General features: G+C 44.1%; 55 protein-coding genes, 3 long non-coding RNA genes, 2 other non-coding genes and 1 pseudogene across 90 annotated transcripts; 28 read left to right on the top strand and 33 right to left on the bottom strand.

Moving 5' to 3' along the window:
• Positions 1 to 574: 574 nt before the first annotated feature.
• LOC6740556 (CLIP domain-containing serine protease 2) lies at positions 575 to 1,736 on the top strand. The gene is made up of 4 exons (XM_002077344.4): positions 575 to 814; positions 876 to 918; positions 971 to 1,140; positions 1,195 to 1,736. The coding sequence occupies exons 1-4, from the start codon at positions 595 to 597 to the stop codon at positions 1,650 to 1,652; spliced, it is 891 nt and encodes a 296-aa protein (XP_002077380.3). The 5' UTR covers positions 575 to 594; the 3' UTR covers positions 1,653 to 1,736.
• Positions 1,737 to 10,775: 9,039 nt separating this feature from the next.
• LOC27208825 lies at positions 10,776 to 17,926 on the top strand. 3 transcript variants are annotated; one of them, XM_044922630.1, is made up of 3 exons: positions 10,776 to 11,021; positions 11,077 to 11,373; positions 17,645 to 17,926. In XM_044922630.1, exons 2-3 carry the CDS (start codon positions 11,103 to 11,105, stop codon positions 17,785 to 17,787), a joined length of 414 nt encoding a protein of 137 aa, XP_044778565.1. In that variant the 5' UTR covers positions 10,776 to 11,021; positions 11,077 to 11,102; the 3' UTR covers positions 17,788 to 17,926. The 3 variants fall into 3 exon arrangements, 1 of the variants encoding a protein (XP_044778565.1); XR_006541609.1 differs by having other exon boundaries at positions 10,776 to 11,036; positions 11,102 to 11,373; positions 17,645 to 17,922; XR_006541608.1 differs by having other exon boundaries at positions 10,777 to 11,021; positions 11,102 to 11,373; positions 17,645 to 17,919.
• Positions 15,859 to 17,115, bottom strand: LOC6735586 (U-scoloptoxin(19)-Tl1a). Of its 2 annotated transcripts, none has more exons than XM_016181418.3 (3): positions 16,851 to 17,115; positions 16,638 to 16,787; positions 15,859 to 16,343 (listed from the first exon to the last, which is right to left on the bottom strand). In XM_016181418.3, the coding sequence occupies exons 1-3, from the start codon at positions 16,960 to 16,962 to the stop codon at positions 16,222 to 16,224; spliced, it is 384 nt and encodes a 127-aa protein (XP_016028948.1). In that variant the 5' UTR covers positions 16,963 to 17,115; the 3' UTR covers positions 15,859 to 16,221. The 2 variants fall into 2 exon arrangements, with proteins under 2 accessions (XP_016028948.1, XP_002082506.1); XM_002082470.4 differs by having other exon boundaries at positions 15,859 to 16,510.
• A 627-nt stretch (positions 17,927 to 18,553) lies between the features above and the next one.
• Positions 18,554 to 23,250, bottom strand: LOC6735587. Its single transcript, XM_016181417.3, has 3 exons — positions 22,885 to 23,250; positions 19,930 to 20,109; positions 18,554 to 19,188 (listed from the first exon to the last, which is right to left on the bottom strand). Exons 1-3 carry the CDS (start codon positions 23,171 to 23,173, stop codon positions 18,776 to 18,778), a joined length of 882 nt encoding a protein of 293 aa, XP_016028949.1. The 5' UTR covers positions 23,174 to 23,250; the 3' UTR covers positions 18,554 to 18,775.
• Positions 23,251 to 24,840: 1,590 nt separating this feature from the next.
• On the bottom strand, positions 24,841 to 26,982 carry LOC6735588. Its single transcript, XM_002082472.4, has 3 exons — positions 26,728 to 26,982; positions 25,888 to 26,669; positions 24,841 to 25,824 (listed from the first exon to the last, which is right to left on the bottom strand). The coding sequence occupies exons 1-3, from the start codon at positions 26,807 to 26,809 to the stop codon at positions 25,681 to 25,683; spliced, it is 1,008 nt and encodes a 335-aa protein (XP_002082508.1). The 5' UTR covers positions 26,810 to 26,982; the 3' UTR covers positions 24,841 to 25,680.
• Positions 26,983 to 27,130: 148 nt separating this feature from the next.
• Positions 27,131 to 29,151, bottom strand: LOC6735589 (juvenile hormone esterase). Its single transcript, XM_002082473.4, has 4 exons — positions 28,991 to 29,151; positions 28,812 to 28,937; positions 28,529 to 28,752; positions 27,131 to 28,465 (listed from the first exon to the last, which is right to left on the bottom strand). The coding sequence occupies exons 1-4, from the start codon at positions 29,045 to 29,047 to the stop codon at positions 27,184 to 27,186; spliced, it is 1,689 nt and encodes a 562-aa protein (XP_002082509.1). The 5' UTR covers positions 29,048 to 29,151; the 3' UTR covers positions 27,131 to 27,183.
• Positions 29,152 to 29,456: 305 nt separating this feature from the next.
• LOC6735590 lies at positions 29,457 to 34,619 on the bottom strand. The gene is made up of 2 exons (XM_002082474.4): positions 31,466 to 34,619; positions 29,457 to 31,410 (listed from the first exon to the last, which is right to left on the bottom strand). The coding sequence occupies exons 1-2, from the start codon at positions 34,367 to 34,369 to the stop codon at positions 30,184 to 30,186; spliced, it is 4,131 nt and encodes a 1,376-aa protein (XP_002082510.1). The 5' UTR covers positions 34,370 to 34,619; the 3' UTR covers positions 29,457 to 30,183.
• Positions 34,620 to 35,129: 510 nt separating this feature from the next.
• LOC6735591 (protein mahjong) lies at positions 35,130 to 41,521 on the top strand. 2 transcript variants are annotated; one of them, XM_002082475.4, is made up of 11 exons: positions 35,131 to 35,731; positions 35,791 to 35,941; positions 36,064 to 36,882; positions 36,941 to 37,213; positions 37,271 to 39,394; positions 39,460 to 39,580; positions 39,645 to 39,742; positions 39,806 to 40,168; positions 40,593 to 40,653; positions 40,715 to 40,918; positions 40,976 to 41,521. In XM_002082475.4, the coding sequence occupies exons 1-11, from the start codon at positions 35,322 to 35,324 to the stop codon at positions 40,978 to 40,980; spliced, it is 4,629 nt and encodes a 1,542-aa protein (XP_002082511.1). In that variant the 5' UTR covers positions 35,131 to 35,321; the 3' UTR covers positions 40,981 to 41,521. The 2 variants fall into 2 exon arrangements, 1 of the variants encoding a protein (XP_002082511.1); XR_001599725.3 differs by lacking the exon at positions 40,976 to 41,521 and having other exon boundaries at positions 35,130 to 35,731; positions 39,806 to 40,653; positions 40,715 to 40,786.
• LOC123327132 lies at positions 41,452 to 43,838 on the bottom strand. Of its 2 annotated transcripts, XR_006541611.1 has the most exons (3): positions 43,697 to 43,838; positions 42,976 to 43,598; positions 41,452 to 42,671 (listed from the first exon to the last, which is right to left on the bottom strand). It is a non-coding gene; the product is annotated as an uncharacterized LOC123327132 (long non-coding RNA). The 2 variants fall into 2 exon arrangements; XR_006541610.1 differs by having other exon boundaries at positions 41,452 to 43,598.
• On the top strand, positions 42,522 to 56,664 carry LOC6735592. Its single transcript, XM_044922628.1, has 5 exons — positions 42,522 to 42,716; positions 43,220 to 43,564; positions 43,622 to 44,757; positions 54,362 to 55,222; positions 55,275 to 56,664. The coding sequence occupies exons 1-3, from the start codon at positions 42,522 to 42,524 to the stop codon at positions 44,423 to 44,425; spliced, it is 1,344 nt and encodes a 447-aa protein (XP_044778563.1). The 3' UTR covers positions 44,426 to 44,757; positions 54,362 to 55,222; positions 55,275 to 56,664.
• Positions 44,619 to 67,726, top strand: LOC6735594. 3 transcript variants are annotated; one of them, XM_016168702.3, is made up of 8 exons: positions 44,619 to 44,757; positions 60,399 to 61,077; positions 62,774 to 62,900; positions 65,081 to 65,213; positions 65,276 to 65,352; positions 65,419 to 65,800; positions 65,890 to 66,605; positions 66,665 to 67,726. In XM_016168702.3, exons 2-8 carry the CDS (start codon positions 60,514 to 60,516, stop codon positions 67,369 to 67,371), a joined length of 2,706 nt encoding a protein of 901 aa, XP_016028954.1. In that variant the 5' UTR covers positions 44,619 to 44,757; positions 60,399 to 60,513; the 3' UTR covers positions 67,372 to 67,726. The 3 variants fall into 3 exon arrangements, with proteins under 3 accessions (XP_016028954.1, XP_016028951.1, XP_016028953.1); XM_016168699.3 differs by lacking the exon at positions 44,619 to 44,757 and adding an exon at positions 56,449 to 56,765; XM_016168701.3 differs by lacking the exons at positions 44,619 to 44,757; positions 60,399 to 61,077; positions 62,774 to 62,900 and adding an exon at positions 63,398 to 64,378.
• On the top strand, positions 44,841 to 48,645 carry LOC6735593 (zinc finger protein 853). The gene is made up of 2 exons (XM_016168698.3): positions 44,841 to 45,234; positions 45,632 to 48,645. Exon 2 carries the CDS (start codon positions 45,655 to 45,657, stop codon positions 48,157 to 48,159), a length of 2,505 nt encoding a protein of 834 aa, XP_016028950.2. The 5' UTR covers positions 44,841 to 45,234; positions 45,632 to 45,654; the 3' UTR covers positions 48,160 to 48,645.
• LOC123327133 lies at positions 51,077 to 51,591 on the bottom strand. The gene is made up of 2 exons (XR_006541612.1): positions 51,395 to 51,591; positions 51,077 to 51,336 (listed from the first exon to the last, which is right to left on the bottom strand). It is a non-coding gene; the product is annotated as an uncharacterized LOC123327133 (long non-coding RNA).
• Positions 61,105 to 62,316, bottom strand: LOC6735595 (protein Aster-B). The gene is made up of 2 exons (XM_002082479.4): positions 61,794 to 62,316; positions 61,105 to 61,709 (listed from the first exon to the last, which is right to left on the bottom strand). The coding sequence occupies exons 1-2, from the start codon at positions 62,209 to 62,211 to the stop codon at positions 61,147 to 61,149; spliced, it is 981 nt and encodes a 326-aa protein (XP_002082515.2). The 5' UTR covers positions 62,212 to 62,316; the 3' UTR covers positions 61,105 to 61,146.
• Positions 67,727 to 68,331: 605 nt separating the features above from the next.
• On the top strand, positions 68,332 to 69,076 carry LOC27208273 (NADH dehydrogenase [ubiquinone] 1 beta subcomplex subunit 3). 2 transcript variants are annotated; one of them, XM_016183863.3, is made up of 3 exons: positions 68,332 to 68,405; positions 68,641 to 68,775; positions 68,836 to 69,076. In XM_016183863.3, exons 2-3 carry the CDS (start codon positions 68,648 to 68,650, stop codon positions 69,038 to 69,040), a joined length of 333 nt encoding a protein of 110 aa, XP_016028956.1. In that variant the 5' UTR covers positions 68,332 to 68,405; positions 68,641 to 68,647; the 3' UTR covers positions 69,041 to 69,076. The 2 variants fall into 2 exon arrangements, with proteins under 2 accessions (XP_016028956.1, XP_016028957.1); XM_016183864.3 differs by having other exon boundaries at positions 68,403 to 68,570.
• On the bottom strand, positions 69,065 to 70,331 carry LOC6735596 (protein Rae1). Its single transcript, XM_002082480.3, has 2 exons — positions 69,821 to 70,331; positions 69,065 to 69,771 (listed from the first exon to the last, which is right to left on the bottom strand). The coding sequence occupies exons 1-2, from the start codon at positions 70,226 to 70,228 to the stop codon at positions 69,139 to 69,141; spliced, it is 1,041 nt and encodes a 346-aa protein (XP_002082516.2). The 5' UTR covers positions 70,229 to 70,331; the 3' UTR covers positions 69,065 to 69,138.
• Positions 70,332 to 71,250: 919 nt separating this feature from the next.
• Positions 71,251 to 72,807, bottom strand: LOC6735597. The gene has a single exon (XM_002082481.4). The coding sequence runs from the start codon at positions 72,203 to 72,205 to the stop codon at positions 71,606 to 71,608; it is 600 nt and encodes a 199-aa protein (XP_002082517.1). The 5' UTR covers positions 72,206 to 72,807; the 3' UTR covers positions 71,251 to 71,605.
• A 207-nt stretch (positions 72,808 to 73,014) lies between these two features.
• On the top strand, positions 73,015 to 75,161 carry LOC27209202. Its single transcript, XM_039292337.2, has 2 exons — positions 73,015 to 73,679; positions 73,744 to 75,161. Exon 2 carries the CDS (start codon positions 74,572 to 74,574, stop codon positions 75,028 to 75,030), a length of 459 nt encoding a protein of 152 aa, XP_039148271.1. The 5' UTR covers positions 73,015 to 73,679; positions 73,744 to 74,571; the 3' UTR covers positions 75,031 to 75,161.
• LOC27209037 lies at positions 75,042 to 75,726 on the top strand. The gene is made up of 2 exons (XM_016184559.3): positions 75,042 to 75,193; positions 75,247 to 75,726. The coding sequence occupies exon 2, from the start codon at positions 75,255 to 75,257 to the stop codon at positions 75,702 to 75,704; it is 450 nt and encodes a 149-aa protein (XP_016028958.1). The 5' UTR covers positions 75,042 to 75,193; positions 75,247 to 75,254; the 3' UTR covers positions 75,705 to 75,726.
• Positions 75,727 to 75,865: 139 nt separating this feature from the next.
• Positions 75,866 to 76,979, top strand: LOC27208046. Its single transcript, XM_016183669.3, has one exon. The coding sequence runs from the start codon at positions 76,005 to 76,007 to the stop codon at positions 76,608 to 76,610; it is 606 nt and encodes a 201-aa protein (XP_016028960.1). The 5' UTR covers positions 75,866 to 76,004; the 3' UTR covers positions 76,611 to 76,979.
• Positions 76,901 to 77,641, top strand: LOC6735598. Its single transcript, XM_002082482.4, has one exon. It carries the CDS (start codon positions 76,926 to 76,928, stop codon positions 77,550 to 77,552), a length of 627 nt encoding a protein of 208 aa, XP_002082518.2. The 5' UTR covers positions 76,901 to 76,925; the 3' UTR covers positions 77,553 to 77,641.
• LOC27206602 (GPI mannosyltransferase 1) lies at positions 77,586 to 79,060 on the bottom strand. Its single transcript, XM_039292336.2, has one exon. It carries the CDS (start codon positions 79,058 to 79,060, stop codon positions 77,660 to 77,662), a length of 1,401 nt encoding a protein of 466 aa, XP_039148270.1. The 3' UTR covers positions 77,586 to 77,659.
• On the bottom strand, positions 79,047 to 79,280 carry LOC6735601. The gene has a single exon (XM_039292341.2). The coding sequence runs from the start codon at positions 79,278 to 79,280 to the stop codon at positions 79,083 to 79,085; it is 198 nt and encodes a 65-aa protein (XP_039148275.1). The 3' UTR covers positions 79,047 to 79,082.
• LOC27208944 lies at positions 79,047 to 79,543 on the bottom strand. Its single transcript, XM_039292339.2, has one exon. The coding sequence runs from the start codon at positions 79,541 to 79,543 to the stop codon at positions 79,289 to 79,291; it is 255 nt and encodes an 84-aa protein (XP_039148273.1). The 3' UTR covers positions 79,047 to 79,288.
• On the bottom strand, positions 79,410 to 80,046 carry LOC27207212 (cx9C motif-containing protein 4). Its single transcript, XM_016182940.3, has 3 exons — positions 79,831 to 80,046; positions 79,613 to 79,769; positions 79,410 to 79,552 (listed from the first exon to the last, which is right to left on the bottom strand). Exons 1-3 carry the CDS (start codon positions 79,892 to 79,894, stop codon positions 79,543 to 79,545), a joined length of 231 nt encoding a protein of 76 aa, XP_016028962.1. The 5' UTR covers positions 79,895 to 80,046; the 3' UTR covers positions 79,410 to 79,542.
• Positions 80,047 to 80,185: 139 nt separating this feature from the next.
• LOC6735602 (dr1-associated corepressor) lies at positions 80,186 to 81,681 on the top strand. Its single transcript, XM_002082486.3, has 2 exons — positions 80,186 to 80,369; positions 80,577 to 81,681. The coding sequence occupies exons 1-2, from the start codon at positions 80,328 to 80,330 to the stop codon at positions 81,564 to 81,566; spliced, it is 1,032 nt and encodes a 343-aa protein (XP_002082522.1). The 5' UTR covers positions 80,186 to 80,327; the 3' UTR covers positions 81,567 to 81,681.
• A 71-nt stretch (positions 81,682 to 81,752) lies between these two features.
• Positions 81,753 to 82,478, top strand: LOC6735603. The gene has a single exon (XM_002082487.4). It carries the CDS (start codon positions 81,802 to 81,804, stop codon positions 82,348 to 82,350), a length of 549 nt encoding a protein of 182 aa, XP_002082523.1. The 5' UTR covers positions 81,753 to 81,801; the 3' UTR covers positions 82,351 to 82,478.
• Positions 82,479 to 85,042: 2,564 nt separating this feature from the next.
• On the top strand, positions 85,043 to 95,057 carry LOC6735604 (protein stum). 2 transcript variants are annotated; one of them, XM_016168703.3, is made up of 10 exons: positions 85,043 to 85,168; positions 86,449 to 87,445; positions 87,504 to 87,971; positions 88,040 to 90,624; positions 90,684 to 91,239; positions 93,439 to 94,083; positions 94,141 to 94,246; positions 94,309 to 94,435; positions 94,498 to 94,692; positions 94,755 to 95,057. In XM_016168703.3, exons 2-10 carry the CDS (start codon positions 86,634 to 86,636, stop codon positions 94,865 to 94,867), a joined length of 5,607 nt encoding a protein of 1,868 aa, XP_016028965.1. In that variant the 5' UTR covers positions 85,043 to 85,168; positions 86,449 to 86,633; the 3' UTR covers positions 94,868 to 95,057. The 2 variants fall into 2 exon arrangements, with proteins under 2 accessions (XP_016028965.1, XP_039148267.1); XM_039292333.2 differs by lacking the exons at positions 85,043 to 85,168; positions 86,449 to 87,445; positions 87,504 to 87,971; positions 88,040 to 90,624; positions 90,684 to 91,239 and adding an exon at positions 92,197 to 92,519.
• A 219-nt stretch (positions 95,058 to 95,276) lies between these two features.
• LOC6735605 (eukaryotic translation initiation factor 3 subunit K) lies at positions 95,277 to 96,218 on the top strand. The gene is made up of 2 exons (XM_016168705.3): positions 95,277 to 95,465; positions 95,532 to 96,218. Exons 1-2 carry the CDS (start codon positions 95,395 to 95,397, stop codon positions 96,127 to 96,129), a joined length of 669 nt encoding a protein of 222 aa, XP_016028967.1. The 5' UTR covers positions 95,277 to 95,394; the 3' UTR covers positions 96,130 to 96,218.
• Positions 96,209 to 97,672, bottom strand: LOC6735606 (TATA-box-binding protein). Its single transcript, XM_002082490.4, has 2 exons — positions 96,684 to 97,672; positions 96,209 to 96,619 (listed from the first exon to the last, which is right to left on the bottom strand). The coding sequence occupies exons 1-2, from the start codon at positions 97,461 to 97,463 to the stop codon at positions 96,341 to 96,343; spliced, it is 1,059 nt and encodes a 352-aa protein (XP_002082526.1). The 5' UTR covers positions 97,464 to 97,672; the 3' UTR covers positions 96,209 to 96,340.
• A 235-nt stretch (positions 97,673 to 97,907) lies between these two features.
• Positions 97,908 to 98,621, bottom strand: LOC6735607 (immune-induced peptides). Its single transcript, XM_002082491.4, has 2 exons — positions 98,463 to 98,621; positions 97,908 to 98,396 (listed from the first exon to the last, which is right to left on the bottom strand). Exons 1-2 carry the CDS (start codon positions 98,512 to 98,514, stop codon positions 98,110 to 98,112), a joined length of 339 nt encoding a protein of 112 aa, XP_002082527.1. The 5' UTR covers positions 98,515 to 98,621; the 3' UTR covers positions 97,908 to 98,109.
• Positions 98,622 to 98,796: 175 nt separating this feature from the next.
• LOC6735608 (plant intracellular Ras-group-related LRR protein 4) lies at positions 98,797 to 100,254 on the top strand. Of its 2 annotated transcripts, XM_016168706.1 has the most exons (4): positions 98,797 to 98,966; positions 99,039 to 99,224; positions 99,284 to 99,868; positions 99,927 to 100,254. In XM_016168706.1, the coding sequence occupies exons 2-4, from the start codon at positions 99,045 to 99,047 to the stop codon at positions 100,185 to 100,187; spliced, it is 1,026 nt and encodes a 341-aa protein (XP_016028968.1). In that variant the 5' UTR covers positions 98,797 to 98,966; positions 99,039 to 99,044; the 3' UTR covers positions 100,188 to 100,254. The 2 variants fall into 2 exon arrangements, with proteins under 2 accessions (XP_016028968.1, XP_002082528.1); XM_002082492.3 differs by lacking the exon at positions 98,797 to 98,966 and having other exon boundaries at positions 98,969 to 99,224.
• Positions 100,214 to 100,782, bottom strand: LOC120284192 (mitochondrial import inner membrane translocase subunit Tim10). The gene is made up of 2 exons (XM_002082493.4): positions 100,632 to 100,782; positions 100,214 to 100,474 (listed from the first exon to the last, which is right to left on the bottom strand). Exons 1-2 carry the CDS (start codon positions 100,780 to 100,782, stop codon positions 100,347 to 100,349), a joined length of 279 nt encoding a protein of 92 aa, XP_002082529.1. The 3' UTR covers positions 100,214 to 100,346.
• Positions 100,783 to 100,791: 9 nt separating this feature from the next.
• LOC27207932 lies at positions 100,792 to 101,223 on the bottom strand. The gene is made up of 2 exons (XM_016183562.3): positions 101,064 to 101,223; positions 100,792 to 100,992 (listed from the first exon to the last, which is right to left on the bottom strand). The coding sequence occupies exons 1-2, from the start codon at positions 101,099 to 101,101 to the stop codon at positions 100,833 to 100,835; spliced, it is 198 nt and encodes a 65-aa protein (XP_016028969.2). The 5' UTR covers positions 101,102 to 101,223; the 3' UTR covers positions 100,792 to 100,832.
• Positions 101,224 to 101,360: 137 nt separating this feature from the next.
• Positions 101,361 to 101,982, top strand: LOC6740670 (cytochrome c oxidase assembly protein COX19). Of its 2 annotated transcripts, XM_044922631.1 has the most exons (2): positions 101,361 to 101,384; positions 101,710 to 101,982. In XM_044922631.1, the coding sequence occupies exons 1-2, from the start codon at positions 101,376 to 101,378 to the stop codon at positions 101,980 to 101,982; spliced, it is 282 nt and encodes a 93-aa protein (XP_044778566.1). In that variant the 5' UTR covers positions 101,361 to 101,375. The 2 variants fall into 2 exon arrangements, with proteins under 2 accessions (XP_044778566.1, XP_002077476.1); XM_002077440.4 differs by lacking the exon at positions 101,361 to 101,384 and having other exon boundaries at positions 101,698 to 101,982.
• Positions 101,983 to 101,997: 15 nt separating this feature from the next.
• Positions 101,998 to 102,791, top strand: LOC6735611 (phosphopantothenoylcysteine decarboxylase). Its single transcript, XM_002082495.4, has 3 exons — positions 101,998 to 102,172; positions 102,237 to 102,376; positions 102,435 to 102,791. Exons 1-3 carry the CDS (start codon positions 101,998 to 102,000, stop codon positions 102,693 to 102,695), a joined length of 576 nt encoding a protein of 191 aa, XP_002082531.1. The 3' UTR covers positions 102,696 to 102,791.
• On the bottom strand, positions 102,709 to 107,359 carry LOC6735612 (cyclic nucleotide-gated cation channel beta-1). The gene is made up of 6 exons (XM_016181412.3): positions 107,219 to 107,359; positions 106,758 to 106,845; positions 104,435 to 106,054; positions 104,229 to 104,378; positions 103,737 to 104,166; positions 102,709 to 103,678 (listed from the first exon to the last, which is right to left on the bottom strand). The coding sequence occupies exons 2-6, from the start codon at positions 106,782 to 106,784 to the stop codon at positions 102,789 to 102,791; spliced, it is 3,117 nt and encodes a 1,038-aa protein (XP_016028971.1). The 5' UTR covers positions 106,785 to 106,845; positions 107,219 to 107,359; the 3' UTR covers positions 102,709 to 102,788.
• Positions 107,360 to 107,766: 407 nt separating this feature from the next.
• On the bottom strand, positions 107,767 to 114,592 carry LOC6735613 (high mobility group protein Z). 3 transcript variants are annotated; one of them, XM_016181409.3, is made up of 3 exons: positions 114,376 to 114,592; positions 108,502 to 108,712; positions 107,767 to 108,430 (listed from the first exon to the last, which is right to left on the bottom strand). In XM_016181409.3, the coding sequence occupies exons 2-3, from the start codon at positions 108,652 to 108,654 to the stop codon at positions 108,248 to 108,250; spliced, it is 336 nt and encodes a 111-aa protein (XP_016028972.1). In that variant the 5' UTR covers positions 108,655 to 108,712; positions 114,376 to 114,592; the 3' UTR covers positions 107,767 to 108,247. The 3 variants fall into 3 exon arrangements, with proteins under 3 accessions (XP_016028972.1, XP_016028974.1, XP_016028973.1); XM_016181411.3 differs by lacking the exon at positions 114,376 to 114,592 and adding an exon at positions 112,700 to 112,965; XM_016181410.3 differs by lacking the exon at positions 114,376 to 114,592 and adding an exon at positions 112,704 to 112,944.
• On the top strand, positions 110,570 to 120,803 carry LOC120284443. 2 transcript variants are annotated; one of them, XR_005543701.1, is made up of 2 exons: positions 110,570 to 112,067; positions 120,186 to 120,803. It is a non-coding gene; the product is annotated as an uncharacterized LOC120284443 (long non-coding RNA). The 2 variants fall into 2 exon arrangements; XR_005543700.2 differs by lacking the exon at positions 110,570 to 112,067 and adding an exon at positions 119,041 to 119,561.
• Positions 119,834 to 123,337, bottom strand: LOC6735615. 2 transcript variants are annotated; one of them, XM_016181408.3, is made up of 2 exons: positions 120,839 to 120,939; positions 119,834 to 120,743 (listed from the first exon to the last, which is right to left on the bottom strand). In XM_016181408.3, exons 1-2 carry the CDS (start codon positions 120,854 to 120,856, stop codon positions 120,189 to 120,191), a joined length of 573 nt encoding a protein of 190 aa, XP_016028975.1. In that variant the 5' UTR covers positions 120,857 to 120,939; the 3' UTR covers positions 119,834 to 120,188. The 2 variants fall into 2 exon arrangements, with proteins under 2 accessions (XP_016028975.1, XP_002082535.1); XM_002082499.4 differs by lacking the exon at positions 120,839 to 120,939 and adding an exon at positions 122,602 to 123,337 and having other exon boundaries at positions 119,838 to 120,743.
• A 1,714-nt stretch (positions 123,338 to 125,051) lies between these two features.
• On the top strand, positions 125,052 to 128,085 carry LOC6735616 (high mobility group protein D). Of its 3 annotated transcripts, none has more exons than XM_016168709.3 (3): positions 125,052 to 125,189; positions 127,124 to 127,335; positions 127,410 to 128,085. In XM_016168709.3, exons 2-3 carry the CDS (start codon positions 127,186 to 127,188, stop codon positions 127,596 to 127,598), a joined length of 339 nt encoding a protein of 112 aa, XP_016028978.1. In that variant the 5' UTR covers positions 125,052 to 125,189; positions 127,124 to 127,185; the 3' UTR covers positions 127,599 to 128,085. The 3 variants fall into 3 exon arrangements, with proteins under 3 accessions (XP_016028978.1, XP_016028977.1, XP_016028976.1); XM_016168708.3 differs by having other exon boundaries at positions 125,169 to 125,236; XM_016168707.3 differs by lacking the exon at positions 125,052 to 125,189 and adding an exon at positions 125,829 to 125,981.
• Positions 128,086 to 128,888: 803 nt separating this feature from the next.
• LOC6735617 (transport and Golgi organization protein 11) lies at positions 128,889 to 131,670 on the bottom strand. Of its 2 annotated transcripts, XM_016181407.3 has the most exons (3): positions 131,514 to 131,670; positions 130,724 to 131,342; positions 128,889 to 129,381 (listed from the first exon to the last, which is right to left on the bottom strand). In XM_016181407.3, the coding sequence occupies exons 2-3, from the start codon at positions 131,276 to 131,278 to the stop codon at positions 129,103 to 129,105; spliced, it is 834 nt and encodes a 277-aa protein (XP_016028980.1). In that variant the 5' UTR covers positions 131,279 to 131,342; positions 131,514 to 131,670; the 3' UTR covers positions 128,889 to 129,102. The 2 variants fall into 2 exon arrangements, with proteins under 2 accessions (XP_016028980.1, XP_016028979.1); XM_016181406.3 differs by lacking the exons at positions 130,724 to 131,342; positions 131,514 to 131,670 and adding an exon at positions 129,435 to 129,568.
• LOC6735618 (MIT domain-containing protein 1) lies at positions 129,561 to 130,697 on the top strand. The gene has a single exon (XM_002082502.4). The coding sequence runs from the start codon at positions 129,606 to 129,608 to the stop codon at positions 130,407 to 130,409; it is 804 nt and encodes a 267-aa protein (XP_002082538.1). The 5' UTR covers positions 129,561 to 129,605; the 3' UTR covers positions 130,410 to 130,697.
• A 428-nt stretch (positions 131,671 to 132,098) lies between the features above and the next one.
• LOC6735619 (lamin-B receptor) lies at positions 132,099 to 135,642 on the top strand. Of its 3 annotated transcripts, none has more exons than XM_016168711.3 (3): positions 132,099 to 132,276; positions 132,618 to 132,986; positions 133,494 to 135,642. In XM_016168711.3, the coding sequence occupies exons 2-3, from the start codon at positions 132,648 to 132,650 to the stop codon at positions 135,285 to 135,287; spliced, it is 2,133 nt and encodes a 710-aa protein (XP_016028982.1). In that variant the 5' UTR covers positions 132,099 to 132,276; positions 132,618 to 132,647; the 3' UTR covers positions 135,288 to 135,642. The 3 variants fall into 3 exon arrangements, with proteins under 3 accessions (XP_016028982.1, XP_016028981.1, XP_039148269.1); XM_016168710.3 differs by lacking the exon at positions 132,099 to 132,276 and adding an exon at positions 132,359 to 132,533; XM_039292335.2 differs by lacking the exon at positions 132,099 to 132,276 and adding an exon at positions 132,359 to 132,518.
• Positions 135,643 to 159,310: 23,668 nt separating this feature from the next.
• Positions 159,311 to 159,855, top strand: LOC6735620 (glutaredoxin-C4). Its single transcript, XM_002082504.4, has one exon. The coding sequence runs from the start codon at positions 159,426 to 159,428 to the stop codon at positions 159,774 to 159,776; it is 351 nt and encodes a 116-aa protein (XP_002082540.1). The 5' UTR covers positions 159,311 to 159,425; the 3' UTR covers positions 159,777 to 159,855.
• Positions 159,856 to 166,137: 6,282 nt separating this feature from the next.
• LOC27208867 lies at positions 166,138 to 166,953 on the top strand. Its single transcript, XM_039291668.2, has one exon. It carries the CDS (start codon positions 166,494 to 166,496, stop codon positions 166,704 to 166,706), a length of 213 nt encoding a protein of 70 aa, XP_039147602.1. The 5' UTR covers positions 166,138 to 166,493; the 3' UTR covers positions 166,707 to 166,953.
• A 665-nt stretch (positions 166,954 to 167,618) lies between these two features.
• LOC27207072 (titin) lies at positions 167,619 to 172,638 on the top strand. 9 transcript variants are annotated; one of them, XM_016182829.3, is made up of 29 exons: positions 167,620 to 167,805; positions 167,897 to 168,055; positions 168,108 to 168,197; positions 168,253 to 168,384; positions 168,441 to 168,545; positions 168,630 to 168,716; positions 168,776 to 168,907; positions 168,964 to 169,068; positions 169,156 to 169,245; positions 169,302 to 169,433; positions 169,490 to 169,615; positions 169,685 to 169,771; positions 169,828 to 169,950; positions 170,007 to 170,189; positions 170,263 to 170,292; positions 170,352 to 170,447; positions 170,585 to 170,671; positions 170,730 to 170,762; positions 170,825 to 170,920; positions 170,980 to 171,093; positions 171,155 to 171,181; positions 171,236 to 171,340; positions 171,396 to 171,485; positions 171,548 to 171,574; positions 171,630 to 171,692; positions 171,802 to 171,912; positions 171,973 to 172,113; positions 172,174 to 172,314; positions 172,373 to 172,638. In XM_016182829.3, exons 1-29 carry the CDS (start codon positions 167,659 to 167,661, stop codon positions 172,502 to 172,504), a joined length of 2,991 nt encoding a protein of 996 aa, XP_016028993.1. In that variant the 5' UTR covers positions 167,620 to 167,658; the 3' UTR covers positions 172,505 to 172,638. The 9 variants fall into 9 exon arrangements, with proteins under 9 accessions (XP_016028984.1, XP_016028993.1, XP_016028986.1 ...); XM_016182822.3 differs by having other exon boundaries at positions 168,147 to 168,197; XM_016182821.3 differs by lacking the exon at positions 171,973 to 172,113.
• Positions 172,639 to 175,763: 3,125 nt separating this feature from the next.
• On the top strand, positions 175,764 to 177,369 carry LOC6735621 (KH domain-containing, RNA-binding, signal transduction-associated protein 2). Of its 2 annotated transcripts, none has more exons than XM_016168712.3 (6): positions 175,764 to 176,004; positions 176,063 to 176,184; positions 176,246 to 176,604; positions 176,746 to 176,814; positions 176,942 to 177,030; positions 177,116 to 177,369. In XM_016168712.3, exons 1-6 carry the CDS (start codon positions 175,836 to 175,838, stop codon positions 177,244 to 177,246), a joined length of 939 nt encoding a protein of 312 aa, XP_016028994.1. In that variant the 5' UTR covers positions 175,764 to 175,835; the 3' UTR covers positions 177,247 to 177,369. The 2 variants fall into 2 exon arrangements, with proteins under 2 accessions (XP_016028994.1, XP_002082541.2); XM_002082505.4 differs by having other exon boundaries at positions 175,778 to 176,004; positions 177,098 to 177,365.
• A 4,787-nt stretch (positions 177,370 to 182,156) lies between these two features.
• LOC6735623 (keratin-associated protein 5-1) lies at positions 182,157 to 182,802 on the bottom strand. Its single transcript, XM_002082507.4, has one exon. The coding sequence runs from the start codon at positions 182,666 to 182,668 to the stop codon at positions 182,324 to 182,326; it is 345 nt and encodes a 114-aa protein (XP_002082543.3). The 5' UTR covers positions 182,669 to 182,802; the 3' UTR covers positions 182,157 to 182,323.
• Positions 182,803 to 193,015: 10,213 nt separating this feature from the next.
• Positions 193,016 to 194,923, bottom strand: LOC6735624 (lysyl oxidase homolog 3B). Its single transcript, XM_002082508.4, has 4 exons — positions 194,676 to 194,923; positions 193,664 to 194,609; positions 193,440 to 193,597; positions 193,016 to 193,387 (listed from the first exon to the last, which is right to left on the bottom strand). Exons 1-4 carry the CDS (start codon positions 194,887 to 194,889, stop codon positions 193,170 to 193,172), a joined length of 1,536 nt encoding a protein of 511 aa, XP_002082544.2. The 5' UTR covers positions 194,890 to 194,923; the 3' UTR covers positions 193,016 to 193,169.
• A 4,733-nt stretch (positions 194,924 to 199,656) lies between these two features.
• Positions 199,657 to 200,183, top strand: LOC6735625. The gene is made up of 2 exons (XM_002082509.4): positions 199,657 to 199,903; positions 199,964 to 200,183. The coding sequence occupies exons 1-2, from the start codon at positions 199,778 to 199,780 to the stop codon at positions 200,087 to 200,089; spliced, it is 252 nt and encodes an 83-aa protein (XP_002082545.1). The 5' UTR covers positions 199,657 to 199,777; the 3' UTR covers positions 200,090 to 200,183.
• A 1,076-nt stretch (positions 200,184 to 201,259) lies between these two features.
• Positions 201,260 to 202,458, bottom strand: LOC6735626 (trypsin-1). Its single transcript, XM_002082510.4, has one exon. It carries the CDS (start codon positions 202,409 to 202,411, stop codon positions 201,317 to 201,319), a length of 1,095 nt encoding a protein of 364 aa, XP_002082546.1. The 5' UTR covers positions 202,412 to 202,458; the 3' UTR covers positions 201,260 to 201,316.
• A 116-nt stretch (positions 202,459 to 202,574) lies between these two features.
• Positions 202,575 to 204,217, bottom strand: LOC6735627 (trypsin-1). The gene is made up of 2 exons (XM_002082511.4): positions 203,319 to 204,217; positions 202,575 to 203,253 (listed from the first exon to the last, which is right to left on the bottom strand). Exons 1-2 carry the CDS (start codon positions 204,117 to 204,119, stop codon positions 202,936 to 202,938), a joined length of 1,119 nt encoding a protein of 372 aa, XP_002082547.1. The 5' UTR covers positions 204,120 to 204,217; the 3' UTR covers positions 202,575 to 202,935.
• Positions 204,218 to 206,604: 2,387 nt separating this feature from the next.
• Positions 206,605 to 207,631, top strand: LOC27207058 (annotated as a pseudogene). The gene is made up of 2 exons (XR_006541552.1): positions 206,605 to 206,798; positions 206,854 to 207,631. The product of XR_006541552.1 is annotated as an uncharacterized LOC27207058 (transcript).
• An 8,260-nt stretch (positions 207,632 to 215,891) lies between these two features.
• Positions 215,892 to 226,665, bottom strand: LOC6735629. The gene is made up of 6 exons (XM_016181405.3): positions 226,513 to 226,665; positions 224,221 to 225,230; positions 223,012 to 224,149; positions 217,870 to 222,924; positions 217,692 to 217,807; positions 215,892 to 217,627 (listed from the first exon to the last, which is right to left on the bottom strand). The coding sequence occupies exons 1-6, from the start codon at positions 226,568 to 226,570 to the stop codon at positions 216,065 to 216,067; spliced, it is 8,940 nt and encodes a 2,979-aa protein (XP_016028996.1). The 5' UTR covers positions 226,571 to 226,665; the 3' UTR covers positions 215,892 to 216,064.
• Positions 226,666 to 227,689: 1,024 nt separating this feature from the next.
• LOC6735630 (probable cell wall protein PGA61) lies at positions 227,690 to 228,736 on the bottom strand. Its single transcript, XM_002082514.4, has 2 exons — positions 228,359 to 228,736; positions 227,690 to 228,300 (listed from the first exon to the last, which is right to left on the bottom strand). Exons 1-2 carry the CDS (start codon positions 228,719 to 228,721, stop codon positions 227,797 to 227,799), a joined length of 867 nt encoding a protein of 288 aa, XP_002082550.2. The 5' UTR covers positions 228,722 to 228,736; the 3' UTR covers positions 227,690 to 227,796.
• Positions 228,737 to 229,421: 685 nt separating this feature from the next.
• On the bottom strand, positions 229,422 to 230,259 carry LOC6735631. Its single transcript, XM_002082515.4, has 3 exons — positions 230,037 to 230,259; positions 229,817 to 229,968; positions 229,422 to 229,754 (listed from the first exon to the last, which is right to left on the bottom strand). The coding sequence occupies exons 1-3, from the start codon at positions 230,221 to 230,223 to the stop codon at positions 229,494 to 229,496; spliced, it is 600 nt and encodes a 199-aa protein (XP_002082551.1). The 5' UTR covers positions 230,224 to 230,259; the 3' UTR covers positions 229,422 to 229,493.
• Positions 230,260 to 230,892: 633 nt separating this feature from the next.
• On the bottom strand, positions 230,893 to 232,185 carry LOC6735633. Its single transcript, XM_002082517.3, has 3 exons — positions 231,552 to 232,185; positions 231,339 to 231,493; positions 230,893 to 231,273 (listed from the first exon to the last, which is right to left on the bottom strand). Exons 1-3 carry the CDS (start codon positions 231,760 to 231,762, stop codon positions 230,944 to 230,946), a joined length of 696 nt encoding a protein of 231 aa, XP_002082553.1. The 5' UTR covers positions 231,763 to 232,185; the 3' UTR covers positions 230,893 to 230,943.
• A 613-nt stretch (positions 232,186 to 232,798) lies between these two features.
• LOC6735634 (L-asparaginase-like protein GD25160) lies at positions 232,799 to 234,350 on the bottom strand. Its single transcript, XM_002082518.4, has one exon. It carries the CDS (start codon positions 234,196 to 234,198, stop codon positions 233,005 to 233,007), a length of 1,194 nt encoding a protein of 397 aa, XP_002082554.1. The 5' UTR covers positions 234,199 to 234,350; the 3' UTR covers positions 232,799 to 233,004.
• Positions 234,351 to 238,360: 4,010 nt separating this feature from the next.
• On the bottom strand, positions 238,361 to 238,432 carry Trnag-ucc. The gene has a single exon. It is a non-coding gene; the product is annotated as a tRNA-Gly (tRNA).
• Positions 238,433 to 243,855: 5,423 nt separating this feature from the next.
• Positions 243,856 to 243,927, bottom strand: Trnag-ucc. Its single transcript has one exon. It is a non-coding gene; the product is annotated as a tRNA-Gly (tRNA).
• Positions 243,928 to 247,430: the final 3,503 nt, after the last annotated feature.

A 247,430-nucleotide genomic window follows, 5' to 3' on the forward strand; every position in this document is an offset into this window, starting at 1 on the left:
CCCCCAAACATTCAAACATCCAAGTATCCCAGCATCCCAGCATCCCAGCATCCAAGCATCCCAGCTTCCAAGTATCCAGGCTCTTGGGCAGCAGACAGCAGACACCAAATGCCAAACACCAGGCGAGGCCAAAAGTATTTACGGCCAACTTAGCACACGAGCAGAAATGGCAACGTGACACGAACATAAGCCTGTTTAAATCGGACCGATTTACCTTCAAATTAATGCTTCTCTCGATAGTGCAATAACTTCCTAATCAAGAATTAATAGTTATCATTAAAGACTTGGAATGTGTTACTAGCGCTTTAACTCACAATATCCATAAGTTTCAGAGCGGCAATGACTGTACATCAGTACACTTATGAGACGCATTTCTCAATATGACAAATATTATAAAGATATAATATAAAAAAAAAAAATATAATGCTCGTCATCAAATCAAATGATATATGTGCCAAAAGTGCCATTAGGCTATTAATATATAGATGAATAATTTCGTCGAATTCCTTATCGCGCATGTATGTATGCAAACACTTATGTGAGTCCCATATAAAAGCATCGAGTATGGGCAATCAGCTCAGTGTTCATTATAACATGAAGATCTTCGTAGCTGAAATAGCGGTACTAGCGATGTTGGTCCTTGGCGCAAGGCTAGGTTCCAGCACCCTGCTGACGAATAATTGCGGGACAACGAGGCACCCATCGAGAATTCGGCGGGTTGTTGGAGGTAGAGATGCGGACAGGTTCGGCAACCCCTGGATGGCCATGGTGCTTTATGACGATAAATTCTGCGGCGGTTCGCTTATCACTCGTCGTATGTAGTCCTGCCACAAGTTTTTCCTTCATTTTCATCTATACTATCAGTGTTTTTGCAGTTTTTGTCCTGACCTCAGCGGATTGCGCCTCATGGCGTCCCAAGTATGAGCTCAATATTTTTTTGGAATTTTCTACTGAAGCTCTTGTTTTTTAGACAAGTGATCTTGGGCGAATACGACACGAACTGCACTTCTGTGGATTGCACGTCCATCCGCCAAGTTATGGATATCGATGAGCGGATTATCCATGACCAATTCGACTTGGAAAACTACAAACGTAATGATATTGCGCTGCTTCGGTTGGCAAAGAAGGTGTCGATCTCAGGTAACTATAGGACATGATATGATCTTCAGTGACCACCAAAACAATCTTTTGTAGACTATGTCAGGCCAATTTGCCTGTTCGTCGATCGCCAAGTGGGTCGTGGTGTTCAATATTTCACTGCCACCGGTTGGGGCGCTACCAACCAGAATGAACGCTCCACCATTTTACAGAAAGTCACTTTGAGTAGATTTAATAGAAAGTATTGTGAACGCATTTTCAAGGAGAACATGGTTGCATCCCTGTTATGTGTTGGTGGTCCAAGAAAGGACACTTGTGATGGGGATATTGGAGGCCCGCTGAGCGTAAAGTTGAGGATCGATGGTGAGGGCAAGTGGAATAGTAAATCTCGGACTTTCCTCATCGGCATGACCAGTTATGGTACTTATTCTTGTAGTGGTATCGGTGCTTACACAAATGTTGAGCACCACGTGGATTGGATTGTACAATCCATCAACAGAAGCAATGAGCTTGCGTCGCAAACGCCGAAAATTGCCAAAGACCTTATAAGTTAATTAAGACCTCACACAACGAATGTGTATTTCTTTCCATGATACATGTAAACTGTTTTTGTATATTAAATGTTATTAATGGGGTATACTTTTTTGTTTCGCAAGCCACTCACGATCGCATTCCTGGCGCCCACACGCTCCCACACGCCCAGAAGGCCAACTGCATTTGGGCAGCAGCTCGTGGTCCTCCCAATGAAGACGGGGCGTGGCGCGCGGGAGGCGGTGGAACAGTGGAGCGGCTCTCGTATCGAAAAGCCAAAAAGTAAAAATGGCCCCCAGCGAATGTTGCAAGCAGCAACAGAGATAAGCAGCCGACTGCGGCAACTTAACATTTCGGGTGGGGGCGAGGATGCTGGGGAGCTGAGTCGCACGGCGAGGGATGCGGCGGGATGCGGGGGGATCCGGGGAGATGGGCAAACAAATTTCATACTTGGCCCAATGCTTAAACTCTTCAATTGGCTGAAAGCGTTTTTCTCTGTGTGCGCTATCTAAATGTGGCACGATTATTGTTATTATTGCTGTTGTTTTACAGCGCTCGCAGGCGTCCACGGCCAGTTAGTTGGCCTAGCTATTTATTTGCATATGCATTTTGCCATCCAAATCTAGAATTTATTAGCAATCGCAATGCAACAGCAGGGCCAATCTCCAGCAGCCACACAACCACAGGTAAGTGAACTGCCAAGACCCTGCAGTCATCTATTCTCATTCTTATTACTCACAAATGGCACACGTTGCGAAGGCATCAGGACTTTTGTCAACGCGAATGCAATTGCAGTGCGGCGAAATGTTGCAAAATAAACGAAAATAAGGGAACAAGTGAAGTAAACTGTGCTGTGTGGTCATACGACTAATAGATACCCAGGGGTAAAGGTACTTAGTAAGTGTACTAACATGTACATATGGTAGTTTGATTCAAAGCCATTGAATACTGTGATATAAAGAAACTTTATAGGTAGACTCTACTCTGATCCAGCATACCCTTGACCCCGGGCCAAAGTGATGGGTATGCGGGGAAACAGAGAGACTTGGCGGTCATATAAGAACACCAAGAGGAGCAACAACAAAGGCGAGTACCGCTGGCGATGGAGAAATAAGAGCGGCGGCAACAACAACAAATTGGAATATAAGGCCAGCGGGCATAACGGTGTTCATAATAATGATGGCGTGGTCTCTGAAAAGAACCATGATGGAGGAGCAACCGCAGCGGAATCGGCAGCAGGAGGATGGGCCAGATGGGGCAGATGGAGGAGCCAGGAGCCAGGAGCAGGCCGGGAGACCAGGCCGAGGCCGAGGCAAGGACAACATGGCCGCAACATAATGAAAACGAAGGGAATTTTCAGTTCGCGAACTCGGCGTCAAGGATGCTGCGAAAGAGGGAAAGGAAAGGGAAGGGGAGAGAGGGGATGGCAGCCACGGGGGGAAGCGGGGATCGTAGAACGGGGGCAACGACGCACGAAACCGCACAAAATGCCCGCTGGCCATTGCAAGTTCTCAAGTGCTTCCGGCTGAGAGGTTGCCTACCCAGAACCGCAACGTGAACGAGGACAGCGCCGGGAAGGGGGCACCACTACTAACCCACGTGCCCACCCACCGGTTTCCGATTTATCCACTCGCCCACCTTGTGCACTGAGCCAAAAGATATCCACAGCAGTGACAGGGCACGAATATATATTTATTCGTTAGAATCAGTTTGTGTTACAGGAATTAAGATCTACATAGTGTCATCATTCACAATAGGACTTCTTACTTATGCCAATGTAAAAATAATTGTTGTTTTTCTCAGTGCAGCCTACCTACCAATATTGTCATGTGCTTTTCTTTCGCCAATGCAGGAGGAAAGGCTGGAGGTTGGGGAAAACTCCTGGTTGACTGCCACTAACCATTGAGCTTCATCAGCAGCCACCGACGATGGCGACGATGGCGATGATGATGATGATGACGACTACGACTACGACGTCGACATCATGGGACGGAAATGAGTGAAGCGTGACATTTGCTGCTCCTGCGATGTCACGCTACGCTGCTCAACGGCCCTGCTCCACCTGCTCCACCTGCTCCTTCCTTATCCTTATCCCTTTCTCATCCTCTGAGCCTGTCCTTTTCCGCTACCGCTTCGCTTTCCACTCCCGCCGCATTTCCACATGTGAGCCGCGGGCCAGGCAAAAGGAAACTCCTCGTATAACGCAAATTAAAAATCGCACTGCGACTGCAAGACATCCCGGTAATGGGAAACTAGCGTGTAAATATGTGAGCTGCTGAGGAGAAGTCCTTGCGCCAGCCGGCTCACCATGCGCCTAAGAGTATGCAGCACTCTTTTAATTAGTACTTACTATTGGACTTTAATGGCACGCCCACACCACTGTCAATTTCCTGTTTTTCTTCTTTTTTTATTTTCGACCTCTTTAAACATAGCAAATAATGCGGCAAATGCCCGGCAGCAACGGTTAGATTTCGACATCAAAACAAATGCATAACAAAAGGTGTAGCACACATATCATGCATATTTTGAGGAGAATTGCCTCCAACGCGCTGCTGTCCAACTTTCCCTGGTCAACTTGTGTGTGTGCCTGTTGTGCCTGTTGTGTGCGTGTGTGTGTGTGTGTGAGGGAGGAGGCAGGGGTTAGGTTACACCCGCCCCCTGTTCGTTGCCGCAATCAACCTTTGGCAGCGGCTCGCGTTTTTGACTTGCCAGCGGCCAAATATCGATGTAAAGAATTAAAAACATAGGTACATGCGTACTGAGGCCGGTGGATTGTCCCGCGGGCGAAGTGGGCGTTGGCGGGTGGGGCGTGGCCTAAACTGGGCGAACAGCAGATACAATAAAACATGCAAATATGCGCCCAAGGACATTGCAGCAACAACAACCAGAACGGCAGACACAGTCAAAACAGCGAGAGAGCGCCAAAGAACGCAGCCCAAACATCAAACACACACGGAGAATGGATAATGGAGAAGGTCCTTTGGTGGCGGCATGACCGCAGGTGTATACGTAATACATACACATGCGGATGGATGTGTGGCAGATACCAAAGGGTATAAAGTTTATTTAGCTTTAGACGAAATTAAAGGCCTTTGTATATTAAGTAACCCACGTGGAAGGCATTCGTCCACATACATAAATGCAGTGCGATAACGCACACACCCACCCCCACACACACTCCCACACACACTCCCACACACACACACGCATCCTTGGAGTGTTGAACTTGTACATAAAATATGCCGCTGGCCGTTCTAAACATACCAAAAATGAAATTTATACCAATGAAAAGGGCAAAAAAAACATAAAGCATAAAAAAGTGGAATGCGAACCGAATTCGTTTCAAATGTTCATGTTCATTGGAGGGCCCAAAAGGCCGCCGCAGGACATCGTTGCGTACCTCAAAAACGAGCTGTAAAGTTCCGCCCAGCCGCCTTGCCCCCGCATTTTGCCAGTGTATGCGATCTGGGCGATGGTTATGAAAATACTTCTACCATATTTTGATTTCATCAGCAAGCTTTTGGCGGTAATAAACTGGACACGAGTAATGCGCTGCTCGTAAAACAATAAATTTCGATTAGGTGATGGATCAACAACGTGTTCCAACTTCGCGATGGGCAGTGCAGATTGCAACAAATGGCTACCTTTGGGTATCTAAAATAAAGTTCAAATTCTTAGATTTAAACAGGAAATTTGCTATTATTTAATCTCAGTTCAAATGTTAGAATTCAATCATATCACTGGTAATACTCGTTGCAAACTGCCCACTTTATTTGATTCTCCATCATGGGGTAATATTGAGCTTATTTACTTTTGAATGTGCAGCCAAATGCAGCAGGTACGAAACATAAAAGGCCAGAATGTAAAATGTCTGCAAACGTGGTGCATTTAAGATGGCCCCCTTCGGCGTGATTATTAACTTTTTGGCTGCATTTACATTTTGACAATTGCAGTCGCAATCGGGCAGTCGGGCGGTCGGGCGGGCAGCAGATTGATGCATGCACCACAGGTTTGTGGGTCCTGTTGCCGACTGCGTTGCAACTGCAATTGCTGCGGCTGCAGCTGCAAGGGCATAAAAACTGATGGCTTGTGCCGCTGTCTGATGCGAAACGGTAACCGTAGCCATTACACACGCGTCCCAATGGTACAATTTCGATTTTTTATATTTCACTGCTCACTTTTGTCACACATAAAAATGCATGAAATGCGGCAACTGGCAAACGACGAGGACGTACATATCGGAATATCTACATATATATTGTATATTTAAATGCCGTTACACTGATTGACAAAAGCCATATCGTGGAGGGCTCAATAAAGGGCAAAAAGAGCAGTGCCAACGGGACGTATGAGTAATGCAACCGAAACAATGCAATTGCCAATAAAGATGAGGCCGCGCCAACAAAAAAAACTCGATTGCGAATTTGTTTTTCATGTCGCGCTTTTCACAGAAACGTGAGCAGCGCAAAAAATGACTTTAAGCCGAATCCTCAGTGTACATCAATCCAATCAAATATGCTCAATGCAAATAAAGCTTAGAAAGTGCAAAACTATTTGTAGCGCTCTGCGAAAAAACATCGCTGCGCAAACAGCTTCAATATTTAATGCAATTGTTATAGAAATTTATTTTGATTTTATTACAGGGCCCATGAATAATTGCCACACCTGGAGTCCGATGCAGCCAGATTTCCCAGCCTGAGCATGCATATGGAAAGACTTTTCCGCTTCACGCTCACCGCCGCTTGCATTTATAAAACCGCTTGTCCGCGATTTGCATATTTTTAGGCGGCATTCTATTTTCAAAAGCAATGCGATTACCATTAAAGCCGTCGCCTAAGCATGAGCACACATCTATGTATGTGTGTGTGTATAAATATTGGTTCGCGTGGGGTTTTTGGGGCAGGTGGTAAGGTCAGGGGATGAGCTGGGGAAATTCTATATAATTCTGTAGTCTCACATTTTGCGGAGCTAATCTGCATTTAAATGGAATTTTTAATTATTTTCCTGGCCGCATCCTTTGACAATCACAGCGGGACAACGGCGCTTCAGGCGGCAGCCAGGACAGTCGCTTGTCCCGCTGCCACGCCCCCCCGCGAACCCCTCGACCCCCACGACCCCTGACCCCACTGCCATTGCGCCCCAAATTGGCGGTCGGTAAAATGCAGTTCGAATTTAAATAAAACTTAACAAGCTTGCCGCACACACAAAGGCTGGCTAGTGCCCCCTGCCGCATTCTATAAATGTATACATATAACTCAATGCCGGTGCATTTTAGATTGCCAATCAAAATGTGGAGCAAAATATATCAGGTGTTGGTTTAGAGGGTGAAGCGGGGGAAACTGGCGGAAAATCGGGTTCGCAGTGCCCAGCAATTTTGCCATCATCGGCTGAGCAAATAAGAATATTAATGGTTTTTTCCAGCCATTGCACAATATTTTGCACCCACCCATGCATAATACACCTGAGCGGGTTTTTCGATTAGAAGACCGCCCACTTTTCGCCTTCACCGCCCACTTAAATGGCGCTCAGCTGTGTGTGTGTTGACTGTAGTTGTAGTTGTAGTAGTGGTGGTGATGGTTGAGTAGTGGTAGTGTTGTGCATAAAATTAAAATTGGCGACATTTTACAAATTGCATTTTTGCATTTATGCCAATGAAAAATTGTAATTAACATGTTAATTAATAGTTAGCCGCGGGCTGCGTATGTTTTATTAAACGTGAAAAATCCGCTGCATAATTTTAGGCTCGAAATGAATATAAATATGTATATGGCCGCTGTGTCGTCGTCGTTCAATGAAAACAAAATCACTTTATGAACGTGCTATTTTAATATTAATTAGTTTTGGCTGCCTGCGAAAAAGAAAACAAGTAAACATTGAAATTATAATGTACATTTTAATGGCAATTATTGGTGGTGTGCCATGCGTTTTTTACGCACCCAATAATAGGGCGGAAGTCCTTTTACTTTTGGAGCGAGGTAAAAGTATCGGGCAATCGGATTATTTGCCCAGGGATCGCCGAAATTATTGTCATTCCGGTCATGGCAAAAAGCGGAAACAACCTTTAATCCTGCGGGCCCAAGTCGCTTGTCTTTCAAATTGCTGCCGGAGCGGTGAGCTTGTTTGGTTTCATCAGGATGCGGCCGTGGCCATGGCATTCCCTGAATTCCGGTGAGATGACGGTGACGATGGCGATGACGGTGGTCGGAAGTGGCCATCGGCGCTTTGCTTCTAACCCGCCCTCCTTGACTTGCCCACACACACTCATATACGACCACCATCATACACTTTGGTTGGCCTCCTTGTTATTTCTGCAAAGGAAATGCGAACGTGAACTGCATGTCTGGCCTGGATTGGATTGGGCCGGCTAACAGCCACCATCTAGCAGCCAGTAGCTCCAACTGGGCCAGCATGGAGTCGGAGTTGGCAACACAACGGAGCGGAAATTAGAAGAAGCAAAAAAAACAGAAAACAGCAACGGAACTGGAAGAGGAACCTCTAAACCGTAGTCGCACCTGCCCATTACAATGAATCCTGCGGCAGAAATGCAAAACCAAGCCAACAGACTTGCAAGCATGGCCAAGGAAGCCCATATCATTGCATCATCTGCATGAGATTCTGCATGGGATTCTGCATTCCGTGTGTTGAATGCAGGATAATGACTTGTTGCATTGCCGAGCTGACCGGATTGGCAGCTGCCAAGGCTCTGATCCTGGCGAACGGCAAATAAGAAGTCTTAGTTACACCCATCCATGTTCCGTATTTAAGTCAAACAAGTAATCAAATTTAGACTATTCGGATGGCTCTTGAGTCACTGGTTGATGTGCTCCACCTTTGTCATTTGCTGGTCCAAGTTCGGCATGCCGTATGTACAGAGAGCCAGGGCACAGCGCAATCTACTTGCAGAACCCACTCAATTTCTGCAAAGTTGCAAAAGCAATTACTTTTCGTTACAATTTTTGTGCTTCGTAAACATTTAATTTCCAATTTTAATTTGCTCCAATGCATTGCCACACACACACACAGAGGCGAGGAGACGAGGACGAGGCGGCTGAAGAAGGAGCAGGAGGCAGAACCAATCGACATTGGGGACTGCTAGCTGAGGTCCTGCTGCAGCAAAGGATATGCCCTGCACTGCGCTCCGCCGCCCGGACTCATGTGGCTTGGGCTCCGTTTCTCATTTACATTAAATAAATATTGTACAATTGTATTGAGCATCTGGCAAAGGTGAGTCCCAGTCCGATGAAATGAGCTCTGACTCCGGTTCCGGTGGCAACTTCATCTTACGAACTGCCCCGCCCACGCCCACGCCCCGCCCCGACCCGCCGCTCGCCATGCCGCTCGTGTAAATATTCCCAGAAAATAAAAGAATTTCATCTGACAAAGAAAAAAGTGGGCTTTCAATGAATAAAATGGGAATTGAAACGTTTTGCTGGTTCGATTTATGGAAAATGCATGTTGCACATGCCTCGCTCTGCTTGCAACTGCTGCCAAGCAGCACTGCACTTTGGAAGCATCGAAAATAGCCGAAATATTCGAATCTATATCCCTTCGACACATACGAAACCAAATATCAATTTCAATTGGACACCTGGCAAAGCGGTAGTTTACTCACAGACATGTAAGACAGTGCGAGGTCCTGGCAGACTAACCCAATTACGTTGTCCTTCAACTCCTCTATAAGGAATTAAATGTGAGGCGAATATATCCTCCATTAGGTGCCGAAATCATGTATTGTTCAAATATTTTTCCTTGTGTGCCTGTAAGTTGCCGCTTAGTCCTGATTGGAGTTCACTTTTTCCGCACCACTTGATTTGGCTTTCGGAAACATACAGTTTGTCCTGGCATTTTCTTTAAATTCCATCATTTTTTGCCATGTTTTTGCAGTTGTCCTCGCACACATACATACGATATCCTTTTTAATGGCTCAGTGGAGTCCTGATCCAATGACTTGTGATGTGCAAATGTTATCCTGTCTCCCAGGCTGTCTCTATCCGTCCGTCCATCCGTCTGTCTCCGCTCTGCATGTGTGTTTATAATTTACTTTGCTTTCTGACAAAAGGATTTTAAAACAATTATTTTAATGTTTTTCCCACACACGCACACACACACACATACACACACACAGGCATGCAGGTACAGAGAAACATTACGTCGAATTGAGTTGGTTTCATTGGGAAAATGTTAAAATGTCGAAATGACTTTTGTCAATTTTTGGCTTTTAAATGCAATTTTTCTCTTCATTTAACATTGGCTCTGTCACGTATAATTCGGGACAAATCGAAAACTTTATTTAATCAAACACAAACACAAATGCAAATCCAACAAAAGTGCAATGTAAATAAATACAAAAAACAGACTGCATTCGTGTTTGCTGTTTTTGCATACACTTGCGATATTATATTTCGCAAAATTATCCACAGTTATGTAAATGCCATTTTTCTACAATTATTTATCGAAGCGTTAAACAAAATACACAAATTAGATTATGATCCAAGTCAAAGGGGTCAAATGGTGAAAATTCGCAACTCAATTGGATTTGGACTGAACTGAAATAAAATGAGTTTAAATTACAGCTTTAACAATGCGCTACAATGATAAATGACTCTGGTGATTATGGTGATTATGGAGAAGGACGGCTCCTTCGCTGTAATCGCAATCGCACAACAAATCCCTAAGTAATTCCGCAGGATGGGCAAACACTTGCAGCGGTTTCCAGTTTCGAACCTTATCAAGATGGCCGCGGATGGCACAAAAGTAAGCAAGTCATTAACATATCGCGCCAATGAAAATGCAAATGCAACACAAATTTCCCAGCCAGCCAGGATAACTGGCTCTTGCTCCTGCTCCTGCTCCTCCAGCTCCTGCTCCTTTGCAGGACTTGGCCCGCCAGGATGACCGCTTGTCCGGTGGCTCATTAAAATGCGCTGCCATCTTGCGAAAGTGAAAAATTGCCCGGCCAAAGAAAAAGTTGAAAGAATTGGAGGGAGAAGTCGTGGCAAGCGGAATAGGTGAGAGGAAAAAATGGAAAAGAAAAACTTAGTTGAGTTCAAAACGAATGTGGAATACCCTAAGACCCTGACCGCATTTCGGTAAGAAAGTTACAGCTCGAATACAATGAAATACAAATATTTCCAGGCAATAAATGCCACATTTGAGGTAAAATTTCTAATTGGTTTTAGCAGATAAATTTAATAGTTAGTGTTAAAACCTTCTTTCCAAGAACTACTTACCCCGAGAAAGGATATTTGGAGAAGCTCAAGGGAAACGGAAACAAGGGAGCCGAAAAAATCCTCAGCGGCTATTGCAGTCGTCGTCCTGCGCGAAATGGAGGAAAGCGAACCTGGCAGGGTGCTCCACTTAACTGCGAGCTGCTTGTTGTGGCAATTGTAGTGGTACATTTACGCATTGTTAGCACATTGTAAAACAAATCTCATGAATATTACACAGATTTGTCTGTTTAATGCATTTCCAGGATGAGGAGTGGTCATGTTCCTTCCTTGGCTGCGGGTTATTGCCAGAGCGGAATCCTCAATCCCGTAGTTCAGTTTAGCCGGAAAGGAGTGGTAGATGGAGTGGGAGAGGGCGAAAGCTGGGAAAGGATGCCCCACCCCCTGCCATCCTGTCCTGTCCGACGAGCGGTGCAGTCATGTGCAGGAATTAATTTTGCGATTACGCGTAATTACAGCCCGGAAAAAAGTCAACAAAGAAGGACGCGGCGCTGGCAGGAGCAAAACTTAATTGCGAGTAAGTGTTGCTTAATACTTATTATCTGCACTCGCGCCTCCGCCCCTTTTTTGGGGCGTGGTGTGCGGAAGGGGGGGCGTGTCAGCGGCATTGCCGAAACTTAATTGTTAGCTTGCCGAAACTTTTCGACGCGATATTTAACCCTTTACTTTTTGTTGCTAATTAAAAAACTTTTGACGGATAAGGAGGCGCACAAAAAATGAAAAAGGAGCTGGGCGAAAAGCGAAAATGCGACATAGATATACATCTATATATATGTATGTATATATGTACGTATGGCTACGCGTCGTTTGTTTACACAAAAGCAATCATACGCCACGTTGCCCCGCCCAGTTATCCCGCGCAGCACTGTCGTCACTGTCAACAATACGACATCAAGGCGGATTTCCAGGCATTCGGTACTCTGACTACTGACGTTGCGTTGAAGTTTCATTAATTAGATAAAACTTTCTGCCATTTCCCCCACCCCCCTCCCCCCCTCGTACATTGTTAATGACGCCAGCGAACGAGCTGCAAATTATTTGCACACAACAAAAGTCAAAAAGTTGAGCCAGTCGGAGCTGGCGATGTTTGAAAAGAAGTCAGTTCAGCCATGATGATATGATATGCCATAAAGCCAAGAAGGGGATCATTTTTGGGAAAAGCAAAGGAAAACTTGGCCCACCTGCGGCATTTTCCTTTTTATTTCGCCAATAATGAGAAAAGTCCAGAAAATTAGGTTTCAATTAGAAAGGAGGCAAAAAGGGGTGCTCAAGCCAAATCAGACCGAATAGAGCAAATAACCGAAAATAAAAAAGAAGGAAACCCACCCATTGCCACCCACATTCAGTGAGCTAATCAAGGAGCGAGGTGGTGAGCAAAGAAAAACCGGAAACGCCGTGCCAATCAAATTAAAAAAAAAAAAAGGACCACATTAAGTAACCCCCGGGATGGGATGCGAATGGGAAAAGATGTAAGACATGGATGAGTTCCTGGGAATCCTGCGGAAGATGAATTTTTAATTTGTTGCTGTTGCTTCCCGTTTTAATTGTTGTTGACAGACTGAGTGACTGACTGACTGGCTGACAGCGTAATTTACAATCCTTTCTCCCCATGCCAGCTTAGAAACTCCGCCCGGGCCATGCGAGTGATGGAAATTTTAATTAAAGAAATTGCGGCTAATCCCGTTACAAAAAATGAAGATTCCGCCCCGGGGGCCCAGCACTTCGCGGTGGCTGCAACACAACCAAAAAAAAAAAAAAAAATAAAAAATTGTAGCTAATTGTGTGGGAATTTCAACGGGGTTTATATGCATTATATAACCCCTTCAATCCATCAACAATCTACCCATGTACGCATGAATATGGCATTTGTATATCTTGCACACATCAAAAGGTGAAGCAACATCTCCGGAAAAATCCTTGCCTCTCTGGCTTATGGGAAACATTTCCAATTTCACTTTCATTTACTCGCTTTTAATGGTATTATCCACAAAGGGGGCTTGTTGTTCAGGTGGCAGGGGCTGTGGGGTGGTTACCCAGCCCCCAACTGCCTTGTATTTGTCAAAGGATTTTGAGTAATTTCATTTCATGCCATTTGCACATCAATTTGCATCAAAATTTCAAATTCGTAAGATGGTCGAGGGACCACAATGGAGCACTGTCATAAAGTGCCACTTAAAAGTTAAGTCCCACGACTAAGCACACTTAAAACTATTTAACTATGAGCTAGTATCAATCATAAATATAAGAGGATAGGGTGGCAGTTTACTCTCATGAGTCACATTTACATAACCATTTCTTATATTACTTACCAGATTAAGTATTATCATTACTTTTGAAATTATTTTAATGCACTTCCTTGCAATTAATGTTCTACTTTTGACACATACTTTTCGAAATCACTGTTTGTGTGTGGTTAAGGAAAATGTGATGTCGTGTTGACATTGTGCGGACCATAAAACCGGGTTTACCTAACCCAAATATTTGGCAGCAAACAACGCAGAGCTTAACCTGTTGATCCTGGCCAAAAACGAGTTTAAATACGTGCCGAAAAAATAATGAACTAACAAAATAATTGCAATTTATGGCCAACAGCTGCTCTCAAAGCAGCTTCCATCACAATGGAATGGCCATTATTTCAGTTATATTAAATGATGGATTATTTGGACGCCAGAGCTTCAGCTGAATGTTCAACCCCTCATACATTTTATTGCGATGAAGGAAAGATTCTCAGCGCATAAGAAATTAACTTAAAAAGTCATTTTGCCGGCAAAGGATGAGCTGCGAGCCAGGGGAAAAAAGGATTAATTGCATGAGGAGCTCCTCCGAACCCCTCCACCACGACAACACGAAGTGCACGCGGCCGTGAAGTGCATATCCTGGATTTTCCATAAGCCATTGACTTGCCACATCCTTTTGGCCAGGCCCAGGATCCAGGATACATCCAGCCAACCAACCAGCCAGCCAACCAGCCAGCCAGCCAACCAGTCAGCTCGGCATGTGTGTGCTCTGGCGGATCCGTATTTTTTAATAGTGTTCCGTGTGCCTCTTGGCGTTAATTTATGCCACAAAATCATTTTCTTTTATACTCTCCACACTACCAGCCACATGTGAAAATAAGAATTAAAAAAGTGCAAAATATAAAAAGGCAAAGGACGAAGGAGCGGAGCGCGGCGGAGTGGCATGGAGATGCAAATTGCGTTGCACTGGCCGCAGGATATGAGACGCAAACGCCAACGCAGTTTTATGTCAAGTGAAAAATGAGTGCGAACTATGACATGAAATATGAGCGTATCTGAATCTGAGCCTTATCCCTCCAAACCCCCAAACCCCGCAGTCCGTAATCCCCCCGACGCCCCAACGCCCCCTAAAATGCCGCACACCAAGTATTATTAGTTTCTCTGTGGCGCAAATGCGACACAAATAAAAGAAAATAAATCGGGATTAGCTCGCAAAAATGAAATCGAAAACGTAAACAAATGCAAAGAGTGAAAAAAACTAAAGAAAAAAACACATAAATAATTTATTATATGCCGTGCCGCCCGGTTATGATGAGCCGCCCTGATAAGCCGCACATGAAAAAAACAAAACCAAAGTACCTACAAAATATTACGCCAAACTCGACTCGGCAGCGATCGGATCGCATCGGCTTGGGTTTTTTTGGATTCGGATTTGGATTGGGTTTGGGTTTTTGGATTGGAATTGGGTTCGAGTTCGGGTTCGGGTTCAATCGGCAGCGATTTCTCGGACCTACTGCACAACTTATGCAATCTAAGACGCAGTACGTCGCTTTGATATGCGCTGATTTACTCAATTGTGCCGCCCATGAATGTGTGCGAGAATATATGGCATGGCACATAGTACACATAGTCCGGCCGGAATGCACACGCCTTGATTCCGCTCCATATGCTGATATAGATCGCGAATAGTGTCCGGACAAGGCCGATGGTTTCACTGTCACTGGCATTGGCGGGTTAAGTGCCATGACAATGAATTCGATGCAGCGAGAGTGATGCAATGCACTCAGTGCAAGGTCAGGATAGGTTTCCAGACTGGAAAAAGTCCGAGTCATGTGCCATCTTCATTCAATCAAAGATACAATGTGGAAAGGTAGCTTGCGCTACTTCCTTTCTTATATTTCACATATGAGCGATGTTTCTGGAACTTCAGTTAATAGTTTTGAAGAGCAGGGAATATGCAATTATACCATCAGTACTCCATTTCAATGGTTCATTAATCATGCGTCGTTTTAAAAAACAACTAATAAAATGAACCTATACTAATTTAGTCTTATTTCATTCACGTTTTCTGCCACTTACATTCCACTACGCCCCATCGACCCATCGATATAGACACATGTTGGCGCCTCAATGCCGCCCTGCATACGAATTCATTCAACTCAAGAGCGCTGGCCAAATCAAATCGAACTAAACTTAAGTGACCCCGTCGAGCGGCCGACCGCCCAACTATAAATAACCGAGTGGAATAAGCGTCCAAACATTAGCAATGAAATCATGCAAACCGAAAGATACAGATACAAACAGATATCGGGGAGCACAGGCATGCGCGGCACATGGACGTGGATGCTATATCTTTGCGATGCGTGGCAAGGTCGTTTATTTCGGTTGAGAACTGTTTGGAAAATATTCCAAACTGTATTTATAGCAGGCGGTCCAAGGATCGAACTGATCTTCGTGTTTTGAACTTGACATTGAATGTTGGCGGAGCGATAAGCTGTTGTTTTCAATTGCCGTATTCAACTTTTGTGATTCACACTGACCCATCATCTCTGGAATTAGTTTGTCGATGATGCGGCTATTGTTTTCGTTCCCAATCCCGATCCCGATTCGGGGCACTTCGATCACCCAACTGTACTTGGGGCACGTGACGGCCGAGCTCCCAGATGATAAGCGGATCAGAACTGGGGGCGGTCAGCTGATCATACCAGTACGTACATACTTACATAATCCTCAGATACGTGACCGCTCGAGTGAGTAGAGATTTGTTTTGGAAAATATTTACAATGCATTTATTGGAAGCAGTCAAATATTTCACATTGTGGGTAGTTTTGGGGTTCTTAAGATGTCATACAAAATTATTCGTACAATATAATTAATATACATATAGTTAAATAAATACATGTTTATGTACGGTGTGTGTGTGTGTGTGTACAGAGGAAAGACACAACCAAATTAGTTTCAATCCGCTCAGCGCTCAAATCAATTTAATGTTAATATTTTTCGAAAATTCTAGAAGTCTCAAATATAGACTTTAGGTATTCGAATTGTCACACTGACTTGCCAAACTTGTTAAGATTTGGCGATGCTGTTCCTCTGCACGGGTATGTGTGTGGTGTGGTTAAGTATAACTAAATCAGGACGCAGCAGACTTGGCCATTCTTGCAATCCAAACCGGGTCGCAGGAGCCTCTGGTGGCAACGGTCCATGCACTGTCCCAGGTGTTCCGCACAGGGCGCTGGTCTGACCGGCACTGCAACGGCAATGGGATGACGTTTGACGTTTTCGAGGGCGATGGGACACACAGAATGGATCGGGTTGTCGGGGGTTAGTGGCGATATTCGGGTAATTCGGTAACGATGCCAATTTGATTGTGGTTAGATTTTTAGCGGTGCGAAGCAGGTGTTGGGTTTGATCGGACTAATGGGGGTTTTCGGGTATTTTTAGGGGTTTTTAGGATATTTTGGGATATTTTGGGGATTGTTTGGGGTTTTTGCAGGTTTTAAGCAGGATGGTACACACAGCAGAGAGCCAGCAATCTACTCACGTTCGTAGCAGCACTCCACGCCCTCTCCGGCACTCGTGGGACACAATCCCTTGTTCGAGGTGGGTTCGATGCAGTCGGACTCCGCGACGCACAGTCCTCCGACCATGACGCACTGTCGGTCATTGGGATACACACGCACACCCTGCAGCACTGCGATTTGAATGGGTTAAGTGGTAGTTCGCTATGGCCGCCTGATCCACATCGCACACTTACTGTAGTAATTGGGGTCATTCACATCGTTTGTCTCGATGTTGGCCTGAGCCTGGTGCAGCACCAGGATGCTGCTCACCAGCAGGCAGCACAGCAAGCTCCTTCTCGGCGACATATTCGGATATTTGGGTATTCGGCTGTACTACCGGGCGTATGCGTGATACGTCTAGAATTTCGTTCTGATTCGCTATGCTTTCAATGCACTTCACTCTGGCAGCTGGGCAGCAGTAATCCACTTCCTCTCGATGGCGCGGTTAGCGTTCAACTGATCCCAGCTAATTACGCCACAGAGGCTTTTCAACGAAAAATTACTTGCCGACGGAGAGTGGGAGAGCAACAGCGCGAGAGGGAGAAAGAGCGAGAGTTTTTGCACAACTAGAAGCGGAGAAAGAGAAAGAGACGGAGCGAGCGGAAGATTGGGGCGTCGAGTGTGAGAGGGCGGGGGCGACGGGAGGAAGTCGAGGAAGTGCCGTTCAATTGAAGACCGTGAGAGAGTTTAGAAAATTGGCCAACTCCGATCGGCTTCGGCTTCATCCGCTTCAATCAGCAACGCTCTTGAGTGCACGCAGAGAAAATGAGAGCGCGTTGTTATGATTATTGTTGTTGTTAGCTTGTACTTATCAGTGGTTAATATTTACACATCTATAAACGCGTTTCTACACTGAAAGAAAACAGAAATAATGCAGCAGCAGTGATATACATAGGAAACAGAATGCATAATGATGATTTAGTATAAAGAGCTCTTCTGTTATGACTAGCACCGTTTAGCAATAGCTAAATGCTTTATAACATTACAGTTACAGCTTTGAAATTTCTCGCGGTGCACTGGAGATCGCCCAATGAATGGACCCACAATCAAGCGCTCAACTCGGGCGACCAATCAACGGGGCAATCAACGACCATCGGCGCGGAGCGGGCGCAAGTACAAGAACCGCATTGAGCGGGGCGTAACGTGATTTTACTGCAATCCGATCTGGTTTGGCACAAACATCTTGCTATCATCTTGCTCCGCCAGCGGAGCTCAGTTCTTGTCGGCGGTGTTTGTGTAATTTTCGAAAACAATTTGTGTGAATTATGTGTGTGGAAAGTAAACAAACGCCGAAGAATCGAAATATTACGCATACGCGGTGTGCTGGCTGTGCCCCAGAAACAACAACAGGTCTGTTTTGGGCCAGATGTTACCTTCACCCGATCTAAACAACGGCGGCTGGAAAGAAATTGAAATTCACTGGAATCGATCAATGAATGGAACCGAACGCCTGACCCTGAGCACCCAAATGGCAATGGGAGAGGGAAGTGCCTTATTTATGTTTGCTTAACTTGCTCCATTATTTGGCCAGCGCAGTGTTCAAACAAACAGTGTTTTCACGGCGGGCACTTCAACTCCAGATCACCTGGTACTGAATGAAGGGTTCAGTTTCAGGCCTTGTCAATCCCAAGCCGTTCGCATCAAGTGTAAGTCACCATCAGAACGGGAAAGTTCCCCCGAACGCTTATCAGTAATCAGTTTTGAATTCGTTTCGCCCGAAAGCTTTTAGCCGAGCGAAACTAAACGGTTTTGGTCTTCGGAATCCGTTTGCTCGAAAGCTTTTGCCAAGCAAGTTGCCAGATAACCACCAACTTTGAATATTCCCCATTAAGCCCCTGATTAACTGGAAAGCCGAGTTCTTGGAAAACATGGAGCACACATCCCGTTGGATGAATCATTTACGATATGGCTATGATTTATTTGACTTAATTACTTAATCATCTACTTTCAGTTGAACTGGCATTTGAATGCATATGCGCACACAGATATCTTTCATTGTCAGTCTTTTTGTGGGGATCTTACGACATCTAATACTTGGCCCTTTGCCATAAACAGCAAATATCACAGAGTCGGAATAGGAAGGCCGGATCCAGGGATCCACCGTCGGCTTATCGGTTGGTTAGTCAGCGGACTTCTGCAGTTCATTGACGATGATCACATCGCAGGTGACTGCGGCTGGCAATGGGTTGGAAGTTGGGGGCGGCGTACCCGACGGTGGAGCACCCAGTTCACCGGCCTTGTTGCTGAACGGTATCACAAACACGCTCGTCTTGGCCGCGTGCTGCATCTTGATCACCGTATCGTAGCTGGGAGGCGCAAACTCGCTGTAGGAGGGCGAGGGCGTGGGTGGTGCCCGCAGACCCTCGGTGGACTGACCTCCGGCGGGACGACGCCTCATGTCGCGGCATCTGCGATCCGAACAGGCCATCAGCATGAAGAAGGCGGCCAGGGCCAGGAACGTGGCCACATACCACACAATAGTGATCACATCCATCGCCGTCTGGGACAGATCGTTGGGCGATTCGACGACAGCTGAAAGTATTAGGTATTAATTAGTTGGGATCGTGACTAGTATAGGGTTCATATTGCAGCCAAAACATAGACAAATCTCCCCACTCTAATTGGAGGCCCAGACTCTGACTCTACATGGAAATAACTAGAATGGCTAGAATTTCATCCCAGCAGCAAAGTTTACCGGCGGACATCAAGTTATCAGTTGGTGGTGTTGTGCTTCTAGTCACGAATTGTGGGTCTGTGCTATAAACTTTATGACGAAACTGCTCGATTCGCAATACTGTCGCGTCATCGAACTACGCTAATGGCTTAAATGGCCCATTGATAGGGGCTAACCCCAGTGGCGGGTATATAGTAATTAGACGGGAATTGTTGTTGATTGTCGGTTTCAAGGGTCCACTGAAATTAAGATATTACCGGTGGGCGAGTGTTACAAGGGTTACAAATGTTTATGGCAGTTGAAATGGCCTGCTCAATCTATCTCGTTTACTTTTACTTTGTACTTTTCTCAAGTCAATTCTACTACCAAAGTAATCAGTGACGTTTTGTAGCAAACCTTATCGATATAAATCACTTTAATTTATTCTTTAACACTGATAAGACTCTAAAAATAAGTGGATGATTCTTTTTTGACAGTCTAAGTGAAATAGAAATGATTATAAATACATTACTTCAAGGATCACTATATAAGATTCTAAATAGAACCATTTACTCAAAGTATCTTTTTCTAGCTGCATTTTGCATCCTTCAGATACTCACTGTTCTTGTAGACAATAATCCGCGTGTTGTTCGAGATGGTGTCGGGAAACAATTCCACCTCGGCGGTTCCGTTGGCGTTCGTCAGGTTGTAGGGCAGTGGGCGGGCGGACTCGTTGAGAACGTTCTCCAGGCTGAAGAGATAGGACTGGCCGTCTACGCAGCACGAGCTGGCGATGATAACTGAAAGGAGACAAAACGGCCACGCCGAACCAAACCAAACCGCACCGAAACGAATCGAATCGAATTGAATCGGAAAGAGGGCGGCAGGGAGGGGAACGGAGCGAAGCGGACGAGCTGTATTAGCGATATTATGGTATCAGGAAATCAAGACAGAGCGGTGAGCTCACTGATAGCTTATCATCGCCACTCTGCGGCGTGCGAACGAACGGATCTTCCTCCAGGTGGGAGTGATCAAGTCAAACATCTTCATCGGCGACTGATAAGGAATCTAAATATAACCAGTGCCAGCAGGGTGTTTCCCCCCGTAAATGGATCGCTAAATAATCTCAGCCAATCGGGCGACTAGGTTTACGGCCAAAAGCCACTTGACGATAAGGCCCTCAATGACGACCCGGTGTCTGTGACGGCTTTTGGGTATATCTCCAGCCCTGATACGGCTGGAGAAGATCTCTAGTTACTGCGGCTAGTGGGGTAGGTGTTAGTCCGCCCACAATGCGCGGGCATTATCTTCCTGGTTGCGGTTTGCAAAATATTTTGACGCACCCATCACAAACACAAACACCATAAAAGCCCGTTAAGCTGCCGCCAATAAAACATGGCTATCTCATTTAAAGCCCATTCGATGAGTTGGCAACCAAGTTTGCACACTTCTTTGGCGGCGGCCATATTTCACCATCGAAGGTGCGTTCGCTCTTGGAACGGGATGGATGGCTGGAGTCGCACACGGCACACCATCTTTATTTTGAGACCAAGTATCTTTACAACGCCTGTCAATTGCGTGTAATTACCTGATTGCGCGCCCATCACTTCGCTATCAATTTCACCACCCAGCTGATGAAATTTCGGTCGTACGAAATCGTTGACCTAGGTTGGAAATGTGACGAGTCTCGGTGAGAGCGACAGCTGGTCAATTCCATGAGCAATTTTTGTAGTGTCTGTCCAGGGGAAAGTTGCGCAACTGACTATGAGATTATTCATACGCCCCGTTGTCTAGCCAAAAAATGTAATTGCTTAATAGATACGAAAGGTGGGTGAATGAATTGCAGTACCACCTCATCTCTCAAAGCACTTGATCTTCTTTTATTAGGGTCGAGAAAGTCGTTGGAAACTCCGGTCTGGAAAAAAATTAGCTGAATGGAATCGTCGTGCTAATTTCTGACAACATTTGGATTCATCTAGAGTCTTGATTCTAGACCAAATGGTCATGTGTGAAAACACAGATGTGGAATCTTTCTGCTAGTCGAAAACAAATATTTTCCACGCTGATAAGACCGAAAGGCATCTCCGGAGCTAACTGAATATGTAACCAGGTAATTAGGAGCAGACCTGGACAACCCTGCTCCACTTCTGCAAGCACCGCAAACTAGATTAAAGCACTTGATATGTGGCCGCTAAAAATAACTGCCAAAGCTAATGTTTGACTGCGGGTTATTCTTGGGGGAGAGTTTCCAGTCAACAGCGGATAATTGGCGCTGGTGGATCGGGTGGGTTCGCTTATTTATAGAGTGTCGAGTTCGTGGTGATAAGGTGGCGGCAAAGGAACGCATGCAAACACCATTGGAACGCCAAACAAAACGAACCCAGTGGAAGTGGAAAAACAAGCGGGCACAACAAAATATTAGCAATTAAATTCTAATTAGCCACTAATGGCAAAACGTGCTGGAGTCAACGTCAGCAATACCACTTCACTGCTGCGGTGGCACCTGTGCAAACGGACCATTGGACATGGGATATGGTATATGGTATCCACATTGGTATTGTTTGGCCCGCATGCCATGTGCTCGCTCGGCTAATGTATACAAGCGCCTTGAACCCGCTTTTCGCTCAAGAAATCGAATTTCGGGAATTTCCGTGAGTGGTTGCCATTATGCCCGAGTTGGGTGGCTTAGTTGGGAGTAGAGTACATCGCCCCACCATAATAACGCCGTTTATCATTAGCATTTGGGGCTTGCCAGTGACTTTGGTTTAACCGGTTTTCATAACTTGCGGGAAAATTGCAGGTCGAGTAACCGCAGGCTCCTCCCCTTTAAAAGTCCCACTTTAGTGAAATGTCAACGGAACGAGGGGCTTTTGCTTTGATTCGCTTGGGTGATATTTATGGGGCGATCACATGTCGGTTAATGCCGGCTATCACATCTTATCTAACGGGCTTAGCAGATGAGGGGATCGTAAAGACATCGTTAACTGGTTTACGACGTCTGGATGGAGGCCCAAGATGATATGGTCTTGACGCCAGAAGTTCCTCAAACAGACGCCACAGGCTATAATGGTAATTGCGTGTGATAATACTAGCTTAATAGCTATAAAGAAAATTGTTTTATGGCTTGTAGAAGCTCAGTTGCTGTTCGGAAACTATATCTTTGTACTGAAACTAATAAACAGCTGCTCAATCAAGTCTCGATTGTGTTTGTTTGGAGGGGCAATCCATTAATCATAATCGACCGTTTAATAATATTTATGAGGCTTTAATGCCAGGCAAACCGTCACCAGTTACGCCAAGAATGAATTAAGCAATCAGTAGTGATATTTCCTGTTTTTTTTTTTATTTTAAGCATAGCTTAGAACGACTAGTTCTATGGGATAATTGGTCGTACTATGAGGAATACCTTTCCCACACAAACATTCCCTGCTATTGAGCATTATCGGTATGTGTAGGTACTTGCAATCAGCTAGAGTTTGTGGAAGTTCACGTTCGCATAATTAGCATATGCTAATGCATAGATATATACATAGGTATATAGGTATATATCCAGAGAAGGCCTGTCCCAGACTCACCTATCATAATGGGCCACATTGTATGGATCCGGCTGTTGCTACTGCTGCTCAGGTAACTCGGAATGTTGTTTGTTTTTGGTTCACACACTTGTCGGCTTGAATTGCAATCAATGAATTTCCATAAATCGTTCACTTCACTGAGAACTGCACCGGGCAATTGGGAACGGAGGCGGGCTTGGGCTTGACTTGGACTTGGACTTGACTTGGATGCGGATGCGGACTGACCGCCGTATCGAATCGATCTTTCAGCTTCAACTGTGTGTCGCAGACTGAGCGCGTCGCTCGCCATGCCGACAGCTTTTAGCCGGAGCTGCTCTTGCTGCTGTTGGTTCCATCGCTGCCAGCGTCTTTGTGTGGCCCCCCGTGCGTATGAGTCACGCGCTCTCCGCCGGGCGAGAAAGTGTAGTAGTGATTCCAGCGATTGGCGGAACTGGTTAGAGCAACGTATATAATTGCTGGCCAAAACATCAAACAATGCGTTCTGGAGGCAGAGGTGCTAGCTCCGTTGCCACCGCCAAGCCCATGAATGATTAGAACGTGGTTCCGTTCGGGTTCTCCGACTAGGATGGTTTCATACAAACTTTATGCAAAGAAGCAAAGTTTCATTTTATAATGATTTTATTACTATTTCGGCTAGTAACCGCGCATGAGTAATAAATGAGAAATCCATTGAATTTTAAAATTAATATAAAATTTGCATATCCAGAGTTACTAAATATTGATCCTGCTATACGAAAATAATCTTCTTGCTGCGCAGTTTATGCAAAATATCATTGTGGGCTGTAAAATTATCAATGTTAAAGAAGTGACAATGTGTCGCTGATAAGGAAAATGTGATAAGAAAAGCTAATAAATTATAATCAATGTTGGTTGTTTATGCCCTTTGTGTGTAGGTCTTACATGCGCGCTTAAATTAACAAATGTTGCCTTTTCACCTTTAAGAACATCACGAATATCGGTTAAGGTATGAGCCGCACCTCAGTTCGCAGATCCTTAGTTACCTTAGTTATTTTTAAAGCTTAAGCAGGCTTTTAAGAACTGCGAAAGTGGCCCAAAGAACGCTCTGCTCTGCTCTGCTTAGGGTTATTTTTGGGCGTGAACTCACACCTACACGCCCCTCTGCGAGGTGCTAACACGCTGTGTGAATTTCGCGATCCGACCAAGTGGAGGCGTCAGAAGAAGATGGAGTGAAATTTCTAGGATCCCCCAGGGGTCCGCGATTCGGGTGATGGATGGATGGTGGAGCGGTCAAACTCCTTATCAGGGTGCTTGACACGAATTAAGGCCAATCTATGAGCGACGGAGTGATTTGAGTTCGACCCTGAACTTGATGAATAGAGCGAGCGATCGATCGATCGAGCTGCTCGGCTCTTTTGTGTGCGTGTTATAATTGGCACCTGGGCGTTATATATAGAGATGTATCCGTGGAGCAGCTACCGGTTGCCAAGAGGGCTGCACATTCGCTAATTGAATGGCATACTGCGACTCCAAGGCAATTGGACAATTGTGGGCCGACATTGAACGGGGGCACAGATTGGTCAGCAAATTGTCTCGCAGCTACGATGGCAATAACCAGTTTGGTCAATTGTGACGAGTCAACGACCAGGCGACCCCAGCACGTGCCGCATCCAACGCGATCCATCCACGATGATGTACATACATACATGGTTGGTAACAAAGGCAAATCTAATTCGGAGCAGTAAGCGGACCAGCATTGATTAGCCCACGATATGACGCAGTGGCAGTAACGCAGTTCCTCTAGTCGTGACCAAACGCCGATTGCTGGGCAGATGAGTTGGTGGTGCGGGGGATCGGTTTGCCGGTTCGACAGGTTATTGGATAAGGCACGTGCTGATTCACGATGTGTGTCACCATGTGATGAAACCGCCACCCTGCAACTGGGGATGCTCAGCGAAGAGTGGGGTAATTCCCAGCCGCACTTTCGCCACGCTCTGCTGAGATTTAGTTGGTTTATTTATCAGTTAATATACGTATTTGAGTGAGTTGCGTGTGTATACATATGAGTTAATTGGCTTAAGACCTACTGACCACCAGCCCGAACTTTCAGTTACATTGCAGTTACATGTGTGGAGTAAATACTGTAGTTCGTACATTATCTTGTGAGCGTGTGCGCCTACATCTTATACTCGAAATTGAACAATTGACACTTTCGGCCAGCACACAACAAAGACATCTACAAGCGCGTGGTATTCTATGCGTACAAATACATAACATATACATATCTATGCAGTACAGAAACAGGTACAACTATGTGGAATGCTCGGCCCAGTCCTGGCTGGCCCTTGGAATATTTACGCTAGCTAATACAGAGACTAGTACTGTGTGGCTTTCGCTTTTGCTTTTGCTTATAAATAATTGATGCTTAGGTAAATAATTGATATAATTTCATTGAGTACGGTAATACCAGTGAGATTTCATCAGTGAGTAAACAATTTGCATTCGCCAAAAGGGCGCTTTTAACAATACAGTTACAATACAGTTACTCAAATAATACGGAGAGTGGAACAATATAAAACTTATACATATGTACAACAGTAAAACTGTGGAAATTCTCGGGGAGTGTTTTCTGGAATTTGGTTCAAAGTGAACACATCGAGAAAGATGTTTGATCGCTAATGCTAATCTCAAAACATAAAATCAGTCCTAACATATTTACATGGATTGCTGAACGGTTCAGATAGAGATTCAATTACCTAATAGGACTAATACAACAAGTGTGCGATACCAAGTACTTGCTGATCTGGCACAAAGCGGAGCGACACCCGTCACTGATCTTTATCTTTCCGGGAACAGGGACTCATAGCTGGGCGGTAGATCCTTTGGCGTGGCGGGTTGCTGTTGCTGCTGGGTATCGTGCTCGTGCAAGACGCTATCATCGTAGTGCACCGATGGTGGCAGCTCAATGGTGGGCACATCCGACTGGAAATGTGGTTGGGCATTAGTTGTGCATGGAGACTTATCCTTGAAGTACGCTATACTCACTCTGACTCGACGCTGATGGAAGCGGGCAGCGGAGGCTTCGTGCGCTCGCTGCTGCACCGTAATGCAGTTCCAATACTTCCAGCAGATCCACACACAGAAGCCCACGCCCACCATGGTAAAGATGAGCGAGGTCAGCGCCGATATAGCCACATTGGCCGTATCGATCTCCGGCACAATGGCGTCATGAAAGCAGGTGCCCTCGTCGCGGCACGGATACAGGCAGTTGGTGATATTGTCCCGCACAAAGTGACGCGAAATGCACGAGTACTGGTCGTTGGGCTCGCAAAGGAAGTCACCATTAAACTGGCACTCCGAGTGTGCCGTAAGCACCATGCGCAGCTCCAGGGGATCACCCAGTATATGACGCGATCGATCGATAAAGATGTGCACGTTGACGTCGCGGTCACGCTGATCGAAGATCAGACGTCCGGCCGGGCCATCAATGGAGATGTCGGTGCAAATGCGTTCGCTGGGCGAGCGATTGCCGCTGGTGAACTGAATGTAGTCGATGCACTCCTTGGAAACAGGGTCGCGCCGAAACTTAAGCCGCGTAATGATGGTGTAAATGCCGCGTCGCGGTCGCTCGCTGGTCACGACCCTAAACTGGCAATCGTACTTAATCTTGTTGGCCGTATGGCCGTGGGGCAGTGTCAAATTCCACATCTGCGTCACGATCGCACCGGAGGTGTCCTCGAACTCCAGCCGCACAGTCGGGTCGCCACGGAACGGCTTGGCCAGCGTGTAGAACAGTTTGTCCGAGCACATGTTGTCCTGAAGACGAACTGGGCAATGGAACAACGGTTATTAGCATGCGCTGAACAGAAGGATGCACGCACTCACCGTTTTTGTAGGCAGTGGAAAATGCCACCATCATGGCCAGTGGCCAGAGTGACCCGAATCCGATGCCGCACTTGACCAACATGTTGGCACCTGACTTGTCCCGCGTCCACACGTCCTGCGCGTATCCTTGCAGTTCCCACGCGACCGTATCCAGCTAGATTCTCAGTTTTTGCATTTGTTGCAAAATAAGTTAGAAATTTGTTTATTGCATTTAGTGTGGTGTGACCGCCGCTGGTCTGCGGAAATATACCAACATTATGAATATTGATAAAATATACCGTACTGGTCTGAAAACTATTTAAATACAAAATATACCAAATTATTTTGAAAAAGTATGTTTTCAAATTAAAGTTCTATGTAAAAAATACAACTTAATTTAACCAAATTCCAAACCTGGGGAAAATGTTGGAAACCGAGGGAGTATTGCTTTATTTAGTTTATCTTAGTAATAATGAGTTAAAGTTTAGCTCTCACAGCTTCGAAGCTTTCGCTCCTGTATCTCCGGTACATGCTCCTCCAAAAGTCCCTTCTTTCGCCATCCGGATTGCTGCACATCTTCAGCTCCCGATCGATTAACAGGCAGTCCAGCTTGATGGGCTCGCCATCCTTTGGCTTCTTGACTGGCTTCCAAATGCGCGAAGGTTTTCCATCGCGCGCGAAGTTCGCCCACATTTCACATAGCCGTTCCGTGACCATCAAGTCATCCTTGTTCATCTCGGTCTCGTCACCCGCCATCTGGAACAAGTAGCAAATATCATCGGCATGAGCCACTCCACGCAGGTCCTCGTTCTGGAAGATCTTCTTGTACAGATTACGACCGCCCACATAGTCCAAGCGATAGAAGTACAGAGGAGACTGCGTTTGGCAGCTAGCGTGAATCTCCACGGCGCGCTGCAGATCCATGCTGAAGTGATAGTCGGAGAACAGGTCCACAAGGTTATCCATGTTTTCCTTGGACAGCGCCTGCCCGTTGAAGAAGAAGGCTCGTATGTCGGAAGCAGCTTCCTGCGCCTCTGGAGCCTGTGGATCTAGCACCAGATTGCGGGGAACTAACCTGGCCAAGTCATCATCGTAGGCCTCCAGTTTTTGCTTCGCCTTCACCACAATGGCCAAGCCCTCGGCGGAGTTGTAACCCATGATCACTGGCATGCTGCCAAGGCAGTCCTTTTTGTGCATCAGCTCCATGATGTCCTGCTCAAGAAAGCTGTCCGGACTGCTGCTGTCCTCCACTACTGGCTTGAAGGCAAATGGCAGGTGACGTCGTCGTTCATCGGGGCTTAAGACCTTCAATGTGTTAGCCAAAATGGCAGTGGGTGTTGCCTTCTCTGACTGCAGGAAGGTCAAAAGTGCTTTGGTGTCGCCGCCAAAATCACCACCACCCAGAATTTCGGCCAGACGTCGGGTCTTGGCAGGTGCCTCGTTCTGGAAAACCCACTCCATGTTTGCTGTTCCACTCTGCATGATAGCCTTGTGGAATAGTCGGTTGGCATGCCGGGCAAAAGTGTGCAGATGTACTGAAGAACCACCCGCACTCTCACCGAAGAGGGTTACGTTATTTGGATCGCCATTGAAGTTGGATATGTTCTCCTGCACCCATTCGAGGGCCAGACGTTGATCCTTAAGTCCCATGTTGCCGTGTATTCCCTCCTCGGGCAGGCTAAGGAAACCAAACGCTCCAAGTCGGTAATTCAGGGTGACCACAATGACATCCTGCTCCATGAGCTTGGCGGGAAAGTGGCTGCAAGGGGGTGAGTGCCATTAGTTATGGAAATGTGAAAATATGCAGCTCTGGGAAATTCACAAGTCACTGTTGCCGTTGCCGAAGAAGAAGCCTCCACCATGAATCCAGACCATGACGGGTAAAGGAGGCCCCGTACTTTTGACTTTAGGTGCATATACATTAAGGAAGAGGCAGTTCTCGGAGCCGGCCACCTCCAAAGTAAACGGATCTCGCTGGTAAGACACGTTGCCCTCCTTGCTGCAGTCCAGCTCCTGCTCTTTAAAGCGCTCCAAAGGCCGCGGGCTCTGGCATTCCAGGTACGAAATTAGTCACATGTGCATCTCGAAGATTATCATAAACTTACGCGGAAGCGAAGCTCTCCCACTGGTGGTTCCGCGTAGGGAACACCCAGAAAACTGTTGTACTCCAATCCATTGACCAGCTTCTTCTGCCGGCCCACCAAAACGCCTTGTTTTACTGGCACTTTCACCTAAAAACAAGCAATTAAAGAATTTTGTTACGATTTGGAAGTGCACACAATACCTTCATGCTGCTGCAAAACCTGGTAAAGATTAGTCTTCCACACGGACGAAGAAGCATTGTGAAATCAGCCCGTTACGGGTTACCTTAACAGCAATTAATCGGCAATCAGAAAACCTGAATCTGAAAACACTGAACTTTGCTCGTCGAAATCAGCTGTTTGAGGCGTTTAACCCTTAGATGGTGCTGCATAAGTGCTTTTCGTCGTAAAATAGTTGAGGTTGAATTTGAATGCATTGACAAGGGCTAAAATGCCAATTTTAATCAATAAAAAAGAGGATTACCATAAACCATAATAATTATAAAACAAGAGCTGAAATTTTAAATATAAAATAAATACATTTATTTTAATTACACTCAAATTGAAAAATTTAATTTTGAGTACTCGAGAATTTTATATTAAATCCAAAAAAGAAACTCACCACAATTTCCCTTTACTTAAAAACGTAAAGAACATTACACATCAAGGTTACATTTAAAATGTTTCTAATTTTTATTTGACTAGTTCCATTGCATAAACGTAAATACATGTTCATTTATGGGTTTCCATGTTACTTATCGAATTTTTATCTTGTGTTTTAAATGAACTCGTTTCCGTATTTTGGTCCACGTCCGGCGGTCGAGCTGCCCGCTTGGGATTGGAGAAATTGGTGTTTAGTCAGAAGGACCCAGGGTAGGATCCGACTTGAGAAAGGTTTGAGCTTTCTCCGCCTCCAAGCAGGATGCACAACTCACCGAGGGACGTCGACGAACGTCGCGAGTCATGTATAGATGCGCATCTTTATGGTAAGGTATGGTTTTGGTAAGGTAAGGTAGGGTATAATAATTGTTAATTAACTTTAGTTTAAGCATAGTTCACACCAAAAGTCGGAAACATTTACACTTATGTACACATTTAACACACATACATCCAACACTTAATAAACATTTATATATATGTAGAATATGTGGTAATAGTAATATTTAGCAAACATTGAAAGCATTCCGTCAATCCTCCTCTGAGAATGCCATCATATTCCATTTTCGAGACTCTTTTAGCCATGGTTTCTTGTTTTACATGTTGCTTGTCCGTCGCGGTCGCTTTCATTAAAATAAGGGCCATAAAAATTGTGATTACAAATAGTAAATTGGTGTTTTGTTCTTCATCTTCATCGTTTTGTCGTCAAAAGGTTGTTGATCTTGGTTTTCGCTCTCTTTTAAAATCGCCTCAACGCCAGTGTGCGTTTCAGATAGAGGCAAATGGCCCGATGGATGAGCTCATACTGCTCCGAGTTTTGGACCATCCCGCCCCGCTGCAGGCGAAGATTACAAACGATGCCCAGGACGTCCACGAAAATGTCCGGCATCTTGGGCAGACGGTCAAAGGATGGCGGCGTCTTAACCGCCCCTGCCTCCCGATGATCCAGAATGTGGCTGATGTGCCGGATGGTGTTGCAAGTAAAACTGCTGTCGCTGTCCGTTGGGTTATGGTACTCCTCTGTCGAGCTGCTAGTCAGCGATTTGGTGAGCATTCCTGTCAGCGAGTAGGCCAACGACTGCCGCAACTGGCGCACTGCATTCAGGATGGCCGTGAAGCAACCGGTGCGCCCGATCCCAGCCGAGCAGTGGATGACGGGAAGCGGCTGGACTGCATTGAAGATGTCCTGCTGGTAGATCTCCAGCCGCTGAGCCGCCAGGTGGGCATTCCTCTCGCTCCTGCTGTCATCGTAGATGTCAAACTCCGACTCACACTTTCCCAGGTTGAGTACATGCAAGCAGGTGTCCAGCAGCGTGTTGATGTCCCGAGGCGAGTGATGATCCGGCCAGTCCGGATACCAATAGTGGTAGCAGTAGATCTTCTGCAGGTGGTAGCTAGCACTCTGTGGCACACGAATGCAATAGAGCAGCACCAGCTTCCTCACCGAGTAACCATTTCTTCGCACAATGCCAACGTTTTTAATGAGGAAGAAGCTTCCCTGGGCGGGCAAAGCCTCCAGCAGATCCCCTTCCAGCGTCACCTTCACTGACTCCACGCCTATGTGCCGGCCACTTAACTCATATTCGATCGCATCCGAGGAAGCCACCACAGTGTCCGGCACAAAGGTGGGCGTTAAATACCGATCGAAGTAATCCCGGGCAGCCGCACTCAGCTGAAACACTTCACACTTGGCGGCCACCGCGAAGATCTCATTCAATTCGATGGGGAAGTAGACGGCGCACTTCTGCCGGTTCGCTTCCGTGAAGTTTGTGAGCATGACAATCTTCTGGAAGTACTGCTGCAGGATTTGCTCCCTGTCAACGTGAGGACTGCTGCTGCTGCCCCCATCCACGCACCGTCTTATGTAGCGCTGCGTGTTCTGGTAGATCATGAGCCAGAACTCGAAGATTGTATTGGGCAACGGACCCTGCGTGGCCACATAGCACTTCGACACGTAGTCGGGTCCCTGAAATGAAGGAAATATACATTACTTTCATTCGATTTGGGCAGAGTTCCATTACCTTGATGTAATTGGCATTTATGTAGGGCAAGTCCTCACTGGCGGTCACGGAGCTGGTCCGTTTTACTTCCCCCAGCAAGCTAATCAGCTCGCTGGACTCGGATTCGAGTAGAACGCGAGAGTTCTCATTTGGCAAGATAGTCTTGTAGCGATTTTTTGTCTGCGAGCCGAAGACCATGGGCTTCTCTTGGTGATTGAGCGGCAGGTCCCAGAACTCCTTGTGCAGATCCCGAAAGATTCTCTTCTGCTCGTTTTCCTTCAGTTCCGGTATTGGTTGCGCGATCCTACTGACCACTGTCTGGTAGGACGCGAGAAGTTCACTGTCCTCCGAGCTCGGGGGCACCAGATCCGTGGGCGTCTCCACATCTCGCGCGTTGGAGCCCAGCACCGGCGGCTGCTCTATGATGTTCCTATTCGTCTGGTAGCTGTGATCGAACACGTAGTTCAGCCGGATAAGATCGAACTGATTAAGCGGATTGGAGGCGCTCTGCAGCATCTGTATGCTGGCCAGGTAGATCTTGAACTCCTCGCTAGTCGTTTGTGGCGACAGAGGTCGCGTCATAATGTTGCGCACGGTGCCAGCGCAAGTGCACGTCGCGCCAATGGCCTGATCTTCCCTCACTGAATCCTGCTGAGGATTGGGTTGCAAATCCGATGCGGATCCGAAACATACCTGCCCGAAGAACTTTTGGCTATTTGCTTTGCTGCTGTTTAAGTTCTCAGTGCTAAAGAATTTGCGCTGATGCGGGGCTTGGTTGGCGGCAGCACAACTGCAAACCGTGACTTTCGGTTGCACGATGTCCGTCATCTGGATCTCGGTACCTGCTGCTCCTCCCAGTATGCTGCCCATGTTGAGAGTGAGGCTTTGATTGGAGCCACGGCGTTCCAAAAGTCCTCGTTTTGGAGTAGGTACATTGGATCCAGAGCCCGATCCCGAGCCGGTGGAATTGGTTCGCATATTGAGTCGGTTGTACTTTTCCGCGCTTAGCATTGCCTGCTGCTGTTGGAGCTGCTGCATGGAGTTTAGATCTCCACACGATGTTGTAGTGTGTCCCGTCTTCAGGGTGATGCTGTGATTTGATCCCCGCCTCCTGAACAACCCCTGCCGACTACCCTGGCTGCTGCCCAGTAGATGTGACTGTGGCAATTGATCCGAACGAATTTGGCTGGCGGTCCCCGCATCCAAATTACAGCTGGACTTGGAGTTGAGTATTGAGCCCAGGCTGTAGTTGGAATGACTTAGTCCACTGTTCATTAGGTTGCCACAAGAGCTGTGCAGGTTGAGCGTTAAACTGTGGTTGGATCCCCGACGCTGAAGGAGATTCATCGATGATGTAGACACTGTGGTCTTTGCCTGGAGTGTCGGCATCGGCAGATCCATTGACTTCTGCTTGAAAGGCGATTCCTTAGGACCACCGCCAGAGGAGGAGAACTCCACCAGGGTAAGGCACTCCGGAAGCGTTTTTAAATTTGTGCTGGACGAGTGCAGTAACTGATTGTGCTTGTGGGCGCTTCTCGGCGCTAGGCTTGCACCTATTCCAAACTTTGAGCCGCCGTCCACGCTGCAGGCGGACTTCAGTTCAAAGTCCCCCAAACTGGGGGTTAAACTGGCGTCCGAGTCCAAGGAGCTTTGTGTCGTGGTGCTGCAGTGTGTCGGTTGCACCTGATATGGGTTCTGCTTGCGGTGGTACATAAGCCAGTCAGTGGTGTTGATTCCTGGTGACTTTCTGCGCGGCGTTCGTCTCTGGTTGGCCAAGCTTAGATGACTATCCAGTCGCGAGAGCGATGTTGAGTGGATAGCAGATGCGGGCTGTTGAAGATGGTGATGGTGAATAACACTTGTCGATGGATTGCTCTGTCCCGTCTCCATGTCATCGCAACTTCCATGAGATTCGGTTATGTTGTGCACCACGATTGACAGTTCCGATTCGTTGGCAGCCGAGTCCAGCGAGCGGGCCTTCTCCTTGGTGCTCTTGATGGTCGGTGTCTTGGGCTTGGGCAATGGTGATGGCTGGCTCGAGTTTTTTATGGGCACGTCCGTGATTCGAATGGTGAGATTATTTTTATTCTTGCGGTTCTTTCGCCCCTCCGATTTTTGTTGCTGCTGCTCCGGCGGCTCCGCCAACGCAGGACTACGATCCCGGCGTGTAGCCTCCTCTAAACAGCCTGTATCCATGGGCGCATCCTGCACGACATGATCGATCTCCGGGAAGCGAAAGAAGTTGCCATTCTTGTAGCCGGCCGAGTTAATAATGTTCAAGGGTGAACCGGAAACGTTTAGGTTGTTGATGGAGGATAGTAGTTTCGGGGAGTAGCTTAGGCGACTGGCCTCCAGTCCCGGCGTCGTGGAGGACTCATCCTTAAACAGGATGGTGGGTGAGTTGTGCTCGCTCTTCGACAAGTACAAGCTGTTCTCCATGTCTTGATCGACTGACCCGCCCTTGGGCATGGTGTTCTCCTTGTCGATGCCACGGCCACTGAGCCGCTCCTCGCCGCTGGAGGTGGTAATATGCGGCGAGCAGGATCGGCGGTCATACTGCGATAACCTCTTGAACTTGCGGCCTAAAGTGGGAGACTGTGAGCTGGATGGATGGTGGAAGTGGGCTGCTGGATGGGGGCTGGTAATGGTGAACTGTCGGGGGGTGAAGACCTCCTCCTCCTGATCCTCGTGCTCGGGAATGCCCGGAACACCGCCCCCAACCTCCACCGTGGGCGAGGGGAACTCGAAGGACGTCTGCAGGTACTCGAGGGGCGTAAAGTAGGGTGTGCTCTTGTTGCTCTCCGCATCCTCGCCAGCTTCCAGTGGGGTCGTGTCGGAGGGGGCGGCGTGGGTGGGACGGGGGGTCTGTGGGTAGGGGTACTCAATGGGTGCATTCTCCTTGTTGTTGTTTCGTAGCTTGTCCATGATACACACACACAATTGCTGAAGCGGGGCGATCGCAGCGCAGTCGCTCCGCCCGTTTAGTGTCTTGTCCTCACTCGATCGGCATTATCACTATCTCGCCCGCACAGTTAGCACTTCCGAATTGGACGCAAATCATGGGGAAAAGAGCGTTTTCTTTTCACAACATTTTCAGAGCTAAAGCATGGAGGGCTGCCAGACTGCGTATGTAATCGATCCGGCAATGCCTTCATTGCCAAGCGTGATGCCAGGCCGCAGACCTACTGCAGCAAGACCTGGCAACATTGGCCCTAATTTAACCGCATTTTTTCAAGTGTCTATTAAAATAAATAGAAAGAATAGATTAAGAAAGCTACTATTTCTATCCAGGAGTTGTAGAATTTGTAATGTAGATGCTGTACACGGGCGATAGTTAATTCAATCGACGTTGAAATGGTTTCAGACAAATATATTTCCTATGCATCCAGAAAAAATTTTGTAAAAGATCATATACTCAATTCTTAATATTTTTCAACCTATCTGTATTTTCGTTTATGAAATCACAACAAAGTTGTAAACAATTAAGAAGCAATAACGTAGTGTTCCAATTACCACCGTTCCTTACAGTCGCACGTCGTTTTTCGGCACGCCGCTTTTATTTGTGCATTTGCTTGGAAATAATTAAATGAGCTAGACAATTACATCGTTTTGTGTACTTTAGACTTATTTAAATAACTTTTAGATTGGTTTAATTTGCCGAAAGACCAAAACAAACAAATTTGTGCGACAGCTGACTTCGTTATTTCAACGTCAACAGCAAAAGGCCACACTAATTTCGCGAAAAGCGCGTGGTATTTAATACCTTATTTATTTGCTTTATTTCGCCATTAGAAGTAAGTTTCGCTGTGTCGAAAATCTAGCAAAGAAAGCCACTGGATCCAGAGCTAGTGCATCCAAAACCCGGTAATTCATTTCGATGTCTGAGGGCAGCGGTAGCGAGAATGCGGCCGCAGCAGATGCTGCGGCCGAGGCAGAAGCCGCGAGTGAGGCGGCACTGATGGCTGAAGCGGTGGCTGTGGCCTACCAGAGCGACGAGGAGGAGCAGCCAGAGGCCGAGGACACACCTGAGCAGGCTGGCGATAACCAGGAAGAGGACGCCGCTGAACAACAGGATGGGGTGGAACTAGAGGGCGACGAAGACGCTGATGCTGACGACGCCATGAGCGTGGAAAATGCGGAAAATGAAAGCGATAGCGGTGGAAACGCCGAGGAGACCGCCGCCGCCGACCGGCGCCAGGCCACCAAGAAGGAGCTCACCCAGATTATCGACAAGTGGGAGCAACAGCAAACCCAAAATGGATACGATCCAGTGCCCACTCTCAGGAGGTAAGCGTGCTACAAGATCATTCACGCGTGGGCCCAACTTAATGCCATTACTTTCGCAGCCTTGCGGAGATCTTTGAGCGTGAGAAGGACGTGTATCGGCGCAAGGATCCGGATCCCCTGGATTCACGTCATCCATATAGAGCCGATCCCAGCTGCCAGTACGGATTGCTACTCAAGCTGCTCTTTCGGAAGGATACCTTCATGGGCAAAGTAAGAATAGAGTCACGTGGTATTTATTTTTCTAAAAAGCAATGTAAATATTTTCTTAAAATCATGTGCTTTAGGGTTTCCAAATCTTAAGCTAACTAAAGTGAAATATTTTATTTAACTAGCTCCTCAACGATTACCTGCGAGAGAACTATTTCAGTCGCCAGAACGTCAGTCGCAGCTCTCTAGAACTAAACATCCTGGCCTGCCGCCTCATCCTGGAAATAATGCCAGGAATGGAGACCTCTGCAGTATTTCAGACCGCCGAAGGCGATGGAACCATCAATCGAATCTACTCTTGGGCAGAGGACAGCATTGAACCGCTTCAAAGCTATGCCACCGGTCTTTTAGCCGAAGCCATGGAAGTGAGCGACATAGCCATAAACTTTCGCGATCTGAATATTCGATTGGTGCCAAAGATGATCAAGCGTCTGCACATGCTCCTGGCGATCAGCAAGAGCGCCACTTCAGATGTCAATACGCCGATGCACAATCTTTCGGCTGACAGCAGCACGTCGGGCATGCTCAGCTGGGTGGCCTGCGCCAGTAATGCATCAGCTCCTCAATCGCCGCAGCACAATGGCAGTGGGCTGGGAGCAAGTTCCTCGCAGCATGGCGACGCCTCTAATATGTCCATTCTGTTCGAGAACAGCAGAGATGCCTTTTCCGTATCTCGCTATTACAAAAGGATGTATATTCCTTTGCACCCGGCCACAGCGGATACTAGCCAAATGTTAATCATGCGCTTCCTGACCAGCCTGGGCGAATATCAAGAGTTCCTAGCCATGGCTTTCGAAAACAATGTGATGCAGCTAATTTTTGGCTACCTGGAAAACTTGGATCGCCGGGACACCTGCTTGGCCTACGAAGTTTTGAAGTATCTGGCTTCCCTTCTTTGCCACAAGAAGTTTGCTTTAGAGTTTATTTCACACGGTGGATTGGAGGTCAGTAAATGGTCTGGTAGGGACCGTAATTTTTGTTTAACTTCACTATTTTTTGCAGCTTTTGTTAAAAGTACCCCGCCCCAGTTTGGCGACAACTGGTGTGTCCATCGCCATCTACTACTTAGCATACTGTGAAGACGCCATGGAACGCATATGCAGTATGCAAAGACCACTTATTTCAGAACTCGTGCGCTACGCTCTCTGGATTCTGGGTCGTTGCCACGACTCCTCAAAGTGTCATGCCACCATGTTCTTTAGTCTGAGCTTCCAATTTAAGGTCATATTGGATGAGTTTGATGCTCAGGATGGTTTAAGAAAGCTGTACAATGTCGTAAGTAAATGGTTAAAAGTTCGATTAATGTCAGTTACCTTAACTCCTTCCTAATAGATTTCTGTACTAAAAATTCTTGATCCGAGCAACAACGACAGCGACAATGACTCTGATTTCAACGAAGACGTAGAATGTGCTTCCCGACAAATGGTGCGCCACGTCTGCGTAGCCCTCAAGCGTTACATGGAGGCGCACTTCTTCTACAAGTACAACAGCTTCCTTTGTCAAACAAATGCGGCATCCCCGGCACCGTCATCAGCCCACTATTTCAATCAGAATCCCACGGTTGCTGCCAAACTGACCTTTGACCAGTTGAACGACCAGATTCGCACGCTCCAGGAGCACACTTCTATTCGGGCTCATTGGCAACCGGTGGATCAGCTGATGAAGCTTGGTGGAATAACCATGCTACTTAGGATCATCGCCTTCAGTTACGATTGGGTCAACAGTGGACGCTCTGAGACGGTGCGCTCGGCTCTGGACGTGCTCAGCGTATGCTGTATCATCCCAAGAGTTTATGTTGTGCTCTGCGAGCGCCTGCTGATGCTAGACAAGACAACTACCTCCGGATTTTGCTCGGTTCTGGGCGCTGCTGCAGGAGAAATTAGCTCGGATGCAGAGGTTATCAAATCGGCGTTAGCGGTGCTGTGCCATTGTGTTTGCTCTCCGATCATCCGCAAGGACAGCGGCACCAGCCTAATTAAGTTTGGAACGTCCTCCAGGAAGAACAAGGCCAACCATAAGTATGCCGAGGAGCTGATTGAACGTGTTTGGGAGTCCGTATGCTCCAACAATGGCATTGTGGTCTTGCTATCGCTGATGCAGACTAAAGGACCCATTACGGATGCGGACTGCATACGAGGAATGGCCTGTAGGGCCTTGGCGGGACTTGCGCGCTCCGATCGGGTCAGGCAGATCGTCAGCAAGCTTCCACTCTTTGCCAGCGGGCAACTCCAGACGCTGATGCGGGATCCCATACTCCAGGAGAAGCGCGCGGAACATGTAATCTTCCAAAAGTACGCATTGGAGTTGCTAGAACGAGTGTCGGGTAAGACGAAACCGCTAAATAATCCTTTGGATCCATCGCTGTCCAACATGCACAAGGCCAATGTAATCGCCCAGACACGCATCCAGTACAACAAGCAGCAGCTGTATCAGCTTATCTTCGAGCACCTGGAGAGCAACGGTCTCTCCCAGACAGCCCAAATGCTGCAACGTGAGGTGGGTCTTCCGCTACAGACTCCCACTACGCGCAGTTTTCATCAATCACCTTTCGACTACAAAAGTCTTCCCAGTGGTAGTAGCTCGCTGTCCAGGAATCGTCTGCGAAGCCGCATGCAAGATGTGAACGCAGCGATAATGGGCAGTGGAGACTTAAACAGAAGTTTTGGTGAGGACTCCTCGCCGGCAGGAGCTGGTGGTAGCAATGCGGGAGATGGAGTCAGCATACCAAATTTTAGCTCCCTTAACACAACGCAGACGCCCATAAAAATAAGGAGGACGGACAGAAGTTCAGTCAGCCGCTCAATCCAGAAGCAGACAATGGAGCCTGGTGGCATGTCAGTTGGTCTTCCCGAAGATGGTCAACTGCATCCCAAGAGGATTACCCTAAATACCATCGTAACGGAATACCTCACCAACCAGCATTCGCTGTGCAACAATCCGGTCACGACCTGTCCGCAGTTTGATTTGTACGAGCCGCACAAATGTCCAGATCCGAAGCCCAGCCGGCTCCTGAGCTCGAATTACAACCTGACCAGCCGGCATGCTCGAACCCAAGCCGGATTTAATACCAGTCGCTTTGACCGTCGCTATGTGCACACGCACTTTTCACCATGGCGTAGCATTCGATCGGCGGACTACGAGGACCTAGAGTTCACCTGTTGCGATTTGGCGGGTAAATACATAATTGTGGGCACGCAGCAGGGCGACGGACGAGTGTTCAACATGAACGACGGCGTGGAGCAGTTCTTCTCCAACTGCCACAACTTTAGCGTGGATGCTATCAAGGCCAACAGGGCCGGAGACTTGGTCATCACATCTAGCTTTTGGCGAACACCCAACAGCATTCTGTGGTCTATTGCGGACGATGAGTTCAAGCTAAAGTTGCGTCTTCCCGATGTCACCTACTGTGAGTTTAGTCAAACGGCGCAGGATCGTTTGTTGGGCACCCAGAATGAGGTATAACTTGAGTTATTTTATGATCTATAGAGATTTAAACTAATAACTTAATCTTTTTCACACAGTGCGCCACGCTCTTTGATATAAACACTGGTTCCAAGGTGGCCTCGTTTACGCCAACCATACCTAATCTCTACACCAAAAATAGAGCAACTCTTTGCCGAACCGATGAGCTGATTTTGTCGGGTAATTTGTGAAATGCATTTATAAGTATAGATTTAGCTTTAATGTAACTGAATCGAATTCCTAGATGGTGTTCTATGGGATGTGCGTTCCGGAAAGGAGATACACAAGTTCGACAAGTTTAATCAGTGTATATCAGGCGTCTTTCATCCCAACTGTCTGGAGGTAAAGTCCTGTGTCTGTGTTGATGTCTTTATACTATTTTAATATTCCCAAAATAATTTATAGATCATTGCCAATACCGAGGTGTGGGACTTGCGCACCTTTCATTTGCTGCAGACAGTGCCGGTGCTAGACCAGCGTAACTGCACCTTCTCCCCGATGCATGTAATCTACGGGGCTAGCTTGGGGGCGGATAGGGATCATGACATGGAGACGACCACATATGACACCAGCTTCAACGTTCTGGACGCCTACGACTACTCGAGCATTGCGACCATTGACGTTAAGCGCAACATAAACGATCTGAGCGTCAGCGCCAACGGAAGTCTGATCGCCGTGGTCGAAGACTACAGTGGCTACGAGTCCAAACAAGAGACCTACGTGAAGATCTACGCTGTGGGCGTTAAAAAGAGCGAGCGCTCGGAAGAGGTGCGTGCGGTTAAGGAGCTGGCCAGCGAGGTATCGGACGCAGTGGCGCCGGGGTCGGCAAACGCCAACGATGGTGGCGATGCTTCGCTGATTCGGGTTTTCGAGGAGGCACCAGAGCGCCCACAGCCGGCGGAGAACGCTGCACCCGCTGGCCCCAACAATTTTGAGGAGGAGCAGCTACGCCGGCTAAGTCCCGCCATGCAAGCAAGTCCAAATCTTTCTCGCCAACATGCACCCAACAGCTCAATTGTTGGGGTGCGACGGCGGGCACGTAGACTGGGTGGCAATGGCAGCGGCAGTGGCGGGAATGGGAATCTGAATCTTAATGGTGGTGGCGGAGTCGGAATCGGCGCTGCCATAGATCTGAGAACCCTCATGCGGCGCATGGATGATTTTGAACTAAATATTATGTCTATGCTTGCAGGAAGATGATGAGGAGGTGCCCGAATCTGACGAGGACGGCTCGGATACGGGCTCCGAGAACAGTAAGTTTGATTTTGATCTTCATCATTTAATCATCCGTTGCTAAATCTCCTCACTCCCTAGCTTTTGCTATAGGTCAAAATTTAATGGGTTTCAACCTGCTTCGTAACCTTCATGGCTCGGACAACGATGACGGAGATCTGGATGAAGACGACGATGATGGAGAGCCGCTGGACTCCGAGGACGATAGTGACGACGACGACGGCTCCGACAATGGCGACGACGACTTTGATGTGCTGGAATACTTCGATAGAAGCAGCTCAGACGGTAACTCAAGATCTTTAGACTCTGTTCGTGTACGACTTGTATTTTCTCCTCCCCTAGATTGAGCCCACTCCTCATCCAAACCAACAACACACACAACTGTTCCTCCACCGATCCACTGCTCCGCTCCACTGTTCACCCACTGTTTCGTCTCGTCTCGTTTGAACCTCTTAGTTGTCCGCAGTGCGCATGGAAGGATGAGCAAGCAACAGTCGTCGTAGCATAAGTAGATATTAAGCTGTTACCATAAAGTTTAAATTGTTATTTTTGAATTTTGTACAAATCAAATACGAATGCCGCAGGATTGCATTAAAGCCAGCTAAAGATTATTAAAGAAATCGCATGATGAGTACCGACTGTAAAAATCAAATCTATAAATTGTTCAACAATTTTCATTGTACAAGCCTGAATAAAATTTGTGTACTTTTGCTATAAAACAAAAATAAACAATTTTGTTAGAAAAAAGGCTTCTTTCTGTGCTATAGAAACCTAGAAAAAATTTCCACTTTTTGTATAATGCTAAGGAGCCTATTGTATTAGAAATCTATTAACTGGAAGACTTTATTCCTGAATGTAAAATATTAAATATTTCGTTTTAGAAATTAATGCTATCATATACTGAATTTATTTATATACAATACATAAGCCAGTCAGTGATGTTGATTCCTGGTGACTTTCTTCTGTCGCGAGAGCGAGGTTGCCGAGTCCAGCGAGCGGGCCTTCTCCTTGTTGCTCTTGATGGTCGGTGTCTTGGGCTCGGGCAATGGTGATGACTAGATGACAGCGACGCGGTCAGCGAAAATGGACTTTACTCAAAAGATTTCGATTTCCTAAAACTGTGGCCTGATCTATACGTTGCCGGGCTGCATCTTTTGTTTACTTAATTTGGATTGGTCGAAGCTTTTATATGACAAATGGGTTCACAGGCTGGACCCTTTGTTTAAAAGTTTGAAAATTGTTTATGTCTGCTGTCGACGGTAAGGCGTCGATCGTGTGATTTATGTCACCTAAGAAGTCTGAATGTTTATGTCGTATTGATTTGAATAACTCCCACAGTAGGCTCTAGACTTAAATATGTTGTTGATAAAAGGAACAATGGGTATGTCGGGATGTACAGGTAGTTGACTGGGTGGGGTATTATGCAATAGTATTTCCTTAAATAAAGTCAACGAAAACTGATTGATCCACCCTAATGCTTACAGAAATCATAACTAACCAGTGTTACACATACGGTCTATTCGGATTGAGTCAAATGGTGCCGATTATCTTATCGCCAAGTGTGGACTGCAAGTTGGAAAAACGAATACACTCATCACCCCGGTCGTTGCTCACTAACTGGGTTTTCGGTGACGCTATTACGGACACGGACTGGCTCTCACCGAAAATCGAAGCGAATCTCGGCCGAATCCTTCATCAGTAGATAAATATGGTGATATTAAGGTGTTCGCTGTGCGACAGCTTCGCGGTCAAGTTGAATGCGTTCGTATAGGCCGTTGCTCAGGTGTTAGAAAATTGCAAATTTAGTTACTACTTGACCACCGAAGTGTGCCTATCGACGGCTGTGGCGCAATTCAATCCAAGAACTCTGTGCACCGGATCTGCGGAAATGTCTATGAAAGCCACCATCATCGGATGCCTGGCCGTGCTGGTGACACTGGTTGCGGCCCTCGATGAACACCCTCATTTCTGCATTAAGACAGATCCCATCCTTCTGTCGGAGATCGATCGACATGTGGTCATCCCCAGCGAGGAGGACCTACAGTGCCACATTAAGGCCACCACGTTGACCCAAAACGAGAAGGTAAAATCATGGGCATATGAAAATACCCATTTATGAGCTAGAGTTTTCTGGATTTTCTTGGGTGGTAAACCATAATACAAAAAGTAGAATTTTAGAAACGATCAATTTAATGTAAAGAAGTAGCACATATGCAATTTTTTATGGATTCAACTGCTTTTGGGACAAAAGTATTGCGGTTAGTGCAATTATTTGGCGACTAAAAGCAGATTTCACGATTCCATATTTGTTAAAAATGGCCTCAATTTGAAAAACTCCCTACCTTTAATGGCAAATGCTGCGTCGCCAAACTAGTTTGCCCCATCGACATCCTTAAGTGACAAATCCAATGCCAGCCGTAAATTATTCGAGTGGCTGATATTCCAAATTGAATTAGCTTGACGATAAAGTGACAAAGTGTCCATCGCAGCTGAAGAAGATAATGCCGGCGGAGATAAGCCGAAGACGGTGGTGATTTACGAACAAGGTGTTTGTTTTAGTCTAACTTTTATCTCTCCGTTTCCCAGGCAAGCCTCGTGGACACCCTGTGCGCAGATCACGGCTCCACCACAATCAAGCGGGATAACCATCACTATTTTAAGCTGCGCAACGGAGAACTGACTGGAAGGGGAGTCCAGGCGGAGGTGTGCGCCAACGGAGGTGATTCGGTCCTGGCCTGGATTCCCTACCACACCGTGCTCAAGAACTATGCGGCCGAACTGAATCCTAAGGAGCGGCTGACATACATTGCCAAGGCCACGAACGTGGAGCGGGAGAAGACTGAGCTCTGTCACTTCCGACACACGGATCTTGTCAATGCGGTGTCCGACAATCTGTTCACCTGCGTGGTCATGATCTTTGGCGATAACTTTGTAAGTTCCTCGGGAAGATGGTTCGGTTGATGTCCTACAAACATGATATCCTTATAGTATGGTCTTGAGGATAACATTAACGTACTGGTGGAACTGGAACCTTTGGCCTACCAGCTGAGGAACATTACTTACCTGCCGTGGCGCAATGTGACTAACAGCTACAAGATGCACCTGGGCGACAGTGTGCTCCGAAATCCCAGCGGCGAACGTAAGCCCATTTACGGGAGCCTGAACTACGACTTTGTGGAGAAGATCCTGGTGAACATGTCCAGTGTGTACCAGCATAGGAAACTATCCAGGCTGCCTCTGCTCTTCGAGCACCGGTCTTCTGTTCTCGAGTTGGACTCGTATGGAATGGGTGGCCTGGATGTTGCGGAAAAAGCCTATTTCGGACGAAGCATGGACCCCAGAAGCGAGGTGAAGGTGCAGGTGATTGGCCAGTGGGTGGACCAGCATCGGGAGTTCGGCGCCGACATTTACGAGTACTATGGCCATGGGCTGAGACGCTATAAGGAAACTCTGACCGGGGCACGGCTCACTTTCATCCGAATAGACAACACGGAACCGGTTTTCATGGCTCCGGAGTCTAGCAACCTGGCCAAGGCCTCGCTTTTCCGGGAGCCGAAGGTTGGCCAGATAAGGGAGGATTCAGCGGGCAACTATACCGAGTGGGAGAACGCACAGGAAGAAGATTACGATGAAGAAGGTCCAGGATTCTACTGCTGGTTTGTGGTTACTTGCCTGCTCTTGGCCATCGCTATTATCCTGGGCATATACATTGTAGTCAGCGCTCACAACAGGAGAAACAAGAAGCGCCAGATGTACGAAGTGGCCAACACGAATGTGCCTCCACCCGCCTAAAAATTATGAACATTAAGTTAAGTTTTCTAAATCAGAAAATAACACCAGGATCAACAGGTGTTTTTAGTTCGAAATGTCAGTTTAAAAAACGAGTTGGCAGCTCTATTGCTATGTCCTCGAATTAAAATTTGTGTTCGTTTTTTGGGTTAGATTTATTAAAATTTTCGGCTTCAAAATGTTAAAGTGAGTTAAATAACTGTTGTGTGTCTCATTAAATATGTAAAGAAATCCCTTGTTATGAACGGCAAAGAATGGCTCTAAAATCGATAAATTAAAGAGACTTGTGAGCTGAAGACCCCACATCGAATACCTAAGTTGTAAATTGAGAAAAGGTAAGTTTGAAAGGAATTTCATGCCATAAACTTATAAGGTTTTAAGTATTCAAAAGGAATCTAGAAATCTGAGGAAATAAACAAAATGATTTCCGACCGGCATGCGTTAGGGATTTCTCTCTTTACACCACGTTGGCAGTGCCATTCGCAACACGCCTATCATCTCACTCACACTCGCACACAGAGAAAGACAGATAGAGGCAGAAGTTCAGTTCATCAATTCATTCATCTCATGGAAGAACCTTATTGATAACGTCGCCAGAGATAGCTAGTGATTTCATTCGATCAGGGTCCCGAAAGACCCACTGGTGTGCACTTGTTTTGGTTTTGAAGTTCGCATCTTTGGGAACGTGTGTGTTTCGCCCTGAACCACAAATATGTGAGTTCCGAATGGGATTTGTGTGACGCGGCCATATTTAAAGAGTTTTTTGTGTTGAATGTGGGGCGAGCTGCGAAAATTACATAAATACAGCGCAGGTGAGTTAATTTTTGTTGCGGGAACCCGGTCGAAAGGTGCACTAAGTGCGGTTGCAAGTGAATCGAAAACATTATTTACGCAATTTAAGTCGGGAATTGTGTATTTGTTTCGTTTTTTGGGCCTAAAAATCGCATTTTTCGCTCACACCAACACCAAGATGGTAAATTGTGTATAACAATATGGCTGTCTCTGTCTGGCACAAGAGCTACCAGACGTGTCGATAGTCCCTGTTATTAACAGCGAGTTAGCAGGTCATTTACAACAGATGAAATTATTCTGAATTTTAATTGACCATTTTTTGGCGGGCAAATCATAACAAACCTCGTACTCATGCACCTTTCGGGGATCCGCACATTCTAAGTGAAATTTTAAATTAAAAAAACTGGCCCATTGCAGCCTCCCCCTAGGAACACGAAGTGATGGATCGCAAGAAGGTCCTGGAGCTTGACAAGATCTGCCGCCTGTGCATCTCGGAACGCAAGGAGATGCGGCCGCTGTTCAGCGAAAAGGTGCCCGAAATGCTGATGGACTGTACCAGCGTGCGGGTGGAGCCCACGGAGGGCTGGCCGGACAAGATCTGCGTGCAGTGCGTCCACGCCGTAAGCCGGAATCACGCCTTCAAGACGCTCGTCGAGCGCAGCGACAAGGAGCTGCGCGAGTATATACGCGGTCTTACCGTGGCACTGGTAATGGAGGAGCAGCAGCAGCAGGAGGCGGCCAGCGCCAAGCAGCAGCTTCAGCTGGAGCGAAAGCAACAGCGCCAGCTGCAGAAGCATCAGAAAATGCTCGAGGAGCAACTCCAGCAGCAGCTAGTCCAGCAGCAACAGCATCAGCCTCCTGCCAAACCAAAACTGAAGCCGCTGCTCCGCAAGGGCTCCCGCCAGCAGAAGCAGAGGCATCTGGAGGCCGCACCAGCACCACAGTCAGTCCCGCAGCCCGCCCCCCAGCCACAGATGCAATTAATGCAGGAACATGCGCCGCAGCAGCCCACGATGCAGCAGCAGATCCAGCAGATTCATATGCCCACACTTCAGCCTGCCCCCGCCCAGCTACTGTCCGCTGGCGGTACCACCCCGGCTATGCCGCAGCAGATCCTATTGCCCAACGGCCAATTGATAACGACTCAGATTGTAGCGCCGCAGCTGGCGCAGATCATCAGCACAGCGCCGCAGACAACGACTAATGGTCAGGCCACCGCTGCGCAATCGCAATTCCTGCCACATCTTCTACAGACGCCGAACGGACAGACGCTGCAGATTGTTCAGCAACCCAATGGCACGCAGACCCTGCAGCTTGTTCAACTTGTGCCGCAACGCAGTTTGACGACCAGCGGAGTCACGACAGTGACCACAACCACGAACGCATCGGATATGGGTCAGCATGTAGGCGCTTCTCTGGGTGATGCCGACGTGCAGTTGCTGGAGGACGGCTGTGAGGTGGAGGACGAGGAACTGGAAGATGTGTACGAGCAACTGGACAGCAAGGGAGATCACAGCTTTGAGACTATTGTCCTGGACGACGATCAGCAGCAGGACTTCCTAAAGGACCACCACGAGCACCACCAAGTGATGATCAACGAGGATCTCACGCAGAGTGAAAGCCAAGAGCATGAGTACTTCGACGATTTGGACCAACAGCAAGCGATGGACGAGTTGGAAGACGAGGAGGAGCAGCTGAAGCCCGAAGACGACCAGGATACGTTCATAATCGAGGAGATTCAGCTGGAGGATGACGAGATGCTCGAGGATCCCGATGGGGAGGAAATCGACCCGGATTGTGAGTACATCGGTGATGAACAGGATCCGCATTTGTCCGGCGACGTAGACGACGATCTGGAGTATGCTATTATGGAGCCGCCGGATGGCGAGACAAGTGTGGACATTGACCAGGCCTTCATGGAGTCTGAGCAGTCGCATCATCAGCAGCACCAAGAGGAGATGCAGAGCATATCACTAGAGAACGCTGTGGTTGAGTTCAGTCAGGCTACAACTACAACGGAATCCCTGGTAGCTCCCACTATGACCGTCAGTTCGGCCAGTCCTACGCCAAAGCGAGCCAAGCGAAGTAACCACCAAATTCCAGCCGGTGTGACTCTGGAACCCTGCGACCACCAACCACCCGCCGCTGGATCAACGACCAGCAGCAAGCTGGCCGCAGCCAACTCTCGCCAGCTGGTGCAGACGGCGAGCGTGATTGCGGCCGCCGGTGCGGACGACAACTACGAAATAGATGCTAATCTGGTAACTGAGTTCATACGCCAGCACACCTCGCCTCTGGGATCTGGGAGATACATATGTCACCTGTGCAACACCGAGTTCCGGCAGTTCAAGGGCCTGCAGAACCACATGCACTCCCACACCAACTGGATACGGGCCAATTGCAAGAAACAGCCGCAGTGCCAGATCTGCCTAAAGAGCTTTAAGGGCCCAGGAATGCTGCGGATGCACATGAAGACGCACGACGCTGAATCCAGCACGCCGGTGTGCACCATCTGCAATCGAACCTTCAAGTCCAAGGCGATCTTGTACAGGCACAGACAGACACACCAGCAGAGAGCGTATTGCTGCGGCGTGGCCAACTGCCGAAAGAACTTCTCCTCCGCGGTGAACCTCAAGTGGCACGTAGAACGCAAGCATCCGGAGGTTGTAGAGCCGCTGTTCAAGTGCGGCGAGTGTGGATCTCTGTACGACAACGTGGACTCACTGCAGTTGCATGTGGAGAGCACGGACCACAGTGCGGAGGTGCAGATCAGTGGCCAGGACGATGCTTTCAGCGGGGCGGTAAGCATCGTCAGCAACGGCACCACCGACATGTCGAACATGATGGCCACCGGCCAGGGTGCGACTTTGGCCGGCGGCACGGGCGATACCCACGCCGTGGTCATGGGCTCTTCCGGCGAGGTGTACTTCGTGACGCAGGCGTAGCCAGCGGAGTTTGCCGCAGCAGGTGCTCCTGGGAGCGGCGAGTGCCTGCTCGGCATCTAGATGACCACTTAGATGTAATATATATACATATATATATTTTTGTACTACCCCCGTCTAGCTAACAATTTAGGAATAAGCACAACTACACAAATATTGCAATCCTAGATTACTGTCGTAGAACTTGTTTAGTAGGACCTAAGCGATTCACTCGAATTTTGTAAGCAGATACGAAACTTTAGGTAGGCAGATGGAGACGGATCCCCACATCCAAACGCTTGGTGCACGAAACCTGCGTGTGGACTGTGCCAGTTTTTGTTTTTAATTTTATTACCCTACTATTATTATTTTGTTTTCCCGGGGAATACAGACTGGCATTTTAGGCTAAACGTATTTTGGCGTTGGGTTTTCATTGTTGGGCTTTGAAATAAGTGAAATTGTTTTAACTGAACAACAAAATAAATTAACAAACCTTCTATGAAACCATAATTTGTCTTTCTTGTACGTCCCATCTGGCCGTTAATATTTATTTTAAGCGTGTAATCCAATTCGTCGGTTCTGTTGGCTTGTTGTTCAATCGCTTTGTCAGAAGACCGGGAAAAACAGAACCCAAACAAAATTGATCGAAAGAAAACAACAATCAAGCCAAGGTCTATTCTATTGATTCCCAATTGCCACGTGTCGGGTTCATCCGGTTATGAGGAGTATATGGATAAGTACGATTCCCGTATGGATGCTTATGTAAATCTGTAATTGCCTATTTGTGTGATTTAGTTACATATTATATATATTATATTATAATACCCATAAAAAGTGACCCCCTAATAATCGCTTATACTCTCACAGTCTGAAGTCTCCGGCTATCACAAGAAATTGTTAATTAATTAGCAAATAAGCCGCGAAAATAATCAATTGGAATAACATTGTGACAGCTAAAATCGCCAGCCGTTTATTTGTTTTGTTCAGATTATATATGGCGGTCAGCCGCGTTTCGCAAGATAAGATAAAGGTTTGGTTTTCCGCTTACAAATATGACGCATTCCTTCGACTTTCCGCCCTTCATTTTCCAGCCAGCTGTTGGAAAATCTGGCTCAAATTGTAGATACATTAATATTTCAGATACCTATATTTTCGATTCGTTTAATTCTTGCAGTATCTACTGCAACATTTATTAAATGGATTTTTGCTATACCTACATCTTCCTCACATTTAGCTTTACATATATTCATTGCACTTATATAATATTTTCTTCATCTTAAATGTCATATGCTTTCATGCTTGGCTGGAAAAGTCCTTGCACTTTAAACCGTCTAAATAAAACTTGGCCACGCGGCCAAATAAATGTCAAGATAAATGTCGTGGGCCAAAACGAATTAATTAGAAAAATAGAAGAATTCTTGTTAAGATAATATCAGGACTCCAACAAAGTATTTCCTACAAATTCGCTAGCCAGTCACATAGTGTATTTTTTACACAAAAAAATTTCAAACATTTGAAATCAATGGGAAAAATGTTAATGGGGCTTTACGTTTTAAAAATACATATTTCAAAAATATCTATTTTCAGATCGCGCACTATCGAACAAAAACCGGCGACTGTTGCCTCCCAACAGTTGGTCATCCATTTCAAATTTAATTGATTTGGCACAGGCGAGGGGTTCGTGCAGGGGGGCGGGGATCAAAATAATTGCTCATAATAAATTCCTTTGATTCGCCAACAGCCGAGTCACAAAACACACATTTACATTTACATTAAATCCACAATATTTTGTGTTAATATTCGGCGGTTTTGGCATTTATTCAGATTCTCGAATCGAAATCCACGACGTCACCAAACGCCAAGGCAAAGAAATCCATCCAATTTTTAGATGACCTTTCTGTTGGCTGTGCTGGGTATTTCCAATCCCAACCCCCAATTTTTTTGGGGGCAGTGATTTTAAAACGCAATTGGGAATAAACGAGCACATCGAAGGCGCAGTTAAGTTATTAATATTGCGCCGCTTGTGTGCTAACGAAAACTTTCAAAAATATACATTTTTGAAAAATAACAATATTGGAATCTGAGAACCTGAAGTTCAGCTGGAAAGTATCTTAAAGTGTAGGCTTTGTTTACACTTCCAGTGAATGCTGGAAAGGATTGTATTTCATGGATGGCGAGCTCTTGTTATTCATTGGAGACTACAACATATTTCCCATTGCTTTATAGCTGACTTAACAAGTTTCCTTCTTTGTTTGTGTCATTAAAACGACGACTGGGTAAACAAAAATCGAAAACAGCGACAGCCGCACAAATGGCGTAAGAATATGAAAGGGAAATTAAGTGTTGCTTAGAGAATCAAATATTGTTTACTGAACTGACCGCAGATAATGATCGATCGATAGATCGCTGATCGGGCTTTTCCTTTCAAAGTTTTCCAGACACCGCGAATCAGTGTGCTAATAACTTGGGCCAGATTTAAGAGGGCCAACACTTGTTGGCCCACTTGCTAGCCGCATTTCCACCTGCTCAGAATTCTAAGACCTCCCCCATTGACGCAATTGAAAAGAATAACAAAATTGTTTATTTTGCGCTCGGTGCTTCGCAAATAATACTCGTTCTTCGGGCCGATTATGAACAAATGTTGTCTACTACTGATATTTTAATTTTGTTTGTGCTATCTTACAATTCGGCGTAAAATGTTCAATAACAACAACAAGTTATCCACAACAAATGGGCGCTGTAAAATTCCCATTTGGAATTTTAACGTAAACAATTTGAAGCAACCCATTGTGCATTTCAGAAGACTTTGCTTCATAGCGAAGTTTTAAGGAAAATAGTTTACTATTTAACAATACTCAAGTATTACTAACTATTTCGGAGCTTTCTCCATTTGAAATATAGGGCTTTTCATAAAGTCATCCTTAAATGAATGCAACTAATATTCATTTGTAATGAATCATTTTATTCATTGGAAATTCCGAGGTTTGTTTAAAAAAATGTGCGCTTGCTCAATAATGGTTTAATAATATTTTATAGGGTATTACCGCTTCGGTTCGCTACGAACGAGTATTTTGGCGCTTTCATTCCGTCACGAACATCCAATTCACACGTTAAACCGCATTTTGTTTTCATTTTCGACGCAGCAATGCTCTATACACACTTGTGTTTTCTCACGGAATTTACTTACGAATTTCGACTGGCCTACGAAACGCAACATTATTAATCAAAAGGCATTGTAAATTATTTAGTATCTCCCCACGAATGAGCCACCTTGGGCTTGGCAAACTCCTTTCCTTATCCGTTGGTAATAAACTTAAACTTGATCCACATTCGGCTGGCGGAAAATACAAACAATTGGCCGAACAAATCTGTGGCCAAACACTGTGCAAATATTTATATAATTTGTACAATTATAGAATGTAAAATATTTTTAGCACTATCGCAGCGGCTTCTTGCGGCGCAATTTCGTTTTCATTTCCGATTTCGGCACTTCAAAAAAACGAATTTGCATATGCTCGGCAAAAAAAAAACCAAGTGTAAAAGCATTTTTTTAATGTGGGGCACACGAGCCGGCGGCGGCTTCTTTCTCTCTGAGATTGGGGCGTGTGCTATTGACATTGCACCCATTTGGTCATGAATTCTGGGGAGCTTTTTGGCTGGCTGCTCGAGCGCGAGCGAAGAATCTCAGAATCTCAAGGCTCGATTTGGTCGGAATATACCCCTTAAAGTGGGTGAAGGAAAAAGATGAAAGTGGTGCAGAGCCTTGTTTCTATTTTCACTTTTGCCATTTTCGATTTGTGTATATTTTGTATAATCTAACATAATTTTTGATCAAATAGTAATCAAATGAAGATACACAGGACCTTCTGTTTGTTGCCTTTTAGGGGCATTGACCAAAGGGATTCTCATTGAATTGAGAAATGAATCTTTCATCGCCGAGCACATGCGAAACTTATTTATCGCCGAGTGCCGGCATTTCAGATTTGGCAGCTGGCCACAAATATGATGCCCACCCACAACAGCTGCGACTGGGTCTTGATTTGGTGTGGTCAGTGCCAGAGTGAATCGACATCGTCCCAGGTTGGAACTGCGGTATCCACACGGCTGTTAGATTGGCCCTGAAAACACACATGTCGTTGTCAGGGGCGAGCATTCCCGGGCATTTTTGCCCACTGGTTCGTTTGGCTTTCCCGGGTGCCAGACAGACCCTCCCACTATCAAAGTGCCCCACCCATCAATGCGGAAGTGTACCCGCCGAGTTGCTCATCGAAGCGCCGGCGGAGATCACGGCAGCAGCTCGTGGCCATTGTTCCGGTAACCGGTGACGTATCCACAAGATACATATCCCCTATTCAGTTCTCACTCGATTCGATAGCTAGATACAGCGTTAAATACTTGGCATTGTACGAAGAGTGAAATGTGTAGAATTGGGGGAATTCTCCGCCCACAGAAGACAAGAGCCGCAGACAATGCAATGATTGAAATACCTTTTGGCGATCTTACTTTCTGCATACATATATGCGGCATTCAATGTCAGGGTCGGTTGAAAGGGTTTGGGGAGGGTTTGGGTGCTGTATCAAATGCTGAATTACCATGTCAACGTGTGGGTGCCAAAAATAAACATTTTTCAGTCAAAGTAAAATTAATAAAATTCACTTTTCGGCTGCCAAAAAATTCTGGCAATTTTGTTTAATCAAATATATGTAAGTTGTGCAATTTGTGAATTAGTCGATAAACTGAATGAAATATGGTTAAAATTTGACAAGATAAATTTATGATACAGTACTTGTTTGCTAGCTTGTGATTTATTTGTACTGCAGATTTTATTAGGAAAGAAATTATGACTATAAAAAAAAGGTTTTTACTCATACAATCCCTAAATATTTGAAATTGTTAACAGTTTATTTTCCATCCCATTTTCTCATGATTCATTTGTCAGAATTATTATTAAAAGCTACAGGTGGTTTAGAAATCGTTTTAATTAATGAAATCAAATGGATCGCTGACTAACCAGCTGATAAACTCATTTGATTCGCTGCTTGTGATTCATTATTGGTTAAACTAGTAGGTAAACGGCGAATGACGAACAATCTGCTGATTGTTGTCGGGCAATTTCAATTGTTTGCTTTTTGTCGACTGTTTTCAATTAGAAACACACGAGCGACTGGCGCGTGTTTTCAATAATGCTGAAATCGATAGGAGTTCACCAGACAGCCAGGCACGATGTGGAACGATCCTAGAACCACTCGAAAGAGCCCTTTCAAGCCTCTTTTTGCGAAAATTTGCATCGAACAGGAGCTCAAATCGCTGCCTGACATGCATATATGTACATACACCTACTATTTATGTAAATTCATAGATACAGATTCGTGGATACATCCATACTAATTGTCATTTCTTGCTAGCACCACGTTCAATCCATTAATGCAGGCTTAATGCCATCCTCATGTCCTTGCTCTTTGCTGCCCAAAAAATCGATTAGTTGGTGGGAGCAGGTATCCTTGTGCGAGGCTGAGGATGTTGCCAAGGTCGTTGCTCAGCCATCCATCACATGGACAAATTACTCTTGTATGGCTATTCATAACTCAATTTATACCGTGCACCGAGTGATTGACGCTGATTGGGCCGATCTGATCCAACCGCCATCCATCCCCTTGATTTTCATCATCTACACCCCCGATTTCCCAAAGTGAAAGCTTCCCCTTCGCTTGTCATCCCAATTGGCCCACTAGAGGAAACCGGATGAGTAATACGGACGAGCGGCACGTCTGCATCTTGTTTGACTCGGCTGTCAGCAGAACAAGCCTCAAAAAATATACAAACACAGAAAATTAAAATAGTCATATATTTGCCAACTGACAATTTCCCTACCCACAAAAAAAAAACACATTTTGCCAAAGCTGCCAGCCAAGACGATCAAATATGAATTTCAGGGAGATAAGCAAATACAGTTTTGAGAACGGCACATAAAAAGCTGTGAAGCGCTAAAAAACACGAAATAAATTAGTCAATAAATGTCGAAAGATGTTTTAGTATCACACGTGTTTGGCATTTAACTGACGTTTTTGTACTTTCCCTGAAAAGGAAACTAATTTAAAGTATATTCCAAGAATTAAAGTTAGTCATTCAGATACTTCTTTCTACAGTCTTCAAGCTTATATTTCAATTGAATTTCCCCATAATTGCTTAAAGTTCGAGTCAAAATGTCCTTTTTCTCCCATTTCAGTTTTTGTTTTTGACTATAGAATATAATAGAACCCGCATACATGCATGTCGAATGGGAAAGTGACGGCCTTGCCTTTTGGCTGCATTCAGAGTCAATGTCAAGGATGTGAGCTTCATGGAACAATGGAGGCGACAAACGATGTGGCGCCCAGTTGCCCACTTATCCACAGCCCTGACAATGGCCTTCCGAGGCACCAGTTCCAGCCCCAGCCCCTGCCACGCCCCGCTTCATCCGAACTGAGCTGAGAGCTGTGTGAATAAATTATCCGTGGGTGCAGCACGGACGCCCCAGGGTCAATGGGATTGCCTCTGGGGGATTGGGTTGGATTTCAGGCCAACTAGCAGGTATAACTCTTATCGGTTATGAATGGGCTTCCCTGCTGGGTGTTATGTGGGTGGAATAGAGTGGGCGGTGCCTATCTCGACAAGACTGCTGGGTCTATCACCCATCGCGGCTCAGACTGATGTAAAAATACCCGAAGGTTACGTCACTCCTGCCAGTTTCCATTGTGGATGTGCCACAAATGAAGAGCTAGTCAAAGCTCACGCGATTCTATTCGATGTGCTCTGGTTTATTACCATTCAAAGTATCTACATATTACAAAGCGACGTCGCCAGCGAACACTTCCGATAATGGCAAAGGTATGTACCTGAAGTGCAAATGTATCTACACAGTTAAAAGCACAAGGAAAAGTATTTCAATTGTTTCATATTAACAACAACAGGGAGAAGTGAATAACTTTTACCAGCACATTCCTTAGGTTGAATTGGAAAGTTAAACTAAGTTAACATTCATATGATATGATAACCAAATCTCAATTCAATTGTATCTTTACTGTTTGGAAACTTCTAGAGCCCGCCAGTAAGTAAGTGTATTGTTTAGTGAAAGCTAAAGCTATAAACTTTAACTTTAGGTGGAATGCCGTCACCCGCTGATAATATCATCGATGGCTGCGCCACTGGCAGCAGTAAAGCATCCTAATCTATTTCTGATTCCTTGTCGAGAACTTCCAGACAGTCCGTATCAACATGCCCCTTGCACCGATCACACCTATGGATTGGTCAACCATAATGGAGCGGAATATTCTGAGATAAGATGCGAACGATAATGGAACAATTGTCAACATCGGCAGCTGTTCGCACTCTTTTTTCAAATTTGTTTGGTGCCTTTCCTGCTAATTTAATTAGGCCGCTCTCCACTCATGAGCCCCAATTGTGCGGAAATCGGTGGGAGCCCGATTCTATTTACCATATAGAGGGTAGCTTCCGTCAACAAATATTTGCACCGGAATTTTTGTGGCCAAACAGTGGGCAGAAGTCGCTTTGCAGATTGGGAGGAAAAAACAGTTTACCAAAGAGACTTTTCATTGTTTATTGTTTTTGTCACAATGGGCAATTAAATTGGTTTCTTGGAATTGCAGATTGGATTTTCAGCTTAAAGCGGTGAGATCTATTAATAGAGTTCATCGCATCCACCAGGAACCTTTGTTGACCTACTAAATGATATAGATACAAACACAGGACACTCTTCCAATGGGAATATTGAGAGCGCGCGCGTGTCCTGTGACAATTTGTCATCTATATTCAAATCCGAGAAAAATCAGTTGGGAAATAAGAAAACTTATTTTTGAGCTGGGAAAAGAACCACTATTTCGAAGAAGAGCGCAGCACCACAGAGTCAGAAAGAGAAGGGTGCGCGGGAAAAGAGAACTTATGCGCGTAGAAAAACTCTTGGTCGGTTAGTCTAGAAAAATATTATCATAGTTTCTAAATTTTATTAGATTTGTGTGGGTGCCATCCAAGTATAAATATTTCAAGCCTTCGATATGTTCGAATTCGTTCTTAATATGTTAAGGTTAGTATTTTATTAGGGTTTTAAAATTAACTGAATTTACCAACAACCGCCCGTTTTCTTCAGTGCACGAGCTGTTCACAAAGTATCTGGAGAGCGCATCGGCTCTACTATCTGACTCGCTTATACTCACACAGACAGCCGCTGTGCGGGCGAACAAGTGTCGCGGTGCCTGCAGTCGTCCCACTCTAGCCATCGTACCGTGTACCTCTTTCTGGGAAACGTCGCTCGCTTCGTTCAATTGTTTTACAAACTTCGCTCGGAACGGACGTGTGCGCGATCTGAAAGGAAAAAGTGAAAAAGTGTGTGACAAAGTGCAAATAAGCCACAACGCGCATGTGAGAAATCAAATTTAATTGAGAAGCATCAAAAATTGTATACATATCGAGCGTATCCACATCGCTGTATGTGTGTGTGTGCCAGTGCTAGTGTGGTTTTCCCTTTTCGCCGTGGAAAATATGAAAACTGAATGAAAAACTGAATCGCAGTCAGCCAGAGCCGAATTGGAAAAGAGTAACTCGCATTGGGGACACGCAGAGGTGTCTCGAAAAAGGTAAAATCTTTTACACAGAAACGACGCCAGAAAGCGATTAGCGATTTTTGACTATGTGTGAGTGTGTAATTTCGGTCTGCGGCTGTGTGTCTGCATTTTATTTAACTTTTTGTTTCGTGTATGTGCACTGTAAAAATAGCTGAAGAGAGAGGGCAAGTACTCTTGGCGCGCTCTCCCTCTCTCTTTGTTGGTCGTGACTGCGACGTCACTGTTCACGTAGAGTCGTTTTCAACTGGCGTTTCTTTCTTTCTTTTTAATGTGCTGCTTCTTGCTTCTGCCTCTTCTTCTTGCCTTTGGCTATCTGCTTTGTTTTGAAATACGTTCATGTATTCAGTGTCTGTGCGAGTGTGTGCGAGATGATCTCTACTTTATCTCTCTCTTTTTGGTTCTCGCTGATTTTTGTATTATTTTTCGTACACGTAATTCCCGTAGATATCGAACTCAGCTGCTTTTTGTTTTGATACGCGGTATTATCAACCTGCTTTCGTTGGCGCAGTTAAAAAACAAAAACAGTAAAAATCCAGTTTGGTTTACTCGAAAATTATGCGAATATCTCGATGTAAAGAGCTTAAAGCCTGAAAAAAGTATCAAACTTTTCCATTGCCCATTGAATTCGCTTACGAACATGACTAATTGCTGTTTTAATTGCTCAACTTCTGTTTTTATCGCATTTGTTTGTCGCAAGATTTAGATTGTTTTCGCGCGTAGTCCGATGATAACTGACTGGCCTATGAAGAGGTGCTTGGATTTCACTCCAGCATTTATACATTTACGGTGGATTTCTCACAGTTTATTTGAGTTGCCTTATAATCCCCTTGTTTTTGTTGCCAGGCACATTCGCCCAACTAAGTTTCATGCGATAACTGGTGCGCTTATCAGTGGGCACAGTGCACTATGGATTGGCGAAAGGAAGGGTGTGGACGGGGATGGGGGGATCCAAACAAACAAAGGCAGGCCTCCTTTTTGTTTAGTATGGGTGCCTGTGTCTGCTGCCCTCTTTTGAATTTCAGCAAAATGCTAGGAAACAAATAACAAACTGCTCAAATTCCACCTCGTTTCACATAGCTTCCTACTTCATGTGCAAATTTCAAATTCAGTGAACTCACTTCGCTTGGCAGGCAGCCAAACAATTTGCGTTTACTTACCGAGTTGAATTTCCCAAATGATTTGCAACTCTGCTTTTTGCACGCAAGAAAAACACCAATCTCATTTTAAGTGGTTCAAAAGTTCAAAGCAATGTAGCTCAAAGAAAAGGTAATCCTCTTAAAAAGATTCCATTAAATTTAAAAACGATCCAAATAGGATAAATATACAAGTTCCATGTTTTCGTTTATAAGCTTTTTATGCATATAAACATTCAAAACGTATTCCCCGCAAATCTCATCGAAATGGAATTGGGAACAGGGCCCAATGAACTTTGCTGTCTCGGCAGCTGAGACTGAAATTTGAAAAGTCAAAACAAATTTGTTAGTATGTAAATTAAATTGGCCTAATCAGAGATTGTTTAGCCGTCAATTTACACTTAATACGCTATCGCCTCGCTTGTTTTGAGAGTTGCCAAATTCAACAGACCGGCGTCAGTTTTACTCGTAAAGTCCAAAAACGCTTCGAATGTATCTTTTGTAATGGTCTGAATGTATCTTTTGTGTCAGCTGTTTTACTATCGTAGATCTCGTTTGATTGCCTTTGTGTGACAGAACAGCTGGCAGGTGATTTTAATGCGTGTTTGAGTTTTGGCTCGACTTGCTAATCAAATTTGCTTTGGGCAACGCACTGAGAAGCTCCGGACAAAGTAGCACGGAATTCCTCCGGCGCAGTTGCAGATGTTTCAGTTACATTTCAGTTCGGTTCTCAGTCCCTTCCTCTGTCTGTCCGCGTTATTCGCTGTCGTTGACCCAGTTTCAGTTCACCTTATATACGCTCATATGTACATATGTACACACACACACATATGTGTATGCAAACAGAACCTCCTACTAATGTGGAGCATGCAGGGAGTGGGGAGGCTAGTTTTGCGTCGTACTTGCTTTTATTGCGGTTTCCCCAAAGTTTTCCTTGCCATATTTGCTAAGTTTTTTCCACTCGCTGATAAGGCCATTGTTTTTCGCTTACTCATCCCGCGATCTTTGCCTGATCATCGATCTCTATCTATCGTATTCAATTAATTGCCCGATTAGCCATATACCATATACATTAGGCCTCCGTCGACTGTGTTCCGTGTTCCAATCAATTTTCGCAACTTTGGCTTGACATTTTCCCGGGACATTAACTAACGGATGGCCGCGGGGTAAACACCCATTTATTTAAAGGCATTTGCTATAAATAACGCTGTCGAAATAGCAGCAGCCTTAGCCTCTTGGAAGCGGCGATAAACTTCTCCGTTTTGTTTTTGCGGCGTAGACAAGACAACGGAGTGAATCACCCCGAGTTAACGAACCTCATCATCCCAACACCTGTTTTCGTCAAATCGGTTAAGTGCCTTTTGTGGTTCCCCCAAAATATGATTGTATCTCGGTAGTTGCTGCGTATCTACATATCTTCATACCTACATATGCACTTAACTATCCGCCTGTCTGGCTTTGAGATTAGCAAACGACGCCGTCTGGTCTAGATCAGGTAATAATTACATATCCCAGCAGTTGGCAAATATGCATAATGCTATCTTTATGACGTCTGCACTTCCCTGTTTGCATTGCCGATTAGTGGATAGCTATTTTGCCAGAGGTTTGGTGATAAACAGAGGCTGGAGTAGGTGTGTCTACAACGCAATTCGAAAATCGTGCCACTTCTCTTGGCAGCGATTCGATTATTAATATAATTGCCAGCACACTAATTTGAGAAACTCTGATCCCAGCCGTCGTATCAGCAGCGGAGATTCCCGACCCCGTTTGTTCACGTGCCACACGCTTGACTAGTTCCAGTAGAAGCCCCAACTCATGATCATCATCCCACTCCCCCATTGGCAATTGTTTACAATTAAAAGCGCGATGCATTAAATGGTTCGCAGGCTGATTTGATTGCCTTTCAATAACATATATACCCTATCCCCTTGCCGATTAGTTTGTTTGTTGACGGATCAGTCGCCTATAAAGTGATTGATCTTTACATTGATACATTCGAAATTTGATAGGGCGCCAAATGTTATTGATCCTCGCACATCTACTGTCGTTTGTCAATTGATAAATGAGCTATGAGGCGAGCTGGACTTCAAAACAATGATAAGGAGTGTTAAGCATTTGCTGGAACAGAGATAAGATTCAATAAAAAAGTATTTTGCTTAAACTGATTACACTCAAGAACTATGGAATAGTCGTCCCCGCCCGCCACTTAATGTGTCGTCATCAGAATCGCAACCGAAACTCATTTGCATTCTCCGCAGTCGCGCGTCTGGTGTTCCGTGGCGGAAATGACATTGAACCCTGCGTGCTGAATGCACTTGCTCCGATCCGATCCGATCCGATCCGATGCGATGCGATGCGATGCGGTATGAGAACCTGTTTTGGGGCAGTTGAATTAACGACCCCGCGATGATTCAGGCCATAACGCGATCAAGTGTGGCAGGTTAAGGCGATTGCATATTTAACCCAATTTGTTTTTAACCATTTTTCCCTCTTCACATTTCTCTCATTGCAGACTGAACAAAGCGGCAGCAGGATAAACGGATTTCCCAAGCAGCGCGTTCAGCGGAAAAAGCTCCGGGGAAAAGAAAAGCGTACAGCAATCGTTAAACTGTTTCGCGCGGCGGGGAATGGTATATTTCTTGGGGGATTGGGGCATGGGAGATTCTGACTTGTCGTCATATCAGCAACATGTTCCAAATATACAGCAGCCGCGACGCATCCATGGACATGATCTACTCTTGCAACAACAGCAGCAGCAGCAGCTCCCACAGCAGCAGCAGCAGCAGCAACAACAGCAGCAGCAGCAAGAACTTGTGGCACAAATCTCCAGTAGCCTAAGCCAAGTGCCATCGCAGTTGCAGTTCGCCAGTGGCTCCAGCTTCCTGCAACAAGGCTCATCTCCCTCGCCGTCCCAGCAACAACATGGTCCTGTCAGCAGCAGCAGCCTCGTAACTGCTAATCTCCAGCAGCTGTCGGTGAGCAGCAGCAACTCCAGCAGCAGCAGTAGCAACAACAACAGCGCCAGTGGCTGCAACACTCCCACCAAACCACAAAAGCAGAAACCACTGCTGCTCCCAGAAGCAGCTGCTCCCGCTGCCACCGCTGTCGGCAAGTCGTTAAAGAACCCACAGCTGAGCAAGGATCTTCTGGACAATGAGGATGAGGTGGCATTGCACCCGCTCTCCAACCAGGTGAGTCCCAAATCAAACCCGATCAAAGACCGTCAAATATTTTGATGTGTATTTGAGCCATCTGGCCGCCTACCTCTTCCTAATCTCAATCAGTAGGGCGCTGTATAGAGATTGACAGAACTCCTCGAGACCCGCGTACGCGTTCCTCTCGATAAAGGTCTTGACCACTGCCCACACGGACTTTAGAAATTGGATCTGGGCAAAGACCAAAACGTCCGTGTGCTCTTCCACGGTGGCCTTCAGGCAGAAGTGCATCAGGACGACGAAGGTGTCCGCGTAGGGGATGTCTGCGTTGACGCTCTGCACGTCGATCGAGTACAGTTGGCCGGGTTGGCTGCACTCGCGCATGGTCTGTGTCTCGGTAATTTTGGCAGTTTTGGGACCAACGTTCGCCTGAAGTGTCACAGTCATCGAGACAGTGCGCTGATTTTGGCCTCCGGCATTCCGTGCCCAGACGCCCATATTCAGATCGGTGGACTTGCGTCGCTCATGGAAGCTCTGCAGAAACGGCGAGGCAGAGAAGAGCATGTTGAACAGTGCGTCCACCCGCACCGTCAGCCGCTCCTGCAGAAGCTTGCGCCCCTCGTGCGACGCACTGCACCGAGCGGTCAGGTCCTCCGGCCTTCTGTACCCTGCGGCCGTTTTTAATTGTAGTGTTTTCGATGGGCTACTTATTAGTGTGTTTCGGTTGCTCGCAGATTTTTTTCCGCGCTTACCGGATGTTTGTGGTATGTTTTCTTTGCTGACCAGCGCCGTAACTGCCACCGAATTGCAACGCGTGCTCCGCGTACTAAGCTTGCGGTGTGTCCGACTCCGTTCCGTCTGAGTAAAATTTGACTGCCTTGTCGACGTAGGTGGCTTCTTTTTTCCGGCGGCGGCGGTCGAATCAGGCTTGTTCTTATCATCCCTGCCCGCCGTAGAGCCGCGCTGGCCGCTCCAGAAAAGCCGTTGGTGTGTGGCAACTGCCGTTGCCGGCTCCTGAAATTCCTCAGAGCTTAGCGGACCACGTACTATGGCAGGGCTCCTGCAGTTCGAAGTGCTCCTGCTCATCCGATTGCTGTTGCTGCTAGACGGCTTGTCCATCGCCAAAGGTTTTCGGAATCGGTGGCTTAACCGGGCCTGAATCGACTTCATATTTTAGCCAACGTTCTTAGTCATCTTCAATTAAAACATTGTCAATGACACCATAAAATCGAATCACTCGAATTTTGTCAGTAAGGTTAAAGGGTACTAAGCCCATGCCCAGATTCTCATGGGTGCCTAGAGTTTCCCGGCAGTTTGCTTTTGTGCCTCCGATTAAAGCAAAGAAGTGACGTAGGAGCGTAGGACGATAAGATATCAGCAATCAGGGTTATGGCCACGCGCCAGTTAGAAGGTTTCTCAAAGAACTTGTTAGAGATTATGTTATGTTACTGGTTGTTTGGCATATATGTACATTGGATGGGAGTTATAGAAATGTACCATCTTAAGGCTGGTACTCCATTTTAATCTAGGTATTTGTTAAGAGCTTTAGAGGGCCATAAACATTCCACTTCAAGCTCATAGCATTCAGATTAGAACTTCCCGCAGAAGTAAAACAAAATGCTGCCTACGTGCTTTGGTAGCTGTTAGATTAGTAACAATGTTTTAGATTAGTAACATTGTTTTAGATTAGTTACAATGCTAATTCCCTGATTTTGTATCTTTTGTATTGCAGGTCGGAGGACACACTCGCCTGTTGCTGCTCAACCAGTCGACGGTGATCAAGCCGCTGAACCTGCGCGAATTGGACTTCTACCAGAACATTCCGCAGGACATACTGAAGTTTGTGCCCAAGTACAAAGGTAAGATACCGACTGTTTCATCACCCGCATCCCAAACTGATCACACTTTTAAATGCCAATTATCGATTCTGTCGAAGCGCTTCATTTGCTCTTTCGTTTCGAATTAACTAATTCATTCAATCGAACAAAAAATAATAAAACCAAAGAAAAAAGAAAAAGATAATAATTAAATTCAGCATTCTCAATCGCGCCAAGCATTTGTCATGTGTCTTGAGTTCCGAAATCGCCAATTTTTTATTGAATCGAACTTTTGTTTTTGAATTAACTCGCAACAAACAAAAATGATTAAGCCAAACAACCAACCAATTTGCGTTTGCTCCTCTTGTATCGTCCCTAGATCAAACCAAATCGCATTCGAATATCATTTTTATTTTTAGTACTTTTCTCTACAACTATATAACTGAAAAATATGTGATATCCGTAGTCTGTAAGTTGAATATTTTAAATGAAAATAAAACCGATCTCTTCCAAAAAAAAAAAAAATAAATAAATAAAAAAAACCAAAAAAAAAAAAAAGAAAAGAAGAAAAGAAAAGAAATAAAAACTGACGTAAAACGTAAAGACTGAACCATATACCATAATATGTAGCTAACCTATAGCTTTAACGATTTGTAATAAGAATGAGAAGATCGAAAATAAAAGAACCAAAAACGTTATAGCTGCCACATGCCACAGAACATTCTCTGACTCGACGACGCCTGGAACTAGTAACTAGTCCGGGTCGCCAACGCCCGAACCAGAGACCTTTTCCGATTAAGCCCCTTAGTTAGTAGAACAATGAGAGCAATGGGTAAGTCGCACAAACCAAACAACCAAAAACCAAACAAAACCAGCCAAAATACCAAGCAAACTCCAACCCAAAAGTAATGTAATGTAATGTAATCGTAAATCGAATCCCTCCATAAGGATTGTACACTTTTTGTCAGCAAAAACTGCACAATCACTTCAATGGAAATGGATTAATTTAAACCAATGCACTCCCTCGATTCGGCGCATGTATATACATATATAGATTATGGTTGCCCGGATCGGGGGGCGTGACCCGCCACTACATGTACGTCTATGCTCGTATTATCCAAAGGTTCGAGGTGCCTGCCTGACAGACCCGCTCGAGATCTGCCGCCGAACCAAGCAAACCTCACCGAACCGAACTGAAATGATCCGAACCGGAGTCCAGAGAGTCCTCCTCTATCGGGATCGGGATCGGAATCGGCATCGGGAAAATGGGAAAGCGTAATGCCGAAAGTGTAAAGAACTGTTTTTTTCCGCTATGAAACAAAGAAAATCGAGTTTTATTTTATGTGTTTGTTCAGAACGCACATCGTGCCGCCCTCCTTCCCTCGAACGTTGTGTTGTTGTGTAGTCGTCGTCGCCGTCTCCACTCCGCTCGTCTCATCTCGATCCCTAGAGATCCTCAGTGATCAGGTCCGCCCTGCTCCGTCCTGTCGGTTAGAATGCAGGCGAGCCAAATCGAATGGGTTTGTATGATTAAAACACATCAATCTATTTATTTTACATATGTATGTTAATTTACCAATGTTTAATATACCATACGAATACGATACGATTCTAGATTCTACCGTATGATAGTTAAGACGATACCATTTTAGAATGTTAAGTTGAGGAAAATCTTAGCCAGTTTTTGAAACCCATGTTTCTACTTTACTATGCACCTGTTACTGCGTCGGTTTGTTAAGTCTCTATCTATCTGTATTGCACCAACTTAGCTTAGGACTAGGCTTATTTACTACCTCCATTTAAACGCATAAACATTTGGAAGCCATCTGATTCCGTCTGCCGTTGGAAATGCATGATGCACTTCTCGAACTCATTGCACCAAAGAAATTTTTGAAAACTCTGCTCATATGATCAAAGAAGTTATCCCCAGTTGATTGAAACGTAATTTTGCCTTGGTCACCTGAGCAGTGTTCTATTTCCATTATCCTTGAGTGTAATCGTGTTTGTCTGTTCCGAAACATTTCGTGTGTCTGCTAATTAAAACCGAGGTGCCGCTGCCTCTGCCTCTGCCTCTACATTCAGCCACATCCTAATAATCCTCGTAACCCATCTTTCGTGTCGAATCGATGCTAAACTACAAACAACTACAGCCAGATGAGAAGAGTAAGCTTACTCGCAGTTTAATAATCCCTTTACCCGGCTCTTCTCTGTGTCCATTCCAGGCGTCATGCAGGCCACCACCATGGGCGGAGCCAAGCTGGACAAGCGCTACTCGCCCAGTTTCCGGGATGACGCGGCCGCTGTTCCCGTTCGCAAGATGAGCGCCTCCAAGAGGAAGCGGGATGAGGTGCTGAGGTGGGTACTCTTCATGTGCACTCCAACGCTGAAAGTCATACTAAATCACTATTCCCTTGCAGAATGAAGGTGCACAAGAATGGACAGGCGGCTGAGGTGATCAAAAGCATCTCACAACTGGACAACACCAATAAGCAATGTAAGCATTTTCCCCTCTAAAGACTTGTACCTCATTGTATATATAATTATATATATTATCTTGCAGACTTCCTTATGCTCGAGAACATCACCTCACAGTTCCGCAATCCCTGCATCCTGGACCTCAAGATGGGCACTCGTCAACATGGAGATGATGCGTCGGCGGAGAAGCGCTCCAAGCAGATGGCCAAGTGCGCGGCCAGCACATCCGGATCGCTCGGCGTTCGCTTGTGCGGAATGCAGACCTACCTGGCCGATCTGGAACAGTATGCCAAGCGTGACAAGTACTGGGGCCGCGAGCTTAACGAGAGCGGATTCAAGACTGCGTTGCACGATTTCTTTCACAATGGCTACCGCCTACGCATCCGTGTCATCCGCAAGATTCTGCAGCGCCTGCTCCAATTACGAAGGGTGATTGAGAAGCAGTCGAGCTACAGATTCTACTCTTGGTAAGTACGCAACTTTACAGTCTTCATGTATAGAAACACATAATGTGAGCAATTAGATGCGGTACTAATTATAAAATTCTAATTTCCAGCTCACTGCTCATTGTGTACGAGGGCTTTGAGGAGAATCCAATGGCCCCCCCTCCCTCGATGAGTCAGGATGAGTGGCCAGAGGCACCCAGGTCGGCCACCGTGCCTGGCACCGTCTTCGATTATCATCCGGAAAACAGCATAGACGAGGACGATCTGGAGGATGACGACGAGGCAGGCAACGAGGCTGGCGATGAGCTGGAGGCGCACGACACCGACGACGATCTGCACCTGGTGGCCGCCGACAGTGGCAACGCTTCGGCCACGAACAGCAGCACAGGAGGCGATGCCTGCAACTACGATGCAGATGCCTCCAACGATTCCAACTCATTGCTCAACCTGGCTACCAGACGTCACCTGCACAAGCGTGGATTTGCAGAGGCAGCGGCGCGAGGAGTTAAGCAGACGGCATCCCACAACACCACTACCGACGAGGAGGAGGAGGATGAGCATCCGGCTATGCCACCGCCTCGGACCTGTGGTGTTATGGCCGCCAAAGCGGCAGCCGCTGCCGCTGGCCTGGCCGGAAAGGGAAAGGGCGCATTCATTCCAATCTCCGAAGAGACAGTATTTCTGGACCCTGAGCCAGCGCTGCCCAGCGTGACGACTTCATCGCCACATTCCGGTGACTCATGGATGAACTATAGCAGCAACAGCAGCGACGACTTCTCCGGATTATCCGAGCAGATAAAGGCTGTGGCCAGTGGGCGGCAGACATGTAAGATTAATTATATATTTATATATCTTGCAGCTTAACCAAGTCCTTCTTGTTTTTAGGCAATAACAGCAGTGATGACGCAAGTTCGGATTACGAAAGCAGTATCATTGGGCCCACGGAGGCTATGTTTAAGCGATATAAGTCTCAGCAATCTTTTGACGCCGCCACAGCTGCCGACTCTGCGTCCTCCCCGCCACTCACTGCCGGAAACTCGAGCGTTTCCAATGGCGGCACCACCGTCCGCTCACTGGTTTCGCCCGCCTCATCCAGCGCCTCCTCTCTGAAATCGGTCAAGGGTGCGGTGAAGCGTCTACGATGCAATGATGACGATCAGCAGTCTGCGAGCCTGGGCGAATCGGATTTGCGAGAAGCGAAGAAGTCGACAATCACTTCGACGCCCGTTTCGGCCGTATCCTCGCCAGCTAAGGCAGCACCACAACTGCGCAGCTGCGAGAGTATCTCAAACCAGCAATCTCTGCTGTCGGGCCTGCTCCTGGATAATAACAATGAGCAGCGACGCAATGCACTCTTGCAGCAAAGCTCGAAGTCGCTGGACATGTCGGCACCGCCCACTGATGATAACCAGTGCTTTGTGGACGTCCGGCTCATTGACTTTGCCCACACGGCATTTGTGCCGCGCAATGGCACCATGCTACCCACTCCGGCGGCAGCTCCAGTGCATCATGGACCCGATGGGGGATTCCTCACCGGCCTGGACAGCCTCAACCGCCTGCTCAACGAGATTGTGGCCGAGGAGTGCGCCTAAGCTTGCTAAAGAAACCAGATCTGGAGGAAAAAATATGAATATATATGGGGGAACTGGGCGGGAACACAAGTTTAAAGTACAATTTGATTTCAGAATACCTAAATTGTTGTAGCAACATGAGTTAAATTATGAAACAAAATCAACTAATCTTTAGAAATTCAAAATGTGATTCAAGCAAACCTATTTAACAACCGGATATAGACCTTAACTTTTAACTTTTAACCGACGCGTAACGTTAAGTAAAAGGGCGGAGCGTGTTTCCCCCGATTAATGGCAGCATTTGTGGAGAACCAGGAGCGGAGAATTTAAAATTAATTTGTAAACAAGTCGCTTCCAAAAGTAGATGAAAGTAAAAGTTCGTTAGATTGATTGATTGTGCATTCTGCATTTCACATTCAGATCGAAGATACATTATTTCGGCGAAAGTGCATATGATTTAACCCTTTGTAAGAGTTCTCGTGAAGCACACCTATAAATGTAATGTACTTTAAAGCGAGGACACTTGGGCCGAGTGATTTTATACCTAGCCATTACAATTCAATGCAAAATGACAAAGCGATAGAGCGTAATCATCAGTATTTCGTTGTATGTATCTATGCTTAAAGTCTTAGCCCGTTTCCTTTCCATTTGTAGTGACAAAGTTTCGAAGAGCCAGAGTTTTCTATATATACTATACAAAATACACGCAAAAACACATATTTAAGTTAACGATCAAAGAGAGAAACGCTATTAATTATAGATCCTACAAATATTACTATTACTTATTGTGTAACTAGAGAATTAAATGGGAAATCCAATTATGTATATTTTCACTTAAGCACGTTTATAAATTACAAATGTTCTACAAATTGCAAAAATACCTTTAATGAATAAATGAATATGGAAATAATTTGCATTTCTCATTATTCCTTTTGAAAAAAAGTGATTGGCGCGAAAAGTGCCAGATGACTGTGGTGTTTTTTAGTCACTCCGTGTCATGCATCGATAGATCAGCTGCTTAAATATATCGTTTACTGCTCATCTCTAAGTCAACTGTGCGTATTTTAACAAAATTATTATTCTTCTAGTTTTTTGTTTTATTACGGAAATTAAACCGATTAATCAGTCAGCAAATATCATTTAAATTATCTGTGTTCTCAGTAGAAACAATTGGCTATTGTTAGCAGGCCTTGCAGCTTGTCAAACGTAAACATTCTTATGTAATTGTTCAGGGCTAGGTTAAATATATGATTTTTATCCTGGATAACACCGTTTTTTCCTGATTTCCAGTACGGCAATGGGCGGACATCACGGCGAACCCTACACGGTGCCCCACGCATCGACCTACAAGGTGGAGAGTGTGCCTCAACTCGTGGAGGTGAAGGAGGCTCTGGGCCGCCAGGGATTGAAAGATCCATGGCTGAGGTGAGCTTTCAAATCGGGATTAGACTGCACCGCCAATCTAACCGGTTGTCTTTCTTGCAGGAACGAAGTCTGGCGCTATGAGCCCAAGGCATTCGGCACCCACAGATCCCGCCTGAACGCCTTCCTCTTCCGCGGACTCGGCGTGGGATTCTGCGCTTTCCTGGCCACCGTCGCCGTGGAGTACGCGCTGGGCATTGGCAAGGGTCAGGGCGGCCATGGACATGGCCACGGCCACGAGGAACACGGAGATAAGGGACACCATTAGATATACTGAATAAACCCATTGTGCTATCGCTCCAAATCACTTTATTCGCAATACATGTACGCGTAGGGGTTTTCACTAAAGCTAAAGTAGTCCTCCGATCAGTTAATGCGCGGCTTGAGCTCGTCGTAGCACGAGCGCAGAAAGATTTGGGGCTTCTTGGCCGGGTTGAAGTACTCGTGGCCCTTCGACCAGTCGTAGCCGACGGCGTATGCAAATATCTGGCCATTGGCGTTAAATCCGCATTTGGTAATAGACTGATCCATGGTCTCGCTGGACTTGAGCTTGGTCCGGGCATCTTTGTCCCAGAAACTGAAGGTGCCATCTGAGCCAACGGTCACCAGGGTGCCGTGGACAGGGTGGAATGCGATGTCATTTACTGCATAAATATCCTGGTAGCCTGAGGTGCCCGTGGTACGGTGGCACTTGAAGGTAAAGTTATCTTTGGGATTCCCCGGATTCACATACTGAATGGCCACACGACCCTCAATGCTGCCCAGCGCACAGCCCGTGGGCTCCTTCTTCTTGTCCCTGAAAATGGAAATGGCACGGTGCTGGTACTTCAGCGGACTCTCCTGCCGCTTGTACTCGGTGGGGCTGTTCTGCAGCGAGTATATGATGAGTCCTCTGTTGGCCGTGCCCACCACGGCCATCGGGTACTCCACATCGGCGCAGTAGCACCGCTCGGGTAGATTGATGGTCATCATGGGATTGGGCGAACGGGTGTCCCAGAACTAAGCGGAAAACAGTTGTGAAAAATATCATGCGCTTTGTTGGGCTTACCTTTAGGGTCTTGTCCCAGGAGCCGGTCATCAGGCAGGTGTACGTGGGGCCCTTGACCATGTGGCACGTTTTCACGGGACCGTCGTGAGCCGCCACTTGCATCACTTGGTCGGAGGCGAGGTCCCAGAGCTTCACCTGCTTGTCGCAGGAGGCAACGAACACCTTGCTGCCATCGTCCGACCAGCAAACGTCCAGCACTGGTCCGCCCATGGTCTTCATCGACTTGGGCACGGTGGCCCCGTTTTGTTCCACCTCCCAGCAGCGGACGGTGCTGTCCCAGCTACCGGCCACCAGGAAGTTCTTCTGCACCGTGCTGGGGCTGAACTCCAGCGCCGAGACGGAGTCGTCCGGCGGAGAGGCGACCTCGAAGTCGTTCATCCGGTTCGTCGATTGTGTGGCGCCAAACATTATCTTTTGCTTTAGATGCCGCAAAATGTTTGTGTTTGTATTATTTCGCCAATGAAGAGCGCACAGCAGTGTCACCACACCCCGGCGGAAACCGCGTTGTGCCGTATGATTGCAGCGATAATGTTCTATCGATTTCTATCGGTCGCTCCGCTAATCGGTGGCAAGAATTTCAAAAATTTAAAAAAAAAACCACAGTCGAGTAAATATTTAGTTATTTAAGACATTAATATTAGCATTTGTAGTCCTACAAGTATGCAACACATGTGGCGGTTAGAAAAAACTTTCTTTGTGTTCTATTGAAGATTTTTATATTATATATAAATAAATTACATGAAATATTTCATGAAAAATACACCATAATATATAAATCTCTTATTTTCGTATATACATATGTACAATTTTACCATTCGGATAGTGTGCTTTAATTAGCGACCTTCAAATTGTTGTTGATAACAACTTTCTTAATTAATTAATCGCAATCAGAAGTAAGAAATTATCTCAATCTTAATTGCACCCTGTATCTTTTCGAGTTTCCCACAGATTAATGAGGTTGATTGCACCCTGAGTTCGCATCTCTCGAAATTCTTTCCGGCCACTCGAGTAAACAGTGAGTGTGAGTGCAAAGGTGGCACTCGTATTTCGGTAATGAATTGTTGCTTTATATGCCAATGCCAACCGTCAACTCGAAAAAAAAAATCCCCGGGAATTGATATTCGGCACCTATAGAAAAGCAAAATATATTTAATTAATCAGTACCTGTATCGGCTAGCGTCGGGTGCTTTTTCCGGTGACAATGAAAATGGGTCAGTGTCCATTGCATCAGCATCTCGTTGGTGGTGATTAAGTGGTGGTTCTTAGAAGTTGTGAATGGTACGACTTGACCGCAGATAGTCGAGTACGCATTATGCTGTGGAAAGCACTTGACTTTATCTGTGTAGTTCACCAAGCTCCGAAGCTACTTTGTCTTTGGGGGACTTTTTGTCCTTTTAGCAAGAAATGGAAAGAAAAACGCAGCAAACATATATATTTAGACATATAGTTTTATTTTTTAATCAGATTATTCATTCTCGGAATGAAGTTTAGGCTTTGTTCACACTGCGCTGCTGCGTTACGACTTAACATATACATACATACATATATTTCCCTAATCAGTGGGTGTTTTGTGAATAGTAATGGATTTTTAGACTAGCGACGTGGCGTTTAATACTTGACATTGCTGAATGTGCGGGTTGATGTTAATATTGGTAGCAGTCGAAAGACACATTAAGACTAAGTGACTATTTTGCAGTCAATAGGAACCTTTGCGTTCGGCGGCAAGAGTTTCGTTACATTAATCCTTAATCTTTGGCCTAAGGTGACTTAGAGAGCGCAAGACTCTCAGATGCTCACGTTGATGGCATTCTTGATCACAATGTTCCCGGCTCCGTGCCGGATCGTGAGATTGCTGTCGATCTCAATGCCGCCGGACTTGCTTTGGCCAGCATCCGTTGGCGTTGGCGTTGGCTTGGGGTTTTTCGGTCGAGAGCTGGGCCTCTTCCTGGCATCGCCGCTGAGATCCAGGGACTTGACCACCTTGAGCAGTCCATTGCAGCCCGTGTAGTCGACCACCTGCTGCGTGGAGCCGCTGCCCAGGTAGATCCTTCCGTCGTTACCCGTGTACTTGAGGTCTCCGCTATTGTTCTGGATCTTGAGTCTGGTGCTATTGCCGATTACTTGCAGGCGCCCGGAGTTGTTCACGATCCGTATGCGGTTGCCATTGCCGATGATCCTGAGATCGCGGGAGTTGTTCTCGATGCGGTACTCCTTGCAGTTGCCCACCAGATCCTTGCTGGCGTAGATGGTTGTTTCCGGCGTCGTGGGACTCCTCTTGCTTTTATTGGGGGATTTACCCTGCTCGTGCTCTTTCTGGCAAGTGGAGCACTCGTCATCGTCGTACGAATCGCTCGCCGAATCGGTTTCTATCACACGAACGCCCATTTTGGTGTGAATTACCGCCGGTTTCGTTTCTTTCCGCTGCTAATCACTCGTAAAAATCACCGTCCAGTCCGTCGGTTAGCTCATTCTCCAACTCTTTTTCGACCGATCCACTCACTATCTCTATCTCTATCTCTTTGTCTGTTTTCTCTGTCTCTGTCGCTGGGGGAAGACTCCGAACGATGAGCAATCCGGATGGCTAAGGTCAAAGATATCCAATTGTGTGTGTTGTTATTGTATCCAATGTGCGCTGGGGGATCGTCTGCTTCCGCCAGGGGAACTCCCTCTGTTTTCTGATCTTTTATTGTGCGTTGAGTTTGGCGATTTCGGGTATCGCTTTCGCCGCGCTTACTGCTCGCTCACTGGCACTTTGGCTATTGAACGCTAATGCCGCTCGGGAACCGCTTTTATATCCGCCGAAGAGTCTAGCGGCGGGGCTTTTTTATTTCGCCCGAGGGCCGGCACGAAAATCACCTCGTAGGCATGAGAGTCGCGAACTTAAAGGCACCTTGCCAGCTGGGGAGACCTTTGATTGGGTCGCCGAATTTATTCGGCATGAGTAATAACCACCTGTTGGTGCCCTCATAATGGGCTCGTCCATCTGCTTGAGCTAACAAAATCTTTAGCTTATAGTAATTAAGTTTAAATATATATTTAGTTAACAGCATCAGTAAATTCGAACATCATTACTATATCTTCTTTTTAGTTTATCCTTAAATGATGTGCTTCTAGTAAATCCCTTATAGTAATGGGTGTTATTCGGGTCTTTACCCATCAAAGTGGAATTTATGTGCTTACGCATTGTAACTTTTCGCTGTGTAGACTGTTATCAGCTTATGCAGTACAGGCCCAACTTTGATGGGGGTTTTTGTTAACTTCTGTTATCATTATTAAGTCCACTGATATAGTTGCTGATTTCCATTTTTGGGAGTCGTAAACGCGGAGTCAAAAACCAACGAACCCAAAGCAAAAGGGGTAATAACCGACGATAACCGATGATAAAGTTTTAAGCACTAGAAATTGATAAATATTTACGCAGTTGCCAAGTGAGATCTGTGAAACGGAGGCAATCGTTTCCTCTAGACGCTTCACGAGCCTGTTTGTTTACAAACAAAAAAATCTCACCCATAATTTGCACAATCGCCTTTATTGGCATTCGATCTACTTCACATATGCATATGTTTACTTATATGCATATAGTACATCCCGAATGCTTCCGATTCTCGATCATGGCATTATCTGCGATCGTTCCAAGCTGAGTTGCCAGTTCAAGTGGCCAGCTCAGTCGGTTGGGAAGCCTGGAGCTGAGCAGAGCCCGGCCAAGTCAAGCATATGTATCTAGATCGCCAGCTGGATAAACACGCTGTCATCTAAACAGTTGGCCCAATGTTTACTCGTGCGGGGAAAGCACCGCAGCTATGGGGCTACAAATGAAAGGGGTGTATTGCCGAGAAGGTCGTTTTTTATAATTTTCAAGGTGCATTCACTGTTGACAAATCAATTATCTATTGCGGAAAATTATAAAATGATTTATTTGCCAGATCGCCGTTTTGGGCCAGTAAACGGGGACTTTTCTGCAGCTATCTCAAGTGTGCTCGTCAAGCAAAAGCAAGTTCAAGAAAAGCAAAAATCGTATGAAGCCCTGTTCGGTGCGAAGGTGTTATAACGCCAAATCGTGTGTATTATCAGATATGCCACGGCGCAGTTACAGCACACACAAATGGAGAAATTGTGCGAGCCCAGGAAAAAACCCCCCGATCACAACCCGTAACCCATCAAAACTGTTACCACCTGCAGCCACTATCTAGCACGCGTCTAATACCGGTACTAAAGCCCCACCGACAAAAAAATCACCGATGCCAGATGTTTTATCTTTCATTAAGATCGAGGCGTTGCTTTGTTGTTTTTCATGTTCTGGATCGAAATAAATGAATGTTCTGACAGATACTTTAACCATTTTGATGATGGGGTTTTAAAGGCATTAAGATTTCATATGTGTCAGATAACAAGATAATACATTTATTATCAATGTCAAATAATTAAATTACCCAATGCAATTATAAACAAAATCATATCATCACTAATAGTTTGTAAAGTAAATATATAAGAGAGCTATATAGGGCAGAACTTGTGATCTGTAGATATAGATTTTAAGTACACTCTTAAGAACCACCCTAACATATGATATTAACCATTCACACAGATTGTTATAAACAAAAAGAACCCATCTCTATTTAAGTTTTGTTGAAGTGAGCTTTTCTTGGTGCTTATTTCATAAGTAAACAAATATAAAGCGCTCCCATAACGAAATCATACTTTAATAAAGTGTGTACCACACTCGCCAATCGGTAGTAAAAATATAAACAATTATGAATAATAACTCGAATGTTTTGACTATTGGCACCGAGAGCACTGGAGATTTAGAAAGCACAAAAGCACGTAAAGAGTACTCTGTGTCTGATTTGGAGAAGCACTTGCAGAAAATTCTACTCAATGGCGGCAAACCATTAGCAAATGTTTGTGATGAAGAATCAGTCAGATCATTTTCGGCGAAAGAAATCAAGAAGAACGGATACTACTACGAGTTCGGTCCGGCTGATAAGATAAATGGCTGGATGGTAAGCGGACCTGCTTTTGATGCCAAGGGCATTCTGGGACGATTAAAGAAGGTGATCGGCAAGGAGCACTGGATATCCGACAACGTTGCTAAGTATCCAAAGGATTCGAGGAACTTCATAATCGAAACCGTTTTCAGCACTATGGATGAAGAAAGCTCAGATATTTACTCGTATTTGTGTTATCTAAACGAAAACACTAAGAGGAGGTGAACTTTATAACATCGTTTATTTGCCATTCGCCGTTGTTTATAAACAAAATCAGCCCATCACTAATTTAGAGCTTTTGAGGGAACTTTTACCCGAAATGATTTCATTAGTAAATAAATAAAAGAACTGCACACAACACAGACGGTCATCATTAATACTGAACCAGGTTAGCTGAAAAAGTTTCAAGCTAGGATATTCCACTTACTTTGTACCTTTCAGAACCAAAAATGACGTCAACAACAAACGTTTTAAGTATTGGAAATGAAACCGAGGAACTATATAACAAGCTGCAGAAAACAAACAATCCGAAAGCATATTTTGAGTTCGAGTTTGAGAACCACATGCGGAAATTGCTGCTCAATGGCGAAAAACCCAAGGAGCTGGATGAAGAGTCCATCGGAAGATTTGCCGCCACTGAGATAATGAGAAATGGCAAGCAGTACTACGAGTTCGTTCCTGACGGATACAAAACTGGAGTCATCATCAGTGGTTGCTCATTTCTGCCCAAAGACATGGTCTTCCGCGTGAAAAAGAAGATTGCCAAAGAACACTGGGTTAACGAAAATGTAATTCAATACAAAAAGAATTCAATGTGCAACATACAGAGTATCGTATCCGAATGCTTGCAGGAAGAGTGCAATGATATCTACCAATATTTGTGTTATCTTAACAAGTAAAATAAACTAATATAAGCATATAGATTTAAAGTCTCATATAATATATTTTAGTTAATTTTATGTAATGGGAGTGAGACCGAAGAACTATCATTCATTTGAAGAAAATAACTTACACCAAGGTTCACCCTAATTTCAAAATATTCGTTATTTTTACCATTCACAGTCAGATATAGAAATAAAGATGACTAATGCTAAGCTTTTCATATTTCAACAATCCAACTGTCGGTTCATTTGTACTTCAGTAACCGCATAGACTTTGAGAAAGATAGTTTGAATTTTGTGTAAAATACTAATAAAGCTATGGAAAAGGAAGTTCAACAAAGAAGTCATAGTTGTAAAACTTGTCAAGCACATGTGCTTAACATTTCCGGAAAAGTGGAGTCAAGCCAAAGCGTTTCCTGTCTTGAAAATAAAATTCTATCGGTTCCTGATCTGCCAGTAATAAGTCCAAAATCATTTCCGATTATAATGGGTAGAATACTATTGAGATCTAATTGCCCGCCGGAACCCGTAACAAAAGTGAATCTAACCGACTTTGAGCAGAATCTGTGCTTCTTGTGCATGGAGAAACCATCGTTGGGAAAGCGAGTGTATCACATGTTCGTCACAAATGAAATGGATATAGAAAAGGACTATCTGAAAGTGCGAAAAACCTACGAGAAAAATAAGGACATCGTAATCGTGGACCAGCTAACACTTTACACCCTTTGTGCGCGATCCTTGTACCACAGAGTTCAGAATAAGTTAACCGATGTCAAGTGGAATAAGCACCGAAATGTTTTTGAGATGAAAAAAATTGGGCTAAAGGACAATTTGAACCTTTGGAACAAGTTGTATGCGCTGGAAAACGAAGAGAGGGCAAAGCTATTTAACTATACTAAGTTCCTAAGCGCAACGAAAAGCTAAACATATTTGTTTTCATACCCCTTTACTTTAAATGGTATTATACAATTTTAACATTTGTGAAATAAAGTTATATGCATCAGATGGTCCACCCTAATCAAAAAACATATGATTGCCATTCTCTGGAAAACTTTCATTATCGAGCTCATCACTAATTCTGTGCTTTGCTTGTGAACTTTTGTGTTGTGAAATAGCAGAGTATTTCGATACCTTACAAAACAATCCATCTATTTAACGAGTGGTTTTTGACCAACACAACTCAGTATTGGCATATAAACATTAAAGGGGAGACATTACAAAATTCTAAAAATTATAACCATGGAAGCTGAAGCTCATGAATGTAGAGCACCTGTATCTGCAAACATAAGTGATTCATCAGCGCCACCTGTGCTCAATATATCCGGAAGGGCAAAGTCAGAGTGGAATGCTCCCCGCATTAGGGGCAAAAAGAAGCCCCCGCCTGTCTTGGACGCACCCAAAGTGAATCCGAACACATTTCCAGCGATATTAAGCAGGATTCTACTGAAGACCGATGCTCCACCTGTAGCTCCACCGAAGTTTAATCCAGCCGACGGCACACAGTACCTTTGCTTCCTGTGCCTCGAGAAGCCGGAGAGTCGAAAGCGCGTCTATCACATGTTCATCACGACTGAAAAGAAGCTGGCAAGCGACTACGAGCACACCAGGAAGCTGTACGAGAATCGCAAGGAGTACATATATACCAATAATATATCCGTGGAAACAGTCTGTGCACGAGCACTGTACCGCCGGGTTCAAAAGAAGTTCATGGACGTACACTGGAACAAGCTGGGCAACGTTTTTGAGACTGACATGGTCGGACGCAGTGATGTCTGGGGTATATCTAATCGAGTTTACGCTTTGCGTATCGAGGAGCACGAAAGACTATTTAATTACATAAAGTTTCTGAGCTCAACGAAGAGCTAACTAATTACATTCGATTTTAAGTGCCCGTACCAATTGTGATATCTTGTGTTTATTTTTTATATTAAATCTCTGCTTTGCACACACTTAAAGCATGGCGGATTGTTTGATTACAGTAACTTTCTGTAGCTTATCTTAAATTGTGTGAACCCGTAATGACTCAACAGCTGCTCCAAAATGTATCCGTTGGTGACAAAGAATACGGCTCCTTGCAGTCCAATCCAGTAGAAGGTGTTCCATGTGTGAAACTCCAGCAAATAGGCCGGCAGCAACCACAGCGCCTGGACAAGCAGCCAGAGGAATAGGAGACCGAAGCACCTTCTCCACGACAGCATCTTGAAGTTGTTCAAACAGAGCGGCAGAATGGCCAAGTACCAAATGAAGTACTGTGAGGTTACCACCGAATTATAGGTGACGATGACAAAGGCCACGGCAAAGATGCAGAATGGCAGCGTCTGGCGGAACTGACCGAAGCTCAAGCTTAAGTAGAGGATGAGCAGGAACTGCGGAGCCAGCACTAGAGTCTTCAGGATCGCAGAAGGCTCCGCCACACTCGACGCACTGCCCAGGTACTGTAGAAGGAACTGCAGCGAGAAGTTGTGTCGCGGGTCCTTGCGTACAAAGTGGTACAGGTAGGCTTCGTATATGTATTCCCAACCGTACATTGTGTAGAAGGTCCAAGTGAAGGCCACTAGGCTGATCAATGTTCCACTTATCAGGCACAGTTGTTGCTTGTTGGGCCGCAGGATTTGGCACAGGAAGTCGAGGGGAGTTTGTGTCAGCCGCGTTGATAGCGATAAATAGTATGCCAAACTGAATAACAACGGATACAGACGGAGGTGAATGACTAGACCGTGAGCCAAGCCCGCTCCGAATATAAGCCAGTAACTCCTGGCGATATTGTGCTCAGATTTTAACAGCAGGTATATGGTTAGTATCACGAAAAAGCTCGAGAAGCAGTCGCCGCTTCCACGTGTGGATATTACAGCCGTCAGCGGATTGTAAAGCCAAAAGCAAGCAGAGGCGCGGGCCAAGTTCTCTGGATGACTTCGCTCATCCAGGGCATCCAGCGATTGGTCCGAATCCCGTGGCCTGTTGAACTTGCTGAGCAGGTGCTGTACGGTCTTCTGGTACTGACTCTTGATTTCCATGTGCACCAGACGGTAAATAAGTGTGGCGATGAGCAGATCGAACGTCGCATACAGTAGCTTACCCCACGCCGGATGAAGCAGGATGTTTAAGGTCTGCAGATATGCCATGATTGGGCTATATCGGTAAGTGTGCCTGGCGAAGGGTGTGTCCCCAGCCAAAACTTGACGGGCTCCATCAGTCACCACCTTGTAGTCTATATCCGTGTAGGGCACGGCTGACTGACTGTCGTGTATTTGTCCGTAGCAGATTAAAGCTATTCGCAGCAGAGCGGATATTAGGAGATGGGTCTGAAAACTCGTGTAAAGGATGCGGCGACCTAGTCGCTGCCATCCAGTGGTCGCAGCCTTTGTTTGAGTCATTGTGTTTATTGTTTACGTTTGTCTAGAGCTTGGTCTTCATTTCCAAAGCGGTCTTGCGGATGCAGCTTAGGAACTCCTTGAACTCGGTGTCGCAGATTTTGTGCTGCACGTTCAGATCACGCGACACGCAAACCGCATACGCAGTGGCTTTGTCCGCGCACTTGCTCAGCAGTACTGGATAGTTGCGGATTCTTTGGTTGGCTTTGCGCACCGATTCCATGCCTCAGCTCAGCGCTTGTGAGGCGGCACTTTGGTCTCCGGCGGCGGCAGAGGATCGGCGATAAAGCAGTCAAACAGGGGCTTGGAGAAGAAGACCAGCAGTGAGCCTGTGATGAAGCAGATCTGGAACAGGCGTGGATTTCGCTGAATCCACGAGCGTTTGGGCAGCACAGCGGTTCGCCTGCGCTGATTTGCCTGCTGTTGCTCCTTTTGGTCTAGCAAGTCTTGAATTTCCTTCGGAGGCCTATACTGCGGTGTGGACATTATTTTTTCCTGCAAAATTGGTAAGTTGGTTATAGTGTATATGAAATAGAGAAGTTGGCTAGAACTCACGACTTGCCGATTGGGTTCTTTTCCTGGGATGCGTCTGGTAGATAAGTCTTCTCCAGATCGATTCCACTGCAGCAAAGTGATTCCTTATGCCACTTCAAACAACACTGACGCATTGCCTCAAGGACATCCAAGCACTTGTCCTCCTGGTAGTGATTCTCTGTAATCGAGTGCAAGTCAGCTTACATAACCATGAAAATGGAGTCAACGGCGGTGCTCACTGGTCAAACAGGCTTGTATGCGGCAGGCGTTCGGTTTGCAGGGATCCTTGCGCGTGTCAGACATGTAATCCGGCCCAGAATTCCAACGATATTAAATCGCTCCTGCAATATGTGAAAAATACTTGCTGCTGCTGCTGTTTCTTCTTCTTGGCGGTTCTAGTCATTCACAGTGCACGAACAATGTTGCCAGACTGCGAGACGGTCAGCTGTGTAGAAGGTCAGGAAACCTAATACATAAATGCAAAATAAAAAACAATTACATATATAACAACAAAAAGAAATAACATCTCTTATAATTTACAGAAATTTGTACTCTTTGAAATTTGTATCTTAGTAGCTTCTGCTTCCCTGTGAATACCCCGCCTGCTGCGAGAGCAACTGCCATTCACCGATCGACGTCGACAGTTGGGCACCAAGGAACTGTTCTTGTGTGAAAAACACACACACATTTGTTTTATTTCGCTAGGACTCCTGACGATTACTTCACAAATCGGAATATGCCATCGAAAAAGAAAAAATACAACGCACGCTTTCCGGCGGTAAGTGGAAACCCCCGTTTGGCGGCAGGAAAGCCCCAACCATTTGGCGGCCGTGAACGCCGAAGATGGGTTATCAGTTTTCGTGCATGTGTACATACATATGCACATACACGCCTCGCATAATCAGAGGCTCAAAAAAAGTAAAAGAGAAACCAACCCGGTGCGAGATTATAATGTTTCCAAACCATTACCATATACTCCATGCAGGGGCGCATAAAGAAGATCATGCAAAGCGACGAGGAAATCGGGAAGGTGGCCCAGGCCGTGCCTGTTATCATCTCGCGCACGCTGGAGCTCTTCGTGGAGTCGCTGCTGACCAAGACGCTGCGCATCACGAATGCGCGCAACGCCAAGACGCTATCGCCATCGCACATGAGGCAGTGCATCGTGTCCGAGAAACGCTTTGACTTCCTCAAGGAGCTGGTCCGCAACATACCCGACATCAGTGTGGCCGAGGAGGCCGCCTACAACGAGGACGATGTGTTACGCAGCTCGCCAGAGGATCAGTATCCAGATTCAGACACGCCATATGATCTTAGCCTGCCATCGACGTCAATGCGCTCGCAGGCGAACGGCACAGCTGCCTACATGCGCTCCATGAGTCTGAACAACGGAGCCGGATCGGGCGGAGGAGCCGCCGCCACCAAGCGGCAGTTTCAGTCGCAGCTCTCCACCCAGCAAACTCCCACCACCAGCACCACCCTGCCCGCCAAACTGGCCCGCTCCGAGTCCACGCCGGCCTACACGCCACGCGGCAGGCCCCCCAATCACCTCAAAAAACAGTCGATGCAGCTCGATACTGCCATACCCGCCCCGATCTGCAACTACGAACTCAACAAGCCCATTGTCAAGATCGACTACAGCCACGTGCAGATGCAGATGCCGACGGCGAACCTGTGCACACCGGACGCCTCAGATTCTGGGTCAGGATCGGGCGCCGGATCTGGGGCTTTTAACTTCGACATAGCTGCTCCGGTTATCAATATCGATCTGACGAATATCGTGGCCGGTGGAGCAGCTGGCAGTGGTGTGCCCCCCACCTCTATTGGATTACCATCGGCCACGCCGGGGGACAACAACAATGTGAACCAAATGGCTGGAAAGAGCAGCGCTCCCATCATTCCAAAGGCCACCGCGGCATCAGCGACCCCCACTGAAACCGTTTTCGAATTAGACGAAGACTATGACAATATTTGATTAGGATCTATGTGAATGCGCTTTTAAATTATTGATACATTAATATGTACTCTAGGTCTAAGAAATCACAATAACATTTTTTGCAAAATAAAGACCATGCTGGATTTTAAGCTGACGCAATGTGGAGTAATTTAAATAGGAAGAATTGGTACAATCAAGCAGATAATTGGCATACGGGATTAAATCAGTTTATCTCTGAAATAGATGTACTAAACAAGCTCAACAATTATTGAAAATGTTTGCATTCATAGATACCATAGAAAAGCCGCCTCTGGGCGGCCGAAAGTCATTTATGCCCATCCCAGAGGCCAAGTTAGTTGACGACGTCGTCAGCTACATCGCCAAACCGGAGTTCTATTCGACTGTTCAAGCGGCATTGAAGCTACAACGCTTTTTCTATGTGCAATACAGCGAACTGGCTGCCAAGTTGGAGACTGACCTCACAGCAGTGTTAACCCGTTTGGAAGCTGCCAAGAATAATTTGGAACTGCTGAGGAGGTTCATGGACAATCCTGACAAGGAAGTTCAGAGCCTCATTCAAATCGCGCAGGGCGTATTCAGATGGGTGAGCATACCGCCAGTGGAAAGGGTTACCCTTCAAGTAGGCGCATCTCTGCAAATGGAATTCAAGCTGTCCGAGGCGGAGGAGTTCATCAAAAAGGACATCACCAGCCTGGTGAAGCAGCAACTGCAGCATGAGCACGATATCGACTATCTGCAGGATCAGGTGAACACGGTTGAGATGAACCTAGCCGTTTTGTATAAGCATGGAGTGGAGAATTAGAAGCATCCCATCCTTAAAATTTCTAGTATCTTGTAGTTGCTTATAAAAACATTCGTTCTAAATAAGTCTTTATTATAAATGCCTTAATTTCCAACTCGGAGTTCCCCACAAATACATTCATTACAATTACATTATTAGCAGCCCGGTAAAGAGGTCAGAGTATCGGGACCGCAGGATCCCAGACTGTGCCCTACAAAATGTGACCTTTATTACCGTGCTTGGGTATTTACAAGCCTATACACATCATAATAATTATGACTTAATTTCGCCAGGGAGCACCGCTTAGTCATTGTGTAATCCTCGGTCACAGCCAATTACAATTGAATGCCTTTCAATCCCATGCCCAAGCCTTCGTCCAGCTGTTCCTCCAGCCCTCCAGCCATATTCGCACACGCAATCTGCCAGCCACAATTGATATTAATTTGTGCCCGATGTGGGTCAAGTCATGATGTAGACTCCATTCCCTCCCAAGGATACCAAATTATATGGCAAAAGGACAAAAATGGCGAGCAGATGAGCCACATATCGCGTGGGAAAATCTTATTGCAACCGAATAAAATTACCCAGCCGCTCCCAGTGAGCAAAGGTGCAGTTGTGAATTATATGAATTTTCATCCATGGGCTTGGCACCCTAGATTAGGGTCAGCACTACTCCCGAATTTTGATTAGCCAAGCCCAAAGTCCGGATTAGATTGCTGCGCTCTCTCAGCCAGATCACGTGAATCCGCTGAAGAACTTGGGCTGGGCTAATCGAAGCCCCCCAATTGGGGGAATCAGATCTGCATCTGCACACCTGCATTCGTGGACTACACGCTGTCCACCTGTCTTGAGTCATGGCGAAAAAAAAGGAGGTTGGAAACAATAAAAACAACTTGCGGCGCGCCGCCAGTGCCAAGTTTTCATGTCCAAGGCGTATTTATGTCAACCGGAAGTAGGTTTACTGACCCACGTATACCCGTGTGGCTGGCCAAACGTGGACTTCGGCTTTCTTCGGTGGTTTCTTCACCTAAACCCGACTGGTCAGTTGCCGTGGAGCTCCACGGCGCAGGACGATGTATAAGAAGGTATTTGCCCACGGCGGATTAGTTTTTCTACGAACGGCGAGTGCAGTGCATCGGATCGATGCAAATGCGCGTTGAATTTCTTGGGTATTCAGTTTTTTATTTCAAAATCTTCTATTTTTTTATGACATAAACTCTACAAGTAACGGTGTATTAAAAATTAAACCAAACTACTTAAGAGCGTGATTGAAATCGAATGGAAATCGTCGTATATATCGCAAACATTAAAAACTTCAAACTCGGTTGTGTAGTGAAAAAGCCCAAAACAATTAACTCGTAGATGTCTCTAGGAATTCCCCGACTTGTGACTCCGTGTGACTCCACTGGGGGTTCGAGTTGGACCCCACAAGGGGCGGTTTTTGGGGGCTAACACGACATTAGCCAAGGATTTCTCCGGCACTGCCACTTAAAAGTCCCCCCGTTCCGAGGGTTTCGTGGCTTTGGTTTGGGTGGTCTGTGTTTGCACACATACCTGTCTTTAGGCGTTATTGCTGCCACTGCCGTTGTTGTCTTGATGTTGCAACAGTGCCCGGCTGGCCAAGGAGTACGTAGCCGCGGGCCAAGTGTTGTTGACTCCTAGCCGCTGCACAAGGCAACGCGGAATTTGTTGCGGTTTTGACCCTATTCCAAAGCCAAGGAAAGTGCAGTGTACTCGCCGAGGGTCTTATACTCAGTCGAGTGCAGGAAAAGCGTCCTTCTGCCGAAGCATTTCGCAATATTTATGGGCAGAGACACCTTTCACAGAGTGATTAAGTGATCCTAATTTTTGGGCGTCGCATAACTTGTGTGTTTTAGAGCATTTTTTCAAAACATGGATACTAAGGGGATAAAATATTCAAATAATGTTAGTTTTCAATTCGTAATGTAAATTCTTATTGCTTCCAAAGCTTTAAAAAAGCTTAAGATCAAGAAATAAGGAAATCTTTAGTTTCTATGCCATGTTCAATATTTTTGAGCGCTATAAAGGAAAGTTTTTATTAATACCTATCATTACGTTCAATCAGAGCTCTTATGTGCAATCTCCAACTGCATAAAACTGAATTAAAGTGAAATGAGCGAAAGTGCTCATTGAAATACACGCGTGCATTCAATAGATACAAGTGGCATTAAAGTTATGAGGCATCCCGAAAAGTATGAAAACTTAGCTGGCTGAGCTCCTCGGTGGCAGGCAGTGCGGCGTAGAAGTACAAAAGTGTTGGAACATCGCGTGCCACAGACATAACAACAGGTGTCACAGCCTGCCGGGGGACACGGGGGAAGCAATCAAAAGTTGTCTAAGAGGCAGAAAGAGCTGAGAAAGAAGCACACGTTGCACAGATGAACACAACGACATGCAAACGGCTAATGCAGCCGCCTCGCTAGGCGGCGAAATGCGGAAAAGTCGCGGCGAATTGGCGCCCCCGGTCGCCTTTTCTTTTCGGCTTTTCACTTCGCCAGTCTCGATATCTCAGCGGGTCTGCGTGTGCAAACTGTTGGGGCACCAAGTGGTGGAAGGGGGGGGGGCATTGTGTGCTGTTTTGGATTTGAAGTGTAGGCAATATTTCTCTTGAAGGCCTCCATTTTGCTCACTTACCGCTGGTCGGCCATCAGTTTAAGTTAGGCAGCGGCCACGTTTCGTCGCGTTTCCATTATTTGTTGCGGCTTTTCAGCAAATACATTCTATTTCCGAATTAGACTAAGCTTAAAACCCAAATGTAAATTATATAATGCGCTCCAGGGCCAAAATCACCCAGTGTCAGTCAGTGTGGACGTGGCAGGTATTAAAAGTCGTTATTCAAGTGTGACCGAGCGTTAATGAGATGCATGAAAACTGCGTGTAATGCGGCAGGCGGTTAAAAAACCAATTCGCAAATAGGAAGCTTAAGCCGCCTGGGAGCCGGCCAACTCCCCCAAACGCGTCATGGCCAAAACAAAAAGAAAGGAACGAAAAGGAGCCGGCCAAGTCACTTCCTTTTGGCCCAAAGTGTGTCACCGAAATTCGAGCGGCGGGCCATAAAATGTAGGTTAAATATTAGGCAGAGGAAAATCAATGCGAACAAAGGCCATTCATTCACACCTTTCCTCCGCCCCCCAAAACCTCCATGGGCTACGTCATTTCGCTAAAATATCTGCGTACCCAGCCGCACAGCTCCAATTAAACCATCGCTTACTTCTGGTGATAGGATAGTCTCAGCCCGCTGGCTTCCACATCTGCCGGGTCGTTCGACTTCAAGTGCAGTCACTAATGCGGCAATTTGCAACATGCAACCCCGGTGCAGCCAGCCAAGCCGAAGCCATCCGCCCAAAAGCAAATCCCATCTCCATTCCCCCTCCAGGCCTTTGAGGCCTCCTCATCAAGTTATGCTCTCGTTAGCGCCAAGACAAGCGTTTGGGAGTTGGGAGTCCGATTTGGATTCGCAGCCATATAGCATATAGCAGCAGGTGCATGGCATACCATAACGATTCCGATTTCAAATCGGTTGGTTTTGGGGCGGCTTTATCAGCGCCTCACACGCAGCTATTTATAGTTGAATGGGAGTGAAATGGCATTAGAAAATAAAGCCGTGCAGTAATAATTACTCTACTATTTTTGCCACAACCAGTGATGGAAGCGGACGTATCCGGGCAGTTGTACCTAATTACTTTTTTTGATTGTACAAAAATTGCTGACGAATTTTAATTACTTTGTTCAAGCCATTAAAAATGTCCAAGAAAAAAGGATTTTTGAAAAAAAAGAAATTTCTCTTGTGAATATTTTTAAAAATTCACCCAGGTGAACAGAGCCAGTACCCTTTTCCATCACTGCGAATTGGCAATGAAACCGGCAGCCCTTCAGTTTCGCTCTCCGGTTTTTGGGACTGCCTGCTCCGTGCTCCGTGCTCCGTGCTCCTCGTTCCGTTATCCGTTCTCCGCCGGTGAAGGCGTCGCGTGTACGTCTCTCTGACATTGCAAGAGGGCCGGAAGGTCTCGCTGGTCGTCTGTCTGTGGAACCAAGAGATGTGCGCACATGGGTGTTGTGAGTGATTTTTAAATACATTCTGTTGCTTCGAATAAATAGCTCCTGGCGTCATTGGTTTTGTGGCACTTAAACTGAGCCGAAGGACGAACGCGGAGTGTCCTGCGTGGAAATCGGCTTCCAACTACTGCAACCACGACTGAATTTCGCAAAAACGCTGCAACAATGGATCGGAAATCATAGTGAATGCATGAGGGCCGGAGATCGGTTAGCACCCATGTCAAGCCATGCAGCAGACCCTCTCGTACTCATCATCATCGCCATCCCCATCCCCGATGCCCATGCCATCAGCCTCAGCCGCACAGCCGCCGCCAACAAACCCGAATCCGACACCGAATCTGAACGTGCGTCCAAGTACGAACCCAATACCACGACCCAGATCCACTGGAGGCGAGTCCGGGTTCCAGCCGGCCATCATCCCGGTTGATTATAGCTATCGCACCCACACCACCCGCTCCATTCTCTCCGCCCAATCGATGGCACCCTCCACGTTCGCCTCCAATCAGAGCTTTGTGCGCCAGCCCTCGGAGTCGGATGCCCAGCCGTATAGCAGCCTCTTTGGGGATCCGGTTCCACCGCCTCTCCAGCCGGATGATTACTTCGGAACAGCAGCCTTTGAGACGTTGCGAAATGGGTCTGTGGAACTGCCCAGCTCCGAGGAGGATGCGCTGGTGGCCGCCATGGCGCTGAACGCACTTATTCCTGCGGCCAGGGAACGCATCTTTCCGAGTGTGCCGTACTCGAGGACTCCCCGAGGATCCCTCCTGCCGTACCTCCAGCCACCCGACATCCAAATCCTGCCCAACTCGAGCGGTGGCTCCAGTTCAGAGCAACTGGGCTCGCCTAACTATCGGCTCCTGGCTCCTGATGACATTCTGAACAAGCCGGACGTTTATGATTTGGAGAACGAGGTCGAGGAGTACACCGTAGTCGGTCAGAGAATGTCTTTCGATGATGAGGAATATGAGACGGCGAGGACTCCCAGCCAAGCGCCCGCCAAGTTGAGTGTGTCCAGCATCACAACAGAGGATCACAGGGGGTGGGTAGTTAAATTCGCTAATCTATAATCCAAACTAATCCTTCGTGACCCCTTTTAGATTACTCAGTGGCTCCTATTCGGGGAGGGATTGGTTCCGTCCGGCGCCACAGCACTTTCCAGAGTTCACACGCATCCCACGATTGCGGCCCAGCTCCAAAATGATTATGTCGATGAAGCAGGATGAAGGACCTCTCTCCCCGCTGGCCACAATGATCCAGGACATGAACAGCTCGAGCAGCGGCGGAGAGGAGCGAGTGGCGCCCAACCAAAGCAGGCCCGTTAGCAGGGACGTTGTACTCTCACCGAAGCAGTATCTGGAGGAACAGTTGGGTCTGGAGAGAGGCAGCCAGAGGCAGTCGCTGGAGGACTATAGAATGCCACCTCCACCGGCTGACCCACCTCCTTTCCGTAGGACCGACTTGACGGAGCAGGATGACAACCGGAGTGTGGAACCTGAACATAGCTTAAAGCGGGAAATGTCCCCAGTTATCATTAGGGATTCCATACCTATGGGCGGAGATTATAGGTGAGGTTATGCTGCGGAAAATATCTATGAAGATTATACAAATATAGAAGTTTTTCTGTTTCCTCTAGAGTGGAGCAACCTCGTCCACACAAAAAGACTGCTTTCACTATACTTTCCACGGGACAGGCAGCTTCTTCTGCTCCTCGGCCTCCGCAACAAGCTCCCACCAAAGGTAGACACGCCTCCATCCAGTCGACATCGACGACTACCTCATCGCCGGCCGGCAGGCCTCAGATCAGTCCTAGACGGAGATCGATCTTTGGCTCAGAGCCGCGACTGCCTGAGCTGCCCTCCTCGCTGGGTTACACCAGTCACCTCGTCCACCAGACCACGGATGACTCGCCACGCCCATCGGTGCAGTTCAATATGAGTGGACGCCACAGTCGCAGCAAACTGGCCATTCCGCAGAAGGGCATTCTCCAGCAGCGGGACTCGCTTACCTCCTCCATCGACACCTTCACGCCCCGAGCCCAAATAAGAAGGGGATCCATTGGCAGGGATCCCATCCGCAGCTTGCCCTATGGCCAAAAGATCAAGAGCATGGAAACACTGCCCCTGATAACAGATCCGCATCGCAGCTCCATTCCCCGCCTCCACTACGGATCCACCATGGATCTGAGCAGGCCGGAACCCGCTGTTTTTCCGCCCGGAGCCCTGCCGCGACCACTGAAGCCAAATCTGAATCCCACGCGAAGGCAACGCGGTCTCCTGAAGATCATTAACAAGGAGGAGTCGCTCGCCCACAACCCGCCGCGTTCCAACTGGTGCAGTTTGGATGACCTGAGTCGGCCTTCCTTCGATGGCACTCCCAACCAGGCAAGACGTCGCTCCAGCTCCACCTCACCGGAACGTCGCAGCTCCACGCAAACGGTCTCGGATCGAAGAAGTTCCAACCTGAGCAGCGTTACCGCCACCACCTCGGATTTCAGTTTCCGCCGACCCACGCTCTCCACACTGCCAGCAGCTCAGACACTGTCCAGGATGCGTCGGAAATCTGTGCAGGCTCTAAGTCCGAATAGGATACCCAACAGGATTCCAAGCTTTGGACAGCGAAGGCAGTCCATCTATCAGAGGGATCAGGAGCCCAAGCCGCTGAGCAGGCACGGAAAGATAGCCAAGCCGAGCACGCTGTCACCCATAATTGGAACCCCAAATAAGGACAGCAGTTCGGCCCAGAGTCCAAACCACAGATCCTCCCTGATGGGCGATGCGGCGGATACCCCATCCGAGGTTTCCACGCGGCGGGACTCGGTGTCCCGTATACCGGTTCGCAAAAGTCCAGACTCACGCTCCAGTTCGCCACCCAAAGACTTTGGGATTCCTGCCTCTGGACGAAGCTCACGGGCTAGCATAACTCGGTCCCCTTCCAGAGCCATGAATGCCGGCAGTCGATCTCCTTCCAGATCCATGCATCCCAGCAGAACGTCCTCGAGGGAGAGTGGAAGACCTGGGGACTCGAGGTCCGCATCCAGGGGCCCACCTTCTAGGCCTGGCTCCCGATTGGATCAGATCAGTTCCCGAATGGATCGGCCCAATTCACGCTTGGAAAGATCCAACTCACGCGCTGAGAGATCTAGTTCTCGGGCGGAGAGGTCCAGTTCCCGTTTGGATGTGTCCAACTCGCGGGGAAACTCACGTGCAAACTCGCGACTGAGCATCAATTCTTCCTCGCTGCGGTCGTCCAGCATTTCACCCGCTACCATGGCCAGGAATAGGAGTATGCGTGCCACAACACCCAGTCGCCGGAAGTCCATCTCCTTGAGTCCAGCCAGTGCTATGATGGGTCGCCGGAAATCAATCAGTCCCGAAGCCTTTGGCCAAAACCGAAGAGTTTCTAGTCGGGGTAAGCCCGAGCCTCCAGAGATTCTATCTCGAAGGAACTCCCGCTCGCGAATTCCCACCAGATCGACTAAAGTTGCCTCCAAGTCCCCGCCGTCTTCGTCCAAGAAGAGATCTAAATCGCCGGAGAAGCCCAAAGCCTTGGGAACTACGCCCAAGAGCAACAAAGTTGGAAAAGGGGCAACCACTAAAGGAAGCCCCAAAGCGAAGCCCAAGATCCCTGCAAGTGCCAAACCAAAGACCAAGACGGAATCCTCGCTGAAACCTCCAGCAAAGAATGCAAATAAAACTCCTGTAGGTGGTAGACCAACCACAAATGCAAAAAAGCCAGCCGGCAAGGGAACTTCCACAAAGGATGCAAAAGTGGAGAAGGGAAAGGAGACTGGGAAGTCTGGGGTCGCCAAGAGCAATGGAAAGGACACCGAGTCTTCAGTAAAGTCCAGTAAATCCCAAGTCACAAAAACTAAACCACCTGGGGGAACCACAGCGGAGGCCAAGAAACCAGCTAACACAAAACCCCATGGAATAACGTTAGAGAAAGGGGCAAATGGATCCGATCCCGTCGGAGGAATTCCTCCTTTGGCTGCTCAGGTGGGCAATGCAGTCCTGCAGGCGGTGGAAGCGGTTCCAGCGGTTACCAGTGAGGTTACCGTGCCCTCAACGCCAGGAGGTAAAGGTGGCGCCAATATGTCGAAACTGGTGCGAATGAGCTCCAGGATGAGCCTGCTGAGCAACAAGAGCACCAAGGTGCGATCAGATTCTCCTCAAAACCGAAAGGTGGCCACCGTACAGGAACATGCTACGGAGAAAGAAGGTGGGTTTTACAATTGCTTACAAGGATCAATTTAACCATCTGCCATCTTTCCCTTCCAGAAACAGTGGGAGCAAACGCGCAACCCATGTCCAATGATGCTGCTGCTATTCTGGAAAAATCGCAGAAAACTCTGGAAAACATTCAAAAGACCGTCACCGAGGCCACCGACGAGATCCACAAGACCATCAGCGAAAATCTCACCGATCTGAAAAGTCTGGAGAACGACCTAGCCGCTGATCCCTCGCCAACGCCCAGTTCGGGTACCACGATGGCCAGGCCGGGTGAATCCGCCTCCCGGACGGGCACAGCAGACGGCAGCATTGCTCCTCAGAGTTCGGGGGAGCTGCCCAAGTCACCGTTTCCACCCACCCAACCCATCGAAGCCTCTGTCTCGGTTTTGCATCCCAATGAAAGCTCCGCCGATCGAATAGCCAGCGTGCCCGAGGTGGAGTGCGAGAGCTCTGATCTTCCAACGGCCCTAGACGCCTCCGAATCCGAGCTGGTTGGTAATGTTATGCCCACGCCCGAGAGTGGAGCGGACTTCAAGGTGGACGCCAAGCGGAGATCGCCGGACGGACAGGGAGGATCCACGGCGGGAAGCGGCGGTCTGGCAAAGTGAGTAACCAGGAAGTGGGAATCTGAGGATTGGTAAATCTCTGTGCAGACTTAAAACCACCAATTTTGGTTCAGAAGTCAAGGCATATTCCTTAAAACCTTTTACAGAGATGGGCTTTTAGATATGAGTTTTCCATGGGTTACAATGTTGTTAGATCTTAAACTCCAACCTAAATACTTAAAACCCATTAGAAACTTTGAAGTACCAACCTTTGAGAAGTCCTTACATATATGAGCAAAAAAAGTATGATATACCTTGCTGTAACCCTTGAGATTGCTTATCGTTCTATCTTTGTCACCAAAGGACCCGCGCAACAAACAACTACTAAACTCCCCATGTTCGCTATGACCATTATGAATATTCATCAGTCAAAGCCCCGTCGAATCTCACCATTTTCCATTCAGCTAGAACTTGAATGCTTCGACTAGAACTTGACTAGCTAGCTGTACTAACATTTTGCCTCGGCCCTAGGGTCACCACATAAAGCACCAGCCAAGGCTTACAGCGCCTGGCCAGCCAATTTACATACAGGAAACGCCGGAGGCGAGGGGTTCGGGCCAGCCAACAACTATGATACATAAAACTTTACAGTGCCCGCCGTGTGGGCAGGAGTTCCGTGCCCTAGACGCTGCTGCTGGCACAGGTCCGTCAAGCCACTCATAAGTGCGTCAATAAATTTCAAAGGGAGAAGGGGCGCGCGGTGGAGTGGGTTGGCCAAGACCCTTGGCCCAGGAGCAACACGATGGGACCGCCTTTGAGGAAATCCGTTCGTCGGCAGGTCGCGAAGTCCTCCCAATCGCCGTCGCAGTCGGCGAAGGTAACGATGTCCTTCACTGCATTGTTTTCCAGCCATGCGAGACCCACAAGAAAGCCCTCTGGCCGACCAGTTACAGTGGGGATTTCCCTGGATCGAAATCAATTTGCGCCATCGGACGATAGTCCACTATTGGCCAGGCAACACTGTACGGTATAGCGTGCGCGGAAAACAGGGGAAAAGTATTTTCGCAACACGGCTTAAGTTTCTTGCCGCAATAACAAATCAGTTCGGGCCGGACAATCGCGCCAACCGCAGCAACTCACTCGCTGGGAAATTCCAGTTCGGAAAGTTGGAACTCGCAAGTCCTCGCAAGTCGATGATTTTCCCAGCAATTAATACGAAATAAGCATTCAGATAATTTTGCCAATTCGAAATGCTGAACGGAACGCCGAATAACGCGGTCATTTACACGGTGGATCTGGCCCAGGATTCCTTCATCGATGGCGACAAGTACTTCTTTAGGTAATTAGGCACGAGATCCAATTATAACTTATCGCTGCTAGTCATCTGCCAGCGGGTAAATAAACGCACTGACCTTCTGGAGGCATTTGGGGCACTCCGACTCCGACTCCAAGAATGTGCGGAAAACTTGCTCCATTCATTTCGACTGTCTCGCAGTTTTGTTTGAATTTCGACCGGAGCGGGTCAAATAAATTGCCGACCTCCAAATTGCGTTTGGTCGTTGGCTCGTGCACAACGGAATTACTGGCCTGCTTGTTCAGGAACATATATATATTCATTTATATATTATATACACGTGAACACCTTTCTTGGGCTGCGGGCATGGACCCATATAGGAATTGTGTAAGCAAAACTCTCGTGACACATTTTGGTGGGCTGGCATACTCGAAATCGACCCGAAAACGAAACTTCATTATGCCCGGATGAAAGTTCAAAAGCCACAGATTTAGCATTACACGCTACTAACTGGCTGCAACTGCATTATTCATAACTTTGAGATACTAGATAAACGCCACATGCGCCATCCGTAGGCCCACGCTAATGGTAATTCACTTCCGAAGGTGATTATTATATTTCACGCCAGCGAAGTGCGGAAGTGATTCAGGACTATCCCGCAAACTTGAACTTTCCAATCATACAGCACTTCCGCCGCCTGGCACTTGGCCAATCCTCGAAGCCATAAAAGCTTATATCCGCTCGCCTGATAGCCAAGGACAATGGGTGGGCAAAGTACTTTACACCAAGTCATAATCGGACTTCAAGATATTGAAGGACTCTCTCAAATACTTTGGTGCTTTAAAAGCAAGAAGGTTTATCAATAATACACACTTGAAGTCCTTGTAGAAACTAACAAGACAGTTTCCTTAATTTAGTGCCTTAATTGTATTTCCCATTTCCCTCGCATTCCCTTTTCAATCAGGAGCAGCAGTCAGGAGTTCCTTGAGGACAAGGATAATGTCAAGAAGGGCGGTCTGTGCGGATGCTGCTCCAAGCTGTTCATGCCCTGCCGCCGATCCCGCTGCTCCCGTTGCTGCCGGCGCCGCGAGCGAAACGAATCCGCCGAAGATCAGCCCGTCCTGTGGAGCGGCAACAGCAGTGCCACCACGGCCACCAATGTCCAAGTGATTGACGAGACCAAGCCGAAGCGTAAGAAGGTATCGGATTGGCTAAAGTCCAGCTGCTGCCGGAGCTGTCGCAAGAAACCAGCCACCGAGGAGCACGAAGCACACCAGGAGGAAGTGTCCAAGCGGACCAAGCAGGAGGCCAACATGAGCACGGGACCAAGGACACGAGGCAAGTGCGGCCTCTGTCTGAGCAAGGTGTTCTGCTGTCGATCGGTGAACAGGGTGGATCCCACCACCGGCGACGAGACGGAGATGAAGCAGTGCTGCTTCTGCATACCATGTCGTCGAGGCAGTCGACCCAACAAGAAGGGCAGCACCGTCTCCTGGCGGGATCAGGACCCCGAGCTGGGCATCAAGCCCACCGAGTCCTCGGTGGTGGAAGGCGCCTCGGAGGCAGCCATGTCAGCGGCAACCGATGCAGGGAATGGCCAAGTTAAGGAGTCAGTATAGTTTGGAACCACTTTCGAGCTTGGTTGTACTAATTCCACTACTTGTAGGGGCTGCTGCAAGCGCTTCTGGCTGATGCTGCTCTGCTGCCGCAAGAGGAAGCGCCGCGAGTCCAACGCTAGGAGGCAGAGCATCAGGGCGCCGCCACCCAGTGAGGCAAGTGCTCCATCAGTTTGATTGTATAAAAATAGATTTGAAGATCCTTTTTCTGTCATCAGGACACGCGGAAGAAGCTGCACGTGGACCTGGTGGAGTACTCATCCAAGATGAAGGGAGCTATTCCCGTACTGCCGCTGTATCTGGCCTGGTTCTGTGCCTTTTGCAATGTGGTTTTCCCAGGACTAGGTGGGTTCAAAAGTGCTTATATCCATGAATCCCTGCTTATGCCTTATGATTCCGTAACCCAGGAACGCTGCTCTCCGGACTCTTTTGCCTCTGCGTGGGCATACCGCGTTTCTCGCAGTTCGACAGCGCTCGTGCAAGGATCGGATCCTTCATCATCAACATTATCGTGGCCGTGTCGCAGTTCTTCTGTGTGCTCTTCTGCTTCGTGGGATGGGGATGGTCCATTTGGTGGGGCACCATAATGCTAAGATGTGCAAGTAAGGAACAAGTATATCGTTTTAACTTGTAGCCACTCATTCCGTTCATGATGCACTTACAGAGAAATTGAGCAAAATCAAAAAGGTGGAGCGTTTGGAGCTGGAGGAGGAGCAACGCCAGGCGCAACTGGCGGAGGCTGGGAAAAACGGCGTCGCCGAGGCGGACAAGACATAGTCCTCCGATCCCGGATACAACTAAGTTGCTTTTTATACCATTGTGTACATACTTTTGTACAAAACATGTAGATTACACAAGACATGCACTTCCACATGAACTTCCAGGTTAAGCAAAACGGAACAGAACTTCCCTTAAACATGAGATACATATGTCTATATGTATTAAAATCATTAAACTTCCACTTAAATATGCGTTTTATTTATTGGACTTTATTTGTTGCGCAACAAAACAATTTTTGAGATTCGGAATGTTTGAGCAACCCAAGAAGTAAGGGAGTAAGTAAATGCGAGCTATTCGAACTTTAAAATAAACTAGTTTGTGAATTCGAATATTTTCTTTGCGTAACGGGAATTTTGAAATAAAATTCAGGAATCCCCCTTGCAGATTCCCACACAGTGTGACCGCATTCCGTTTGTTTGCATCGGCAAATGCGAGTTCAGCACTGCGGTCACACCGAGTCGTTCTTTATTAAAATAAAAAACACGACGTCAACTTGCGAATTTCATACAAATTAGCCGTAGAAAATGTCGCACCTCGTGAAAATGGAAAACGGCCAGAGCCAGACCATCCAGGAGATGCTGGGCTGCATCGAGCGGTAAGAACTGCACAAATTCACTGAGTTAGGATGCGTTGTAAAAACATAACCTCGCTTTTTTCGCAGCTACAACCCAGATCATCTGAAAACACTGGAGTCCTATGTGCAGGATCAGGCTAAGAACAACACCTACGACCTGGAGGCCAATCTGGCCGTGCTGAAGCTGTACCAGTTCAACCCGCACATGCTGAACTTCGACATCACGTACACCATTCTGCTGAAGTCGCTGACCAGCCTGCCGCACACGGACTTCGTGATGGCCAAGTGCCTGCTGCTGCCTCAGCAGATGAAGGACGAGAATGTGCAGACAATCATCGACCTCGCCGACATACTGGAGCGGGCGGACTTCACCCTCTTCTGGCAGCGGGCCGAGGTTAACCGCAACATGTTCCGCCACATCGCCGGCTTCCACGATTCCATTCGCAAGTTCGTCTCGCATGTGGTGGGCACCACATTCCAGACAATTCGCAAGGACCTGCTGAAGGAGCTGCTCGGCGGCATCGAGGACTCGACGCTGGAGAGCTGGATCAAGCGCAACGGCTGGAAGAACCAGGGCCAGGGACTCGTCATCGTGGCCATGCAGGACGACAAGATTAAGACGAAGAACATTACGGAGAAGATCGAGTTCGACAATGTGGGCGCCCTGATGGCCCAGTGCCTGTAGGAACCTCAATCGCGTTCATAGTCCTCGTCTAAATTTTTACGAATAGTAATTAACGGAAAAAATAATAAAAGCTTGTTCGTACAGCTAAATTACTTTGTGGTTTATTCTCGATCGGAGCTGCTCGCCAGGCTGCTCCTACTCATATGATCAGACTTCCAGAACTACCGACCTTAAAACGTACACGTACAGAACTAATAAAGCGCTATCCTATTTATGACTGCTTCTTGAACTTCTTTAGAATGGGGAATATCTTGTCGAAGGCATCGTAGATCTCCTGCCGCACCTTTGCTCCAGTGAGTACCACCTTTCCGGACACGAAGATGAGGAGCACGATGCGAGGTCGCACCATACGATAGATTAAGCCGGGAAATAGCTCAGGTTCGTAGCTGCTGAAGTTGCAATGGGTGAGCACCAGGCCTTCCAAGCGTATGGGGAACTTGACATCGCAGGAGCCGACCATGTTTTGAATCTTAAAGTCGAGGAACTTTGCCTGCAAGGGAGAAGGTGTGAGAGATTCGTCCGGAAGAGATAGGAAATGTAAAGTCTTGTCTTACAGGGAAACCGAGCTTTTGGATGATGCGCGCATACTTTCTCGCTGCCAGTCTGGAGTCGTCCTCACTCTTTGCCCCCGTGCACACCATCTTGCCGGAGCTGAAGATCAGGGCGGTGGTCCGGGGCTCTCGGATTCGCATAATCACAGCAGCAAATCGCTTAGGATTGTACTCGGCGTTTCTCGCATGCAATGCTATTTTCTTGAGGTCCAGTTTGCAGCACAGATTAACCGTGGACACGATGTTCTGAAGTTGTGGCACAATACCGGGATCAGCGGAACCTGGTGTGGCTGGTGTCATCGGCGTGGAGGGGCCCATCGTCTGGTGGATGTTGCTCAGGGCATCTCCGCCACCTCCGGCTCCCGAACCGCCCACACTCCGCTCACTCATGGGCATCATGTGGGCCATCATGCTCTGCGGCGTCTGCGGCTGCATCATGGACTGCGGAGTGCTCCCACCGCCGCCGGGCGCCTGACTCTGGAGCTGCTGCTGCTGCTGTTGCTGATAGGAGGCCGATGGCTGGTAACTCTGCATCTGTTTGTGCGCCAGCGGGAGCGATGGTTCGTGGCCAAAGAGACCGGATCCCCCACTGGCGTCCGACTGCTGTTGTTGCTGCTGGTGCTGCACGGAACTGGAACCGGGTGCCGGCATCAACGAATCCGCCTGCGATACAGCCGGAGGATGGTACACAGGATTGGCCACTATCTGCTGGTCCGCTTCCATCTGGTGGAGCGGCGTTCCGATGCTCGGAATCGAGAAGTTGGGGCTTAGCATTTGGTCCATCTTGCAGATGGTTCAGTATGGACTCCGGTTAATTAAGGGTGACTCAATTCAAGACTGCTGAACGGGCTCAACTTTCGGTTTTAATTGCATGCCCACGAAGCGGGAAATTAATATAATAATAATAATAATAATGTAATGCAACCGCGTTCGTCGTTGTACCTGTGGCTCGTTTTGTGAGAATGGCAAAGTCAGCGCTGCATTTGGCCGCAACTATCGATGGTTGGCTGCGTCTTACGTTTTTCGTTACGTCTTTAGCATTTAAATAATTCATTGGAAATATGAATGAAAATAATCATAACAATAATTAACTTTGGTTTGATTTTAAAGCTTAGTTAAAGATCACATTTCAACGTTTCAAATATGTCTTATTACGTTAAATCTCTCCCTTACGTCGTTGCCAATCGATAACTAAAATGGCGCACTTTTCAAAAGAATCAAGTATAATTTGTTGTACTTCTGTTTAATAGCTAAATAATTTGTGTATAAGGTGAATAAAAGAAATAGGGAATAAATAAATGTGCAGAATACTTAGAAGGAAAATGGTTATTCTCATGTATGCTGTTGCAGAAATTAATTCTCGTGGGCGTGAACTAGAAAACGTTGTGTTAAATTAATTAATTGGAACTTTTGCACTTGGAAAATGCAATTAAATGGTTATTAAACTCATGAGCAAAACGAGAACGCCGCCCAAGCTTAAACCCAAGGGTGCAGAGGCCAAGCTTGTGGCAGTTGCCGTTGAGGAATGGGTGTAAGTATTTCCGTGCTCATCGGTGTAGGAATGCTGGCCACTTGAGGGTGAGTTTTGGAAGGTTCCTCCCACTCCGGGCACCGTGTAGGGTCCTTCGTTCTGACCCCGTATGTAAATGCCGTTTCCAGGTGTGCCGAACTCATGGGGACCATTTCTACCATCATAATTCTGCTGCGCACTTGTCACTGGTGGAAAACAGAGAGAGTGTTGAATGGATTTGGCGGTTCTAGTGGTTCCCACACTCAACTTACCGGCAAACAACAGCGTGCTCACTATGCAAACAAGTAAAGTATACGATCTCATGATGTAGTTTCCAGTCACTGAGCTAAATTTCAACTGAGAGCGGCTCGGTTATTTAAAATCTATTTATACGAACCGATAGAAAGACGAGCTTTTGCCAATTAGCAGCTGGGAATGGGTGATGTCAGATGTTGAGCTTTCCTTGCGCGACAAACATTACAAGCGACAATGTACCAATTTTAAAATAGAACTACCCTCCTATTGCCAATATCTAGCATTTTGCGCATGCCTTTGCCCAGCAAATGAAATTTTTAAATTTAGTTCACTAGCTTGGGAAGAGAAGGCAGCCAGAGAGAGTGCAGCAAACAGAGATTTTTGATTATTTGCATATATAGACGCTGAGAATCGTTATATAATATGCACTCAAAACAAACGAAAAAATGCGCAAATCGGGCAACAGTTCGAAACTACAAAATACGAGTCCTGAAAACTAAGCTACTAGCGCCAAAAGCAGAGTAGGTATTCAGATAATTGTGAGATAGTTTGTAACCCAAATTCAAGTGCTGCAAAATTAAACACTTAATAAGGGCGACATGGAGAAGGTTTGTCAGTTTTTCCGCAACAACTACGTGCTGGCCAATTGCGAGGATGCCATATACAAGAAGGCGTTCTCCCTGAATCTGTCCCACTACCAAATCTCCGACGTTCCGGACATCATCGAGAAGTGCGAGACGCTGATGAAGCTGTTCCTCAACCAAAACAAGCTAACAAAGGTGAGAAAGCAGCTGCACACGAGAGCCAATGAAATAATAGGCTCGCAATCCCTTCACAGATTCCATCCTCCATTGGTAGTTTGATGCGCCTGCAGGTCCTCACGTTGGACTACAATAAACTGGACGAATTCCCGCTCTGCATCTGTCGTTTGGTCCGGCTAAAGTTTCTCAACATCAGCTGCAATAGCATTAGTAGTTTGCCCCCCGAACTTGGATACCTCACCCAGCTGGAGACCTTCTGGTGCAATAATACTGGACTCCTGGAGCTGCCCAACGAAATTCGCAACTGTGAACACCTCGAGACGCTGGGCGTACGAGGAAATCCCTTGAAGAAGTTGCCCGATGCCATAGGCGCTCTGTCCTCACTGCGTTGGCTCACAGCCGAGGGCTGCGAACTCAGCGAAGTGCCACTCACCATGGCGTTGCTGGGAAATTTGGTGCATCTGAATCTCAAGGGGAATCGATTGCGGCGGCTGCCCAGGATGCTGATGGCCATGCGCAAGCTGCGGTTCGCTTTCCTCAACGAAAATTGTATTGACGAGATGCCCACGCGGTCACAACTGGAGGAGCTGCGCACTCTTCACATGCTCAACTTGTCCAAGAATCCCATCAGCCTGCACCGCGATCTACAGCTGATGGCTTTGGTGAGGCTCCAAGTCAACATTTGTGTTTCTTTTTGTTGAATTTCTCGGAATTTTGCAGCGTCAGACGAACCTGTATGTGGAGTTGCCGTCAGATCCCGCCGATATTTGCGATGGTCTCGCCAGTCGCGCTAGCTTCAACGCCCAGGAACAGCAGGCTGATCAGGAGCGAGGAGCAGGACAGGATTTAGACTCCTCCGATTGGGCGAACAGCGTGCGGACCAGCGAACTGGACTCGACGGACGAGAGTACGCTGGAGAACAGCATCGAGGATCTGAGTGTCATGCTGCCGGAAATGTCGCGCTTTGTCACCACCTTTTGATTGCATAAATCTGTGCCAACGAGGTCTGATGTTATGTAGCACACATAAATCTGTGGTTTATTTTCTACAACTGGGTATTTTGTACATGTACCTCTAACAATCGTAGCGCTTCTAAAATGCACATTGGTTAAGCGGAAATGTGGGTTAATGGGTGCCAGGTTAACTAGACATCTTCTTCATCAGCTCCTCGTCCTGCATGGACATGGCCGTCAGCTTCTTGCCAATCTTCTCGTGAATGTCCAGGTATTTGGCCACACAACGATCGATGCACACCATCTCGCCTTTGCCTGTAGGGTGTGGAAAGCATACATATGATAATTGTGGAATTGTGGTACAAGTTTCAAGATATCCATTAGAATTTCATCAATTGAATCAAAGAGAAACCTGAATTGCATAGGCTAGATAGTTCTAGGCGAACTAGATGCAGCTTTCTATGGTACTCACCCAACTCCGACTCGGAGTAGCGCGGCGGAATGCACTTCTTGTGGCAAGCGTTCGTCATGCGGTTATATAAATCGGACATCATCTCGATCTCCATCTCCTGCATCAGCTGCAGCTTGGCCTGGTCGGCGGTGCTGATCTGGGGCAGTGCCATCGTGGTGTGGGTGTGTTACTGATGGGTTCTGGGTACTGGGTGCTGCCGCTTTAGTAGTCGAATCGCCTGTCCGATGCTGCGCTTGAGTCGTAATCCCCTTGGTTTGCCTTCCTCATGCGCTCACGCACTCGCATGCTCTCGTAACGCCGGTTCTCAACGGATCTCTTTGACAGCACAAATGCGTAGACGCCACCCACGGTCAGAACAGTCCTGTTTCGGGATTTTCAAACACCATGTAGTGAAGCTAAGTGTGTGTAACTAAAACCGATTTTTCTACAAACCAACAGACAGCAATTCGCCCTGCGTTGCCCAACGACATAGCCTGCTACGAAAAAACGACACACTAACGCGTTCCGTTGGAAGGTGTGCGGGATTTTTTATCACTGGCACGTGTGACAGCTGTCACGTAGGGGTACTCCTTCCAATCGAAGTCACCGTATTGAGAAACTGTGATTTGAATCGGTTCGGAATCAGAGTGAATCTGTATTGTTGTTGTGAATCTAGGTTGATTTGTTTTCTGAAACTGTATTTATTTATCACCTAATCAACTGATTACTTTATATGTTTGTCAATGGTTTTAACATTATTAATATATGCTACATGTAAGTTATATCCAAGACTTATTAATAATAAGTAAGTCAGCAAAATTTGAAACATTGAGGGTATTTAATGCTGTAGCATATTTAAGATTATCATTATAACTTGAAACCATAATTATTTTATTTTCTTATATGATTCCCAATATTTAAATTCATATAGGATTTGAAAGTGACCTTTGTAACTCCAAGTATTTTCCAATTTGTGGTTCTCAATACCCTCTGGTCACACTGACGTGCTGTTTACACAATTATTTCGTAATTTGAAGTCATATTTTATCAATGAATTAAGATAAGAAGCGCGCAGAGCTACTCACAAATGACTTCGCAGATCTACAGCCAGAAGAAGTTCGTGCCCACGCCGCCCGAGAAGGGTTCCTTTCCCCTGGACCACGAAGGTCTCTGCAAGAAGCAATTCCTCCTCTACGCCAGTTGTCTGCGCAAGAACGCCCAGGATACGAGCCAGTGCCGCCAGGACGCCCAGAACTATCTGGCCTGCCGCATGGACAACAATCTTATGGAGAAAACCGAGTGGTCCAAGTTGGGCTTTCACGACCAGAGTACCAAGACCGATCAAAAAGCACCGGAGGTGCAGAAGCAATAGCCGGCATTGTGAGCCATGAAGCCCGAACGTAATGTGATGATAGCGGCCACCGGCAGTGTGGCCACCATTAAGTTAACCCAGTTAATCCGGGAGCTCTCCGACGAGCGCCTGCCCTTCAAGTTCCACCTGAAAGTACTTATTACCGAAGCAGCCAAGCACTTCTTTGAACTGGAGCAAATTCCCGAAAATGGTAGGTTGTCTAAATCTTCGAGTATTTGTTAGCTTTAGCTAGCTAACTATTTCATATATTGTAGTACCCATTTACCACAATCGCGACGAGTGGATCGCCTGGAACAAGCGAGGAGATCCCGTAATGCATATAGACCTAGGCAAGTGGGCGGATTTGCTGGTGATAGCCCCCCTCAGCGCAAATTCTCTGTCCAAAATGGCCACCGTAAGTTTAGGTCGACATCTTAGCCTCAAGAATATTTCAGTATCTTTGTTTATGACAGGGGATTTGCGATAATATCGTCATGTGTGTGGTGCGGGCTTGGGACCTTGAGAAGCCGCTGCTCTTTGCACCTGCGATGAATACCCGTATGTACGACCATCCAATCACTCGAGAGCAAATCGACAAGCTGACCAGTTGGGGCTACAAGGAGATACCCTGCATATCCAAGACTCTAATGTGCGGTGATACTGGAAACGGCGCCATGGCGGAGGTTCCCACAATTGTGGAAGCGGTGTTAACTGCCTTTCAGCCGAGTAAATAGTTAACTACGCATGTCGTTATGCACACAGAGTTTATATCGCAGAATATTTTGTTACAATAGTTAGACAAATAATATGGAATTGGCTATGAAATCTTAGAGATCCACCACTTTCACGTCCTCCAGGGAATTGTTTGCCGATTGGCTGATCAGCGCCTTCTCCGAGTCCGTGAGGTTGATAAACTTGTGCTTAGACTTCAGCTCTTGCTGTATGGAAGATAGCAAATCTGGCGAACATCGTCCCGGCTTTAAACTCTTTTGATCCTGCGACTCGGCGGCGCCTGTGACCTCCATCTTGGGCTCCACAATGGTCTCCATCTGTACGGACTGGCGCTTGCGGCGCATCCTCTTCGAACCTCTCGTGATGAGCACCACGGCTGGCGATTCAAACGGCAGCGCCTGGATAACTGTCTGCAGAAGCTTGGGCGCCGTCTCTGGTGTTTTGGGATTCCCGATGACCACATCTGCCTGGAGGGCGCTGCGTGCTCGCTCTCGCTCCTCTTCCCGCTCCCTGGCTGCATTTTTTCGCATTAGCTGACGAGCACGCTTCTTGAGGATCGCCTGGGCAGTGGGATAGTAAGCAATGACCTCGTTTAAATCCGATTTGGACAGCACGAACAGGTTGGAGTAGCCCTTGGATCGAACATCTGCTGTCCTGCGATCGGCTCCATTGATTCCCAGCAGACTGATCTCACCGAACACGGAACCTTCGGTTAGAGTGGCCAGCACTACATCGCTACTAGGACCACCCATCACTTGAACCTGTCCCAGTTTCACGATATACATCTCTCTGCCCACTTCGCCTTTGCGGCAAACGAAATCCCCAGGCAGAAATGTGACGGCCCTTAGTTTTAGAACCAGATCTCTGAGTAAAGCCTCCTCGCAATCAGCAAAGAGTTGGACCTTGGAGAGCGTTTGGATGTGCACGGAGATGGCGATATCGGTTTTCAAATTGATGGGCAAGGCATCCAATATGTTGGATTCATCTGCAGAATTTTATCTTAATTAGATATTGTAATTAAAATGTTTTAGAAGGGTACAAACCCAAAGTGCGCTGCTGCTCCCAAGTAAACTGGAACCACATTTTGACCCTCGACTGCACCTCCTGGGAGAGATTAAGGCGTCGCATGTACTCCAGTGTCTCATCCTCCAGCTGGCGATACTCATGCTTGTTCCGAGTGGCTGTCGAGATGATGTCCCTGATCTGACCAATGAGCAGAGCGAATACGAAGACGCCCATTAGCCAGGCCACCGTCATGAAGACGTACTCTCCCTGCCGTTCCGGTTTGGGATTTTTTCCTATCGAAGTTGCCGTCTTGGTGGCAAAAGCAAAGCATCTTACATAGGGATGTCCCTTGCCGCTGAAGACCCAACGATTCTGTCCCAGACCCTGGTAGTCACTATAGGCGTAGTACAGAGCAGCCGTGATGTGGATCATGTAGAGCATGTAGGTTAGGGTTTTGGCCACTCGTACCTAGAATATTGGAGTTGTATGTTTAGTAACAAGGTATAGTTTAAGTTGTTAATATATCTTACGAAATGTGGAGAGGATATAACTCGATCCAAAAGGCGAAACACTTCCCAAAAGCTCTGAATCTTAAAAAACCGGGGAAAACGCAACCAAACAGCCTGTGTTCCCAGTTTAAAGTACAATAGCTCCAGAGGAAGAAGGGCCAGAAGATCCAGCTGAAACATTTTAAGTTAAGTTGTACGATTCTAAATGAAATTGTAAGTTAACTCACCTTAAACTGCAGTTTTCGCATGTAGTTCTTCCTGGTAAGGTTCTTGTTTTTCACCCAGAATCCCTCAAAGAGGTACATAACCCGATGTTTAAAGAAGACCACATCCAGTAGGTATATGATGTCAGCGCAAAAGTCACAGGCCAGCCAGATATTGGTGTTCTCCTTGGTTTGAAAGGGAAACGAGGCACGCAGCGGGATTACCCAGGCGTTATAGAGGAACGATAGCGACACAACGCACAGCCAGGAAATGTAGATCTTGCCCTGGGGATCCAGGGTTCGCTCATCATTGTTGGCGCCGCACAAACTGGAGCAGAGCCACACATTGGACCTTGGAGTGTCCGCTTCGAAGAGTCTGCCACGATGGGGTGATTGACCAGCCGGCACCAGACGCACCTTGTGCTGCGGAGAAGGATGCAGACTCTTGGTCGGAGGCGGAGATGGTGAACTGACCGTGCTGCTGGACGAAGGAGTCGGAGGCAGCTCGATTCGGGACTTCACCTTGTTGGCTCTGGCTGTAAAGCGACGAACCAGATGACGAACCTGATCGCGGAGGAATTGCTGACCCTGGGAGTCCAAGCTACCAGCGCTGCTTGGCTTGCGGTGATCCACATCCGAGTTCATTTCCGTGTCCGGTTCATCGACAGCCACTATCTCGCTCTCGTTTATTGAGGGTGTCCTCTGGGTTCGCTCATTTCGATCTTCGTTTTGAAGTTCCGGCGATTCGTTGTAACAGATCTGCACATCCTGTTCGTCCTCGTCAACGTCTGGTTGGGATTCTACTTGATGCAGTGGTGAGTTCTTTTCCTCCTCTTCCTCCTTGGGCAAAACCACTTGGCCTGTAGCTGCGGCCAATTCCTCCGCCCGCTGAATGGCAATCGGATCGGGTACGATCTCAGGAACAGCTCCTGGTAGCGGAACCATTTCGAAGCTCTCCTGCTCGAGCACTCTCCTCACACTATCCGGACTCACCAGAGGCTTCTCATGGTGCAGTATGTGCTTGACCAGAGCATGAGTGGCGCCCACATTGTTCTGATGCTCCGTGGAGTCGACACATCCAATTTTGCCATTCCTAAAGTACAATCTGGAGTGGTAGAACCGTGGACTTCCAGGACGATGTCTTCGAGGCGGCGCCTTGTAGGCATTAATCTTATAGGTAACCCTCTTCACCGGACTGGGGCACTTATTCTCCTTGTTGGAGTACATCATCTGCTCCTGTTCCTTCTCCCTCTGCATGAGCTCTTCGGTGGCACTGACGAACTGCTCGATCTCCTTCAGATCCTTGGTGATCTCCTCCAGGCTGCGCCGCACCTGGGCCTCCTTTTCACCCGGACTCGAGTAGCGGCGGGTGCTCTCCGGCTGCTGGTTAATGACATTCCGCATGAAGGCATGTCGCTCCAGGGTGTCGCAGAACTTGGGCTCCTTACGCGAAGACGAAGTGGAAGAGGAGCTGCTCTGGGAGCCGGATTGGGCGACGGGTGTGGTGGCCATCCGCTTGAGAAGCGGGTGATTCGTTTGTATTGGCTGAAACTCGTCGTAGGCAAAGTTCTCCAATATATTCGGGGATGACTTTAGCAACGATGCACTCGCCTCCGGTTCGAGCTTCTCACTTTGGCGATTCACCTGCAAATGAGCGAATGGAGCGGAGCCGCACGTTCAGTCGATTGAGGGTCGGTTTTAGAAATACACGCAAATAAAAACAAGGCGAACCAGCACGCAAATGCAATAAAAACAACAAAAAACGGGGGACAGTGTGTGTGATTCGCATGGTAATTGCTGGAGACACCCGCACAACGGCGGCTTGGAGTCGCTGTAACGCCACAAGCTCATCCATCGAACTATCAGGCATCGAACTATATTGTGGAAGCCGAAGAAGTATGAACCCAAATGGTCGTGGACTCTACTTTCAACATCCTTGAACGGAAGTCCTGCCTAGGGACATTCAACTTCGCGGGTGGATTATATTTCAAGTTGAGGTCACAGTAAAAATATCTTCTGAGTTTTACTATTAACAAAAGGGCAATAAGTTATAAACAGAATAATTCTAGTGTTTCTTGTTTTAAAGAACCTAACACTGATAGTAAACTAAACTATGTAATCATAATATATTAAGCTAAATATAATAATATATTTAATATATTATGCTAAATAATCTCTGTAAGGATTGAATGAAGTTTGAATAATATGATTTCCTTCTTTGCTATACCTTTTTTCAACTGAGTTTATTATACGTTAGACTGAGAATACCATTCAAGAATCATTTGGATCAGTCATAAAGATATATATTGTCCTAAAAATATATATACTAGGATGAGCTATAGCTTACCTTTCGAAAACGTGCCATGCTGGCCATTGTGTTGACCGACCTGCCAGCGGACAAGTTCAGTGTCAGCGAAGAGTTCAGGGTCGTTAGCCTGTAATTAAGCAGGGGAAAGAAACGAGTTTAGCCTGGTGCGTGTTGCACACGGCGTATGATTAATGTGCGCTGAGTGGACACGCAAATCGCAGTGCACTTGACCCCATCGTGTGTTATCTACTCAGCTTATTCATTTTGCCTGTTCATACGCTCTACGCACTATTGATTTTTCCAGCTGTTGCAACTTGTGGTGCGACATTCGTGCTGCCATTGTTGGCTTTTCTTTGGGTGCTGATAAGAAGAGCCAACAGGTGGTTGAAAATTGGGGAAAAGTTCACCTGGACCTCTACAGGTATTTAATTGACACTAAAGTGTTTGCTCTTATTAAACTGTTTTATGAGATGTGTCGCTAGCACTAGCTGTAAACTTACTTTCACTACTTTTAGGCTAAACTTATTTATTCGGCGAAGGACCTCTATCCTGGACAGACAGTCACCAGCCGTCGATGCAGGGGAAGATAAACTGGTCAGCGAAGCGCGGTACATTTGTTTAGTTAGTCCAAACAAATTTGACGCAGGCGCTCTTTGCTTCATTCAGATACAGTGGTGCAAAAGCTATTGAAACTAAGCCAAACTTGAAAGACGAATGTTTTCCAGAACGAACAAAACTCTGCTCAAATATTTAAGCCCATTAAAATCACACCTAACATATCATATTTAAATAATCATATACTTTTAGCTTTAAATAAACCTCATTTCCAGTTCCCAAAACACTGAAGTAAATTCAATCAAATTTTTTGAGTTTTCAGAATTTTTATATATTTTTTTTTAAATATTCCATTCAGCTCTACATTCACAATTACATATTTGTAATATTGTTTTTTTGTTTTCCTTTTTAAATTACATAATATATATTTAAATATATATTTATGTATACGGTTTAAAATGTATGTATATATATATAACTTTTTGCTCTCGAATCGAGGGACTCAAAATTCAAATAACTTGACGCGATCGAAAGTGGCTAAAGGGGGCGCGGGGAATCCCCCCATTGGGGGCAGTGGGCTGTATGTGTTTGGGAGGAGTGTCATACATATAGATACATTTATACGTACAAACCTAGAATATAAAGAACAGATGACTGGAAAGAATGTGTGTGTGATCCTTCACATCTTTAACTTAGTCTTTATGGTTTATGCTGTGTGTGTTGGCATGTGTATGTGTGTATCCGTGTGTGTGTGTGTTTGCATGTTTATGGATTTAGTGCATATTTAAAGATTTAAGGTCTTAATTCGGTTTTTCTTTGTTTTTTTTTTCATATTTTTTTTTTTGGTTTTTAATTAGGTTTTTTTCTTGGTTTTCATTTTGTGGGTTTTTTTTGTCACTTAAAAAATTACATTAATAAAATGTATTTTAAAACTTATGCAGAAAAACGTTGCCCATTGCGATGGATGCAACCGTCTACTCGCTCTCGTCCTCCTCCTCCTCCTCGGAGGACTCTTTCTTCTTGGCCTTCTTGGCGGGCTTGGCGGCCGCCTTCTTTCGCTTCTTGGGCGCACCGGAATCGGTGCCGCCATTGGCCTCGTACTCCTTCACCGCCTTGTTGTACTCCTCCTTCATTTTGATGGCCTTCTGCTCCCACTCCTGCGAAAGGTTGCGAAAATGCCCAGCAATTAGTAATCAGTTAATCAGTATTGCCGCTTGCCTCCACTTACGGTCTTATCCTTCAGTCCGCGCCAGAGTTCTCCGCCCCGCTTGGCGATGTCTGTCACCTTGCTGCCGGGATTATCCTTCTTGATCTGTTCGCGGGTCTCGTTGAGCCACAGCATGTAGGCGGAAAGGGGACGCTTCGGGCGATCTCCACTCATTTTTCTGGTTTAATTTGACTTCTCTCGAGGAATATATAAAGGCTGAGCACTTAAGCAGCTGAAACGACAAAAAATATTCATTAAAATCAAATTTAAACTTGATAAGAAGAAAACTAGTTGATCTGTTACTCATTTGCAATCCTAATTTAAAACGCCCAGGAGCAAAAGAATAAATGCGCTTAATTTGAATCACAGACACCTGCATATGTTTTTCTTTTGCTCCTGACTCAGCCGATTGAATATTCAATAATTGCATTTTGGGCTATGGGCAAACAGGCATTAATTAAATATGCCGGTCGCGGTCAAACGACCCCTGGCTTTAGCCCCGCCCCCTTTTGCCGCCCAGTTGCCAACGTAAATGAAATACTTTTGATACATAATCCTTGCGGCTTTATATAACCCCCCCACATAATGGCTATTTATGGCAGCAATATTTCCAATTAATTGCGGGTGTCGATTTCTTGTACATATGTACATTGATGGCCCACCATACAATAAGCCTTGCATTTATATAACACAGAGGTCAATGGCCACATGGAGTGACTTTTTGCACCGGACTTTAAAGAGCCCGTGCGCCTTAGCAAATCAGCTGGGAGATGGGCATGCAAATGAGGCGACAACGATGACGACGACACTCTGCCCCCCAAAACAACAGCCATGAGCCATGGGCTGCCATGCACTTGACCCAAATCCAGGAATTCAGCGCAAAATGCACGACAACGAGACATCGACATCGACATCCACATCCACATCGACGTCGCCATCGGAGCGCGGGAAGGGTTTGTTGCTGCAGACGGAGGAGCATAACGACGTGAATTGGGTTAACAAACGACTCGAAAGCGAAGGAATCTGCGGCCTGAGGAGTCAAGTGGGAGGCAGAAGGTGGCTGGACGAGTGGCGCATCAATCAGGCAGCCGCCATCGCACATTGCAGATTGCACAACAGCATCGTTTTGCCAACGGCCGGGGGATATTCCCACTCAACCCTCCACCCACGCAGATGCATCATACATACATATTCGTATCTGCGTATCCTGTGTCCGGGAGCAACAGGAAAACGGCGGCAAAATTGTTGCTAGTTCAACGCGGACACAGACACAGATACACAGATACACGCATCCACCAGATAGACGGATGATGCCTGGCGAGGCTTCGCATATTGCGGCAACACGTGATGCAGCCAGGATGCCACCTACCTACATATTCTCCCCCTCAATACTGTATATACGTATATACATATATATTTTCCCTTCCAAGTGGGGGTCCACCTAGAAAATCGAAAGCGAAAACCATTTCCCATTGGTGCGAGTGTATGTGCATAGTTGGTTGCGTAAATATACATATCTGTATCTGTTGTTCTGCACTGCGAAAGCCTAAATACCTTACTTGTTAGCCTCATGACTTATCCTAAAACATTTACAATTTTGCACATAAAAATATTTCAATACATTCTCTTAAAGGATAACGATAACTAAATTCATAATGATATAACTAAAATAACTCATCATTTTGATGGTTGACTGGCAACGCATTCGTGTTGTTCCATTATTCAGCGGCATTACGCATACGCAGCGTTGGCAACATGGCACATTACGCATACGCAGCGTGTTGCGGCCGCCCCCTTGAGCATGTGGCATAATGAAGCCCCAGACTAACGACAAACAGAGCCCACACAAAAGGCGCACAAAGCATATTAAACGGAATACAAAATAAGGAGCTGCAAAAAACGCAAATCCTTTTCAGTGGAAAATACGGCACAACTGTCATTTTGCCGATCTAAAATTGAAAAGCAGTACGTCGACTGAGGCAGCGGCTGCGACAGCGCCACCAGCAGCGGCAGCGACTGAAGCAGCAAATGAGGCAGCGGCGTTGACGTCAACTGAGAGACAACTGACAACGCTTATCTGGTCGGCTCTATGTGTTTATGGCGTGTGTTTTTAATGCCACCCGGCCGAAGGAGAGACTTTCCGTGCAGCACCACCAGTCCAAATAGCAACCACCGTGCCACCGAACCACCGAGTCCATCCGAAACCACCCAAACCACCCAAGCCGCCCAGCAAAACCCAACGAAGTATTGGCTTGCCTGCAGCAGGAAGCTTGTGCGCAGAACCAGCATTTTAGGGTAGATACTTTCCCAGGGATTTGCGCACTGGATGGCCTCTATGTGTTTTTCGCCTGGAGAGCGTGGAACGCACAGTGGTGACTTTTAAGCGAGCGGATACATAAGGTCGGTTAATGGGCCCTCTGTCTGTCTTCTGTCTTGCCGGTTTCGCTCAGTGTACGGTACAGTCGTGGCACAAATCAAAGGGTAGGTAGGTCAATACGATAGCGAAGCTGATTGAAAGTGTAACGCTAGATGGCGCTATGGTTATGTTCATCAATTATTCATGTTATTAGTTGCATCAGCAGGATTCGTTCTTCCCAAAATATTTCGATGATAAAAACATTTCAGTTCAAATCTCAAAATTATGATGCATAGATGCCAAAATGACAAGAAGTAGTAAACTTCTAGTTCTTCCCACTAACAGCGATAGCACTGATATCTCAAATCTGAGAAAAGTGGGTATGATCGCCGGTGGGTGACTTTGAGGGACATCAAAACAACGACCGCTATCTGCGTAAGATTAGCCCGTAGTCGTATTCGATTAGGAACATGAACCAGCGCAAAAGTGGCGCGAAAAGAGCTTCGTAACTGTAAATGCCCCCTAGAAGCTCAGCGGCTATGGCTATATCGCGCTCGCCCGCTCTCTCCTTATCGGTGTGTTGGTTTTTTTTTCTGCTTGTGTGAGTCAGTGGGGGGACTGAATAACAAAACTTTTGGCGCCATTTTTAGTCTGCACTCGAGAGTGCAGCACGCAAAGCGCTAGAAAATAACAACAAGACAGGCACGCGGAAGAAAAAACAAACTGATTCGGCAAATAGCAACCAAATTACCAGTTAAAATAGGTGAAAATTGGCTAAATGGGCGTCCAGATACAGCAGGATCAGCGAGGATCCTGAACGGAGCTGCATTACAAACTACATGGCAAGCATTAAACGCGAATTAATCATGCGATATGCAGCGAGAAAAGCAAAAGTCCAGGCTGACTGAAAAACAGGATTAGCCTTGCAGGACCAAGTGGAAAAGTGCAAAAGGCAGGGCAAAAGGGCTCAGGCCCAGAGAAGCCGCAGATGGCGACAGGTGGGTGGACAGCGGGTGGCCAATTCCCGAAGGCGAGACCCAAAGCCGATCAGAAATCAAGAGCCCCCAACAAGCAGGTGCGACTGAAAGTGACTTGCACTGGGGAACGCTCCGCAGACAGCAACAAACTACACTGGCCAAACCGAAACTTGATCGAAGTATGCACTTGCAAAATATTTCATAAGAGTGCAAGATTTCATTTCTTGCAGTGTGTTATTTCCAAAAATATTTAGGTAAGCCACTTGTTATGAATTTAATTTTGAATAAAATAAAACTAACAAATTATTAAGCCAATCGCTTATAAGCTGCAATCAGCATTTTCACATTCACCCTGCAAAACACTGACTAACTCAATATAATTGTGGTTAAATCAATCTACGTCACATATCAGCATTAATTTGCATGTCAGCGTCGATTTAATCAATTAAACTTTTAGCATTATCTATTAGTTCGTTTTCGCACTAAAGTCGAAAGAAAACTAAAAAAATGGTTTTTCAATTCTTGTAACATAAAACCAAAGCGAATATCGCACTAATTTTCAGCTAATTGTTCTCAATTATAAACCAGATAGTAATTTCATCACGAAACAGCCATTAGTTGTGATTAATTATTTAAATACGAAAACGCACTGCAAACTATCAGCTAGCACACGATTGAAATTCATTCGGAGGCCTAAAAACCCAACCGAAGCCTTGTAAACGGCGATTAATTAGGTAAATACATAGCCGAATAAATATATTTGCGCGCACATGATTTCACTTGAGTCGAAGATTAATGCCTGGCCGACTAATTTGACGACGAGTGTAAATGCGCTCTTGGCCAGCAAAGTGCAAAAATCGTATGAAAAATGCCCATATCTACGTACGTACTTTGCCTTGTCGCTGTGCTTCTGCTTCACTCTTCTTGGCCCGGAACGTTGTTCAGATACTTGTACTGGATACTGTATACTGGATACTGAATACTGGATAGTGGATACTGGGCTCTGCTGCCTGTGAAAATTGCCTTGCACGAACCGAACTGAGACTGAAACTGAACAAAATGTACTGGGCTGGCTGCCTGCCTGCTACTGCTACTGCGAGCGTCTATAGGCAAGCGAACTGAACTGAAATTCAACTGAAGCAGCTGTACCAGGCAATGGCCATACATACGAGCTACACAGAAACCCAACCAAACCGAACCGAAACCGAAACAGAAACACACATAGAGGCGAGCGGCAGAGAGAGAGGGGGCATACACAGCACACACAGCACACACAGCACAGCACAGCACACCAGAAGCAAAAGCAAAAGCAAAAGCAAGGCAGCAACGGCGACGAACGACGAACAGCGAGACCATCAAATAGCACGGAGTACGTACGTACAGGCAGGCCAAAGCAAAAGTATCTGTATCTGAGAGGCGAGCAACCCGGCCAGCCAACCAACAAGCAGGGCACATCGGGGGTAGGCGACTGTATGCGCACAGTGGCGGGCCTTCGGGTGTGCACGGCTCACGCGAGGCGACTCATTTGCGTGGTCGAACACTGGCGGGCCCTCCAATTAGAGGAACAGCGCATGCACAGTACAGGCACGGAATATTGAAAGTGCATGCTTTGGAGTTTTACAAGAAATTAAGATACTACTGCAAGGCTTACAAAACAATATTTTAAATCTGCTACAGAAGAAAGGTTTTTTTTTATTTTAATTTTAAAAAATGAAAATTATTTTCTTTTGAATACACCCTCGCTACGAACCCTAGCATTGTTTATCTCGAAGCAAGCACCCTAAAATTTAATGAGACGCGCATGTTCCGACTATTTTTGCCGCGACTGTACCCTGTTTGTTCATATAAAAAGCATGGAGCTGTGAGAACGAATTGCCAGTAGTATTTGGCGGCGCCGCTTTCCCCTCTCCGCACTCCCCACCTACCCCCCGCCCCCCCTGACCGACCCATTTAATACCCCAGAGCTCGTCCAAAACGTCGTCACTGCCACCACCCACCTGTACCGCCCACCTCGTCCCGCAAAAATTAAAAAATAAAGCACTCCTATTTCAGCACTTCCAATTACACATCGCCATCGCCATCGCCATCGCCACTGCCCTTTGGCCATCATTCGGTTGTTAAAAAATCCGCTGGCCAATGTAAAGATTTGGCCATTTCCAGAATATATTTAACCTACAATATTGATTTGACATTTACATTCAAATCGATTGAGTAATCAGCTAAGCCAATCAGCTCGCACACCCGACGCGTCTGCATTTCAAAAAATAACCGTCAATATTTCGCGCGCGCCCTCCATTCAAAATTTCAATTCAATACGAGCACGATGTGGACGAAAGCTAAAGCCACCTAACCAAAAGGCGAAAGCAATGTGGCTCTATGTGGGCCCAAGTAGTAAGTAGTAGAGTGTATGGCCCACGCCGTAGCACCAACGACCAAAAATTGGGTCGTTTCGTTTATTTAGCAAAATTTATATAATAAACGGCCACGGTGGCGTTATTATTTGGCCAGATAATTTAGGCTAGACAATAACGAATCAATCGTAGTGAAGCACTTGACACTCACCCGTACGAAAAAGTCGCGTAATTTGCGTTTTAATTGCGGCAAATCGGTAAAATCTGCTCGATTTTGGTTCAGTTGCTGCTCTGTTCACTGTATAAAATTTTCTTTGCACTGAATGCCCAAGTCAGTCGCTTGAGCGTACGTAGTACAGCTTTTGCCTTTGCAATATGAAATACACAGCGTAGAGTGAATGCCAGAGCCCAGAGCCATACGGCCATACGCCATATAGCTCGAGTACGACGCAAACGCAGGCAAACTGCTGCCGTTTCGCTGTGTGCGTGCCGAGTATCTGTGTGTCTGTGTATCGCTCGCCGCTCGCTGCTGGCACAGGCACACTGGCACTCACAGATACAGAACGTTCCGCTATCGGTGTGTATCTGGCCTGGCTGGCGAGTGTGCGAGTGTGTGGGTTTTGCTTTGGCTCTGCTGGGTTCGTTCGTTCGTTATATGAACACACAGCACGCCAGAGCAGAGCAGATGGACGGAACGGGAGGCGGACGAGGAGGAGGTGGAGGTGGAGGTATCAACGGAACGGCAAGAGCGCAGAGTCAAAGCATTGAACATGGCCGCCTGGTCTTGGTACCTTGGTTTGGCCTGACTGGCCTGTGGTTCGCTTTGAACAGGCTCATTCGACATATATTGTCCGCTTTTCAGTTGAATTTTGGATGGTTTTATCACTAACATGGGGTGTACTGGGTATGGGAAAATTTGGGGAAAGCATCAATCCTTCGAATGGCACTCAAAAAACCTAATAATTTCATATAAATACGCGCTTTTTAGGACATTTTCTGCAAATAATACTTAAAATATTAGCAGTATCCTACGTTTTTAGCTAGAAAATTTATTATTTTTAACTAACTTCAAGCATTCGGTGTATGCGGAAGTGTTGGAAAGACATAAAGCAACCCAATTGCATTTAAATAATTCTATATTTAATTAAGGAAATTTGCTATTTAGACCTTTTTCCCCAAGAACTTATAAAATAAAACCTGCAGTGTACAAAGTATGAAAAAGTGTTTAGGAAATAGAAATCATACGAGTGCTAATTTTGTTATTTAAAAAATAAAAATGGGTAATGTATTATTTGAATTTATTACTATTAATATTTAAAACTTTTGCTTATACTAAATTAATTTAAGTTTTTTAAAATAATTGCAGGGCTGTGATTTTCATAAAAACAACGAAAAACAAATGCGATAAGCGCTTTGAATGAGAAATATAATTTGTAAACATTGCAAAATGTTTAGTGTATGCAAATTCGTATATTTTCTTTTTTTTAATTTAATTTAATTATTTAAAATAGTGGTAAATTGTTTATGATAAATCAATTTGGATCCTAATTTGCTACATAAACTGCAGAAACATAGATTACATAGTAAATGGTATATGATCACCTAAAAAAAATATTTCATATTATGAAACTTAAATAATATTTTAAAAAATATTTAAAAAATTAAAAAAAAATTTCTTTAAAATAAAACTTAATGAAAAGAATAAAAAATAAATTGTAAGCAAGTAGACAGATAAGAAACGGCCTCAAAATTACAACAATCATGCATGGACGAAATGACATCAGAGTGCTGTTCCAAAGGGCCTTATCTAATCGAGAAAACTGGCCGAAATTTCGACGAGGAAATAGGGGACTCTTCGAGTCGACCAGTCCGGCCTGTTTTTCGTGCACCAGTATCTCGCTCTATAGACCGCAGTACAGCACGGCTGTAGCTACAGCTAAATACGAAAATACGAACCGAACGAGTCTCTGAAGGGGAGTCGGTGCGAGCGAGACGGGGCTGCGGGTGCGAGGGAGAGCGGCTGAGGGACTGAGGCGGTCGTTCCACATACGCGACTGTGTGTGCGACTGTATCTGAATCGGTCGGAATCTGAATCTGAATCTGTATCTGCCCGACTACGAAGCAAAGGCAAACAACGCACGAAACCAAAGAACCCGATTCGTTTGGGTGTAGGGTATGCGAAAATGCAGTGGGACAATCTGAGTGCGTCTAACGATGAATCGCTCAGCGGATTAACCAGATTTCAGATTTGCAATTGCCACTGATAATTTCGTAGTGGTAAAATATGGATTAGTAAATGACATTTATTTGAAAATCCTTAAGATAAGATATTGGTACGCCTGAGATACAAGCTAGCAAGTTACAGAGTTCATAATAGTTAGTTCCATAAGTTCATTGGAGGATCGCAGCATTTTGTTATTTTGTCACTCCCTTTTTTAACCAAACAGGATTAGGAACATCGATATTAAGGGATCAACGGTAATATGCAAATATCTTTCAGAAATGTGTTGCAACTGCATCCGTTGATGGGACTAACAAGGTAACGTATTTTACAGATCATTGACCTCAATCCAACAGCATTTGGGGTGCCTATAAAGGGGTTGCTTTGCAGGATACACAAAATATATCTTTTGGCGTGTACCGATATCCGGAAAATATAGGATAATTTCAAGATCCAGAAATGGACATATTCCGCGTGGCTCATTGGTCCCACGGTGCCAGTGGGTCGGTCGATTATTATGGTTGTTTGTCGTCTCATTTCAGCCGTGTGTCTGTGTAGCCATAGCCATAGCCATACCCATAGCCATAGCCATGGTATGAAGCCAACGGCCCGGCCGACGGATGACATCGCCGGGGGATGGTGGGGTGGAGTGGGGTGCTGGGTGGGCTCTGATGTTATGGCTCGGTGTTGGTTTCGTTTTCGGTTTTGATACCCAAGCGGGCTGCAGTCGGCGGACCGACGCTACTGACGGCGACTTTCGGTGGTGGCAATTGTCGGCCAGGAGTGGCTGCGGATGAGGGGCAGCCGCTCATCGGGAGGAGTATGCAAAAACGAACCAGCTAACGAGCCGAGCGAACTGGCGACGCTTCATCGAAATGGGGACGCATGAGGCGCACATTTGACAGGATGTGGATATAACGAGCCTGCATGCGTATGTACTTGGATGTGCCATCCGATCGAAGGATGGATGCTCTACGGGGAGTTCAGGTCCAGAACTGCCATCTTCATTTGTTCGCTACTAATATCACCCTCTTGGGAATAACATGCTCATTTATTAAATCACTACCAAGACAAGTAAATCCCAAATTCTAACAAAAGTGATATACTTATAAATCACTAGTTTATTTGTAAATAATATAATCGAAATGGAATAGGTTTTATTGGAACTTTAGGAAGCACATTGGATCATCAGCACAGCTATAAAACACATGCTTCTTTCCTGCCACATTCTGTTGCAACTTTTCATTTTGGTAATGGCTGAAGCGTAGAGAAGGTCTCGGACCTTTTTGTGTGTACTAAGCATTCCTCTATGAGATCCTTGGTGTCTGGTTCTTCCTCTTTCCTCCGACTGACCCCGCTTACCCGGCTTAGGTTGATTCCTGCTGCCTGGACGTGGACATGCCACACAAGAATATGGACTCCGGCTTCACATTTATTCGGTTTAGCAGACGAATATGTGCGGATTGCAGGGTCGAGCAGTTTGTGCCTTTCATGGAACTGAACTGCGTGAGTGAGCTGCCTTGCCAGCCCACACACACACAGACATGAGCACTCCTGGCATATCCTTGTGCAGACAATCAGGAGACTGAAGTACTCGCAGCAGGATGCAGGCAAACATGTCGGGAATAGGGGCAGGGGATACGGTATAAGGCACACGGGGCACTTGTTGTTGCCGCTCCTCAACGTTGCATCGTTTTTGCCCATCCTACTCGAACCAATATGCTTGGCATATGGACTAAATGTACTTGGTTTTGCCTTTACATTTTATGGAGGTTGTTACGGCTCCGAGCGAATATATCTTTTGGCGCCACATTTTGCAGGGTATCGTTCAGAAGTTATTTAATTGGGACTAAAGAAGTTAATTAGCAATTATATATGCATTTTAAAGGAAATCTAAGTTATTAAGTTCTTAAGTTTACATTTAATATTTCTGTATAAAAATTTATTCTTGAAGGATCAGAGATTAATCATTGAATAATCCCTGGTTAATTGATTGTTGGATCAAGCACGTTTTAATCGTTTCCTTAAGCTTCCACAGCAGGTGGAATCAAAACCTCGCGATTCACTTATATGGCCTTCCTTTCTGGTTCGGATTCTCTTTCGATTTCTGTTTCTGTTTTGTGCTCCCACCTTCCACGGGGGGAGGGGTTCGTTTCGGGCGAACAGCTGATGCGGCTGCATGTGCGCCAAAAGGGGGAATCGGGGAAAATCTGGGGAGCAGCTCGCTAAATAATACGGTTGGCGATGGCCCGGCGACGCGTTGTTGTTTTGTTAGTGTGCTGGTGTGTGTTTTGGATAGAGCTTGCCGGTCGCTAGCAACAACGAGCACGGTATGGGAGTGCGAATCCGAATGCCCCACGCCCCATGCCCCATCGGTCTCCACGGCCAAGTTCAGTATCTGTATCTTCGGCACATTCCGTGGGGCCTATTGTTGCACCACCAGGCGGCAGTGGCAGTGGCAAAACCAACACGAGCAACAGGACTAACTCCGGTGTGACCCAATTTAAAGCGGGGCTCTAAAGTGCAACACTAGCCACTGGCCAAAACATATGTGGGCGGACTAAGAGAGCAAGTTCTTTCACTCGATTTGGGTTCTTGGTCCTTTGAGCCTGATTGGACTTTTAAGTAATTAAAACTTTTATGGTGAGTAATTTTTAGAAATGATAATGTGATCCAGCCACTGCCATAGATATCAGTTTAATGGATCAAATTTATTTTAAAATATCATTTTGTTATTTACAATTCTTTATTTAATCAAAATAAACTTTGACTAAGTTCTAATTACCAAACTAAAGTGGTCTTTAAAAACCTATTTTTTTTTAGATGTTTTCATGAAGTTTGTGTCCGAGGTTAGTCTCGAGTATTGGTTGTCATTTTGAAGGTCACATGCGAAGGGTCTGCAAGAACCGTTAAGCCCGACTTGCGATTTCGCGTAGGGTGTTGATATGCTGCGAATAAACTGGCGAAGTTGATAAGCAAAAGCAACAACAGTCGTGCGTTTTGTTGTCGTTCGTCGTCCGGTTTCAGAGTCTCGGTTTTCTCTTCTCCTGAGAATTTATTCAGCACATACAGCGGGTGTGTGTGTGTGTGTGTGTGAATGCGTCACATTTGCTGAAAGAGCCAAAATTCGATATAAAAGATATATCCGTAACTAAATTAAATATATTTGCGACTGGGTATAGATTTAATTGAAATATACATTACGCATTACATTATGTCACATTTTACACGCACTTTACACGCGTGTATTTTACTCTGCTCACCAACACACTCAGTCGGTCGAAGAGAGTGCCTCTATTCGGTGGTTCGCTGTACAGTACAGTTTTGCTTTCTCCCACTCGCAATGTTTTTGCCGTCTTGCTTTTCTGCTTTTCTTCCGGCGGCACAGTGAACGCTCGCAAATCGAAGCCCCTAGATAAGCCAACTCAAATGAATTATAATTTATATTACTTTTAAATATTTTGTTGTTTTATTTTTGCTGTCCGTAGGTACATAATAAGTACACAAAAGGTTTAATTTACATCAAATTAAATTCGAAGTCTTCGATTTGGTATGAACAAAAATATATTTTTCTTCTTATTTTCGCACTTATCATAAACTTATTGTAACTTATATTTCACACGAGGTTGCTTTGTCGTTGAGTTTAATCCAATATGATACTTCAAGAGTGTTTTCTAACAAGAACACATCACATAAGCACGGTTAATGTTCTGCCAAATTATACAAGCAAATAACGTACAATCATATTCACAGATTGATTTAAAGGAATGTAATCTCCATAATTTACAAAAGAATCTTAGTTTTTAGGTAAATAATATGTCCATATCGCCAGGATGGCCATTTATCTTACGACGCTCCATAGAGAGCATATACTGGATTTTCGACTGCATTAGCATGGCACTGGCCAATGGCATATTACGGATTTGCGCGGCAACGCTCAACCCGAAGTAGGTGAATTCGTCCTCGCCTCGCATTTCAACTCCGAGGCCAATTCCATTCGTCCGTCCAGCTGCCGATGATCCCAGGCCCAATCCCAAGACATCACTTTTTTCAGAAATGGAGCAGGCTGTCGACAGAGGACAGTTCCCTGCCATCGGAACAGGCGCTGGTGCTGGATGTGCTGGTGAGATGATGTCTCCGATCTTGGACAGGGAGGGCGGTGGAGTGGGAGGCTCCTCCATGGGCATAGGTGCTGGCAGAACGGTAAACAAGGAAGAGGGTGTAGGATCCAACGGCCTTTCGGGGGCAGACAAGTCATCGGGATCTGGCTTAATCTCCGTCTGAATCTTAATTGGCTTCAGTCTGGTAAGCCGAATCTGTAGACGCTTTAGTTGAGGAATTGATGTTTCCAACTCATTCTGTAACCAAATATAACATTGTTATTTGTGTTATAATTTATACATGAGAATACGTTTAAACGAAAACCATAAACATCTAATAAAACCAATCCTACCGCACAATGTGTTTTCATATTGATTTAATTAGTAGATCGCTATATATTCTAAACTGTGACCGCAGTGTAAGCTTATAAGCAAAAGACTGATGCTTCAATTCTGCCATAAAAGTTTTTCAAGCCACATTATGTTTATTCACACAGTGCACTGTGGTCCAGAATTCGATTTTTTTGGCATAAAGTCTAAAAATTGAGCTACAGACTTGAAACTTTGTACATTTTGTTGTTAAATCACAAATAGTTTGCACAGAAAATTTGAAGTCTGTGCGACCACGCCCTCTCTTGCCTCCCATATTAACTACTGGTATGACTCAGGAGTCAACGAAATATAATTTTTTTTTTTTTTTTTTTTAAAGTCGTGTATATTGTTGTTTTAAAAATAATCGCCCTCTTCTTTTTCTAGTTCTACATTTTAAATTTCCGAATCTGAACTCGAATCAGAATCAGATTGTGAATCCAATATTTTGTCTCATGGATCAGGTTTAAAATTATACTGTATTTCCAAAAGACTTATTACTGCCTTCGGAAGTGGTTTTTCCTATTTTTTCTCTCTCTTTCTTTTAAACTAATTGTTGATAATAGTGGGTCCGAGTTATCAATCGCTCTGTGGAAAATATCACTCATCCTATTGATCCGACTATTTTTCCTTGCATGTGATAGTCGATCCCTTTTGTAAAGCTTATTCCGGGCTTCACTCGTATTTTCAGTTTCCTTTTTAATCTTTCTCCTGCATTTTGGTAAGATAAGTTTCGGCGTCCCATTTGCTTCGGCGTCGTGGAGTTTTCAAAATCTCTAACAAGAATAGTTTTCTTTGTCGCCATCCACTTGGTATGTTTGGAAATAAATCGGTCTAGTTATCTGTTACACTCGGGCAGTTTTTTTTTAATAAATAATTCAAAATTTTCTTTTTTTTTGTCAATATCTTCTGTCTGTTTCGCTTCCTGATTATTGTTGTTGATTGCGGAATAAACGTAATCTGAAACATAACTTATTTGCCTATTGTTACGCCTCCAAATGTCCAGGAGGTCGCTATGTCTGAACTCAAAATTGCCTATATAAAATCAAATTTTTAAGAAAACGAGCAAAAATGGGCAAAAGATATTACTTTACCGTGAAATACAATAGTTAAAGGTACAAACTGACGTTTTTAACTTTTGTCAGAAATTGTCAGAAAATTAGTTATACTCCACGAAACACAGGGGACACGTTAGAATTTTCTGTTAAAATACACATAAATTGGATGTCACACAACATAAAAACAGTACAACTATACATATATTACCTAAATAAGTTAAAAACATCATACCTTGGCATTTATTTTCCATATTTTACTATAATTTTTGGATGCGTATTAACGATCATACCACATGCAAAAGTAAGCAAGTAATTTTTCGGAAATTGCATTCTCTCAATCAGCTTTTTAACACTTCAACTTTAAAAGCTCATAAAACGATTTAGTGAAGCTTTCGGTCAATTTTGTTTTTGGTTTTTATTTATATGATCAATTTTCTATTAGAAAATAATTGCTAGAGGACGATATATTGACATAAAAATTTAGACTTTATGCCAAAAAAAACGAATTCTGGACCATAGTGCAGTGGGCCACAAAAAATTTCGAGGAAGATTTTTAATTCCAAAATAAACAAAATTTATTTGTGTGCTTTTCATTTCTAGTGCTGCAAAATCCTCAATAGAAAAATAAGTCATGTTTTAAATCTTATTTTTATAATCATACGAATGCTTGAATCATAAATATCCCTTACCTTGTCCAAGAACTCTGCCAAAAATCCGTGAAGTGGGGCAAACCAGGGCGTCTTAGGCTGATATCCCGGAATAGTTCGGATCTTCTTCAGCTCCTGGTGGTACCCAGTACGGAGATTCTTGATCTTCATCTTGACGCCCTGGATGGTAAGACCTGATTCGTATGGTTCGATATCAGCATTGATCCCGGACTGAATTCGCCGATAGGCGGCGTTTCGAGCTCGACGCAAGTAGGGTCGCTTGTTCCAGAGACACGGTTCCCGTCCGTAAAGCTCTACGAACTTGACCGTACGCTCATCCGAAAATCGATAGGGTAGTCCCAACACACCCGGCGGTGCTGCACTATTCATAGCCGCGTTTAATATATGATCGTTTTTGGAAATGTTTTCTATTTCTAGAGAACCCACTTTGGCATTGGTCCCTCGTGCCAAAAAGCACTAAGGGAAAAAGCACAAACGATAACCACTTCGAGCAACTGCTGCTCCACAACTGACACTGTACATGTTGCTTTTTGCTTTCTGCTGCTTCTCTCCACAGCTCCTCTCGCTCATGGATTCTGTTTCTGTGATGCTTTTGCTGTGTGCTTCTGCAAATCTGCTTTCAAAAAGCACAAACGACAAAATTTTTTAACTGTTGTCTAGAAACCTCAAAATTTAACGAGCTACCAAACAAAACTACCTCTTAGTAACGCAGTCCTTGGCTCTGACAACGTATTCAAGTATAAAAATAAACTCTATTTTATCAAATTACAGATTGAAAATGTTTTCAGCACCCAAAATCCCAAGAAAAGCAAGTAAACAACGGTTTTTTCAAGCATTGCCAAAGCAAAAACGAATAAAAGTGCTGACGAGTTGCTTTGCTACTTTTGCGAGCGAAAGAGAGCGCAGGTCCGTTATTCGGGACGCGCTCTTTGAACACAGTGGCGGACTCAAAATGTTTCTTCTTCCGACTCTAATAATGCAAATTTCTATTGTCTCTGTTTCATTCAAAAAATTAAAGCATATTTGTCTTTCAGTAAAATCCTGCAAACGCCCCTGTAAGTTTGTTTATTCATATAAACAGACTCACGCACAAAATAAAGTTGAATTACTACTCAAATGAAGAATTGGAGAGGGATCGCACATTAACAGCAGCTGTTAATTAACAGAAATCATTTGGGCTCGCCCATTTTGAATTAAGATTGCAATTTCTTGATTTCGAAGCAGATTTGCCCTCATGCAATCTGTGTGCAACGGAATGCAGTTTCTTTCCTTCAGGTAGGTTCCAGAGAACTGCAGCAAGCCACTGGCAATCCAAGTGCATCCCCTAGCAATCGGTGTCTAGGCACCCGGGTGTTTTTTGCCACTCTACTTGCGGCAATAAAAAATATCCGAGTGTATCCGACGCAGAGTGCCGTATTGATTCGGGTGCCCGCACACCCGTGTGCTTGTATGCTTTTGACTGGGTGTTTAAAGCTATGTGAGTGGCGAGTGGCACCCGCACTCAAAATTGTTGAGTGTGAGTCGAGTTGCAAGAAATGCCACCCTTGCAGTTATCTTGTAGATTCCATAGTTGTTTTTCTTCCCTTCGCTCTCGTCCCTTTGCTTTTCCTGTTTCAACCTTCGCTATTGTGAACTTGCAACAGCGCGTGACATCGTTATCCTTTGTGCCTACAGGAGGAAAAACTGCAGCCACGATTTTGGATCCTTTGTTCCCGTTTCTGGGCATTTACGATTTGATTGTGGGAAAATGGTTTGCTGCATCTGCCGCTGAAAATCTAGCCGATATGTAACGGTTATTTTCCTATAAGGATCTTCTGCACATAGTATTTCATTTAACTTCACATCAAAAGTTTTATGTTAGTTTTTATTAATTTAAATATAATTGTACTAATCTAACGATATAAAATGGTAATCAATTGATAAGTATTAATAAAAAATTTTAACTGGAAAATATTAATATAAGTATTAAAGGGTTTAACTGTCTTTTATTTTCGATTAGTTTGAAAAATCAAAATACAGGTGATATGTGATATAGATCTAAAAGTTTCTTTTAAGTGTACTAATCCAGCTAATCACTGTATGGTTAAAATAAAAATACTTCACTGAAATTTAGGGTAGGTTAAAAAATTATGATAAATTTTTTTTAATATTTATTGTTTCCTATTTTTTGGGCATATAAATTTTGGCGCCATTTTTAGAAAGCGACCCTCGTTCTTTGTACTGCTCAACTGAGAGAGTTTGCTTCCCGTGCAGTTTAGTTTGTACTTATGGGAAAGTGGAAGAAAATGAGAAACCGCAAAATAGTTGCAATATTTCGCAGGAATTGGGATCTTCATTTATTTGTTTTTGCCCATTTAGTTCGTCTACTATTGTGCAAAACGCATTTTCCCTGCTTAGCGTTTTATTTGTTTTTACATGCCATTTATCGTTTTCCGTTTTGCTCACCGTCGCAGAGAGAGGGAGAGAACTCTCTTCCTCTCTCACCAATACCAACACGACGTCGCTGCTTGGCGGCGTTTCTTTACACTCTCACATCTTCTCTCGTTTTCTTCGTTGTGCGAACCGTTGCGTTCTTCCGTACAGTTCATTTTTAGCCGCACAAGAGCAAGGTTGGTTTCCTCTATTGAGTCCTAAATAATATTGTGCAAGATAAAATGTGAGGAGTTAATGGAATTAGTTATACAGATATAAGTGCCTAGTTGTGTGAAGCATATTTGTAGTGCGAAAAGCAGTCTTGCGTCGTTGAATAAGTTGTGAATTTAATCAAGCAGCGCGTGTCTGTACCCCCAAGCCAAAGAGCAGAGAAAGCGTTGCCATTTTGGCTTTGACTTCTTCACTTTGCTCGCTGCTTCTTAGGCCTCGCCTCAAAATGGCCGCCAACGTCGCAGTTCCCCTTAATTTCCGCCCAAAAAGTAGCAATTTTCCAAATTGTTTTCTAGACGCCAAGCAAAACGCGCGCCTTTTTTGCTTTACTATTTCCTATAAGATATGCGGTTTTGTGCATTTGTTTTTACCCGACATTTAGCGTTTCTCTTTTAATTTGCCGGTTCGGTGTGAGAGCGGCATTGCTCTCTCTCGCTCTCTGAGAGAGTCAAATGTAGTCTGTTCAAGTTAATTTATTTGTAAATAATTTCTTAGTTCCTGTCAGTCTAATGAAATGATTTTATTTTTATAAAAATAACATTTGTGAATATCAGCAGTAAAGAAAGTTGGGGTATAGTGATAAAAACCAAAGCGAGCCGCAAAGCCACGCAGTTCTCCCGCACTCTCTCTATCGAACATCTGCCGCCTTCATTTTTTTTTTTGCGCACCTCTGCCGCCGTCGACTGTGAGCGCGCTGCCTTCCTTTTTGGCAGTCGACGCTGACTCGTTCAGTTTTTTTGGAACCACAAGCGACAAAGGTTGGTGAACGGACGGCAGCAAACGAGATAAAAACTTTAAAAACATCAATTTTGTGACATATAACACATGTATAAGTGATAAACCAACAGCTTGTTCAAATAAACGGCTAGTTTCCAAGTAACTCCAAAAAGAGCGAGCACGAGGAAGAGTTCAAAGAGCGCTGTGATAAAACACGTTAAATAACCAGCATTAATTGCCTATAGCCCCCTTATTATTGCCTCTCCTGCACAAATTAAGTGTTTCTTTGAAATCTGTACCCCAAACGGCCATTTCCCCATCATTTTCGAGGTTTTTCATACATTTTGAGAGCGCGTCGCAGTCTGTACCAATATAAGGCAGTCATCGCATACAGAAAAAGTGTGTTGCCGTTTCGCTGCTTCCGCACTCGCCGTCGAAAGTAGTGCCACCTTTTGGCCAAAAAGCGGGCCCTTTGAGCGCCAAACAGTTGCGGTGTCAAAGGTCCATGCATATTCCTTTGTAGAACACCAATTAATTTCATATTAATTATTAAGTGGCGCGCGTTCGAGCAGATAGAGGAAGCAAGAAGCGGGAGAGAGCAAGCGCGCGCGCGCGCATTTTCAGTTTCTTTTTTGTATTTTCTTGCTCAAGAGTGCTGAGCGATAGCCCTAGTAGTGGTGCCATCTCGCTTGCGCCGCCATCGCTTCGTCCCGGTGGTGGCCTGCTGTCTCGCTCACGCTACCCCTGCTGTTGTGTTTGCCTTGCTTTTTGGTACAGGAACATGGCGCGCTGCTAAAACGAAAATGTGATGCCCGTAACATTTTGAATTAAAGTTTTTAGTTTTGGGTTGAGTACAGTACGACTAAGTAGTTATAGGAATTTATGAATATTCTATGATAACAATAAAAAGCAAAGGCTTTGGTTGTACAGCTTTCAGTTGCGTAGAATGTACAGCATTTTATCTCATCCCTAAAAACTATCTCTTGAGCTCAACTTCCAGCAACCATTGCTAAAATGTTAATATCTGATTGTAGATGTCAATTTTGGATATTACATGTCCAAATCGGTAATAACATAGATATCATAGGAATTGTGCTCATAACAGCTGTTACACTTGCAGGAACAAGACTGTTAAAAACTATACAAATATCCAGCTAATAATTATTTATCTTCATTCTTGCAGCTCGAAGCAAAAATTTACGGTGTAACACTTGTTAAATAGTTTCAACAAAAACACATTCAAATATGTCTGATAAGCCAAAACGCCCACTCTCCGCCTACATGCTGTGGCTCAACAGTGCCCGCGAGTCGATCAAGCGCGAGAATCCCGGAATCAAGGTCACCGAGGTGGCCAAGCGCGGTGGCGAATTATGGAGGGCAATGAAGGACAAGTCTGTAAGTAGTACACTTGGCTATTGCCATCCAAAGATCCTTACTTACACCACGATTTCTTCTTTTGCTGCGCTTAGGAGTGGGAGGCCAAGGCTGCTAAGGCCAAGGACGACTACGATCGGGCCGTCAAGGAGTTCGAGGCCAATGGTGGCAGCAGTGCTGCCAACGGTGGTGGAGCCAAGAAGCGCGCGAAACCCGCGAAAAAGGTGGCGAAGAAGAGCAAGAAGGAGGAGTCCGACGAGGACGACGATGATGAGAGCGAGTAGACTGGCTCATCCCCACCCTAATCCATCACCAAGTCACACACAACCAGCCAGAACCCCCCGCAAGCAAACAAGAACACTGGTGGCAACACCACATCCAAACATCAGCAACCACTGTCCCCCTTAATAGAATACAAAGCCGCCAAGCCCGATCATCTCATCGACAGCTTCAACAACGAGATCTGTTGAACGTTGTATCCACAATCACACACGCGAGAGAACAAAAATGCGCGATAATAAGCAAAATTGTATTTATACACACGAGTTTTAAGTTTATAGTAGTCGTTTCTTCTATAATGCCCATATACAAAGAAGAGGATAACCGACAGGAAAGAAGGAGAAGAAATAAGATTAGCAGGATGTGCGTTGAGGTGTTTTTTTTTCGATCCTTCGGCGTTTCGCCTGGAATTGAAGAGGAAAGTAGTCCCCTTTGCATATAAATTGTGTAAAGTTAACGATAATTCCATTATAAATAAAAAGATACAAACAATTGCATCTTGTTCTCTCAGTAGTTGGATGATAGCGATTGAAAGATCGGGCAGCAAAGGGAAAGAAACAATCCACTTCACAGACGAAATACACGAAAAACAATACACACACCGCAAATGAATCGAACGAAATTTCGCTCAGGTCTTTTCGTCATTTTGCATTAAATTTAATGTTTAACGTCTTGTTAGCTAAAGATGTATAGCAGAAGAGGAAGTCGGAAGTTAGATGAGACAAGCAGATGTAATTGCATTTAATCGGTAGTTTTAATTGATTACTATACGTATTATTTAAAGAGAAAACCAACAAATTAAAATAAATACATTTTTTAAATGCGTTGAAAACCGAAATCTACTTATTTCCTCGAAGAAAAGGTTTGTTTTGGTACTTTAAACGTTTTATTTTAAATATCGTTATGAATTCAGTGGATGATTCATGCTACACTCTAAATGGATTTCCTTCGCTTCCGCTAGTTATGCAAAAATCAATGCAATGATTTCTGTGGGATTTAGTTTAGTATTATATTTATGTATATATTTAACTATTTATCGTATGGGATTTCGCATACAAATACCATTAGAGTTCTTGTTTTCACTTTGGGATTATCAAATGTTAACAGATCTAAAATAGAAACAACCCTTTAAACAATATCTTTTCAATGCAATGCTGTGATGATTCGGTTTTGTGTTGGGGGCTGCTCAGTTGAAACACGTAGAGATTAAAGCTTAGATTTAGATACACGCTCCTTAAGTGCCAGATCTTACAAATTAAGTAGGGGGGGCCTTTGTTTTTTGGTTTTCCACGGTGTACAAAACAGAACGATGTTGCGCTTATTTATTACGGAGCTTAGTCTACAAAGTTATGGCAAACAAAAAACAAAGTCTCTCTCAGAGCCTTTCCACAAAAGAAACACAAAAGTCAAGAAACGAAAGAAGCTGTTCCAAAAGGGTGTCCATAGCAAGGTGGTTGTGCTGGCACCCAGCACAGATCGCCAACCATCATAGTGGGCTCTACATTGCGTCTAGTTGCGATTCAGCCAGAATATTGTCTTGAGAACGAAGTAGGCCAGGCCCAGACAGTAGACGATCTTCTCCCGCTGCGTGCGCTGCTCGTTGTTGATCTCGATGTTCAGCACCCGGCGATTCAGCTTGGCCAGCTGGCGTCTCAGATACAGGATCTCATCGTGGGGCGTCAGCTCGCCCATGGGCGTGCCCTCTCGGTGCGCCAGCATCGAGGCATCCAGGTTGTTGTGCTGCTGTTGATTCAGCTGCGAGCGCTTGCTGGCACTGCCCGTGGTCAACTGGAAGACATAAGGTAGTCAAAGTTGCGCCAAATACGATTAGATGTGTGTACCATGTTAAGTGTCTGGTTTGGGAAAGTTTTCTGTTATCAATGTGAAGCAAGAGTCATTTTTCAGAGCTCCCCCAAATATTTCCGGTGTCAGTATAAGCAATAAACATTCAGAAAAAAAAACCCTAAGTCGAAATTTTCTGTATAGTCAGCCAATTTCTTTCGATCCGAGCAATGACAACCAGTCCCAACGTAGCAGAAGTGGATGATGGCGAGCTGCCGAAACTGGAGGCGATAATCAGCGCGCTGAAGTGCGAGCAGACGGGTCACATTATGGAGGCGATACTGCTCTACGAGGAGAGCATCTTCAAGTTGTCCCAGATGGCCGATGCGGAGCCGAGTCGCCGCCAGCTGTGTGGGAAGTACTTGAAGATGTACGAGGCGCGGGCCAAACAGCTGAGGGATCAGGTCAAAGGGCACTTGCACACCAGCAGGATGCTGGATCACATCACCATCGAGCAGGGTGCCAGGGGCAGAAGCTACCAGCGGCTGTTTGGTCCGTACTTGGACGATGCGGTACGGGAGGCCCATCTCAACGAGCCACACCTCACGGAGCCGCCACACTTTAGGAATTTGCTCAACTTTTTGGAGGTGCTGGTCAAGAACTGTCGCTATCTAAAGTACATTCGCCTCACTACGCGCCCAGATGCGGCGGCGCCCAAGAATCAGTTGCAGATGCTGCAGCAAATGCAGAGCGACCTGGCCGGTGGCAACATCCAGATGAATTTCCAGATGGACGAGAGTCTGCATGATCGCAAGATCGTGCTTAGCTCGGGAGTGGTCATTAAGATTGGCCGTGGCCTTCACTACTTCGAGCCCATGGAGGGCTCTTACAGTCTGGGTCTGTGCGATTTCGATTTTCGCAAGTGCCTGGCCACCGAGGTGGACATCTGGAAGTGTCGTCCTTTCGCAAGGCGCCTTAAGGATTCACAGGAGGGCGAGGATCGACCGGAGGCACACGGCTACTCCAGCGACTAACAAAAAGTGAGAGTGTGCTTCCACACAGTCGATGGAAATTGGGTCAGCCGTCTTATCATAGCAGTATTAGGAATTCAATAAAACCAGCAGGCTGGTAATCTCTTTGCAAACTGAATGGGTGGCAAGCGCAGTGTGATCGCTATCTATTAACAATTTTGGTTGTTTTATTGCGTCATATGCGGATCGCTAAGGTCTATAGCTGCACTTTCATCAAATCAAGTGCTCTTCAACAGAAATCGCAAAGAGTTACAAGCACTTGCAATTGATTTAAAAAACTAAAGGAAAATTGTGGATAGGATGGCACATTTACTCACCTGCGAGTCCGATTCAACGGAATTGGTGTCATTGGCTTGAAAGCCCATGCGGGCGACTCCATTGGCACGTACATATTGGGTGGCATGGACCTCTTCATCGTCGGCGTCCTCGTCGAGATCATTGCCATACAGATGATGACCATTGGCCCGGATGGGCGAGCTCTCCTCGGAGGCCGAGGGAAAGTGTTGATCGGTGAGGGTGATGATGCGCGGCGGAGTCTGGACGCGCACCAATCCGACCGATGGGTTCTTGGGCAGAATAGAGTTCTCCAGCTGGATTTCCCGCGGAGCAGAGCGCGTCTCCAGGTGCTGATTGTGGCCCAGGACCACAATTCGATCCGGTACGTTCATGTCGATCTTGTCGTGATAGTTCCAGGAGCTGATCATGCCGTTCTGGTTGGACAGCAGCAGATCCTCGTTGGAGTACTCCCCGGTGGCCTTAATTCTCTTGGGAACCCGCATCTTGTCGTTGATCTCGTGGGCATACTTGGCGTCGCTGTAGAGATCATCGTCCAATCCATTGAACATGGGCGTCGGCGATTGCGGGGTCACCATGTCGATGTCCTGGGGAATCCTTTCAACTGATCCAATGGGCCTCACTTGCTTTTCTGCAGCGCAACTTTTGGTTTTTCGTTGTTTGTCCAATTTTTTTTTTTTAGGTAGAAGGCGGCCGTGAGAGAGACGTTTTCATAACAAATTAATAACCAGAATTTGGCAAGCGCAACATTTTCGTCCGGCTTGTGTGTGTGTGTTTGTTGCGTATTGGGTTTTTCGAATGCTTTCTACTTACATTGCTCCGGAAATGACAGAAAAATGTCCGAAAAATCCGTAATAATTTACAATTTTTCTCCTGCCTTTTGTTATGTGTGTGAGGAGATTGAGATAGAATGTGCTAAATAATACCAGGAATGACAGTCACTCTACTTCCACTATACAGATCCGACGCTCTAGCTCCTTTTAAGCTAAATTAATTATTTACCTCAATGTCATTAGAAAACTAGTTATTTGAGAAGTTATTTAGTTAATTTGAATATTCATTTTATTATTTTTTTGTTTCTCTAAGAGTTTGCGGTATTCTTTTGTCTTGAACAAATAATTAACAAGTAGATTTAAACGAAAACTCTAGTCTGTATAAGCTACATATGTAAATAAAATGAGCACTGTTAGTCTTTGCAAAGATCATATACTCCAAAAAGTTTTTTATGGATTTATAATACATGCGCAGTGGTATGGTTCGATTAATGTTTAAGGGAATGTAAAATTAAGTACAAATACTTTTAATACTTCAATATATTTAGTCTTTAATACATTTAAAATTGTCTTAAAATTCCCACTAAACCACTGTTAACTGTCACGCTGCGTGCTGTTATGCGCCCTTCGTCTTTAGCCAACACTGAAAAATACTAACGCAGTGGGTCGCGCTCATTTTACAACAAAATTTTCTCAGCCGCCGACAGCTAGACGCGCGTCTTTTTTATCAAGTGATTTATGCTGAATTTACGGCATTGCAACAGCCCCATAAAGTGAAAAGCTGCAAATAAATCGCCTCAGAAGTGAGTAACTAAGTTGTGAAACGTTAAAAGCTGCTAAAACTAAGTTAAACGGCGTTTACAAAGTGCCAGCCAAGAGGAAGAGAGCAAGAGAGAGAGCGCGTTCTGCCAGCGTCGCTGCCTGCGGAATGTACAGTTGCGGCAGCGACGTCGCTTTTCCTTTCGGCGCGCAAACACAAATAAATACAGAAAACTAGAGAAAAAAAGAAAACAAAGAAACTAGAGAAAACCACAGCGTTACTTAAGTACATTAATAGATTGTGTGTATTTTGTAAACTATAAATAACATGCAGCACTCGCCGAGCACAACGTATAGATAACAACTAATAATATCCATTTTGCAGCACGTTTTTTTCGACCGCAATTCATACACCATGGATCGCCGCCTGAGACGCCCGCGTCGCACGGAAGACGTGTCCAGCGGCCCACTCCTGGCCCAGTCCAAGCAGCCCAGCCTCCTGCCGGTGACCCGACGAACGGGCTCCCTGACAGCTGCCGCTGTCACCGCCACCGCCGGTCCCGCCACCCGGACACGTGCCTCCCCGTCACGCAACAAGGTCGTCGCACCGCCCTCGCCCGAACTCGGCCCGCGCACCCGTCGCTCCAGCCGGCCGAGGTCGTCGGTGGGTCCGCTGACCGGACCGGGATCTGGTTCCTCGCTGCCCATCAAGGCCGCCATCAAGGCACCCACGCCCATCCCAGAGGTTTCCGAGGTGAGTTCCCCAACACAAACCAGTTTTGCTGGCCGGTGGATAAGTGCTTATCTATATTTGATCAGTATTGCAAGCATCAGCAGTTTAGAATTTTGAAATCGATTGCATTTAATGTAAAAGCATCGTAAAATATTAGATAAGTTATATATTTATATATTTAATAGTTCCATGGACTTAATTTTGAGTGTCGTTACAACCAATTGTCCTACCTTTATTACAACTTTCGAGCTTCTGTTTCTGTGTGTTTTATGGAACTGATAAGCGGTTCCATAACCCACCGCCCTGCTTATCAGTTTAGAGTTCTGCCTTCATATGCTACCATTAGGAAATTCCGGGTTAAGATAACGAATTTGTAATTGTTGGGCTAAACTGCTGATTACAAAAATAGGGGAATCTGATTAGTGTACTCATAAACAACTTTAACCCAGTTTTGAATACCCACATATTTTTGTACAATTAAGTTCTTTTGTATATTCTTCCAAGGTTAAACAATTTCTTAAATTACAGGCACCATCGCCCATTCGTCTGTCAACCAGCAATCTGCCCATGACATTGACCACCAACACATCCAGCGGCGCCCCGAACAAAGCATTTAACACCAGCTCCGTGAACAGCGGCAACAGCTTCAGCCGTACAACTACCAGCAGCACCACCACAACCACGGAGCGCATCGAGATCCGTGCCGAGGGAGACGGCGAGGTGGACACGGATTCCATTCGCAAGCGCATAACCGACCGACTGCGCCGATCGGTGTCCAAGACAATCTCGAATCTAGCTGGAACACCAGTGACAAACACCGAAGAGGGCAGTCGTTATAGTAGGAGTGTGTCCCGATCCGTCTACGACGATGAGAAGTCCTCTAAGCGTAGTTACTCTACGGGTGAGGAGGATATTGATGAGGAGGATGAACTGGAGGAGGAGGATCAGTTCCGTAGTTTCAATGTAACCCGTAAATCGGCCACACCGGCGGAAATATCCTGCCGTCAGTTGAAGGCTCCTAGAGAATTTGGCGGTTGGCTAGGCGCCTTCCTGCTCCTTCTACTTCTGCCCACCGCCGTCTACTATCTGACATGGAGCTGCACGGCCAGGAACGCCTGTCAGTTTAAGCACCTCAATCTGGGTATACTGCTGGATGTGAACTACTTAACGCGCCAGGTGTTCCAGCCACGCGTGGTGGGTGCCTTTGCCGCCTATCAGGTGGTGGTATTTCTGCTGGTGGCACTGCTGCCAGGACGAAGGGTTCATCTCACCCGCGAGACCTACAAGTTTAACTGTCTAGCAGTTTCGCTTACGCTTTTGATTGCCGGCGGAATTGCCGAGTATCTGAAGTATCCAGTGGTCACCTTCGTTTTGCGTCACTATCTGCGTTTCTGCATCTTTGGACTCGTTGGCGCCTTTGTGGCAGCTGCTTGGAGCTACTGGCTGGTGGACACCGCCAAGTACAATGTGCTGCGCCAAACGCTGACCAATGATTATGGCAGAACTGGCAGCTTTGTGGTGGACTTCGCGCTGGGCAGACAGCTCAACCCCAAGTGGCTGGGACGCGTGGACTGGAAGCAGTTTCAGTACCGTCTCTCCCTGGTGACCACTTTGATCTATGCCAGCTGCTACATCTACCAGACGCTCGTGTGGCCCCAGAAGCCGCAGCTGGGGGAACAGGAGGGCTATCTCTACCAGGCCAAATACTACTGGAACAATGTAAACTATGACCCTGCCACCCTGTTCTCGGCCAGCTGCTTGCTGTTCTACGTACTGGACTCCATCATTTTCGAGCACCACCTGAGCTCATCCTTTGAGCTGCAACACGAAGGCTACGGCTGCTTGCTGCTCCTGCGCTACGCAGCCACTCCGTATCTGCTGACGGCGGTCACCAAGTATTTCTACGAGCAGCGTGTACCCATCTCCTGCTGGTACGCTCCGCTGGGAGTGGCTGCTCTGCTGTCTCTGGGATTGCTGGTCAAGCGATTCAGTTGCGCCTACAAGTACAAATACCGATTGAACTCGCAAAGTCCGATCTTCGCCAACATCGAAACTATTCACACGTATCAGGGAAGCCGTCTGCTGCTCAGCGGGATGTGGGGATGGGTACGGCAGCCCAACTATCTCGGCGACATCGTGGCCCTGGCTGCTCCCATGGCCCTGCGTCCGGCCTGGCCACCAGTTCTGGGCCTCAGCCTGATCATCCTGCTCCTGCTCCATCGTGCCACCCGAGCCAACGCCCGGAATCAGGCGCGCTATCACTCCTCCTGGCAGCGCTACAGCACCCAGGTGCGCAGCTACATCCTGCCCAGGGTGTACTAAGCACGAAGTTGACTTTTTATTTTCTGTGGCCATTCTTATTTTTATTTTTATTTCAGTTTGTTTTTATTTTATGTTTCGAATTTGTATATATAATACGTATTCATATTGCTCAGCCCATTACTTTTAGTACCAAAATTTGATTTTACACTCGCCGACACTCACATTAAACAAAATTTATTTTCACACACATAATTATAGTTAAAAACCATCTAGCTGTACGAACTTATGCGCTTAAGATCTAGACATCTTATATAATCAATACTTGTAATCTATGTGGTATGCATATAGATAGTACTTTTTACATTTAAATATGAAATAAAAAACTCTAGTTTCTATGCTATGAAGAAACGCAAAACGACTGATGTTCTTAATTTATTATGCCATTTATTATGTATGAGTGCAAACATTGATCCGTAGCAAGTCAGTTGATTCCTGATAAGCTCCATGAATCGATTTTCACTTAGCACTTGCCAGACTTTAAGGTCACTCCAAGTGGATTTCAAGTTGAATCAAAATACAAATTATGAGCGGCCAGCAAAGTGCGGCTGATGATGATGATGAATGTCAGTCAGCGAATAAAAGAAGTAATTTTGTGTGAAAATACCCGCTCCACCCACCACCCACCACCTTCCGCTTTTCCGCTTTTCCGGACGGACCGCATAAAGTTCTTGGGTGTGGGCGTGGCACGCAGCCCTTACAACTGTTAATGACATTTACGAATGTTTGCGAGCCACCGAAACTTGGTGGACCTCATCCGTTTGCCCATTCCTTTTTGGCCCCCACACATAATGCCAAAATAATGACGAAGTCTGGGCTTGCACCTCCAAAAGACCTGCTCACAATACACTGAAAAAAACATAGTACATTTGTTACAGAATTATTTGTTTGCTTTAAAAACAAAAGGAGATTATAAAATGCGAAGTTTATAATTGAAGTTTATTATATCTCAAAATATATTAATTTTATTTATAGCTATACAATTTTTTTAAGTGCATAGTGCCATAGAAAAATGACGCGGAAACTGTCAGAAAAGAAAGCAAATGGCGGGTGAAAAAATCGTGGAAAGCGGCTAGGAAAACCTCGACGTCGACATTTGCGGTTTGCTATACAAATGACCGACCGCCGCCGACTGCCCCGCCCACTTGACGAAAATTATACAATAATGGCGTCAACATTAGCAAATTGTGCGCTTGTCGCAGTTCCCATTTTGGCCATTTTCACAACCCCACCCACCACATTTCGTCCTTCGTCCTTTAATGAGCGTTTAAATTGGCGGATCCTGGCATTTGGCTTGCATTTTTGATTGATTGCCCAGGTTTTTTTGGTTTTGAGGCCAATGTGCATAAATGATTTATCTAACCAGGCAGTAATTTTAGGTAATTGTACAAAATAATATAGTAGTAGTATTGGTAGTAGAAATGAATTTGAATAAAAGAAAATATTGGTAAAATGTGTATTAATATATTGAAAAATATTTGAAATGCACTTAAAATGAAAAATAAATATGCTATTATTGCTATTATTTTATTTTTAATATTAAGGAAAAGCTAGCAACATTATGAGTGGAAAATAGGTAAGTGCTATTAACCACAAAACTAGTTTCCGTGCTAAAATGTAAACTAAACCTACTTCTGCTTGGCTTTAGCATAAATCACGCCTTTTGTCAGAATCAGATAACGTTTGGCATAAATTTAGCTTTTATTGACTTAATGCTTGTACTTTTATCAAATAATTAATTACAGAGCAAAGTGTGGGCAACACCCAGCCAGATGACAAGATACTCTGGGATATCAGGTAACACCTTGGCGGGGTCAGAGGAGAAGGAACTGCTCCTGTTGCCGAGGCGTCTCCATCTAAATTCCACTTTTAATAGTGCAACAACTAAGTTGGCAGTGGGCGTCTGCAGTTTGTTTGTCAACCAGTTTGCTGTTGGTTTTTGTTTGGCGTGTGGGCGTTTTGCCCCCTTTGCCATTCAATTATCTAGTTTTCTATAAATTTTCTTGGCTGCTGGCTGCAGTTCAGTGCATTTTGTTGGTTTGTAATTGGCCCATGTCAACAAGTAAGATCGATATCGCTGCCACACAATTTCAGTTCTGACATTTTCGCTTTTGTCGTTGGCCGAGCAATAAAATTGTTATTGATTGTAATTAGGTTTGTAATGGGGTTATTTATGTGTGCCAGTCAGTCAGTCGTTGTTTATGTAGTGCAGTGTAAGTGCTCACTTCGGGCCAAAGTCGTGATTGATTGATGGCCAGAAAGTAATTGCTTGAAAATCGAAAGCAACTTTTAGCGGCAATTTAAATCACTATTCTTTAGGCACTCAAAAAGCAGGCCTCTCAGCCAAATACTCTTTATATATTTCGCTTAAATCAAAAATCATGCAAACGCACTGTTTAAATTCTGAAAACATTTCTTTCAAATTGCAGTGAATTGGAATTAGAGACCTTCTTGGATCCCACATTTCTTGGAATTTCTATCTGACCCACAGGCTCATAATTAATTCAAAGACTGAGCCAAGTATCACTGACCAGGACCTTTCAGGACGACTCGTGCAGGGACCTTGAGGAAACCTCTTGACAAGTTCGCTGGACCAACAAAGGGACACTGGGAAAATAAGACAGGCACGCGTAATGCCCATCCTTTTGTTCGCCGGTGTCACATCCATCTTCATCAGTCCAAAGTTTGCATTTAAATTGGTAATTAACACAAAATAAAAGCGAAAGCGGCAAGAAAAAGTGCCAGGCGAAATAATCACAAATACAATGGAACAAAGGACCCAAAAAAAAGCTGACATTGAGAAGTGAAAACAGTGGAAAGCGGAAACAATCAACTACCCGAATGATAAGAAGTGTGTGCCACCGGAAGTGAAAGAGGCCAAGGGGCAGAAAGTTGGCTCAAAGTGCGAAATTGGCTATCTATCAATTGGCTTGAGGAAATCATGTGCACTGTTCAATTTTCAAACGTTAAGAATAATCCTAAAACTTATGGTAATTTAAAAATCATATTCTAGAACTAGTATTCCTCAAACTTGACATTTTAAAGTGTTTTGCTTTTTCAAACACCATTTCAACCATTTTTATTTTTACATCCAACTTTTTGAAAAAATCCTCAGTGAACCCAATAATTTCGTTGCTTTTGCTAACTGCATTGACTGCTTTCTGTTTCACTTTATCATTTTATTAAATCGAAAAAGAAATGAGAGAAGTAAAAAGGAAGAAAAAACAATATAGTCTAGTTCCTCGACTATCAGATACCCTACACTCAGAAGAAAGAGGCACCCTCAGTCGTAGGAGACCACGAATTAGGGGGACTAGGCAACTTTAAGTCTCCGGACTAAGGGGTATAACAATGAAATATAAAATGGGGAGATAGTGGGAGCATGCCGAGACTCACGTCCTTCCATCGAAGGATGCCAATTGAATGTAAATAAGGAAGTGACAGCCAAAAATGGCGGGAATGAATGGGAAATTCATTCGGGAGAGGAAAACTCGGCGGGGGGAAGCCAAATCGTGTTGAGCAGGTCATCAAGGACAATCGCCAAACTGACGACTTAGTTGACAAAATTGCGAATAAAGCCATCGGACAGGTGACAAGCAATTTATTAACCATCAATTGAATGAATGAAGTCGATGGAGAGATTGAATTAGAATAATGACTGAAATCAGAATGAAAATGAAAACGGAATTTAAGATGTGGCAATAGATTAGTAAAGCCTTCTCAATATTTCATTTTCTGTTATTTTAAATGTTTTTAATCAGTCGAATCAATCGACTTAAACTAGTCCACAAGGAAAGTACTGATCAGGCAGATGATTTCCATCTAAATGAAGTTCCAAACCGAATTTTAATCAACAGGCCACAAACAAGAATCGAATTCGGCTGCAAATTAAGTTTGTATCTCCTTCTCGACGAAAAGCCAATTGCTGTAGCTCCGGCAACAACAATTAGTGCAATTTCTTGGCCAGAAGCAGGACGAAAAACGGAGAGCCATTACCTGCTCGACTTGGCCATAAACGTGAGCCAGAAGAAAAAAGTGGGATGGGCGGTGAAAAGAATATGCCCAGGCAAAACAAACTTAATTGTCTGCACAGTTTTATTTACTCCTCCGACGGACAGCGCAGGACAGGACAGTACTAACCATGTCCTTGCCACAGACAGATCCTGCTGGGGAAACCAAGATTGGGAGATGGGCCTGCGTCTGCTTGTAATTACTGTGCTACGAGTCCTGCGAGTCCTTCGCCTGCTGCACCCACTTAACGAACATGGCCAAGACTGGCCAAACAATAGGCCTGCACTGCTGTCTCTGAGCGCCGAGGTGCACTGAGAGAAATACTAGTATATCATATTATCATATTAAATATGGAAGATAGATCTAGATGGTGGGGATACTCATTCGTAAAGTGAGAAGGTGAATGAAAATACTATAATGTGAAGAATCTAATTTGACATGCCCTCCAGATTTCTTTCAGTGCATCAGCATGCACGGCTCGTTGCCCGGATAAGTGATGCAGATCCCGCCCCTTGGTCCCCTGGTTTTGGCCTTGTTTAATGCTAACACAATAAACTTGACCGAAAGCCTGTTGTCGATGCAGCTGGAGCAGAGAGTTGAGTTGAGTCGCCGTAGAAGCTGTGAGAATCCGGAAGGTGGAGCTGGAGCTGGATGATCCCCCTCCATATATGTACGTATGGTTGGCCAGGCACTGGGAACAAGTCTGCGGCCATGTAGTAGGTGTTGCTATCGCATTTGCATCCGACCCTCAGCACCGCCCGACCCCTCTGCTGCCAATAACTCAATCAGTGGCGCACTGCAGTTGCTCCGGACCATTCATCATCGCCAGACAAAATATTAATCGCTCCTGCCCTTGCACTTACACGTGGCCAAATTGGATTCGAACGCGATTATGTCACACGGAGCGAGGCAAGGTTACAATTTATAATTGTCAAGCGGATGAAAGATATGCGGATGCAGCGATACATGGACTACATGGCCAGACAAATGGTAGGTATATGGTGTGGTCCACGGAGCGAGTTTGCACTATCCCCGGTGATTTATGTGGCCAGGAAATTGACTTGTGATATATGGTTCTTAATGCAGCAAGGACCTTGAAAAGGTGCAGCAAAATCAATAAGTGCATTTGGCTTAAAGCAGTGAAGGTAGTGCAAAAATTATGAAACTAGAGAGGTGCATGATCTCAGAAATGGTCATATTTAACTTATTACTTTAATGTTCTTAAACGAATACAAACATCAATTAAAGCCAATTCAGTTTTCAAATCGATATTGGCATTGACCAGGCATTAAGTTCAACCGCAATCTGCACACTACGACGCACAGAAAAAATAAAAGCCTGAAAGGGGAAAGCCGATTGACCCAAGGAAGCTCTTGATTCGAGGTCCTGCGGCTGAAAGGATTCGAGGTAAAGGGTTTCGAGAGCGAGGCAGTGGCAGAAATTGAAATTAAAGCGGGGCAAAAGTCAAGGCTTAGTGGGCTAGCGTTTCAATTATGACATTGCCATATCTAATCCGGGCTTTAATTAAGACCAGATGACTTTAACAACAGGAACAGTGGAGGCGGGCATTAAGAAGCCTTTGAGCCAACTCACCTTTTTAATGAGGCAAAAAGTTGATGCCACATAACGATGTCATAATGGCCATTGTGTGGGCAACGAGCGGCCAGCCAGGACAGCACGACCGAAGGAGCAGCAGAATGTGGATGTGGAGCAGCGGTTTCAGCGCCTGGTGCTCTTCACAATGGCCAAGACCGCCGCGGTCCGAAGGCTTTATTGTGTTTTTAATTAGAAAAACTTTTGCATCTACACACCGACTCCGCCAGCCACAATTGGTGGGATCGAATTTAAGGCGGTAACATGGCCGCAAACACCAAAGCCCACAGAATGCAACAATATCTCGGCTTGCAAACTATGCCTTAGTTTAGCATAATATTTTCCCACTGGCCAAAAAGTGTTGAATATCGGCCCCGGGCTGCTAAAATATACGAAAAAATATTCGAAGAAAAACAAGCTAGCTAGCTGCCCATAGAGCCGCAAAAATGCTGCCTGCAAAAGGAGCCGCAACCGAAAAAAAAGTATGCAACACTTGGCCCACGGAGCCATCGGAGCACAACAAAGGCGCTTACCAGGTGTTGGTGCATGCCAGGCGAGGATGGGCGGCGACCGGGGGTCCTGGACATAGCCACAAACTTTGGCAAGGACTCCTACTTGCTACACATGCACTGGAAGAATAATAAGTGATCTATAAAGATGCTCTTCAGGAACATGAAAGGAGAAGTTTCCTTTCAATTGTTTGTCAGGGTCCATTTTTCAACTAAGATAATAGTGATAATATTTAAATTTTTTCCAGTGCAAAGTCCAAAGGGCAAGAGAAAAACTCCGAGTCCCGGGCTCGGGGAGCCATATGCGAAATTGTTTTATAGCTGGCCGGGAACGGTCAGTGCGGAGCGTTGAGTTTGTTTATGGCCACAGCCTGGCTGTGGCCCACAACGGATGTTGCCTTTAACTTGTATATCCTTTACTTTGGATGCCTCTCGTTCTACTCCGGCTATCTGGGAGGACGCAGGACGAGGGACGAGGGATGGGCCAAGTTCCTGGGCATTCGGTTTCACGTTGAAGCGTTTAACAAAGCGCCGTAAATTGCATCAGGCGTGCAACCACAAGCTTTCCCCTCGTTCTGGTATTTTATTCGGCTTTTCGTTGAGTTGAGTTTCTTATGCCAAGTTTTGGGGCCCTATGCGGTGCAGGTTAACTTTTATTGCCTCGAAAAAAAAAGAGAAAACAATTTAAGCCTTGGGTTTTAGGGATAGTAGGCTTTTAGCATGGCCGAAAATTAGATTATTGGCTTGCGGTGAATGCTGCTCAATGCTCATGGAATCGAAGCTAATGGCATGTGGTTCGGCTGCTCCAGCAGACGACAACTGCAATTTATGGAGCCTGAGTCCCAACTGAAATGCAAATTCAATCAGCTCCCTTGGCAGACTGCAATTAAAACATTTGCTGAATTTTCAGTTGGCCCTCAGGGCGACTCTCCCAATCTCCTACAATTATGAGAGGCTGCGTACGATTGCCATGTTGCCAATGTTTATTGAAGTCCGCGAATGGCCAAACAAATGGCAGGGAGCCACAACCCGGCTGGGTCCACAACGCCCAGCCACGCCCACTTGGGGCATCAGGCGCGAGAGTGTCCAAACTTCCGCGACGGTGGCAAGTGCAGCAAGGCGTTGCTTTTTTAATAGAGTCATAACTTGCTGCCAACTAATGGGCTTGCAACCAAATCACGCTGCACTGAAAAAAATTCGAGAAGGAAATGTAAAAAGATTTTACTTGCAAATTGGATTTACTGCATACTAATCTGGGATTACACACTCCATTCTATCATTAACAATTAGATTATTAGCTCAATTTGGGCTAGTCATCTATCTTTTTAATAATTCGTAAAATAAAACAAGCCAACTTATATTGGTTATAATTTTTTCTTCCAGTGCACTTGGAGCAGCCCTCGGTTAGCCATAGTCCCCTCGAGTTTTAATCCCCCGTTTTTTTAGCCTTCATGCTGCTCGGTGGTGACTCTACTTTGGTTACAATTCAATTTGCAATGTTCGCTTTTTCTTGGCCACGTTTTTTCGGCCCTTCAGTCGCGTTGGGCGCTTTAAAAATTTGTTCCCTTACCTGGACAGTGTCGTAAATGTGTGGAAATTGTTGGGTGTTATGCCTCGTAGGTATGTAGGTATGACTGCCAGTTGAGCAACGGGCGGTCGCTCGCTGCTTCGTTATAGCCAACTTCATCCCCAACTCCATCTCCATCTGGTGGAGTGTGTGGCATTTGGCCAACAAATCTCTCGCTTTCCCTGGCGGCGCTCGCTGTCGTTTTATTGTCTTGGCATAATGTTGACGTTCTAGACTTGGTTTAGACTTGGTGGTGCGATGGGTCTCCCCTCGTGGATGGTGGGTTCTTGGGGCATGGTTGGCCATGTGCTCCTCATAATTGTCTTGCGCAAATGGTCGTGTAAAATTTTAATTGCTTTTTAGTGCAAACTCTTGGAAAATTTGTAGTTCCCAAGGAGCAAGGAGGGCAAGATTGGGACTAAAGCTGGAGTACACCACTTACCCGATTTCGTATGCATGTGAAGGGTCAACTTTTGTGGGCTGATTAGGAAATGTTTATGACAAAGGTGTTATGCTCTTGGGTCTAATGGTTCCGTTTCGGGACTCAAAAGGTCCAGGAAGTGCTTAGTACGGAACGAGGATTTAGTTAAGGGTTTAATCCGTTAATTGTCTGCTTGAAAGTACACTTAAACATATTAGGGGTTGGGATTGAAGGGGGAAAAAGAAAAATAATACTTTTCTGACTAATATATGCCATTGCGAGCTTGAATAAATCTTTGCATGAGTTTTCAGAAGCCGTCGGCAGTGATTTCAAACTTCTGGAGCACACAAATAAATATTATTTTTAGAGCTCTGAGTAAATGTTTAGCCTTAAAACGCTTTGAACCACAACGAAGGTAATGGAAAATGCTGAATCTCAAGTTCTCGAGCTGTACGAGCTGGAAAACCAAACAGAAGCAACAGCCACATCTTAACCGAAATCAGCAGACAACTCATTAAAATCCAAAGTAATTTTCCACACCATATCACCGTGCATGACACATATATCAAAAATTTATGTGCGAAACGTCAGAAAGTTTGAACACGGCCACCATAAAAACAATTTGAATACATTTTTGATTACATTTATGGAGGCGGTGCTGCTGCTGTAAGGAAACCAAGTCAAGCTGAAAACAACTTTCGAACAACACTTGACATGGAAATTTTTGGGTGCGTATGCTCCAGCTACCCGCTTTTCTATGCAGGATCCCAGGAGCCCCACATCCCGTGACAAGGGGAAAGTGATATGGTGTGTGTTTGGGAGTACAAATATTTGTTCTTTTTCTCGGCTTCTCGGCCAAACTAAACCGAACTGAACCGAAATTTACAATTTCATAACTTTAAGTGTCCCTCATCATTCTCATATATATATATGTTTTTTTTTTCGGTTTCTATTTTTTAACCAGATAGTGAGCGCTTTCTGGCCATTCGGCTCGTTAGCATTTTTCCGGTTATCTCCTGCCAGATTTATAGAGCTCATTGCCCCAATGGCTGCGGCCCGTCATTTACGGTCACAATTTTTGACATTCATTGGCCTTTTTCCTCCGCTCCTCGGGCTCCTTCGCCATTTTTTTTTTTTTGCGGATAGGACACGACACTCAAACTTAAATAGAAATGAGCGCATGAAGCGTGAAATTAAATTTGATAAATTCTATTTACGTATAGAGATGGAAGATTTGTGGCTGGACACCATGGGGGCGGAATGGCGGGGCAGGACAGATATTAGGGTAGCTGGTCCTAGGTCATAATTTAAGTGTATCGAATGGGTTTTTTAACGCTCGGTTGTGCAGTGTAAGCGTGATTAGGGGGGAAATAAAAAAGTTGAGGTTGGGGCTATGTAAAAAAGAAAAAGTGACATTTTAGAGAGTTTTTTAACGTTCTTTTTTCTTCGTCCTGCAATTTTTAAGTTAAGAACTCCATTTCCCAAGTCGCCGCAGCTATTCATAGTTCTTTGCGCTGTTCATTAAGAATGCACCACCCAAGAAAGCAGGGAAGCCATAATAATATACTATATACAAAATAATAATGTAATCATAATCATCCGAAGAGCAGGGAGAAGTGCCGCCCACATAAACGGAGCCGCATCATCACGAAGCCCACGAAGAAGAGGCGACCACAGCAAAAGGTACAACAGACACTGAAAACTTTTAATATTCACTCTTGTCGGCTGCATAAATTAAGGCACTCACAAATGGTTGAGATTGGATGGGTCCGAGGGTTCGGGTTTGAGTTCTGAAGAGGTCCAGAGCGGCGGGGTGGGGATGAGTGTTGGCCAGTTGAGAATGCAATAGCGAACAACAAAAGTGCAGGCTGGGCGACAGTGATGCCAACTGAAGATTACAACAATGACTAAATACATATTTTAATGAATTTTAGACTTAAAAACTTAAAAAACTTAAATATATTACTTAAAAGAACTAGAAATCTTTTATTTATAAAAAGTATACAATTTTTTATCTTAAACTAATCTTTTATTAACAGAAAATACAAATTAATTTAAAAAAGATTTGTTTATACCAAAATAACATGTAGCTTGAAAGTAGCCAGATGGGCATCACTGATTGAGGAGATGCTGCTGATGGAGCAGATAACATGCAAAACCAATGGAAGGCCACTCGACTGAAGAGAGCGGTCGCTGAAGAGCGCGGCGCAAAATAAAAAGCCAACAACAATTCTCCGCAAAGGCTGGGGCCACGAAGAAGAAGCAGCAGAAGGCGAAGGAAACGAAGATTGGGAAGGGGTAGGGGGAAGAAAGTGCACAAAGCGAATGAAGTATGAAAACGGCGGAGCGAAAAGGCTGCCAACTTGTGGCGCCTTTTGTTGTTATTACTCGTTGTTGCTGTTGCTGTTTCCTGTTTGTTATTGCACTTTTGCGTGCTGAAAAGAGACAAAGGCAGAGGTGTGGGAAAGGGAGGGGCGTGCAGGGCAGCCAAAAATTGCGAACCCAGTTGGGGCACTCAAACTCACTTCAATGAATACTTTATGGGTTAATAATCGTAAAACCATTCAGCGCAAAAGCCTTGCAGCCCTTTGGGCCTTTTGGCCAGCCAGCTGATGCACTCGAAAAAAAGTTGCATACCATCTATGCGATTTGCATGAAAATATGCAATTAATTATCCTTTAACTAAAGTTAAGTTAAGCGATATTTATGAAAATTTCGTAAAATTTCAAAACAACTTTTCGGGGTATAAGCAATTAAGAGAGAAATTTTATTTTATAATTCTATTCATTTGTTGTAATCTTAAGCTCAAGGCCATTTTCTTTTCTCACAGTGTAACCACCCTCGTTACCTTCTTTCCTTCCCATGGGCAAAGTTTTTGTGCGCGAGAATTCATAAACAATGTGCATAAAGCGCAAAATGTAGCGCTTCTGGGGGCCTTCTGCAGTAAGGGGGGTTTTTAAAGAGGTTTCCAGAGGCGAGGTGAGGTCAAAGGGGTTTGGGGGATGGGGGTGCGGCGGTGATGTCCCAGTGCAGTGGCAAATTGTTTGGGCCCCCTTTGTTATTGTTGCTGCAACAAGCTGCTGTTATTGTTGCAACTTGCAACCGGCAGCTGCCTTTTCGAGTTTGTCAGGTGAGTTGGAACATCGCTTATGCAGGTTTTCGTGTTTTCCCTGATTTCCAACATGCGCCTGTGTGGGTGTTGGCAGGACTCGTATTGTTGTAGCTGCCAGTTGTTGTTGCAGTTGTAGTTGTCATTGTTGATGTTATTGTTGGCCGGGTTCTTAGTGGATAGACTGAAGTTGGCGCTGACAAACGATGTAAAGAGGATTTTGGGATGAGAGATATTGAAGTGATTCGAGCTGATTGGATGGGAACACAAGGGAATTACGACAATTTAGACGCTGATCTTGTTGTTTATACAATAAACAAATGAGTAGTAAAAAGGTTTTCTTTACAGTTTGACAAGCTCAATGCTTTTTGCCTTGAAAGGGGAAGATAAGAAATGTAATCCTTTAAGGACTGTTTAATAGCTAACAACGCTTGAGTAACTCATTAATCTCCCTGTCAAATTTTAAACACTCATAAATATGCCTTCATTTATCATCCACTGGTATTCTCCCTGCTCAGTTACTAATCGAATATAGATAAGAAATCCCAAAAGCACGTTCATCCCCTCCAACAAAAGTTTCAAATGCCAATAATTCGAATATAAATAACTCATACGCAGCGTGGGCCGAAGAAGTAAGGGAAAAAAATGAAATAACAAAATAAAACAATAACAGAGAAACAAAGGTAAAGTCACGCCTGCCAAATGGTAAAAAATGTTTCGCAGTCAATTGTAAATATTTTTGCCATTGAGTTTTATTTGAAAAGTTGCCGACGCCTTTGTTGTTTTTGTTATTGAGGGGGGAAAATACGTTAAAAAATACCACCACCTAATGAAAAGTCATCCCCAAAATGTTAGGGGGGCGGTGAGTGGAGCAGTATTACGCCATATACCTGGGGGCCCGTCAGGTTTTACACGCTCGTTACGTTTGATTTATAAAAGTTGATGTTGGCGCTGTAAGGCGAACGCACAAATTAATTGCCGTTGTTGTGCGTTGATAAATTGCGTATACGCCGCATTGTACGCCGGAGAGTTCTTTAACAATTTGCTGAACGGAGCGGGCTGAGCTGGCGAAATATTTAGGCAATAAATAAAATGCCAAGTCAAGTTTAGTCCGCTCCTGCAAATATCATTCCCTTTGATTAACGCACTGGGATAAATGTGGGGTTATGGCCAAAAGTTTGCCAGCCATTTAGCAGTTGTAAAGATATTTTATCAGGGATTCTTTGCATTTAATTAATTGCAAATGGCTGGCTCCAGGTGCGATAAGCACTAGCAGTTTTAATGGGTAAGCGTTTAAGTGGAGTGTCAAATTATCCGATGAATTTGTGAGCTAAAGATGAAGAAAAAATAAGCAAATGAGTTGGAAATTTCAATGTTTCTAAAAGCGGTCTTTTGATTTGGTACGGTTTTAATTTGTTGCTTACCAAGACCCACTAAAAATTAATGTTATTTATAAAAATGAAACTTAATTGCTTTAATGGGTTTGAAAACTCATTTAAGCCCTGGTCTTTGGCCTGCCAGAAAACGGTTATTAAACACTTCCCATTGCTGTCCATCCTTTCACCTGTTCCTTAGCCGGCTGTCTCCATTATTTATATTCCTTAACGCTTTCCCCGTCTGGGGATTCTTTTTCCGGCTCTGCTAATGCGCGACCCCTTGCCGTGAAATCCGCAGAAAGTCGGTACTTTGTTTAAGCATTTCTCTTAATTTGTTTTGGCAAGAAGAGAAAACAATATTTCTTTAGCAGTTTGGTATATTTCTGTGTGGATATTTCACTCGGACCCGCTGAGTGCGGCGCCAGCGGAAATGAAAACTTAACGCTTATTTGAGCCTTCAACAGTGCACATAAATCACCAGGCTGCCCAGCTTTTACTTCTCCGCGCTGGCCCGCCTCCACCGATTTCCCGCTTTTCCCGCTGCTAAGCGAAAAATCAGCTTTGCCAGTCTACTTTTCGGGGACGCAGTCTTTCGGCAATCGCATTTGGAGTCTGTGTTTAGCCGCTTATTTTCTCCATTTCGCTCTGCAGTTTGTTCTGTCTGGCGGCTTTGTCTGCAGGCCTGTCATAATTCTGTCTCTAAATGTTTTTCGACCGCATTATGCTGATGACGATGATGATGATTGGGCGCATATGTGCGTGAAAAGTGTTCCACTCGCTTTTCCGCTTCTGCGGCGTGTGCAACTTCCGTTTCCGTTTGGCGCACCGGAAGCGGCAGACGCCTGTGGCAGGCACTTTCGCTGATTGCTGCTCCCGAGATCCATTCAACCCCCAATACAATCGTTCCGCTTCCCCCTCATTTGTATTTTCAGTTATTAGCAATGCAGCCCCTCTTTTTGGGCTTTTCTTACCGCCGCCAGCAATAAAAAATCTTTCCCAGGGAACTGCATTTGATTGCCCTCGGCGAAATGAGTTTCGTCTCGCAGCTTACATTTTGAAGTAATCTCAAAAATTTGTGCTTTCCTCATTTGATTCAATTACACCTTTGGGTGTTGTAATTTTATTTTGGCCCTCCTCTTTCACAAAACAAATGGCTTCAGATGGAGCACAATGGATAGCAAACGGAAACGAACATAAAAGGGAGGAAAATTCAGGACGAAAGAAACAAGTGCAGCTGTTTTGCACCAAAAGATGCGGATGCGTCTGCTCTTTAAGCTGAATTTGGTGGGGCATCATTAGGGGCACTACAAAAAATGTTATCGCTTTTTTAGAGAGTGCATTGATTTGATGCTGTTTAATTTTATAACATTTTTATTAGCTAAGAAAACTTAGAATATATTCTGATAACTGTGTGTTGTTTGAATTTTCTGATTTAGATTTTGAACGTATTTTTCGGCAAATATAAAGAGTTAGCACAAAATTTTCCCAGTGCATCCAGAGACTGAGGTCATTTGAGCTCCTTTTGGCAGCTTTGCACTACCAACAATGGGCGAAAAATGCGAATTTCGCGCTAGTTTTTATACAACAAGGCTGCTAATTTGATGCTGCAACAATGCAGGCAACAGTGCTCTGTTTGTGCCCCCCTTTTTCCAACCCCTGCACCCCACCCCCCCTTGCCAGCGCACCCCTCCCGTCGCGCAGCGAACCACAAGCTTATAAAAGCCACGCATCCATCAGGGTTGGCGGTCGCCCCTTTGGTTTAGCTTTAATTTCATGCTTACTTTAATGCGAACAAGAGGAAAAGTCCCCACTTCACCCGCCCATGTTGACTTTGTGCCGTAGTTAACGGCTTTTGGGAAAACGGGGTGGTGAGTGGGCGGCGTTGGGTGGCTTTGGAGGTTAACTACTTTTCATGAGCTTAATTTTAAATTGAGGCTGCTGCGGCGGCTTCATTTACTTTGTGCCCCGGCCAACTTTGTTGCCGGCAAACTTTTCCGCGGACTGTTTAGCAAAAAGGCAAAAGTTAACTTTGGGGCAGCCCCTCGCCTTCGAAAAAAAAAGAATTCTATTAGGAAATGCGAACCGGTTGCAAGGCCATTGAGTTATTAAGCCAACTAATTGCTTATTTGCACTGGGTAAAAGCTTAGCGATCCGATCTTCGCAATCGCAATTTGCACTCAGCGCGAAAAATTGCCACTCACGCCCCTCGCTTTCCAGGGGGCGTGGCTTAGCCAGATAGCATCCATCTCCCCATCCACTCGATTCGGCCATTCAAAGTGCAACGCCTATTTTTCATTTTTCCCGGCGAGAGTGAGTGCAGCTGGCTGGATTTTTCCAGCCTTAAGTTTTTAATTGCCCGTCCAGTTGCTCATGATCGCGAGTTTAATTAAGCCACGGTGCTTGGCTATTGCGTGTTGATGGCTCTATCAGTGGGCTGGACTTATCCATTCATCTACTGAAATTAATATTTGATTTTAGACCAGTTAATAGAATGCAAAGAATAATGCTCAAAGTAAAGAACCCCGCACCAAATGCTCGGCTAGTTAATAACTCGCTGCAACTTTGCAGACATTCCGCAGATAAATATGAGTTTGAGCTGTCTTTCTATCCTGCCACTAAGCATTATGCACGATATCCTTGCTCCTTGGCTCTGCCTGCATATGGGAGCAACTTTGGCCAAAAGCAAACCACTTAAATTCATTTTAATTCAAGCGAATAGCAAACCACCGACCTCTTGCCACATCCTTTGCCACATTTAGCCGAACCCTTAGCTCATAATAATTTCACAACGCATACACACTAGCCGTAAAATAATTTTCCAGCATTTTTTGTCTTTTTCCTGCTCCCAGTGTACTGTCTGCCCCGGAAAATGTTCTGTTTTTCTTGGGGGTTTTCCTATTTTTATTCGTTTTCTGGCGTGTCTAGTGCGTCTCAAAGGGTTTCACACTTTGTATGTTTGCGCCAGGAGCCAAAGGCTGCATATGAAAATATTTGTGAAGCCTTTCGCAATGTGAAAGCAGTTTATGTGACTGGGACGAGTCTGGGGGAAAGTTTAAATGTACATATTTAAGGTTGTTTTTGGTTCATTACAAGAAGACTGCCTTAAATTATAGGTTGTAAAAGAGGTGATTTAAAATTAAGATGCATGAATTGCTAATATTCTGTGTAACATCTTAAATATTCATTAAGGCCTTAGAAAGCCATAAGTCAGAATAGATAGCAGTATTGTTACCAAAATGAAAATGTTATTATTTTAATTTATATGATAACATGATTTTTGCGTAGATTTATGCCAGCTAGTAACTTGTAACCTTTAAAACATGATTTTCGTAAAAATTGAGAAAACTTCTTTCATGCTGTATTTTTAGTTCATACAATTTTAATTGCCAGTTGAATGGAGAGCAATCAATTTGTTGAATGGTTCTTGTGCAAACACCTTAAAATGCCATAAATTCTGGACGACTATTTATTGTTTTTATCGGCTGACCCAATTTTCCAGAGAAAACGAGCAGAACCAGAAGCTTTTGCCTGCAAAATGGATGACCCTACTACACATCATTCATTCATTGCCATATCTTTCGTTACCTAAGCCATTGTTTTTTGGCCATTGGCAAACAATACGACAAATTGGTATTGCATTGTCTATCTCTGCTCTCTATCGGTTTTTGCAATTTTCGCAAATTGTTTTCACGCAAAATATTTGCGTTTAACTGCTGTTTCGAGTGTGTGAGTGTGGATATCGGGATATAGTATATCTGCCATTTATATAGGCCATTAATATTGCACTTTTGTTGCACTCGAAACATTCATCGATTGCTGAATGCGATTGTTGTCAGCCCTTTTTGCATCCGCGCCGCGCTTCGAATATCGCAAATTCCTCGACATTTTCGCAGATTTGGATGTTTTTCGCAGTTTTGCATTTTCTCATTTTTGCAGCGAAATTAATTTGCGTAAATTGTATTAAATGTTTTGCCATGCCCAGCAAACTGTGCCAATTTTAATTGAATGCCTTTTGTTTGCCTCCGAATAATTCAGCAATGTTTGCCTTTGTTGCTGTAGTTTTTGGCCTTGTTAAATCGTTTTTCAACTCCAATTTGATGGCCCCAAAAAAAAGTAGCGCGGATTGGTCGCTGCGCGATAAACGGATAAAGCGAAAACCACCGCAAGTCCGGTAAATGCAATTTGAACGGTTCGATACTAATTGCTTTATAGATTGTATTATGCATTAATTATATCTCTAAAAATAAATGTGCCTTTGTCACGTGTAATTTGTTGTTTTCAGCTAGTACTTAGAAAGACTCCTTTGAGTTCCTTGAACCGATACTAGAACTACTTATCCTTGAACTCCTTGCAAGTTCATTGGTTTCTTTTAGACATCCATCCATCAATCAATTCTGGCCAAGCATGCCCAGCATCCATAACCATGTTATTGATGAATGGCCTCCCCCCTTCAGCCAGTGGCCAGAAAATATAAAAAAGACTTTAATTAAAAGCCGGCGAGGCGGGCAAGTTGCACTTGCACTGCATCGAATAAATCTTTTGGCGCGACCGCAAGACACGAGGCGCATTCAAAATGCTAAATTAGTAAAATGTCACTTTCGCTTTCAAGTCGAGAGGCAAAATTCCAGGGGGCAAAAATGCGGCGTGCATTGTTGTCGGCACTGATCAAAGCCGCAAAATCCAACGACGACGGAGATGCGGCAGCCACATAAATTATCACGGCCTAAGCAGGCGCAGACACTTGCCAAATGTGTTGGCCAAAAAAGGGGGGCCACCGATGGAGGGGCGGAAAAAGGGGTGAAATGCGAACGGGTGTCGTGCGAAATGTTCCACATGTGGCAAGCGATGCATTGACACACTTCAAAGGCGCCTTATGTGCACCTAAGTGGGCTGAAAGATTTAAAGGGAGAGTTTAACGACTGCTTAGACTTCTTAAAACTTACAAAATAGTATTTAAATTAACTACAAAAATATTTTTTAAGTGCTAACTAAACTTAGAAACTAATTAACAATATGATAATAACATTAGAATGAAAATTTACTATTTTTTGTAGTTGTCTTGTTTTTATTATAAACTTGTTTTCATCCATAAAATCCATCCATAGAAAAAAGGTGTGATTACCAGATTATCGCTTAAATAAATTAGCACAGTTTAATATCAGTTACCACACATGATTTGTTTAACTACTGCCCTACGGCCATCAAATTGAGTGTGAAAATGGTAAAGTACTATTGGATGGCTGGAAAATCTATACCATATCTTTCAGTTGGCACACATTTTAGAGAACTGGATTCTTTGCTGTTCGCAATTGCAATTTGAATTGGGTATCGATACTCGTAAATATTGCCATTTTGGCCAGCGGATATGCCTGGCAACAAGAGGTGGAACTGGATTTGGGCCAATAAAACGACGGCAGGCATAAATCTTGAGCCGTTTATTGGGCAATCCCCGCTTGGAAGGAGTATCTCATGGATCGTTTAGAATGGTCTAATAATGTTTGCCAACTGGACTTGTGTGCAGAAGATTAGTCAAATGTCAAAAAGATTTATAGAAATCATTTATGAAATGTATCTTTTATTTCGAAAATAAACATCTTTCACCTAAGCCCAGTTTGAGTATCGACTTAAAATTGATTTCCATGGGATCCCATTGGACAACTTCATTTTATCGCTGCGGACGTGACTTGGCCGCTTTCACGATGACCGTGTCCGTCGCCTAGTCAATCAAACAAAGTTTGATGTCGAGTAGCTGGCTGCATTTCCATAAGTTAACTACCGTTCTGGCACTCTGAAACACATGTCACGCACTTCCCGAACAACTGGGAAAAGCTGGCAAAGCCCACGCGCTGGCAATTTCAACTGCACTTCACAGCTGGCCAGTCTTTGGCCAGTCGGAGCCACATGAAGCCAGTCTTTGGGAACAAACCCACGCCGGAGCAAAGTCTCCGGGCCATCTGTAAGTGGAGCGAACAAAATAATCAAAATGAGAATAAAATCAAAACATCGCGGTCACTGGCAATTTGCATGTGCAGTACCGGCAGCCAAGACGAATCTGTTGCGATTTCTGCTTGAAAAGCGCTATTTTTGAAATAAAGATGTTTTTTAATTAATCCTTGATAATAATAGAAAGGATGTATTTGACCATATATATACTATTTCTACTAGTATGTATTTAAAACAATTGAATAGCTCATTGAAAATAGTACAACTAAACTTCGCTTGCAACATTGTTTTTTCAATATATTTCAGTTTTTTAGCTAGCAAACAGCCATGTGCGCATCTCTACGCTGCGGGCTACTTGAAGACATCGCTGGAGGCGCCTCCTTTGCAGTTGGCAGCGCGAAGTGGAGTGGAAGTGTGTTTGAAGACACTTGTTGGCTGCCCGCCAGTTGAGGATGACGATGAGAATGGGTATGGGGATGGGATGATGATGGTGATTGCGAATATAGCGGCGATGATGATCGCGACCGACGACAGCATAACAAATGAACATTTAGATGGAGTTGCAGGCATCTCTGCACTGCCATCCCACTCGAGGAACTCCTCCAGATGGAGCTTTAATTTAAAACATCAAGCTTACAGATAGAAAATTGTTGAACACAATTTTAAGATGACAAAAATCAAGATATAGCTAAGTCTTAAAATATTAAAGTAGTCAAAAGATCAAAAGAACTCACATAAAGTTTTAAAACAGTTTGAGAGGCATTCTTAAAGGTCTTTAAATATATATATTTTTTATACTAACATTAAAGACTTATTTTGATTACAACTCAGCATATAAGTCCGCTTAACAATGTACATCTATCCCATCTCTAAAAGTTTCCATTCTTAATCATATTCCTCAACTTGAGTGACTCTTGTTAGTTAACCAGAGGCCGTTGACGGACTCATCGTGCTCATCGCACAGGAGCAGGAATAACTAGGATTGCAGTGACTCCGCCTCCAACTCCAACTCCAACTCCAATTGCCTTTATTAAACGCTGGGCTGTCAGGCTCAGATTGGGGCTTTTTTTTCAGGGCGCCAGATGCGCGATGAGTTGTTGAAAAGTTAAAATGGATTTTACGCAAAGTTTTTAATTTGCCGCTCTTTTGCCACAAATCGTTGACCGTTGCAGCACGTTCCATTTTCCTTACTGCGCGTAATTAAAATCTTTAACAGAGAACAAAAAACTTTACTAGTGAAAGGAATACCATTATTATTCTTAAAAAGCTAGTGTTCGATTTTCTTAAAAATTTTACTTCATTTTTGAATTGGTGCTTATTAAAAACTTTGATTTTCATTTCATATCGCAACAATTTTCTTCTCCTGTCTTTTGTGCAAAGGTCTTATTGTTTGTGGTAACTTTTTGCTGTTGTTATGAAACACTTTAAGCCCAGTTTGCCTTCAATTTTATCAGCCACACACTTTTTGCATTAAAAGTTACACAATGCCTTTAAAGGACAGCCCACGCACCGTGGATGCAGCTTTTGAGCCAAGTCACCATCGGCGTCTAGACGTTGGTAAACAAAGGACAAAAGACGCTTTTGCCACTATAGCCAAAGAACAAAAGATCCAAGGAATTCAACCAAAAAGTGCGTTGGAAGTTTTAGAGGTTTTCTTATTATACTTTTTGGCTCCTGATATTCGGCATAATGCACTCGACGAACATAATTGCGGTTAGGTGTCGGATTGTGAGGATCTTTCAACTGGCACTAAATTAAATGGATTTCATTGTGTATTTATCGGATATTGTTGAAGTTTTAGCTCTTACAACATGAAAAGTCAAATTGGATTGGATTTTGATGCCATACATTTCATATCAAATGTTAGATCCCTTCTTTCAGTTTATATATTCTCGACTATCCAACTGCAGCTCTCCAGTTAGTCAGTCAATCTACCCACTGCTCAGCCTTTCTTTTGGCCATGCTAAGGTATTCACTGAGCAATTTGCAATTTATATTTGGTTAGCCAGGTTGTCAAGGAAGCGGCTGCAGTTGCAGTTGCAGTGGCAGTGGCCGTGGCACTGCTGCAACGTGAGACAATTGCAACGAGCTGCACAAATTAGTTAAATTACAGGCAGTTGATTAGAAAAAGTGGCTTTGGCTGTTGCATCTTCTTCGTGGCATCCAAGGCACTCCACTCGTTTCCCTGCCGATTGTTCGTTCAGATTGCCGTCTCTTTTTGCAGCCTTTGCCGCTAACGAAGCTCAATTCGAGCGCCAAATTGAAATTGATTGTGACATTTGATCATGCGTTTGTCTTGCCTTTCTGCCTCCAGACCCAGATGGAAAGAGACGGCAACAGGGCGAGGGGAAAGAGACGACAGGCTGTCATTGGAATTTGTGCGGAAAATTGCTGAAGCGGTAGGCGCGCAGGTGTGCCTAGTTTTCCTTTCCATTTTCCATCTTCTCTTTTTAAGCCGTAGCTTCGGCTTTTCTTGGCTGATACGCACTGGATTAATTGGACGGATGTGCATTGGTTTGATGAGTTGAGCCGAGACAACTGGAGAAAACTAGGGAGCTGTAGGCTCAAATGCCAGCTGGTGGGTCTCTCTGTCAGAGATTAAGATGAGCTTTATTTTAAGGCGCCAGCTGAAAAAAAAGTTTAAATTGCTTTGGTCTTGGGTGAGTGGAAAAATGTTGCCTGTTTACTTGAAATGTGGGATGTGGTAGTGAAATCTTGATGGAAAAATAACATCTGCATCTGCAACTGTAAAAATATATAGAAAAATATATTTTACATTTAGTGATTTATAGATTTGACTTAAGTAATTATCAAAATGTACTTCGTTTCATTAACCTTTGCACCAGGTCTAAAGAACTATGATTATATAGAAGGTGTCTTTGGGACTTGGGGGCTAACCCAGCACTTGAGTTCATCTGGAGAGCATTTGAGCTGGAAAATGGAGAATCCCCACATGAATAATTACAGCGCACGCAGTTCATTTCATTTCACTTGAGGGGGTGGAAAACCCTTTCGAGGCGAAAAGCGCGTGGCACATGAATGAAAATATTTAATGAAGAAATTTATAACAAACTTTTGCAAATGGCAGCAGACTGCTGGAAATGGCTGTGGATAAAGAGAAGAACGGAGTGGTAAAAAATTATGAACATTAAATGTAAATTAAGCTAATCAATTAGGTCCAGAATGTGCTTAAGATTGGCAACGCTTTTCTCAGTGCACCGAAAGAAATTAAGATACACAAGTACTATAAATAAATAAAAAAATTAAAACAAATAGAATATAGATAATATATATTACTTTGCTTTGTAGTAAATAGCTTTAGTTAAATAAATATCAATTCAAAATTGTGCGCAGTGTAAACCAGTAAAAGTTCTATCCACTAGCGACTTCCGGCCCATTTGCTGCCTAACCCAATTAGCCAAAGCCGGCGAATTCCTTCGCTCCTCACCCTTCATCCGCTATAAATGACCGACATTTAAATTGTGATCAATTGAGGAGTCTTCTCATCACCACGCCCAATCCCCTGAACCCTTTCAATCCTCTCAAGCTACTCCGTAGTATCTGTTGCCATTGCATAGCTGAGTTAATGATTGGAAATTAATTCGTCAGCCGGGGGAACGGGCCAATGGGATTACGCAATTGCGTAGACAAATTGCTGACAATTAGCAGGGAGTCCAAAGACGAAGACAAAGGCATTGTTCGTCAGGCGATTTCTGGGTGATTTCCAGCAGTTCTGCTCAGGTGAACGGACCTCTGGCTCCAGCTCCACTTAGTGGACAATGGCTATCGATCTGCGCCAGGTGTGGCGATGGGGTATTGATGTGAATTAAGTAGTTGATTAATTGCCAGTTGGGTGAGATTCTATTGGGAGACGGATAAAGTACACAGTTAACACCTAAATAGATCATCAGTCTTTGAATGCATTTTATTGCTATTTATATACAGCTGTTAATTGGAAGTAAGGTTCTTTAACAATGATTCTTCCAGCTTTCTGGCCATTTTTCCTACAATCCAGCCAATTTCTTCTTTTCACATACTGTGTAAACTCTTTCTAGGATACCCCGCAAAGTAACATTCTTAATGGTCGCTCTAAACGAACCGAGAAATTCCAGTCAAAACAATAAAAAGGCGTCACCAAGAACGAGAACTTGCTGCCAGCTTGAATGGCCTAATCAAATTAAGTACTAATCCCTGGCAAAAACCGCGAACAATTTAAAATGATTGTTAAGTAAATTTCCCAAAACAATTACGATGGTCTAGTGCACACTGAGGCGAAATCCTTGAAAGAGATTCAATTCAATGCGCAGGCGCGATGAGAGGAGATTTCTTATTGCATGCGATAAATTTGTAGCATGTCGGGCATAAAGGATGATTAAGGACGAAGGACTGGCGCTTTACATATGTGTAAACTGTTAGCAGATGGCCATTGAACAAGACAAGACAACAATAATGAGTTGGCCCTTTGGTTCTGGTGAGGGGGTAACTTTTTGAAGCAACTGAAGAAAGGATAATCCACTTAGGAGTGCCTTTAGCTACAGTGTGTGTATGGGCAATGTCCTGGCGACAACAAAGTTGTGCACACTGTGAAAAAAACTTAATATCCATAACATAAATTATTACTTATTAAATTTGCTTTCCTACAACTATATTTAATAAGTGCGGTCTTTAACTTTGTAAAGAAATATATTAATATTATCTAAATATTTCTTAAACTAAACGATTTTATTTAGGATTTCTTTGTGTAAACTTGTGAGATGGGCGAAATTGTTTTATTACCAGGGCGAAGCCGTTGAGTGTGTGTTGACTGAAAACAAAGGTGCGCACAATAAATTACATTGTTACACGGAAACTTACGACCAGGACACGGACACACTCGCATATCTGTGCACACATGTGGAGGAGGTCCTGGCAGGAAGTCAGCAACAAGCGCCGCGTTAATGAAAAGGATTTCTCCGGCATCCACATGTCTGCAGTTAGTTTTGCCACCTAGCTCCCATCTGTCAACGGAACTCACTTCCCTCTTTGGGTTATTTAATATTTAAACTCCAGCCAGACAGTGGATTTCCTAAGCAGGAGGACAAGGGAGCCATAGTCCTGTCTTTGATGTCCTCGACCCATTAGTTGAGGTCTGAACTTTTGCATAAATAAACGCCTTAGTTCATTAGTGAGTCTCGCCTTCAGCATCTCCCGATTCTCGATTGCAAAAAGGGTCTCCTTTGGGTTCCCTTTGCGGTTCCATGAGCCATCGGTTACTGCGGTTAGCTTTTCGGCCCGGAGTTTCGGTGAAAGTGTCATAAGCCTGGCTAAAAGGGAAGATTTTATGACGGCCCAAACCGCAGTTACAGCTGGAAAATAGTTGGCTTGTTGTTTTGCGGCTTGTGCTTAATGCCTAATGATTTTTTAATCAAAATGTGAAAAACACTGAAATTTAAAAGCTCCCAGATGATACTTAAATTTGTCACATTTTGTATCACCAAGCAATCTGTGTGAAACTGAGCAACTGATGTTCTGCTTTTCAAAAACATTCAGTCGAAAACGGTTGCACAAAATTCCATCTCCTCAAGCTTCGCTTCCCCCTTTCCCGAACATTTTCGGATCCATCCGGACATTCCATGGGTACGGTGGTCAGCACCCTGCAGCGACCCAATCTCTACGTGAGCATGGACAGCTCACATGCGCAGTTCGTGCGGGACACAATCAGCAGCAACAAGGTGGTGATCTTCAGCAAGAGCTACTGCCCCTACTGCAGCATGGCCAAGGAGCAATTCCGGAAGATCAACATCAAGGCAACGGTGATCGAGCTGGACCAGCGGGAGGATGGCAACGAGATCCAGGCGGTTCTTGGCGAGATGACGGGTTCGAGGACCGTTCCGCGCTGCTTCATCGATGGCAAGTTCGTGGGCGGCGGCACCGACGTGAAGCGGCTATACGAACAGGGCATACTGCAGAAGTATTTTCTGTGAAAATGGGCCGCCTTATGATATTCCTTTTGCTTTTCTGCAGTAATAAAGATAGCAGTTGGTGGGACCCATAAAATACAAAGTATTACTTAATTTAATAAACTTTGATCAATTAATGCCGGCCCTTGAGCCATTTTAAAAATGTCTCCATCGGGGAAAATGACTTAAGTGCGGCGACAAAGGAAATGCAAACAGGAGGCGAAAACACAGAGCAGCCTTTTATCTGCTCAATATGATGCTTAAGTTGCACCTGACAGGGATCACAATTGTCTGAGGGCGGGGAGTGAGCAATTAAGGAGCGAGTCCTTTCGGAGGCTCTGCTGAATGCGCTTTCCTTTCTCCTGCTGCCGGCAGTCGTGTTCCATTGTTCGCCTCCATCCTCCATCACGGGCTCCATTTTCCACCCCCTTCCCCTTGCAATCCATTTGCATGTGGAGAAGTTGAGTGCAACGTCATGAGGTCAAGGCTCGGAGCATTAAAGTTTCAAGACCCCATCGAACAATTCTCAAAGGGCATGCACGATAGTGAAATACATACAAATTTTTCGTAATTCAGGCAGCAACGTTTGCTTAAATTGATTGAAATGTGCTCCAGATTGATTGTAATTTGTTTGCCAAATTTTGTTCTTACCTTTTACTTTTACTTACCATACTTGAAACTTAGCACAAAATGTTCTTATTTTTGTAGCAAAATTATATGAAAAAAATCTGGGTCCCGTACTGGTCCCGGATATCATGCTGTCTCTTTCGATGCTATTCTTGAAGCGGTCAGTTAGAGCAAAACAAAAACATAAATAAATTTGAATAGCTAGACCAATTATGAGAAAGTAATGATACATTTAAAGTCAAAATTTGGACTATGATTTTTTTATTTTTGGCCTATGGGGGGAAGCACTGTGCAATCGCATGAAAAATGTCACGACACACGTGTCGTATGCGTAATTTGGCTCATTCAATTGTTTTTGAGGCTCAATTTCGCGACGAAAGGATTTATAAAAATTGGTGAGCCATCACTTCATAACACCTGAAAGTGGTAAACAAATTTTCAACTGCTGTTTTCGTTTAAATTTGGTTATTGTGTAAATATCTTTATGATATGAAGCTAAATTAATTACCAAATTAATGGCGACTTAAGCGTTAAGATTTAAATGGGGTATGTTAGTCTTTGAACTTTAACTCTAAAACTTTATTCGACTTATCAAGTGCGAAAACTTGTTATGACTACCCACACAAAGAATTTACAACTCAAATGAAATGAAAATTTTTTTACGATGCCCAACACTGGCCATAACTTTTTTTCGCTTTTTTTTAGCCAGCTACAAAAGCTGAAGGGAGTGAAAAAAAGTGTTGCAGTGGCATATAACTTTGTTTTAATTTGTTGAAGGATGAATGCAATTGCCACCGATGAATTATGAGAGTGCGACGATGGGTGCCAGTCGCTGACTAACTCAATAAAAAATGCATTTGGCATTTTGATTGCGATATTATCTAGTCAGTGGGGCAACATTGTAGCCGGGCCTTAATTTCATTTGCCCAGACATTTTTTAATGGCTAATATAATTGGGCGTGTCCGAACAATGTGTGCGGCACTCAATCTTTCAATTATCAGCGTGTTAAGTTCCATAAAACGAGAAATTCCAGCATGAAAAGAATTTATTAGAATTTTCTTTGACCAGACGAGTTGCGGGCTTGCATAGTTTTCGTGGCTCCACACCATTTCCGCCCGCTTCCTGATCCCAAAAATTGTGGCAGCCAGACCAGACCAGACTCCTGTTCGACCCATCCATATATCATATAGTTTCCACCAACTCTCTCTATGCCCGACTGCATGTGCGAGTTGCAGCGGCGGCTCCTTCGCCTTTGATAGACGATTTATTAAGCGTTTTATTATTAGTTTTCCCGTTCGGTGGCTTTTGTGGCATTTTTGATTACAAATTCCAGGGCATCGGAGTCTTGTAATTACCAAAAAACGACCGAAAAATGGCCGGATATCCAATTGTTGGAGATTCTTTTAAGATAGATGGTTTGCTAAAGTGTTTACTAACAATTAGCCAACTTTAGTGTTTAAAGCTTTTACTTAGCATTTTTACTTTGTTAAAGACTCAACACCCACGTCTATCAAATTTCCATCGTGCATCTAATGACATCCCATCAGTCGTGAAACACAAGCCTCTCTGGAGTTTTGCGACTTGGGGGGGGGAAAACGTGTTAAAATTTCTGAAAACGACACTTGCACGTAACATGTCATGCCAACATATAATTATATTATTGCTGTATTTCTTTGTTTTTACACATGCTATCCGAACGGTGACTTTGAGCCAGGTCCAGTCTCAGTTTTGGCCATGGCCATGCAACTGAGATCTTAACCAGCTGATAAACATTACAGGAGTACAGATACACTGAAAACAAACATGTGGCTGCCTGTTTTTAAAGAGGAAATATAAGTTCACACATTTAATTTAATATTTTAGGATCCAGAATCTAAGTGTAAACTTAACTTATCAAATTTTGTATATGATATATATTTATTTTTTGAGTGTACACTGCAACAGAAAAAGCAATAGCAACAATGGGGAAGCAACGCACGTGTTAACAAGGATGCGATAAAAAAATAGTGGAAGTGAGGAAGTAAATGCCGGAATGACAGGAAATATGTGTGCGTGACATTGTTACTTGGCTCTGCCGACCGGAACCAAAAGTGGGTGGCTCCCATTGTCGCTATGCCACGTCTGCTGGATGTCAACACGAAAGCAACAGGATATGTGTATACATAATTATATAGAATATATACCAGGTACTTGATAGAATTTTATGTACAAATATCACAGAGTTATCTGCAATGCAATAAAAGATCAATGCCAGAAAAATCGTAGCAATCTTAGAAGTCATTTTGAGAGTATCATAAATAATAAATGTGGAATTCCTCACCTATACAATACATTTTCCATGAGATGCTAAAGTTGCCACCAAAGTTGGCCACCAACTTTGCACCCAAACTCCCCGTGGGATCATCGGTCCCATCCCCGCCCACATTCAATGGAAATTTGATACCTTGCGATAGCAAAGCATTTTAGCTAAACTTTCAACTTTTGGGGTCCATTAATCAATTAATTAAGTATTTTATGAATATTTCACGGGGCAGCAACGACTTGGCATCATCACAATCGTTTGGCTTGCGGGAGTTATCTGGGGAAATGGGCATTTTCGAAAGGAGTACACCGCATGAATATTTTAAGGATGTGCTCCAGACAACCGGGAAAAGAGTTTTGCCGGCATAATCGAGGGCCCGTTGACGAGATAATAAGTTAAGGCCGGCAGAAAGGGATAATGAGTTCGAGTTGATGAACAGCCAACTTTCCGAGGAATAAGCAATAAGAATATGCGAGAAAGGGCTGCGAGCGAAAAAAAAAAAACTTTCCGACTAATTAATTAAATGCGCTATAAAAATGTTTGCTGTTCTTGGTCGGGCAAAAGTTGAAGCATTAAAAATGGGCGGCAGCCAAAGGAAATGGCGGAAAAGAGTGCACGGCAAATGTTTAAGTTATGCGAAAATGTTGACTCAAAAAATTATGCAGGTGGCAAAAACGGTTGGTTGTTTGAGTTCCCACTGTATTGACATTTTTTCTTCCAGCATCACGATAAGGAAAAGTTTTTAATGAGTTTACCAAATGCCGCGCAATGCTTAGAAGCACTCGAGATGTTCAGTTGCCAGCGAAAAGTTTCGAGTTCGGCTCGTGTATGTCACGATTAATTTATTAGAATTTTATTTGGAGCTTAAAAGTTCCGGAGGCATTTTCAGATAGCAATTATCCAAGGCATTTCTAATTTATGAACTAACTTAACTAACAAAAGGTCAACGGCAGCTCTCTCTTTGGATCATAAGAAGCAAATTTATGAATGATTTATAAAATCCTTATCATAGAGAATTATTCTGCTAGAGAATTAATTTGCTATAAATGGATATGTTGATAATTTATTATTACTTTCCATTTGGAGTAATAGTTTCCTATTACTTTAATATTTGTTTCCGTAATGGCATGTAAGTTCCTTGTGCTGTAAATATCCTTGAACCGAGTAGGTCTAGTGTCTAGTGCAGGTTCCTTAGCTCGACAGGACTCACAATCGCTCATTTGTCAACATCATTCACAATAGCTGTCAATGGCAAGGAACTCGGGGGGATTACCAGCGCTATTCAATGCACCTTGCTACCAATTGCACATACACATATACACCCATGGGGCACATACATTCCCATATTTACCTGCCCCACACATTAATGGTCAATTTCATTCCTATTTGATTGCATAGGATTGTATATGTCTGGGCCAGAGAAGAGTGGACCGGACCTCTTGCAAATTACCGCAGACTCCTGTGGAGCACACTAAATGCGCGTTCGTGGGGCTCATTCGGTTTACGGGCACCCCGAGTCTCCTTCGCATCCCCCGAAGGACCTCATGTGGGTTTTGTCAAATTAGCGCATCGTTTGTTGTGCGCTCCATTTGGGCTCGTCGAACAGAAAAACGCAAAAACTTGTTAATTTAAAGTCGAATACCCGGCTGGCCATTTCCCCAGTAGTCGCCACTTGGCTCCAAGTGGTTCACAGTGGGGTTCTAGCATTCATTCACAAGATGGGTATGCAAATAAAACAATACCATTAAGAGAAATATGAACACAGTGGGATTTTTATCATATATATTATAAGGTCGTTACTCAATCAATGGAGGGAGAGTATATATGGTTTAAGAAGCCTTCCTATGATCTATTTTTCGGCAGGTTGCAAATTCCATCCAGAACAACAGACATCAAACTTCAATTAACGAGCCTAGGTCGAGTTGTTGAAATGTCTCCTATCCGGCAGCTTTCTAGCCGAATTTCCCCCTGGCAATCCGTACACCAATCCGTATCTAACCGATGGCCAACATCGTTGGCATCCGTTGGGCATCGTTATTTGATGTCCTCGAATATCTAGCCGTTACAATTCATCAAACAAGCGAATGGATATTACTTCATCGAGTGCTATATTAAATACTTGAACCGAGCGAACAACGAAATTGTCAACGAACAGCAATCGAAACGACCTCAAAAGTGGGTGGGTGGGCATGGGTCTTTTATGGGGGGGGGGCTAGGTAAAAGTGACTGCTGCGAGCTCGAAACAAAAGTAAATTGCAATAAAAGTTTTGTAATTGACAAACGGACAACAAACAAAACTCCACTTCAGTTGTCGGTTGTCGTTGTTTGCTGGACAGAAGCTCGGTCAACGGATGGGATGTGGTTAGGTGGGTGGGCGGTAGCCCCAATCGGTTGGGCTCAAGGGGCTGTTGGGGAGGGACAACGAGGACGTAGTGGGTTGACTGAAGTCTGCGCTGTTGGAGGCTAAACAACTGGCGCTGGCATCAACAAAAACCGATTTTCAAAAAACAGGAAGCGGCAACAGCAGCGCGAATGTTGGCAAAATCAGGGGCCCAGTTTTGGGCCACATCAACATTACACTTAAAAATAAGGTTATTAATTTGTAAAAAATATATAAATGCATCTTTTTCAATTGTTTTTTATTTTAAGCGGTAAGAATAAAACACGTTTTGAGCTAGAAAATTAAGTGTTTGATTGTTCCATTTAATGAATTCCTAATCATTTTTAGCAGTGCAGTTACCAACCTACTGACAAGTCTGTCTCATCATTTCGTACATTTGCGCCCGCATATTGACTTTGAGCGAGGCGCACAAACGATTCACAGATTTAAGAAATAAAAGTTTAGTGCTCCAGCAAATCTGTAGCCGCCAATGCCAAAACAGCAGAGCCACCCAGACCTGAGCACACACACAGAATCGGGTGGTGTGGGTGGTGCACCCTCTGTCAAAGCAAACAAAAGACGCGTCTGTGGTCGTTGCTACCCCTACCGCTCCTCCAGAATCCAGTGAATCAGCCAGCGAACCACCCATCTACAACTACACACTGTGCCGGCGGCTGTCGAACGCAAAATGTCGTCGGTGGCTTGGGGACTTTGACTTGTCGGATCTGGATCTGAATCGGAATCGGTATCGAAATCGGAATAGGGATCGGGTTGGATGCTGGGACATGCTGGGCTGCAGGGCTCATTGGGCACGATTAAATAGCGCGTTTTGGAGCAGCACAAAAAAGGAGACGGAAAAGGGCAGTAGAACAAAGGGAGAGTCGGGTTTAATCCAATCATCATGATTATTTCACTGTTTTTGAAAGATTTTTAAAGATTTTATACGATTCCGTCTTGTAAATAATAGTGCCATTAAATGCCTTAGTTACTTAACAAACACCTACTTTATGCACGGTCTGACAAATATACAAATTTACTATAATTTACTTTATTCAAATAAATGCAATTAAATACAGAACGGAACCGTTATGAAATTGCCATTTAAAACAATTTGTCAACGGCACCAAAAACCCAAGGAAACTGGACAGAGAAATCCACAAAGAAAAACGGACGAGGAAACCGAAAATGTGAAAATGAAAATAATAATGAAAGAATGAATTATGAACTTATACGCGCCAGACCCGAAGGACCTTGCCAACTGAATATTGCACTACCAACCCACTTCCTGGCCCACCCCCAACCAGCCCCACCCACCATTTTGTGGGACGTGAGAGGAAAGCAAAAATGGCGTGGCACAAAAATGATTGTGTATGTTAAGTTTGGCACGCGCCACGCCTACAATAAACCGCAAAAGTCAAAAGGAGCGTCCGGATGGAGGATATAAAGATGGAGGGAGATAGAGTGCCCACAAAAGTATGCAACATATTTCACAGTTCGAGGCAGATGGCGATGGAAAAGGACAAAACAGACCCAAGGGAAAGCCCCACTGTCGCCACACGCCCACGAGCCCACTCTCAAAAGCGTGACTGTTACTTGCAGCATCCCAGAGCACCCCACGCCCACCATCCGGTCACCCCACCCTGAATCACCCCTTCCATTCGAAGCAGAATTTTTGAATTATGTGCGCTCTGGGCGTAAGTTATACTTAACTACATGCCGCAAAAGTTGCTACGCTCTGTGTCATGTTTATTGCGATTTCATGTGCCATTACACCCACAAGAGCGACAGGGACGGAGCTAAGGAGGGCGAAAGAGATGGCGACAGCCAACGAAACTGCCTGCTAATCTGTTGATAAATAAACAGAGTGCACAACTTGATGGCTTCATATAAACTATAGGTACACGTAAAAAAAATCAAAGCTGAAATTAGAGAAAATCATGCTTGCAGTGTATGAAAATCTTTCTTATACTTTAGATATTTTACTAAGATACTTTATATAATGACAAATACAAAACCATCAACCTCATTGTTATGCTTTGTGAGTAGAGCGTACATATTACTTATAATTTCGGATTTATTTATACACAATGAATTATTTTCTGTGTAATAAAGACAAATGTCAAAGCATTTTTACCTGTGCCATGGCCACACTTTCGCACCCCCTACGAATTTTTACATGCATCTCACGTCGCTCTCGCACGCAAATGTGACCAGAGTCATGAGAGCTGCCATTGTTGTTTTTGTCATTCATCACGGTCGTCGAGGAGGGGGGAAGTGTAAATAAAAAATTGTCACTTTGACACGTCTGATGGGTGCCAATTTCCCTATTTTCACCCCACCCTCGACACTTTGAATTTATTCGCCTATTTCCGAGCTTTTATTCGATATCGTATTTATTCATTGCAAATAGCTAGCTTTCTGATTCAGGCGAATCGTATTTAGATTAGACTTTGACTTTAACTTTGGTGTGATGTATTAATCTATTTCGATTCAGTTGGTTGACAATGTTAAAGCGACACTATCCGATTAAATAGTAATGAAATGAATAAATTCTAATTTATTCAGTTAGTTTCCATGCAGAGACTTAACGAACGAGATGCGAATTTTTTGGATTGCAGCTATATCGTTCTCGTGGCAATTTTCAGACGCCTTTTATTATATGCCCAAATTCCTTTGCATTCCACCATATGTGGCCATTAATGGAAGCTGCCTGATTCCTACCCCCACAGAACCCACGATCCTGGTAAGGATATCTATTAATAAAATCATATTTATGCTTTAACTAGCTTCGATACCAAAACTTTTATATCTTTTCAAACGTTCATTATTTGTAGCCCTGTTTGAAGAACCTTCAAAACAGAACGGTGTTTCCGGAAAATCGTGAAGTAGTTACCGTTAGTCCCCCGAATTTAATACCCGAAGATGGTGCTACTATCGGAGAAAGCCCTTCTAAAGATAAAAAGCCTTATATTCCTATCAACGTACCAGTAAAGGTGACTCACTCATGTTTTAAAATTTATTTGCAAGATAATAATATTAACTTAGCCTATTTCGGAAAATTCCCCAATAAATCAAATACCTCAGGAAGCAGGAGCAGGAGTTGAAGGCGATAAGACAAACGAAGATTTAAATCCGGTACGGAACTAAGAAGTTATACATCAGTGCACTTGTTCATTTATTATTTTAATAGGCTGTTCCGGATGCAAATAAAGTGCCTACTGAGAGTTCGGAAAATACCTTAGATACGGAGTCCAATGACAACAATATTGGTAAACCCGAAGACTCCGATCAAAACGAAAGTAATCCGGATAGTATAACACCGGTAAGAACATTATAAGTGTGTCAATATTTTTAGATACATTGTAATTCATTAAATAGAGTAAACAAGAAAATTCGACCCTAATTTCAACAAGTCCTGGACAAGAAACAAATGAAAGCAATCTTCCGAAAAAAGGATCTAATACAGACAGTAAATTAAAACCGGTATGAAAATTGCAGAAAATATTTTTGTAGAAAAACACAACTATTGGGGCTTTACGAGATTAAACACTACTAATATTTTTTTAGCCAATTTCGGAAGATTCCCAAATAAATAATATACCCCCGGAAGAAGGATCATTTGAAGGTGATAATACAAACAAAGATTTAAATCCGGTAAGGAACTAAAAAATTACACATCAGTGCTAGTGATTTTTTTTTTAATATTCAAATAGACCGTTCCTGAAGAGAGCAAAGTGCCTACTGAAAGTTCAGAAAATAACTTAGATTCGGAATCCAATGACAACTATGTTGGTAAACCCGAAGACTCCGATCAAAACGAAAGTAATCCGGATATTATAACACCGGTAAGAACATTATAGGTGTGCCAACATTCTTAGATACATTGTAATTCATTAAATAGAGTAAACTTGAAAACTCGAGCATGATTTCAACAAACCATGGACAAGAAACAAATGAAAGCAACCTTCCAGAAAATGGATCTAGTTCAGGCAGTAAATTAAAGCCGGTAAGAAAATTTTATGGTTTATGATTGCAGAAAATATTGTAGTAGAGTAACCCAGCCCGAGCTTAAACAATAATAATAATTACTTAGCCTATTCCGGAAAATTCCCAAATAAATCAAACATCTCCGGAAGCAGGAGCAGGAGTTGATAGCGATAAAACAGACGAAGATGTAAATTCGGTACGGAACTAAGAAATTATACATCAGTGCACCTGTTTTTATTATTATTTAAATAGACCGTTCCCGATGCAAATAAAGTGCCTACTGAAAGTTCAGAAAATATCTTAGATTCGGAATTCAATGACAACAATATTGGTAAACCCGAAGACTCCAATCAAAACGAAAGTAATCAGGATATTATAACACCGGTAAGAATATTATAGGCGTGTCAACATTTTTAGATACATTGTAATTCATTAAATAGAGTAAACATGGAAATTCGAGCCAAATTTCAACAAACCCTGGACAAGAAACAAATGCACAAACAAACAAACCTGTAACAAACAAAGATCCTGTAAATGGGTCTAATGCAAGCAGCATATTAAAACCGGTAAGAAAGTTACTTCAGAAGATTGCAGAAAATATTTTTGTAGAGAAACCTAATAGTCCTATTTATTAGCCTATTTCGAAAAATGCCCAAATAAATCAAATACCTACGGAATCAGGAGCAGTTGAAGGTGATAAGACAAACAAAGATTTAAATCTGGTAAGGAACTACGAAGTTATACAATAGTTCACCTGTTATTTTTATTATTTTAATAGGATGTTCCTTATGTAAATAAATTGAGTTCAAAAAACACTATAAATTCGGAGCCCAACAATACGAATATTAGTAAACCCGAAGACTCCGACCAAAACGAAAATAATCCCAATATCATTACACCGGTGAGATGAATATAGTTTTGTTAACTTCCTTAGATACCTTGCAATTCATTTAATAGAATAAACCTGTGAATTCGAGCGTAACTTTAACCAATTCTGGACAAGAAACATATGGAATCAGAGATCCTGTAAATGGATCGAATGCAAGCAGCATACAGAATGTTTCGAAACCAAGAAAGCTTGATGGTAAAAATATTGAAAGTAACCTAGCCGTAGGAAACGATATTAAGCCTGGAAACATTGTAAGTACTAATGCAGATTTTACATGTTTTATTACTAATACTGCTAAAAAATTTCAACTCAAACGCCAACCAGAATCCGAAAAAAGAAAACACAATAGTTTCGGTAAGGAAACACTGTTTTTACCTTTGATAAAAATGACAATTGTTTCAATAATTAAATAGTCAATTTCGGAAAATCCTACAATAAACATAACTGGTGATTTACTTCCCGAAAACATGGAAAGTCCAACAAAGCTATCAAGTGTTTCCTTAGCTAAGGTAAGAGGGTTTATATACCTGAAAACCAAATTCATAGGTTTGCTATTCAGTTTGTAATGATCAAACATTCACCAATTATTGATAGAATACGATTTCAGAATTAATATCCTAAAAGCATAGGCAAACTTGTTTTTCAGATACCTAGTACAAGACCTACAATTTCTCAACCTCCTAAGAAGGGAATTAGTATTTTGCCGCCCAAAATGCCCCCAAGAATTTACTATGTAAGTTCCAAATAAATGTCCAAAAATACGTTATTAAATAAGTCTTTTTTTAAATTAGGATTTGAATCCTCCAAAATCCAAAATACCTTCGGTAAGTATTTTATTATTATATAATATTCAAAATTAATGCCAAATAACAACTCTTTATGTTAGATTTCAGGAGCAGATGCTGGTGTTCTTCCGATAAGTCCATCAATTCCCGATACAGATAAAATAAGCAGTGGTATCTTACCATCAGAAATACCTTCGGTAAGTATTATATTTTATTATATTAAAAATAAATGCCAAATACCAACTCCTTATGTTAGATTTCAGAAACAGATGCTGGCTTTCTTCCGATAAGTCCTTCAATTCCTGATACAGATAAAATAAGCAGTGGCATCTTACCATCTGAAATACCAATACAAACAGCTTTACCCGGTGTAAGTTATAAAAATTAATATGAAAGAAAAGTTTAATAATAATTTTATTTATTGCGCTAAGGATTTAAATCCTTCAAAAGATCCTTCGGTATGTTTCGAATTTTTAATCTGTACTCCAGACTTTATGAATACTTTGTTGTAGATGCCCGAAATGGGTCCAGTGAGGGATCCTTCAATTCCTGACACAGAAAATTTGATTAAAAACACATTGCCATCCGAAGGGCTGTCAAAAATTGTCTCACTCGGAGTAAGGTTTTAAAAGATTGCTGAATAATATTTTTTTTAATTCAAATGTATTTAAGGATTTGCATACACCGATAATTCCTGATACTAATGAAGTTATAAATGGTTTATTACCATCCGAACGTCCGAATCAAATACCATCGTCTGGGGTAAGAATGGAAAGAAATTCGTAAAAATTCTTATAGATTATATATTATATTTTCTTTGTTAGAATACGGGTCATCCAAATACACACCAAGTATGTATTGTAGTCTCATCTGACTCCAGTATCATGATAACTATCTATATTTTAGATAACTGGAGTAGTATCTGCAACTAAGCCAGTAGTTCCTGCTCTTCCTGGCACACATAATTTGGTAAACAGATAAAACAACCAAGAATCTATCAATCCGAGTTATATAAAAATATATGACTCAAATATTTTTTGGACATTATTAAAAACAATAAGTTCATTCTTTATTACAGGTGCCTGTGCCCAAACAGCCAATACTGCCAAAGATTCCAGAGGCGGATCATTCGATAAATGAAGAACATTTGAACGCTAAACCACAATCACCTAAAATTCACATACCCGGGGTAAAGAATTTAAAACAATCATAAGGAAACTTAATTTATTGGAAAGACTATGCTTTTCAGGCGCCGAAGATAATTGATCCCAAAATTCATATTCCTAAGTCCAAAGAGCCCATACTACCAAAGATTCCTGAAACGGATCATTTGATAAATGAAGAAGATTTGATCGGTAAACCACAATCACCCAAAATTCACACACCCGAGGTAAAAATTATAAAGAAGTCATAAAGAAACTTAATTTATTGGTAGGACTATGCTTTTCAGGCGCCGAAGATAATTGATCCCAAAATTCATATTCCTGAATCCAAAGAGCCAATACTACCAAAGATTTCTGAAACGGATCATTTAATAAATGTAAAAGATTTGATCGCTAAACCACAATCACCCAAAATTCACATACCCGAGGTAAAGATTATAAAAGAGTCATAAAAACAAAATTTATAAGAAAAACAATGCTTTTCAGACGCCGAAGATAATTGAGCCCAAAATTCAGATTCCCGAGGATCCAAAAATGCCCAAATTAATTAGACCTGAAGACCTATATCCGAAAGATATAAATATCTATGATCTTTTGCCCAAGGACATGTTTGCCTAAAGCCTTATTTTCACCGGTGCTTAAAAGTTAATATACTTTTGAAAAATCACACCGGGCTTAGTTGCGCATTGAGGAGAAGAATAAATGAATATTCAAATGATTTATTTGAATTTTACCATATCCCTCGGTAATAATCATCGCGTGCTTTTCTCTGATGTGGTCGGGTAATGCAAAATCATATTTTAATTTTATGCAAATTATACGCTGATTATGCTGTCAGCATCACTGGAGGTTCCGCACATTTCATTATGTATCTACATACATGAACATGTACAATGAAATCTCATTCCGTTTTCATTTAGCTGTTCGCCTTTGTTGTTGCCGCTGTGGTTGTTGCTTAATCATTTCAAATTTTATATGGTAATTGTTGTTCGGCTGCCTTTGGCATGCAAATGTTTGCCCGATTGCATGTTGACCATTTGTTGTTTGCAAAACAGTTGCCATTGTGATTCGTAGTATGTCCTCACAACACCCTAGCAAGTGCATTCGACTTCTCCACCTGCCGCCAGTCCATCGAATTGATTGCTTTTCGTTTGGCAGTCGACTTTGTGGGATAATAATTGAAACTTGCTAAAATCATACTCTTGACTTATGTAATAATCTGGATTACTAAAAGAAGAACTGGTTTTACATTACTAAATCTAGGATTCTTAACTTGTGCAGATAACATAATAAGGTTAAGGTATTAAGTTTAAGTCCAGAACTAGACATTTCCAACTAATTAAACTAATAATTTTATAAATAATGCTTAAGAGCGCTCACAAGCCTATGATGGTTCTCCAAAACTTGTAATAAGTTACTATATGATAACCGAGCTATTATTAAATTAATTATTGATTGTTATGGCAAATTATGGAAGTTTCAGAGCCAGTGTACCATATTCAAGGGGTTCCAGCATGTGGTTGCTGAATCTCACCCCCATTATTAATACAAACTTAAATTAAGGCTCAAATCCAGGCCGCCGTCATTATCAGGATATGGCAGCAGCGGCAGGATCAACAGGAATACACAAGCAGCAGGTCCTGCCACATCCGACAAATGCAATGCGGGAAGCGAGGACAACAATATCGAATCGTACAACATTTCGCAGCGGCATAGTCAAAATATCTAACGCACAACAGCTGGAAGACAAAGCAAAGGCGGCCAAATCAACGGCAACGGATGCGAGAATGTTTATGCCCATTATGAACAGCATGGGATGTGTGGGTGCACTGGGAGAAAAGAGAGGCAATTACTTACAAAAACATGTCGATTGGTTGCACAGTAATAATTGCATAATTTTAAGCTGGACAGCAATTACCTTAGACATTTTCTTTTCGTTAGTCAGAGAAAGAGTGTCCGAAATTTCTCTCTGTGTATGGAGAGACATGGGTGCATGTGGGCGGGTGGCAAAGGGGTGAATTGCGGTGCCAGGCATTCACATACCCATCGCATAAACGTTTTGTGCATTGCAAATCTGTTTGCCGCAGGATCCGACCCAGTTGAAATCCTTCCAAATTATGCACGAAAATTATGTGTGCGAAAGCGAAAATTCCCGCAGACAAACTGGCATTGCGAATATTGCGCATACGACATGTGTTTGGCATATTAAAATGGGGCACATGCCGAGCTATTGAAGGAACAACCATCGACCGGGATGTGCATTGTCATTAGCCCAATTCGCGAATCGCTTTAAGTCGCCCCTCACCCCTCCGGCGGATTCAATTGTTCGCAATCATTTATCAAATGAGTTTTCACAAAAATGTCACGCAATGCAATTTCTGCTGCTTCTGGGAATGGGAATCCGGCGAAATAAATGATGCCAGCTTGCATTCCAGTTTTAGTGTCATAAGTAAATCCCGGCGGTATAGAAAAATGACTAAGAACTGACGGGGGAAAAGTTAAAGTTGCCATGATATAGACTGCTGGCTGGCATTATTACATTGTTGCATAAGACAGGAGCAGAGAAAAGCGCTTGTGTGTGTGTGTGTCCTGCAGCCAATAAGTTGCCAGCAGCCGTTGCCATTGCAGCGAATATCCTTTCTGGCTGCCTGACATTTATGTACGGCTATGTATGTGCGAGCATGTGTGCGTGCACATTCGCTGCAGTAACAACTTAAAGCTTTTAATAAAAATGTCAAGCGCATTGAAGTGCATTGAGGAAAGTAGCAGCCAAATGTGCACGTCGCCGAAAGGTCAAGGGGGTGTAAAGGTACAGAAACATAGAGAAGTTTTTCTTTTAATTTCAGATTTGGAACTGCTGCGCTGTAATCTATATTATATTCATTTTCAGTAATAAATGCAATATTTATGAGTCGTTAATCAAGATATTTGTTACGTATAGAGCAAGTTCATTGACAGCAGTGCTTACTGTGGTTTTCTATCGCAAATCTCCTTGAGCAATCAGTTCTTTTTCTATGAAATCCATTAAGCTTGCAAATATTAAACTTTTAAATGCCTGAGTTTGACCTTTTGCGCCAAGCATTGTTGGCCTGACATGTGTCAAATATGTGTTACCAAATCAAGCTGCAGGTCGCATGTGCTCGCCTTTGTTTCACACGACTAGCTCTCGTTTGAATGTTGGCTAACCAAGCTGGCCCAAACCGCACCCCCTCCATCCTTCCGGCCCTTTGACCCATTCTATTAGCAGGAAAAGGTTGCGAGTGCAGTCAGCTGAAAGGAGGTATGCAAACGTGTTTTCCTTGGCTCCTGCAGTTGGCTGACAGGATGCTGGACCATCTGCAGCAGCTCGGCTGACAATTTTATTGACAGCTCGACATTTAGATTGATTGCAGTTGCAGTTGCGCAATTCCAAACGATAACAATACGTGGTGCAATTTGCTCCCCTGTTTGGCTCCCTTTTCTATTTTCTTTAATTAAAAGTTTATCCAAATATTGTTTGCTTTGGCAGGGAAAAAACATTCGGGAATGTTAAGGAAATTTCGGTATGCAATTTTCTTCACTTTTTTGGTTACTTTCTCCGTACTGTTCTGCACTTTTTTTGTTTGCTTATTTCCATTCTGACAGGCAATCGTGTAAAACTATTTCAATTTGGCAAAACACCGAAGGTAAGAGCTTACTCTCGCAAAAGTTTTGCAGAAATGAAATTATACATGAAAAAGTCTTAAAAATCTTTAGATACTTAGAGATAGCTATACCCGTTACTCCACGTGGATTGCAGCTTTTTAAATATAATATGAAAACCGAGATTTAAGCAATCACTATAGCACTGAAAAAGTTGACAACCTCAAAACTTCATACGTTTGGGGCAGCTCCGCCAACATTTTAGTTCACTGTCTACCGTTGTTCAGTCGACATCAATTTTAATTGTGATTTTTCGATAAAGATTGTTATGAAAAAAATGGAAAACCCAAGCGAGATTACTGAGGAACAGCCACCTACCACACACGACTATCTGCCGCGTCTGAACGAGGTGGCCCAAAAGTTTCTCGCCGATTTGGATGAGGAGCGCCAGCGTTTGTCCGCGGAGTTTCCACTTTGCGCACTGCTAATCGACGAGGGTAAAATCAATTCGGCCCCTTTGCAGGATATTTTAATGGTACTAATTCCACATTGCAGCTAGGGACCATGTCTACGGCACTGGTCGTATTCCAGGTAAGGAGCTCTACGCAGACGTGTACAACCAGAAGCCGATGAAGATTATCCAAAAGGTCTTCCTGCCCGTTAAACAGTATCCCAAGGTGGGTTTTATACATCTAGCTGTCCTCTCCGGCCGCAAAATAAATCCGTACCCTTGCGCAGTTTAACTTTGCTGGCAAAATCCTGGGGCCCAAGGGCAACTCGGTGCGTCGACTTCAGGAGGAAACCCAGTGCAAGATTGCCCTCAAGGGTCGCAGTTCCATGCGCGATCGTAACAAAGAGGAGGAGCTGCGCAGCGACCCGAGATATGCCCATCTTCACAAGAATCTATTTCTGGAGGTTAGCACGGTGGCCATTCCGGTGGAGTGTTATACCCGCATAGCCTACGCCCTGTCCAAGATCCGTAAGTATCTTATTCCAGAGAAGAACGACGAGGTTTCGCACGAGCAGCTGCGCGAGCTGATGGAAATGGATCCCGAGTCGGCCAAGAACTTTAAGGGACTCAATCTGGAGGCCTACAGGTAATGGCGATCTTATACCCCTCGCATACCGATGCAAATTAACTTACTTAACAAGCAAGTTAAGCATGTGGTATACAGCGGCTTGCCATTAGTCGAATGGTAAATCTAGATTTCGAGTAAAAATCTATTGTTTCTTTGCAGATCTTTTAGCGACAACACTTTTGGAGGCAACAGCAACTTGATTAAGCCGGTTGTGGAAAATCCGCCCGAGTAAGTTCCTTGTAAAGTATAATTTTGTATCACTTAATGACTTCACCAGGAGTCTTCGCGTCCTAGTAGTTCCCTGAATCCTAGCCAACATGCGTTGAGCCACCAACTAATATTTTCATCTTTATAGAGTCTCCGACTCCGATGAGTTGAATTATGATTATGATGAACATCGTATGCCCCCCATTGATCTGCCTATGGGCAATGAGGACAGCATACGTAAGTGTTTGGTAGTGCTGGGGTTTATTACAAATAAATTACAAATAATAATCAAACAATTTTATAGCACGTCCATCATTAATAGGTTCGAAATTTAAACGTTCATATCCGTATTCGACTGACATGAAACCTGTGCCCGAACCGCCCATAAAGTCCTATAAGCCCAATCTTGATATAGGCACCAACGTTATGAAATCCATGCTGGGAGCCCAGTAAGAAAGCTGCATTCAAAATGATGCTATCAATGATGAAACATTTATAAAAGCGCACATTCCCACAAACAATACTTTTATAATATACCTTTCCTGAGTTCGTAAAAAAAATTTAATAAAATGATACGCATTTAATGAATCTAATAAATTTTATTTTTTTTTTTTAAACTAACGGTGCCTTGGAGTGGGCTTGGCAACATGAATGTATGTCACTAGAATCTGCATTCTTAATTTCAACGTTTTAGTTTTTATAGTTCGTGAGATCAAGACTCATATAACTTTATATGGTCGAAAACGCTTCCTTCTGCCTGTTACATACTTCCCAACGAACGGGTATAACTATTAATACTCGTATTTAACTATTAAGTCTTTACCCAAACACTTAATGCAAGTGGCGTTAAGTGTTTAAGCTCTAATTAATCAATATCTTTCGGTCTTTTGATTAGAAATTCCCACTTGTCAGCGACTTACTTAGGCATCAACTCATCAATTCTCAGACAGACTCACAGATATATTTTCCGGCTCACACACAAGCCTGTTGACAATGGAAAATGGCCCCTCCCCTCTCTCAATTTCCCGCCCACGCCAGGACACATGCACATATGTGTGTCGTCCTTCCACTCGAACTCGGCGTGGCTGTAAATTATGCATACAAATTAGAAACTACCGTCGGATGGGATGACGTAAACACAGAAATGTTGAATAATAACATTAATGAAAACAATGCAAGGACAGACAAAGCCAAAGTGGGTGGTGGGCTGGAAAAGGAGGGCATGGAAAAGGACAAACAACTGCAGGAAGCAAAAGCAAGCAGAAAATTAAACAGAACAAAGCAGTAGCAAAGCAGATGGCGACAAGATAAACACATACACTTCATCCATCTAGTCATACACTTCCCAATACTTATAGATACACTGCAAAAAAAAACTAAGTTCATGATTGATACTTCTATGGAATATTTATACTTATAAGCAAGTAAATCAAATTATTAATAGTTAAACAATTGCAATTTACTAATTATTGTTTCTAGCTTATGGATTTTGTATTGGTTCTCTTTTTCTCCAGTGCACGTGCAACTTTCCCAACAATCACAGTCAGTGCTAAAACGAAACAGACAGTACAGCAAGCCCTATAAATTTGATATGTCCCTGCTGCCGCTTAGCAACGTCACATAAAAAGCAAGGAACTAGACGGAAAAAGGACGAAATCCCATCAGCTTTGATATGTCTTTTAAGTAATATTTGTTAGGCAACAAAACAAAAATAAAGTGCTTAAATACCAACGGAGAAGGAAAAAAAAAAACAGATGAAACATTTCAAACTACAGACAACACAAAGTTTTAAAAATGCACATGTATGGGAACAGATAAAATTTGGCAAGCAGAAAGGTATATATCTGCAAATCTGTGATTATTTTTGCATGTTAACTAATTCCTTTTGTCCTGGCAACACAGTATTTTTTAGCTTTGCTGTGGATAAAATGTAGAAATAGCAGGTGTGCTGTGAAAATATTCAAATAAAAATGTGTTACCACTAAAACAATATTTACTTGTGAGGGAATTATAAACAATGAAGTTACGCAGCATACAAATATATTGAAAAGCTGAAACTACAGATACGTGCGTTAAAGTGACGCATGAATTTAGCCCTAATTTCATCGTTCTAAACGCTTTCTTCGCAAGTCTTTCATTTTCGGCTCTGCGGTTTGGTTAGCCGCATTTTCGAATGTCCCGCAAATGAGACATGAAATTACTGACCCCACGACCACCACCCAGTCAAAGTCACCTTTTGCGGCTGGTTTTGGCCAGGGAAGGCCGCTCGCTTATTCATCGGCAACCGCAAATCTTTTATTTGACTTCGGGCGACTTCAACGTGGCATGACTCTTACTTTGGAACACTTTTAGCCACTAAAAACAGAACAACAATGCTCGAAAATGCGGTTTTGGTACTGAATATGAGTGGGGGAAATCTTTTCGTGCTAGGTGAGTTGGCGTTTTGGTTTTGCAAAGTTTTTTAATTAATTAAGAAAAGTCTAACTGAAAAGTTGGGGCAATTAAATGTTAGTTAAAGTCACAAGCGGCGAAAAATACAAAAAAAATATGAAACAGGAAGAGCGAAACGGCAAAGAAAATATTTAATAAGTCACCAAAGATGACGCAGTCACGTTTTTTCGGTTCAGCAGGGAAAAGACAGAACGGGGATGAGTTTTTTGGGCATACGGATGCCCCAGCTGACGGTCCAGATATGTGAAACAAATACAAGTATGCATATGTACATATATACTGAAGTGGGCCGGAGAAATATATGTTTATATGGTGTGCTTACACTTGCTCAACAAATATGCGCCTAATAATGCCGGAGGCCATGTTCCCAGCAAAGGCTTAAAATATTTGCACGTAAAATGTTTGGCGGAAAATCTCAACGGATACGCACACACTCGAATTTACACACACACAGATACACAGATACAGCGAGACAAAGATGGAGACACGCATTTGCGTTGTCATAACGCAGCTGTTGCGTTCTACATGGCGTATGCGTAATGCCTTTCAAAATGCCATAAGCATGTGCCTTTAATGACATCATTTTGCCTGCAGAAATGAAAATGGCTGCCAAGTGTCAAGAGTTGATGGTTTTATTGCTATATTATTGCATTTAAAAAGATGAAAATGCAAATTTAAATGGTGCGCCAGAATATAATTTAAACTCGACTGTGGTTCTGAGACCTCAACTTGGCACAGAGTAATGTTCCAAATGAAAATATAGTATTTTAAGAATTTAAATACAAGGCAAGCGGTGAGTGGAGCAAGTATTGTAAGCTAAATAGCCATACCAATTATTCTATAAATAACAAAGCATCTTTAATAGTTTAGTTGGCAAAACAAAGCTGTCGAAACATTTTTTGCAAGCCAAGTATACATTAGTCCTAAGAAACCCAAGAGCCTTACTAAATTAATCAGCATAATTGTGCCTTAGACGCCGTCCTAATTTATTAATTAGTGATTCGTTAGTGGTACGCACTCTGGTGTTTTCCCAGCCGCCACACACAATCCAGTAAGCAGTAACAAGGAAAAATATTCCAAAAAATAGCAGCAAAGTGTCGCAAAGGAAGAACCGAGCTCACTCGCCTGAAAGCTGAACACGGTTTACCTGTGCTTAATTAAAATAAATAGACACATGCTCCACTCTACCATTTTCCCCGCCCTCCGCCCACTTTTCCGCACCGCATCCTTGATGAGCCGCTCGTTATTATGCAGCCAGCGTGTTTGGTATTAACCAATATAAGTAGTCGGCTCTGCCAATTTCCATAAGTCAACAGGGGGAAAATAAAATGAAGTCAGCAATTAAAAGCGCTGTTCATCAGGCGGACAGCTGCTTGCGGTTAGTTCGGTTAGCCAGACTAAATATTTTCCACTCCTTACCCTTCTGGGGTTTCTCCTTGTTTTACTTTTTTATTCCAATCCCGCTGCCTGGGATTACCCGTATTCAAATCAGCTGCAACGCCCAATTAATGTAAGCGGACACATTGTTGCATACTAATGAGTTTGGAGGAGGACGGCCAAGATTCTAAAGGAAAATCGAAATAAAGATGTGCAGAACGATGTCGGCTACAAACTGGTGGGGCACTAATTCAGTGGTCAGACTTTCGATTGGATTTAACGGGTATAATAAGTAAGGAGGAGTGGTGTGAATAATCCAAAAATTATAAATGTTTGTTTATAATACATATGTGTAATTTCACTCCCACTTAATTATTATATTTATGTCCTTAACTTAACTTTGGTCATGTTACACCCATTTAGATAGCTCGTTACAATTAAAGTTGAGCCATTTAAAGAACATTAACTTGCAGACGACACTCGTCTCTGGCTGGTTCGCAAGTTTTTCTTTGCCTGACAAATGATAATGTAATGTCATCATATATTACGAATACGCCCCGTACTCCCACCACAGCCCACAGCTCAATTACAAAAACTTATAACTTTGAGCTGGCAAAAGAAATAAAGCAAACTACAGGCAAGTCTCGGAAAACAGATTTACACATACTCGTTACTAATGAAAGTTAAAGATGGCGCCGCCGGAAGGAATCCGAGAAAAGAGCAGAACTTACCCTGGTTTTTCCCAATCCAAGTTATGGGATATGGCTATGTGTATGTAGTGCAAATGAAAGTTTTTGTGAAACAAGCAGCAGAGATTAAGAGATGTTAAGACACAGGCAAACTACTTGGGATTGGTATTGCGACAAAAGAAAGAGGAAAAAGTAAAAGGAAAGCGGGGGCGGCGGCAAACAAAAGATTAGTGTCTGGGATGGCAATCGCATTCGAGTGTTCCTACATTTGCCAAAATTAAACAATGTAAACTTTTGGTTGGACCGCCAAGCCGAACAGAAGGAAACTTTGCTCCGCATGTCAGCACCAAATATGTAACTCAATTAGTTTTTCCGCCCCTCATCCAGCTCATTCACAGTGCACAGAGGAAAAATATGCCAACCGCACGCACATATTTACGAACAAAAGGAAAGTTTTTATTAACCAATATTCCTCGTACTTTATAAAACAAACAAAATTCCGATGTCACATTTGTAGAGGTACACATACATTAGTTCAGTATAGCAACATTTCGACGCCTTCACTGCCGTAGATGCGAATAAAACCGAGCAGAAGCTAAATGCCTTCTATGGCGTGATTGAGGAGTATCTAGATTCGGATACCACGGGGTATCCACTGAGAACTTCCATCGAGACCCAGTTGATTGCCCTTTGCCTGCAGCGCAACGGATTCGATCGATGGAAGCGCACGGTTCAGACCCGGACAGCCCAGCTCGAAAAGCTAATATGAGTAAATTAACGAAGTCTTCTTACTGTTATTTTTTGTACTTTAAATTTGAATTTTGGTTGCCTTGTATTAAGTTAATAGATAGCATTTCAAAATTTAGCTAGATTTTATTATTTTTTATAAATAGACCACAATTTTTCCAATGAGCATATGGATGCTCCTAGTGAATCTGTATCTGGGCACATTCAATTTATAGGATTTTAAATCGCATATCCTAGCACTACGAACATATTAATAGAAACTCGAATTAATCATCGTCCAAGCTGCAGTCCCCGCAGCCGTCCCCGCAGCCGTCGCCACAACCATCCCCGCAACATCCACCCCCGCCGCCTTCACCATCATCACCACAACATCCTTCGCCGCAGGCGAGGCACGGGAGGCAGGCGAGTCCACAGCAGCCGCACAGGCACAAGATCGGCAGACAGATGATGAGCAGACAGCAGAGGAGCACCATAACAACGATCAGGACAATGATACCGAGAGCCATGCTACCCGCCTTGGCAGCCTCTGTGGTGGTGGTGGTGGCGATCGTGGTGCTCCAGGAGGACGTTTCCGCCATCCCCCCTTCTACCGTTGATAATTTGTCATCCATGACTAATCAGTTGTTGACAGTATTGAAGTGCTTAACGTTTAGCTTATTGTATTATTAGAATAAATTACGAAAAATTCAGACAAGTGTGAATGTGTATTCAAAGACTCCTTTAGCACAATTTTCTCTTGTGACCACTTTTAATCTAGCATCATATTTCGCTTTTAATATATTTAAGATCCCCATCTACGAAAGACAAAGGTTTCTACTGTACCAAGAGGTTTTTCCCAAATTTCCCAAATAGTTTATATATTTTACAAAGCATTTTGATATGTGTGTTTAAAGTCACTTACAACAATAAATATACATTTGCATGATTTATTCTTAATTTATATGGTTCAGTTTGCCAACTTTTTTTTCTGTGCACTAGCCGATGCTCCTGCTAAAAGTTTATGTGTAATACATTGTTGTTTTTGCGGTTCTTGTGGCCAGCTAGCCGGGCAACCAAGTTGCCCATCCATCCGAAAGTTGGAGGTTTGCCCATCCCCCACTCGATGCCAATCGCCGGTTTCTCTTGAGCGTTTCAATTATGTTAGCCAAGTTCTTCTGGCTGAGGGAGTTTGAGATCCCTTCAGGATCCGCCACCGCAGTCACATATAAATTTCAAGTAATTGCTTTCGCCCTTCAACGAAAGTCAAGCCAAAGTTGTTGCAAGTAATTGCCATCTAATTGCTTATTGAAATTTTTTCCTCTAGTGGCCGTTGCTCTTGGATGTTTGCCAAACTGGTGGCAGAAAAACTGCGAGAATGTTTCGAAATGAATTGAAAGTGATGGAAGACTATTGAAGGGGAAATCGAAGTTTACGGAAATCACAGATTGAAGTAATTATGTAAAAGATTAAACCTATGTCTATTAAAGGTGTCGCGCTCCATCGTTAACTTAACTTTCGATTACCAAAGCTGCTGACTCATGACCAAATCGATCTGACCCCTTCCATGAGAAAAGGGATAAGGAAATGGAAGCTCTTCACTTTATTGAATCCATTTCTGTTGTTACTTTCAATTGATTGATTTTATTTGGCTTTGGCCCGACTTAAAGTAGCCAAATAACAAGTTAAAGTTGGACCAAGCGAAAGATTGATGGACACATTAAGTGTGGGTTATGGGGATGCGAATGGAGGTCCGGATGAGAAGGGTGACACGGTCCTCTGGCGCCAGAAAGCTTTCGCCAATGAAGCGGAAATCACACAAAGATTTGCCCATATAAATGTCTACTTTGGCTTTGGCCAGATCCATTTCCTTATTTGTTGTTCGTCGCGGTGATGTTGTTGTGAATGTGGATGCTGCTCCTCTCGACCACATTAACCGGAAGCGCCCGGCAGGCAAACTTATGCAAACTAAGCGAACAAAACTTGGCCGAAGAATGGACGGCGACTAAGAAGCAATCCCGGCTGGACCGAGACGATGTCCGAAGTTTTTATGCCGCCGGCTAGGACAAAAAACTGTCAGAAGGATGCGATGCACTGAGAAAGGAAACTATGTTAAGCAAAAACATTAAGGAAACAGTAAGATGCTCTACAATGTTAATCAGCTAAGAAATAAGTTATATATATTATCAAGCATTATTATTATTTATTATCCATTTCGTGGGTATTTAATTTTAACAGCTTGTATTTCCGCGCAGTGTACGGGAAGGCGTTGAAGATGTGCAAAGCTTTTGGTCGCCCCTCTTGGCCGTTCGCCTTATTGTACCAAGTGTTGACTTTATATCCTTCATTTAGTGGACATAAAAAGGATATTATTAAAAGCTTAGAAAAGTAGCCATTTCCTCGCCGTCCCTACACAGCCACCGATTTGCCCCACCATTGCAGTGCAGAAAATACATAAAATATTAGATGACTTTTCAAAGGGAATACAATACAAGCTGATTTTGACCACACAAGACAATGACAGTGGATGTTGCCCTATTGTTCTTTTTTTTTTTTTTGGCCTGCTTTTCAGTTGCGGCTCATTTGTCTTTTATGATGTTGGTTTTGGGCAGCGACAAAAAAAAGTGCTGTTGCCAAAAGAAACCGTTCGTAAAAGGTCCATTATAATTATAAATGAGTTTAGCGCCCATAATACTTTTTATTCTCTTTTCAAATGGATCTCCCTGAGTTCCAGGCAGGTCCTGCTCCTGCGAGGGTGCTGTTATTACCCGGGGTTCTTTTTGTCAAATTGACTGCCATATTTTAATGAGCCAGTAAAATTGCTGGCCCAGTTATGAAAGGAGGCCAGCAGATATAGCCAAAATGGTAAATGGCCCCAAATTGACAAAGAAACGTTAACTTTTTGTTGCTTGCTGGTAAATATTTATACATTTCCCTTTGACTTGATTCCGTTTGGATTGCTTTGTCTTCCGAAATGTTACTCGAGGGTAATGATAGCCGATTTGGAATTTTTACGAAGCTATTTAGGATACGAAATGGAATGGCTAACATTTTATTTGCGCTGGATGACAAAAGGCTTTTAGAAATCAGCTAGATTGCAAAAGGGAAATGCTGAGATTGAGTCAAACCTATGAATTATTATATACTGCTTAGCTTTCAAATAAATGCTGTATACTTAGCTAGAGCTAGCTTAAATTAAATAATAAATTTATTAAAATTATTGCTTAATTGTGCCGTTGGATAAAGTGTTTCTTCGGATTGGCCATGTGGTGGACTTATTTATAGTCCCATAAGTATTCCCTTTGGCTCCAACCATTTGGTTCATTTTCATTAAAATACTTGTTTGGTCAGATCCTTTTCAGCTGGCGCATATGTGCCAAAAAGGAAGGAAGGATGTCGCCCCACTCCGCTCGTCCCTCGGTGTCTGTGCGCAATATCCTTTTCAAGTCCTTTGGCGGTGGTAGGAGTCCTTTTTATTTGGCGCTGCCACTGCTGCAGCGCAGCAATGCGTGTATAATTGCTCAGACAATGAGCATTTGTTTTTCATTTTCCATTTTTCAGTGTTTTTTTCGTTGTTTGCTTGTTGATTGCTGCGGCTCCCAGTTTTTTTCGCCACTCATTTGTTCGCTCCCCACGTTTTCTTACTTGTTTTTGAATTTTTCACATTGTTTGCATACATTTTGCACTCAGTGTTTCGGGCTGGTGTCCGTGTATTTGTTATGCAAAGAGGCCTCAAAGCGCTCCCTTTTCCACCATTTTTCCCCATTTTTCCGCCAATATGAGATGGGTAGTACACAATATATATATATATATGTATATGTTTGTGTGCGAGCGCTTGCCATTTTCCAAGCAAATTAGTTTACAAAGGACGACAAACCCAGCCTATCCGCCCGCTTTTCTCAGCCCTCCTGTCTTTTCGAACTGAAATTGAAAATGCATTTTAAAGCAGACGCCGTCGGTGCCGCGGGCTAGAAATTATTTCATATATGCCAAGTTTATTTACGTTTATTGTTTGGCCAGACATTCGGGGCAGGGGATTTTTCCATTCCCGTACACATAAAATAAATCTTGCTTATTTATTTCAACAAAAACCATATATCTATGCTAGTTTGCCAATTTGATTTATAGATATCATATATGGCTTATAAATACTCATTTTTTAACGAGGTTTTTAAATGATGTAGAAAATTTTTATTTTGGTAATTTCACATCTTTTCTGTGCAGTGTCCTGTTTTTGCTTGTTTTTGTTTGTTTTGCTGCAATTGGCAGCTGGAGTTGCTTATAATTAAGTGCGAAAATTGGCCACAGGTTCGAGTGGAGTCGCCACGACCCGAACCCCAACTCCGACCAGTCCTTAGCCTAATCCACAAGCACTCCCACAGATGCATGCAATTAGTTGGCCATTAAAACAGGGCAGCAGATAAACTACAGTTGCGACTGTATCTCAAATTAGTTGCACTTATCCCGCAGACTCCTTGCAACTTTTGCGCCCACGTCGCCTTCCAATCAAGCCTCGTTTTATGACTCAATATTTGGGCACCACGGTAGTCCGCAGACAAACTTGCCACACGGCAACAATTCGCCACTAATTTTAGCGCCATAAAAGTTCTGTTTGCCGGCCATAAATGTCAAAGACAGCGGGTCAGATACTATATAGGAGTATTCATAGGGCGCAAAGGCAATGGAGTTCCTCTCGTTTCATTAGTCGCGAATTATGACGACCTGCCCATGGCCGCGCCCCCTTCGCCAACCGCCTATTTTATGTTCCTGTCTGGGCAATGTGACAAATTTGGTTTTATTTTCGTACTGCCGCAGACACAAGTCCTCAGATACAGATACATATACAAATGCAGATGCAGATATTTCGATTTATGTTTGCAAGTGCGGGGAAAACGGAGTGCTGATACTTTCATTGCGAAATGGGCATGGCAAGTTTAATTATGTTTGCGTTTTGTTCTCAAGCGAGCATTAATTCTTTTCCGTGTTCAGCGTGCACTGAAAGAAAAATATATTTTTTGAAATAAAATAAATCAGCCACAAGTGTTAAGGTAAGTTATTCAACGTATTACTAGGCGACCATAACTCTTTTCGGAATTATACATTGTTTCAAAGCACCAGATATCTTAATTTTCTCAGTGCCCCAAACAAATTGCGCTGGCAGGAGCAAAGAAATAATTCCTGCTAGTTGCCATCGCCTTCATCATCAACTTCATCGCCATCGCCTGGGTCTCAGACTTGTTTATCTCCCCAAACTCCGCAGTTTTCTCAGGGGCGTATCAAATGTGACAGCTTGGCAAGAAGTCGGAGCCATGGACATGGAAGTACTTTGTACTATCGCACTATATGTGTGTGCTGCATGGCTTACGCAGACAATCAAAATTCAAATGGAATATCGTACGAGGTATGCTGCGTGGATGATGACGAGACAGTTGAACATTTTTTCCGTTCAAGTTGCATTTACTTGAAGTCTTCGCCTTGCGTTCCCCAGTTTTTGTGTTCTGAGTTGTTTGAAATGACGACAACTATATCCACACATGCCAGACGAACTAAAGACCAAAGGAGAAGCTGACTTCTCCTGACATGATTTTAATGCTTCTTTGTTAATTTCAGTACACTCAGAGAAATGTTGATTCTTTTCAATTTTAATTTAATTGATTGTATAAAAGCACATCTTTAGAAAGTGCATATATACTACTTACATTAGTATGAAAATTATAGAAGTTGGATATGGTCATAGTATTTTTTCACAGTGATCTTTTGCTTGATTTTTTGATGTATGTATGCTTGTACAATTGTATGTGCTCCCTTAACCCCCCCGGAAAAGGTGTTGCATAAGAATGAGCGTTTATCTTTGACTTACACACACAGCATTTGTTGTCTGCAATTAATTTTTTTGGTGGCAAGGCCTTTGACAATCAACAAAGAAAACCTGGAGGCAGCTGAAAGGCTTTTCTGCTGTGATTCTGGGAAAAGTACGGGCTTTTAAGAATATCCACGGTATTCGGTTACAAAGAGTTCTGCCTGCTATTTAAAGATTTCCAACCCCCAGGAGTGTCACTCAAAGCACAGCACGCCCCGCGCACTTAATTAGAAAACAACGTGGGTGGTTTTTCCAGAATGGGCGGTCACATCGTTTTTCGATTAAAAAGTTTTCCAGTCGCAAGGCAATTGTCAGTTACATCCACTTAACCTGATGGCGTTGCGAGAATTTTACGACAGATTAACGAACGATTAACGGTGTAACGTGGCACTTGGCAAGCAGAACGTGCTCGGGGATTTCGAAGCGGCAAGATTCAACCGAAACCCAAACGAAACGAAAGGAAGCCCCAGGGCGCTGGCGGTGGTGCTAGGAATTTATATTTCGCAGGTGATTTGTCGCATAAAATTCGAATAATTCATAAGAGTGCAAAAATAACAAGCGGCACCCACACAACGACTCTGCCAGAACGCCAGAAAGTATGCAATGAAATGCCGCAAACTTGGCGTCGCTGGCAACGCGGCGTATGCGTGTTAAAAACTTTTTGTCAACGGCAAGGCTTGCAGGGAGTGGTGAGCGCGGTGGGGAGGGTGAATTCCCGGGTTAAGGTGGGTCTCTACCAGAGTTTGTCATTTCGCTTGTTTGACTCTTCCTTTTTGGGCTCTGCCCGCGCAGTTTTCCCGGCTTTTCAGCGCCCTTTTTCAGCATTTTGGTCACATTTTACCCGCATTTTTTGTTTTTTTTTTGTTTGTTTGTCAGTCTCGTATCTCTAACAATGCGTAAATTGTATTTAAGCGGGTGTAACTTGTATACGGATGGATTTGTATCTGCCTTCCGTTTAGCGGTTGACTTTTGCTGTCTTTTTTATGCTGGTGGTGCGGTGAATTGTGGTCGATTTTGGAGGATCTACTTACCCATGAAGTAGTAACTTTTTTAGTCTTCAACCCATTTGATTAAAAGTGCAGTTCTAAGCTACAGTTAGGAAGATAGGCCTAGCTTTAGTGGCGTTGGTATTGTTTAATATTCAAAAACGCCTACATAGTAATCCTTTTTAGCTTTAAATTTGCTTGCTAACCATAAGCAATCACGACGGATTTTTATTCACCATTTTGTATCTAAATTTCCATTTTCGCCTTCAGATTTTCACATCCTGTGCTTTTTGCAGCTCGCTTGCCCTTTGAACCGCAATTAAGATTGGCTCCACTCATATGCCAGCTGCTGCTGCCTTAGGGCGTTGTAAGCCCGCCCCCTTTTCCGCCCATTTTCCGTGCCATTTTCGTCCCTATTTTCCCCCAAACCCAGAGCACTGCTGACTGCGCTGCTTTGTCGTTTCATTTGCATTCTTATCGGCTTCTCTGCCATGTTTAAATGTCGCCAGCATGAAAGTTTTTTTTTTTCCGACGAACTCTACACAATTTTTTTGTTGATTTTAGAATGTTTCTTCTCGTGTTTATCTTTTGTCACATGTGAGTAGGGAGAGAGCAGGCTCCACGTATTTTATTTTACATTTTTTACTTTTTTTTTCCTCATCTCGGCAGCTGTTGATTTTTGATATATGGGTCCCTGCGGTGTTGTTTGCCTTCGCGTGAGTGGGAGTGAACTGTGACTGCGAATGTGACTGGTAGTCACATTTCAATGCGTTTGACTTTGGTGTGAGCTTAAATACGCATACGTCAAGTGGTGCGGATGTCAGGGGTTCTATGCGGTGTAATCAAGAGTCAGAACAGGAAATTTAGCCAGCGGCAAGAAATCAAAGGCGGAAAGACTTCAGATAAAGGCTTCGATAAGGCACTGTCACATTTTTTCGCATTTCCACTGAGCCAGATGAATTCTATGCTAGTGATGGTGCAGAAGCCTTCTGCACAACAATTGCTACACTTTCACTTGATTTACGAAACACGATAATTGCGGCCATCAACAAAGGAGATTTCTCCATTTTCGTTTGGAATTTTGTGGCCCGGCTGGCAAATGTTTACAAAATGTTGGTCAGCTGCAAATTCAATCGAAATCCTAGGCGACTTCATTTCGAGCAAATTGTTATTTCAATTGTCAGCACTCCTCCTCTCCGTATGCAGTTAATTTTGTGCTTGTGACTGCAATAAATTTTAAATGCACATTTCCAATGAAAGAAGCGAACCGAACCCAATGAAACGAAACGGAAAACAATTTTGTGCAATTTCACTAAAACGACATGGCCATGGTGTGCAAAGGGGGTGGTGGTTGCAGTGCAGTGGGTCAAAGTGACACACATATGGTCGTATGGTAGGGCCAAGTGCTCGCTGCAGGACCTCCAACAACAATCGAGAATCGATGTCCTCGGACCTTAGGAATTCCGAGCTCCGCAACTGACGACAAATGAAATTGTTGTTGGCAAAGTGCTGCGTTTAAGGAACACACACACATTCGCTCGCATATTGCATTTGTATATTGCATTCGGCCAGCTATCCCCACTTTGCCATTTGCCGTTTTATGACAGTTTTTAAAGCAATTTTCCATGAGTGTAAATTTGGGATAAGTTGGTCCTTTGCGGCCGGAATTTACACTTATTTTGTTGCGGCAAGTGGACCACATTTAATAGCTAAAGTTCTGTGGCTTTCAAGCATAGGTGTGGAAATCTAAGTATCTACGGGAAAAGTGTAACGATTGGATTGGTGCATATTATTTTTACTTTTGACAATCGAGAAATGGAATTCAAATATAAGTGAAATCTTGCTGACAGATTTTACAGACTTACGAAATATTTGTAAATATATTGGAGTTTTATTAACATTTAAACTTTGCTAAAAAACTGCCTGAATGAATTTTAAATTTCCCTTCGTTCTTACAGTATAATTTTCGTCCTTCCATTTCCCAGTTGTTTGTGCCACCACCGACATTTTGGCAAAGATTTTGAATTTTAAATGCGGCTAATTGGGAATAAACTCATTAGACGCCAGGCAACCACCCTTCCAACCGCCTTTCACCGCACACACGAGAACTGTACGTCCTTGTGGCAGACTGATGATAGCATCCCCACTCCCATTTCCATCCATTTGCCAACGTTTCCACGGCAAATTTCAGCGCACATTTGGCTTGTTATCATTTTCATGGTTGGTGCGACACATTGACGATGCGATAGAGAGGGGGATATGGCGGCAGAAAGAGACGGCTAGCTTGTTGGCTCATTTGTGTGCGCATTTATTGGCTTTTGTTTTGGAATGGAGGTACCATTTGTTTTAATTATTATGAAAAGCAAATTGCATAATTAAAAATGTTAAAATCATTTTAATTTTTAATTACAATTAATTCGATGCGCAGCTTTTTGAATATTCCAATGAAGCGGAAAAGGTTAAAAGCCAGAAGGTAATAGAACGGGAGTTCACTAATGGGTTAATTGCCGGCACTGAGCTTGCTTCACACATAGAAGCGAAAATCCCGTAGTTGAGATCCCAATTAATGTGCCATATAGAGTTGGCTTAGAGCCGGCGCTGTTATCAGGAATGGTTTTTCAGTCCAGACCAAGGATTTTTCGACCCCGATGATGGATGGTCTCTTGCATGTGAGGCAATCAAATGGTCGTAATGTCATCAACACCAGCCATAAGTGGTCAGCAGGAGCAAAGGACCTCGCACTCACACACGTGCACACATGACAGCATGATGATGATGAGTCACTTTGGTCACGAAGCTATTTTTACGCTTGATTACACGATAAATGAAAATCAAACGTTTGATTGCTTAATACCTGGGACTAAGGGTCATCCGCACTGGCATCAACCGCCCAGCCAAAAGAAGTGCTGCAATTTCGCAAAAGTATAAGTCTCTAGAGAAAGCCAATGGTAGATAGAGTGCACTGTAAAAAATGTGCTACAATATCTTAGATATATTTTAGATATGTGATTTTAATAATGTAGACAAACCAACTAACACTTTCTTCATTGAAATGTATCTAAACTGAGTTATACTATGAATCAGATGTATGTTTTGGACATTTTTTTTTCAGTGTGCCAGAGCGGGGTCAGTGAGTGAACATTTCAATTATTTATATGCTTGCTTGCCCCCTTCCCCCCTACCCATCCTCATTCTCCAATCAGCGTGGGTGGTTTGGTGTGCAGATGGGGTGTTCGCGTATGTGCACGTGTCTGATAGCACCAAGAACTATAACACTTGACTGAATTCTCCCGGTTATCATTTATTTTTTGCTTCCCCTGGCCGGACTTTGACTGATTTGATGATAGTTGAGTGCGTTCCTAGAAAGTTATTGCCCAGCTCCGAACAACAGACAACAAATTCCTCTTGGGGTCGAAGATGGAAATCTGCCTTCTTCGCACTTTGATTGATTTGTTAATCCACAAACGAAATACAAATTAAAAGCTTTTTGTTTTGCTCCACTCCAAGACCCGCATAAACCGCTTATGTTAATTAAATTTTAGGGGTTACTCAATGTTCTGTGTTAGGAGCCACCGCCGCAATCAATCAATCCGAGGAAAAGTCTTAGGAAGAAGTCCTTTAGGTTGTTTGTTTTTCTTATGCTTTCGCAACTTAGTTTAACGCAAAATGTATTTACATTTTTAACTCAGAACGGAAAGGGTTAAGTCATTGGTGGGTCGGCATTCTACCAAATTGATGAGTGGGGTTAGTTGCTTGTGAAAGCTTTCTTAAACAAGAACTGAGTAATCAATAACCAAAAGCCTCTTAAGATAGTTGAAAATGTATCGAGGGTCCACTTAGAAATGAACTTTTAATGGTTGGCAATTTTAATGCAGTGAATTTTCTTGTATATTAAATAACTGAATAGTTAAAACATGCTTATAATAATCATATTTTTATTTTACCCTTTTTATGCACACCAATATTTCGGTTTCTCCATGTTGTTTTGACTTATATCACTGTTAGTTCCACTTGAACACCTCTATAAGTCTCTGGCTATCGACACCTGATGAATGCTTGGCTGGTTCCAAAAATCGTGGTATCTCAATGTCGGTGACATGTTTCCACCCCAACGACTTTCAAGTTCAGTTCAAGAGTTTTCAGTTGTGCACATTTAATTATATCGCATGCGAGTTAGGGTTAAAGACATAGGTGTAGAAAATATACAAGCTCCCTTTGGTTAATCGTTGTATTTGGCACTTATTGATTTGGTTCCAGTCCACCGCCCACTTAATCTTAACCATCCACCCTTCAAGGTCTCCCCATCTGGCAGTTTTGCACTCTGGCAAAGTTTGTGGTGTATATCAGATCGCAGATGGCAGCGTTGTTATCATAGTTCATCTCGGCCACCTTAAACTCCGGATTAATGGCTATTTTGAGGACATAGGTGCCGGGAATCAGGTCTGTCACATCCACCCATTGGCAGTCCAAATTGTACAGGTACACATCCGAGCAGTTAATGGATATGCCTGTAAACAGGTTAAATTGGAGTTTAAATACCTGGGATATAGTTAACCTTACCTTGATCTCCATAGTTGGCGCAATTGTATTTCTTGGCAACTCCCGGCAGACAATTACTGTCCTCCAAACAGAAAGATGCCTTGTGTCCCTGAGCCACTTTGTGTCCTCTTAAATCGAAGATATCAAAGGTGGCAAACACCTCCATGCTGTGAAAATGCCTAAGGAATTTCGATAGGAAATGGTGTAAAGTATAGATTTGCCAGTATTTTTCACTGTGTACTCACATATGGCACATGTGCCACTCCCATTGGCTCTTCTCCTTGAATGGCCGGAAATCCGCATTGCCCGCATTGATGGCAGCTGCCGTAAACTTGAGCAATCGCCTAGATCGATAGCGCCAGTGGGGATCATCCCGCTGGATTTGATACGCCTCGTTGGCCACACAGTTTTCCTCCATGGCGCACTGCATCAGCAGCATGGGTCGATCCTCCAGATGGGCCGTCTGTTCGATTTCCAGATAATCCACCACCAGATCGGGGGCGATATAGTCACAGATCACAGCGGCCACGTGCTGCCGATTGCCATGGCAGCTGATGATACCCTGACTTGCATCATGATGCAGGCAGTCAGCCAGTTCCGTTTCGTTGCCATAGCACTCGCTGCCACTCAGCACGGGTCTTGACACATTGGAGCCACCAAAGAAATCGGTTTGGAAGGCCTCACTGGCATAGCCCAGGCCGAGCTGTCGGCACACGACATTGGCCTCCAAAAGTGACCAGCCATCGGCGCACACACTGCCCCACCGACCGCCATCCAAACTGACCTCCACACGTCCCTCGATCCGCGATCTTCCGCCTCGCAGTCTTACATATAAACGTGATCGCGAGTGAATCGGGTATTTGGGCAAATCCTCGTCGCGGATGATGGGTGTTGCCACGGGGATCAGTGCATTTTCCGGTGGATAACAGACCACGCCAGCCGCCTCTCCAGGTTCACAGTCATTCTCGCCCCAGCCCTCAAAATGGCAATCCACTAGTTCGTGCTCGTGACCTTCGCAAAAGAGGTTGTCCATCCAAAAGCGACGACGAGCGGGTCCAAAGAAGCCACTTCTCGTATACCTTCGCATGCCGGGAAATCCCAGTTGTCGGCATACAATGTCTGCTTCAGTGGAATCCCACTCGTCATCGCAAACTGCTCCCCACTTGCCATTGTGCAGGACCTCAATGTTGCCTAAAAAGATATTTAAAGGTGAAATAAAGCAGTAGTGGTAACCATAAACTGAGCCCAAATCCTTACCTTCGTACTCATTATCTCCGCCCACCAGTCGTATGGCTCCCTCCTCCTTGTTCAGGACCTTTGTGTACCTGTGCACCAAGCGCTGGCGCTCCAGTCGAGCATCCTCCAAGGATCTATGCTGCACGACTGCATCTGCCAGGTGAATGGCCAGTAAAGTCAGGCACACAAGCGTGGGCCCCATCTTGAGGACCTTTCGATCTTCGAGTGCGCACATTTGTACGCCGCGGCGTTCGCATGAGAACTGAAGCTTAACGCAAACATTTGAACGGCAACAGAATCATTTAACTATGAACTGGCCAGATACAAAGATACATAGATAGACGGCTAGATGGGTAGGTAGGTAGGTGGCTTGTTAGGTACATATTCAGATATCTGATGCGGTTCAGAAGCTCGCTCATCTGACGTCATTGGCCGACCGACGAGGGCGCAGATCGAGAGTTAATATCTGGAAAACCAAAGCTGAGAGTGCGGATCGCACTGAGCACCGAGCACCGATGTCGGCTATATCCACTGGCGATGCCAAATCCGGAGCTGAATCTATTTCCCGCACGTATGCATGTCACTTAATGAGTTTTTCAATTTGAGGCAACACTGACATTGCCGTTGTCTAAGCGAATTGGCCAATGCTGCACTGAGAAAAATGCCTAACTAATTGACTAACAAATCTCAGTAAGGGAAGCATATAGTATTTCACTGTGAATGTAACAACGCAAAAAACATCACCAATTTTGTAAGATACATTTGTATCTTAATGATTAAATATGAAAATTTGTTCGGTGCACGTCGAAGGCCAAACAAATATTGCTCTATAAACAAATGCGAAAAGGAAGCACTAACCCATCTAGTTTATCTCACAACAATAAACCATTATAAAATATTTCTCACACCCATTACAAACATTTAATGAGAGCTTTGTTTGAACCCTGAACCAGCCACCTCCTCCCAGCCGTAAAATAATGCATTGCCAAATCCAAAAATGGGAATGAAAATATGGAAAACGAAGCCATAATTCCGACTCTGAGTGAACACGACCCACATATGAATACAAAACTGTTGTACGGAATTTAACTACACATTGTATGTATGTTGTATCTGGCTTTGAGTGAACAAACCGGCTAAATCATCGTCATCGTGGGGAAGCCCATTAGTTTTGGCATGCAGCCATTTGAAACATTGCATGCAACATCACGGCCCTCATGACATTGACACTGAAACCATTGCCACGGAAAAACTAAATAAAAGAAAAATAAAAGCTCACTCACTGCTTTTTTCTTTGTGGGTGAGTGTAGTGGGGGGACATGGGTGGTGGGTGGCTCATTAGAAAAAGTGCCAGTAGCATAATCGTAATTGGAAATCAAACTCGATTAGGTCAGCTGAATAAATGGATGAAAACCATTGGAGCGTGCCTCCACACATTTGCTAGATAGATTTTCAAGATCAATGTGGATCAGCAACCGGTAGTTGTCTAATCAGTTCGATGGATGAATGACAGTTCGTTGTTATAAATAACATAGTGTCATTTCCATGAGGAAAATGATTCAAGAGCATACTCAAATGTAAACTAGGTATCAAGCTCAGACAATAGTAACCTTTGATAATTAATTAAATTTTATTTCCATGTTCCTCATAAAATCCTTATTCATTCAACACTCACACATACTGATTAATGAACATTTTTATAAACAACTCGAACGCATAACTATGCCATAACAAATATGTGTGCCATTTATAAGGTCCAACATGCATAGAGTGCTATATGTATGTAAATATCCTTGGATCTGCCCGCACGAAACGATCATAAATATTGGCCAGAGAAATTAATTGGATAAACGTTTTATGATATTGAATTATGATGGCCAAAGGAGCAGCTCCATGGCTACTTGGCCATTCGAAATATTCCCACACAATTCAAAGGGGGCGAAATTTTATGAGTGCGTAAATTCCATTTGGATGGCCGCAAGGGCTAAAAGGGCGCAAAGGACATGGCGCAATCCTGGCGCACCGTCATGCACCAAGGTAATAAAATTCGATAGAAAATCGTGTAATAAAATCATTACACACAAGAACCAGCAGCAGGACAATGTCGGCTCCAGCTCCATTCGACTTGCCATCTTCTGCCAATCCGGGCACTAAAATCAAACGGGTCCACCAACGCCGCAGGCGTCTGACCAATCTGCAGCACCTCCGACTCCTGATCCTTGGGCTCCAGCTTCAGCATCAGCTCGCCTCCTCCGGGGATATAAAAAGTGCGGCAACGTGAGGCGACAAGTCTGGAGCTGCGAGGAGCCTCCTCTGGCCAACAATAAAATGCGAGATTCGAGGAGCGGATGAACAAGAAGTAACGACAAAGTGGAAACCAGCGGGAAAATAATTTGTGTGGGAGTTAACCACCCCAAGGGGATGATTTCCACTGCCGCAGATGAGAAGGAGCAGGAGGAGGATAAGAAGGAGGAGGAGGCGTCGGAGAACAAGGCCCAGAACGGATAAAAAGATAAAAAATGGTAAAGGGATATTGAAAGGCGGTAAATTGCTTTATTACTTAAGTGAGCCAGAGATGATTAGGTTCGCGCTGGCCGCGGTTGCTGTTGCTGCAGTTGCTGCCTTCGGGGGACTCATTAAAACGGAGTTCCTAAACCGGACTTAGGAAATTGAAAATGAGAAAGGAAAACGAGCAAAAAAAGAACAAAGGCCCTAAGTGGTAACAAAGTCTTAACTTGTAATAATATAGTTAGAGCAAGGGATTTGTTAGTTTAAGCTAATATTTAACTTATGATAGAGTGTTGATTTCTAGGAAGATAGATTTTGAGATATAAACTTTATCTTCTATGGCTATAAAGTACATCGCAGCTCTTGCAAAGCCCATTCTTTCTCAATTACTAACTGAGAACCATAACTTAATTTGCAGCAAAGACATTAAATCTTTTCATAATGATATCATACAGTCGTATCACACATAGCGTGGCTCATTTGGACATTAATAAAATTGGATGACGCGCTGACAGCATAAATGTCACCGAAAATGCTATAAAAACTAAATTATAGCCGGCATAACCATGATTCATGAGCGGGAAGACCTCAAGTGCCCCACCCTTCGACCCCAGCCGGCGAAAAGAAATCGTAAAAAATATAAAATGCCAAATTTGTAGCTAGCTTATGGCAAAAAAGATTATTAATTCTTAATAAGAAGGCGTGGAATGCAAAGAGGGCAGTGTGGAAGTGGAAACAAAAACAGAAATTCTATAAAAAATGTGGCAAGTGGGGCGTGTGTCTATATGGCTGCCTTGAAAATGTGCCAAAAACGCAGAAAAAAAATACAAAAAATGAAAACAAAACATTCGCAATCACTGAATGCCCTGGCTGAAATACCCCTTTTTATGGGAATGCCATAGATTCCTTTTTTTTTATTTTTTTTGTGGGCTGCGAGCACAGAATGAAACCGAACAGAAATAATAAAATTAAAATGCGCCTTTTGCTTGGCTCGAACTCAGTCAGTTGGACACAAAAAGTCCGTAGCAATGAAAATAATAATGAAATCAAAGGAATAAAAACAACAGAGACAGATACAGATACAAAAACCTACGTAGGGCCAGACACGATGGATGGGCTAAATAGAAAAGGCAGCTGGTTGAATTGAAGTCGAAGGACATTGGGAAAATTGCTGTTCGGTTCTCGAATCATAATGAGCTTTGCGAACAATTTTCGTTAGCTGAATTAGAAATTATTTCATTGGCGTTTGGAAACCTAAAACGAGAGTGGTACTGAATATTTATAAACATGTGTTCCAAAGCCTTAAAGTTGGTTTTAAAGTTTGCACGAATAATTTTAAAACTTCTTTGGCAATGTAAAAATGATTTATTGAAGCGTTCAAATTCAATGGAACTTCCTGGCAAGCTGACGACATTTTATTTCCATTGAATGGCTTCGGTGGCATGCACTCAATATCACAGCGAATGTGTTTCTGATATATTGTATTCGACTAACAGGTGGTCCTTCCGGTCTTGAATTTGTTTTACTTGTTTTAAGCACATTTTAAAAGAATTTTCAGCAACTTGCTCACAGATTTTTACATGGCAGGTTTGTGACTTCTGACATCACAATAAAATGTAAATGCAATATATGGTTAGTCATAAATCCTATGACGTCCCTCTCGGCAAAGTAGCTATATTTTATTTAACTTTATTTCATTTTAATTTCGGCTCTGCCTTTCAAATTTTCAGCCCAAGGCGCTGTCTTTTTTGCCAAGGATTTGCTACAAAACTTCGCTTATTTCGCTTTTTCTGCTGTCTGTCTGCCCAGACAACGTGTGTAAATATTTATTTTAGGGATACTGAAATTCTTGTACCCTTGTAAGACTGTAGCAACGAGCAACTAAAAATATATTCACAAAATAAATGCCAACTTACGCCGAGAGAGTCAATAGAATTGAGTTTAAAATGTGCGCATGGAAATCAATTAATTTTTTGTCCCAGTTGCCGCTAATTGAATTTGCCCATATCGCAAAATACACTACTGAAATAATAAATAATAAATCCAGTGCTCCATTGTTCGCCGGAGAAACGCTGGTTTGAAAAATGTAGCGAGACACATGTTCCATATCATGGAATTTGTCCCCGTGCCGGCTAAATGAATTATGTAACATGTCTAGCCATTTAGTGCCATAATTCAAAGCAATCTATGCCAGCCCAGACAAAATAGTGCCCATCACTGGGCGTCCTCCAATAAAAATGGGGCGTGGCAGGGCTTTATGTGAGAACCTAAATTGCACGCAGTCCAGACAAATTGCATTTGCATAGCGTAATTGGAAAATGTCGCGTACGAACAAAAAAAGTGATTGAAAAACTATAATTTGTGCGGCGGCTTTTGGGGGGCTGCAATGAAAGACATATCTAAATGGATCAAAATAGGGAATGTTTTTAATTGTGCTAATTTTAATTTACTGTTTACAAAAGAATAACATTGAAAATAAGGAGCGAAACTGGTTATGCTTAGAAAATTCAATCATTATGTATATTTTTCTGGCCCCCGTTTCCAAATCGCTTAAAACTAGTAACTCCAAATCTTAAAATCCCGTCTTAATCCATTGGACAATCTCCATCGGAAAAATGCCGGTGGCCGTGCGGCTGGTGGAGGTCTTGACCCTGATCACCATTATGGGTATGATTGCATGCATTGGTCTCAGCGTGATCCTGGCCCAAAAGACACTCAGCATGACAATTACATTTCTCGAGGTAAGCTATGAAAGTTAAACGCTTTCATTTTCATAATTTTCACCTTTCAATTGCGTAAAGCCCGCAGCGAATATTGCCGATATGGTGCTAGTTGTAACCGAGAAAATTCTGGTATCCTCGCTGCTCTGCGTTTTGAGTCTCACAAATGCGGTGGGAAATGCCCTGCATGTGGCTGGAATCGCCTGATGATCTGTATCCTACTATATATATCAAACTTTTTCTGATCGATGTTGTATGTCTCATATCCCAATATATTGCTCGCCGCACGTTTTATTATGCCATTACTGTCTGTCAGTTTTTTTTCGTTTTTTGGCCAACTCAAAGGCGGCACCGCTCACTAATATTCAATCAAACAATTTTACGCCCCAATAAACTTTTCTAACCTGCGGCTGGCCAAAACAAAAGTGCAAAAGACCAAAAATAAAATAAAGCAGAACTCAGCTCAATTGCAGCAAATTTGCGCCTGGCGAAAAAAGGAATTGGGGAATGGGGGGAGCAGCACGAGAAAAATAAATATTTTTACCACAAAAGCCAATTTGCCCGCACAAATTTAAACTTCGCTCGAGGATGTGCATAATTTTTGGTGCCTTTTTATGAACTTCCAAAGGGGTCCTTCCACTTTGTTGACAGGTTAAACGATCATGCGTTATATATCAATCTATCTACTGCCTTACATCAGCTCTCTATGTTATATTCATATGATTTTGGCAAAATATAATAATATAATAAAAATTTGTGTTTAAGTTTAGTATAACTTACTAGAGGGTATGCAATACTTCGCTTAGCGGTTATACCCTTGTTCCCTTTTCACTTTCAGCCGCCTTTAAAGTTTTAGCACCTCTTTGCAGCTGCTTATTCTATTATTTAGTTATTTATCAATGTTCTGACTTTAGTCTGGGCTGGGCTTGGGCTATGGTCCAATCCCAATGGGATCGGCACGCACAACGGACCACAAGCCCCCATCCCCCAACCAGAGTCGTCTGAAATCGAGCGTAGGTGTCTGCGGTTGTAGCTGTTTGCATGAGCATTTTTTGATTTAGTGGCAATTTCGTGTGGCAAAAATTGCCGAGTGCCCCAAGGGTAGACTTGAAAACAAGCGGATTGCAGGCGGAAATTGAGGCAGAGCGAGTGGAGGAGCTAACAAGCCGAAAACTGGAACAATAAGCAGTAAAACACCTCAGAGAAATCGGCATGTAAGTGGCGATCGCTGGAGCCAGATCATTCATTATCCTTCACCAAGAGGAGATGCCAGCGGGGAATACCAGTTGGCCTATCTATGGCCTTATGATTTGCATCACAGAGCTTTAATAACCTTACTTAATTTAGATTTTTTTTCTATTAAAAAACAAGAACATATGTAGTTAAGTGACCTTTATTTGCAATATAAAAATTGGTCGAAGAATGAACTCAATTTCAAATCAACTTATTGGCCTCCACAGCCTCGGGATCTGCTTCTGCTGCTCCATCTGCAGTGGTGTTCTCTTGGTCTCCCTGCTCGGTGGTTTCCATAGGGGAAGCTGGTTCCCCAGCAGCTTCTGGTTGGGCACAGGAGCAGGCATCCTTGGTGTTCTCCGCAATCCAATCGTTAAAGCTGCCCACTCGCGTATAAACACCCGGGGCATTCGGCTGGGCACATCCTTCGCCCCAGGACACGATTCCTGCCAGCTGGTATGCGTCTCCAGAGCCCAGGACATGCATGGGTCCACCGCTGTCTCCTTGGCAGGAGTCCTTGCCACCCTGCTCCACGTAGCCGGCACAGATCATGTTGTCGGTAATCTTGGACTCGCCATAGTTGCTATTTCGGCACTCCTCTTGGCTGAGAATGGGCACCTCCACCTCCTGGAGGGTATCCGAAATAGGCCCGCCCTCACTCAGAGCTCCCCATCCGGTGACCACGGCAGTTTGACCAGCATAATTCTCGCTCGGAGTGGGCATGCACACTGGATGCATATCGATGCCAAGACGAACTGGTTCATTGAAACGAATCAAAGCAATGTCACTGTCAAAGTTTCTGGTGCTGTACTTCGGGTGGATAAGCACCCTGGAAACACGGCGATCCACGATCTTGACGTGGCTATCCTGACGATTGTGCTCCAGCAATCGGACCGTGATCAAACGATGGTAGAAGCCATTCACACAATGGGCAGCCGTTAAGGCATACTGATCGTTAACCAAAGAGGCGCCGCAATAGAAGTTACCGAACCACATGAGCATTATCATCCAGGGATACTCATGGACCTCCGTCTCCTGACCTCCGACGATGCGATGACGGGTATTGATATTACCACAGGAGCACTCTGCGCACTCCCTTTTGGCCGGAGAGCTCCATTCCGCTGGCACCTCGGGTCCCAGGATCGATTGAATCCAGTCCAGAAAGCTACTCTGCCTAAGTTGAGCTAGATTGTTTAAGATCTTTTCAGGCTCAGAGGCGGAACGCAGAGAGGGCGTGGCACAGACCAAATCGCCCAGTGCTGTGGCAAGAATCAGCAGAAGATGAAAATTACACATGGTGTACTAACCTGGCCAACTGGCAATTGGCAACTAACCAAATGGATCCTGGTCACATCCAGCAAGAAGACTGATGAGAACCAGAAGTGCCAGCCGCCAAGCCAAAGAACTGGCTAGACCAGAATCCCCAAAGGAAACCGGCTCCCGAGAAAGGTTAGCGCACTTTATGGAAACTTTTCTTTTAATCAATAAATATAAAACAGCTTGAAAATGGAATCTTCGACGAAGCCGAAGCTGACTTACTCTTGCAAAGGTGGCAAAAAGTTTTGGAGCATATATCCCAAGAAAGTGCATAGTTATTTTCGGCGAAAATAGTTCGTTTCTTGGGATATGGGATTAGTGATTTGGGAAATAACAAGCTTTTTGTAATGAAAACTTGTCTTTCAAACGGTGCTATTGCATGTTGAGAAGACATTAGAATTATCACATTGGATGGGAGATACCAATTCTGATATAATATTAAACATTGCCAGCCAAGCAAGTGTATTGAACTATTAATAGATACAGAAATAGCCAGATGGTCGCTACTTGATCTTCTTGGTCTCCTGCTGGCAGAGGCAAGCCTGTTTGGTAAGGTTCTTGATCCAGGTTCCGTAGCGATTCACTCTGGCATAGACGCCAGGATAACCGGCCTTGGCACAGCCCTCGCCCCACGAGACCACGCCGGCGATCTGATGCTCTCGCGTTCCGCTGGCCACGATGTGCAAAGGACCTCCACTGTCACCCTGGCACGAGTCCTTGCCACCCTCGTCGTATCCGCCACACAGCATGTTATCCGTGATCTTGTTGCCATAGCGACTCTTGCGGCATTCGTCCTGCGATAGAATGGGCACTTGAACCTCCTGCAAAAAATAATATTCAAATACATTTTTATGGCTTTTTATACTTCAATCGTAAGTTCGCTCACCTGAAGGGTATCGGAAGTGGGTCCACCAACTTTGAGCGCTCCCCAGCCAGTGACAATGCCATTCTCGCCCTTGAAGCTTCTACCCGGCGTTGGCATACAAACGGGATGGAGCACCTCATTGAACTCCACCGGCTCATCCAACTTGATGATGGCTATATCGTTGTCATAGTTCCGGGCATTATACTTGGGATGCGTGATCACCTCGGACACCTTGCGGTCGATCTTTTGCATGTGCGACATCTTGCGATCATGTTCGAGTAATCTCACCGAGATTCTTTCCTTTCGGAAACCATAGACGCAATGCGATGCTGTCAACAGGAATTGATCGTTGAGCAAGGAGGCGGCGCAATAGAACCTTCCGCCATATAGCAACATGGCCACCCAGGGATACTGATGAACCTCCGTTTCCTGACCACCGACGATTCTCTTCTGTATATTGGCTATTCCGCAGACGCAGTCGCTGCAATTCCTCGGCGGATTCAAAGTGGGTGGGGCCGGAGTGGTTGCCCTCCTGGTTGTAGTGGTGCTGGAAGATGGGGCTGGTGTGGTGGTTGATGTCGTGGATGCCGCGTCCGGCATCATGGAGCTGCTGCTCAAGGTGGCCAGAGTGGCATTTTCCGAATCAGAGCTGCCGGGACGTTGGGGCAAAAGTGAGAGAACCCATTGGATAAATGTATTCTGCGATTGTTTCAGCAGGGGATTCGCTGCCGTTTGGTTCGTTGCATGATCCTGGCTGGCTGATTGGCTTGGACCGCAGCTTAAGGCCAGGCAGATCAGCAGACACAACCAGGCTCGATTCATTTCTCTAGACTTTTTCCGGCTTTCTCCACAGCGACACCACCGATTCACTCGCGTGGCTCTCGGCGAACTGATCGCCCAGCCGCTTGGCCAGCATTTGAAAGCGGCATTTCACCCAAAAAAAAGTGGTTCTGGCCGGTGGCACGTCCACTTTGCCAATCCAATCCGCACAGAGAGAAACACAGGTATACACTATACCTATAAATTTATTTTAGCCAATATTGAAGCTTTCTAGATATAATAAACGACTAATACTAATAACATAATATTTATACTAATATCTAGGGTAGTATCAATGGTAATTCTTCTATAACTTGCATGTACATTTTTAATTTATTTTATATACAAAGTATACTTCCCAAACATGGTGAGAATTTCTCGCGGTGCATTCTCGCACTCCCCTTCAATTTGCATTTGTATTCTGCGCATGCGTGGGCGCCTCAGGGCATCCACACTATCCACCGCTTGACCATGATACTTCACTCGGTTGGCTGGCAAGTAAAACTCAACAGAATCGGAGCCACTCATCCACTAAAGTGGGCTTTTGTTGTAATTTGCGCCACTGAAGTAGCGAAAGTTTTTTTCTCGCTTCAAACTTATTGAAATGAATTTTTTTTGCTTCTTTTCCGTCCAATCGATCGCTCGGCGACGCATCGTAATTTTACTTTCTTTTGATTTATATTATTGGGGCTACTTCTCGGCGATTTTGTGGGTCGGCTGGTTCCGTGTTTGTGTGTCGACAGCTATAACAGCTGACAATAAAAAAAAAACAGCAACAATGCCACTGACAACAATAAATTTGTGGCACTGTTTACATTTACATCGTTTACGTGGTTGGCTTTGCCAATTTGGCCGACTCATGGAGCTTGGGGCGTTTTAAAAACAGGCTGATATGTGGGTTAAGAACTGTGATCTTACGTAGAAGAATTCCAAATGGTTTCGAATTTTATTCAGTAATTTAAATATATACATTGCTTTTCTTTATAAGATTTCAAAAATTACATTTTTCTTTAGCAAGCCTTGTTGAGTTCCAACATTAATTACCCTTTTAGCTTCCCAAGGAGAAGAGCAATCGTCATAAAAGCAAAAATAACCTCCCCCAAGACATGAAACCGTCAGGCTGGACTTTCCTCCCAGCAGAGATTAACGATGCAGCCGACTTGTGGCATCCGCACGTGTCCACTCCAGTCGTGAGTCATATTGGTCATGGGCTTAAGTAGCCCCATTCCACTGGATCATTAAAAGCAACTTGTAGGGCTGTGGAGGCGGCGCCGTTGCGCCTGCGCCACTTGGATGACCGGCCATTGATGGATGGATGGTCGAGGGTCTGCCCTGAAAGGCGGGGAGGATCGGAGGAGGTCTCCCCGAGGAGTCGCCGGTTGGAGCAGTCATTAGTATGCGCACACATAACACTTGGCATATTAATTGTCCGCGTAATGTTGGAGGCAGATGCAGTTCGAGTGGAGCTACATGGAGTTGCAGTTGTGACTGGATGGGGGCATGGGCTTGTGGATGATGATGATGACGAACTAATGTCAGTTCAGCGGACTCTGCGCACTAGAGATGCAAATTTTAACTTTTCGGAAATTAAATTGGTATCTCAGCTTGGGTACAAATAATGGTAATATAATATAATATTGGTAATATAATAACGATATTCACCATTGTTTAGAAAATTCCCTATGGTATGCAGAACTTGATGAAATATGCCAATTAAGCGCGGGCTTTTAATTGAATTCCCGGTGATTTTTCACTTTTATTTTAATAGATCGTTAGCATCACTGGTGGGCAGTCCCATCAAAGGCATAGTCGGTTGCATTGCCCAACCGCAGTGCACGCAGTTAAAACAAAGTGCCATTTGCATAATGCCCCGGCTAGACAAAACCGAATGAAAAACGCGGAGAAAAAAAACGGGCGAACAAGTTGCATGTGTGAGCACATCTATATGTTAAATGGGAGTGGGGTTATTTACGATCCCGAGGAAGGGACCTGCACTTGGCGACGCAATTATGCAAGGCCCACTCTCCGGTAAACGTGACCACCAACAGAGTGACTCTGGGACTGATTGCCGGGAAAGCCTGTCCCTCCACCGAAGAGCTGGCTCTGGCAGATTGGCTCTGGCGGACACGATGGCAAAATATGTTAATTGGCATTGTAATATGCACATTAGATGTTGCCAACTACTAAGCGCTCATTAAACAAGCCCAAGCTCATGCTCGGCCAATTACAGCCGGCAGGTACATGGCAAAAAGTCACCAAGGATGGGTGGCATATGATAAATTGTGGGTATATGAATCGATTATGAAGCCAGATTGCCACTCCGATGCTGGGTCTATCCTTATAAGGAATGATTATAGCGAGAAAATTAATCAAAAGGTGGTAAGTAATGCTTTTATAACTAACAGTAAGTACAACTAGTGCACAAGTAACTCATCAAAAGTACATTATCATATTATAATATATCTTAAATTCAGCTTTAGTGAATCTCAGTAGCCTGTGGAATATATTTTGGCAGTCGTCAAAGGTCTGAACCCACATACCTCATTACACCTTGAGTTATTCAGAGCACCAGACCTAAATTGGATAGTTTTATGTTTTCCGGCTTTTTTGTATTTCGGTGTGAGTTTGTGAGTTTGTAACCGGTCCAAATTTTAAGTTGTGTTTTAAGTTTTTGTTGGACAAGTAAGTTGAAATACGCCTGTAAGGTAAGAACTTGAATGTTAATTCTAGTTTGCAGGTCGCTGCCATGTTTTACCATGTATCCGAACGAGATCAGTGCATCATCCAGGAATACCAAAGATGCCCCACAAGCGATGTCCTCCAATGGTAGTGTTGCGGTGGACGGCGTAAGTTGCGGTTGCTCCAATGGATCTGGCCGGAACTGCGGTTGTTCCAACTGCCAGAAGAGGCATCCGCGAAACGAGCGGAGGACATAAGGCTATCCGTGTATTTTTGGATCACCACGGTGGTTAGGAAATCGCGTTGCTCAGGGACCCGCTAATCCTGGCCACCGCAAAAATTAACTTTTCGACTAACACATTTTTGTGGAGCTATTATTGGATTCAGATTATAATAGCTCACATATGCTGGGATACCCAACACTGGGATATCCTATACTTGGATACCATATACCTTGGTACACACACTATACATTGGTAACCTATACTTTGGAACCCTAGACTTTGGTTCTCTAGACGTCGGTACCCCATACTTTGTTACCCTCGAGTTGGATACCTTCACTTGGATACCCTACACTTGAATACCCTACACTTGGATACCCTACCCTTGGATACCCTACACTCGGATACCCCACAGCTTGGATACCCCAAATACGGATAACGATTGACTTGGATTCGAAATATATAGGATAGGTTTATAGGATTACTTGAATATCCTAAACTTGGATACCCCATATTTGACTGTTATTAGGACTGCTGTTCCCAGACTCAAGAAGGAATCGATGATTTAAAACGTTTGTGAACGTTGATTAATTAAAGACAATAATACGAGCCAAATTTTCTTCCTTATTTTTTCGCAGTTTTTTTTTTTTTTTTTTTTTTGTGCGATTTCTCTGCACAATAGGCTGCTTAAAAGATAATTTCATTTCAGAAAAGTGGATCTCTTAATTCCACTGGCTTTAAGGATGTACATTTCCCGCGGCAAGCCGCAAAAAACAATTACAAAATTGTTGGGCAGTCGTTGGCTGTCTGACATGACCTGACCCCGAGTTTTTCGCCAAAACATCGAGCGCACATGTAAATGGAAAATTTTTCACAGACAGTTGGGTGCGTGTAAAAAATTTCACTTTTGATTTATGCGCGTGCCGTGGCGCAAGGTGTGGCAGAAAAAAGTAAAACAACATTTTAAAACATCCAAGAACTGGAAAATTTTGAGGTACCGCCATAACAAAATTTTCTGAATGTTGGGGGTGCATAGCAGAGGATATTGCAACATATTTGCATAGACAACCATTAGGGCAACGACGACCATTCAGCCACTCAACCATTCAAGCCATGAATGGCTATTACACCGAATAGATTATGTTTTGCTATGCACGTTAGCAACCGGCTGCCATAAAATTTTATCTGCCAAGTTAATTAAGCCGGTAGTTAGCCGTAGCCAGTCGACTACTGGGAAGCTGGCAACTCAACGCAGCTGAACTCAACTCAACTATCCTGGAATGCTCCTGGCTCTCCTGTTCATTTGCAGTTGAAAATTTAATTAGTTATTCCATTTGCGCGCCACACTCGCTTTTCATTGCGGCCATTCAGACAGCTACCTCTCATTTGCCGGTCAACCCAAAGGATTCGCGAAAGGAAAATGAAACCGAGCTTATTTTTTTTGCTTTTTTTTATGGTCTGTGGCGGTGTTGGTTTCGAAAGAGAAGGCCACGAAAGTAGACACGAATATCTGATCAAGAGTTTCCACACCTTGGCTGGGAAATCAGCAGAATCGCATCAAAGCTCACGCAAGGAAAACTTTTTTAAGGTGCATGCAACAGCCGGAGTCTCAAGTTTCAGGCTGCAACCCTAGCACGCGATTGCATTTTTTGCACAAACAGCGATTATGACCTGTACTTGTTGAAAGACTCATACGAAAATGCAACGAACAAAAAACAGCTTAAAAATGTGTAATGATTTTTTGGGCATGCTCAACATACTTGCAATAATTTGCATGCGACTCTCGAATGGCATGCAATGGATCCTACTCACGCAAGGCTTCATAATGGATTAATTACAGGGTAATGCGATTCCAGACAGCTCACACACAAGCTGGCAGCTATAAGTAATAAATAAATGAAAATGGGTTTCAAGAAAAGTCCTTCAAAAGATGCCTTTTATTATATAACATTTTCATAATAAAGCAATCAACTCACTATAAACCCAATTAGCCAAGTCGTTTTCCTTTTTGGCCAAGATGGTCACCAAAGGCGTTACATGCTTAACCACTTTCAGTGCTTGTTTGACCATCATGAAGAGCAAACATAAAAACTCAAGGAGGAACGAGCACTTCCAAATGAATATGGCTATGGGAACATTAAATGGAATTTTTAAATGCTCTTGTAACTCTCGGATGATCAGCGTTCCCATTCCCAAACTTGAGATAAAAACAAACAAAATAAATAAAAAATACAATTTGTATGCTGGCGCGACAGGTGATTCAGATTTTTTGGCTTGGGATCGGGAAGTTGCCCTCGTTTCGATCGATTGCATATTTTATGCTCCCATAACGACTCATTAATTCTATGGGAATGTAGTCGTAAACAAGCCATCAAATCTGACCCGTTATTACATGAAACGGGGGAGAAAAGAAATAAATAAATTGGTGCTATAAAATCTGGTTTGTTGACATATTTAAATGACGTAAAAATTGAATAATCAAACGACCCAAAATGGCCAATAATCTATGTATAAATACTGCTCATCAATTGGAACTCAAACCGGTTTTTCTGTTCTTATGAGTTGGTTTGATGCCAAATGACTTCAGTTAAATCTGAAACAATGCTGAACTATTAGTTCTTAATCAATCAATTCTTTAATTTAAACTGTGTGCATATATTTTATATGTACATATTAAGGCAAAAGTTATAAATAAACAAGCCGAAAAGAATATAGTTGCAAACCGCAATTAATTAACCCGCGCTTCATTTAATTGCCGCAAGTGGAGTCAAGGGACCAAAAGAGGTTCAGACCTCTGAAAAAGTATGGCACAAATAATACTCTTTATATGAGTTAAATTAATATAACAGGCAACAAGTCAGTACCCTAGCAACTTTAAAGCGAATGGTGATGTTCCATTTTAAATAAAAACTGACACAGTTTGTGGTCATAAATTGCGACCAATATTATTTTCAGCTTGATATTCCTTCACGGATGTTTTCAATAATTCATAAATTTCTCTACGCCGTAACCACAGGTTAATTGAAGCGTATCCTTGCCAACCGCAGAAAATTCAATGGGTTAAGTACAATAAAACAACGATTTTTCTTATTTTATTTGATGATGGAAGGGGAGGTAGTTAATAAAACAAAAACGTAAATTGTAAACTACACTTTACACCCCACTGAAGCATAATTTGTAAAATCGCCTAGTTAGTAATTAATTGGGGAAAATCATTAAGTTGAAATTATGGTTATGAAGTCTGGTTAATTATCGATTATATTCAATGCGGCATTTAATTGGATTTCCATCTGAACATCTACGATATTTGCATTATGCAGCTCAGAAATTTCCCGAAGGCGTTGAACGAATGAAAATTAATTTACTTGTCCAACAACTGGTTGAAATAATCATGCGAAAATTTGTCTAATTTGTGGTCTTGTCCCCTACATAATTCACAATGCAAGCCAGACTCGGCCATGACATTCTGTCCTCCGGTGTCTGCGCTCTGACATTTCGATACAAATAAGGCAGTCAAGCGGCCATTTGCTGGTTCCATGCGCATTTTCTTCATCAATGATTAATTGTTTTGACAATGTTGCAGCGATGTACCTCTGTGAGGGCCGGGCCGCCTTGCCATTTTCCATTTTCCATTCCGTCTGGCTTTCGATGTGCCGAAATATTCCGCGTGGCAAACGCAAACGCAAACCTCTGCCTCTGGTCCATGTCACATTTGTGGCCTGGCACTGATGAATGTCCCCAAATTGATGTATGATTTTGGCAGCGATGCCAAAAACCTGATGGGGCAGTAGTCTGTCTCCATTTCCACAGGCTACCCACTCTGCGAAACTGCTGCGTGTGGAAGATTTAGTGCAGAGCTTTGGGTTTTGTGGAACATTTTTGCCAAGATATGATATATCTCTCGGTATCTCTTGGTAAAGTTGAGCCAAGTTTATGGTAGTTGCAACGATTAAATTTGGAAGTATGAATTGCAAATGGATTCAGGTTTATGAACTACACATAATGAAATACATCCATTGCTATTGGTTTCAAAAGGAATACCTAATCCCTGTTCTCTTATCTTTCCAATTTAATATCTGAAAATGTCACGGACAGATAGTTTGATTTCCTTTAGTTCTGGTCTTTTCCATTCGGCTTCGGTCCAAATAAATCAGGTCTGCTTGTGTAACCCACTTGGAACAATTTCCTTTCTGGTGTATTTACACCTTCCTCTGCCTTTGGCGACAGCTAAACAAATTAAAGTTCGAAACAAATAAACTGGAGCAGTGGACAGAGAGTGGCCAAAAGGGTGGCAAACAGTTTAGTTGCCCGTTGAAACTTTCACTTGACCCTTGTCAAGCGATTGAAAGTGGGGGGGTTGACCCAAGGTGCGGGGTCAAAGACAGTCGAGTGTTGTAATCAACGGAAAATTGGCACCAGTCAACGGAACTCCTTCCAGAATCTATCCATCCGCCCCCTTAGTTTTAGTCCTGCCATCGGTATCTGTATTTGTATCTGTATCTGTGTCAGTGTCAGCATCGTTTGCGCTTCACTTCCTGCAGGATCTGTTTTTGGGGGTGGCTGCCTTGACCAACTGACTCAGTGCGAGGGTTGCTCCATTTGGCTCCGTTCTGCTGTCGCTGATAAGTCGGCAGGTTCAATAAATCGTCGCCTTAGCAAAAAATACATAGTTAGTGGATAGTTGAAGTCACTTGGAGTCCCCCACTGGGCCATTATCGTTCCGACTGAATCCAAACATGTGACCCCCATGTAATCGCTTGCCATTTACTTTATCATTTGCCAACATAAATTAGGGACTAAGCGGTTGAACTAAACTGAAAGTGGTGCGTGTTTTGCATTTCATTAAATTATAAGTGCGCTGAAAGAAATTTCGTATACTGGTTACATTATTTTCCTCACTTAACCATTGGCTAACTCTATGCTATTCTTCTCTGTGTACAAATGGGTATTTATACATAGGAAATGCTAATTAAGTGGAATGCAGCGTTGGTGCCGCATGCCAAATATTTGCAGCAGCTGACACCAGTTGGGGGTCAGGAGAACGTGCCGGTTAATTAAGCGGCCATCCAAATGCATTACATGTCCTTGCGCTCAGGTGTAATACCATTTATTAGAGAGAGAAAGGCTAGAGGATAATGCATTCTCTCAAGCTGGCAGCATTTACGTGACAGTACGCATTGGCTCCCATAGCCTTTTCAAAATGGAAGGAAATGACTTCCTCGGACCGCGTGTCCAACTAACACAATTTTTCACACCTCATCCCTAGTCACTTTTTTGGTTTAACTTATACATTTGAACCATTGACCGGGTCAACAGACCAAAAAAAAAAAAGAAAGGATGTGCAAAAAATGTAGACATTTTCTTTAGCGCAAGTCATGCATTCCATTTCCTATTTACATTTATCTAACTCTCGCCAAAAAAGCGGAGAAAAAAAGAACGGATTTAATGGAAAACGATGATGCCCAGGGTTGTTGGCCTCGTCGCTGTGGCGCCTGGCAACCCTGGTCGGCGCCACACAAAAATTCCACTCCGCATTGCGTTCAGTCCGTTTTTATTGCATGTGATTGCTTAATTTATTTGTATATATTTTAAACATTTTTCTATATTTTTTTCATAGGGTACCAGAAGGTGTTATGGGGATATCAGTACTCGAATTGTTTCAATAAAAACTGCAACTGTGTATATTACTAATAGCCAATAAAGATAGTTAATTTTAAAGCACAATTTATTGTATTTTAATTTTGGTTTCAATTTTATGAATACATAGAATATTTCATTTACACATAGCAATGCATTGGTATTACAGGGTATTTAATGTAAAGTACTATCAAATTCGGCCAGTCTTCTTAGCTTTTATTCAGTTTTGTTCCTCTTTGGTGCTGACCAAATGGTGCCAACTAGACGGGATGCGCCAAAAATTGTTAAACGTTTGCCAAATGCAATGTAAATTGGTGGCATTTGTTGGATAACATTGCGTATGCGTGATTTGTTGCAGTTTAAAAGTTAATAGACCGAAGAACATGAGACGCATAGAAGAATGAAGCCCATTACATAATAGCTCCAAATAAATGTAGTTTCAGCATATTAAATACTCGCTTATTTAAAAGTCCGCACATAAATTTAATTCTAAAATTCACTGCTCTAATAAAAAAAGCGTGGAAAAAACTGTAACGAATCCACGTAACCATACATCATTCAATTTAAATCCCTGTAACAAATTCGAATGCACGCGAATCAATTGTTCAATTGTATCCGTAGGAAAATAAATAAAATATAAGCCCAATGCTGTTAGGGATCCCGAGGAAAATGAAGAGGGAGCGGGGTGTTGGGGGAAGGCAATAGGGCGTAGGGACAACAAACAAGTTGGCGGCCATAAATAAATATCGCATAAGCCCAGAGACCAACATTGAATATAAATGTGCACTCTGTTTTCCTCTCTTTGTAGCACAATCGAGTTAATTTTGTAAAAATTCAATTTAAATAATGCCCTGGCTCCATAAAACAATAATCTCGCATGCGAGGTTCTATCTCTATGTGTGTGTGTTGTGGCAGAAAAAATTCAATTGTCTGGATTTTGTTTAAATGGCACACGTAGGTTCTTTTACCCTTCACTCTTGGATAAACTATGTTAAATATTTTGAAAAGTATGAAACAGCTTGAAGAAAGTGCACCTGTGATCAATAGCCGGGTTGATCTGGCCATGTTCGTCCGTCACTCTGTCCGTATGTCTGTCCGTCCATATTTACGCTGAAAGTAAATTGAATTTACCGCTCGAAATATTTTAATTTCCTTCGGACACGATGCGAGTCCATCGAAACCTAATAAAATGCCACAGACACGTACGCACCTCAGACATCCAGGAACGCTGAAGATGACGAGTGGGATTCCCGAATGTTGCACTGTCTACTTTCCGTGTTTCCTGCCCTCCATTTCTGCAGTCCACATATGTGGCAATCTCCTCCAGCAAATTGAAGTGACAGTTGGGGCAGAAACGAGTTGTTGCGGAAATTAATTGAATTCCCTTGAAATCAAAGGGGAGATACAATACATATAGGCTGCAATTTAAATTTCACGAAGATCGTGTAAGTAAAAAGCTCCCTGTTTTTCTGCACCAGAATATGCTATTTAAGTTTATTTTAAAATACATAATGTATCGAGCTGAAATAAAATGAAATGTTTTAAATATCGAAGTTATTTTTGGTTCAAACAGGACTATGTGGATATATTTGCCACACACCACGAAACAGGGCTGCAATTAATTTGCCATTGGCTCGGCGCTCAAACATTTTAATCAAATGACAAACCCGAAAATAATTTATTTTGTGGCACATAACTCACAGCGAACTGGAAGCCGGCAAGCGGTTTATTAAATTTTGTTTGCTCTGGCGCCGAAAACAGGCTTCCTACAGTGGAAATGGTTGTTGCTGTTTTCCTTGTTGCCCGGCAGTTGGCCAGCTAATAGATTTTAAAAGCGGCTGTCGCTGTCAGCGAACCAAAGTTGGTAACAGCGGGGAACACGCGGGAAAATCGCGGGGAAAGCCGAGTTAGAGGACGTGATAGACGCGGCGAAATAAATTGGTCAACTTGCAGTTTGGTTTAACGGGCAGTTTGTTGTGACAGCTGCAAGGCGATAGCAAATAAAAAACAACAGGTTGTCGACTTTACAAAGTGATCGATGAATACGTGTAATCTATAAATTCCGCAAAGACTTTTGGTCCTGTAGACTGTAAAAACTGAAAAGAAACAACGTCACGATCGGATAAAATATATAGTCAGGAAATTTTAAAAGGAAGGAATGATTTTCTACAGACCAACGTGATTTAAAATCAATCAAAGGTATTTTAAACAAGCAATGCAACAGAAATATATTAACTGACTTAAGCGACTTAAGCTGGCTAAAAGCACATTTTTTTTAGATTTTAATCCAAAACCAAAATGGCATACAATTCAACAACAATTTATGGGTAGTCAAAAGTCTTTTTGTTCCTTGATGACCAAGTGAGCCATCAATAAGTTCATTTAATTCGCATTACTCACGACTCCCTCCAGTTTCCGGACTCGTTTCGAATCTTTCCAGTAACCGCCTACATGTCTTGTGGTTATTGTGTAATTTGCCATTAAATCGTTGTCAACCACTTAATTGCTCGCTATAAATCTAAAACGCAATTGCTTATCGCTGGTCGGACCAAAAAGCCGGCAATTAAAAGCAAATCAAATGGACTTGCGGCAACTTTTCCGCCACAGAAAGTTGTCTTTTCATTGGCTCCCAATCTTGATGGCAATTTTTGGACGACAAAACTGTATTTCTCGGCAGGAGTTTGGATTAAGTTGTGCGTTTCTTCGTTCCTTTGTTATGCCGAACGAATTTCAATTTGCTTTAAACTTCACTAAAGCAACACACAACGCATCGCCTTCTGCATTTGCATTTTATTTCCAATGGCTGCGTTTCGCAATTTCTTGGCAACTTTTTTCCCTTCCATTGTTTTTGGGCTTCTCGGGAGGAGAGGCAATTTCACTTTTCAACTTTATTCGAGCGAAAAATTGACGTGGAAATAGTGGGTCGGTAAAGGGGAAAATCTGTCTGGCATATCTCAGCGGAGAAAAGTCGTGGAAACTGAAGGAGTTCCAAGGTAGACAGGCGTTAAGGCTTTCAAAACAGACCAACCAAGTGTGGACAGGGCATAATGTAAAATAAATAGGGAACTTAAATGTATATACACTGAGAAATACTTTGTTTTACAATTTTCCCAACGGTAAAGAAATTCACAAAGAAAACGATATTATAGTTGCATAATCATCTGAACTTCCAGTTTCAAAACTCCTTCCAACACAATTGCTTTCTTTAAGTAAACTAAGAAGTTGATAACCATTTAAATTGTTATACATTTTCGTTTGGTTTATTTACAAATCGTTGGTAGATCGAGCGACGAGTCCAAACGACCCGTCGCGCTCAGCACAGCAATCTAATTACATAAGCATACTCTATATAAATCTACTTAACTAGATGGCGGAAATGGAACTGGAAGGTTTTTGTTCTTAGGACATATCCTACAGTCGCTGAGTTGAGCTGATCAGCCAGGCGACGATGAGGGTGAGACCCAATCCCAATCCGGACAGTCCGCCGGCTGAACCCGTAAGTTCGATCGTGTTGCAACCATCCGTGGAACACTTGTTGCAGTGATCCTCATTGTCGATCTCGCACTCCAATTCGCTGGCACATCCGCGCCGCAGGAGGCCGTTGTTGAAGGATGTGACACATTCGTCGTTTGCCTCGTAAATTGGGCACACGGCCAAGCTGCTGGGATGCTGGGCGCAAAGTGGGTCATCAATGGAGTTGCAGATGTAGCAGCGTCGTCGATTGTTGGGGAAGATCTCGACGTTGCACTTGGCTCCGGAGCAAGCGGAGCAGGTGCCATCCGCCACACAGCTGCTGCTTTCGGTAGAGCTCAGTTCACTCCTGCATCCACGGTGCGTATGTCCGTTCGCCAGACGAGTGATACAATCGGAGTTGGGCGCATGACAGGTAATGGTGGTCAGCACAGCTGTGGGATCCTGGGCGCACTCCAAGGTCTTGCTGGAATCACAGGAAAGACACTCTCCTTCGGCGGGCAGTCGGCTCAGTTCGTTGCACTCGCTGCCCTGGCAGGAGTACAACAGATTGCCCTCCTGCCACTGCTCCAAGCTGGAGCTATTCTGGCTACTAGCACAACCCATCAGCTCCACCTTGCCATCAGTGGCGTACTTGGCGAAACAGTAGTCATTCGTTTTGTAGGCCAAACAGGCTTGGGACTGGCTGCTCGAACATGTGGCATCCGAGCAGGTGTGGCAACTGAGTCGATCAGCCGGATACGAGAAGGTATTGCATTCTGCGCCGGAGCAGGTGGCACAGTTAGTACCACTCTCGTCGGTGCTGCAATCGGAACGGTCATACAGCTCCTTGTCGTCCAAACAGGATCGAATCAAATCCTCTCCACTCAGAGCCACCAAGCACTGACCCTTGCAACTGCGCTTGCTCAGGTCGGATTCCTTGGGATCGGTGATACAGCTCGATTTGTTGGCCGAATTGCAGAAGGTGCAGCTCACATACTCCTCCGTGGACCAGGCGTCATTGCACTCGTTCGACTTGCAGGTGAAGCACAAAGCAGGATTCTTTCGGCAATAGCGATCCTCGTAGTCATCCACATCGTCTGAGCAACCTCTCCTCCTCACCGACACGCCATCAGCCTCAAAGACAGTCTTACAATCCTGCTCGGGATTCAGCGAACAAGTAACCGCAGGTCCCAGCGAACTCAGACAGTGTTCGCCCACACAAGAGTGGCACTTCAGGGGCAAGTCCTGGTACAAACCGTGCTGACCATCGTCCACCCGGTTGGCCAAATCGATGGCATTGCACTCGCTGCCTGAACAACTGCGGCAGTTGCGGAAGTCACTGGAATCGCACTCGACGATGCTGCTGCAACCGCGGGTTGTGACATTTCTGGAAAGCAGGGTCTTGCAGGTCTCAGTATCGCTGACCCACGGACAGGCCAAGGTGTACGAGGGATCCGATTCACAACTGGAGTCATCCGCAGAGGTGCAGGAGTAGCACACTTGGCGATCAGCAGGGAAGACCTTAGAAATGGGACAATATTTAGATCATTTTAAGTTTAAATGTTTCTTTTTGTTGTTTATTTACCTCACGATTGCATCCATCGACCGAACACACGGTACAGTTGGCATCGCTTCCTAGAAGACACGAGGCAAAATCAGTCTGGTCGAGATCGTACAGGCAGCCACGTTGGGTTGAACCATCTAGGAAAGAGTATGGATGGATTAAGAAAATCTCTGACTAAAAACCTTTTTTCCAAACGTACCATTCTCCAATCTGGTGAAGCATCCTGTGTGGGGCAACTGACTGCAGGTGCTGAAGGTTCCAATGGCCTGGGCATCGGTGGCGCAAGAGGAATCCTCGCGAGAGTCGCAGACGGCACATCGCACGGGGGACTGGAGTTGGGGAACATTGCAGTTGGTGCCATTGCAGACGGAAATGCGCTTCGTCTTGATAATGGCCTCCAGATCCTGATTGCGGAAGGAGCTCAGGCAGCCGAGTTGCTTCAGATCGTTCTCTTCGTCCACCCACAGGAAGCAGCTATCCTCGGGCTTGTAGATGGCACAGGTCTTGGGCTGTGGATCCTCACACTCATCGCCCTCGCAGGTGTAACAGCTCAGGCGGTCTTCGGGCAAACTCTGGACGTTGCAGGAGTCACCGCTGCAGGCGGCGCAGGTGGAATCAGAGCCGTTGGCACAGGTCAGCTGGTCAGACGCCTCCTTGTCATCTAAGCAGGTTCGGATGAGATCCAAGCCAGCATCTGCGCTGCCATACAGAGCAGTCATACATTGGCCCTGGCACTGACGAGTTCTGTGGCTGGCACTTGTAGGATCCCACAAGCAGGAGGAATCCTTGTAGGAGTCGCAGTAAATACAGGTGGTGTACTGACTCAGGGCAGTGGCATTGTTGCAGTTGTTGGACTTGCAAGAAGGACAGCTGCCGGCGTTGGTACCACAATATGTGGAGATGGTGGCATCCGCCTCGACCTCATCCTGGCAGCCGCGTCTGGTCACGGCTCCATCTGATCCAAACACTGTCAGGCAGTCCTGTTCGTTGTTGTCCTGGCACTTGACTGAGGCAATCTCCTCCTCCTGGCAGCCGGTACCCTCGCAGGTAAGACACTCCAGAGGAAGATCTTGCCACTTTCCAATATTGTCATCGGACTTGGCGGCCAAATCGATCTGATTGCATCCATCGCCCTCGCAGTAGACACAGTTCTTGGCATTCGCCTCGCAACTAAGCGAGGAGGCGCAGTTCCTGTAGGTCACCCCATTCCTCAGATTGGTCACACACTGGTCATCTGCATCGTACAGATAGCACACGGTAAGGCTACTGGGGTTGCTTTCACAATTGGCGTCCGTTCCGGAGTTGCAGACGTGGCAGGATCGGCGATTACTGGGGTAAACCAGTTGGTTGCACTTATTTCCCTGGCAGGAGTTGCACGAGGCAGAGGTGCTGTTGTAGCACGAGAGGAAGTCGTCGTCCTCCAAGCTGGAAAGACAACCCCTCTCTGTGCTACCATCGGACAGGACACGGGAATAGCATTCAGGGAAGCCACCCAAGGTACAATCTGTGGATGAAACGACACTTAAGGGACTTATCGCACAGTTGGCCTCGGTACGCGAGCTGCACAAAGTGCAAGTCTGAGTTTCTGGCACGGATTCAATGGTGTTGCAATCGTTGTCGCTGCAAGTCAGCAATCTCTTGGAGCGCTTCAGCAGATAGACATCGTCGTGGCTCAATTCACTCAGACAGCCGAGCGAGGTGATCGACCTCTCCTCATCGAACTGAATGTAGCACTCATCGTGCTCCCTGTAATTGGAGCAACTGCTAGCCTTTGGACTCTGGCACTCATCTCCCTGGCATACCAAACAGCTATGCCGGCTGGCCACTAAGTCCTCGGAATTGCACTTGGCTCCTTCACAAGTGGCGCAGAACCTCTTGCTACCGGCTGTGCAGGCATCACGATCCTCCTTTTCCAAGTCATCATAGCAATTGCGGATTAGCGCATAGCTGGGATCGTCAGTTTCGTTGAAGAGGGGCAGGAAGGCAGAGACACAACGTTCATGGCACTGGCGTGTCTTCGTGATCTGTGTGGGATCACTTACACAATTCGAGTCCACACTGGAATCACAAACGATGCATTCCACATATTTATCCTGGGAGTCGGCAGTGTTGCAGCCATTGGAATTACAACGGGGGCAGTAGGCGGGATTTTCATCGCAGTAGTCGGACTCCTCGAAGACGGACTCTGAGCAACCTCTTTGAGTAACTGAACCGGAATCACTGAACACGGTCACACAGTTATCATATCCCGAGCACTTCGTTAGGGTACCTCCACCAGAAGCACAATCTATTCCCGAGCACGCTAGACACTCAATGGGGACCTCTTGCCATGCTCCAGGCAAGCCATCCTCGCCAATTTTCTCAAGGTTAATGGTGTTGCAACCATCGGCGGAACTGCAGACGCGGCACGTCCTGGAATCGGAGGGATCTGAGCAGGTGAGTGACGAACTGCATCCTCGGTACGTAATGTCATTCAACAATGTGGTTACACAGGACTCGTCCTGGGAGTAAATGGGGCACACAGTGCTTATAAGAGTAGCTGGTGAGGCGGCACAGTTGGGGTCTCTGGTGGAATCGCACTGATAACACTTCCTACGATCGGCGGGGAATACGGATAAGCCGTTGCAACGTTCTCCAGTGCACGTTTCGCAGAGTTTTCCATCGCCAGTGAGACACTCGTAGAAATCGTCTCCACCCAAACTGGACATGCAACCACGAATGGTGTTACCCTGACTATCAATCTGGGTAACACACTCTGTGTAGGGAATCTGGGAACAAATATTGGTATTGGTCAACTGGTTCGGGTTGGTGGCACATCGAGGATCATCCGTAGAGGTACATTGCAGACAAGTGTTGGGATCGGGTGTAATGCTGTATTCGTTACACTTTTGTCCGGAGCACAGAAGCAAACGTTGCTGGGCCACCAGCTCCTTGATAACTTGCTTTTCAAACTCACTGGCGCAGCCCATGGCCACCACCCCAGAGTCGTCGTAAGCCAAATAGCATTGGTCATTCTCCCGGTAGGCCACACACTTCGCTGTTGTCGGGTCTTCACAGAACGGGTCTTTGCAAGTGTAGCACTCCAGGGGATTCGCAATGACATCTTCTCCATTGCAGAGCGATCCAGTGCAGGCGGTGCAATTGGAATGAGTTCCCGCGGCGCAGGATGTTCGCTCCGCTTCATTCAAGTCGTCCAGGCATCCGCGAGTGGGCAACAGTGCGGAGTCCCAGGATGAGCTGCGAGGATACAATCCCGTCATGCACTGACCCTGGCACTTTCTGGTACTTTCTGGCTTCTCCCATGCGCAGTTCACATCATCCTCGGCATCACAGAAGTAGCAATCCACATAGGAGTCGAAGGAGACGGCATTATTGCATCCATCCGACTTACACTGTACGCACTTGTCTCCGTTCAAATCGCAGTAGTCCAAGTTGGCAGCCAAGACAGCGTCACTGCATCCTCTGGCCACCACTTGACCCTCGGAATTGAAAACCGTCGAGCACGTCTGCTTGTTGTTACCCTCACACTTCGTGGTTTCCGTGCCCACTGTTGCACAACTGGCTGCATCGCTACAAACGTGACAGCTCAGCGGAAGATCCGTCCACTTTCCTGGCTCACCAACGTAGCTCGACTGAAGATCCACAGTGTTGCAGTTGGCTCCGGAGCACACTCGGCAGCTACCCGCCTGAGATGCATCGCAATTCAGCTCCGATTGGCAGCCACGACGGGTACGACCGTTGGACAGAGAAGTGACACAGGCATCATCCTCGGAGTAGGTACGACAGTAGCTCGAATAGCTCGTCGGATTCAGGGCACAATCCGCATCGCTGGCGGAGTCGCAACGCAAGCAAGTCAGCCAATTTGAGGGATACACGTCGTTGTTGCAATTATTCGTGCTGCAGATGGTACAGTTGGTGCTGCCAGCGCTGGAGCATTCATCGAACAGCTCATCATTGGTATCCATAAGGCAACCACGCAGCAAAACGCCTTCCTCATTCAGATAACTATAACACTCGGGATTGATGTAGTGTTCGCAAACAGCAGCCGAGACCGTGATCCCAGCAACACATCCATCATCATAAGTAGAATTACAGACATTGCACGAAACGCCATTCAAATTCAGCTTATCCTTGGTATTGCAATCGTCGCCGGAGCAGAGATAGAGGTCCCTGCGATTGGTTAACAGGAACGAATCCTGCAAGTCGGTGGCACAACCCATGGCCTTGATAGCGCGATCGCCCACATGTATATAGCACTGATCTCCGGATCGATATCCCAAACAAAGTTGACTGGTAAGTGTTTCACAGGCGGCATCCTCACAGACATTGCAGCTGAGACGATCTTCGGGAACATCAGCTTTGTTGCACGTGGCGCCCGAGCAGGCAACACAGTTCTCCAGGGTTCCGGCAGAGCATGCCTCACGATCGTCGTAATCGAGGTCGTCCAAACAGCCGCGAGCCAGATCGTAAACAGGATTGGCCTCCGATCGATTGCGGGGATACAGGCCAGTTAGGCAGCTGCCCTGGCAGGACAAAGTTCGGGTTATATCGCCCACTTTTCGGACGCATTCGGCCTCATCGCTTCCATCGCAGAACAGGCAATCCACATAGGTGCTCAACTCCTTGGCGTTATTACAACCGCTGGACTTGCAGAACTTGCAGTTGGCCGAGTTTTCATCGCAGTATTGAAGGAGCTCAGCATCCTCGTAGAGTGTGTCCGAGCAACCACGGAAGATCACCGAACCAGAGGCATCAAAAACGGTGCCACAATTCTGCTCATCATTACCAGTACACTTGCGTAAGGTGCCCGAGCTGGCTCCCTGGCAATCGGTGCCGTTGCAGGAATAGCAATTGACTGGCGGAGTTAGCCACTTGCTCGGATATCCAATGTAGGAGTTGAACAGATCCGCCACATTGCAATTGTCCTTGCCTGAGCACAGACGGCAGTGCTGCTTGTCCGAATCGTCGCAGGTGAACTCCCGCTGGCAACCACGATAGGTTTCTCCATCCACCAACTTGGCACTGCATCCTTCGTTTTCCAGGTAGTAGGGACACACCTCGGATGCATCGGGAGCAGATGAGCACGTGGGATCGGTGACTGAGTTGCAGCGCTGACAACGACGACGATCCGCGGGATATATATCGGCGTTACAGCGATCGCCAGTGCAAACCACACAGTTTCCTGTTCCATCGAGGCACTCCTGCAAATTCTCACGTTCTAAGCTGCTCAGGCAACTACGCTGAGTTCTGCCATCTATGAAACACAAAAGAGGATCACCCCATTAATTCAAGGTATGACATTTGAGAATACAATTGGATTTATATAGTAAGAAATACTCACTTATGATGCGTGTCTGACAGCTGGTATACGGCAGGACTCCACAATTTCCAATTAATGTGATTTTTGAAGGATCCGTAGCACAGTTGGGATCTTCGGAAGAATCGCAGACGATACACTCGTGTGGGGTTGGTAGAATATCGAAGAAGTTGCAGTCGTTGTCATCGCAGAACAGGAGAGAGTGGAAGTTTTCATCCACATACTCCTCATCCAAATCGGACTGGCAGCCCATGCCCCTGATATCTGCATCATAGTCGAAGAGGATATAGCAACGATCATCGGGACTGTACTGGCTGCACTGGCTGGCCTTCGGGTCATCGCAATCGGATCCTGAGCATTTGTAGCAGGACTGTGAGATTTGGGATATATTCTCCACATTACAGTTGGCTCCGGAGCAGGCTATGCATGCCGTATCGGTGCCAGCAATGCAGGCCGCCTGATCCTCCGGATCCTTGTCATCCAAACATCCTCGCACAGTGTCGAAAATGAAGTTCTCACTGGATCTCCTGCGCGAACCAGTAAAACACTGGCCATTACAAAGGCGGCGGGACTTTACGTTTGCGGCATTGGTGGCACAATCTTCGTTCTCGTAGTCGCAGTAGATGCATTCGGTGTAGCTGTCCAAGGATCTGGCACTGTTGCATCCATTGGAGTTGCAATTGTGGCAGCTTCCGCCATTGGCATCACAGTAACTGGCCCAGGTCTGCTCAACCTCCTGGCTACAACCCTTAGCCGACACAGATCCATTCGCACCGAATACTGTCACACAATAGTCAGAGTTACTTGAGCAGGTTGTATTCGAAAGATCACTGGCGGCACAACTTGTGGCATCAGAACAGCTCTGGCAGCTAAGGGGCAAATTCTGTCCCCACAGTCCTGGCTGGCCATCTTCCAACCTCTTCAGGTTTCCGGTATTACAATCGTCTCCAGAGCAGACGTCACACTTTTTCGGGTTACTGGACTCACACTCCACGGATGCACTGCATCCACGTTGAGTGTTACCCAAGAGATCTATAACAGTTATGCACTGCTGATTGGGTGTGTGCAGAAGACAGAGGGCAGAGGCGGAGGGCGATCCTTCACAGGAGGCATCCTTACCGGAATCGCAAATCTGACAGCTCAGTCGCTCCGTGGGTTGGAGCTGCAATACATAAATTAAATAGATATAAAAAGCTCATAATATATCCAATTCCATTTGAAAAAAAAACCCACCTGCTCGTTGCACAACTCTCCTGTGCATCTGCTGCACTTGGTGCTATTGCTGTCCTTGAGGCAGTCCAGGTAATCCTCACCCTCCAAGCTGGTCAGGCAGCCCCTCTCCGTGTGTCCATTGTCCAGGATCCTTGAATAGCAATCGGTGTTCACGAGACTTTCGCACAGCGTATTCGTTTCCACATTATCGGGGGCCACGGCGCAATCCTCATCCGTCCGGGAGCTGCACAGCTTGCATGTTTGTGGTTTTGCCAGAGCAGATTCCACATTGCAATTGTCACCAGTGCAGTACCACAACTGCTTGTTGGTTTCCATGAGGGTAACATCGCTCACATTGTATTGACTTAGGCATCCCATTTCGTATATAGCTCCGGATGCATCGATTTCGATGAAGCAGCTCTCAGGCTTATCTCCAGATGGGACAGCTCGGCAGGTTTTCGATTGGGGATTGCTGCAATCTCCTTTGCAGACATTACAGCTTCCACGGACACCCAAATCCACCTTGTTACAGCTTGCCGTACTGCAGGCCACGCAGTTTTCGAGGGATCCTTCGGAACAGGCCTCTCGATCGTCCAGATCCAGATCATCCAAACAACTGCGAACCAATTCCAACGGAGCACCCACTTCACTGTTTGTGGGGTAAAGTGCTGTAATACATTGTTGGTTGCACTTCCTTCTCTCGGTCACAAGTTCAATGTCGAAGACACAGTTATCATCGCTCTGGGCATCGCAAACCACGCAATCCAGCAAATTCTCCTTGCTTTTCAGCGAGTTGCATCCGTGGGATCGGCACTCATAGCAATTATCGCCGCTTTCCGTGCAAACGGATGCTAAGTTGTCGCTGCACCCTCTCTGAATCACAGCACCATCGCTGTTGAAGATGGCCACACAACTTTGGCCATCGTTACCCAGACATTTTCGTAGGGCTCCAGATCCTGCAGAGCACTCATCGAGTGTGGAACACTCGTAGCAATTGATGGGGCCCGAATGCCAGTTGTGGGTATAAGCATCTGCAAATAATAGATATCACTACTATGTTACTATGCTATAACATGATCAACAGCCAAGTAATTCTAAGTTCAAATAAACCTTATCCACGTGCCCCTAATTTCAGCAAGTAAGCCAAATCCAAGCTGGAAAATACGTTGATAAACGTATAATTAATGACACTGCGGCTTGTTACGTATTAAAGAGTTTATGGGCCGCACGATAATCGAATTTCGCGTTATTTATGACCACCGATGTCTGAAGGCTGCCGTTACCACATCGTCGCGATCTTTTACTCCGTAATCAGCTAATAAATTAATAAACTAGTAATTGCTTTCTGATCCATAAAACGGCCAATTCAATACCGATCGCAAAACACAATCTACTAAGAAGCGTGTTCTTTTGAAAAGAGAAAGTTCGTCATTCCAGTTGGTTTTCGATTACTGTATCAAGGCAAAGTGGACATTTATTACATAAATTATGTATGAATGTATTGTAATCATGCATTTATTAGTTTTAGATGTAGTGTGCACCAACAAATTTTTTTCAAACCACTTCTTTGGATTCAATACAAAGTCCAAAAGCAAGTTCTAATCTTTTCCTTGAATTAATCCACCTAAATCAAAATGAATGGATTTTTAAGACACTCGAAAGTTTCGATTAAGTTTGCTGGTGTTTCGCAACGTTATTAACACACTAAAATAACTACTATGAGGATAGGTTTACTTTGAACCAATAAGAGTTACATGCTTATGTCACATCATGAAGTGCAGTTTTTATAGATAGATAGATAAATGTTTTATATACACCATATAAAAAAGCATGGCTATGAGTCATAAATGTCGGCGCGATTGACGGGCGTACACTTGTTATATTCATTGTCCGATGGCGAATAACACGAGCAGATACTTTTGGTAGATTAGATACGTTAATCTTCTTTTCTATTTTTTCTTTATTGTTCATTGTATTTCCCAAAGAATATTTATTTTGTGTCTGGTAAGTTGTGTTTAGTATTACATGTATTATGTAAGTAAATTAAGTTTAAAACATAGCAATGTGTATGGCTACAATATGCTATTTTACAGTGTGCGTATCCTTCACGTCACTATTTTTCATAGATTTCGTTTAAAGAAAGTCATTACGTAAAACACCAAACGTATCTGCGTTTATTTAGTGTTATGTATAAACATATTTCTTTTTAGTGGTTTAGTTTTCGGTAGTTTCAACTATTTTTTTTACACTTTAACCATCACGATCACTTTCACTTTACATTGATCTTAATCCTTGATTTAGAATCGAACCTACCACTTGAGTGATTTAGCACTAGAAGTAGCAAAGCTACTCCTGCCGCCGTTGATTTCATGATCGTTTGAGGGCCACTTCGCGTATTTCCGTATTAGCCACAAAAATGGTTTCCGGCAACTAATTTTTAGCTAGCTGATGTGAGGCCTTTTATAGATTTTCCAATGGCGACAAGCTCGAGCAATCGATCGATCGATGGGTCCTATCGTGGCTGTTTGATTATTGCTCTATATTAGGGGACCAATGCGATTATATTGTAGGTGCTGTTGCCATAGCTATATGGCCGATAAAGCTTCGTTATTTATAACCGATTGAGGGGAATTAACATAAAAAGCAACAACAACTATCCCAGATAAGCCGGCCATAATCAGGCGAAATGGAGTCGTGAACACTTTTACACCACTCGATAAGGTTGTGCAACGGACAGCCGAAATATATGTTGGCTGATTAGAGGACTTCTGCCATTTGAAGCCGCCAAATGGGGGCCCCCCTGAAATATTTCTTCATATACTGCTAGTTTTGCGAAGATTCGTATCAGTTCAAAGCACCCTAATAACTATCTGCGAAGGGAAATGGCTTAAAGCTTCAAAAGTCGATGGTCAGTTCGATTATTCGATAGTTATTGTCAAATCATGGCGCTCATTTCACAGTTGTAAATCAAATAGTTTAGGAAAACCCCAGATAGAGGTAAAGGCTATTTCTAAGAATTTAATCTAATAACGCTATTGCTTATTATTATTGCTCCCTATTGGACTTTAGGCACTCCATTTTATAATGTCACGAAGTCAGTGAGTAGTTACAAACAAATAAATGTTCAACATGATTCACGTAAAAAAAGAATAAGACACAGACTCGTAACTAATGAGTCATAAGTGAATAAAATTTATTAATTGATTATAGATTTTGCTATCGGAATAACCCAATTTGTTAGTTATCTCGTAAGCTTTTCATATTTCAACACCAAAAAATAATCTCAGACAGGTATAAATAGAAAATAAATAAAATACTTTGGATTTATAGTAGATCCTGTTTAAAGATATCCCAATTTGATTCTATGAAATGCTTATATAAGTAGGCTGGGCTATGGTTTAGTGGTATTTCGCAACATAATCTGAGCTTATCAACTTTTAATCAATGACATAATATGTCCAGCAACGACATAAAAAACGAAAAGATTGTGTTTGATCGCAAAAATAATTTATGGTCACTTCATAAAAATTACTTTAATAATGTCGTACATAGATTGGAGAAGTCCGTGGGAATTGTGGCTAAGCGCCGCCACTTTGCCTATTTAAGTGGGTTGTAAAAACAAACTGCCAATTGAGCAAAGATCAGCAATACGGAAGCGTTCAAACCGAATGCCGAATTGGGTTTGTCGGTTGTGGTTGGAACCTCTTCAGTGGTCGAAGGTTCTGTGGTGGATTGTGTAGTTTCTGGTGAGTTTGTTGTAGAACTTGTAGATGTACTGGTTGTAGAACTTGATGATGATTCAGTTGTCATTGTTGAACTAGGCGTGGACTCCGTTGAAGAACTTGTAGATTCCGTCGGTTCCGGAGTGGTTGGTGAATCATCTGCCCTTACAATTTGATCATTGCAATGTGGTTGTTCCAAAGGATCGCACAAGTGGCAATTCGGATCAGCCAGGCATTTGACTTGATCTGAAAGGGTCAGGGAGCATCCCCTTCTCAAAACGTCTCCAATCAAACTGGCATAGCAAAAACTTCTGCCAGATCTAGCAATAGGACATTGTACAGCCTTTAGTAGCCCGGGAGATTCAGCGCACTGTGCGTCCTGAAGAAGGAAAGTTTTTTAATAAATCGAATAAGACATTGCTCTTTTCCATAGTTACCTCTGTATTGTTGCACTGAAGACAACTAGCCCTTTTGGATGCAACGTTGTTGCATCTTTCGGTTACACATATCTCGCAATCGATTTCATGTCCTTCATCTTTATCCTCGCATTTTTCTCGCCAATCATCTTCGAGACTTTCCAGACATCCTTGGGCCTGAATTACGCCTGCCTTAAAAACACTCACGCAGGCATCCAACTTCTCTGAGCATTGTTCCTCTGCATTATAGCTGCTCCTTTGGCAATTTATATCCCGACAATAAATGCATTTTTCCGATGCCAAGACATAGCTGCTGGTCAACACAAGTGCGACCAAGAATTTAGAACAATTTAAGTTTGACATTGTGGAGGGAACATTTAGCATTGAAAGGCTCCCATTTGTTGGTCATCCCTTTATATAAATTCTGGTCTCTCAAGAGGATTCTACTGATATATTTTCCCAGATAGCTGACTGAAGTAATTAAGCTCGTTAAGTTGTTGTCCATCACTTCAAAAATTGCACAAGCAATTCAGTTGTTTTTGTGTGGCTCCTTCAAGTACGTGAATTCTTGTGGGGTAGTTTTTAAGTAGTTCCCTGGTCATAAGTAAACAAACAAGCTTACACTGGTAATGGAATTTTTCGCCATTAATGGGTTATCTCCCTAGATTAGACAACGAATTAGATCAAATTTCGTTCAGATAATTTGGAGTGAACCTATTCAAGGTTGTTGTCATAGATTAACACCGGTCCTATCAATTAAGGTTTTATGATTCATCAAAGACTTGTCATCTTAATATATGTATACAAAAGTTATCATACGAATTTCACAAGGCAACTTTTTTAAGACTATTCTGTCTTACAGATTTATTTCAAAACAAATGCATGCCATTAATTTTTGTATATTTAATATAATCGCCTTTGTTTTATTCTTTTGTTGTGCCAATTAAACAGGTATCACTGGATAAATAAATTTGTGAAGATTTATTATACTATTTACTATGGAATACAGAATTTCAGGCAATCTGTATATTCTATCTATTTATTTTACTGTTGAGAACAAAATAAAATTACTTTTAGTTCATTTTTTGGTTGTATATATTTTATAATCGCATTTAATTTATTTCTTGACCCATATACAAATATTTCATTATAAATATTATCTCAGGAATCGGATGAAGCGGTTTCCTACATTTGAGCTCTCGACGATGTTTGCAGCATTGCAGTTCCTAATGTCACCAGGTGAGCACAACAGGCAGTTAGAATCGTTCAGACAGCTCTGCTGATCGGTTTCGGTGGTGGAGCATCCACGCACAATGGATCCTCCCGAGGATTTCACATAGCAATACGAGTTTGGAGCCGTGGGGGCACTGCAACGGGCTGCTTCCAAAGCGGCGGCATTAGAAGCGCAATTGGAGTCCTTGTAGGGAATTTAAATGTTATAATTAAAATTGATTTTATATTTTAAAACTCTTCACTTACCTTGCTGGAATCGCATTGAATGCAAGCGTACTTCGCAGATCCCACATTGTTGCATTCTTTCGTGTTGCATTTGTGGCAAGAGCGATTATCATTGCATTTGGAACGCAAGTCCTTCGGAATCTCCAGGGAGCAACCCTTGAACAAAACCTTGGCTGAAATATATCAAAATAGAGTTGTTTTATATTTGAAAAAACAAATTATTTCCTCTCTTTCAACACACCTTCATCGTAGATGGTCACACAATAGTCCAGGGAATCCACACATGTCTGCGTTTTACTCAGTTGAACCCTTTGGCAATTAGCTCCTTCACAAGTGTGGCAACTGATTGCCGTGTTAGCGGCCACATGACCCACCATAACCACCAGCACCACCGCACTCAACACCTTCGCCATTGTTTGGGCCTTCATTTTTTTGCTTCGACTGTCAGGCAATTGGCCATTGCGATCGGCTTTTATACCGCCGACCACTTCAAATGCCCCACTGAAGTGTCCTCGAGAGCGGTTGCTGTCAGTATGTGTGTTTGTGCATGGAAATGGCCAAGCACTTGAGCGCTTTCTATAAAGAACTAACAGCAGAGGGCAGTCACATGTATACAACTATAGATATCTGAAATTACTCATCTACTCCTTGGCTTAAGCTTACTGGGGATTCTCCATCCACTCCAAATAGCCGAAAACAATATAGTATATCCCACTGCAAGAAAAATCGGTACATATATTACTTTACATTTATTTTATACATTTTATGCAATAAAATAATAATTATCGTTTATTAATATATAAAGTCGTTCATGTATAAAACAAGCTTTATAAATATTTTATATTGGTTAGTCCTGACATAATTAATATCGTATGGTATGGAGTCATCTCAGAAACATCAAATTAAATTTTTAGTGGATATATAAATTTAACAACCACTGTATTTTGCAGCTTTTTTGAAGTGACCTCTAAAAAAACTGTCCGCCAAAGAATTCCGTCGTGATTGAACAGTGGTAGTATTTCAGGGACCACCTGCTAGTTAATTGACGGAAAAAAATTGAACAATCCAAAAAGCCGATAAGATAGAAAAACAAAACATTCAGTAAACAAGTGATTATTCGCTTTATTTTCATATATTTATTTAAAAATTTAATTCAGCAATTTAAGCGAGAGCAGGGCAAAGAAAGCCAAGCCGAAGCTCATGAGTTTTTTACTCCGGTCGGCTGAGGATTTTGGTCCCAATTCCAAATCGAAGTTGTTGCAGGCCACGGAATCGCTGGAGTTTTCCGGCAGGCAGAGCGAGCATTTTGAATCCTCCAGGCAGGCCTTCTGCTCCTTAACAGAAAGAGCACATCCTCTCTGGAGGCTGTCCTTCTGATCGCCGACGACCTTGACATAGCAGTAGGAATTGGCGGAGGTGGGGAGGCCACATTGGGTGGCGGCCAAGGAGGCGGTGGCACCCTTGTTGCAGTCAGCTGACTGTGCAGAAAAATATAAGAAATATATGTATTACAGTTGCAACTTTGAGAGATTGGCTTACTTACATCAGAACCCACGCATTGAATGCATTTGAAATCCCTGCGTCCCACATTATTGCACAGCTGTCCACTGCACTTTTGACATTGATCGTCCTTGGCCGCACATTTGGCTTGACCAGCCAAAGAGATTTGGGAAAAGCAACCGCGCTCACTAACAGCAACTAAAATGGAAATTTCGTTGTATTTAAAAATGCAGTATCCTTCGAACTTCAGACTTACAATCCTCATAAATCGTAACGCAAACGTCCAGTTTATCAGAACAGCTAACGGTGGAGTTTTGACGAGTGGTTCTCGAGCAATTTATGCCTTCACAGCTGTAACATTTGGGCGATTCAGCTGAATTTCGCATCTCCCTAGAAATTTCTCCTGAAATTTCCCGAGAAGCCAGGAAAATAGCAAGTAGTATAACAAATTTGCCCGATTGCAACATTTTTGAAGAGCTTCCAACACCGTTGGACGACCAAATCGAACTGAAACTAGGCTGCAGCTAAATTGAAAGAATCGAAAAATCCACAATTGTTTTGCGACACTTGAGAAAATTCACATTAATCAGTCGGCAGACTGATAAAGATATTACAATGCAGTACTTGTTGTGCTAAGCAATTTCAAGATGTTTCCCTATAGATTAGTAGTTTCTATATCACCCCATATACGATTTGTTTGCTTGGCCATTCAAAAATCTTATCTGGCTTATGTCGGACAAATAAGTGAAATGTAAAATAAAGTGTTTAAATTTTATTGCATTGACTCACGCGGGGGATTATATTCTTTTAATTAGCAATTATTTATTAGCATTAATTCTGATTTGTGTTTGTATTATTTTGCCTGCTTTCTTATCGAAAACTTTTATGAATTTTTAACAGGTATTCGAATGGCCCATTGCCGGTCAATTTCTTATTTATATGCCCTCCGGTTATCTAGAACTTATCGGTTCGGATCGGTGTGAGTTATGACAGTAAATTTTTATGACACACAGGCTTATAATCTTAGTTGGCAAAAGATACGACCGACATTTCTGCCTTTAATTGAATGCTATCATTTGACTTTGACTTCCTCAGCTCAATATTTGTTTATAGCCTAATAATTCTAGTAGTTATAATGAAGTTAAATCTAGCAATTAAACTTAATAATACTGACGCCTTAAACAGTAGAGTTTTTCCATACAACTTTAATGCTGAGGTCAAACTTTGTTGGCCAGGCAAATTAAAGCACAGCTGTACTTATTTGCATACACTTACAACAGATTTTCCCTTACAACCAACACGAGGGGATTACGTTACATAATCCAAAAAACAGAGAGGGCGAGAAAGACCCGAAATGGAAAATGAAACGAAAATAATACAAACATAACAAAGAAATATGCAAAGCAGATGAATTGGGGATAAAAATGCGTGAGGGAAAATAAAAATGTAGCAAAACGAGAAAACTGAAAGCGTTAAGGAAAAATTGAGGGCTTACAGGGTGGAGTAAAAAGTTTTTAGCCTTGGTAATAGGGAAAACCGAATGATAGAAAAGAAAATGAGAATAGGTCAATATTTTCATAAGTAAGGGAGTCCCCCGAAAAGTAAATGGAAAAGAAAATATTAAAATTTGTGGCCAAATCATATCTTATAGCTAATGGTCTTTTAAGCAACTAAGTAATAGACAAAGAAATGACTAAGTAGGTCTACCCTCATGGAACCTTTTGTTTTTCGGGAATGGTGGGAAACAGTCCTTTGGGTCCACCATCTATGACTTCATTCTCCCGCTCCAAGCACTTGACCCGCTCCACCCGCGCCATGCTGAGGTATTCCTTGCCCCCACTGACCACGAAATGAAACTCGTCGAGTCCTGCACAGGCCGCGGCATAGATGCCCCGTCGGTTGACCACCACCACGGCTCCATTGAATTCCGTATTGTGCCTCAGCAGGCGTTGCACCACCCACTCGGCCGCCTGGTCTGGATCCTTTCCCGCTCGCATTGCTTCGACGGCCAGGAAGGCGGGCAGGTGGCGCATCAGGACATCGCCATCGCCACTGGCCACCGCACCGCCCACTTCGTTATCCGCATAAATCCCGGCACCAGGCACCGCCGAATCACCCACTCGACCGGGAATCCGGAATTGGGCGCCACTTGATTGGCTGGCCACATGGAATTTACCCTCCGCATCCAGGGCCAAGAAGGCCAGCTGATCGTGTTGACCCTGTGTGATGGCATATTCCTGGTGCATCGGATGCTGATGCAGGTGCTCGGGTAGGGGTGAATATGGTCCACAGTTTTCCGCCGGCGAAGGATGTACATCTCGCCAGAAATTCGGCTGACAGCCGTTTGAACTCCACTTTTTCAAGACATTTTTCGTTCTCGCATCCGTGAGGTACTCCTCTTTGTAACCCAAAGATCTGGCGAATTTCGTTGCACTTTTCCCGACCAGAACGGAATGTTTTGTGTATTTCAGAACTGCATCGGCTACTAGAATGGCATTCCGAACTCCATCCATCCCAGCCACTGCACCGTATTCCAAGCTTTCTCCATCCATAATGGCTGCCTCCAGGGTGAGTGCTCCCTCCGTATCTGGAGAGGATCTTCCGGCCAGAAGGCGTCCACATCGCTGGTTCTGGCAGGCCATGCATCCCTGTATCACCGCCTGACGAGTCCTTCGATGTCCTTGCTGCAACACACTCCATGCCTGCAAATTGGCATCCGTATAGTTCCACGTACTTATCAAGAGTGATTGAATCTCTGTCTTCTTGGTGCCGAACAATTTGATCCTTCTCTCTCGCAATTTTCGGTTCCTGAAGTATTTGAGGGATTTTTTCGAAACGCTGCAGATTGATGTGAACAGAAGGAGGAGGATCAGCAGTCGAAGGCAACAGCTTTGCGCCAACATACTCCGAGCAGAACTCAATCATGACTGAATGCCTGGACACATGTTGCCCTAAAAGTCTGACTACTAGTCAGTAGAAGATATGACTCAAAGCACTTTCGCTGTCTCAAAGGTCTTAACCATAAGTTACTGCTAGCAGCTGAATATTATTAAGCGTGAAAACTTCTTAGATCTTAAAACTGTTGTTCGGAAGAAAAGGCTTTTAAGTGACAACCTGTACCATGGATATTTACACAAAAACAGACCTTTATTTCCACAGATTAGGCTTTAATGTACCACACAAAAAATAAATATACATTTGGGCTAACCCCAGATTTAATTTATTCGAAGCAATTTATAGAACCACAAATTGCAAATCATAACAAAAGACATTTACAGAAAGGCGGTCGCAAAATCTATGAATTAGCAAATAGAGGATTTTACACCTCACCGTAGGCATTGCAGCTAGCATGGCTCAGATACATTTGATTTATTTACTACAAACAATTTGCAAGTATTTATCTTATTCATGCATTGTCAACAAGCAAAATATCTGCCAGACAAACTCATAAGATACAATATTTGCTATGCATCGAACTTTGTCTATATAAATTTATGGGTGTTTGTGTTTGCCTTCTCGATTGTGTAAGTGCGGTGGTGTGCATGTGTGTGCGTAAATATCTGATGGAAACAGAACTTTTGTATCAATCGAAAAGGGGGAAAAACAAGTGCCAATTGGTTGGGGCTGTCTTTGGACACCCTTCCTCTGAATGGAAAAATCTGGAAAAATATTTTAGCACTGTGCTTTGCAGAAAAAGAAGAAAGATTTTAAAAAACTTATATACTTCTTTTGCTTAAATTAAATTTAGATCAATGATAAATAATTTTTTCAATTAGAATGTTTTTATATATATTTGTTTGCAAATGTTTGAGACCCACTGTCAGAGATTCAGCATTGACTTTCGTATCAATAATTTATGGCAGATTGGAAGTGGGCGAAAACATCGCACCCCCCAAAAATGCCCACTTATCTAAAATGCTGTTTTTCTCACAATTGACTTCAATCATATTGGGCATATGTATTGACTGCTGATTGATTGATGAAGCCTAGCAAATGGTTGGTTGGTGGAGCAAAATTGCATAAATCCTTGGCGCCCGGCCTTTCGATTTCCTTTCGGGCCACGTTATTCTGACCTGCGGTCTACTCCCTCCCCGTCTCACTCGCTCCCGCTGTCCCTCTCGCTCGCACACTCGCGTAATTGCGTTTATTGTGCGTTTGAGATTTGTAATTCGATGGCAATGCATCTGTATATGTGCTTGTATCTGCCATGTGTGTGAGCCAGTTTGGTTTTGGTTTTGGCCGTGTTGATTGAAAATGGCTTAAGTAATCGACAGTTGATTGGTTGATTTGATTGCTGGTGTTGTAGTTCGGTTGTCACTGTATATTGTTTGGGGTTCGAATTGGGCTTTGGCATTCGCCAATTGTTCAAATCGCTGTTTCATTAATCGGGTCAGGAAGTTTGGCTTGGAGTGCATGAGTTGGGTTATATATAATTATGGGTTGTGTGTTAGAACATAGTTGATGCAAACTAGAAAGCATCCTTTGAGGCTCAAAGCCCATTACAAAAATTAATGAAATTATGTGGTATGCTCTTTTCCAAAAATAATGAAAAAGGTAACAAATTTATTCAACATCTCCATTTGTTTGGATTACCTTTGATTTGGTTGCAGTGGCCGCAAACTACTTTCAGAAATTAGCAGATTGACAGCGCCACATCCTTTCACTTCCTTCGCTTCCTCCACTTAACCCTCCGGCCCAAGTTTTCTATGTCAGGTACAGACTCTCCGTCTGAACCCTGACCCAGATTAACCGCCATGCCCCCCAAATCCCTCCAAGCCGCCAAAGAACCACCGTCTTCAGAGGCTCTTGAGCGGCTAAATAAGCTTGCTGGCGGCTACAAACACTTTTGCGCCTGGACGCAGCCAAAAGCACCACTTTGAGTCGAGCGGTTTGGCGGTGGGCTTGGCAGAGGGGTTAAGTTTGCTGTGTGTAGCAAAACGTAAATAACTTGCCAAAGCAAAAAGCAAACAAACAGAACTGCCACGAGGAGCAAAGGCTGAGGCAGAAGGAAAGCGCAAAGCCAGCTGGAGATGCTGAAGCAGAAGCAAACCGAGCCAAAGAAACGTAAAATGCCGCAAAAGGAAAATCCACTTTTCCAGTAAAAAGTTCTTCACATTATTGCTGTGGCAGCCACCGATGCTTGTTACCTGTTACCTCTTTCCATTTGGCATTTGCCATTTACCTGTTACCTTTGCTCTTGTCAAAATGCCACCATTATTTCGACCCCAAAATGGCTACAAGTGGCGCTCAACTCTTCACTTTCAGTGGCTTCCACATGCACTCTAATATTTAACATAAACAAATATAAACGAACTACTTAAGCGGTTGTCTCTGTGGATATAAACTGGAGGCTATCTAATAAAATATCGAAGTATATATAGGGTTGTAAGCTTACCTATATCTCATATATCACTATATTGAAAATAGGGATATTTAACCAAGTCAATTTGATAAGTCATAAAAACTTTATGGCAATCGCAAGCTCCTGCCGGTTACCAAACTGGATTAATAAAATCAGCATTCCACAGAGCCTCTAATCAAATGACCACGAATGGACAACTACGCTTAATCAAGATGAGATCTCCCAACTAGGAAACCAGTTCCAGCGGACACCCAAAGAGAGTTAGTAGGAGATATTCCTAGTTGTCAAACCCTTGGGTGGCCAATTTTAAGCAGAACGCGACATCGAGCAATCAAAACTGCCATGATTAATGTCAGCACAATTGACATAAAGCATTGGCCATGGCCGAGAGTGGAAATCGCCGAGGGCCAACCAGGCCAACTGGAAAAACTCGAACCAGGGAGACGGCCAACTGGAGGATGCAATTATTGATGGATTATTTACTGTCAGCACTGTCCGTTATGACAATGAGATATGGCCACAGGGCTGGTTGGTCCTCTGTCTGGAGAATGTCTGCAGCCAATGACATCGACTAGACGAGCGAGCATTTTGAGCGGAGCTGCAGATTGCTGTCCTCGAGCCGGGAGTCATTGAATCTAGCTCCTTTGCTCCTTTTGGCATCTATCGCAGCCCTGACTTTGCAATTTATGGCTCGCAATTATGTGAAGTGTGTGTGCGCATCATTAGTATTCAATATATTCAGTATATTCGACATTGCATTGATGCATTAATTGCGCGCAATCACCTTTCATATAAATAATCGAGCAATAAGGGCGCGGAAGGCGCTGAAAAAAACTCCGGCACTGAAACAAAATACATACCTAATGACAAAACATGCTTAGTTGTGAGAAGTATTCCTTGATTTACGCCTTGCTTTTTTTTCCGGTGCAGAACTCCCAAGTAGGAAGCCAAAGTCAAAGTCAAGCGCTGGCGACGCCTTCGCTCATTTACATATTTCGTGTAATTATGCGGGGAAATTACAACGGGAGCGATGGGCCATCACCATCGCCACCGACCATCGTCGTCGAAATAATCATCATCGTCCTCACAATCCGTCGCATAACTTCTTGTCATGGCCCTGAGACTTTGGCTGCCAGTCGGGCGCAGACGTTTGCCGTTAATTATGTTGACAGCATTGACAGCCGCGCTGGGGATCGCGATTGGGATAGAGAATGGGGATATATGTACATATATATATATATAGGTATAAGTGCTATAGAACGGAAGGGGGACCACCAGGCATGTTGTGTCAATCGATAAACGTTTAATCGCCTTGAATTGATAATAGCCAAACTGCCCATTATGGCCGCGCTGATGGGCCGTCTAATGGATAATTTGTGTTGCAGCCAACTTTTGATTTGCCCGCTCAATCACATTTCGAATGCAAAACATCAAATCGCTGCGGAAATGAAGTCCAAAAGTTATGATTCTTTGATTCCCCATAATTTGGACAATTTCCATAAAATTTTTTGGGAAATTAGGAGAGGCCGTGGGAGTGGTAGATGGCTAAATTGGAATTTCAAAGTTGTCAATAAGGTAGCCGAAGTTATAAGTAAAATATGCTGATAAGCAAGCAGCAGCGTATGCTTTTACCATAGTTGTTATTAATAATGGGTTTGTTTAACACAGAAAATTAAGAGAATTATATAAAAAAAATTTACTTGTGCGTCGGCCGGGAATCGAACCCGGATCAACTGCTTGGAAGGCAACTATGCTGACCATTACACCACCGACGCAACTTGAATGCATGGAGAAAATAACCGAACTTAGGCGAAGGGAGATAAGAAAGAGAGACAGAGACACCCACTGAGATAGAGAGGGAATTAGAAAATACGGTTGAATATCAGCTTAGCCTACACAAACTAAATTTTAAAATCTAAATATAGAACACCTAATCAACTCATTTAATTATCTAAACGTGCTCAAGAGGAAAATATTTAATTAGTTTTGTGAGTACACTTGTATGTACGATTGCATTTCATGCCATTCCATAATAAATTGCAAAAATCTTAAAAATTTATGGACTGCCATAAGATAAATAAAATGATATTTATGATGATTGCTTATTTGCTTTGAGAGTAATCGCCTAAATTTGTTTGCCCAGCACCACCGCGAGTGTGGAAACTGTGTGGAAACCTCTTGAGCTTCCATCTCCACGGAGGTGTTGCGTAGGTGTCAAAGGTCAATGGGTTTTCTGTTCGGCAGAGACCGCCTGTGGACAAACTTGCTCAACGGCTCCAAATGCCAAACGAGCAGGCGGAAAACGACGAGTTTTCTGTGCGAAAAAAGCCGCTGCCTGCCAGACTTTGCTTTTGACAAACTTATTAAAAAAGTTTCTGCCAGTTGGCAAATATCATAATCATCTGCATTTCAGATAGTACGTAGTTATTTTCCCCCCTTTTTCACGGCCCATCATTTCCACCATAATCAGCGAGGACTGTGTTTGGCCTATGCCCTCTGACTTCAGCTCGTCATCGCCAGACATTTTACTTGCAAAGTTTACCACTAATGGCTTACGATGCTCTTTCAAAGCGCTTACGAGATTTGACTATAACCATTTATTTGGGCCTATCTAAATCCCCTTAAATTAATTATAAGGCCTATAAGGAACTTTAAATTTATTCTTTTATTAAACAATAGCTGCAGATGTGGATTAAAATTTAAAAGTGATATTCACCGATCAAAATATTTAATTCCATTTATCGGTTAGATAGTCTTTCGTTATTAAGAGTATGCTGATTGCACTCAAAATTCAACCCACTCTCAATTAATTCAATTAATTATCAAACAGTTTATGTATGTGTGTGTTTGTATGATTATGTGATTGAGATGATATGCAAATAGTTTTATCAACTGTTTATGCCATTCATACACAAGTTAAACAACAAAACTGATGACAAAGTTGAGCACTTAAATGAAAATGCGCATTTTTTTTTATTTTTGCATTTTTGTTATTGCCTGGGCAAATTAATATGTGCATAACGCTGGTGGCCTTAATAAACAATTTTAATTAAATATTTCCCAAAGTATGTATTTATATTAATTTTTCCCACATATTTAGCTGGTCGAGATTGCTGAAATATTTTCACAGTCAAGGCGAGCGAAAAAAATATTTAGTAGCATGCAAATTAGGCACGCTAATATGTTTGCCATTTATTAAATAATTATATATTTAATTTTATGATTTTATTTGGCTAATTACCATTTGTTGATTTGCAGGCATACTTTTAGGGGTCGGAAATTAAAAAGTTATGTTTCTGAATATTTTGTGTAAGGGGTATGGAGTAGTTCACTCCACGCAGGAAAGGCATTATTTATTTTTCATTTATTTATATGCGCGTAAGCCAAAGTTGGGCCGAGGAAATTGTGGTGCCACCGAGTGGCTTTTGGATAGTAAATTACAAAAGCGGACAGTTGCTTACCCCAGTGGCCAGTTGTGGGGCATGGGAGCGTCCAAGTTGCCCCAATCTCCTCACACCATGCCTCTAAAATGAAATGTTCAAGCTGTGCGTGCGGAAATTGAAGGCAACTTGCAACCGGGTGCTCATCCACTTGGTCTTCATAATTGCCTCGCGGTGCTTGGGCTAATAGAATTAGAATGTGCACCACATGAGCAATTTTCTGCAAATTTGTCGCTCGGCTCGTAGACTTGTATGTATTTTATGCAGCTGCCTTCGCAGAGGATCTCGACTGGCTGCTCCCTGCATCCACGCTAATTAGTTGGCCAAGACCCCGGAGCAGACTGTATAAAAATAAGCGAGCTGGAGGCCAGCGCTATGTGGATGCCATGTTCGGATCGGAGGAGTTGCAAGGAGGTGGCGGATGTCACCAAAGGTTGATTGGGATCAAGGTGAGAACGAAGTTGTTGCCGCCGCCATGGAGCCATGAAATGTCCATTTTATGGTGGGTGACTGTGGATGTGTGGAATTCAATGGGATGTTCGTTGTTTAATTTTCTTTTGTTGGCTAGCCATTGGCAATAATGTATTGGGCCATGTTTTTCGGCATCGTTTTCTTTGTTTTTGCAGAGTTATTCAAGTAAGACCTATTGTAGACTTTTAATTGGGTATGGTAATGTTTAAATATTTGGAATATCATAAATGTTTCAGAAACCATGGATAATTGATGATAGCTAGCTATATATATTTAAGCACAGTATTTTCCAGTTTGAAATAACGGTTTAGCTATATAATTAGATATTAACAGCAAAATGCAATTAACTTGCACCATGACCGTTCGAAAAATTCGCGACAATTTAGCGACGCTGTGGCAATGCAAGCCTGTACTGCCAAGAATTCGTGGTCCGCCGCATGACAACGGAAATTAAATTGCATGAAATTGGAAAATTATTACACGCAGGCACACAGAGAGAGAGTGGAAAATGCATTTGCATAGTGCTGAGGTAGCCATGCAATTTGGCCGGCCATTTAAGCCAAATTAAGGCCCCGTTGCAGGCACTACTTGGCCTACAACTCCGTCTCTTTCGACGTCTTCCGATGGCCATTCTAGTTGGCCATGACTATGTGGCGTATGTGCGTGTTCCTGGCGGTCACATGCAATCAAGGCTGCAATTTTCTTAACCAGTTTCCTTTAACCAGTTGACAATTCGTGTGCGTAACGCGGTCTAAAGCCCGTCACTTGGGTTCTAGCCATATTTCTATCGCAGTGTGTGTTACCAAAACCAGACGCTGAGTGCACAGAAAAAATAAACTATAGCTAATAGCTTAATATCTGCATTTTAAGGCATGTCGTTTTAAATTATTTGTAACAATTTGTAAAGAAAATATACATCTTTTTTTTACCCCACATAACTTAATTTCTGATATCATAACATTTGTTTTTTTCAGTGCATGTCTGAGAGCCTCATCTTCGTGGGCTCCTTTCAGGTCTTTGGTTTTGGCATTGGCATGCATCGCCAATCAGTTGGCAGTTTGTTTGGCTTAATCGCCTGCGTAATTGATATGCGCCTCTCTCAGTATGCGTGTGTGTATCTGTGTGCTTTGGGAGGCGGGAGCCTAGGTTCCTTTTTTAATTAAACTCCACAGCTCGCTGGCTTTTAGCTGGCAATTTAACAGAGACATTAATGCGGGGAGCTCTGGCCGGCGGATTGAGCGGCAGATTGGGGCAGATGCTAAATGGATGTGGAAATAGAATGAGATGACAGCGATTGATCTGGGGGAGTGTGTGTGTGGGGTCGGGAGGAGATTGGATCTGGTGGATTGCTGGCCATAAGGAAAGATATTATCGTCTAACAGATTGGCGCTTTTGCATTTCAGGTTGGCGTGCCTAGGATTGATTTAAACGTATGGTATATAAGAAAATGAAAATGAAAGATTTAAAATAAATCAACATTCTTAAATTCTTTAAAAATTAAAATTCGATCAAATATTATTTTATTTGAAACCCCATATTTGCGAATGCATTTATGCGTATGTGCCAAAAATTACAATTGCAAATCGTTTCGTTTTTCAGGCAATTCTCTCGCGCCTCCGATGGCCCTTTGACCCCTTTAACCCTTGTCTGCCGGTGGCACATCGGTGGACAAAGACAAATATTGGGCCGCAATCACCCAGCTGTGAAGATGCCGCAGAGCAAACACAAACAGAATGCTGAGGCACATCAGCCACAGTGGGCAGCAAAAGCGAAACAACGCCAGCGGACCACCGGTCATCATAATACACAGTGGCTGCTACAAATATGCGAGTCCCAAATAAACAAAACGGAACCCAACCGGCTGGGAGCCAAATGAAAAGTGGGCGTGGCACTCATTGAAATGCCAAAAACGTAAAGCGCAGCTGAGAGAATTAAAGCAAAAAGGCCAACTGCAGAGAAAAAATATTATTATATATATAAATCTGAAATGCAGTTAGACGATAAATTAAGAAAAAACACTATTTCATTTTAGGAGGTATAGAGTTCTTTATGGGTTTCTAGAAAGTTTCCATTGATTTTACAAGGAAAACTTCAGACTTCAACGCTCATGTATCGTTAGCTTAAACCAAAACAATCTGAATAGTTGAGTTAACCCATACTTACCTCTCGATGGTGCTGTGGCATCTTACAAATGCTGTGAAGTACTCTATGCATATTCCAATGTGGCAAGTGTTGCAGCAACCACAACGATGCAGCAGCAACATCGTGGGCCAACCAGCAACTTGAATAGTTTTTGAGAGCAATCCGAGGTCGGAAATTCCAATAAGTGCGTGACTTTGACCCTTTGGCTTTGCTGGCAGACACATAAATCGGGCTCCAAATCAATTATGTTAGCCGTCGGTGGGTCCTTATCTGCCACACTACTCCACATGGGGCTTGATTATAATCCAAGGTCAGTGCGTGTCCAGGGCCAAAATCATGTTGGGTATTTCACGCACGTTTCCAGCATTAATTGATATTTGCAGTAATACGCATAAGTCAAGAACAGGACAGCACCGAAATGAATAGCAAATGAGTTGCCAAGGAGGAGGATAAAAAGGAGGCCGAGTACGAGGGAAAATGTTAGTGCTCGGAAATAGTTATTATACACCAGGAAGTATTAAAATGTTTAAGAGGTTTATGTGAATAATACTTACATAGCTAGCTCATCATAAGATTATTCTAACTTTGCCAATAGTCGAAATGACAACATTTTTCGCAGGGTGTTTGACACTCTGAAAATCTGTTATTGAGAATTTAGTGCAAACAAAACGCTTTGCCATACGCAAACGGCATACTAATTAATCTCGGTCCAAGAATATTTAAACCCCAGCTCAAAACATCGTTTATTGACCTTGGACTGGACCAAAGATGTTCTTCATCTGTAATGCGAACACCAAATTACAAGCTTAAATATTTGCACGATGAGGCTAAGGCAATGTCAACCTTATTAAATTTTCAATGCAAATATTTGATTTTAAATTAATGTGCAGGAGTATATAACGCTAGGCTGATCAACAATGCGTTTGGAATGCTTTTAGTTTCGAGCAGGTGTTGCATTCACTTGGAAAAGTTATAGGTTTGCTGATTAGTGATTATTGATTTAGCTGTGTGTGCTTATGTTTTATCTTAAGTCATTCAACAATAACAACGATGTGAAGTAAGCTAAAAAACCCATTAGTAATGCTGATATTGCAATAACATGAATGAATATTTTTTATTAAAAAAAAAAACAAAAAATTTACTTGTGCGTCGGCCGGGAATCGAACCCGGATCAACTGCTTGGAAGGCAACTATGCTGACCATTACACCACCGACGCGCCTTGAGGGGAATGAGAAAGTTAACCCCTATCACTCACGCCTTTACTCTCTTCTGATTGGAAGCGAAACTTGTTCTAAAAATAGAACAAACGATAGCCCGCTTAGCAAGTCTTAATTATTGAAATCTTTGTTTTCTCGCTTATCTAATTAGGTCAGCTTGGCAACTGTGACACACGTTCTATATTTCCTTAGGCTAAGTCAACAACTAATTCGATTTGGCATGTTGCCTCACAAACGGAGAGATAGCGAAATATATGTTTAGAAAACAATTTAAAATAAGTACTTAAACAACGAAATAAATCAAACGTAACAAGGCGGAATTTTGAGGTGGGTTTCGTCACTACGTGGAACTTAAGAACAAATTTCATCTTCCAGTATACTAACCAAAAAAATAATTGTAGCTTAATGGAACTACTTTGTCTAAGTGACCTGAAAAAGGCCTCCAAAAACCGTGTGACAAATTAGTCTTGCACAACCTTTGATTAGTGTTGCAAAGCATTATACTTTACTACCAGCTCCAAAAGTACTGTCAAATCTTTTATATGCAAATGCGTCGACCGATGGGTCATATAACTCCACAAACACACACCCACTCGGATGGAAACTAACAAAAGGTTAAAGGCAGACCACATGCGGTCCACGAGCCAAACTATTTATTACCCACCAACCTTAGCTCTTTTGTACTCGAATATTTCTTTTCCGCCTGGCGAACCGTGTAAAACGAAAGACAAACAGCAGTTCGAGCCTAAATAAGCGAACCGTGTTTGGCTGTGATCTTTGACATGGACTCCCTAAAGTTATTTTGAATCGATCTCCCATGTATTTAATTAATTTGTATGATCCGCTCACAGCGTGTCGGTAATTTCCCGTATCCGAAAGCATTTTGCCGGGGCTAACAAATCGCAGGCAATACATCAAAATCTATCAAACGAATGCCCATTTTACTTGGCTACCTTTTTCGACCACTCTATGCGGCACATAATTGATGGGACTGTGCTGGGATTGTGGGATACGCTGGGTTTTTATCTTCAGAAAAGGAGAAAATAAAAGGGGAAAACAATGAAGTTGACACTGATGCCAAATGATGTCATTGCCGGAGTTTCAAAGTTGGGCTTTGTAATATTTTCGAACCTGTTGCTCTCAAAAAAAGAGTTTCTCCCCTCTAATTTATTTATTACAATATTTCTTTTCTTTGGCTTTTGGGTTGCTGGGTCCTATTGAGTTGTCTACTTTGGTTAATTGACTTCATTATTTGGGCTTAATCGCCTAACAAGGTTCTCCAGTTTTTTCAAAAGCTTTTTTTTGTTTAGTCATGGTGGATTTTTGAAGAAAGAGAATGACCGCAGATATGGTTTGATATTGGAGTTAATCTTTATTTGTTGCGGACGCAGCTGGAATAGGGATTAATTTGATTGAACTTGAATTGACTTTTAAATAGTGAATTCTTTTAGTTTCGTATGCCACACCGATTAACTCATTAACTTTGCTTTGAGCATATGTAGCACATGAAACAAAGTTGTTACATTTTGGCTTAGCATGTAAATTGCTTAAGCTTCTTGGGCTTATTTAGTAATTATTTTTCATGAGCCAATAAAGTTGGTTCTCGAGAATTGCTTGACTGGTTTTTCGAATGTAATGAAACGGTTACGTTAATAGTCCGACTGTACGGGTGTGCGTATCAAACTAATTATGGACCACAAGAACGCTGCATTTAACAGTCCTTGAAATTACATATGCAAAATGCGAGAAAAAAACATATGCAAGAATGAATGGCTTGGAGAAAACCAGTAAAAACGGAACGGAAACTGCATAATCAAAAATCACAGCAAGCGGTAATCAACGGACCATATATTTTCAAGATGCCCAGCCCCCTTCGGCCCACAATCTGCTCCTCGAGGAGCCCACACACAGCAACTATGTACGGCGTTCGGGCCAGCCACACGGATGGGAATGGTCAAAACAAGTCCCCAGAGCCAAAGGATGCAAACTCATGTATGTACAGAGAGAGAAATTGCAATGCAGTTGAAAAAACCATTCACATGTATAGACCTATATAGACTACGTCGTATGTAGTGTGCCATTTCTCGCAGTGTACGCTGCTGAATGGACTAAAATTTGTACCGTGACTCGTCTGAAGCCCTCCATTTGCCATCCTCACCACATGCGGCATTCTGTTGAAAGGAACTTAGAGAGCGGTTGTCTAAGTTTCCAGACATTGAACTTGAATATGAATTTTTAATTGCATGCGGCATGCGAAACTTGCCCAAGCCAATTAATTACGCATCGATTTGTGACTCGGCAGGTTTTCGCTTATGGCCAAAACCGAAAGCCCACACCGAACAGAAATCCCATACCGAAATCCAACCGCCTGATGGGCAGTAACATTTGCATTTGACAGTGGGGCAACTTAATTGTTGCCTCTTCTCGACTGACTTGGCAACTTTCGGAAATTGCTTAGTGGCAGGCTCGAGGGATGGGAACGAAGTCATTAGTTTTGATTTGGGGCATCATCATGAGTGCCACAGTCCTTCGCAAAAAGGGCTCATTCATCAATAATTTCCTGGTAAATCGCTGCAAACTGCATTTGGGAGTGATTGACATCTGTGCCTCCCGCACCTGTGACCTGATTCTCGGATCGCCATGAGTCACGGCATCGAGTTAACCAAGTCAACCTGTTTCAGCTCCATGGCCTCTGGCTAAAATTTACGTGCCTTTTGAATAATTTTCAATTAACTACACGTATACGAAGGCATGGCAGGGAATGCAGCGATGAATAATAATTTCATTTAAGTGTGCAGCTCTATATATATTGCTATTTATGTAGCTAATGCGACTGGCGGCTGTGTTCCATTAAAAAGGAGAAAAAAAGAAGTAAAGAGGAGCGCACACACTCCATAAAGGCAAAACTAATCATACAATAAATGAATCCTCATCAATTCATGGACAGCAGGAGCTCGCATTCGATGAGAGCATCCATCCTGGCCGTTGTCCCGGTGAGTAAGCCACAGATAGGACCAAGCTCCGAGATCCCAGCTCCTATGGACTAGCCCCCCAAATGAGCAAACAGCAAAAGCAATAAAATTTATGTTAAGTAGCGCGCCCATAAATAGCCAAAAGCGGCAATGGACTGAGTGACCATTGGACAGCATAGTCATCATCTTCTGGCCTTGACAATAGGAGCAAAAAAAACAGGGTACACTTAGAAAAAATGATTTTTAAATCAGAAAAATTTTGATCAATATAAATTAATCCATAGTTTCGTTCCAATAGAATCAGTATGCAGATATATTTTGAAAATTCTACTATGCAATTTTGTTCCGTGTATTTGTGCAAGGATAGGGAGTGGGGCAAAAAATCGTGAAATCGTGGAATGATAAATGTCAAAGCAAATGACATAAATAATCGAATCGAGCGCAAACTCAGTCAGCCATGAAAGCGATGCGTTCCAAGGAGTTTGGACCCCGGCGGTCCAGGAGATGTGGCAGGAAATCGGGGAGCCAGG

The sequence above is a fragment of the Drosophila simulans genome, chromosome 2R, assembly GCF_016746395.2.
Source record: "Drosophila simulans strain w501 chromosome 2R, Prin_Dsim_3.1, whole genome shotgun sequence".
Taxonomy (NCBI): domain Eukaryota; kingdom Metazoa; phylum Arthropoda; class Insecta; order Diptera; family Drosophilidae; genus Drosophila; species Drosophila simulans.

Bases quoted from the DNA above. Each gene is read 5' to 3' on its own strand.
- LOC6740556 (XM_002077344.4), top strand. From the start codon at position 595: ATGAAGATCTTCGTAGCTGAAATAGCGGTACTAGCGATGTTGGTCCTT. The intron at 815-875 runs GTATGTAGTCCT...GTGTTTTTGCAG, and splicing joins CGGTTCGCTTATCACTCGTC to TTTTTGTCCTGACCTCAGCG. The intron at 1,141-1,194 runs GTAACTATAGGA...AATCTTTTGTAG, and splicing joins AAAGAAGGTGTCGATCTCAG to ACTATGTCAGGCCAATTTGC.
- LOC27208825 (XM_044922630.1), top strand. From the start codon at position 11,103: ATGAGGAGTGGTCATGTTCCTTCCTTGGCTGCGGGTTATTGCCAGAGC. The intron at 11,374-17,644 runs GTAAGTGTTGCT...ATAACATTACAG, and splicing joins GGAGCAAAACTTAATTGCGA to TTACAGCTTTGAAATTTCTC.
- LOC6735586 (XM_016181418.3), bottom strand. From the start codon at position 16,962: ATGTCGCCGAGAAGGAGCTTGCTGTGCTGCCTGCTGGTGAGCAGCATC. The intron at 16,788-16,850 runs GTAAGTGTGCGA...TTCAAATCGCAG, and splicing joins GAATGACCCCAATTACTACA to TGCTGCAGGGTGTGCGTGTG. The intron at 16,344-16,637 runs GTGAGTAGATTG...TTGCCGTTGCAG, and splicing joins CGTGGAGTGCTGCTACGAAC to TGCCGGTCAGACCAGCGCCC.
- LOC6735587 (XM_016181417.3), bottom strand. From the start codon at position 23,173: ATGGCGAGCGACGCGCTCAGTCTGCGACACACAGTTGAAGCTGAAAGA. The intron at 20,110-22,884 runs GTGAGTCTGGGA...GTCTCCTTTCAG, and splicing joins AATGTGGCCCATTATGATAG to TTATCATCGCCAGCTCGTGC. The intron at 19,189-19,929 runs GTGAGTATCTGA...TAATACTTTCAG, and splicing joins GATTATTGTCTACAAGAACA to CTGTCGTCGAATCGCCCAAC.
- LOC6735588 (XM_002082472.4), bottom strand. From the start codon at position 26,809: ATGTTGGTCAAGTGCGGCATCGGATTCGGGTCACTCTGGCCACTGGCC. The intron at 26,670-26,727 runs GTGAGTGCGTGC...TCCATTGCCCAG, and splicing joins TTCCACTGCCTACAAAAACG to TTCGTCTTCAGGACAACATG. The intron at 25,825-25,887 runs GTGAGTATAGCG...CCACATTTCCAG, and splicing joins TCCATCAGCGTCGAGTCAGA to TCGGATGTGCCCACCATTGA.
- LOC6735589 (XM_002082473.4), bottom strand. From the start codon at position 29,047: ATGCTTCTTCGTCCGTGTGGAAGACTAATCTTTACCAGGTTTTGCAGC. The intron at 28,753-28,811 runs GTAAGTTTATGA...CTGGAATGCCAG, and splicing joins TGGGAGAGCTTCGCTTCCGC to AGCCCGCGGCCTTTGGAGCG. The intron at 28,466-28,528 runs GTGAATTTCCCA...ACCCCCTTGCAG, and splicing joins GGCAACGGCAACAGTGACTT to CCACTTTCCCGCCAAGCTCA.
- LOC6735590 (XM_002082474.4), bottom strand. From the start codon at position 34,369: ATGGACAAGCTACGAAACAACAACAAGGAGAATGCACCCATTGAGTAC. The intron at 31,411-31,465 runs GTAATGGAACTC...CCTTCATTTCAG, and splicing joins TAAATGCCAATTACATCAAG to GGACCCGACTACGTGTCGAA.
- LOC6735591 (XM_002082475.4), top strand. From the start codon at position 35,322: ATGTCTGAGGGCAGCGGTAGCGAGAATGCGGCCGCAGCAGATGCTGCG. The intron at 35,732-35,790 runs GTAAGCGTGCTA...TTACTTTCGCAG, and splicing joins CCAGTGCCCACTCTCAGGAG to CCTTGCGGAGATCTTTGAGC. The intron at 40,169-40,592 runs GTGCGTGCGGTT...CTATGCTTGCAG, and splicing joins AGAGCGAGCGCTCGGAAGAG to GAAGATGATGAGGAGGTGCC.
- LOC6735592 (XM_044922628.1), top strand. From the start codon at position 42,522: ATGTCTATGAAAGCCACCATCATCGGATGCCTGGCCGTGCTGGTGACA. The intron at 42,717-43,219 runs GTAAAATCATGG...TCCGTTTCCCAG, and splicing joins CGTTGACCCAAAACGAGAAG to GCAAGCCTCGTGGACACCCT. The intron at 43,565-43,621 runs GTAAGTTCCTCG...ATATCCTTATAG, and splicing joins TGATCTTTGGCGATAACTTT to TATGGTCTTGAGGATAACAT.
- LOC6735593 (XM_016168698.3), top strand. From the start codon at position 45,655: ATGGATCGCAAGAAGGTCCTGGAGCTTGACAAGATCTGCCGCCTGTGC.
- LOC6735594 (XM_016168702.3), top strand. From the start codon at position 60,514: ATGGTATATTTCTTGGGGGATTGGGGCATGGGAGATTCTGACTTGTCG. The intron at 62,901-65,080 runs GTAAGATACCGA...TGTCCATTCCAG, and splicing joins GTTTGTGCCCAAGTACAAAG to GCGTCATGCAGGCCACCACC. The intron at 65,353-65,418 runs GTAAGCATTTTC...ATTATCTTGCAG, and splicing joins GGACAACACCAATAAGCAAT to ACTTCCTTATGCTCGAGAAC.
- LOC6735595 (XM_002082479.4), bottom strand. From the start codon at position 62,211: ATGAAGTCGATTCAGGCCCGGTTAAGCCACCGATTCCGAAAACCTTTG. The intron at 61,710-61,793 runs GTAAGCGCGGAA...AAACGGCCGCAG, and splicing joins AAACATACCACAAACATCCG to GGTACAGAAGGCCGGAGGAC.
- LOC27208273 (XM_016183863.3), top strand. From the start codon at position 68,648: ATGGGCGGACATCACGGCGAACCCTACACGGTGCCCCACGCATCGACC. The intron at 68,776-68,835 runs GTGAGCTTTCAA...TCTTTCTTGCAG, and splicing joins TTGAAAGATCCATGGCTGAG to GAACGAAGTCTGGCGCTATG.
- LOC6735596 (XM_002082480.3), bottom strand. From the start codon at position 70,228: ATGTTTGGCGCCACACAATCGACGAACCGGATGAACGACTTCGAGGTC. The intron at 69,772-69,820 runs GTAAGCCCAACA...TTTTCCGCTTAG, and splicing joins CCTGGGACAAGACCCTAAAG to TTCTGGGACACCCGTTCGCC.
- LOC6735597 (XM_002082481.4), bottom strand. From the start codon at position 72,205: ATGGGCGTTCGTGTGATAGAAACCGATTCGGCGAGCGATTCGTACGAC.
- LOC27209202 (XM_039292337.2), top strand. From the start codon at position 74,572: ATGAATAATAACTCGAATGTTTTGACTATTGGCACCGAGAGCACTGGA.
- LOC27209037 (XM_016184559.3), top strand. From the start codon at position 75,255: ATGACGTCAACAACAAACGTTTTAAGTATTGGAAATGAAACCGAGGAA.
- LOC27208046 (XM_016183669.3), top strand. From the start codon at position 76,005: ATGGAAAAGGAAGTTCAACAAAGAAGTCATAGTTGTAAAACTTGTCAA.
- LOC6735598 (XM_002082482.4), top strand. From the start codon at position 76,926: ATGGAAGCTGAAGCTCATGAATGTAGAGCACCTGTATCTGCAAACATA.
- LOC27206602 (XM_039292336.2), bottom strand. From the start codon at position 79,060: ATGACTCAAACAAAGGCTGCGACCACTGGATGGCAGCGACTAGGTCGC.
- LOC6735601 (XM_039292341.2), bottom strand. From the start codon at position 79,280: ATGGAATCGGTGCGCAAAGCCAACCAAAGAATCCGCAACTATCCAGTA.
- LOC27208944 (XM_039292339.2), bottom strand. From the start codon at position 79,543: ATGTCCACACCGCAGTATAGGCCTCCGAAGGAAATTCAAGACTTGCTA.
- LOC27207212 (XM_016182940.3), bottom strand. From the start codon at position 79,894: ATGTCTGACACGCGCAAGGATCCCTGCAAACCGAACGCCTGCCGCATA. The intron at 79,770-79,830 runs GTGAGCACCGCC...ACTCGATTACAG, and splicing joins CATACAAGCCTGTTTGACCA to AGAATCACTACCAGGAGGAC.
- LOC6735602 (XM_002082486.3), top strand. From the start codon at position 80,328: ATGCCATCGAAAAAGAAAAAATACAACGCACGCTTTCCGGCG. The intron at 80,370-80,576 runs GTAAGTGGAAAC...TACTCCATGCAG, and splicing joins ACAACGCACGCTTTCCGGCG to GGGCGCATAAAGAAGATCAT.
- LOC6735603 (XM_002082487.4), top strand. From the start codon at position 81,802: ATGTTTGCATTCATAGATACCATAGAAAAGCCGCCTCTGGGCGGCCGA.
- LOC6735604 (XM_016168703.3), top strand. From the start codon at position 86,634: ATGCAGCAGACCCTCTCGTACTCATCATCATCGCCATCCCCATCCCCG. The intron at 87,972-88,039 runs GTGAGGTTATGC...TGTTTCCTCTAG, and splicing joins CCTATGGGCGGAGATTATAG to AGTGGAGCAACCTCGTCCAC. The intron at 94,436-94,497 runs GTGGGTTCAAAA...TCCGTAACCCAG, and splicing joins TGTGGTTTTCCCAGGACTAG to GAACGCTGCTCTCCGGACTC.
- LOC6735605 (XM_016168705.3), top strand. From the start codon at position 95,395: ATGTCGCACCTCGTGAAAATGGAAAACGGCCAGAGCCAGACCATCCAG. The intron at 95,466-95,531 runs GTAAGAACTGCA...CTTTTTTCGCAG, and splicing joins ATGCTGGGCTGCATCGAGCG to CTACAACCCAGATCATCTGA.
- LOC6735606 (XM_002082490.4), bottom strand. From the start codon at position 97,463: ATGGACCAAATGCTAAGCCCCAACTTCTCGATTCCGAGCATCGGAACG. The intron at 96,620-96,683 runs GTAAGACAAGAC...TCTCCCTTGCAG, and splicing joins TCCAAAAGCTCGGTTTCCCT to GCAAAGTTCCTCGACTTTAA.
- LOC6735607 (XM_002082491.4), bottom strand. From the start codon at position 98,514: ATGAGATCGTATACTTTACTTGTTTGCATAGTGAGCACGCTGTTGTTT. The intron at 98,397-98,462 runs GTAAGTTGAGTG...GTTTTCCACCAG, and splicing joins GAGCACGCTGTTGTTTGCCG to TGACAAGTGCGCAGCAGAAT.
- LOC6735608 (XM_016168706.1), top strand. From the start codon at position 99,045: ATGGAGAAGGTTTGTCAGTTTTTCCGCAACAACTACGTGCTGGCCAAT. The intron at 99,225-99,283 runs GTGAGAAAGCAG...ATCCCTTCACAG, and splicing joins ACCAAAACAAGCTAACAAAG to ATTCCATCCTCCATTGGTAG. The intron at 99,869-99,926 runs GTGAGGCTCCAA...GGAATTTTGCAG, and splicing joins ATCTACAGCTGATGGCTTTG to CGTCAGACGAACCTGTATGT.
- LOC120284192 (XM_002082493.4), bottom strand. From the start codon at position 100,782: ATGGCACTGCCCCAGATCAGCACCGCCGACCAGGCCAAGCTGCAGCTG. The intron at 100,475-100,631 runs GTGAGTACCATA...CACACCCTACAG, and splicing joins CTACTCCGAGTCGGAGTTGG to GCAAAGGCGAGATGGTGTGC.
- LOC27207932 (XM_016183562.3), bottom strand. From the start codon at position 101,101: ATGTCGTTGGGCAACGCAGGGCGAATTGCTGTCTGTTG. The intron at 100,993-101,063 runs GTTTGTAGAAAA...ATCCCGAAACAG, and splicing joins GGGCGAATTGCTGTCTGTTG to GACTGTTCTGACCGTGGGTG.
- LOC6740670 (XM_002077440.4), top strand. From the start codon at position 101,698: ATGACTTCGCAGATCTACAGCCAGAAGAAGTTCGTGCCCACGCCGCCC.
- LOC6735611 (XM_002082495.4), top strand. From the start codon at position 101,998: ATGAAGCCCGAACGTAATGTGATGATAGCGGCCACCGGCAGTGTGGCC. The intron at 102,173-102,236 runs GTAGGTTGTCTA...CATATATTGTAG, and splicing joins GGAGCAAATTCCCGAAAATG to TACCCATTTACCACAATCGC. The intron at 102,377-102,434 runs GTAAGTTTAGGT...TGTTTATGACAG, and splicing joins CTCTGTCCAAAATGGCCACC to GGGATTTGCGATAATATCGT.
- LOC6735612 (XM_016181412.3), bottom strand. From the start codon at position 106,784: ATGGCCAGCATGGCACGTTTTCGAAAG. The intron at 106,055-106,757 runs GTAAGCTATAGC...GCTCATTTGCAG, and splicing joins GCATGGCACGTTTTCGAAAG to GTGAATCGCCAAAGTGAGAA. The intron at 103,679-103,736 runs GTTTGTACCCTT...AAAATTCTGCAG, and splicing joins GGAGCAGCAGCGCACTTTGG to ATGAATCCAACATATTGGAT.
- LOC6735613 (XM_016181409.3), bottom strand. From the start codon at position 108,654: ATGAGTGGAGATCGCCCGAAGCGTCCCCTTTCCGCCTACATGCTGTGG. The intron at 108,431-108,501 runs GTAAGTGGAGGC...AACCTTTCGCAG, and splicing joins GCGGACTGAAGGATAAGACC to GAGTGGGAGCAGAAGGCCAT.
- LOC6735615 (XM_002082499.4), bottom strand. From the start codon at position 122,949: ATGAATAGTGCAGCACCGCCGGGTGTGTTGGGACTACCCTATCGATTT. The intron at 120,744-122,601 runs GTAAGGGATATT...ATTTGGTTACAG, and splicing joins TGGCAGAGTTCTTGGACAAG to AATGAGTTGGAAACATCAAT.
- LOC6735616 (XM_016168709.3), top strand. From the start codon at position 127,186: ATGTCTGATAAGCCAAAACGCCCACTCTCCGCCTACATGCTGTGGCTC. The intron at 127,336-127,409 runs GTAAGTAGTACA...TGCTGCGCTTAG, and splicing joins GGGCAATGAAGGACAAGTCT to GAGTGGGAGGCCAAGGCTGC.
- LOC6735618 (XM_002082502.4), top strand. From the start codon at position 129,606: ATGACAACCAGTCCCAACGTAGCAGAAGTGGATGATGGCGAGCTGCCG.
- LOC6735617 (XM_016181407.3), bottom strand. From the start codon at position 131,278: ATGGTGACCCCGCAATCGCCGACGCCCATGTTCAATGGATTGGACGAT. The intron at 129,382-130,723 runs GTGAGTAAATGT...TATGTCTTCCAG, and splicing joins CCGTTGAATCGGACTCGCAG to TTGACCACGGGCAGTGCCAG.
- LOC6735619 (XM_016168711.3), top strand. From the start codon at position 132,648: ATGGATCGCCGCCTGAGACGCCCGCGTCGCACGGAAGACGTGTCCAGC. The intron at 132,987-133,493 runs GTGAGTTCCCCA...CTTAAATTACAG, and splicing joins CCATCCCAGAGGTTTCCGAG to GCACCATCGCCCATTCGTCT.
- LOC6735620 (XM_002082504.4), top strand. From the start codon at position 159,426: ATGGGTACGGTGGTCAGCACCCTGCAGCGACCCAATCTCTACGTGAGC.
- LOC27208867 (XM_039291668.2), top strand. From the start codon at position 166,494: ATGGAGGATATAAAGATGGAGGGAGATAGAGTGCCCACAAAAGTATGC.
- LOC27207072 (XM_016182829.3), top strand. From the start codon at position 167,659: ATGCGAATTTTTTGGATTGCAGCTATATCGTTCTCGTGGCAATTTTCA. The intron at 168,385-168,440 runs GTAAGAACATTA...TTCATTAAATAG, and splicing joins ATCCGGATAGTATAACACCG to AGTAAACAAGAAAATTCGAC. The intron at 170,672-170,729 runs GTAAGTTCCAAA...TTTTTAAATTAG, and splicing joins TGCCCCCAAGAATTTACTAT to GATTTGAATCCTCCAAAATC.
- LOC6735621 (XM_002082505.4), top strand. From the start codon at position 175,836: ATGAAAAAAATGGAAAACCCAAGCGAGATTACTGAGGAACAGCCACCT. The intron at 176,815-176,941 runs GTAAGTTCCTTG...TCATCTTTATAG, and splicing joins GTTGTGGAAAATCCGCCCGA to AGTCTCCGACTCCGATGAGT. The intron at 177,031-177,097 runs GTAAGTGTTTGG...ACAATTTTATAG, and splicing joins GGGCAATGAGGACAGCATAC to CACGTCCATCATTAATAGGT.
- LOC6735623 (XM_002082507.4), bottom strand. From the start codon at position 182,668: ATGGATGACAAATTATCAACGGTAGAAGGGGGGATGGCGGAAACGTCC.
- LOC6735624 (XM_002082508.4), bottom strand. From the start codon at position 194,889: ATGTGCGCACTCGAAGATCGAAAGGTCCTCAAGATGGGGCCCACGCTT. The intron at 194,610-194,675 runs GTAAGGATTTGG...ATATCTTTTTAG, and splicing joins CGGAGATAATGAGTACGAAG to GCAACATTGAGGTCCTGCAC. The intron at 193,598-193,663 runs GTGAGTACACAG...GAAATTCCTTAG, and splicing joins GAGTGGCACATGTGCCATAT to GCATTTTCACAGCATGGAGG.
- LOC6735625 (XM_002082509.4), top strand. From the start codon at position 199,778: ATGCCGGTGGCCGTGCGGCTGGTGGAGGTCTTGACCCTGATCACCATT. The intron at 199,904-199,963 runs GTAAGCTATGAA...AATTGCGTAAAG, and splicing joins TGACAATTACATTTCTCGAG to CCCGCAGCGAATATTGCCGA.
- LOC6735626 (XM_002082510.4), bottom strand. From the start codon at position 202,411: ATGTGTAATTTTCATCTTCTGCTGATTCTTGCCACAGCACTGGGCGAT.
- LOC6735627 (XM_002082511.4), bottom strand. From the start codon at position 204,119: ATGAATCGAGCCTGGTTGTGTCTGCTGATCTGCCTGGCCTTAAGCTGC. The intron at 203,254-203,318 runs GTGAGCGAACTT...TATTTTTTGCAG, and splicing joins CCACTTCCGATACCCTTCAG to GAGGTTCAAGTGCCCATTCT.
- LOC6735629 (XM_016181405.3), bottom strand. From the start codon at position 226,570: ATGAAATCAACGGCGGCAGGAGTAGCTTTGCTACTTCTAGTGCTAAAT. The intron at 222,925-223,011 runs GTGAGTATTTCT...TGTGTTTCATAG, and splicing joins CTGTCAGACACGCATCATAA to ATGGCAGAACTCAGCGTAGT. The intron at 217,808-217,869 runs GTACGTTTGGAA...ACTCTTTCCTAG, and splicing joins CTTCACCAGATTGGAGAATG to ATGGTTCAACCCAACGTGGC.
- LOC6735630 (XM_002082514.4), bottom strand. From the start codon at position 228,721: ATGCTAAATGTTCCCTCCACAATGTCAAACTTAAATTGTTCTAAATTC. The intron at 228,301-228,358 runs GTAACTATGGAA...TTCCTTCTTCAG, and splicing joins TTCAGTGCAACAATACAGAG to GACGCACAGTGCGCTGAATC.
- LOC6735631 (XM_002082515.4), bottom strand. From the start codon at position 230,223: ATGAAGGCCCAAACAATGGCGAAGGTGTTGAGTGCGGTGGTGCTGGTG. The intron at 229,969-230,036 runs GTGTGTTGAAAG...GATATATTTCAG, and splicing joins TGTGACCATCTACGATGAAG to CCAAGGTTTTGTTCAAGGGT. The intron at 229,755-229,816 runs GTAAGTGAAGAG...ATTCCCTACAAG, and splicing joins TTCAATGCGATTCCAGCAAG to GACTCCAATTGCGCTTCTAA.
- LOC6735633 (XM_002082517.3), bottom strand. From the start codon at position 231,762: ATGTTGCAATCGGGCAAATTTGTTATACTACTTGCTATTTTCCTGGCT. The intron at 231,494-231,551 runs GTAAGTCTGAAG...TTTCCATTTTAG, and splicing joins CGTTACGATTTATGAGGATT to TTGCTGTTAGTGAGCGCGGT. The intron at 231,274-231,338 runs GTAAGTAAGCCA...TTTTCTGCACAG, and splicing joins TTCAATGCGTGGGTTCTGAT to TCAGCTGACTGCAACAAGGG.
- LOC6735634 (XM_002082518.4), bottom strand. From the start codon at position 234,198: ATGTTGGCGCAAAGCTGTTGCCTTCGACTGCTGATCCTCCTCCTTCTG.